Source organism: Homo sapiens, chromosome 5, assembly GCF_000001405.40.
Source record: "Homo sapiens chromosome 5, GRCh38.p14 Primary Assembly".
Lineage (NCBI taxonomy): Eukaryota > Metazoa > Chordata > Mammalia > Primates > Hominidae > Homo > Homo sapiens.
This window is the reverse complement of record NC_000005.10, coordinates 36,828,432-37,071,410: the sequence shown is the minus strand read 5'-3', so window position 1 is coordinate 37,071,410 and position 242,979 is coordinate 36,828,432. Positions and strand designations below refer to the sequence as shown.

The window sequence follows — 242,979 nt, the reverse complement described above, 5'->3', positions numbered from 1 at the left end:
TAGTGTCCTCTTCTTGACATCCTTGTCTTTCCCCTATGTAGCAGAGTGATCGTTCATCAATCCCTTGAGCCCTTCAACTGCCTATACATTAAAATGATCAAATTATATTACTACATTACTAAAGTTATCAAAATTGCATACTTATCTCTCCTTTCTATGGCTTCATCTTTTGACATTGTACTACACGCACGCCAGCTCCTCTACTCACTATGCTGCTCCCACTTTCAGAATTCCATCCCCCATCTCCCCACTTAACCCAGCATTCTGATTCTCTCTCTCTAATGTGTCTACACAAAACCTAAGTATAGATTTCTTTAAATAAGCTTCCACAAAATAAGCTAAGTGATTTTGTTTACATTTCATTTCACACTTGTTTCAGAAACCCATGGCTTTGTCTATGGCTATGACTATGTCTTCTGACTTCAAAGTTAATACTCTTTTTCACTAACCTAAGTTTTAGTCTTCTACATCAAGCCAGGTGATGTAGAAATAATTAAAACACAATAAAATATCACATTTTCCCTTTTCTACCTAATAGGATGGTAGGCATCACAAAATCTGAGAACACAAAACGTGGATCTTTTGAAAAGGTATAGAAAAAAAAATCAGTAAAATTTAGTCATTAAGTAGCCTACATTCAGATCTTAACAGGAGACTGAATAAGAACTTCCCAAGGTTAAATCTTCCTTATGGGAGATAAGAACCCAGTTTTGCTTTTGACTCTAGCAATAAGTAGGTATGCAGCTTGGTGATATCAATTCACCTCTTTGAGCCTTAATTTCACCTTCTTAAACCTGTAGTCATTCCATAGATTCCCAAGATAGGCCAAAGACGGAAATGGGATGGGGATGTCCATGAACCCCTTGAAATTTTATGCACAATTCTGAATATGAACTTATTCTATTTTCTAAGGAGAGAGATTTCTCGGCTTTCATTATATTCTCAAAGGGGTTAGTAAATTCCAAAGTGATTAAAAACTTCAGATTATTTGCCATCTCTCATATGACTGTATAAATATTTTTAAAACTATGGAATTGGAGATCCATTATTGGTTTAAATTTTATAACAAACTTAGACCATAATAACCTTTTTCTGTTCTTTGCTCCAGGATTTAAATCTAGTAAGGTTAAGGCTAAATTACAATTCTAGGCATGTTATAATCAAGAAAAGCTTACTCTGGTATTTCTTAGCAGAAGAAAGGTCAATGTAAAGGGTTTGATAAAGCAACACTAACTTTTCATTTTAAGTTCTATGTGATTGAGATTTAAACAATGACTGAAAAAAGTCACAAAAGGGCAAAATTCCATTCAACAAAAACTGTAACACCCTGAAAGCTGTATCATTAAAAAAATCATAGCCTGCAGTCAACTTATTTCAAGCAGTATGTATTACAAAATTACTGACCAACAAAAGGAACTCTGATTATAGGGCATCCTCTGGCATCTAGTTCAGCTTCCATTTCCTTACTTTAAATCTCTATCTCCAACTGCCTGCTTGGTTATTTGCCAACTCCAAATCAAAGGATTAATCAATGCTTATCACCATCTTCCTGAAAAGTGGACCTATCTCCGTACTTCATTACCTCTGTAGTGGTACTCTGTTCTAGTTATACAGGCTCAAGCTACTTATGAATTTGAAAGAGATCCAATATCTCTCAAGCCTACAATAACTTCAGGTAAGAAAACTGATTAAAAATCAGAAAACAACTAGACTCTCCATTTAGAATCAACTACTTATTTATTTTTTTTTTGAGACGGAGTTTCGCTGTGTCGCCAGGCTGGAATGCAATGGCGAAATCTCGGCTCACTGCAACCTCCGCCTCCTGGGTTCAAGTGATTCTCCTGCCTCAGCCTCCCAAGTAGCTGGGACTACAGGTGCGTGCCACCACGCCCAGCTAATTTTTGTATTTTTAGTAGAGAGAGGGTTTCACCATGTTGGCCAGGCTGGTCTTGAACTCCTGACCTCTTGATCCGCCCGCCTTGGCCTCCCAAAATGCTGGGATTACAGGCATGAGCCACCGCGCCCAGCCCCTAGAATCTACTTAAGAACCCAAGGAAAAATACTTGTGTTTTCAATATAAGAAATTTGCAAGGAATAAAAAGACATGAGAAAGCCTACAGAAAGGACCTAAAAAATATGACATTTATGAGAAAATAAAAAATTTAAACACTTACTGGATATTTGATATCAAGGAAGAATATTTAAAGATAACCTATTTATGGGGCTGGGCACGGTGGCTCACGCCTGTAATCCCAGCACTTTGGGAGGCTGACGTGGGTAGATCGTGAGGTCAGGAGATTGAGACCATCCTGGCTAACATGGTGAAACCCCGTCTCTACTAAAAATACAAAAAATTAGCCGGGCATGGTGGCGGGCGCCTGTAGTCCCAGCTACTCGGGAGGCTGAGGCAGAATGGTGTGAACATGGGAGGCGGAGCTTGCAGTGAGCTGAGATGGGGCCACTGCACTCCAGCCTGGACGACAGAGCAAGACTCCGTCTCAAAAAAAAAAAAAAAAAAAAAAAAAGATAACCTATTTATGGATAAAATAAAATGATGCCTGAGACTTGTTTCAGAAAGAGTGGAAAGGGGTGCATGGAGTACAGCTCAAATAAATTTGGTCAGAAATTCAGAATGACTGAAACAGAGGAATGGGTAAATGGAGATTCTCTTAAAGTAAAAATAATTTACAAAATTCTTATAAGAAAAATAATTGTGTACACCGTACCACTCTCAGCAGTGAAGCCATATACAATTGGGGTCTTAAAAACGAAGGGTGGCTTGGTACTCACATCATCATGCAAAACACACAGGAACTTTATGACCACTTAGTCAACAGAGTACCAAACTGAATTTGTTTGGTCAGTGACTTTCTATTACACTAAATTTGCATGTAATTGTTTCTCGGCTAGCACCAATAGGACAGACTGTATTTCAGAAAAAAATTCAAGTGAAAAATTAGTAAAATCATTTTGTAACAAATGCTGCCTATGACAAACATTAGCTATAGGACTAAACAAACTTTGGTTTTAAAATGAGCAAGGCAAACAGCAAAAGGTTCAAACACGTAGGATTTTTATGGGGCAAAAATTACTATCAAGTGTTTCAAATTACATTATTTCAAGTGGGTAATCTGATGAGTTTTATATTTGCAAAAGTAATCTTATTCCAATTATCCATATCCACAGTTCTGAAGATGCAGACCACCTGGACACAGGTAGTGACAAGGATGAATTTTTCTGTGCAACTAAAAGTGGTGGGTAGGGGAGGGAGAACCACATACTTCCCTGGTTAATTTATTTCTAAATAAAAATACGGTAAATTTGCTTGCTGATCATGAAATCTGTATTGAACAAACATCAGTTTGACTTACCTGTTTTCATGAGACAGACTATGGTCATAAAAATCACCTGTGTGCTTCAGTTACCTGAATAATTCAAATACTCAACCTATCAACAGAGTAAGCTATATATTTCTCTCAAAAAACTCAGCATTTCTTCCATTAGAGATTACTACATCTAGAAAATTCTAGAGATCACTGAATTTTCTGCCATGTGTATTTTGGTATGAACATATTTTTAAAACTAGCCATTCTTTCTTAATAAACAATTTCAATAAGGCTAAAATTTCATATTAATGTACTTAAAAAGTGAAGAGATACTTGAAAATTTTTATATCAAATATAACCTATCTTTTCAAGTCAATATAACAAGATTAATCTATGGTAATTAATCAACACACTATAGAGTAAGACTGAACTTTCTAAATACTTAATAGAACTTTGTGAATCCCCAATATACTTAAAGTTTGATTTTGTATATTTGACTGCCAAAGCTTTAATAGTGTTAAGACCTAACAATTCATCTTGAAGAATCTTCAACTTTCTGAAAATTTTGGTTTGTATATTTAAGAGTTAAGGCTTATATTAACATTTGGCTTCTATTAACAGATAAAATAGGAGCTTAGAATATATACAAAATTTCAAAACTGATTCCTAAAATTCCTAAATTTCTTTTTCTTTTTTGAGATGGAGTTTCGCTCTTGTTGCCCAGGCTGGAGTGCTATGGCGTGATCTCGGCTCACCGCAACCTCCGCCTCCTGGGTTCAAGCGATTCTCCTGCCTCAGCCTCTCGAGTAGCTGGGATTACAGGTATGCACCACCACGCCCGGCTAATTTTGTATTTTTAGTAGAGACGGGGTTTCCCCATGTTGGTCAGGCTGGTCTTGAACTCCTGACTTCAGGTGATCTGCCCGCCTCGGCCTCCCAAAGTGCTGGGATTACAGGTGTGAGCCACCGTGCCCTGCCTAAAATTCCTAAATTTCTAATGAGTGGCAAACACAGAATTCCATCTATGGCCAACTGAGGCAACAGAAGACTTACTACTGTGTACCTACTTCCTAAAAATTACTCTGAACAGGATTCCCAAGTATGTATACTACAAGGATCCTTTAGGAACTGGTTTACTTCAATAAGGATCATCTCTCTTAATGTCTGATGTTCAATTAGCTTAGAGTAGTGAGACACAATTACTTCAATTCCAGATTTAAATCCCTATCATGACATTAGTAAATTACCAAATCCTTCTAAGCCTGCTATCCTCATCTACAAAATGAGGATAAAATATATAACGAGAGTTTTTGTGAGAATTAAATGACAGCATGCATCACTGTCACGTAAATAGAATTCAAAACTGGCTTTTTACTCACATTTACATTCTTAGTACTCTCTCTGGGCTGGATTTTATTCTTATATTTTCTCTAACCAGTACCCTTTTTGATATATTATTCTCAGAAGTGACCTCAAATCCTTTGTTGATATACATAAACTCCAAGAAGAACCAACCAACCAACCAACCAACCCAATCTAGTTTTGTTCCAGAGTTCACAGTATAAGGAAAAGAGAAACATGTAAGTAAGGGGAACAAAACGAAGAGTGAGAAAACATTTCCGTGAAGAAAGCATTTGAAAGAATTCCACATAGGAAATAGATCCTGAAAAGTTATTTTCATAGTGGTTTAATAGGTGTCACAAAAAGGTATTTTGTGGCAATGTCATTCTTCCTCAAAAATTGAATACCTTCATTTATTTGCCAATTTCATAAAACAGCATTCTGGAGGTCAATTTTTTCAAAGTGATTTAAAAATAAGTAAAACATTTTTAAAAAGAATTAAACTTGAAACAGACCTCATCCACTGTAAATTTTAGGCATTACTATTCCTGAGTGTCAACTATACATATCAAATGATTAAACACCTCCCTCCTGATTTAGTCAAGATATCTGCAGTAAGTAATGTGTAAATGACAACTGTTCCCAAGACTTATGATAAAAGCTTTTAGCATAGATTAGAAAATGAATAAACATCTCAACAAGTAAAATTACTCTTTTCAGCATTAAAAAATAATTTGTGAAAAATGTAGTGAGTGTAATTATGAAGTGTCATATTCATCTCAACTCTAGTTCTAAAATAACCGGACATCATTTTAACCAAGAGAAATGCTGGTTTTCCAAATAACAGGTTACCTTTACCCGAGGTTTAAAGAATAAATATCAGCATCATGACATCACTAGAAAGAAATTGAAGCATACAAGGAATAAACTATAGTTTCTTTTTATATCAAAATGTACTCTTGAAAATGTGTTTGGCACAGTGCTAAATCATATATAGTTAATACTAAATATTGCAGGATACAATAAAACCCTGGAGTTAATTGTTTACACCCTCTTATGGGAATGAAAATAATAGATACCAATTATTCAGAAGTCAGCCTATACAAACTGTATAAACAATATTTTATGTTTTGCTTTGAAAACCAGTGATATAATAAATTTTACATAAAAGACTGTAAAATAATATAAATGGATTTAAACAGATTTTTACAATAAGAAATTCAAATGGAAACAGACAAGTAACAAAGAGAAGTAAAAAAATTTATTGCAGTATTCGCTCCACCAGATTACCTGGGGATCCCTTTTCTTGTATTGTTTTCAGGGTGACCTAATACATCAAAATCTACATTTACAAAAACTCCTTCTGCAGATAGGTCATAGATACTGCATGCTTTTTTTTTTTTCAACAGAATAAATTATATATCCAGGAGATTCTGCCATTTTACAGCCTGGAAAAAACAATGCTTCCCTGGAAACTGGGCTAAGCTAAAGAAAGCCATCCGCTGCTAGGTTAAACTCCAAGAACACTTTATTAAGAACATTAACAGACTAATTTCCAACATTCACTTGTTTATTTTTTTTAAACAGAAAGTTTTTTTTCCAAGATATAAACAATTTTTGTTAAACTATAATACAGTGGGAGTAAAAATGAACTGAGAATCTGTTTCTGCTGCACAACAGCGAAGGGAGCTCCCACAAAAATGTTTGCCCAACATTTCCTTCTTTTGTTCCTGCATCCCAGGTTCCACTTACTCTTCATAAAACTGATTTTTTTTTGCCAGAATGTTGGTATTTCAAGTTTTTCTGCCTTTTAAAAAAATTCCTGTAAATTTGGCTGCATGTACAAATTCATTAGCTGGAAGTCCCATCCTTGGCGGCATACAGGGATCGTAAAGTCTGAACAACTTTATTAGTCAGCTTATTAGCACTCGTTAGAGCAATTTTTTTGTAAATAATGTCTGACTCTTTAATAGTGTCTACCCAAGGCACCAGTTTGCGGCCATCACGGCGCTTAGCCTCAGTCCAGGAGCCACTGTAGGAGCCTGCCATCCACTGAACACTGAAGCCACTGCTGGTTTTCTGCACTACTCTTGCAATTTGTGGTCGATCTTTGTACTTTGGACAGCAAATAGCGATGACATCCATGACGTCAACACTTTCATTCATCTGTGCTGCCAACTCCGTAGAGTCTGAATTTCGTTTTGACCTTCTCAATGACTAAAACATTGGGAGGGGGGAAAAAAGACCAAGTGTTACACAAAAGAATTTTAGTGAAATTATTGTTTTTATTGCTTTTAATCCCTTGACGCCGGGAGTTGGGATTTCCCGGCACACTTCCATTGCCGGCAATGAGACGCACCGTGACCGCCAGCGCCAAGGGGTTAACATATACTTGTAAAACCATATAACTCTTAATTTGTACCCGTGTCTTTACTCTTATTGATATATAAAATTATATATACATATGAACCATATAGCTACATAAAACTTAGCAACAATAAAAATAACACACATTAATACAATTCAAAGAAAAATTAACCCTTTATGCTGGATAAATCTCATTTCTGTTTTTTTATTGTCTTTTATGTTAAACTTTCTACAAAAGGATGTATAAACGGGTAAGTAGAGAATCTCTATCTACAAAATGTTTTCTCTTTTAAGTATTACATTACTTGGTGTACATTTAATAGACTGACATATATAAGCACATAAAAATCATTTTACGTAATACGCTGCGAAATACGTTGACTCCTCCTCCGCCTCACCCCTGAAGTGCCTCCTCCTCTATCCTCCCCATCACTTTCATCATCTTCTGTCTCTGCTGCTGTATTATTTTTAGGGCTGCCTCCTCCAAGCAGTGAGGTAATTGCTTTGTTCCGAGCATTTGTGCTAGCTGAAACCTCCCCTTCTTCTTCTTCTTCATCAGGGTCCAGATGTTCCATGAGAAGTTTGAACTACAAAAAACAGATATTATTTCAGAATTTTAAGTAAATATTTCAAGCAAGATTGTCAAATTCCTAAATGTTTTCTATGGCAGTAGTTTGGTGTGGGTGAAACAGACGTTAGCCATCATCTAAATTAGGGGCTAGTAAACATTTTCTGTAAACAGCCAGGTGGTAAATATTTTTCATTTTGAAGGTCAAATAGTCTGTCACAACTACCCAACTCTGCCACTGTAGTATGAAAGCAGCTACAGACAAATAAATGAGTGGGCATGAATGTTTTCAATAAAACTTTGTTTGCAAAAACAGGCAATGGGTTAGATACAAAAACAGCCAGAGTTTTCAGACCCTTGGTCCAAGTCATCAAGCAATCAGGTGATAATTACTGATAGACATTTTCTAGTTATCTCCCCTCTTTGCTCTCTGCTAAGACGATACAAGAGAAAGCAAAGAATGTTGAAAAATTTTAAATAAGAACTAAAATATTTTTAAATTTTAGAGTAAGGTTTGCAGTCAATGAATAATATGAAAAGCCACTGTGTAGATTATATTCTTAGTTCAAAAAACCTTATTTTATGTTCAGCTACTTGCTTTAAAGTAGATTTTTAAAAATTTTTTTAAGAAAAATAGAAATGGGGTTTTGCAATGTTGGCCAAACTGGTGTCAAACCTCTGGCCTCGAGTGATCTGCCCACCTCAGCCTCCCAAAGTGCTTGTGAGCCACTACACCTGAAATTAAGTAGATTAAAATATAAAACTTTATTTTTATTTTTTAGGATAGTCCTCTAATTTCAAAAACATTTTTAAAAACTTTTATATTGTGATAAAATAGAAATATCATAAAATTTGCCAGCTTAACCCTTTTTTTTTTTCTTTTTAAATTGAGACAGGGTCTCACTCTGTCACTCAGGCTGAAGTGCAGTGGCACGATCATGGCTCACTGTAGCCTCCACCTCCCAGGCTTAGGTGGTCCTCCCACCTCAGCCTCCCCAGCAGTTGGGACTACAGGTGCACACCGCCATGTCTGGCTAATGTTTGTATTTTTTGTAGAGACAGGGTCTCACCCTGTTGCTCAGGCTGGCCTGGACTTCCTGGACTCAAGCAAACCTCCTACATAGGCCTCCCAAGGTGCTAAGATTACAGGTATAAGCCAGCATGTCCAGCCTACCAGTTTAACCATTTTAAATGTATAATTCATTGGCATATTGTACAACTATCACCACTGTCCATTTCCAGAGCTGTTTCTTTTTTTTTTTAATCACTGGAAACCACAGCTGTCCTCATTAAACAATAACTCCCCGTTCTTTCCTTCCCCGGTCCTTGGTAACCTCTAGTCTATTATCTGTCTCTATTTTTAAAGCACATTTTATATACATACATTTGCATACTTGATAAGTGAGAAAATCTACATATATATATATTGGCATTACTCATATAAGAACATACGAAAAAGTAATAATATTGGTTATCAGAAAAGAAAGGAACAGAATAGCCAAACACGGTAAGAGAATGACTGCTTGCAGTTTTACCTTTTATGACATATAAGCCATGTATTTTTCTGAATTAAAAACATAGCCCTCTGTATCCCCGGATTCCGCACCTGCGGATTCAACCCACAGTGGATCAAAAACTATTTGGAAAATGCCACAATAAAAAATAACAGCACTGGCCAGGTATGGTGGCTCATGCCTGTAATCCCAGCACTTTGGGAGGCCGGCGGATCACCTGAGGTCAGGAGTTTGAGACCAGCCTGGCCAACATGGTGAAACCCCATCTCTACTAAAAATACAAAAATTAGCCGGGCGTGGTGGCTGGCGCCTGTAATCCCAGCTATGCGGGAGGCTGAGGCAGGAGACTTGCTTGAACCTGGGAGGCAGAAGTTGCGGTGAGCCGAGATCGCGCCATTGCACTCCAGCCTGGGCAACAAGAGTGAAACTCCGTCTCAAAACAAAACAAACAGCATTACAATAAAAAATACAACTTAAAAAAAATGCAGTATAACAACTATGTATATAGCATTTACATTGTATTAGGTATTATAAGTAATCTAGAAATGACTTAAAGCATATGGGAGGATGTATGTAGGTTATATGCAAATACTATGCTTTTTAAATAATTTTTTTGAGACAGGGTTTCACTCCTGTCACCCAGTATGGGGTGTAATGGTGCAATCTCAGGTCACTGTAACCTCTGCCTCTCAGGCTCAAGCACTTCTCCTGCCTCAGCCTCCTGAGTAGCTGGGACTACAGGTGCACACCACTGCCCCCAGGTAATTTTTTGTATTTTTTATAGATACGGGGATTTGCCATGTTGCCCAGGCTGGTCTCAAACTCCTGAGCTCAAGTGATCCACCTGCCATGGCCTCCCAAAGCACTGGAATGACAGGTGTGAGCCACCTCACGCAGCCCACTACGCCATTTTTTTATCAGGCCCTTGAATATCGGAGGATTTGGGTATCCATGGGGGGACTGGAACCAATTTCCCGCAGATACCAGGGGACAACTACAAAACACACACAGGTTTTCCTATAATCTTTCATTTTTGCTAAAATAAAATTATTCGTGGGCTGCTGTTTCCTAAGAAAAAATAATTAGGATGCCATGGGTGCAATGGGAAAGACAAGCTTAAAGTAACTCATTAAAATAAGATAGAGAAAAATTATCTTGATAGTTCATGAAGCTTATATTCAATGTGAAGGAGATAGTTATCTCCCCACCGGCCCCCCACATTTACTTGTCAAAAAAGCCCTTATGAGAAGTAAAAACTTTTGGTTTTACTACTCACATCTAGATACTGTTTTACTATACTCCTTTTCACCTCTTCTGTGATTTTGGAATTAGCCATGTCACTCCGCAGGAAGTCCAGTGTTTGTTTTGGATGAAAATGAACTCCTGTTTTTCGGTTTATCGCTTTATCATATACTTTTGCAGATTCAGATGGAGAGTACTTCTGAATTTTACTGTTTTGGGAAAACAAAACCAAAAACTTTAAAACTATGGAAACAACGTATTTGGAGAAATCCAATTATAGGTAGGAAGCACCATATTAATGAAATTAGTTTCTCATGTCTATTTTTAATACTATTGTGATCCTAGGACAGCTTCAATACAATTACTTAATACCACCTAACTGGTTTACCTCTTTCTACTAGTTGCTCCCCCACCCCCAACCTATCCATCCTCTATATAGTGGCCAGAATGATTGTTTATAAACCTGTTTCAGGTTATTAACAACTCTGCTTAAAAATCTTTCCAACTCCTTAGCATTGCCTCAAAACCTTACAAGGTTTTAAATTATTTTGCATCTTGCCAACATTTAACATCAAGATATTCCTTATAAGGCCAGGAGCAGTGGCTCATGCCTATAATCTCAGAGTTTTGGGAGGCCAGTGTGGGAGGATCACTTGAGGCCAGGAGTTCAAGACTACCATGAGCAACACAACTAGACATCATCTCTACAAGTAAAAAATAAAAAAAATTAGCTGGGTGTGGTGGCATGCATCTGTACTCCCAGCTACTCAGGTGGCTGAAGTAGGAGGATTACTTGAGCCCAGGAGTTTATGATTGCATAACTGCACTCCACCTGGGCATCAGAGCGAGACCCTGTTGCAAATACAGATATTCCTCTTAAAAATCTGGATTTCTAGTGTCTCCTGAAAAAGTGGGAGCTCTAGCCACATTATGCCTACCCTCTCCTTTGGCAACAAGCTTATGGAAACTTGAGACAGGTCCACTTAAATGACCTCTTTACATGCAACACACTCTTTCCAGTTGGCCATTGACCAGGTAGCCTATTAACATTTGATTTTGTGATTCCTAATCTTAGATTTCAATGAATGTAAAAAATGACCAAAATTCCATGGTTACAGGCAGAAAAGAGGTATCTTTAATGACTACTGGTGGGTAAAACTACAGGGTGTTTATAATAGCTGTACCTTTTCTCTCTCTTACTTTATAGAGTACTTTAAATACTATTTGAGTTCTACTGGAGCTCTGTTTAGTTGGTTTACATCTGTTACTTCAGAGCTCTTTAAAAACTTAAACTTGTAATCTATTTTAAGGTTAGCTTGAGTCTTTTTAAGGAAATCAACAAAATAAGTCCTTCAATTTGTAATGCATTATCACCAAGTATAGGAATATGTTTTTTTCCCTTTAATAAAAATAAATTATGGCATATTACACAATAGAATACTATCCAGCAATAGAAGAGAATAAACTCCTTTTTAAAAAAGGAACATTTCTAACATTAAAGTAAGCATGCAAACAAAACTGGGTTTCATATTTATTATTATTTTTTTAGACAGAGTCTTGCTCTGTTGCCCAGGCTGGAGTGCAGTGGCGTAATCTCAGCTCACTGCAATCTCCGCCTCCCAGGTTTAAGCGATTTTCCTGCCTCAGTCTCCTGAGTAGCTGGGGTCACAGGCGTGCACCACCACACTAGGCTAATTTTTGTATTTTTAATAGAGATGGCGTTTCACCATGTTGGCCAGGCTGGTCTCGAACTCCTGACCTCAGGGGATCTGCCCGCCTCAGCCTCCCAAAATGTTGGGATTACAGGCATGAGCCACCACACCCAGCCCAAATATTTATTATTTGAACAGAGTGAAGTTTTTTCTCTCACTGCTTATGTAACCTTACCTATCAGAAAATCCACAAAGATTCTTCAAATGTTGTTTTAACATGAGAAGTAATAAAATACCCTGGGACACATTTGCAAATTCGATTAAAGGAGCTGAATTTTCTGGCAAACATTTCATCACTGAATTTATATCGTCTTCTGAATCTGAATCTGAATCTGAATCTACACGTTTCCGTGACTTCCGAGGCCTGGAAACTTCTTCTTCACTGTCGCTTGACTCATTTTCCTTACTAGGTGATGATTTTCTCTCTTTCCTTTTGTCCTTTACCATAGACTGAAAGAAAAAATCGTTTGATAAACAATAAAAACAAAATGCCACTAGTAAATATAAGTATGCTCCATTCAACAGCTTGAAAAAGCTTCCTTAAACTAATATTTTATAAACCTCTTGACTTTATATCAACAACTGGATATGTAATCTTAGGGGATAGTTTCTAAAACTAAATAAAATTATATATAATATCCACCCCCTCCCCTACAACCACTCCTTCAAAAAAATCCTTCTGAAATATCATTCAAAGGGAAACAATTTTCTTCTAAGGACAGTAATAAAAGATAGTTATAAAAGTATCAATTTGGTGCATAGGTAAGTCATTATGAGGAAAAGCAGTAATTATAATTTAACTGAGGAGAATAAAGTAATCTTGGACATCCCAGCTTCTAGCAAACTCTCCTTTTCAAGAACATTTCGGCAAGATAATAAGCAATTTTCTCTGAAGACTTAAATCCTGTTTCTTTGTACTTTATGAAAATGTTAGCTCTTAGAAACAAAGTCAACTGGACTTAAGCAGTTTGTGTGGTGTGTGTGTGTGGGGCACATTATAACAACATTTCTTCAAAAGTGGAAGAAACATTTACAAAGATAGCCATACCAGTAAGTAGGTAAAATAAGAGAACATGAGGGCTAAAGCTCCTGGGAAATTATTAACTTCTCAAACTTAAATGTGCACATTAACATCTGTGGATTTTGTTGAAGATGCAGATTCTGTTTCAGCAAATCTGGGTGGGGCCTGAGGTTCTACAGCTTTAATAAGCTCTCAGGTGAAACCACTGCTGCTGGTGTGTGGTCTATACTTCAAGTAGTAAGGGTTTAAGACACCTCTGTAATTCCAGCCCTCAGGAGGCATCTAAAATAATCTGTCTGATTTACTAGTCTGACAAGGCTGAGTTGTGAGCAATACAATTTTATAAAATGAGATCTACTTGGATCATTAGATACATGAGAATATTCAATTTGTAAAGAATTTACTGAGTGCTTACTATATGCCTAGTGCTACACCAGGTACTTTTATAATTAAATAAATTACATTCCTCCTAAAAGTCATGACAGAAACAATGGAAGGTTCAACAAGAAATTTAGCAAAGATTTTGGGCACACATATGCAAACTCTATAACGGTGCTGTAGTTGAGGGATAAGAAAGTCAATGGTGTCATAAATTTTCTGTTTAAGTGTAAATAAGCTATATATTTTCATGTGTAATGTTGTGATTACAGCATTACAAGATTTACAGAATAATGTTTTAAAATGGAGTTTAAATGAATGTATGAATGGATGCAAACACTTAAGGTCAGTGCTTAAAGTGAGAGAAATAAATGTGATGGCTTATCAACAGAACAATCCATATATCTATTTTAGATGTTTCTAAATAGAGGTAAAGTGGCAATGTACATCCTCTCCCAAGTCAAGTATTGCCCAGATTTCATTAAGTTCACTTAGAAAGATTTTATATACTCGTGAAGAGGATAAAAAGAATAATGAGAAACAAAACAGTGAAAACAGCATGCCTGCACTTTGACAGATGGATTAAGAATAGTAATGTGTGTAACTTACCTCCTTGAATGACTGCAGTAGGTTACTACCAGAAACTGAGAGTGTAATGTCTATATGATGCATTATAAACAACGGCTCTTCCTGTGTCTGGTATGGAAAACAGGCTAGATTGTCTGCTATATACAAGAGCATAGTCACGTCTGTTTTCTGTAAATTTTAAGAAAAAGCACACATGTTTAGCGGATAATCTAGAAACCCAACCAAAAAACCTTTTTTAGAAAAAATACAGGGCACTTTCACCTCACTTAATGTTAGACAGAGATAAGCAGACACACACGGAGAGAGTGGGGAGAGACACAGAGAGACAGAGGGAGAGGAGGAGGGAGAGAAATATAGAGGGGGGAAAAAGGGAAAGGGAGACAGGTGTAACAAAAAGGGAAAAGGGGGAACAGAAATGGAATTTTATAAAATAATCTTAGGCCCATTTTTTTTAATTTTATAATGACTTACACTATGCTATCTCAAGAGAAGAGGTGAAATTTTTTATTGCATCCATGTGAAATTCCTTGAAGTTTTCTTAGAGTATATGGAATCTTTATGATAAATCCATACCATATCAGAAAGTATACATGAAAGTTCTAGTTATATCATTGTGCTACTAAGAGTTTAACCTATATGGAGATCAGTTACACACAGTTACTATTCTGCCCTCAAAATAACTAGTAATTATAGTACTAATACATAGGTTAAAAGAAAAAACCCAAATCCCATGTACTCATAAACATTTGTCAGTTTCCTGTGTATATGTAATTCAGAATGTCAGAGTTGTTTTGACAATGCTATCAGTTTCACACTGTAAAAACTGTGAGGCAGGCAAAATTTAAGAGAAAAATTATGATTATTTAGTTGCTTGCTTTAAAAAGAAGTAATAGAGAATTCAAGCATTTCATGATCATAAACAGAAAGGCATATTAATATTCAAATTTCTTTTAAATATTTATAGCTCAAGGAAAAAAAAAGCTCACAACTAAAAAACACTCACTCCTACCATCTACCTTCCCCTGCCATGGAAACAACATAAAACCCAACAGCAGCAGCAGCAAGATCCCATAGCACAGATGGAATAACCTTGCTATTAATATTCATAAGAGTATCACTCTCACTCTATTTTTACTTTACAATATGTATCAACACCCACGTTACAGATGAAAAAATGTAGACATAAAACCCTACCTCATCTATTAGTTTTAACACTATAATTCATATATTTTCAAAACTCATATAATATTGAAGAAAATATACATATTTTCTTCAACATCCATAAAAGCCCTGTATTTCTCTTTCCTTTCAAAGTTCTTCAAAGAATAGTTTAGACTGCTCCTCCCATGTCTTCCCCACTATTTTTTTTTAAAGGAGACATGATACCACTCACTGCCACCTTGAACTCCTGGGCTCAAGCAATCCCTTTGCCTTGGTCTCTTCAGTAGCTAGGTAGCTAGGAGTATAGGTGCATACCACCAGGCCTGTCCAGTTTTTATTTTTTAATTTTTGTAGAGATAGGGTCTCACTATGTTGCCCAGGCTGGTATGGAACTCCTGGGCTCAAGCTATCATCTGCCTTGGGTGCTGGGATTACAAGCATGAGTCATCTCACCTGGCCCTCCCTTTTCAATTACAATCTGCTTTTGTCCCTCACTGCTTGACTGTTTTTGTCCACGAAGTTCACCATTCTACTCTATTTTTCACTTCTTACTCTCCTTGACTTCTCAGTAGCATCTGACTATTACCCACACTTTCCTTCATGAAATCTTCTTCCTAAGTTTTCTCTTCCTACCTCTTTGACTACTCCCTTTTTATGTACTCCTCAAGCCAACTCCTTTGCAATCTGACTTTGGCAACAATCCTATTATTGTTTCAGGTGCTCAAGATAAAAATATTCCAGTTGTCCACTAACTATTCTTTTCACACAGTCTCATTTAATTCTTTCCTCAACTTTCTTTTCTTTTCTACTATCCATTCTTTTTTTTTTTTTTTTTTACTGTTGAGATGGAGTCTCGCTCTGTCGCTCAGCTGGAGTGCAGTGGTGCGATCTCAGCTCACTGCCAATCTCTGCTGCCCAGGTTCAAGTGATTCTCATGCCTCAGCCTCCCAAGTAGCTGGGACTACAGGTGCGCGCCATCATGCCTGGCTAATTTTTTTGTATTTTCAGGAGAGAGAGGATTTTGCCATGTTGGCCAGGCTGTTCTCGAACTCCTGACCTCAGGTGATCCATCTGCCTCGGCCTCCCCAAATGCTGGGGTTACAGGCATGAGGCACCACACCCAGCCTCTACTATCCATTCTTTTTCTCCCCTACTGTTATCATAGTAATTTATTATTACCTCCAGTGTGACCACAATGCTAAAAAAATTCATCTTCCTAAACTGCTCTTTGGCAATTGTCCTCATTATTTTATTCACACACTTACAATGTTTTTTTTTTTGCCATCTACAGGATCCTCTATATATTATTCCTCATTATGACCTTTCTGCCCCAGTCAAATAACAAACTATTCATTATTTCCCACACATTCTTATCTTTGTATTTTTAATTAATTTTTTGGCCCTGACTGGAACATCTTCCTTCCCTGGTTTATATAGCAGATCCCTCTCATTCTATCCCTCTGGGCCTTCAGGCATTTGTTCCTTCTCTGACATTCTTTGTTGGAGGTAGTCAGAAGAAAGCATTGCATTGTGAGAGCTGGGTTTCCAGTTTAGCATTTCAAATGCTGAGATGACAAAACATCTAGTCAATGACATAAAGCAGGCAGTGAAATCACATAGAAATGAAGTTCTTTTGGACAGAAACAAGGACTGGAACAATATTATCAACACAAACCATCAGGGCACTCAGGATATACTAACCGTAATCACTATTAATTTTGTATCCTATCCCCACAGCTGGAGGGAAAATCCTTTCAGGGCAAAAGCACTACATTATATCATCTGGCACTCCTCGTATAGTGTCCTATACACAATGCAAACTTAATACTGATAATGATATGATGATAATGTTGATGATAAATTTCATGTAGTACTTGAAGAGGTCTAGTAAGATATCTGCACTATGGTAATTATAATTTTGCTTTATTGCAAAAATCTGCTGTCAGGCTAACAAGTAATTAAAGTATTTCTTTTGTTCTTTTTTTTTTTTTTTTTTTGAGACGGAGTCTCGCTCTGTCGGCCAGGCTGGAATGCAGTGGCGTGATCTCAGCTCACTGCAACCTCTGCCTCCTGGGTTCAAGCAATTCTCCTGCCTCAGCCTCCTGAGTAGCTGGGATTACAGGCGCGTGCCACCACGCCCGGCTAATTTTTATATTTTTAGTAGAGATGGGGTTTCACCATGTTGGTCAGGCTGGTCTCGAACTCCTGACCTTGTGATCCACCTGCCTTGGCCTCCCAAAGCGCTGGGATTACAGGCGTGAGTCACCACTCCTGGCCTCTTTTGTTCTTTTAAAAGTTGCTATACACATAGGTTCATGCGTGCTCTGTGTGGGCAGAAACCATATCTGTTTTTACTATTTTATGCTCGTTAAACTTCTTAGCGCAATGGCTGGTACATAGCAGATGCAGAATAAATACTGTGTGAAATAAATAAATTAAAAGGTAAACTTTAAAGAATATTCAGTTTTCTTGGCCTATGGTCCTGGCCAATGCAACTAGTGCAACAGCCAGAAGTGTCAAAATTGTAATTATGGTAATCTCCCCAATTGCTGTTTTGCTTTCCATAGTTTCAGTTACCCTTGGTCAACCATAGTCCAAAAATAGGTGAGTAAACTACAACAGGGTATTTTGAGAGAGAGAGAAAAGCAAGATCCCATTCACATAACTTTTATTACAGTATATTGTTTTAATTGTTCTATTTTATTATTATGTTAATCTCTTACTGTGACTAATTTATAAATTAAAACTTTAACATAGGTTTGTATGTATTGGAAAAACCAGTACAGTCATGTGCCACATAACATGTTTCAGTCAATTACAAACTATATATATGATGATGGTCCCATAAGATTATCCTATCATATTTTTACTGTACCTTTTCTATGTTTAGATATGTTTAGGTACATGAATACTTACCATTGTGTTATAGTTATCTACAGTATTCAGTACAGTAACATGCTGTACAGGTTTGTAGCCCAGGAACAATATAGCCTAGGTAGGCTACAACATCTAGGTTTGTGTAAGTAAGATGTTCACCCCACAAAGAAATCGCCTAACTATGCATTTCTCCAAATGTATCCCTGTCATTAAGTGATGCATGACTGTATATATAATAATTAGTACTATCCATGGTTTCATGCATCCACTGGGGGTCATGAAATGTATCTTTAATGATAAGGGAGGACTACTATACACAAAAGTGGACTACTATACAGAAAAGTGACTTCCCTTCATTAAGGGAAATCAAGTTGAACAACTAGGGATCTCAATAGCCAAAAACCTAGAACAGTTATTCTCTAACAATATTTGAGGTAATCGGTTCCCAAAGCGATTAGTTTAGTGATGTTGCTTATTTAAAGATACGCTTACAGAAACTGTTATCAAAGTTTATAGGATATTCAGTATGGAGGCAAAATTATACATTATTCCTCATTACACTTATTCTCATACAAAATTTCCCCTTCACTTCTGACTGTGTACTTTGTAAATAACTTAGAAGATTAAGAAAACACTTAATGAAGTTACTATCATATACTAATAAAATGGTAATATTTAAAAAATGACTACTTTATCCATAAAATTTCTAGAGCACTTATTTTCTTAAAATAATAAGTTTTTGTGCTTACTGCTGTGTCATCAAAGAGGTTGAGTAAAGAAATAAGAAAGGCTCGTCTGTGTTGGCGGTTTCCACGGATCATGGAGTAAAGGTGTGAACACAAAGCGCTAGAGGACTCGTCTTGTCTGAAACCCCTTACAGGATCTTTTAGGCATGTGTTGATTGCCTGTTGTACCTGGTAAGACATCTTCATACCAGCCACTGCTTTCATCTGAAATCAATAAAAGTCTCATTTTTGTCAGGGAAATTAAAAGACACAAATTAAAAATATACTTAGAGCATTACATTCTGAGGCTAGCTTCATTGTTTTTTTTTAATTAAAATAATACGAATCACAGAATGAAGTGCTAGAAGGAACATTAGAGATTATCTCTTACAATTCCCTCATTTCAAAGAAGAAAAAAAAAATGAGGCCCAGGAGAGTCACTGCAGCCAAGTTCACATAGTAAGATATAAAATCCAGGTTTCCTGATTTTTAGTCTGGTGTGCTTGGTACTGTCACCTCTAGCCCAACCTTAACTTTAGACTAGAATAAACACCTTGGAAGACTAACTTAGTTGCATGTTTAGAAGATAGGTACTAAGTAAGACATTTTATTCCAATTATGAATGTGGGCAGAGCATTTATCAAAGAAATGCTTTACTCAAGAAAAATGTTTAAATTTAGGTTATAAAATGTTAAAATACATACATGAATGAATCCAGCATATTTTTTGTCTATTTCCACAAGTTGCTGATCAGCCTTGTTCCGCATAGCAGGTTCTGGGTCTGTGCCCATAGCAATTAAATATGGCACACACTGGAAATAAAAAAAAAAATTACGAGATATCATGGTAGTAAAAATTCTCTATTTAGACATATGTCAAAACTTTTCATATATCTGAGATATATGAATTTAACCTTATAGGCCTTCCTATAAAGTCTATGTTTTAGTGTTCTTTTTAAAATGACAGATCTTTTGAGATTCAGCTTAAATCCAGAAAGCACTGGAGCACCAGCAAAAATACTGACGTGATAAAATTTAAACAATTTCATTGTAAATTTTAGGTTCTTTAAACATAAAGCATTCTCACACTAAGAATATCTATTTAAGATTATGATATAGACTACAAATGTATAATCCAGTAGTTTTTAAAGCTTGACTGAATTTGCCTTGTAAAGATAATATAGGGCAAACAGTAATTTGTTTTCCATACTCAAAGCTACGAAAATATAATTGTTTTTCAAAGTTGATTTCAGATGTGGCTTTGAGGAACAGAGAGTTGATAACAGTCATATTCACTGTACTTCTAGAGTCAAAAAACAGTACTACTATGTTAAGTGAGTCTGAATTAAAAAGCAATGTGAAGGCCAGAAAAACAACAACAAACCTAACTTTAAAATACAGACATGGCACTAAATGAAAGAAATGATCATGTTAAATCTCGAATCAGGAAAGAAAAAAGGCTGTAAGGTGGGTGCGGTGGCTCATGCCTGTAATCCCAGCACTTTGGGACACTGAGGCAGGCAGATTACTTGAGCTCAGAAGTTTGAGACCAGCCTGGCCAACATGGTAAAACCCCGTCTCTACAAAAACACAAAAATTAGCCAGGTGGTGGCGCACACCTGTAGTCTCAGCTACTTGGGAGGCAGAGGTGGGAAGAGTGCTTGAATCCAGGAGGCGGAGGCTGCAGGTAAGCTGAGACTGCATCACTGCACTCCAGCCTGGGAAACAGAGCAAGATCTTGCCTCAAAAAAAAAGAAGAGGAAAAAGGCTATAGAGAACGCCCTTGGTTAACTAGCAGAATCTGCAAATGAACTGTATATTAGATAATATTGTATCAGTGTTAAACTTCCCAAATTTAATGATTATATTACGGTTTTGTAAGAGAATGTCCTTGTTCTTAGAAAATATATGCTGAAGTGTTTAGTGGTAAAGAATCATAATTACTTGAAACTTCCTACCAAATGATTCAGAAAAAAGCAGATGTATAAAGGGAGAGAGAGAAAGCAATTGTGGCAAAATGTCAACAAATGGTGAATAGAGGTGAAGAGAATAAAGGAATTCATCGTATCACTTTTGCAATTTCTTTGTGTGAATTTTTTTTTTTTTTTTTTTGAGATGGAGTCTCCCTCTGTTGGCCAGGCTGGAGTGCAATGGCACGGTCTCAGCTCACTGCAACCTCTGCTTCCTGGGTTCTCTGCTTCCTGGGTTCAAGCAATTTTCCTGCCTCAGCCTCCCATGTAGCTGGGACCACAGGCATGTGCCACCACACCTGGCTAATTTTTGTATTTTTAGTAGAGACGGGGTTTTGCCATGTTGGCTATGCTGGTTTTGAACTCCTGACTCAAGTGATCCGCCCACCTCTGCCTCCCAAAGTGCTGGGATTACATGTGTGAGCCACTGCACCTGACTCCTTTGTGTGAAATTAAAAAAAAAAGTTTAAAAGGCATATATAATAAAAAGCACCCAACAAAGAACCCTCGGTAGTTTAAAAAGGTGACAGTCTCAATGTACTACTGTTTCATTATAATGTATGATTCTTTATGATAATAGCCCGGAGTCATGAAGAACAGGATAAATATTTGTTAACATGTTTTGTTTCAGGACACAGGGAAGACCACAGTATGTTTAAATAAATCATATTTTTAAAACGTTCCATGAAAAATACCCAAAATAAAAATCTTGAAGGGTATAGACTCTGCTTACTTAATACATACACTTTTGTAGCCTATGGTGCTCTCTTGACCATCAGATGGTATATACTACTACATCAGCATTGGCTGCCAATCTTCAGTAACACTAATGTCTTTATTACGTCGTTGTGTCCTCATATTAATGCTATGAGGTGTCGAGTAGTTGGTGTTATACCCAACTTAAAGATGAAGGAATTGAGTTTATATAATTTACTTTTCTGTGGACTAAGACTCCACCCTGTTGAACAGATTATACTTTTAAACCCAGTTAACTCTCTTCACATTATAGATTGTTGGATCTTAGGGACAAAAGTAAATATGAATTAAAACAAATATATCACCCATACTTAGAAAAATAATTTGAGTATATGTTCTGCCAATAGAAATTACAAGTTTATAACAGAGACAATATTATGAATATATGGGTATTTTGCAGTAATCATAACCCAAGAGATTATCTAAAACTGCCAGATTCTTAAGAGTTTAGTACAAAGAAGAGTAAGAGGAACGAAGAACTACTTATTCTCTATAATCACAATGTATCAAATTACAACTAATCTTGCTCTTTTAGTAAGTGCTGCTGCCATAAAACATGCTTACCTGAACTGGATGAATAAGACCTTGATTTAGAGTCAATGCAATGACATTTAGGGCAAAGTGGCGTACACTTGACTGGGTGTGAAAAAATGCCTCAAGCACCTGTTTGAGATAAAGCTGCATGATGGAACTACTCATCCCTGAGGAAACATCACCCATTTCTTTTAAGTCTTCCTGTTTTGCAACTTTCTTCCCTACAAAAGCAAGCAAAGGATAAACACACATTAAGAGCACCTATACTAACTTTACTAAATATTTCAAAATTAGGCCATAACCAAAATCACAAAACGTTACAGCTAGTGTTCTGGCTCAATGGTTCTTAATCTGTGTGTGAGTGTGTGTGTGTGTGTGTGTGTGTCTGTGTCAGAGGCCCCTTTGAGAACCCAGTGAGAACTATAATCTCTTTCCTCCCTCAAAATGTTAATGTTTACACACATATACAATTTTAAAACTATTTTAGAGAATTTAAGAATATGCTAAAGCCCAGCTATAGACCTCAGCATAAGGACTGCTATTTAACTGAATTTCTTCATCTAACAAATAAGGAAATTTAGATATTTAGATTAAAGAAGATAAAGCCATTATAATATAAATGTAGCTATGAAATTTAAAAATATATTTTCACTTACAGTCTCTATCTGCCTGCTGCATACGTGTATCTTCTTCTTGTAGGTAGGTCTGGAGGTTTTTTAACACTTGTATTTTTAAATTGACTGAGGAGTTCTTATCAGATAAAATATTATTATATAGATTCTTCACTTCTTGCTCGAACATTAGACTTGGATGCTGAATAAAGGCAAATCCTATGGGAGAGGGGAAAAATCTCATCATATATTCATATTAAAATTAAATAAAACATTTAATAAATATGTTAATAAATTATATAAACGGCTCCTTATTTCAAAAAATTAAAACTTAAAATGACTGGAAGAATATGCTGGTGGCCTTACCTAGAGAAGCATTAGAGCAGGTACTTCTTTCCCCATGAATTAAAAACAAGAAATTGCATTTCAAAGGAGAATTTCACACAAGAGGAAACCTTGAGGAGGGAGCAGGGCCTAGTGGCTAGGGGAGTGGATTAGGAGTCAGGAGTCTTGGGTTCTATTCCTGGCTCCACCACTGACTTGTAGTGTGACCTTGGGTGAGTCACATAATCTCTCTGTGCCTCAATTCTCCATCTGTAAAATGGGGATAATAATATTTACCACCCACCTACCTCACAGGGATGTTTTCAGGATTTAAGAAATAATGTCTGCAAACATTTTTCAGATCCCCAGCAGAAGGTACTACATTGACATTATTTTAAAAAAAAAATTAAAATATATTCATTTGATGAAACAATATAATAAACCAGAGCTAAAAATATCTTCCATTTCTTTTTCATATGGCATTATAATAAGGCCACAATGCTGAATCCTATAACCACGGGTTAATAAGTAGCAATATATCATCCATGTTTATTTGTATATAATGTTTATTTGAGGAAAAAATGAAGATCTCTGATGATAGCAAGTATTATTGGTAACAAACAACAAACTAAACTCAAAGCATAGAGTGATCAGATAACTAGCCCAAGGTCACTCAGGATAACTATGGCCCAGGCAAGATGTCTTTTATTAACTGGTCTAGAGGCAATATTTTCTGAATAGCGCTGCTTAAGTTAAAACTTCATCTTTTTGTACTCTGAAATACTTGTAACACTATTAGTTTTGCCACTCCGTATAAATTATGTCCAGACTGAATATCTGAAGGTACACATTGGCTTGAAGTTAATATTGCATCAATTTAACTCCTTAGTAAATGATGTCTGAATTTTTACTCTATGTGCTATATGTAATTTTCAAAAAGGGATGGAGGAGGAATAAAATGATAAGGTTTCAATTTATTTACAGAAATCATAAACATGATTTAATAAGGTATGGGTAAGTTAGAATCTTTTCTTACTCATTTTTGTTCAAAAGACTAATATAAATAACTACTCATGCAGATTAAAGTATAAACCTTAATCATAACACCAAAATAAAATTTCCAAATAAGTTTTTAATCTCATTGGGTAGCTTTACGTGTACAGTCATTGCTCGGTATCCATGGGGGATTGGCTCCAGAACCTCCCAGGGATACCAAAATCCGTGGATTCTCAAGTCCCTGATATAAAATGGGGTAGTATTTGCATATAATCTACTCATATCCTCTCGTATACTTTAAATCTTCTCTAGATTATTTATATCTAATACAATGTAAATGCTATGTAAATTGCTGTTGTATTGTTTAGAGAATAATAACAAAAAAAGTCTGTACATATTTAGTACAGGTGTAATTTTTTTTTCTCAGTATTTTTGATCCTTGGTGGTTAAATCCACAGATGTGAAACCCATGGATATGGAAGGCCAACTGTATTTGTACCAAAAAAAACAACAACAAAAACCAAAAACCTGGACAGACTGTTCTTGTATTTTTTTGAAGTGCATTCAATTCAGGTACTTTAATGCCATTCACCTCCTATTTCCTCATATTCTAATTCCTTCCTAGATATAAGCCACATAGACCTGCCTAACAATTGCAAAACATGTTTTTATTACATCAATCCTTCCTGGAAAAACATTATAAAACAGGTATATATCCAAATTGTTCCTTCTGGGTTGCTTACTATTTGCTTTTATATAAATAAGTCAGTGTAGACTGATCATTGTTTTAACCAGATGTGGCAGCTTCCTGTAGTGACAAAGCTTTGCAATGAAAAAGAACAATTAAAAAAATGCAAAGAGCACAGAATTCTTCTATATTATTTTTCTTTATCAAAGGGCTTTAATAAATGTTCTTAAGATACCCTATGGAGGAGGGGTAGAAGAAAGTATTGTTATCTCTATTTTACTAATGAAGAAACTGATGAACAGACAAATGGCTTGCTCAAGGTTACCCAGGAAGTCAATGGCCATGACAAGAATGCAACCCAGTTGTTTTAATCCTCAGACCTACATTCTATACACCAAATCCTACTGCTAATAGAAACATATTAAAGTAAATCAACAATTTAGATTCACAATATTTAAAAATATGCTCTATCCCTCTCAAATAGCTACAAATTATAAAGAAATTTAGACTTACCTAGACCAATGATAGCTTTTGTTTGTACTTCTTCATCTGAGTGTTTTGTAAAATACATCAATAGTTCAAGTACTTTATCTTTTATGTTAACCTAAGGGGAGGAAAACACATTAAAGTGTTCATGAACAGTAACTTAGATTAATTTTCAACTATAAAGGAAAAAAATACCTTAAAACAATGAGAATTTGTGTGAACTTTATTAAAAAAATAAGTAACCAATTCCATTTATTTTAGAACAGTGGCATTCAAAGTATCAGTCTGTGACAAAGAAGCTTGTTTCGGAATGTAAATCAGTGCATTGTTTCCTTCATTGAAAAAAATTTTTTTTAAAAAGTCAGCTGTTGATGTCAACAGTGTGCTACTGTTACAAAACTGATATAACTTGTCAGGGAAATTTCATTATCTGGTTACACACCAGTAACAAAAAGTTGATGGATTAGCAGCCAGTCTGAGGACCACGTTTTGAGCAGCACTGTTTTCAGAATTTTCATTAAACCAGACTACTCTAATGTTGCCTTCATCCTGGGTCACTACTGTCATTCTCAGATCACAGTGCCATATAGCTCTATGTTTTATAGCATTTTAAGTATTACTACCTTTACCTTGCTGTTGCCTTTAAAATCTTCCAGATCAAAATCAAAATGCCGACATAGTGCTCCAACGGTGAAAAGGGATCTAAGAAGTGCTGGTTTGTTTGTTAGAAGTGAAGTGTTATTTGGGTCCTCTTGGTGTTGACTTTTTAATTTTGAAATGGCACCTAATAAAGATAAGTAATATTTACTTATAATATTTATCTTTGAATTACTAAGTTCAAGTAATTACTACTAATGAATTACAATTTTTTTTTTGAGATGGAGTCTCACTGTCACCCAGGCTGGAGTGCAGTGACATGATCTTGGCTCACTGCAACCTCCGCCTCCCGTGTTCAAGTGATTCTCCTGCCTCAGCTTCCCAAGTAGCTGGGATTACAGTCGTGTGCCACCACGCCTGGCAAATTTTTGTATTTTTAGTAGAGAGACGGGGTTTCACCATGTTGGCCAGGCTGATCTCGAACTCCCGACCTCAGGTAATCCACCCGCCGTGGCCTCCCAAAGTGCTGGGATTACAGGCATGAGCCACTGTCCCCAGCCAATTAATTTTTACTAATGGTTCTAAATATTAAATATGTCTAGAATTATGAGAGTGCTCTTCAGAGTCTAAACTAATGTAAGAAAATTTAAATTTTACTTTTCACAGTGCGCAAAAAATTTACCAATCTTTACTTATCAGGAGATAAATTTCTGAAGTAATCACAGTGGGTTCTTCAGGAAATACAAAAGACACTAGAAAATATTGTTTCTGAGAGGACCACGGTGGATAATCACACCTCATAATTTCCTCGAGTCTAGCCTTTTATCAAATGTGTTTAAAATGAGCTGACCCCCTGCAGGACCTAGCAGAATAATTTTAAAACCCTGGTATTGAACTTACCATAGTATCTATTGAAACAAGCCCACACAAATTTAAAATTTTGTGTCACTTTATTTACAACAGCTCCAAGACAGCTCACACAATGTTGCACTACCTAAAAGATATAGAAAATGTTTAGATAAAAGTTAAAAATATACTATTTTAAAAACTTAGCTTTTTACAAATATTTGCTTTAAAAATTTTAATAAAATACATTAGAACTTTACACTAATGAATAAAGAAATGGTAAACTGAGTGCTTACAGTCATGCCATATTTGATGATGAGCTTCATTAGATCTTCCTCAATAGTGGCAAGAAAAGTTTCACTTGGATGCTCCATCAGTGGTACAACTAGCTCTAGGATTTTTGCAACATTGCAGATAACCATGAAATCATTTTGCGTCTATAAGAATAAAATTAATGCTTTATGAATATCCAAAACCTGAAAAGAAACTATATACAGCTTTACGTATTTGGGGGCAGAAATAGGGCATTTTGCACGTAAAGGTCCAGTTAAAAAAAAAAGTCTGTTAGAGTTTTTTTTTCAAGGTATGGAAGGAGAAGCACCAGCATGTCAGGAATATGTACCGACAACTAACTTACCAAAATGTGACTTTGGGGTCACTTAATCACAATGTTATATTTTTTCCCTAAAATGTAACACAAGTCAATTCTAAACAAAGGTATTTACATATTGACAGCATTATACAAAGACTGGTACAGTTTTTACGATTAGTATTTTCCAAACTGTGTATGTTAACCCAGTAGTTCTCAATCAGGAATAAGCTTCTTCCCCCGTATCCTGACACAGGAGTATTTGGCAGTATCTGGAGACATTTTTGGTTGTCACAATGGGAGCCACTACTGGCATCTAGTGGATAGAGGCCAGGGATGCTGCTTAACAACCTGCAATGCACAGAACAATCCTTGACAACAAAGAATCATCTAGTCCTGTCAATAGTGCTGAGGTTGAGAAACCCTGTGTTAAAATTTTCTATGACAGATAAACATGTAGAATCCCAGAACCAGGCAGAAGGCTTCTTTACTTCTAAGAAACACAGTCTTGCTCAATTGCCCAGGTTGGAGTGCAGTGGCACAATCACAGCTCAATGCAATCCTGCTCCTGAGCTTGAGCGATTTTCCTGACAGTCTCTCGAGTAGCTAGGACTACAGGCGCATAATACCACACCCGGTTAATTTTTTAATTGTCTTTTTTTTTTTTTGAGACAGAGTCTTGCTCTGTTGCCCAGGCTGGAGTGCAGTGGCATGATCTTGGCTCACTGCAACCTCTGCCTCCCGGGTTCAAGCAACCCCCTGACTCAGCCACCCGAGTAGCTGGGATTACAGGCGCCCACCACCATGCCTGGCTAATTTTTGTATTTTTAGTAGAGACGGGGTTTCACCATCTTGGCCAGGCTGGTCTAGGACTCACGACCTCGTGATCCACCTGCCTCGGCCTCCCAAAGTGCTGGGATTACAGGTGTGAGAAACTGCGTCCGGCCTTAATTTTCATTTTTGTAGAGACAGGGTCTCACTATGTTGCGCAGGCTGGTTTTGAATTCCTGGCCTCAAGTGATCCTCCTGCCTTGGCCACCCAAAGTACTGGGATTACAGGTGTGGGCCACCATGCTCAGCCTAGGACTTCTTTATTTTAAATTTAAATGTGTTATTTCTTTGATTAGAAAAACTAATAAGCATGTTTAAAAAAACAGGTAGAGACTTTTTAAAAAAAACCAAAAGGTAGAAAAGGATTTACAATAAAAAGTCTTGTTTCTATCTATCCTCCAGCCACCCAGTTCATTTCCCCAAAGGCAATCAAAGTTATATGTGTGTGTGTGTGTGTGTGTGTGCGCGCGTGTGTGTAGTAAGGCTTTCAATGCATGTTTTTAATCTAGTTTTTTTTTTTCCTTTCTTTTTTTTTTTTGAGACGGAGTCTCGCTCTGTCATCCAGGCTGGAATGCAGTGGCGCGATCTTGGCTCACTGCAACCTCCGCCTCCTGAGTTCAAGTGATTCTCCTCAGCCTCCAGAGTAGCTGGAGGCATGGAAGGAGAAGCACCAGCATGTCGGGAATATGGATCGACAACTAGCCTGCCACCACGCCTGGCTAATTTTTGTATTTTTAGTAGAGATGGGGTTTCACCATATTGGCCAGGCTGGTCTTAAACTCCACACTTTGTGATCTGCCTGCCTCGGCCTCCCAAAGTGCTGGGATTACAGGTGTGAGCCATCATGTCCAGCCTTAATCTAGTTTTTAAGCTACTAATCCTCATTGTTAGTAATGGATTACCGGCATAGATTTTGGACTTTTTTTTTTGACACAGAGCCTCGTTCTGTCACCCAGGCGGAAGTGCAGTAGCACAGTCTCGGCTCACTGCAACCTCCGCCTCCAAGGTTCAAGCGATTCTCCTGCTTTAGCCTGTCGAGGAGCTGGGACTATAGGTGCGCACCACCATGCTTGGCTAATTTTTGTATTTTTAGTAGAGACAGGGTTTCACCATGCTGGCCAGGCTGGTCTTGAACTCCTGACCTCGTGATCCGCCTGCCTCGGCCTCCCAAAGTGCTGGGATTACAGGCGTGAGCCACCGTGCCCAGCCCATTTTGGACTTTTTGAGTGCATTAACACACTAGTTAAAAACATTCCCACCACTTGGCTTGTAGGAGTATTAATTACAAAAAAAAGAAATTCCCACATCATATTCATCCTTCCTTTTAGGATCCCCACAGGATTAAAAAGAAAAGATAAATTCTTTTTAAGTAGCATAGAAATCCTGTTGTTTCCCATAATGAGTTAAAGTGGGTCTAGGGATAGAAGAATTTTTGTTGGGTAAGATATTCATTTGAGAACCAGTGCTAGCATTTTACTTAAAAAAAAAAAAAATGTAGTGGCTGGGCACAGTGGCTCACGCCTATAATCCCGGCTCTTTGGGAGGCCACAGTAGGCAGATCACTTGAGGCCCGGAGTTCAAGACCAGCCTGGCCAACATGGCAATTCCCTGTCTCTACTAAAAATACAAAAATTAGCCGGGTGTGGTGGTGCACACCTGTAAAATCCCAGCTACTTGGGTGGCTAAGGCATGAGAATCGCTTGAACCTGGGAGGCGAAGGTTGCAGTCAGCCAGAAGTGCAGGACTGTACTCCAGCCTGGGCAACAGAGCAAGACTGTGTCTTAAAAAAAAAAGAAATAGGCCGGGCACAGTGGCTCATGCCTGTAATCCCAGTACTTTGGGAGGCCAAGGCGGGGCAGATCAATAAGGTCTGGAGTTCAAGACCAGTCTGGCCAACATAGTGAAACCCCGTCTCTACTAAAAATACAAAAAATTAGCCAGGTGTGGTGGTGTGCACCTGTAATCTCAGCTACTTGGGAGGCTGAGGAAGGAGAATCGCTTGAAGCCAGGAGGCAGAGGTTGCAGTGAGCCAAGATTGCACCATTGCACTCCAGCCTGGGTGACAGTGTGAGCCTCAGTCTCAAAAAAAAAAAAAAAAAAAAAAAAAAAAACCACCACATAACAACAAAAAAGTAGCATTTTCTGAACCTTCCCTTAACATCCTGGCCTGGAAAATCAAGTAAAAGAAATATCTTAAATTCTAGAAGAAAAATTTAAAGAAAGATGGAAACCATTAAGTAAAAGAGCAACAGAACAGAATAGGAAAAAATATTTGTAATGAATATACTATAAGATGGTTTAATATCTAAAATAAAGAGCTCTCCTAAAAAAAAAAGCCTATTATTCAAAGGTAAAATGAACGAATGATATGAAAATGATATAAATAGTGAATTAACAGAAAAGCAAGCCCCACTGGTCAGTACCAAGAAAAGATGCTCAACCTTCTTTGCAGTCAGGGAAGGAAACTGAAGCAATAATGAATTATTCCTTACCACCTGTTAGACTGGCAAAGAATACTAAATAATGACAATGATTGTCACATACAGCTTTCCAAAAGGTTGTATAAAACACATCCACTGCAAAATGGCAAGATCAATTAAAAATGAACACCAAAATAACCATTGTTTCAACCTAGCAAGTCCACTTCTCAGAAACTGTTCCAACAAAATAAAGTCACCAGTACTTAGGTATTTAAATTGGAATGTTTATTTAAAAATTGTTTGTAGTGGTGATCCAAAGGAAATATGTAAACACCTGCCAAATAGGGAAATGATTAAATAAATCATAGGACATCCATAAAATGGATAATATATAGCCATCTAAAACAAGGAATTAGATATATACCAGGTAATGTGAGATTACCAAATATGCCTAACAAATATCTATATAATATGATTCAATTTTTACAAAACCCGGTCAACCATTTATATATACCTCTGTGTCCACAACTATAAAAGTATGTTAAGGATACTCTAAGATGTTTATTCTGAAGGGAAGATGAATAAAGATGGAGATAGGATATAAAAACAAAAATCAAAACCACAAAACATTAAGAAAAAGTTTACCATGTATGAGATACTCTTATTTATATACAACTTTATATTTGTGTACATACATACATAAAAAATGCACAAGACATTTTAAAAGTGATTTTGTTTTAAAAAAATCACTGGTTCAAAATCATGCAAGGACTATTTATGATATAAATAATATATAACAGGTTTCATTATAGTCCAGACTCTACTGGCAGACATGGGGCTGAATTCTAACTTTGGGACTGCTTAGCTCTGTGACATTGGGCCAGTTATTTATATTCTTTAAGCTTTCATTTCCTTATCTGTAAAACTGAGATCATAATAGTACTTACTTCACAAAGTTAATGAGATAATACATGTAAAATTTTCACAGTGCTTGGTACTGTGCTAAAAAATTATTAGCTATTATTAGCCACAATTATTAAACAATTTATTTCTGGATCTAATACGAACCCTAAAGATAGAATTAGTGTCTCAGAAGTAAATGCATGTTGTTTTTAGGTATTTATTATCCTTTACTACTCTCCTCAGTTCTTAAAGTTTTCTCAGGAAGTCCTGAGGTTTTCACCTAGAGCTTGTAATTTGGATAATCAAAAAAACTGACCACAGCAGCAAAACAAATGCAGCAGAGAAACAGTTAAAATTAGCTCCTTAGGAACATTAGGAACACAGTATGTGAGAAACCTTTATATTTGTTAAGTTTTTAGAGTATTTTAAAATTTCAAATTTTTAGCAGTTACTTATACTCTTTAAGCTTCAGTTTCCTTATCTGTAAAACAGAGATAATAGTACCTACTTCATAAAGCAAATGACATTATACATGTAAACCACGTAACTCACTATGCTGTCATATATACTTTAAAATCTTTATTTGATGGATAATTTTACTTAAGCAATGTCTTACTACTCACACCTTATTTTAGAAAAACATAGTGTATGTTAATATTAACAGCCTAACATCTCTGGTATGATATTATAGATTTTCCATATTTAATATATTGTTCTATTATAAAAATAAAATATATTTATAAAATATAAAAAATTAAAAAAGACTGTATGAAAAATATAAAGCATATCAACAATTTCCTTAGGTGCCATAAATGGACCTCTGTTAGAGGCTACTGGCTCTCAATTTTGGAGAATGACCGAGGTTGACTACTGTTCCTTATTAATGTGCATTAGATGGGAAGTAATGCTAGTCTTTGTGTGCTTCAAGCAATGGGTATCAATTTTTATATTTATTATATTATAAATGACAGACAAATGAAAAGTAAATTCAGGACCCAAAAGATAGTAAATTTCTCAAAGAGAGGAACTCTGCTTCATTCATTTTGAGATCTTAACAATAGCTATAACATTTAGTAAGCATCTACTGAGGGTTTGGCTTGAGGAGTTTACAGCAAAATGGAACCTGAACTTTATTTATGTCAGACTTGATGTTTATAGATCACTTGCTACAAATAGTACATATATCTAAGTAAATGACACAGTTGATCTGTCAGTGAGAATGTGGTTGACGCATGTGAACTCTAAATTTAAAGCACTTAATGTTTTATGTAAGATACAAGAATAAGACAGCTCTATACTTACACTACATTTAGTGGTAAGGTATGGTTGCATAGTCATTGCATGTTTAACCATGAGCTGGGGTCTTATTTTGCTGAATAAGAACAAAGTGGTTATGCAAGCTACCAATCTTCCAGAATTCACACCTTTATTGTCAGAGTCTGGAAAAACAAACAGAGAAATAAGACACTAAAATATGACAAGGTAGTGGAAACTATACAGAATATTATTTAAATTACTTAATATTATCCCCTAAATAGGTCCAGTATAGGCCTCAATATAATGAATTAGTAGTTCTTATGATACTAGACTTTCTCCATCTCATTTTTTCTTTGATATAGAAATAATACTCAAGATAAAGAACAAGAGGCCATGCTCTCTATAGAAGGCAAGTTTTATACTAATGGAAATTGGGAAGCTTAGGAATGGGCTTTTGGGAATAAATGTCGTATTGGTTTTATCTAAAATCAATGGGCTGTGTGTGATGGCTCACACCTGTAATCCCAGCACTTTGGGAGGCCATCACAGGAAGAAGGTTTGAGTCTAGGAATCTGAGATCAGCCTGGACAACACGCAAAAACTGCATCTCTACAGAAAAATAAAAAATTAGCCCGGTGTGGTGATGTGCACTTGTAGTCTCAGTTACTCGGGAGGCCGAGGTGGGAGGATTGCTTCAGCCCAGGAGTTCTAGGCTGCATTGAGCTATGATTGCGCCACTACACCCCAGCCTGGGTGACAGAGTGAGACCCTGTCTTTAAAAAAAAAAAAAAAAAAAAAAGGAAGTGAATATGGGAAAAAAAGCAATTTAGCTGAGGTGAAACTGTGTTTAAGGGTACTGGTACAAAAAGACATGTTGTTGCAGTAGAAGAATGTTAAAAAATGGGAGCAACAAACAGAAATTGGAACAATGCTATAAGACAGCTCTAAACAAAATGCTGTTCAGGTGGGAAGAAAATGTTGCTAATCAGGAAATACACTGGTTCTTAGGAAACAAATTTTTAGAGGAAATTAGCAACTTTTTAACATTAAGGGACATCAGTATCACCCCTAAATTCCAGGATGGGGAAAAATAAAAAAACGGAACAAGGAGATAAAAAGAAAAAAAAGAGGTACACATGGAAAAAAAAAAAAAAGACTGCATAAAAAATATAAAGCATATCAACAACTTCCGTAGGTGCCATAAATGGACGGCTGTTAGAGGCTATTGGCTCCCAATTTTGGAGAACAACTGAGGCTGACGTTGTTCCTCATTAATGTGCATTAGATGGGAAGTAATGCTAGTCTTTGTGCGCTTCAAGCAATGGGTATCTATATCTATCTATGTATCTATATATACATATATATATATATATACATATATATATATATATTTTTTGAGACGGAGTCTCCCTCTGTCACCCAGGCTGGAGTGCAGTGGCGTGATCTTGGCTCACTGCAAGCTCTGCCTCCCGGGCTCATGCCATTCTCCTGCCTCAGCCTCCCAAGTAGCTGGGACTACAGGCGCCCAAAACCATGCCTGGTTAATTTTTTTGTATTTTCAGTAGAGACGGGGTTTCATTGTGTTAGCCAGGATGGTCTCAATCTCCTGACCTCATGATCTGCCCGCCTTGGCCTCCCAAAGTGCTGGGATTACAGGTGTGAGCCACCACGCCTGGCCCAATTTTTATATTTCTTAAGTAATCATTTATTTATAATTGATTAAAAAACTTCAGATTTGTGATTGGTAAATAATGTGAGATAATATAAAATATTAAGTACTTAAATAATTTGTGATTTTAAACATTTTAATAAATTTCTAGCTCAAGATTAAGCAAACTTTATGTAACAATTATAAATAATAAATATTAGGAATGTAATATAAATCTTTAAAAAACATTTTTATAATAGCTAAAACAATTTCATTTTGAGACATAATTTTATATGACTTAGGAGATATCAGTTTTGTGATGAGTATCATTAGCTAGATACATATTAGCCCCTGGATTTTTACTCCTATTCAATATGACATCTAAAATTATAATATGCTATTAAAAGATATGTGAAAGAGGTGAGGCCCATGCTTTTATTACAATGCTCTAGATAATCTTAGTCAATCTTAATATAATCTAGGATGCAACATCAAACAGATACCTATATAACAAAAATGTATTTCATTTAAAAGTGAAGTAATCATTAGACAAGCAGAGCCAGAGGCAAAAATGAGAAATTTACTCAAAATATTTAAAAATATCTTATAAAATCAACTAAAGATCAATATATATATAAAATGTCTTACCAGCTAGAGATTCCTCATATTTAAGAATGTGCTCAACTAGGTTATCAACAAGTTGAGTACAAGCTTTCTTCACAGGTTTATATGAGGAATCCTCTTCGGACTTCAACAACTATATATACATATATATATATATATATATACATATATATATACAAAAAAGAAAAAAAAATCCCGGTATAATTATTCATTAGGCAATAATAATATAAACACATTAAAAGTGTCCATAAGTAACATACTTTTCAATTTGTCATTAACAATTTAATACTCAAAGTGCAAATTAATAAAACAAAAATATATATGTTTAAAAATATCTTATAAACCAGTAATTTACCAATACTTTCAAACAATTTTACTACAAAGTACTTAAATTGCTGTGTAAGACCTAAGGTAATACGTGAAAGATGTAGAAAAGATGACCTTCCCTTTCTCCCTATTCCAATCAAAAACACAGTATCACATAATACTAGTTGAATTATTTTAAATAATTAATAACTGCATCTGAATTGCACCTTAAAAGGCAATTATAAAACATAACGGTAGATTTCTTTTCTGCATTATCCTTTGCAAAATCACAAACAATGCTAGAAAAGTGTTATGAATAATGAGATGAGGATAGAGCTCATTCTAAATATAGCTAAAAAGTAAAACCAATCTAATCTTTCATAATCAAAGGTCAACAGAAAAGTCATAAGGTATATCTGTTTTCCTAAGAAAAGCTAGCTAATCTAATTCTGGGGATATTGAAGGAATCTAAATGTGTATTTGATTTCTGTGAAGAGTTCCACTGCTGTTAAATATAACTTTCTCTGCAATAATGGAAATATTCTATATCTTTGCTGTCCAATATGGTTTCCAAGAGTCACATGCAGTTATTAAGCACTTGCAATGTACCTACTGTGACTGAGAAATTAAAATTAAATAAAATAAAAATTGAAATTAAGTTAACATTTAAAAAAATGCATGTGGCTTACAGTTGGGCACAAGCTTGGGCAGCACAAGCTTAAACTTTCCCCACAAGATGCATAAATGATTAAAACAACTGACAGCAACCAGAGTAACATAACACACACACTGCCCCTTTTCCTCCAATTTGAAGAAATAAATAAAGCAGACAGCTTCAATGTACTAGGTTTCAACTATGAACCGCAAATTCTTCCTGCCCCATTCTCTAATTTCCTTAAAGCAGCTATTAATATCACATTCTAGTTTGGTCTTTTCTGAGACAGGGTCTCATTGTCACTCAGGCTGGAGTGCAGTGGCACAATCAAAGCTCACTGCAGCCTTGCCCTCCCAGGCTCAGCCTCCCACACAGCTGGGACCACAGGCGTGAGCCATCGTGCCCAGCTTATTTTTGTACAGTTTGTAGAGATGGGGTTCTCTATGTTGCCCAAGCTGGTCTCAAACTCTTGGGCTCAAGTGATCCGCCTGCCTTAGCCTCCCATAGTGCTGGGATTATAGGCATGAGCTACCATGCCCGGCCTAGCTTGGTCTTTTATTTAACGGCAGGAGTAGAAAACTATCCTCTCTCATCCTTGGTTTTTCCTTTTTCATTTCCAAGGCTTCAGGTACACACAAAAGAATTAATCATAAATTTTGACTCATGACACACTGTTGCCACTCGTATATGCCCTTCTAATTTACTAATAAATAATGGCATACTTTGAATCCAAATCAAGAACACGAATAATTTTAATATCTTGTAGCTCCCAATGTGCTCCTTCCCTTATCCCATTTTCCTGTTTCACACTTGAGATAACCACTATCAGAAATTTACCATCTCCTTGTTTTTAAAAAAAGTATAAGCTGTATGCTATTTATATTTTTCTTTGATTTTCCACTTTCTAAAAAGGTAGTATACTTGATGTAGTCTTCTGAGATTTGCTTTTTTCACTCATCATTATGCCACTATGATCTAGGTTACTGCATACAGCTGTATTTTACTGATTTTCTCTGCTGTACAACACCCCACTGTGTGCCTATACCTTAATTCATTTATCCACTCTTTTGTAGATAGGTTAATCCCAATTTTAGTACAATAAGCACTCTTGTATATGCCTCCTGATGCAAATATGCAAGATTCTTTTGTGTGTATATATATTTGAAGTCGAATTGCTGGGTCATTGGATACATGCATTGTTCAACTTCACAAGATAATGCTTTTATGAGATAATTTTATGAAATCATTTTTCAAGTGGCTGTAATACTTTCTCAATTATTATCTGTATTAAAAGACACTACCTGATCCCTCTTTTCCATTACTTGTGATTGTCTGACTTCTCCATTTTTGTCAATAAAATGGTGTAGAATGTGGTCTTGATTTGTATTTCTTACTTTACTAATGGGGTTGAACACAGTATAGGTCCTATATGCTATTTTCTCCATGAAATGCCTATTAATTAACTTTACCTATTTTTCTACTGGGACTCTTGACTTACACTGGTTTTGTAGGAGAGAAGTTCTTATGTATTTATTCTCGGTATTAATTGTTGGTTATATATGTGCCAAATATCTTTTCCCATTTTGTGACTTGTATTTTCACTTTCTTCAATCTTTTAAGGTTAATGGTTTTTGTGACTTGTTTAAGGCATCCTTTCCTACTCAGAGATCAAAAATATATTCAGGCTGGGCATGGTGGTGCATGCTTGTAGTCCCAGCTACTCAAGAGGCTGAGGTAGGAGGATCACTTGAGCCTAGGAGTTTGAGTCCAGCCTGGGCAACACAGCAAGACCAAGCCATTAAAAAAAAAAAAAAAAAAAATATATATATATATATATATATATATGTGTGTGTGTGTGTGTGTGTATGTACATATACACACACATATGTAATTAAAAATTTTTTTCTCCTATATTTTCTAAAAGTTTTAAAGTTCTCCTTTAATCTATATGGAGTTGATTTTTGAGCTGAAGTAGGAATCTTTTTTTTTTAATTCTTATGGACAGTCAAATATCCCAACCCCATTTACTAAACAGTCTATCTTTTCTCCATCATCTGCAGTGCCACTTCTGTTTTATAGCAAGCATATTCTATATGTGTAAGCCTGTTTTCTGGGATCTCTATCCTGTTCCATTGTTCTATTTCGTACTAATCTACTTATTACTGCTCTTAATTATGTAATGTATCTTTGAAAATAAGTCCCAATATTTTGTAAGGCAAGTCAGTGCTTCAGCTTTTTTCAGAAATTAGTTATTTTTACCTTTTCTCTGCTTTTCCATATACATTTTACAATCACTTTGATATATTTAAATTTTTTTATTCATGATTTGAAGAAAGCTCACAGTTTCCCATTTTGCATTATTTTCATTTTAGGTTTTGTAGTTTTATCTGTCAGATTAAGGAATTTACATTGTATCCTTGTTTATTATAAGTAATCATTCAAGGATATTGAATTTTATCAAAAGTTTTTCTTGCCCACTCTGAAATGATTTCTTCTACTTTAATGTTAACCTACACACATATATTAGCCATGCACTTATAATATAAATAAGAAGTAATCAAGGTGCATAAAATTTTTTTAAAGTATAATTTAGCTTGCTCACTTAAAAAATATCTTTTAAAGGTACCAACATTCTCAGTGATACAGGTATATTTTTTACACCATCTTAATATTACGAAAAATTTCAGCCAAACAAAAGAGTTGAAAAAAGTTTTATCATGAACACTCTCTAACGACCATCATCTAGATTCTACCATTAAAAACATTTTTGGTGAGTGAGATAGAGTCTCACTCTGTTCCCCAGAAGAAAGGGCAGTGGCACAATCATAGTTCACTGCAGCCTAAAACTCCTGGGCTCAAGTGATCCTCCTGCCTCTGCCTCCCACGTAGCTGAATTTACAGGCACAGGCCACAATGCCCAGTTAATTTTATTTATTTATGTTTTTCAGAGATGGGGTCTCAGTACATTGTCCAGGTTGGTCTAAAACTCCAGGCTTCAAATGATCCTCCTGCCTCAACCTTCTAAGAGGCTGGGATTCTGGGTGCAAGCTACTGAGCCTGGCTCCTGGATCCTACCTTTAAGATTTTTTCTGCTGGGATGAACACACACACTACACACACACACACACACACACACACACACACACACACACACACACACACACGTATACATGTATGCATATGCATACACACACACCTATATCCATTTTACTTTCAATGCATTTCAAGGTAAACTGGAGACTTCAGTATACTCCCCGTTTTTTCCTTGAGATAAAATGTACATGCAATAAAATGCACAAATTTTTAGTGTACATTTGCTCAGTTTTGTCAAATGCATTCACCACTGTAACTCAAGTCCCTACACCAATATACAGAACAGTTGTTCTCAATCGTCAACTTATATCTGAATCATCTGGAGAGAGACTGTTAAAATACAGAATGATGGGCTCTACCCTCAGAGTTACTGATGAATTAAGTCTGGAGTAGGGCCTAAGAATTTGCATTTCTAATAAAACTCCAGGTAATGCTGGTAACCTTTAGAACCACTGATAGGGACCATAACTATCATCCCTGAAAGTTCCCTCATGTCCTTTCCCAGTCAATCCCCAGCTCCCTGCAGCCACTCTTCTGATTTTTTCCAGTATAGATTAGTTTTACCTCTCCTAGAATTTTGTATAAATGGAATTATAATATGTACTCTTCTACGTAAGGCTTCTTTTACTCTGCACAATGTTTTCATTATTTATCTATGTTGCTGTATGTATTAATACCCTGTTCCTTTTTGATGTGGAGTACTATTAAATTGCATGGGATTGTCATAGTTTATTTATCCATTCACTGGTTGATAGAGATAAAATATTTTATTGTAAACTCGGAAAGATCTTGCTCTGGATTACAAAGGACAGGAAGAGATGAAACAGGTTACTCTTAACTGTTTTTCATTGCCTGTATTTTCCTTACAAACTAGAAAATGGTCAGTCTTAGATCTTAAGTAATTAAAATGAATGGCACTGTAAAATCTATTTAATTTTTGTGTACCCATCACATGGCTATCAATGTGTTTTTTGAAGAAGACTGTCATAAAGGGCTACTCAATTTATGGTAGTGGTTTAAACTAACTGGAGTACATTTTAGAAATAAAAAAAATGTGAGGACCTTCAGGACAGAAGTTAATCTTCCACATCCTACTGAAAAATGCCAAAAAACTATGAATTGTTAAAGGTTATAAAGGAATGATAGCACCATACATTTAAAAATGACATACTGGCCAGGCACGGTGGCTTGCGCCTATAATCCCAGCACTTTGGGAGGCCAAGGTGGGCAGATCACCTGAGGTCTGGAGTTCAAGACCAGCCTGGCCAACATGGTGAAACCCCGTCTCTACTAAAGATATAAAAAAATTAGCCAGGCGTGGTGGTGGGTGCCTGTAATTCCAGCTACTCGGGAGGCTGAGGCAAGAGAATCACTTGAACCCAGGAGGCGGAGGTTGCAGTGAGCGGAGATCGTGCCACTGCACTCCACCCTGGGCGACAAGAGTGAAACTCCGCCTCAAAAACAAAAACAAAAGATATACTAAAAGCTTGAGTAATATAGTGACATCCTGTCTCAAAAAAAAAAAAAAAAAAAAAAAAGGCTAAACATGGTGGTGCATGCCTGTGGTTCCAGCTACTTGGGAGGCTGAGGAAAGAGGACTGCTTGAGCCAGGGAGGTTGAGGCCACAGTGGGCCATGATGGTGCCACTGCACTCCAGCCTGCATGACACAGCGAGACCCTGTCTCCAAAAAAAAAAAGATATACTAACATAATTATTTAGACAATGAACAGAGTTTAGTACATGTGGGAATTTGAAGCTATTTTAGTAGTACTTCAAGTTTCCCTAAAAAAAAATTCAATAAATGGGGAGAGTCAATGATCTACAAAAAACAAACAACAACAACAAACCCCAAAAACCCAATCCAAAAATAAAAATTAGAAATATCTGAAATTGGACTGAATGCAATGCATGCATATGTGCTCATGTAAAAACAGTAAGCATGTTAATTATTCTGGACTCAAGAATTTGTAATAACTCCAGCAGTCCATTCTTTATATCCTTCCTAGCTTTTCTTAACATTTATGCATATATGTTATAATTGCTCAGAGTAGTTATGTCTCTGTCATATATATATATATGAGTTTGCTTTCTTTCACTAAACCAAACTCTGCTAGTATAAGGAAATATATCACAAAGTCACAATATCATTGGTAAACTAAGTTGCTGGCAGAAACTAAAGTAGGAAAGCATAGAATAGAGAGCATGAATAGGATGGATAAACTAACTTACTAACTAAATAAATGGGACTAGAGAATAAAGATACAAAGAATGTACAAGTAAAACTATCATTGTTAAGAGAGTATAAATCTGGTCATGTCCCTTCTGCTTCTAATTTGCTAATACAAGATGACATTATTGTAGATTCTTTTTAGTAATCCTAAATAGTGACATTTCTGATAATTACATTGAATTCTTACTTGATCATTTATAATAACTATCAAATGAAATATATGATTTAGAGCCTTTTAGAAATCATGATGTACCTTTTGGGATGGCTGACATAAACTTAACTAAGGTGGTCATAAGGTTCTATGATATAGAGCTAACTATTTGATTTAGGAAAGAAATGATGCCAAATATATCATGTAAAAATATGAAATGAAAGATGATTTAAGAAGACAGTCTAAGATTACACATTGAAAACACCATGAAGGTTTTTTAAAAAAGACATCTTAAGAAAGTAATGTACTACTTTTACCACCACACCAAAATGGCTAAAGTTTTAAAAAAAGTGACAATAATGAGAACTGGTGAGGATGTGGAGCAACCGGAACTTTCATACACTGATGGTGGAAATGAAAAATGGTTTAGCAATTTTGGAAAAACATTTTGGCAGTTTCTCACTCACCATATGACCCTGTAATCACATTCCTGGGAGTTTACCCAAGATAAATGAAAACATACATCTACACAAAACCTTACACACCAATATTCACAGAAGCATTATTCATAACACCCCAAACTGGAAAGAACCCCAAAGTCCACAAAATGGTGAATGATAAAGAAATTATGATATATCCACACTACTGAAACTACTCAGTAATAAAAAGATATATTAATATATTAGCAACAAGAATGAATCAACATTCTAAGTTTAAAAAGTCAAACACAAGATTACATACTGTATGACTCCATTGATAGGAACAATGTACATGAAAAGGTACAACTACAGTGAGAAAAAGTAGATCAATAGTTTTCTAGGGCCAGGAAGAGAGGATCAACTGCAAAAAGGCATTTTAGGGTGAAATCCTGTATGTTCATTGTGTTGGACGTTACATGACTGTATATCATCACTTAAATTCATCAAAGATCAATCACTGAAAATGAGACAACTAGATATGTGCTTCCTGCTGTGATGCAATAATATTCAACACCACCTATGAGGTATTTGTCTCCTAGATTAAAAATTGAACTTTAATCATATTAAGCCTCTAGATTTCACTAAGAGTTTACTTGAAAACTGGTGGATAGAGGAACAACTTAAATGACACCAGAAAAAAAGTGGACTATTAAATCCAGAATGTGGGAGATTCTACAGAAAAACATACAAGTCGCATGAGAAAAGGGAGGTAAGGGGCAAACTAACATAAGAGACTTAAGAGTATATCAACCAAAGCAACTGCAAACCAACTATAAAAATACATTTTTGAGACAGGAAAATATGAACACTGAATAGGTATTAGTTATGGAATAATGCATTATTATTTTGGTATAAATGATAATTTTTTAAAAAAGTCATCTGCTACAGATAGATAGATGCTAAAGTATTTATGAATGAGATAATATAAAGTTTGGCCTTTGTTTTAAAAGTATTACAGGCTGGGCATGGTGGCCCACACCTGTATCTCAGCACTTTGGGAGGCCGAGGTGGGCAGATCACCTGAGGTCAGGAGTTTGAGACCAGCCTGGCCAACATGGCGAAACTTCATCTCTACTAAAAATACAAAAATTAGCTGGGTGTGGTGGCAAGTGCCTGTAACCCCAGCTACTTGGGAGGCTGAGGTAGGAGAAACCCTTGAACCCAGGAGGCGGAGGTTGCAGTGAGCCGGCCAAGATGGCGCCACTGCACTCCAGTTTGGGCAACAGAGTGAGACTCTATCTCAAAAAAAAAAAAAAAAAAAAAGTATTATGGAAAACAAAAGAAGAAAGAAAGAAAAGGAGAAAACCAGATAGGGGAAGGATAGCTATAACAAGACTGGGAAAATGCTGATAATTTTTGAAGCTGGGTGATGGATATTTCTGCCTGTGTGAAATTTTCTAAAATAAAAAATTTAACAATTCATAGGGAGATAAACATTTCTATTTATGAAACTTAAAAAAAACCCACTAGTTGTGGTTTGACTCTGTACTACTAAAGGAAATTCTATGCATAACATACTAAATCATGTAATTATATTTTTAATGCAATATATTGATCCATTTATAAATCTTGTATCTATTAATCACAGAGATTAAAGAAAAAAAATTATCTGGAAAGAAAGTAAGATAGAATTTTAGTTAATGATTCAGAAAACTTACTTGTACAATAGACAACTGAAGGCCAGGCGCAGTGGCTCATGCCTATAATCCCAGCACTTTGGGAGGCCGAGGCACGCAGGTCACCTGAGGTCAGGAGTTTGAGACCAGCCTGGCCAACATAGTAAAACCCCGTCTCTACCAAAAATACAAAAATTAGCCGAGTGTGGTGGTGGACACCTGTAATCCTAGCTACTCTGGAGGCTGAGGCAGGAGAATTGCTTGAACCCAGGAGGCAGAGGTTGAAGTGAACCAAGATTGTGCCACTGCACTCCAGCCTGGGCGACAGAGTGAGAGAGCGAGACTCCACCTCAAAAAAAAAAAAAAAAAAAAAAAAACCACAACCAGGCAACTGAATTAATTATAGAAATTAACAAAATCATCCAGCCTAACATATTGAAATAAATTTTCCCTACCAAAAGAACTAAAAAGGTTCTTTTAAATCATACAGTCCAAAAAAAAAAAAACACCAACAACAAAAAACTAACCTATTAAATTTTAGGTTATCAGGAGTCAAAAGAACACTCACGTTTTGAAGCAGTTGCTCAAACCAGTCATATCCAGTATCTCTGCATGCTGCAACCTAAGGGTGATGAAAAGAATCAAAGTTAGAAGTATATTTATAAATGTGAATAAAATATACTTTTGTTATGCTTTAGCCTGAAACATGTTTCAATTTTCTCAATTCAAAAGTTTATTTTTAAAGTAAACTATTTTTTCAGTAACACAACCATTTACCAACGTTACAGAACTTTATTCTAAAAAATATCTTGGAAAACATTGAAGAAATTAGTTTAATGTATTGAGGTTTAATATGGCACTAAATGTTTAAAGTGGCATAAGTTTAAAATGGCACAATAACTTGAACTACACTCTGTGAGGAAAATCTGTAATATCTTAAACATTAAGAACAAAAATATTTTTCTTATTACGCTTCTAGATGGCACATTTTAAAGACATCAATAGAAATGTAGAAGATGATGTAATTGAATATACAGAATTTTTCTTTCTTTTCTTTTTTTTTTTTTGAGAAGGGATCTTGCTATTATATTGCCCAGGCTGGAGTGTAGTGCCTATTCACAGGCATGATTACAGTATACTGCAGCTTTGAACTCCTGGTTCAAAGATCTCTTGATCCCCCGTCTCAGACTCCTGAGCAGCTGGGATTATAGGCATATGCGCTGTGACTGGCAAAAATTTCTTATATTAAAAACACAAAATGTATAGCTTATGCATAATAAAAAATGTAGCTAATCCATATTCATAATTTCTGAAAAAAGTAGGCATTACTATCTTTGCAGATTATTACCCTTGGGCGATTGTATCTGTTCTTCCATTTCTCCTTTCCCTCCCTGTTTTTAATTGCTGGAGGAATAGGAAAATCTCAGTATCAGTGTTTACATCAATTAATGCCAAGAAGTAGGGCTATATGGAAGCATCAACGACATGTTACTTGCATCCCTTCAGCATCTCCAGAAATATAAAGTAAAGGCAGCAGTACGAAATGTCAAGATTAATGAAATATCTCATTATTGTCTCTTCCTTCATAAGACATGTAGGCCTCAATTAGGTCTGGATCAACAGTGACCACACCCTTGTTCCAGTCCTTCTTACCACATCGGTAATGTTTAAAATTTTCCTTGTCATTGCTTCTTTGTCATTGTGTGGAGTTGGAGTAAACCAGAGTTTCTGGAATGTTTCATTTACTAATTTCTAGAAGGAAGAGAAATTTCAAATTAACTAATTATAACAAATACGGCAATTTCACAATTCCAAATTCTCATTAGGCCCAACACAAAGCTATAAATAACTAATCAAAACACAAACTGCCAGGAATTTCTGGTATTAATTTCCTCAGTTTTTTCTAAAACTACTAATTTCTCAAAACTATAAAAATTTTCAATTTGGTAAAGATTTTAAACAATACGAATGGGTGATACTATCCCTAGCCTAGAACTTCTTCATACTATACACTCAAATGTTTATGATCAAACTAAAAAATATATTTACTGCTTTTGGAGAAGAAGTTGTTACAGTGTTTGCTAAACTTAAAAAAAAGGGACAATTATACATATTATTATATATAAATGTAAATTTACTAATGAATTTAGGACTAAACTTAAAATTTTTTTTTTATGGATACATAATAGCTGTACACATTTATGAAGTATAGTTGAACTTTTGATACAAGCATACAATGTATAATGATCAAATCAGGGTAACTGGGGTATCCATCGCCTCAAGCACTTACCATTTCTTTGTGTTAGGAACATCCTATTTCCATTCTTCTAGTTATTTTTAAATGTACAATAAGTTATTGTTAACTATAGTCACCCTATTGTGCTACTGAACACTAAATTTTATTCCTTCTGGGTGTATTTTTGATAACTGTGAACCAACCCCTCTTTATTCAACCCCTCACAACCCTTCCCTCCCTCTGCTAACCATCTTTCTATTCTCTATCTCTATGAGATAAATTTTTTTTAAGCTTCCACGCATGAGTGAAAATATGTGCTATTTTCTGTGTCTGGCTTATTTCACTTAACATAATGAAACAAAGTATTTATTTAATAATTTAGAAAACTAAAATCATTTGAAAATTAAAATAATCCCATGAGAAACCTTTGAATATAATGCAATCTCTTATAATAACAATCAATAAATCAATCAACACACACATGCACATTTTTTGAGATGGAGTCTCACCCTTGCCCAGGCAGGAGTGCAGTGGCAAGATTACAGCTCACTGCAGCCTTGAATTCCTGGGCTCAAGTAATCTTCCTGTGTCAATCTCTAGAGTAGCTGGAACTATAGGCATGCTCTACTATGTTTGGTGAAATTTTTAAAAATTATTTTCATCATTTTATTTTTTATAGAAATAGGATTCTTACTATGTTGCCCAGGCTGATCTCCAACTCCTGGCCTCAAGCCATTCTCCTGCCTTGGCCTCCCAAAGTGCTGGGATTATAGGCATGAGCTACTATGGCCAGTCTTAAATAAATATTACCACTGAGGAATTGGTTGGTTAAAATCAGATTATAATACTTAATATAAAAATCTAGAAACAAAAAAAATTAAAGTATGTATTTTTCTTAAGTTTATAAACTATAAACGATTCATTGTAAAGTGTTTGGATATATTTAAAATCAACATTTAGGTGCAATAAACATTTAACTTATTTTAAACATTAATGAAAAATAAATTTAAAACAGTCAACACTACCTTAATGCCCTCTTCATCATTGACTCTGCGAATCATTTTTACACACATTTCTGTGATTTTTGGAAATGTTGGTTGTTCAATACAAATGTCTCTGAGAATCTTTATTACTCTTTTCCTGACACTGATACCAGTATCCTAAAAACAGAAAGGTATTTTTAAGAGTCAGAAAAATTGAGATGCCTAGTGTATGAAATTAGAAAATAAGTATCCATACGCAGTATATTCACTATTTGTTAACATGATAAACACACTTGACATATTTGCTTTTTACATGCTTTCTGCTACTATAAATGTGTTATTTTTTTATGTTGTCTTTACTTTTAAAGTATGATATCTAAGACATAGAAACATATTTTATAGTTAAGCCCTGGACACAAGACTAGAAGTATACGCTTGTCAAAATTAAATGAGAAAACAAACATAAGCTTTAGAATAGTGTCTGGCACTTAAACAGCACATGAAGTATCACTTAAAAGTAGACTTCATAAAAATGTTTAACCTGAATCTAATCAAACCTTTGGCACTATCTTATGGTTACTTCTTTTTTTTTTTTGGGATGGAGTTTTGCTCTTCTCGCCCAGGCTGGGGTAACAATGGTGCGATCTCAGCTCACTGCAACCTCTGCCTCCCAGGCTCAAGCGATTCTCCTGTCTCAGCCTCCCGAGTAGCTGGGATTACAGGTGCATACCACCACGCCTGGCTAATTTTTGTATTTTTAGTAGAAACAGTGTTTCACCATGTTGTCAGGCTGGTCTTGAACTCCTGACCTTGGGTGATTCACCCGCCTCAGCCTCCCAAAGTGCTGCAATTACAGGCATGAGGCACTGCGCCTGGCCTATCTTATGGTTTATAAGAGATACAAAACACAAGTTAAATTAAACGAAGTGTGGGAAGATAACAAAACCGATCAGGCCTTTTTAATCCGTCAATGTCATATGGGATGTAAAAAAAAAAAAAAAAAAAAAAAAAGAATAAGAAAATAGTCTTCAATTTTAAGACATGACCCCCAAATGCAATGTATTACCTTTGACTGAATTCTGATTCTTAAAAAAGAAGAATGAAAAAACATTTTTAGGACAATGGAGGATCTAAGAACTAGTATTCAGATGATACTAGAGTGCTAATTTGGGTGAGATAATGGTTTTGTTTATATAGCACAGTATCTTTTTTTGGTGTTACAAACTGAAGTGTTCACAAGAAAAGAAGTAAAAAATGTTTGACTTAAAATAATTTAGCAGAAAGTACAGATGAAGTATGGAGGTAGGTACAAGGGTGTTCACTGTACTATTTTTCTTTAACAAACTTTCATATTAAAGAGTTTTAAAAATAAAAAGCATCATACATGAAGTGTGCAAAATTATTAATCTCCATTATGTGATTTTAGCAATCCCCAAAATATTTTAGGATATTTTACTAGGGTTACAAATATCAGAGTTTATCAGATACGTGGGAATCCTGTTGATTTTACCCTTCAAAAGATGGAAGCCCTAAGAAGGAAAAAAATTTTTCCAGCTTTTCTTTAAATTATTTGTTTCTCAACCAAGATTTATGCCTAGTTGAAGCTAAAAATGACTCTATACTTCTGTCACACAATGTTCTGATATTAGGCCAAGGGTGACAAAATAAACTCTTGTCATTGAGGTAATACTTAATTTTGTGCACTAGTGCATCTATGTTGAGTTCTACAATAAGTCAATATGCCTGCAATGGGTAGTGTGGAGATTCCACAGATATTTCCTAATGCCAATGTTTCCTTTCATTTTTCAGAAAAATGCTTCAGAGCCAGAGAATTCCATGATGTATGTAGAACCTCTTTAGTTTGCTCTTAAACCTCAATGGACTTTTGGGCTTAACTTGTAGGTATCTGAGCTATCATTAATCAGCTTTAAGGAAACAAGAAGATGCACCTAAGGGATCCAAAAATATTGTCAGGTACCAACGTTCTGTACGTGTCTCTCACTGAAATAATTCTTCCTGTTTATATATATACATACATAAATATATACATAAAATCACTCTAGATTCTTGTTCAAAAACATTTAACTACCCCATGTGGTTCCTATCATCTACTCATTGTAAACTGGTATAATTAAAAAGAAACAGCAACTGAAAAAAGGAATCCAATTATTACCAATGATTTGTTTTATGATATTGCAAGGGCTATTCTTGAAAATATGTACTTGTTTAGAAAGTGGCAATAGTTCATAAATTTGACAATATAAATATATAATTGGTACATTTATTTTTCTAACTTAACACTTTAAAACAAAACATGATGCTTGAAAGGCAAAATTATATTCACGAATCATTATAAAAATGACAAACATACCAATATTCTTTCAATCAGCATATCATAATACTGTTCAGCAAGCTGAGGTCGACAAAGGACAAATCGACCTAGTAATTCTACTGCTGCTTCTCGGACACTAGTCGAATTATCCATCAATCGTCCATGAACACCTCGTTGCATATCAAGCTAAAGAAAAATGAAGAGAAAAAAACAATTTATACCTAAATAGAGTGAATATTCCAATTCGAGTAGAAAAGAAAGAATCATTTTTGCTCTTTACCCTTGCTAGAATACTGGGGTCTACAGCAACAACCTCAGACAAACACTTCATGGCTTTTGTTCGAACAGCAATTGCATTTTCACCAAGAACTCGTAGGATCTGCCAAGCAAACATTGACATTTTTGTAAATTTTAGAATACATAAAATTTAATTAAAAATAGCATGAAAACATGCAAAAGAAAACAAATCTATTATTTACCTCTCTTTAATCTGTATATAAATGAGTAAAGGATCTTTCCTAATGATTCAAAGTTTAACTTAAAAATCAGTACAGGTGTTAAGTGTATAGTCCATACTTTGGAGCCTTTCGTTTATCCAATTAAACCTGTTTTTTAATTGTTTTGCTTCATTTGCAGAACCTGTAGCCCCATTAAAACCTTGCTATGTGTAACTTGAATCAAAGATATTTAGTATCATTCAAATCATAATTTGGTAGTTGAATGTTTTGTATTTTATTACTTTATTTTTTGGGATGGAGTCTCGCTCTGTCGCCCAGGCTGGAGTGCAGTGGCGCAATCTCGGCTCCCTGCAACCTCCATCTCCCGGGTTCAAGCGATTCTCCTGCCTCAGCCTCCTGAGTAGCTGGGACTACAGGCACATGCCACCATGGCAGCTAATTTTTTGTATTTTTAGTAGAGATGGGGTTTCACTGTGTTAGCCAGGACGGTCTTGATCTCCTGACCTCGTAATCTGCCCGCCTTGGCTTCCCAAAGTGCTGGGATTTAGTTGGATGTTTTTATAATGTCACTTACTCTACTGATACTGTATGTGTGTGCATTCATACAAATATATATTTGTAAAACAAGAATATGTAAAAGGGATGTAGAACAAGGACTTTCTTTTTTTGTTTGAGATGGAGTTTCCCTCTTGTTGCCCAGGCTGGAGTGCAATGGCACGATCTCGGCTCACTGCAACTTCCACCTCCCAGGTTCAAGCAATTCTCCGGCCTCAGCCTCCCGAGTAGCTGGGATTACAGGCATGTGCCACCACGCCCCGCTAATTTTTGTATTTTTAGTAGAGACGGGGTTTCACCATGTTGGTCAGGTTGGTCTCGAACTCTTGACCTCAGGTGATCCACTTGCCTTGGCTTCCCAAAGTGTTGGGATTACAGGCGTGAGCCACTACACCCGGCCGGAGAACCTAAAAACAAATACTACATCTATGATCTTTTAAGTATCTGTACTCAACAATGAATGATATTATATACTGCTCACAAGCATCCAGAATCAGAAAAATCAATATCACTGTATAAGGAATTCTTATCCAGTTTACCTGTGTCAAATAAATATCAAAGCTCTGGGCAAACGGCCTCATGGAGGCCAAGTATCGAACAATCAAGCAAGCATCATCATAGTCCACAGTATCAGAGTTCATCCTGCAACAAAAAGTCATTAAAAATTTATTTTTCTTTTTTTGTAACTTAGGGAAATAGATATCAAGGAGATAAATGTAAACTGTTTTCTCCTTGGATCTTACTTTAATGTGCTAAACTGAGAAGGTGTGGTTTTGATAATGCTTCTAAGAAACTTTTTTCGGTTTTCAGCTCGATGCATAATTTGGCCAGTTGTCTCAATTTCCTTTGCATGATGTGTTCCTTCAGATGATTCTTCATCTTTTTGTGATTTCATTGCTTTTTCTGTTTCCAGAGTTGTGTCTCGAAACCACTGGGCTATATAGAATTTACGAGAAAACTGGAAAGAAATTAGACAGACTTGAGCTTGATGAAATTAGCAACAAGATTTCCAAGTTAATAAAGTTAGAGTGCTCACATTACAGGAATACAAATATTAAAGTTTACTTTAAAACAACTTCCATGTGATAAAAACAGATTTTAAGAAAGCCAGAAAATATAGAATATCCTAAATGTTAGAAAACTTATTATTTTACTATGTTCCAATACTTATATTAATGAAGTCAAGATAATTTGATAAACACAACTGTATTAAATATAGAATACTATTATCAACTACTTAATCAAGGACAACATCATGACAAAGTTAAACAGATGATGGGTCAACTAGGAAAGTTTAAAACAAATTGATAAAATGCTGAAGGTAGAAGACTTCATCTGTTTTCAAATTTTGCCTTAGTTCTCCAAGAAACACACAAGACAATTGTCACTGAAATAGTTTAACACTGAGACACACCTGTAAATCTGTTCCTTTGAATACAAACTGAAAACCTACAGTATTTGGCTGAAGAGCTTAGTAGTATCCCATTTCTTTCAATTGCATATCCCACCAGTTAAAAAATAAAATAAAATATCTCTATGTATAATGTTCTCAAATAATAGTTTATAAATTTTGTACATGAACCTCTTATACTAATATTTTGGTTACATTGTGTAACATACATGAAATAGAAGTAAAATTATATTTAAAAATATACATATAAAAATCCAATAGTTTATTTTTACAGGCTTATAGATCATCTCATGTACCACTCGGCCCATACTCACTCTGAGAACCAATGACCTAGCCTAGCCTCAAAGATCACTTACGGAGAGACTTCCAAATATTTCTCTTGTCACACAATTTTAGTACAGTACAGTATCTGTAACCAGAATTCCATATAAGACAAATCAACCCAAAGCATTCTTTTCTGTTTAGATTATCAAGTATCCCTTTGTTTTGAAAATCAATATTCCAAACAACTTAAGTTTTCCTCTTCATCATGCTACCTCCCAATTTTCTTAAACCCAATTTAAATAAACATGTAGTATCTCCAAAACAGGGGAAAAGAATCCTACCACTAGTGAAGGATCAGTCTCAGTGTTTTCATCCAAGTAATCAAGCAATGCTTTTTGTAATTGTTGGATTTCATCTTCCCCTCCTGAAACCTATAGAATAAACCAAATAAGAACAAAAAAGATATTACTGGTGTGCTTTAATAAATCACCTAATTGTAAACACAAATCTGAAGGAAAAACTGATATTAAAAATGAAAATACAACCACAGTAACTAAAAGGAAAAAACAGAAAAATATTATTTCCGAAAAATATTATATATTGATAGCTGAAGTTTGCCTTTTTTGTTTTACTTTTTTTGAGATGGAGTTTCACTCTGTCGCCCAGGCTGGAGTCCAGTGGCACTATCTCGGCTCACTGCAATCTTTGCCTCCTGGGTTCAAGCAATTCTCCTACCTCAGCCTCCCTAGTAGCTGGGACTACAGGCATGGTCCACCATGCCTGGCTAATTTTTGTATTTTTAGTAGAGACAGGGTTTCACCATGTTGGCTAAGCTGATCTCGAACTCCTGACCTCAAATAATCCACCCTTCTGAGATTACAGGTGTAAGCCACTGCGCCCGGCCATTATTTTTATGAACCATATGTCATTTTTTAAAAAAAGAGCTCATAGGTAGTTGACATAAAAATGATCAGAAAAATGTGTTAAATCTTCAGAGGTAGGAAGAATTTCCTTTTGGAAATATGTGTTGAGAGCCATAAAAATTTACAAATGATCCTTCCCCTTGAGCTGCACAATGTATAATCAACATAGCCATACATGGCAATAAGAGGTTCCAGGCCCACTTTAAGAAATACAGAAAGTCATCCAGTAACTAGATCTTGGTTTCTACATTACAATTCACCAACAAAAGGAACCAAGATTCCTAGGAGAAACAACTGATCCCAGGGCAGGGGTAGGGAAGGTAAAAGATCTGCCTGAAATACCTTTTTGTTCTAGAAAGCCCTCAAATTATGATGGGAATATATCAAAATGATATAAAAGCCAGCTTCAAAGGGTTCTCATTGATCAAATCTAGGACGATTTGAGCATTAAAATAATGATGGCAACAAATTATAATTTACCAGAGTAGGTATTGTATTACATCAGATGTTAATATTGTATTAATGATAATTTTTTGCTTTTGATAATTGTACTATAGATATTTAAGTGAGAGCTCTTGTTTGCAGAAATATACACTAAGCAGTGGTTCCCAAGTTTCAGCATTCATTCATTCATTAGAATCACCTGGAGGGCTTGTTAAACCAAGAGTTTTTGATTCAGTAGGTCCAGGGAGGGTCCTAAGAATTTGTACTTTTGTTAGAAATGTACTTGTTAGTTCCCAGATGATTTCAATGTTGGTGTTACTTGTCAAGGGGATCATACTTGGAAAATCACTGCATTAGAGAATTCAGGGGTAATGAGGGAATCATGTCTGCAACTTAACTTCAAGTGGTTCGAAACAAAATTTAAAAAAAAATGCATATACAGACACACATACATCTATATTTTGAAAGATGAGAAAGGAAATTTTGTAAATTGTCAATAATTGAGGAATTTGCAAGAAGCTTTTATGGGAGTTCTTTGTACTATTCCTACAATTTTTCTCTAAGGTTGAGATTATTTCAAAACACGAACTATAGCTAAAAAAAAATTAGAGGCATTTCTACCAACATGGATATGATTACGAGCATAAAAAAAGACTAGAAAAAAATGAAAACAGAAGTTGTATATAGTAGGATTAGAAATCATTTCTTCACCAGTTTTCTCAAGTAACTTTATTACTACCACTTCATCCACATTAAAAAAAAAAAAGCAATAAAACACTTTTTCCCCCAAGATGAAAACTCTCTAATGTAATAAAGTATAAAAAAGCTCTCCTCACACCTCCTTGGTATGAGAAGATACAAAACATTCAAAAGTACAAAACAATCTTATTGTGTATGCTAAATCACCATTCAGTAAATTAAAAACTTAAATAAAATTTATGTTAAATCAAATATAAAACAGCATTATACATTATTAAGAGTACTTCACAAAAAGAAAGTAAATGATTTATATGAACCATTCAGAAGTCCCTGTTAGACTAAATAATTCATTCTCAGGTCTTAAAATTTCTCACTGGGGCTTTGAAAAGCCCACTTTTAGAAGTAAAAATCTTATTTTGAATCCACACAAAATGAAATGCAAAACTAATGTAAGGACATGCAAAGAAAATAACTATTATTCATTCCCATAATTTTAATCTTTTATCTTAGTACCTGTTTTAAAATGCGTTCTATAGATCCTTGATCCATTTTGCTTGTAACAGCATCTTTTCTTAGCCGTGCAGCAACAGTTCCAAGGTAATCAAGAGATGCCACTCTTAAAGCCATCTCTGTTGACTTGTTACTGAACTGATGAACCTAAATATCAAAATAGTTTTTGATTGAATAGATTTATAACAATATATTTTAAATAGCAATTTATCATATAAATTCCCAATCTAAATTGTATAATTTAAAATTTAAACTTTTTTTTTTCCTGTGATATTGTCCCATAAAGTCATTTTTGCCTTTTGATTTTCTGGAATCTGAACATTTTCATGTGACTAAAAAAATTACAGATTAAACTTCCTTAAGAACAACACAACTCATTAAATATGCAGGCTCAACTGTATTATTTGCACAAAATGTGGTATTACTGAGTAAGAATTTCTTAGGGTGGAATTCTGATGCCTATGAAAAGTTATTATAGTTTCCGAATAATATTAACATATTTTCCCATTCACAAAAAGGTCCCAGAAGCTTTGTAACAATGTGTATTGTGCAAGTTCAAATGTAGTTTAAAAATAGAGTCACAACATTTCTTTGCATTTACCTACTGTGTTACATGACGACTACAAAATGCCATACATTTGTAGAAATACTCTTAAAGATGATAAGGAGTCTATATTAATCATTTTCTTGCTTTGAAATGAGTAACTTATGACTCAGTGTTGAGATGCTTTTAACAATATAACATTTCCAAAAAAAAAAAAATTGTTAAAGCACTGTTATCTTATGTAATGAAATGAAAGCACCAAACTTCACAACATTTGAAAATTTTCTACAAGGTACTGACAATATTGTGTACAGTTATGCACATGCAAAAAGAGATGCAATGTTCATATTTCCTTACACATTTTTAAAGAATTCATCATCTGTGAATCAGAGTACATCCTCATTATGTTGTCTTCTAGTAATCTAATAATCTTTAAATGCTATACTCTTACCAACAGTCTCCCTAACAAACTAAGGAGTAGTTCAGCAGCTGGCCATTCAGGCTTATTGACTGTTGAAAGAAGGTCTTGAACAAAATTTTCAAACAGTGGTCTGTAATCTTCTTCACCTTGCTTACTACCACATCTGTTCAAAGGCAAATAATGAAAAGGATGTCAATTTAGGTGACACATGTCAGTCATCTGTCTACCAACATGATTGAAATTGTTAGCTAAGTTTTCTTTTTTCTATGTTTAGTAACAAAATATATAAATGTACATTAAATAAAATATGGTTTAAAATGAGTCTATTTCACAAACTCCACTTTCTCCTTAATTATAGGGAATTCATTTATTAAGCAATACTAATACTACTTTCTCGCAAGTGAAACACATTTAAAAAAATGATCACTGTTTTTCTACCTAAAAGATCACCATAAATTCTTTATTTTTTTGAGATGGAGTCTCACCCTGTCACCCAGGCTGGAGTGCAGTGGCATGATCTTGGCTTACGGCAACCCTCCACCTCCCGGGTTCCAGCGATTCTCCTGCCTCAGCCTCTCAAGTAGCTGGGACTACAGGCGTGCACCACCATGCCTGGCTAATTTTTGTATTTTTAGTAGAGACAGGGTTTCACCACGCTGGTCAGGCTGGTCTCGAACTGACCTTGTAATCCACCTGCCTTGGTCTTCCAAAGTGCTGGGATTACAGGTGTGAGCCACCACACCTGGCCAAGGTCATCATAAATTCTTATGGAGGCTGGGCTGGGCGCAGTGGCTCACGCCTGTAATCCCAGCACTTTGGGAGGTCAGGGCAGGCAGATCACCGGAGGTTGGGAGTTCGAGACCAGCCTAACCAACACGGGGAAACCCCGTCTCTACTGAAAATACAAAAATTAGCTGGCCATGGTGGTGCATGCCTGTAATCCCGGCTACTTGGGAGGCTGAGGCAGGAGAATCGCTTGAAGCTGGGAGGCGGAGGTTGCAGTTAGCTGAGATCGTGCCATTGCACTCCAGCCTGGGCAACAAGAGCGAAACTCTGTCTCATTAAAAAAAAAAAAAAATTCATATGGAGGCTAAATAACATCTCTTCACAAACTTTCCTATTCAGGTACACTAGGAAAATTCTCCAAAATTTACTGAAGACAAATTACAGAATTTCAATCTAGTACTTTAATTTCTGGAGTCTAACATATAAGCAAATTCACAAAATTTTAGATTTTTTTCCCCCGTGTAGTCCCATCCCAATTTTAGATTTTTAATACTCCAATTGCCTCATTTTAAAGATCAAGAAACCAAGTGTCAGGAAGATGTATTCAAGGTTCAGATTATGGCAGGAAATTGGATTCATCTTTTTAAAAAAATGAACTATTCTCTATACTGTGGAAAAGAAAAACCAGATTTATATTAATTTTACTCACTTTTTAAGGAAGATGGAGAGGAAGTTTTGGGCTGTTCGCATAGCTGTTTCATAAGAGTTAGTAATGACAACATCCTGGTCAATCTAGAATGAAAAAAAGTGAGTTTATAAAGATACAAGAAATAATAAGTTAGCCCTGTTGCTATTGTCATGTTATTACTGAAGAGGGGTAATATATTTAAATACTAAAATGCTTAAACTATTACATTATATATAATAAGAGAAGCCAAAATTAGCACACTAAGCATATTTTAAAACTTTATAGAAACAAATAAAAATACAGATAGAGTGTTATTAAAATAATGTAAGAGTAACATATGTGGTTAACAAATTTAATATCAATAGTTGTTTATCATAATCCTGGTCAGAACAGAAAGAAATGGATTGAAAATAAAAAAAGAATTTAGAAAAAATATGTCAACCTCAAAGTTTAAGAAACATATAATCCATACAATCAAAAAAAAAAATTCAAAGCCTTCATCAGAAATTTAAAGATTAAGCTCTCCCTCCCTCTCCCTCTCCTTCTCCCTCTCCCTCTCCCTCTCCACGGTCTCCCTCTCCCTCTCTTTCCACGGTCTCCCTCTGATGCCGAGCCGAAGCTGGACGGTACTGCTGCCATCTCGGCTCACTGCAACCTCCCTGCCTGATTCTCCTGCCTCAGCTTGCCGAGAGCTGCGATTGCAGGAGCGCACCGCCACGCCTGACTGGTTTTCGTATTTTTTTGGTGGAGACGGGGTTTCGCTGTGTTGGCTGGGCTGGTCTCCAGCTCCTAACCGCGAGTGATCCGCCAGCCTCGGCCTCCCGAGGTGCTGGGATTGCAGACGGAGTCTCGTTCACTCAGTGCTCAATGGTGCCCAGGCTGGAGTGCAGTGGCGTGATCTCGGCTGGCTACAACCTCCACCTCCCAGCAGCCTGCCTTGGCCTCTCAAAGTGCCGAGATTGCAGCCTCTGCCCGGCCGCCAACCCGTCTGGGAAGTGAGGAGCATCTCCGCCTGGCCGCCCATCGTCTGGGATGTGAGGAGCCTCTCTGCCTGGCTGCCCAGTCTGGAAAGTGAGGAGCATCTCTGCCCGGCCGCCATCCCATCTAGGAAGTGAGGAGCGCCTCTTCCCGGCCACCATCACATCTGGGAAGTGAGGAGCGTCTCTGCCCGGCCACCCATCGTCTGAGATGTGGGGAGCACCTCTGCCCTGCCACCCCGTCCGGTATGTGAGGAGCGTCTCTGCCCGACCGCCCCGTCTGAGAAGTGAGGAGACCCTCTGCCTGGCAACCGCCCCGTCTGAGAAGTGAGGAGCCCCTCCGCCCGGCAGCCGCCCCGTCTGAGAAGTGAGGAGCCCCTCCGCCCAGCAGCCACCCTGTCTGGGAAGTGAGGAGCGTCTCCGCCCAGCAGCCACCTCGTCCGGAAGGGAGGTGGGGGGGTCAGCCCCCCGCCCGGCCAGCCGCCCCGTCCGGGAGGGAGGTGGGGGGGTCAGCCCCCCGCCTGGCCAGCCGCCCCATCCGCGAGGTGAGGGGCGCCTCTGCCCGGCCGCGCCTACTGGGAAGTGAGGAGCCCCTCTGCCCGGCCAGCCGCCCCGTCCGGGAGGGAGGTGGGGGGGTCAGCCCCCCGCCTGGCCAGCCGCCCCGTCCGGGAGGTGAGGGGCGCCTCTGCCCAGCCGCCCCTACTGGGAAGTGAGGAGCCCCTCTGCCCGGCCAGCTGCCCCGTCCAGGAGGGAGGTGGGGGGGGGTCAGCCCCCCGTCCGGGAGGTGAGGGGCGCCTCTGCCCGGCCACCACCCCGTCTGGGAAGTGTACCCAACAGCTCATTGAGAACGGGCCATGATGACAATGGCGGTTTTGTGGAATAGAAAAGGGGGAAAGGTGGGGAAAAGATTGAGAAATCGGATGGTTGCCGTGTCTGTGTAGAAAGAGGTAGACATGGGAGACTTTTTATTTTGTTCTGTACTAAGAAAAATTCTTCTGCCTTGGGATCCTGTTGATCTGTGACCTTACCCCCAACCCTGTGCTCTCTGAAACGTGCTGTATCCACTCAGGGTTGAATGAATTAAGGGCGGTGCAAGATGTGCTTTGTTAAACAGATGCTTGAAGGCAGCATGCTCCTTAAGAGTCATCACCACTCCCTAATCTCAAGTACCCAGGGACACAAACACTGCGGAAGGCCGGAAGGCCGCAGGGTCCTCTGCCTAGGAAAACCAGAGACCTTTGTTCACTTGTTTATCTGCTGACCTTCCCTCCACTATTGTCCTGTGACCCTGCCAAATCCCCCTCTGCGAGAAACACCCAAGAATGAATAAAAAAAAAAAAAAAAAAAAAAAAATTGGAGAAAGAATCTAATATTCAATATATGAAAACTCTCTCCACCTAAGGAAATACTGATTCAGGATATCAAAGCAGATTACTGAATAAAGACAAAATAAATAAAAAGAGAATATCACCAAGATAAAAAAAAAAAAAAAATTAGCCCGGCATGGTGGCGCGTGCCTGTAGTTCCAGCTACTCGGAAGGCTGAGGTGGGAGGATCACTTGAGCCTAGGCGGTTGAGGCTGTGGTGAGCTGTGATCACGCTGCTGCAACCAGCCTGGGCAACAGAGTGAGACCCTGTCTCAAAGAAAACAAAAAGAAAAAAAAAAAAAAGAAATTTAAAGATTAAGATATAAACAGTCAATTCACAGTTATAAAAATACAACAGACAAATAACTATAGGAAAAGGGGCTCAAGCTCACTAATAACCAGGAAAATGCAAAATAAGATGGGTATTTCTCAATGACCATAATTTTAAGTAAGAAGTAGGGCTATAAACTGAAACACCACTTTAGTAAGCAAATTGACAACTTCCAGTAAATTTAATGCATGTATACTATCTTAATTTTACTTCTAAGTGTATCTACAGAAACTTTTGCTTTAAGTTGTGATTCTATGATATGGTGTTTTTAACTCAAGTAAAAAACAATCTAGTATGAGTTGTATGTATTAAAAGCGATGTTGAGTGAAAAAATTAGCTGTAAATATGTCACTGTCCTTTACGTAAAAATGAAATAATTGTATATCAAATTTACATAAAAATAATTAAAAGAAAGAAAGAAACATATTCATGATACTTGTCACCAATGGTTAGGAAAGGAAGACTAGAGACAAACAATGGGATTGGGATGGGAGAAATAAAGAGGATCTGAACTTTTCAGAGAGTATTTGACTTTCTTTCTTTCATTCATTCATTTTTAGACAGGTTCTCATTCTGTCATCCAGGCCAGGGTGCAGTGGCACAATCTCGGCTCACTGAGTCTCGATCTCTCAAGGCTCAATCGACCCTCCTGTTTCAGCCTCCTGAGTAGCTGGGATGACAGGTGCACAACAACATGACCAGCTAATTTGTGTATTTTTTGTAGAGACAGAGTTTTGTCATGTTGCCCAACTGGTCTTGAACTCCTGGCCTCAAGCAATCTGCCCACCTTGACCTCGCAAAGTGCTGGGATTATGGGCATGAGCCAAAGTGCCTGTCCAGTTATTAATAATTATTACATATTTATTATTATTCCCAAAAAGATACACACATATGCTTGGCTCTAACAGTAGATAAACAAAATTATTTGTTTCTCTTAAACTTTTGTTGAGATAAAAGTATACACTTGGAAAAATTCTAAACATCTCCAAAAGCTGTAAAACCAAACGCAAATCGTCGGCATGAGCTACCTATTAGGGAGGGAATAAACTCATTTTCCACATGAATTTAATGTTAATTATAATCCTATGTTATGTATTTATATATGGGTTTAGTACCCCTAATCTGAAAATATGAAATGCAAAATGCCCTAATGAATATTTCCTTTGAATATCATTTTGGTACTCAAAAAGTTTCAGATTTTAGAGCATTTCCGATTTTAGATTTTTGGATCAGGGATACTCAACATGCATATATATTACATATTGTATTATTCACTTTCACATTTAATATCTCACTGACCCTTACAACCTGGTATAGCAGTTTTGATAAGTATTATCACCTCCATTTTACAGCTGAAGAATAAACTCAGAAAGATTAAAATGATTTATATGTTTTATGACTGATAGATACAACAGAACCAGAACTCAACTCTTCCAACACCATGTCTAGTGCTCTAAAAGGACCTTAAAGCCCAGCCATGAACCTCTAATTAAGAACATCAGCTTTGGCCAGGCGCAGTGGCTCCCACCTGTAACCCCAGCACTTTGGGAGGCTGAGGAGGGTGGATCATGAGTTCGAGACCAGCCTGACCAACATGGCGAAAACCCGTCTCTACTAAAAATACATAAATTAGCCGGGCGTGGTGGTGCGTGCCTGTAATCCCAGCTACTCAGCAGGCTGAGGCAGGAGAATCACTTGAACCCGGGAGGCAGAGGTTGCAGTGAGCCGAGATCGCGCCACTGCACTCCAGCCTGGGTGACAGAGCGAGACTCCGTCTCAAAAAAAAGAAAGAAAAAAAAAGAACTTCAGTTTTATAAGAATGACAGAGAATATAGGTATTTCCTTCAATAAAAGTACAGTTGTAAAACCTTTAATAGATTCCTTACTTTTTTATTTGAATCTTCTTCTGCATTAGAGTCCTTCTCTGATGATGGTAAGTGTACCACACACTGAATAAGTTGTAAAACCAGTGCTGTAACCATCTGAATATACATAGGTTCTCCATCCATATCACTACTGTTTAACCTTTAATGAAGAAAAAAAATTTGTATGGAGTATCAAGATAATCTCATTTAAATGTCATCTATTGTCTGAAAGTTTCACGATACTGTGTTTGCCAATATTTCTAGGCATGATCTTAGTGCTTATTGTGTTCTTATGTGTAATTATTTGTTGTAAGTTAGCAAAAACATCAAGTAAATGCCTATGCATGCTGAGATAATTAAAATAGTCAAAGGAAAAATACAGTATTTAATACAAATTTGTATGCTTTACATACATTGCAGATAAAAATTCATACTACTACTAAACATTTCTCAAAATGATTTTGAAAATGATAAAAGTCTTCAAAGTTTCCAAATGCCCATATATTTTGCTATTCATCTGCTGAATCTGTTATTCATTTGGTATTAAAATCTGCTACACAGCTCTTGATCATCTATGCTAGTGTTGGTAGCACAGATTATAAAAAATCAATTTCCACATCTTTTGTTCTATAGATATTGTAAAAAATCTAAGGATTCTTTTATGTGTTGATAGTTTTTCTTCATAGTTTTTCTTCAGGTTTAACAGACAATAAATGTTTATCAGTATACAATTAGTCCAAAAAATGATTAAGATAAAATAATTATTTTAGAGAAGAAAGAAGCCTTCAAAGCAATCTTAAAAACAATCCTATATGCCACGTCAACACTTTTAATCACTCAGGAATATTAAGATAATTCCGGTGATTATCTATGATGGCAAAGACAATAATGCTGACCATAGCAGTGGGTAACACTCCTTATTAACAGTGTGCTTAGTGATTAAAGAGCATTTAATCCCCATGTTTATTCTCCATACTGCCATTAATCTTTCTGTTTTTTATTTTTTTTTTTGAGACACAAAAATCTTATAAAATCCTCTTTGAACTGATCTGATTATTTTGAGCCATATTTCCAACAGGATGAACAAGATCTTCTCACTGACTAGTGGTTCATATTAAGGAATGATTTTGCTCTCCAGTGCCTGGAAATAATTTTGGTTGTCACAACTGGAAGGAGGAAGGGTGTCTATTGGTACCTAATGGGTAGAGGTCAGGGATGCCGCTGAGCATGCTGTATTCCACTAGACAGCTATGCATAACAAAGTGTTATATGGCCTAAAATGTCAACAGTGCCAACACTGAAAAACCCTGCCACAGATCTTTACCCTTGAGAATCAGTGAAGTTTTCTAAGCCCCCTAAATATGCCATGTTATTTCACACATCTATTTTTCATGCTGTTCTGATGTAACTGCCTAGTTTTTAATTATTAAAATATAAATCAGACAGAAATGAAGAATAAATGTATGACGGTTCAATATAATGGTGGTTCTTCATTAAACTTGACCTCTGTTATAATTAATTACCTGAAGTTCCTTAAACTCCTCTTGCTGGTTGGTAATCTTGCAAGTGAAGTAAAAATTTCTTCCAAAATTAACTGCCTATGTTTTTCATATCTTGAGAATACCTGTTTAGTAATTATAAGATTCCAAGTTAAACTTATAATAGAAAACAAACCAAAAAATAATATCATGTGATTTAAAAAATTACCTGCCATTTAGAATGAAAATGTTTTCAGTATCTAAGGTAAGCTGCTCTATTTTCCTATCATTAATTATAACATTCTTATAGAAGTCAAAGAGTACACTAGTTTCATTTAAAGGACTATGAAATCTTGGCTATAGGCAGTCAGACAAGAATTTAAATGATTTTAAACCATTCTAACTTTATTATAAATATCAAGGAATTATTAGCTGAAATATTTGCAAATATTTGGAAGTGTTTTAAATGTGACAAAAACAGAATAACCCAACAAATTAACCAAACAGAAAAATAAATCCTCAATTAATAAAGTCTAATAAGACTTAGTAAAATAGTCCTTAGATTGAAATGAATGTACTGAAAACCAGGTATCTTCATTATTTTTTGGAAATTTGGATTAAATGACATCAATATTGTTTTATTTGTGGGGTAACTAAAAATACAAATTGATTATACTTACTGCAGTGACTAACTTAATGGCACACAACTGTAGTTCACTGACATTTTCCACAAAAAATGGTGTTATTCCCATAGATGAAACCTGTTTAAAAAAGAAGAGTAAGTAGTATACACCTTTAGTTGATTTCAGTAACATTCTATCTTACTAAATTCCAATACATTCATAAGCTTACTGGAAAACACTAAGAAAGCATTTTTTCTTTTCCCCACCTAATCAGCATCTATTCTTTTCTCTGTTTCCCTTCATCCTCAAAGCACGTTAGCATATACAACAGGTACATTGTATCATAGCTATCAGTCCTCTAATCTCTACTTTTTGAGTTTACAAATGTCACAGGAATATAAAGAAATAACAAACATTTAATATCTGCATGAAAATATAACCCATCTTTCAAAGAATTTAGAGTTTGGAATTTACACTACATTTGTTTGTCTCCTGATAAAATGTCTTTTTAAAACTCCTGAAGTTTTATTTCTTCGATTTAGATATAACATACTCTTAACAGGAAAAATTCTTGATAATATAGTGCTGGTCTTATTATTGAGTGAGCTAGGTTATACTAGACTTAATCATTTAGTTTAGAAATATACAAAATGCTTACCAAAAAATCTTACCTGAAGAATTGTTGTGTCTGTAAGAAGTTGTATCTCTAGCAATTCTGATAAGCTGCTAACAATGTCACAAACTTTGTTATAAAGCATTACTATTACTCTCTGCTTATGGGTAGAACATTTAGCCCGTTTTGCTTTTGAACTTAATAAGCCTCCTAAAATGAAACAAATTCAAGATAAGGAAAACATCAACTTTTAATAATTTTTAATAAACAGTACTCAAACTGTTTTTTGAATTAAGAGAACACAATTTTCTAGCTACAGAACCTGGAAGATAAAGCTTTTTATTTATTAAAATAGAAAATTACTCTCTAGAGATATTCTATTAGAAACATTCTTGCATCAGATAATCTTCAGCAGCTATTAAATCCCTGTATCTAAAATATTATTTTATCTTGATTTCTACTTTTCTCCATTGGAGCAGGATAGTAAGATTATATTTCCCTTTAAATTAATTTGCAGTTATACAATAGATCGTCAAGTTCATTATTCAGGAACTATACTTAGGTATGACCTTACTCCCTTCAAATGTATACATTTCATTGCTCATTTATAAAGGTTAAGAACAAGAAAAGGAGTATTTATCTTGAATCAATCCATTTTGTAGACAACTGCTATTTTGGGTAAAATTAGGGCGAAGTGATAAATGAAACCAGAAGGTAGTATTTTCTGAGATTTTCCCTGACAAGTAGAAATAACTTCTATTATATATAAATGTTCCTAAAGAAATTATAATTGAACAAGTACTATATTCTAGTCAAATCCATAATCAAAATCAGTGTTTATTACAAGTTATATGATTCAAAAATTTTGGTGCCATTTTAAGTCCTATTTTGACTCATCTAACATGGCAAAAATTTACAATAATTTTGATATTATACGAACTAACCTCCATGAGGATCTAATCTGTAAACAGGATCATACTGAGGATAAAGTGTATTCTGCAAATGAAATTTAGTGTACTGTATAACTCTTTCAATTACATCCTCAATGTACACAGCTTTTGGCATGTTAGGGGATGTCATAATGTTGATAGTTGTAAGACAAGCATCCGCTGATTTTGTAACTCTCTCCATAATAAGGTCTCTCCATAACCTTTCTTCTTCTTCAGTATCGTTATTCTGTAAAACAGTATTGTTAATGAAATGGAAATAAACACATTTATAGGTTTAAAATATACATTAAAATTATGATTTGATTTTCACTGGTGGAAAAGTGTTATGATGTGTGTTAATTCTTTTAAGAATATCCAGAATGAGGTACAAATACTGATACTACTTTGAGCACGATTTGTGTTTCAATGTTTTCAAACGTGATATACTCTACCTCATTTCACCACTAGATGACACCCTACTGACAAAGTTATAATTATCTTTATATCCTTTGTGTGCTTTATCCGAATTTAAGATTTAGCTTATGACTTTAACTGCATATAAATTAATTTTGTGTTTTGGGTATAAACATTATGATAGTTTAAAGACTTTATAAATTCTGCTTGCTGCTGTGATAACAAAGCAAAAATTAATGACAAAGGGTAAAATCTTACTTAGTACTAAAATTGACAATCATTCCTAACACCTGCTTTTCGACAACACAGTTTCTGAAACTGAGATTAAAAAGTAGTAATATGCAGACTAATGAAGACTTTTTTTAAATGGATAATTTAAGAACTGACAGAAGACTTTATTTTAATTTACACATCAGCAACTTGACATTGCAAATTAGGAGTAATCTCACTGTTAAAGTAAAAATCCTTCTATCACATCTTTAGTTATGAAATATAAACTATATTACAGGACTACTTCCAATTCAAAGCTTATACCCTAGGAAAACGAACAAAAACACGATATATAATATGTAAAGCAGACAGGGCTTTCTGTTCAGTAATGCCTAAAACCTCACAAAGGAAAGATAAAGTAGCTTGTCTTTGATGCGAACATTGCTGTTTGTTTGGAAGAGTCAGTTAAGGAGGCTCATGATTCATGCCAAACGTTAAGGCTATCCACAACATATTAAATACTGTTACGGTTTTTAGGGATGAAAGTAATTTCCTTAAGACTGAGTCAGCCAGCTCTCCAGAACTCTAGATTTCTGATGATGATTATCACAATTTCTTGGCGAAGTATTTAAGTAACTTGTAGACTAACAATGGAGTAGATTGTTACTTTAGGTTTCTCTAAGCCTTTGTTTCTGTGATGCAAAAAGTAAAGAGAGGGCACTTAAAAATATAAATATATTTAATAATCCAGAAAACAACCACCTGAGATTATTTTTCTACATATTTTATTCCAGAAGTGTCCAATCTTTTGGCTTCCCTGGGCCACAGTGGAAGAAGAATTGTCTTGGACTACATATAAAATACACTAACAATTACGATAGCTGATGAGCGTAAAAAGAAATTGCAAAAAATCCTCATGTTTCAAGAAAGTTTACGAATTTGTGTTGGGCTGCATTCAAATCTGTCCTGGGCCACACGGGCCAGTGGGCCACAGGTTGGACAAGCTTGTTTTATTCCATGTAGATCCCCTAGCAATCCTGTGGCTTTTGTAAACACCAAGAGCATTTCCCTCATAAGATAAAATAAAATCTAGTGCTTGTATATTAAATATATATACTACATACGTATACATGAGAAGTATATATATCAAAAGTGTTCAAAATGGTCATTGCTGGATTAGAATATAGCTTTTTTGGTGCTTTCTGTGTTTTGGAAATTTTCTACAATAAATATGTTACTTTTATAATCAGGCTTTTAAAAATAAAGAAAATTTGGCCAGGTGTAGTGCCTCACATCTGTGGTCCCAGAGCTTTGGGAGGACAAGGCAGGAGGATTGTTTGTTGCCAGCAGTTTGAGATCAGTCTGAGCAACAGAGTGAGCGCTTGGCTCTACAAAACATTTTAAATAATTGGCCAGGCATTGTGGTGCATGCCTGTAGTTCCAGCAGCTTGGGAGGCTGAGGTGGGAGGATCACCTGAGCCCAGTAGTTCCAGACTACAATGAGCTATGACTGTAGCACTGCACTCCAGCCCAGGGGACAGAGCAAGACCCTGGCTCTATCAGGGGAGAAAAAAAAAAAAGGGAGAGAAAGAAAATTTATCAACTCAGAACTTACTAAATGCCTATAAGCATTAGTGTTTGCATTCATTAATGTCAGAGATATCAAGATCAATTTGAATGCACATATAATTCATAGTCCACTACAATGCTAGGAAGGCAAATCCCAGGAAATTTGCTTCACTCAATTAATAAACCATTGCAAGCATGTTGCTACTGCTTTTGATATAAGCATATTAAAATATAGTAACAGCTGGAGTTAACATTTACTGAGAAGTTAAAGTGTGCCAGACACTAAGTGCTTTACATGAATTAATTCTTTAATCCTTTGAACAACCCTTTGAGGTAGGTATAAAAACGGTATATAAGGAGTAATGTATATTAATTAGTATATATTAGGAAATCATAAGGTTTCTAACTATGTTATTTCTTCAGGGAAGCTCAACAAAAAGAATTACTACCTACTATCATCTCATAACTCAAAAACAAAATTTAAACATTCATATACTTACATAAGGAAGAGCATAAACTAAAGAACTGCCCCTTAAATTGACAAACATTTTCATGTCTTTATTATTCTTACTTTATGGCAAAGCTGTGAATTGACAATGTGTAACATTAATTCTGAATTACTAAAAGTGAAGTTCTACTAGCAATGCTAATGAATGTAACTAGTAATTCATGGTAACATGCTCAAATTAACGAAATGTGAAATTTCCCCCACATGAGAGTCATTTGTGAAAAAATTCACATTAGTCCCTCCCTAATGGACAGATGATAGATTCCAAGACCTCGAGTGCATGCCATGGATACTATCAAACCCGATATACACTATGTTTTTTCCTATACATACATACCTAAGATAAAACTTAATTTATAAATTAGGCATGGGAAGAGATTAATGACAATAAAAAACAGAACAATAGACTGTAATAAAAATTATTCACCTACTTTCAGATCACAGTTGACTGTAGGTAACTGAGAAAATGGAAAATGAAACAATAGAGAAGTGGGGGACTACTATAGATCTTAATAACATTAAGGGTAAAATTAACAGTATGGATCTTAAACTTACATGATTTAACAAAGTGGAAAGCTTTGACCCATCCTGAATATTCTTCTCCAAGATATTTAAGACTTTCACAGTTTTGTCAGTTGAAAGCTAAAATAGCAATATAAATTCTTTATCAATCGTTGGTAAAAGTTATATATTATTCAAGAAACAATCTGTACAATTATTCCCTTTGAGCTATGGAGGAAATAGCATTGTCACCCTCTTAAAGAGTAAGAAAACTTTCCCACTTAGAACTTCTACTCAACGACCCTAAATGACTAAAGCAAATGTCAAAGAAAAATTTAATATATTTCTGCATTTAAATAATCTAAATATTTGAGAAAATGAAAAAAAAAAACTCTGGAAAAAATTAAAGTCCATGCCTCTTTCAATGCAGTAATATGATTCTCTTTAGAATAATCTGCAGAATACTTTTTTCTTTTGTAAAAAAACAAAAAAACTCATTTAGACTCTCAGAAGTCAACAATGAGTTTTCTTTTTACTATTTACTTTACATAAATTTTATAATTTACCCTGAAAACCTTAAATTAATTTCAAATGTTTCTATGAAGTAAATTTATAAATTTTACTTTGGTGAGATACCTTATCCATTATACCCATTGCTTTTATTTTAGCAGATTCACTGCCAAGTTCATTAAGCTGATGTTTTCCTAAGAGCAGTTCCTGAGGAATTTCATCATCATCACCTGCAAAATCAAGCCAAACAAACACAAACAAAGTTTAGGTAAATAAAATAGTTCAAAATGTCAAGCTTAACTTTCTAATAAAATTTTTAGACATGCAAACTAAACAAATAACCTAAGACGCCTCTATATATAAACCTCAAGTAAACCCTGAATGAAAAAGGACAGAAATTGAAGTCAGATTTATGACTGAAATGGGAAGATGAGATAGATATCTTATCTTTACTACTTTAGATATACTCTTGACTCTTTCTCAACCACATTCTCTGCCTCAGGAGGCTGACCTGAATGGACTACATCAAGAGTCTCCCATGCCCTCTGGCTTTTGTTTGGGTTTGGCCAGTAGGGTGCCCTGTTAGAAGATCAAAGAGGAGTGTAAGGTCAAAGTATTTATATCTCTTACTCTTTGCTTACAAGGTCTCCTCAGGCTGGCTCTGTCCCCTGACCAAAAGGTATTGCTTCTTTCAAGGCAGCCTACTCTACAACTTTTTTTCCTGCAGAATGAGTTCTGGTGACTTTTCTGTATCCTCACTCTTTTGGTTTAAGGCTGTTAACCCTGGGTTCTGGTATTATTTTGCCTCCATCTTTTTAACTGGTCTCTTTGTAAATAACTCCTCCTCATATTATCCTATTTTGAGAGTGCCCTTTGTACTTTTGGACCCTAAATGATACAGAAGACAATTTCTCAGCACAGAACTGTAAAGTTTTAAAAAAGATGAAACTGACATTCTAAATAATCAGCAAACACAATGATACTCAGGCAAGTAATTCTCACAAAACAAATACTTACTTTACCAGCTGAAGGTGGCATAAGATTGTTAAGAATAGCTCTATACATTGCAAGCAGTGTTTTTATAAACATTTTAATATTTATAGATGTAATCTTTATGTCATTGTAAAAGTAATACATGAATATAACATTAATCCTACTGTATTCTAACTGGTTTACTATTTTGTTTTCCATATTAGAATCTGTATTCCCTAAAGCCAGGTGTTTGGGTTTTAGTTATTTTTACATCTCCAGCACTTAACATACTACTGGCATACAGTAAGTATTCAATAAATATTGGTCATTAGAATAAATGAACAGAAGAATAGATGCTTATTTCTGCATATATGCTCCTATCAGTACCTTCATTATACAGGGCCTTTTCAAGCCTCCTCACCTGCATAAAGACTTTTTAAATTACTCTCACTTACTCATGATTCTTTAGATACTATCCAGACTTGATTAATATATACTTGAGTTTTGTACTAAAGTTTTTAATTTCTTGGTAACAGACTAGATTTGACTTTACAACTAGATTTCAAGTTTCTTGATAGCACAGAGTATGCCTCTGTATCCTCTAGAGTAACTGAGTTAAGCCTTAAGTATTTGTGTATTTATCATAGTTAGGGATTCAGAAAAGAGCAGTTGCTAGTCAAATAACAGACTAGAAAGTTTATCATTGTCAGCAACAAGTGATCACAACAACAACCAGTATATGATTTCAAGGTAGGACACATCACTAGAGTAACTGAGTTACTCTAGAGGATACAGTTAAGACACTTAGAGTATGTGTAAATGTATTTTAAGTTGATTTTACCAAACGCAGTAAAATCCATATCTTCCAAATTATCCAAAATATTCTCTATTGAGGCTGTGAATCTCTTAAAAGTTGAAGAGTCCATCATTTCTGCAAGAGAGAAAAATATATTCATTATTCTCACATTACAAGTAGACATGTGAAGCTGAAGAATATGAATAAAGACAAATTAAATAAACTAACGTGTTACCTTCAGGTGTTAGTTTTGGTTCATATGCTTTCCTTTTCTTCTGTTTTTCTTTTTTCTTCATTTTCCTAGCAACTAAAACGAACAAAAAGAAGTACTGAAATGCAGGACTGACAACTTAAAATAATTCCATTTTTGTTTCTAGTTTTTTTCCTGAACGTTAAAGACTTAAACGATAATCACTGCACATAGAAACTAAGTATTTTTGTCTTAATTGAAAATTAGTTATTAACTCATAAAAAGATATAAAATATTCTTCAAAGTTAAAGCCCTAAATTTAAATTGGTTTATGTAAGAAATCCGTTGACACTGATGAATTACCCTCACTAAGGCTGGGAGGAGGAGAATAATCTTCCATGTCAGAATCTGACGGACTTCGGTTTCGATAACGACCACCACCTGAACTCCTTCTTCCTTCATGAGAGTGGCCACTTCTCCTATGATCCCCAGAGCTTCTTCTGTCACGCTCTTCATATTCCCAAGCTTTATCATCATCTTTTTTATGTCGTTTCCTAGAGGCTAGAAGCAAATCCCCATGACAAATAATTTACCTCATTTAAAAAGATGATTAAAACTTGTACTTTACAAATGAATCACATGGGGAAAAAAATCTTCATTCCATAGGGTCTAGGAAATTCAGTGATTTTGTCTATCCAGAAGTTTAAGTTATGATATAGAAAAAGTATCACTAATTTTAGCACAATCTACCCAGATTTAAAGATCTTTACATGAACTCAGTGTTTACTGCTAATAAATACAGAGAGGAAGGTTCTTGAAATTAAACTACAGTGTTCACTTCAAGGACAGTTATTCAGTAAGTCAGTAAGGGTTATACCTAAACTTCAAGATTAATTGAGGCTGTAAAACAAACTATATTTAGGAATTAGATGAAAAACAGAACCACCTTAAAGCACTTAGATTACTGATGGGGAGCAGGGTTTGGAGGAAAAGTCAACTTTTGAGAAAGTGTTACAGAATATGGGTAACCATGTACATCATCAATTAATAGCTAAGTTAAACCCACAACTCAGCGATAAATTCCATAAGCCCTGGTGACCTAACATGACAAGCCTACTGAGACAGAAAAAACCTGTACAGTTGTAAATACTCACATAATGAATTCAGTTCTTCAACAAAAGTCTTGCTTAAACCCAAGAAAAGTTTCTAAGCTTATGCACGCTTCATAAGCATGATTATGTATGTTACCTTCAATCTTTTCCCCATCATTTTAGCATTCTGCTAAAATCACCCGTACTGACAGGAGCCTTTAGGCAGACCTGGCAAACAGATTTCATCTAACACATCAACTCTCATCAACTGGCAATAGCTGCCTAGAACATTATGCTGAAAATAACCCCAAGCCCTGAGAAAGCATCATAGTTCAGCAAGAAAGACTGATTAGAAATGTCTGCAGTAAGAGCTGGGGGGCACTATAAGTGACAAATATTTACCATGTCTGTTCTAGGATGCAGTAGGTACCACCAAGTTAAAACCAGGGCAGAGAAGTGATGTGTCCTACCTTGAAATCATATACTGGTTGTTGTTGTGATCACTTGTTGCTGACAATGATAAACTTTCTAGTCTGTTATTTGACTAGCAACTGCTCTTTTCTGAATCCCTAACTATGATAAATACACAAATACTTAAGACAAATGTTTTGCTTAAGTCCCCTACTTGGCTTAGATGTAAGGATGCCAACCTCTGGCCCAGGCACTCTATGCTTGTGCCAGTGTCTTCATGTGTGGGTAATAAATGTCTATACTCTGTCTAATCTTATTCTTAAATGCTACCCTAACTACTCCTGTTCAAGAATCTAGGTTGGTTTCTGGTTCTGGACTCTTCTAGCTAATCTATGGACAACATGGCAGGAAAAGGTCATTTTGTTTCCTCTTCTTTACAGTCACAGGCTTGGATAGCAAAAAGGTTCATGTAAAGCACAAATGTAAATGGATATAAATATCTGAGATTTTCTTCATAATTAGGTATGAATTTGGTTATGACGTATGTGAAGAGTGATAGGACTGTTCCTCTTTTATGATTACAGTATGCTCTAGTACATTCCTTTAGTGACAACTTGTTTCATACACTAATATAAGTAGGGTGTGTGTATGTGTGACAGAGAAACAGGTCATTTCTATATATAATTCCTTAGATGTTTTTTTCACAAGTACTGAAATGCCTACATTACAAGGGATGACAACTAATAAGCAAACTTCTTCAGAAAGCACTATTTTCTTATGTGGGCAGAGAAGGGGTCTTGCTATGTTGCTCAGGCTGGTCTCAAACTCCTGGGCTCAAACAATCCTCCCACCTCGGCCTCCCAAAGTGTTGGTATTACAGGCATGAGCTACTGCGCCAGAAATTAGTATTTTACAACCTTGAATATGACCTGCTTTAGTCTTTGTACATTTTAATTAATTTCATAACAAATCTGTTTCAAGCATTCAATCCTATGAGTAGAAAATGCTTGAAGAATCTTATAGTGGTTTGTAATTACATAGAATATGCTGTATTGGTGGTAACTATCCACAGATCTTGTAAATCTTTATTTCACATTCATCAAATTTTAGACAATTTAGATAAAAATGGGGTGACAAATTAAAAAAAAAACAACTTCCATAACACATTGTGTTATAATGAGGTTATTAGGATACCAACTCATTGTGGTTAGCTTATTCTTTCTCCATTTCTCTCATTACCCTGGAATAAGCAGGGGAGGGGAAAGGACTCAAAAGAGAGGTACGTAAAACATGACTTGGGTGTTCTCTATCTTCTCTTTCCAAATTTCACCTATGTATCTCTTGAGCTTCTTACATCACCCCTCTCTCCATTTTCCCCAGGCACCCAGTGACCTTATATTTGTGCTATGGCCATCCAAATCTGTGTACCCCAACTTTCAAAATTATCCTTCAACATTTTCCCCTAACCTTCAACAAAACTATTTCCTTGGTTTTAGATTTTGAGAAACCAATTTGATTAAACTGCTAAGTTTCAAAAATTTTTTTTTCTCTCTCTCAGCAGCATAATGCTTGCAACTTAACGTTCTCATAATAGTTTCACATTTTGTATTGTGCTATATTTTCAATACACTGTTTCTGTTGTGGTGTGACCATTTGGTTGTTTATGTGAACAATCATTTGGACTTCTTTCACCATTCAAATCGGTGCCTCCAGTGTCCACTTTTCTATAGTTACTTGTATAGAAATAAGTGAAGAAAAACAGGAAGCTACTCCTGACATCTCTTTAAAAATCCAGAGAAACTTTCCTTTCTTCTAGCAGTGTGTGAAGCTTAGGTTCTTTAAAATAAATATTACCTTTCGATATAGTTGGGCATAGATATAACAGGGTCCATGGCTTTATAACGAAGCTATGTGCCTCCATAAGATGAGACAATAGCTTTCATGATAGAAAGCAAGGGGAAAAGAATGGTGGCTGCATTGGTGACAAACATGAGGGATGTGTGGCTCTACTCTCCACTATTTTACACTTGGTGGAAATTTTTGATTATGTTATCCTTTCCACTTAACTGTGAGACAGCTTCAGAAATCTTTGCAATTTAGTAATGGAGGCAGTCACTTTCAGTCAACTGGATTTGAAATGTCATTTGAAATCAAACTGGAATTCAGGGACTCCTCCTTCTCGGCTGTTCTAGATATGGGTGATATGTTTATTAGAGGGAAAGAGGCAGAGTGGTAAGGCATGTATATTAAAGGGAATGAGTTCCTGGGCCCCATGTTTCTTTTATCTTCTCATCTTCCAGAGCTAACCACGTCCCCATATGACCAAAATATCTGATTGTAATAAAAAAAATTAACTTTAGCCATTTTAATATACTGTGTGTCAATACATTTCATAATACAATTATAACAATTATACATGATTAAATGTTAAGTTTGCTGTATATTTTATTTCAATTTTAAAACTTTTTTCAGATTTGTTCAGTATTCATAGTCTACTGCTCATAGCTCAAGAGCTCACAATTAAAAAAAAATCAGTAAATTAACATTAAAAACTTTGGAGGAGGTGAAGGGCTTCCATCAGCAATATACATTTAAAAATGGCAGCATGCATCTGTCCTTCCTGCCCTTGCTTGTCACACCTCAATCTATGGACACTAGGTGGAAAAAGTAGAACACTGGTGGTCTTCCCACTTCTTTTGGTCATTATGACTAAGTCAGTTGGCACACAAGTGAAGATCTCCCATAGTCTGTTTCCACTGAATGCCGTTTAAGTCAAACAAGGTTGCTGACCCCTCTTGGCTAGGCTCAATTCTCTTGCTCCAGAAGAAGGAAGATAGGGATAAAAGAGAAGAACTTTTTCAGTGGACCAGTAGGAAGACAGGCGAGGTATAGCAAGTCTAGTGCAAAGACAGGTGATCACAGTGTTGTAGAGAGGTAGCTGTGTAGTGAAGAAGCCAGCTCTGGAAAACAGTGAAACAAGGGAGGAATTCCAGGACACAGCTGGGCAAAAAGGAGAAGCCAGGTCCAAACCACACAGATAATCTGCAATGTGGCTAATCCATTCATAATTTAGTGATAGTATGGTTTTAAATATTTCTTCATCTGGCTATCTCCTACGTGTCCTTCAAGACTCAACTCAAGTGTCACCTCTTCCAGTAAGCATTCCCTGAGCCCCCACTCTGATTTTGATGCCAATCCAATGTGTTCCCATAGCACCCTGGATTTACTGTTATCATTGTACTTTTATCAGCATACTGCAATTATTTATTTACATATTTCCCCCATTAGACTGAAGGCTCTTTGAAGACAGGGGCCATATCTTATTTGCATTTTTACTCTCAGTGTCTAGCATATAATAGGAGCTCAATAAATGTTTGCTGAATGCATACAGACACATACCTACCTGTGTTTTAAAATTAATTGTAGCTTATTTAATATTTTTTTCTTGGTGCCAACTGATCTCATCTTTCACGCATTTTTAAAGTATAGAGAAAAAAACTTACTATACTGTGTTATTAAGAATTAAGGTGACTGTGCTTTTGCTAAACCCCCAAATTATAAATGAGAAAAACACATCAACCTGCTTTTAAACTCTAAAATAATAACAAAGAGTTCTGTGATACTTACATTCAAAAGCTTCATCACTATCATTATCTTCATCTGAACTGATTTCAGCATATTTTGGCTTTTCATTAACTGTGCTACGCTTGCGTTTGTTCATTTTCACACGTTCACAAAGTGGCATGGTGGACTCAATTTCTGCCAGGAGTTCAGGGGGTAATTCTTTTAACACTGATTGATCTATACTACCTATTAATGAAAGGTAAATTTAAAAAAAAAATGTAAATCTGAAGATAAAAGGAAAATTTTAACTAAGTTAGCATAATAAAAATATTAGTATTTGTTTTCTAAATCAACTGTTTATTTTAATAAAACACAACTATAATACTCTTAACCCTAAAGTGACAATATAGTTAATATATATGTATGTGTACATATATACATATAATTATGTAATGACTTTAAAAACATGACACCACCATAAAAATGAAGGGTAATTATATAATACATTTTTGATATAATGCCTTCAATTTGCACTGACTAAAAACTTTCTGAAACTAGAGATTCACTGACATTAGCAAGTGGATTTGTGGTAAGAGGTACACTTGACATTCTTGGTAGTACATAAATTTTGTTTTGTGTAGGTCTGAAGTAGTTTGAATCTAATGTTACCCCTCAATACAAGTGAGAAGTGTTGGAAGACACTTACCACTCCTCCTCCTTCTCTATGATCTTGGCAGTTGTGTATGGTGGCTGAGACAAGAGCTATACATATGCTTTTACCTATTACTGTCTATTTGAGGGCATGGTAATGCCTTTAGCATTACGGAGAACTTCTTCAAACAGACAAATCAATATATACAATTTAACTGAAGACGAGAGAAACATGTAACACAGGATAAATAGATGACAAATCTTTTAAAATATAAATGTCTGTAACTGAAAAGTACATTTCAAGTTAGAAATTCAAGTTCATATCTTCCCACAAGAGTCAAGGCAATAAAAAAGAAGACAAGACAATAAGAGCCATTATACTACTTAATCCTACACACATACACACAAACACATACACAAATAGTTCTTATGAAGAAATAAACTGGGACTATCTTCCTGATAGTTTAAAAAATAAAGTAGAAGTAGCAAAAGCTACTTATTCGGATAATTTGTCCTTAATGATTACTAAAGATGGCAATTTTAGCTTCCTTTACTTACTTTGAGTGGAAGTATAAAAAGAAAAATCTTACCTGATAAATTTTATGAATTGGAAGCAAAGAGTACCTTTGTGGTTTATAGCAGGAAATATTAGTAACTTACAATCAACATTAACACTATCCTTTATAACATGCAAATGATAATAGTGCTTACGTAAAGAATAAAAATCATGACAGAAAAGTAAATAGCTATCAAGAATATTAAGACGATACAATCAAATAACTCAAGATGGAGATATAAAATATTAATCTTAATGAAAGAATAACCCTTTTTTTATTCTTCTGAAACTTTTATTCAGTATCACAAAGGAGTTATTTCAGTAACTTTTAGGCTTCTGTTCTTCTAAGGACATGCATAGGAACAATTTTACCCAACAAACATGAAATACTCATGACTGGTAATATCCCAAAGACTTCATTGCTAAGAATTCTAACTAACGTTGAGTTTAACTTCTGTGTCATTTTGAAATCAGGTAATATTTCTCTGTATTGGCTTTCTTAATTTAACTAGTTAAGTTTTATCAGTGAGGGCCCTCTTTTTTAGAATACTGGTAGAAGTAAAAGAAGTCAACTTTAGCTTTGCATTGCATATTTTCAGCCCCAAACTGAACACGTTCTGCACCTCACTATAAAGTCTTTGAATATCTCTACTTTAATATGTGTCTTTTTGATGGAAAATCATGTTTTAGAGTATACATCTTCCCTTTTCCACATGACCTACATAATATTGAGTACATATATATGGATAGTCAATAGATGCTTCTTGATTGCCTAACTCTGGTTCACAATTTCTCATGTCCACTTACAGATGTACTTCCTGGATAGTTCCTGAGTTGCTGTATTTGATAGACAAATGAGTACATTTCCAAAATTTCTAAGAATACAAATTTTTTTTTTTGCAGTATATTGGAAACATTATAATCTTCATAGGTTTATAAATACAGATAACCCAAAGTATTTGGCCTTTCATCCATCACGGGATTTTTTTTTTTAAAGCAAATGTACCTAAGTGTTTTGCTTAGATTAAGTTCACATCACAGACACACTGACTCAACACTAATATCCCAGAATTAATATTTTCCTTGTTAATTAACACAATAATCAAAGGTTAAAATATGTACTAGTTCTTGTGCTCTCTCTGCAATGGATTATGTTCCCAGAGCAAGGACTCTGCTCCTTCTTTTTAAAAAAATTACTCACAATAGCCAAACACAGATAACCTATGCCTTATATCCAATAAAGCAGGTATCAACATTTATCAACAGTAGTTTACCCTTTCTTATTCCCTACATTAACAAGAATACTATCAATTAAGACCTCTCTAGTATCCTCTAGATCATTTTAACTTCTGTAAAACTTTGAAAGTTTAAACAATGTAATTCAAAGGCCAAATGTTTTATTTCTGAAGGTGCTCCAACTTTAAAGAAAAAAAATCCAGGAATCAATGTCTCTACATGTATCATCCTCCAAAAGTGAACGCTGTTTCATTTTGAACAGAATTGTCTATTCCACAGGTTTCACACATTTTCTGAATTAACCACATCCTTTCTTCCATTTCATGAAGCTCTTTATAAATGGACTCCGCCAGGTTGCTTGATTACAAAGATAAGAAATAAAGGGGCCAGGCGTAGTGGCTCACACCTGTAATCCCAGCACTTTGGGAGGCCGAGGTGGGTGGATCACGAGGTCAGGAGATCGAGACCATCCTGGCTAACACAGTGAAACCCCGTCTCTACTAAAAATACAAAAATTAGCCAGGCATGGTGGCGGGTGCCTGTAGTCCCAGCTACTCGGGAGGCTGAGGCAGGAGAATGGCATGAGCCCGGAAGGCGGAGTCTGCAGTGAGCCAAGATCACGCCACTGCACTCCAGCCTGGGCAACACAGCGAGACTCCATCTCAATAAATAAATAAATAAATAAATAAATAAATAAATAAATAAATAAATAAAATGCATGACTTTCCCATATTCAGGCCTGAGATCTTCAATATGACATCAAGGATCTGGATAACTCAGCCATTTGGAGGCTGAGATGGGAGGATCATTTCAGCTCAGGAGTTCCAGGTTGCAGTGAGCTATATTAGCACCACCGTACTTCAGCCTGGGTAAGAGAATGAGACCCTGTCTTTAAAAAAACAAAAGGATCCTGATCTGGATAACTAACTCAGTTTAACAGAAATGAATAAACAGCAAGTACTTAAAATTATCTGTATGACATAATTGGTTATGTTATTTCCCCTGAATTAGTTAATAATCCATTAAATGCAAACATAAAGTCTTGCTATCTCTTAGTATATGATGATGTATTTTAGGGATTGATGATTTTAGGGATTATTGTTGCTTGCCAAGTTATTTGTTCCTAAAACTTCAGATTACTAGTGCTTTATGATTATCTCTCACCTAATTTCTTTTGTCCTAACTACTTTATTCTTTAAATCAGCATGTCTGAATTCCCATAAAACTTTATGTTACTGGCTTGATGAATAATGTCATTTAGTCACAATTTTGTGAGATATCAAATTTTCAGCTTCTGTACATATATTCCATTAGATACAGTGCACTCTATACTCTGGCTTTAATATGGCTAAAGAATACATTTACTCCTAGATATGCTACATTTAAGCAATCTTTGATTTCCATTATAAATCACTCAAATTAGCACTTGCCAGATTATTAAAACCAGAAATCATCAAAAAACTTAAAAGAATCATTGATTTGATAACTAACAATGTGTTCTGTTTTCTTTTTAAAACAGGAAAACAACTCTGAGATAGAAATAAATCACGTAAACTAATAAAATCTTTGGGACTGAAGTGAAGCTTTGGTCAATGGAAACAAGTCACGTTCAGAAACAAAACTAAGAGCCTCACATAAACCTCCAAATTTTATAAATCCTAAAAAAAAAAAAAAAAAAACTTGGGCAGGCATAATGGAATAGTTCAGTGACAATTCTTCCACTAACCTACCCATATAACACAGAAGCACCAAATGGATCTTCAACTTCAATTAGAGGTAAGTGGGGGCAAAAAAAAATTTTCAATACTGCATGTAAATGACAATTTACTACTCATTATGTAAGTAACAACTTACTACTCATTACAGAAAAGTAGGGGGCAGGGATCAAATGATTCTTTCCTTGATATGTATACACGGTGAGAAAAATAAATTGTGGCAGTAATATCTTTAAATCTACACTGAATATAAAGTACAGATACATAAAAAGATTTATTTTAAAAAATTACTTTCTTCATTAGATAAATTCAATTCAATTAGAAATTGAATGACTGTACTTTCCTTTATATAAAAAAATCAGACATACTTTAGCTTTTACTATAACAACATTCATTTTTGTCTTTATAACTGTATAAAGTAGGAGGGAAATTGGTTTCTTTATTTTAAAAGCGAATGAACCAAGCTTTGAAAGGTTAAGGCTTATTCAGGGTTTTGATATTAGTTCTCTTTGTACTATAATTTGTAATAAGTTTAAAAGAGAATTTTTAAAAATTGATACATTACAGCCAGAAAACGCTAATATTTTTATAGGCAAGACAGAGAGATCCATATTAAAAAACCCATTTTATTGGTGGTGTAATACTAGTAGGTATTCATACTCTTAATTTCACATCAGGCCCTTGTAAAGAAGGGTTTCATTAAATTTTTTTTTTTTAGAATATAAAAGGGAATTTAGCATGTCAAAGATTATTTCTTCATAAATAGGCACAGGGTCTTACAGAATTAATATTTGCTAGCTCCTTAGCTGTTAAATCATATACCTATTTCTACAGACACAAGAACCCTATAGAAACTATGTCTTTGGGCTGGCTTAAGAGACAGAATGGAAAGGAGAGAGAATACCTCCAGCAAACTTTAGTTTTTATAAAAAGGTTTCTACTTAATGCATTTCTTTTAAGCAATATTTGTATGAACAATCTATTAAGCATACTTTGGAAAATTTCTACAAATGGAAATCATGAGTACAAATTTTCAAAATACTGCTCTAAAGTCACAAGAGCTAGATACAGATTATGCCAACTTCTGTAATAAACTTTCTCCAAACATTTCCTAAAGATATCACTGATATCAATCTTTACAGAAACTGAAAATTTGAGTTTTTAAGAAAGGTATTTTATAAAACTGTACAAATGAAACAAAATAAATTTCCACTGCATCATTAAATATTATTCAATATTACAATCTACTTTAAAGAAAACACCGAAAATTCCTCATTTAGGAATTAATAAACTGTGCTATAAATTCACTCTCAGAAACAATACTTTCAGACTTGCAGAAGCTGAGGATCCTAAACACCATCTAACTAGACTGGTTCAGTGCTAAGTAAAAGGCAACCAGCTGATGATAGTTATCAGCATTTAGTAGTGTAACTGTAACAGTAGATAACTGAAGTGCGATCACTGTCGCTAGTAAGGCCTGCAATCATTAGCTCATCAAGTGAGCAATATAGGCTAATCGCTATTGACTATTAAAGCTGCTAGATACATTCCCAGTGAAGACTACTTTCAGAAACTGCTTTACTCTTCAGTTTAAAGGATGATGTCAAATAACAAATAATACGGATATTTCTTGAAAGCACTGAGTCCACACAATGGAGAATGATATACTAGTTGGAAAGAAGTAGGGGGAGAGAGAAGAAAAAATGGTTTCCTTAGACATAAAGCAAAGATATTTTGAGACACTCTGGAGTTAAAAAAAAAAACAACAAAATCAAATATGTTTGTAATTACTGATAATAAGCTGTTAATAACACTGAAGGCATGTGTTAGTTGATGATTATGCCAATTTTTTTTTTTTTTTTTTTTTTTTGGAGACAGAGTCTCGCTCTGTCACCCAGGCTGGAGTGCAGTGGCACAATCTCAGCTCACTGTAATCTCCTCCTCCTGGGTTCAAGCGATTCTCCTGCTTCAGCCTCCTGAGTAGCTGGGGCTACCAAGTGCCTGCCACAGTGCCTAACTAATTTTTGTATTTTTAGTAGAGGTGGGGTTTCACCATGTTGGCCAGGCTGGTCTCTAACTCTTGACCTCAAATGATCCACCCACCTTGGCCTCCCAAAATGCTGGGAGATTATGCCAATCTTAAAGGATCTCATAACTTTATTATTTTAATTTAGAGACACTATACATTAGGGTAATAGTCTAATAAAATTTTTAACAACATATTTTTTGGCATGTAACATACTGATTGAAGTATATTTTAGTAGAAGATATTTGAAGAACTTAAAAAGAATTCTACAAACAGTTACACTGCCTGACTGCCCCCTCCACCCCTCCCAGGCAAGGAATAAACATGGTGATGGAAAGATAGGGAAGTTAACAATGCAGGATAAGAATGGGAATAATATTAATCCCAGTATAGATCAAAATAAGTGTGACAGAAAAATTAAACACATATTACTATAAGCAGGTTTTCTTTGGATCTTAACAAAAAAACTAGGTAGTTGACAGGGTGAAGAGTTATTAACAATGTTTAGGAAGCAGGATTTGAAAAATAAGTAGCTCTTGAGCTAGGGTGTATTGATGGGAACATAAAAGACGATTATCTAATTTTAATCTGTACACAAAAGCTTTTCCTGAAAATGGTGGCAACATCATCTCCATTCAATAGGCATTAAATATGATTTATTATGTATGAAGTATTTTGTTAGGTACTAGGGATACAGATATAGTGCCACAGAAATCAAATCAAATGTAACAATGCCACTTTACATTTATCATGCTCATACAAAAGACAAAAATAAGTAATCTAAATTAGGAGTAATAAATCTATACCTCTATCACACAATCAAAATTTATCAGCTTAAAATATATCCTAAAGAATGAATATTTTCTATATGAACATCAGGTAAAATATTTAAAAGATGGAAATTTATGGCTCTTCAATTTTGGCCCTAGGAACCAACCATACAAGTATCCCAGCAGTATTCAGACTAACTCCTTTACTCAGAAAATCATCAACACATCAAAATGTGATTTTCTGTGAATCTCCAAAGAAAATCCCAGTATATACTACAAAGGGTCAGTAATCTACAACTGTGCTTCATATACATGCAATTTTAAAAAATCCACAATTACCCAACTCTGCTATTTAAACTGAGTAGCAAAAATCTAAAACAAAACCAAAATTGGATCATTACTAAAAAAAAAAGATATGGATCCTAAGACATAAATAAATTAATCCAAAAGATAGCTACACGGCATCCTGAAATGCATCTAAGCACTGACATAGTATTTTTTGATGAAAAGGACTGTTACTGTAATTGCAGTTACATTAATATATGTGTATATATACACAAACATGCACATGTACACATACACACACATCACTCTAATAGGCAGACACCCAGATAGCTTACTTACATACTAACATGACCATATCAGGTATATACATCTGCATTAAAAGTATACTATCAGAAACGCATTTTGGTGCTAAAAACATATTCATAGGCAATATTATTGCATGTGAAAAACCCAGGTGAAATAATATACCAATTACTAACTAAAAGCTATATTCACTTCTGGATGTTCTTTAAGGAGTTTTAAAAGACTCTTTGTTAGAACAGAGTTTAGAAAGCAAGGCTAGGGTAAGCTGAGAGGGGAGGGAGAGAAAGATGGTCCAGATCAAAGGAACAAGAGGGTACCACTTTCCATCTTTCACCTGACTCTTCTAAAATTGTATAGCCATACTCTTTAGTTTATAAATATAAGCTACTCCCAAACTTTCACTAAAAAATTTTAAAGAAAATTTTTACCTAAAAGAAAACAATTGTGGTGTTAACCCCCACATTCTACAACCTCTTTTATATTAACAAGTAACTCTGAAAAGATGCATTCAAGTTAAATAAAAAAGCCTACTTATTAATTAAGGCTGATGTCTTAACTGACTTTTGGTAAGTCTAATTGCCATAATTTAAAATTTAAAAGCTTCACTCAAAGAACACAAATATTAGCGACTCAGAAGGCAATCTTTTTTCATTATTGTAAGACAAAAGGAAATAAATTAACAGTGAAAAAATGAATGTTGACGAAGACCAAGCAAGAATAACAACAGATTAGCCACAAGTCATTCTTTGAATAAAGAGTTCTTTATAATATGTTTTCAAAGAGCTTTCTTGGTAGACAAGCTACAACAGCATGTTATGAAAAACAATAACCACACACTTTTTGTATCTCCTAATACACTGCAGTGCTATACAACTTTGTGATGATGCAAATGTTCTGTTTTGTCCAATATGGTAGCCAACAGCCACATGTGACTACTAATGAAATGAACTTCCAATTTTAGTTAACTTAAATTTAAATAGCCAAAAAAGGCAATGGTTACCCTCTTGGCCAATGCAATTCCAGATTTCATATACTTGGTTATATATAAGTATAAATCTAAATTCTTAATAATTCTCTTTCACAGAAGGAAAACTTAAATAAACTCTCAGTTCTATTGCCTTCACTACACCTCAGTATATTTAGACTGTATGGACACGGTGGCTCACGCCTGTAATCCCAGCACTTTGGGAGGCTGAGAGGAGAGGATCACTTGAGGCCAGGAGTTCGAAACCAGCCTGGTCAACAAAGCAAGACCCCATCTCTATTTAAAAATAAAAAAAGTTATTTTAAATACTTGTGTACAAAGGGATACAGAAGTATATCTTCTGCACAAATGGCCATTATCTTTTGGCACTTAAGACATTCTTCTCCCTTTGGAAATAATTTTACTCAAGTAACCAGAGAATTCAGAAACCATGCAAAAATAACACCAGTCCCCCGCCTCCCACAAACTTACAATTTAACCAAATTTAAAAAGTAAGTACCATTCCCTATTACCTTTGCATAAACAAGGACAAAAAGATATGTTTTAAAAATATAAAACATATTTAACTAACCATCTCCCCAACAAAATGAAAAATAACCTTTTATATAACTTTCTAAACTATACAAATTATTCATCAATAATTGGCTCAGACACAGGTCTGTAAGAATGTAGTATTGTAAGACATTTTTAAATAGAGAGTTTTTAAAGACAGCTATTTTAATACAACATTCACTTAAGCATATTTCAGAAATATAAGAAATAACTAAACAGCAAAATAACTTATCTCTGTGTAACCAAATAGCAGTAACATTCATAACTACCTTGAGTAGTGGGTGGGAAGAAAAAAACTGTGGGGAAAAAAAAATTCACTGGAAACTTTTTATCTATACTCCTGAAAAAAATTTCCTGTTGTTTGACATAAATGTTATATTTTCATGTAGTAGCTTTCTAATTTTTGTAAATTTCCTTTTTAAAACTTAGTAATCTTAACACTTAAAATCGATTATATTATAAATGACATCAGTAGAAGTATTCTTACCTTTATTTGACTTTGATGGTTTATTCTTGATAGGTTTAAGGGAACTTCTTGATTTGTCCTCTCTATCTTTAATAAGTTTCTGAACATCATCCAAAGACAGTTTTTGTAGCACAACTACAGGCTTAGCTCCTTTATTTAGATCTTCAACTAATCCTATTTTTTCTACTTTGTCTTTCGGCTCTCCTTTCATTTCCATTTTCTTTGTCTCCTGAGTAACATTGCCATCTTTATCCCTCTTGATTTTCGGAATGACAAAATTTTTCAACGCACCAGACCTGCCCCCCAACAAATAACTTGGAAATTCTGCCTTATTGTCAGGGTGTGCTTTATTAGTGTCTACTTTACTCTTGTTACCCTCTGTCCTTTTGTCATCTTTACTAGTTGGTGATTTAAAACCAAGTTTATCAGATCTTGATTTATTAGAATCTCCTTGTTTAACACGAGGACTGTCAGGTCTTGATTTTTGTTCCCCAGAAGATGGTCTTTCCCTTGAGTCCCCTGATTCATGCCTGTGTTTTCGTTCTAGTTTATCAGTTTTTGAACTATCAGATTTAATGCCATGTTCATTTCTACTAGAGGATCTCAATGTTTCTGGTCTTCGAACCCTAGACTGATCCCCTCGATGTCGCTCTGATTCACCCCTGTCATCTGATTTTTGTTTATTATCATGGTCACGTCTTAGTGACTCAGAAACAGATCGCCCATCAGGTCTCTGCTTTAAGGCTTCAGCTCGTTCTGATTTTAACCGAGGTGAGTCAGATTTAGTATCTTGTTTATGTTTAGACACTTCAGGTTTTTTCTCTGTAGATGGCTTTCCAGAATCCCTCCTATTGTCATGCCTGTGTTTTGGTGTTTCAGGTCGCCCTTCATTTTTTTGCTTTGGAGTTTCAGGGCGGCTCTCACCTTTTTGCTTTGGAGTTTCAGGCCTTCCATCACCCTTCTGTTTTGGGGTTTCAGGATGCCCATCACTCTTTTGTTTTGGAGTCTCAGGCCGGCTTTCACCCTTTTGCTTTGGGGTTTCAGGCCTTGATTTTGTTGTTTCTGATCTGCCATTATTTTGTTTGTTGTCATTTGGTTTTGTGTCAGACAGTCTATTTTCATTTTGTTTAGGCTCAACTATGGTGCTCTCGTTTTGTTTGCATTCAGTTGTTCTGCTCTCATTCTGTTTAAGTTCTTCTGTTTGGGTCTCAACTTTAGTTTCTAACTTATTTTCACTTGATTTTGTCTCCACCAATCGGTTTTCATTTGGTTTAGATTCTGCTAATCTACTTTCACTTTGTTTCATTTCACTCTTTGAAAGCTCAGGATCAGACTTTTTTTTAGGTGTCTCAGGATGGTTTTCTGGTGTAGATTTAAGACTTCCAACAATATCTTCCTGAAGAACAGAAACAGGTGCATCATTACATTGTTTGATTTCTTCAGGCTTTTTTATGGAGTCTGAATCCTGAGTTATAGAAGCCTGAGAGTCCACTCTTCCTGCCTGATGAAGATCAATGCTAACCATTAATGCTGGCCTTGACCCATTTCCCGTAGAACCCGTCTCCTGAGAAGCTGGTCTATTACCTCCTGTAGCACCCCCAGCCTCCTGTGGGTAAGAATCTTGTTTTCTTTTTTTCAAAGGCTTATCTGAAATTTAAAGATAAATATCAATATCAGTAATAGACATGTATTCTTATCTTATTAAAAACCCTATGGACGTTGTTTATCTTTTTAAGGTTATGTTTTTAAAATGGAGTAAAATGCAAATGCAAATATGTACACATAAAATAGTAAGCATGAATGACACAATACTTTGAAAGGTAAGGTTTGAAGAAATATGCTTGAGAGATCTCAATAAATATAGTAAAAAGAATTTAACTGCATACTCTTTAAGGATATAAATAAGTGTAAGAATATAAAATGAATAGAACTTATAATGTACCAAATACAAACATATATTTATGTTCATAGATGTCACGGATAAATCAGATTCTTTTCCTAATAATAAAGCAACCAGTTACAAATCATAAAGTCTCACTCAGGTTACTTTTAACTGTTAGCCAAAAACCATAAAGAGCTCCAAATCTGCCAATATACCAAACAGGAAATATAAGTTTTTACTGTATCTAAGATAAGTATGGAAAAAAAAGAAAGAAAATATATACCATGCCATTGGGAAAAAATGAATTTAAAAAAAGAATTTAATAATTTGTCATTTAACTTTAATCAATAATTCAAATTCTTTGAAGTGTTAAAAGTGTGAAAGGAGTTTAAAAGTTAACCACAATGTTAGATAGAAGTAAATTTAAAATAAGGAAGCAACAGATTTCATAGGTATAGAAAATTTAAAATCAGGGAGCAATAGGTATAAATTAGAATCCTGTCTTAAGCAACTTCCACTGAAGGAAACAGTTCCTACTCTTCGATATAAAGTTATAATGTTCTGGGATCCATTCTGGTCTCAGAAAGAAATAATTTACAGTATTATGAAATGTAAAGACAAACACACACACAAACACAAATTCACCATTACAATAAAATGTGAAGGTATTTTTAACATCTATATATTTCTGTGTATGATTCCATTTCTGACTTAAGAGGGAGCTAGTCATTTTCTATAAATTAAATCTCCAGTTAGGTCTTGGGAATGGTTACATTATAGCACCTTGAGGTTTGGCTTCCTTTTGTTTATTTGCTGAATTGCTTGAGTATGTTTTAAAAGTCACTGTTATTTATTTTAACAAGGCAATCTCTAGATTCTCTTGCAATATTCACTAATGTGATATATCATATAAGGAAGATGGTATCACAAGGTTAAAAGTCAAACTGACAACTGAAAAATGGCTCCTTATTGTTAGAGAACCAAGTTGTGATTTTTTTTTCCTAATGGTAATGCTTCTTCTATATAGCAAAGTTCCACTGTTTTCTTTTTAAAGTGGGAAGTAGCAGTTCTTGCCAGTTTAAAATCTAATCAAATATAACCGCAATTTACTTAAGATATTTGTTAGTTATATTTTGTAAAACTAAGTCCTTCTGCTCCTTCAGTTGTCCAGTCAAATCTATCACCACACATGCTCCATTTGCAAAACACTACCATTTTAATTCTAAAGTATAATATATTATCATTAGATTGTTTCCACCAGTTAAAACTAACATGGTAAGAATTTATAGGAAGTTTTCTACATCAATACCTTAAAAAAGAAATCAGAATACTAAATTTATGTTTATAGAATCCTCTTTTAGAATGTTCTGCCATTCAAAAATCATCTTTATGTTCTGCCACAGGGCAAACCAATTGATATCTCATGAATAAGATGCTTTATCAATTTATGCTTATCCCTTAAACTTTTATAAGACTCTAGAAATTCAAAAAATATAACCTAAGATTTCTATATTTTTGAGGAAATATGCTTTGTAAAAATAATTAAAATGGTAGACTAATCAATCATACTTAAGATACACAACGACATAGGTCTCAGGCATCTGAAGATTTAAGATATCTATGGCTGACTCTTTTATGCACAGTCTTCAGAAAAACATTAACATAGCTTAGAGGGCTGATTTTTAAAGGATTACAAAATACTCAAGAGTTTATATATTATTAACCTCAATCCAATTTACGTAAAGACATTAAAATGAAAATTTAGCAAATACAGTAAGTTAATTTCAAAGAAATGATATATTTTATTTAAACTATGAATCCTATGATTATTTATAATAAAAAATGTATGAAAGTATTTGCACACAAGTAATTAAGATTGGGAAACATCTTACCATTGTTTTTCAGTATATACAAAATGCTGTTAAATACAAAATTTTAATCGTTCAACTACTGAAAAGTACTTTACTCCTGTAAAACCTGGAAAATTTTCATTACTGTGACAAGGATTCTTAGGTATGTCAAGAGCATGTATGTTCTGATTCACTTGGTCTGATTCAATTCCACCATGAACTTACTCCTTATAAAGCAGCTCTGAATCTGTACAGGTCACTTTTGTCCACCCACTTTTGTTATGAGTCTTCATTACATCATAACCACCTAATAATCATGGAAAGCCATCTCTATGAAGAATCATTTTGGTATTTAGGACAGTGATTACCTGTAAGCCCTCTTCAGCACTGGGAACCATAAGATTAGCTATCAGAATACATATATTCCTAAAGAAAATGCATACAAAAGGATTATCATAATCTCAAAACCAACACTTGTCATCCAGATGCTGATATTCTCAAAATAAGATGCAGCCCTTACAGAAATTCTAAACTCAATTACGCTTACAAGAAAAACAAACTATACCACTTACTTAAATCTACAAGTGATAAATGAAAACACTTAAAGCAGAAAGCACAATAATTGTGTATACATGGTAGCCAATTATGTAAAATGAAAACACACCACCCCTCAACCACAATACAGGCTGAGTGGCTAATTGTCCTATTCCTTGTACCAAAATCCCGGTCTCTTATTCCAAATGACAGTAGGTAATCATTGACTTTTAACAAGGGCTATAGTGCAAGAATATTGTAACATTATAAAAACATTAGTGAAGCTGAGCCATTCCTTATACTTGCTAACATGGAAAGTGGACCTTGGGAAAAGATGAAATAGGCAAAGATGAACAAAGGAACCCCCTCTTTGACAAAAGAAAGCAGAAATTTTCAGCACATGAAAAAGGTATTAATATCTAATGACAGGTCATCCCAGAAGCAAAGAAAGATGAATAGCCTTTTAAAATTAATTTATGTAATTAGAGACACTAAAAGTATGAGCAAAAAGATTGAGAAAAGGGTCCTTTTGGAATATTATAAAATATTAGGTTACAAAGTTGCCTTATCAACGTATATACAGAACTGCTCAAAGAAGAGAGAACAGGACAAAGGGACATAAATACCTAGCGGCTAGAAAAATGTCTTTCTTCTGCGGAACAAGGGTACAATAGGGTCTACCACAGCCTAGGTAAAACATTTCTTAAGATTATTCTATCCCTTTACTTGAATTCCACAAATATTCTACATTTGTTGAACTTTCTAATCTTACTTATAAGGTACAGTGTTTTTGATTTCTGGTTATTGAGTGGAATATTTCTCTCACAGTAAACGAATATATTGGCAAACAAACTCATATCCTAAAGTGCAACTAGTAGGCCAGACAAATAGTCCTGCCTGCTCCATATCACCAGTAGTAATACAACAGTTGTAAAAAAGTCCTCAGTGCCAAATGTTTGAATATATTAAATGTCCACTTTAACATTTAGTCTTTAATAAGTAAAAATAATGGTAACTGGGACAAATTAATTTCAAGGAAGTATTTCATCTCTTAAGGGCTCTAAAACCACCACTTCAGAAGAATTTTGCTTTTATTTATGACCTCACCTACACCCTTGGACCAATATACACACCTTTAATCATCTCAAAATCTCAAGGTAACTTCTTATATAACAAATACCATCCCATCACACAATGCAGAAACTGAATGCAATATGCCAAGTTCAAATCAAAAGGGTTAGGTGGCATCTAAGTTCCAAAAGTTTTCAAATGCGGTCATGTATTTCATGTATTGCTTAACAACAGGATACATTCTGCGAAATGCATTGTTAGGAGGTGTCTCTGTTACGTGAACATCATATAGTATATTCACATAAACCTAGATGATATAGCCTACTATGTACCTAGGCTATATGGTATAGCTTATTGCTCCCAGGCTATAAACCTGTACAGCATGTTACTATACTGAATACTGTAGGCAACTGTAACACAATGGTAAGCATCTGTGTATCTAAAACATATCTAAACATAAAAAAGGTAGAGTAAATATACAATATTATATTTTTATGGGACCACCATTGTATATAAAGTCTGGTGTGAAATGAAACATCATTATGTGATACGTGACTATAAATCCACGAAATAAGAGGAAAGTGGCTTTCAGGAAACAAGTTAGAAATGACAACAATAATATGAAATCAGCAAAACCTACTTTAATCCTCAGGTTATCACCGCATACCTGTATTTTCACCAAAATTGAATGTCAACTCTGCTCATTCAACTTTTCAGTTATCTGTTAACTATGCCATCACAGATTACAGAAAAAACTATTTAGATAATTGAAAATAAAATATACAAGTTTCTACAAGAACAGTATGTTGTATCTGTTGACTTTGTTCTATTTTTCCAAAGGAAAGTTCGCAGTATAAAATAAGTTTGCTAATATGCAATTAGAACTATATATGACCCTTATTTTAATTCCATTTTTATAAGTAGAAACTTTGGATTCAACAAACATGATACATAAAAAAAAGGTCACCATTCCTCCTCTGTTTTTGTTACTATCAACATCTATTAAAATTCACTTAAAAAGTACATTCTTTTTCAAGAACACATTTTTCCATAATACAGATTTAACGTCATGCAAAAAATTCAGTTATCAGGGCAACTAATATTTCTTGGTCAGGGAATTGTGATATTGTATGTTTCCTGCAAAACTGGCTATCCTAAGATTCAGGAATTTTGAACAGGTTAATAAGAAAAGCTGAGTAATATTACTTTTTTCATTTGATATGCGTATACTTTTATAACAGGTTAGAGGAAGAGATATAATTTGGAACCTATATATTTATTTCCTGAACCTCATACTGCAAACTAAAGAGAAGAGGTACAAGCAACATTTCACCCTTAATATCAAAACTTTACCAGTTTAAAAAAAAATTCCAGAAGTCCTACCCAGAGCAATCAGGCAGGACAAAGGAATATTAGGCATCCAAATAGGAAAAGAGGAAGTCAAATTATCTCTGTTCACTGATGACATGATCCCATACTTAGAAAACCCTAAAAATTCCTCCAAAAGATTCATAGACCTGATAACTTCAATAAAGCTTTAGGATACAAAATAATTGTACCAAAATCAGTAGCATGTCTATACACCAATAACGTTCGAGCTGAGAACCAAATCAAGAACTCAATCTCATTTACAATAGCCACACACACAAAATAAAATACCTAGGAATACATTTAAACAAGGAGTTGCAAGAGCTTTACAAGGACAACTACAAAACACTGATAAAATAAATCATAGATAACACAAACAAATCAAAAACATTCCATGGTCATGGATAGGAAGAATCAATATTGTTAAAACTGACTATACTGCCCAAAGTAATCTACAGATTCAACACTATTCCTATCAAACTACCAACGTAATTTTTCAAAGAACTGGAAAAACTATCCTAAAATTTATATAAAACCAACAAAGAACCTGAATAGCCAAAGCAATCCTCAGCAAAAAGAATAAAGCTGGTGGCATCATATTAGGAAACTTCAAACTACACTGCAAGACTAGAGTAAGCAAAACAGCATGGTACTGGTATAAAAATAGGCACACAGATCAATGGAACAGGATAGAGAACCCAGAAATAAAGCCACATACCTAAAAACAACTGATCTCCAACAAAGTTGACAAAAATAAACAATGGAAAAAGTACACGCTATTCAATAAATGGTGCTGGGAAAACTGGCTAGCCATAAGCAGAAGAACGAGACGGGACTCCTGCCTCTCACCTATACAAAAATTAACTCAAGATGAATTAAATATGTAACTGTAAGACCTCAAACAATAAAAATCCTAGAAGAAAACCTGCAAAAAACTCTTTTGGGACATTGTCCTAATTAAAGAATTTATGACTAAGACCTAAAAAGCAAAAACAACACAAAGAAAAATTGACAAATGGGACTTAATTAAACTAAAGAGTTTCTGTACAGCAAAAGAAACCATAGCAGAGTAAACAGACAACCTAGAGAATGAGAGAAAGTATTTACAAACTATGCATCCAACAAAGGTCTAATACTGAGAATCTATAAAGAACTCAAATCAACAAGAAAAAAACAACCCACTAAAAAGTGGGCAAAAGACATGAACAGACACTTCTCAAAAGAAGATGTACACACAGCCAACAAACATTTTAAAAAATGCTCAATATCATTAATCATCAGAGAAATGCAAATTAAACCACAATGAGATACAATCTTACACCAGTCAGAATGGCTATTACTAAAAAGTCAAAAAATAACAGAGGCTGCAGAGAAAAGGGAACACTTACACACTGTTGGTGGGAATGTAAATTAGTTCAACCCTTATGAAAAACAGTATGGAGATTTCTCAAAGAACAAAAAATAGAACTACCATTTGACCTAGTAATCCCACTACTGGGTTTCTATCCATAGGGAAAAAAATTACTTTATAAAAAAGACACCTGCACTCATATGTTTATCACAGCACTATTTACAATAGCAAAGTTACAGAATCAACCTAAGCGTCCATCAGGAGTGGACTGGATAAACAAAATGTGGTATATATACACCGTGGTACACAATCATAAAGAAGAATGAAATCATGTCCTCTGCAGCAACATGGATGCAGTTTGAGGCCATTATCTACCCTAAGTGAAATAATGCAGAAACAGAAAATGAAACACTACAGGTTCTCACTTATAAGTGGGAATTCAACAATGGGTACACACGGACATAAAGTTAGAAACAACAGACACAGGGGACTCAAAAAGGGGGAAAAAGGGACGAAGCCAAGGTTGAAAAACTATCTAATGGGTACTATGATCACTATTTGGGTGACGGGTTCACTACAAGCCCAAATCTCACCACCACACAATATACCCACGTAACAAACCCCTGTACATATATCCCCTGAATCTATATTAAAAAAAAAAAAAGACAAAGAAAAAAAAACCCAGCTCCCTAGCCAGTAAAATGAAGACTTCTAGCAATCTCTTTATTTGCATCTATTTCTGATTTACATATGTTGCAAACATTGTAGTACAACAATTACTAAATACAGTCCATTTTTTTTCAATAACATTAAAATGAGCCATCATGACAGACAGGAAATATAATACTAATCTTCAGCATGTTTCTTAGCATAGAAACACAATTATCTTGTCATGATCCTGTCAAACACTGAACACATCATATATAAAAATCAGCTCTACCCAATATCAAGAAGTTTTATCATTACCAAGAAATAAAATATAAGAACTGAAAATCAACCTAAAATATTTTAATCATAAAATTAAATCATAAAGCATGCTTTTGGTCTGATCAAATGTGTATATGCATTTATATAGCAATCAAATTCATCAATTATATTGCTAATTTGAATCACTGATTCATCAGTCTCTTAAAACATGAAAGAAATTTTGTATACAGTGTATACCAAATTACTAAGAACTTACTATGAATTTATTTTTGTTTGATTATGAAGCGCAAGGAAAGCTCATAAACTCATAGACCAGGTATGTCTTGAAACTCCATCCTAACATACTAGTCAGACAAAAGGGAACACTTCACTGTAATTACCACCAAAAGACTCTTAATTTCTAAGGTTTGCTATTTAATATTAACTCTTTCCATGATTTGTTTACTAAAAAAATTTGACATTATTAAGCCAGTAGGATCATAAACCAAGTGAAATATCTAACTGCCTAATAAGCATACACATGAGCTTTTCTTAAGTGTACCTGTTCAAAATAATTCTACAGTGGTTAACCTTGTTTTAGCAGAAAAAAATTTGAAGGTGCACAACAATATTAATGTAACTTGTGAAATATACATGTTATATAGAAATGCTAATGTTCATTTTAGCAGAAAAGCACAAATAAGTAAAATCATATAGTACATAATGAGTAACAGACCTGTAGTAGAGAATTACCAAATCTCATATAGTTGTTTCAGACAATAAATGAAATTGTTACGAATTTAACTTCTGCATTATGAGTATTAGTAATAAAAATATGTACTTGAGTAGACATAAATTATACAAAATATTCGGGAAAAAAGTAATGTGAAAAAAATTTTTGACACTATAATTACATATTTGCCCAGATGATGAAGTGGTAATAATGAGATTATTTTACCTTTATCTTGAACTTCTTTTGAGAAGCGCTCCCTTTCAATAGCTGATTCTCTCTCTATTCGCTCAATTTCAGCCAATGCATCCAATTCCACTTCATCATATATAGGTCCCTGTTGTGATATCTGTTGTTGATTCTGTACCACAGAAGTCTGGGGTTGTTTTGCAGCAACTGAAGTGTTCTGTTGTAAAACAGGCACTTGATTTGCTGGAAGGAATGCTGTTTGTTCTTGCTGCGACAAACATTGAGCAGCATTTAGTGGGCGGTTTATATCTTGTGGAGTAATGGGTGTTTTTGAAGTCTGTCCTGGGTACTGCACATTAAAAGGAATATCATTTTCTGAAACATTGCTATTTTCCACACCAGAAATCATATCCTCTTGCTGGTCCATGTCTGAAGACCTTACACGAGAAAGTCTTAATGTAAGTTTAGTAGAGTCCTTGGATGGAGAACTAATTATATCATACATTGCCGCTTTCTCACTCTGCTCTTTTTCATCCTTGCCTAATTTCATTTTCTTCTGCTTCTTTTGTTTTCTTTCTGGAGAATCTAGCAAGATATCTGGTGGAACATCTCGAGGTGATGAACAAGGTAGAGACTGAGATTGTAGGATTAAAGGTGGTCTTGAGCCTAGAAAAATAATTCGATAGAAGTAACAGTTGTGGTGGTTTCACATTTTCTTACAATGTGATAGAAATATTAATAAGTGACAATATAGTAATACTAGAAAAAAATAAGAAATTATATAATCCAAGCTACTTATTTACGAAAGATGAAAAGAAAGCTTAAAAACTTGTCCCACACAGTTGTTTAGCTTGCTAGTAGTTAATCTAAAATCTAGGTTTGAATCTAAGTATGAGTATTCAATTTTTCAGACCAGTATTATTTCTATATTTTTGTGCCTATAAAGTATACATATTTAGCTTTATAGGGGTAAAAAGTTCATTGCTTCTAAAGATGATACAACACAAATATTTTGGGTATGACCATCTCTGTTCTTTCATGGACTATCTGGGAAAACAGATATATCCTGATTAAAGTAAGAATAAGTACGCTTTTGTTAAATTACACAAAAATAACAATTTAATCCTAGAGACTATCTTACATGAATACTACTGGGATGATAACAAAAAGCAAGTGGTCAATTTACAATTACTAGAGCCTTTACTTACTTCAAAAACTGGTGGTAAAATATTGATTTATACTTTTATGTGGTCTTCTCTTTCTCCCTTAACATCATTCACATACTCTCTTCAGCTTGCTAATCCTCTTTTTATTAGAAAAATAAATAAGTTCAGTAAATTTCAAGGCCCAATAAAATATATTGAGCCCAGAGTCCATTAAATCAACCAATGTTATATGAAACAGGAAAGTGTTAAAAATAATCAGATGGAAAAATTATCCTAGTTAATAAGCCTTCAGACAAAAATTCTCCTTCAGACATGAAGGAAAAAGTGCATTGATATGCTTCAGAAATAATAGTATAACTGCATCTGAATAATGTATACATTTCTTATCACTAAACTATAAAATATTTAAAAACTTGTAAGAAATTGTAAAAATTGGTCAAGATAAAAGTTTTTTTACAGACAGAACTTAAACCTAGAACTGCCTTCAATTAAGCTTTCAGTCTTTTTCCATGATACATAAATCTGGACTTTCAGTTAGCAAGGTTAATGTATTTTAAATGTTATATATAAACATACAACTTTATTTATTGACTCTAGTGTGATAAAGATGATATGGGAGCAATTAACTATAAATGTTAGTCTAACATTTTGTGTCAGAGTTGTGAAAGGTGCTTTACATATCAATTCACTTGATTTTTACAACATTCTTGAGTATTATCTTTAAAATTTTTCAGAAATGGAACATGAAGCCTACAGAGGTTAAGAAATTTGCCCAAGGTTATGTAGTTAACAAACCTGAAGATTTAAAACAAGATTTGTCTAAGTCTGAATTGTAATATACCATTATGCCTTTGTATTTAAATTCTATGTGGCAAATTATATACACTTTAGAACAAACTTCAAATTCTAATAATTAATCTAAAAATCAAGATAGACTGACAATGCACTTACCCTTCAAAACTAGTTAGAAAACAACTTCATGACAGAAGTTCAAGCTTTTGGTGAATAATATATTAGTGAGGTTATTTGTTTTAAAGTTTTCCATTTCTATCTAAAGTTCATCTACTATTTATCTATCTAATCTCAAGAGTCAGAAGAAAAAAAGCTAGTTATCTAGATCAATCACCTATCTCCCTGTTCTCTTTCCCCGGCAATCTAAATAACTTCTCACCTTGACAACACTTGTGGGATATGTATCTAACCTACAAATAGTTACTCTGGAAGTTTTTCTCTCTTTCAGAAGCCGGGTTTTTATCCCTGAAAATTCATACAATTTACAGAATTGAAATGGCTCATAACAGCTCAACTTTCACTCTATGAAAAATGTCCTTGATAGAAAACCAAACACCGCAGGTTCTCACTCTTAAGTGGGAGCTGAACAATGAAAACACATGGACCCAGGGAGGGGAATATCACACACCAGGGCCTGTTGGAGGGTAGGGGGCAAGAAGTGGGAGAGCATTAGGACAAATACATAATGCAGGCGGGGCTTAAAACCTAGACGACAAGCCTGGTGTGGTGGCTCACGCCTGTAATCCCAGCACTTTGGGAGGCCGAGGCGGGCAGATCACGAGGTCAGGAGTTCGAGACCAGCCTGACCAACATGGTGAAACCCTGTCTCTACTAAAAATACAAAAAAAATCACCCGGGCGTGGTGGCATGTGCCTGTAATCCCAGCTACTCAGGAGGCTGAGGCAGGAGAATCGTTTGAACCCGGGAGGTGGAGATTGCAGTGAGCCGAGATCATGCCACTGCACTCCAGCCTGGGTGACAGTGCGAGACTCTGTCTCAAAAGAAAGAAAGAAAAAAAACCTAGATGACGGGTTGATAGGTGCAGCAAATCACTATGGCACATGTATACCTATGTAACAAACCTGCACATTCTGCACATGTATCCCAGAACTTAAAGTAAAATAAAATAAAATTTTTAAAAAATTTTTGAAAAAAAAAAAGAAAAATGTCCTTGATAAATAGTACGAACACAATCAGTGAAAAAAAGATCTTTACCATATGAAGCAGATACGAGGTAAAATATCTTTATGTTTCAGATGGCTATAATTAGAAATTCTCATTACTTGAGAGAATATATTACCAGCTATGTTAAAATTAATTATAAGCTAATTTTAAAAAGTAGAAGACAGTTTTCTCTTCCAACAAACTGATAATTAAAGCTATTTGACTACAATTTTAAGTATTTTAAAAACTGGCTCAAACCTGGACTTAAATTCACAATTTTGTGAATCTGTTACAGATAGAAGACCATGCAAGGTTCTTTGAAAATTCAAAGATAAACTGAAATTCGTGTGCATAAAGTAGTAAAAGTTCTTACAAAAAATATAAACTAATAGCTTGAGGAGATTAGGGGAGGGCCCATGGAAGATCACCCATTTAACTTAGATCTGGAATAAAAGAATTTTAAAAGGCAGAGATAAAAGTAGACGTGAGAGATTTAAAAATTAACAGAACAGGTTAGATTTGATAAATGACTAAATAGTTGAAAAGAGGCTTTATGATAACTTAAAATTTTTAAGTTACAATGATTCAGGACTGGAATAGCATTAAGACAGATGGGATGGTAGAAAGAACAGTGAAAACCATTTTGAAGATGAATTGGAAATATCCGCTAGGTATGAAGGAAGTTTTGTCTGGAAATGAAGAATTAGAACTTGGGAGACAAGACTGGAGCCAAAGATTGATTTAGGAGTCTTATGCATGAAAATAATCAATGCTGTTAATGAAACTTAATAAAACGGCCAGGGAAAAAAGTACAATGAGTGATAAAAGGTCTAATAATAGAAATCTTGAGAAGAATAAGAATAAGGAGAGGAGCTAATGAAGAAAAAAAGTATCAATGAAAGAAGTGGGAGAAAAACAGATGGGCTCATATGAAATAAGTCTTTTTGGAGGAAAGAGGAAAGCTGATCAAAATTTTCAAATGTTTAAGAGAAGAACGTTGTGGTTTGAAAAGACCACTGGATTTATTAAAGAGAATGGATACTGGATGTATCCGAGAATACTATCAACAGATTACTGGGTAAGTGGAAGATAAATGAATCAATGAATAGGGACAGATTTAAATCCCATGATCCAGACCTGCTTGTACAGGTTTATTTTTTTTTCTACAATGAAAAAAAAATACAGAATAACTTTTTAATATCTGCTTTAGGAAGTCTGAGTTCTTTATTCAACTTCAAATATAAAATATACAGAAGGAAATTTTAGTTACAGTAGTACCTTTAGGAGTTCCTTCACTTCCAGCAGGGGAGCATACTGGCTGTGGAGATCTCAAGGGAAAAGATGCAGCATTCCTCATTGTTGAAGAATCTCCATCCTAAAAATAGAGTATACAATTTATCTTTTGAATGACAGGAGAGGCTTTATAGAAATCTTAAAAGAGAACCAATAAGAGACATAAATTACTGACAGGTAAAGTGTTGGAATTCAAAAGCATAATTCTTCTGCACTTTCCTGTTTTCTTCTTGGTATATCTTAGAAGAATTGAAATTGTATCCAAAAGAATCAACAGCCTAAGCATGGCAATGAATAAGAAAATTTGTATTACTAGTATGCTCCATTTTTGTTTGCTTTTTTCTACAAAAGGAGCTATGAATACTCTACCAGGTGGTAAATGACTTGAGGGCAGAGTTTATTGTCATCTGTGTTATCCTTAGACACATGCAGCTTACATAAATTACAATCAAATCAATAACAAGGCAAATTTCCAGAATGTGGAATATTTTAATAACATCAAGGCAATATTAAATTTCAGACACAAAACTTTGTACAAGTATCAGAGGGAAAAAGAGTCAAGTACTAATAAATACAGGCTCATTATCTAAAAAAAAAAAAATTTTAGTGTGAGCAGTATTAACCTAAAACTGAAATATTTCATTAAGAACCTAAACCTCAAGGTCAGGGGTCAGCCAACTTTTCATTATAAAGGAACAGAGAATAAATATTTTAGGCTCTGTGGGCCACATACAGTCTCTATCACATTTTTTTTTTTTTAAATAACTCTTTATAAATGTAAAAACCATTCTCACTTTGTGGTTCAGGCTACTGGTCACACTTGACCAATCCTGCTCTAGACTAAGCTCTGTATGTGCAGGAGCCATGTTGTACTCAGTACCCAGTATAATGATATACGGTAGGTATCATTCAAATTTTGAAATGGAAATACTAGGTTATATGACAAATATTAGAACTATTTTATCACCTTAATGATAATATATTACATACGTCACTACTTAGCCTGTGCACCATGTGTAGGTAGTCCTCACTTGAACCATGTCTAGGATTATCAGCATGATGATTAGCTGAATTGCCAGACAACGGACCAGAAACTTTATTATCATGTATGTTTCTCAAACCACCTGCAACAATGGGACTTGATACCGATGCTGAAATTAATAAGAATAAAAAAAGGTTTAATAAAAGATTCTTAACATTCTTGGAGAATAGTAATTATTCACAAATATTTTAAGCATATAGAAATTACAGAGAATAATATAACAGATACTCATGTACTGACTAGTTTCATCAAATCTTAACACTCTGCCAGATTCCAATCTATTTTTGAAAAGAACTAAAACATTACAAATATAGTTGAAGATCTCCATTTATCTGTTATTTCTCTCCTCTATTCCTTTCCTTTTACTCCCTAGAGGTAACCACTATTTTGATCTGAGTTTATTCTGCCTATGTGTTATCTTTATACCTTTGCTATGCATGAATATATTCCTAAGTAATTCATTGTGTTGTTTTTACATTATAATTTTATATAGATGATATATGTATCTATCCTTATATAACTTGTTTTTCCATTTAATATTATACTGAGATTTTATATATATATATATATATAGTTTTAAATTCTTTTATTTATTTATTTTTTTTACAGACAGCTCTGTTACCTAGACTGGAGTTCACTGGCATGATCATAGCTCACTGTAACCTCAAACTCCTGGGTTCAAGTGATCCTCTTGCCTTAGCCTTCTGAGTAGCTAGGACTACAGGAAACTGCCACCACATCTGGCTTTTTCTTTTTTTGGTAGAGATGGGGTCTTGCTATGTTGCCCAGGCTGCTCTCAAACTCCTGGCTTCAAATGATCCTTCTGCCTTAGCCTCCCAAAGCACTGGGATTACAGGTAGATGTGAGCCACTGTGCCTGGTGTAAATTCATTTATTTTAAATAATTACACATACTCTGCTGTATGATGTACACTATTTATTTGTTCATTCTTATGTGGATGTTCAAATCGCTTAAAATGCTTGCTGCCATAAACAATGCTGCAATGTATGTTCTTGTACATAAGGACTGTTTTTATAAATGTGTAAGAGCTCTAGGTGCCAATACCTAGGAGTGAAATTGCCAGATATGCATATTTTAACCTTACTAAATAACAGATTACTTATGACCATTTGTATTCATTGGTAGCGTATGAGAGTTCCCACTGTTCTATATCCTTGCCAATAATTTTTATCATTCTAAGGGTAGGAAATGTTTCTGACAGTCACTTTACTTTGGATTTCCTTGATTACTAGTGAAGCCAAGCATCTTCTCTTGTGTACTGGCCATTCAGATCCCCTCCTTTACACAAAGTCATAAAAAGACAGCCTCCTGTATCTTCTAAAAGCCTTACAGTTTTGGTTTTTCAGTTAGGTCTTTAACCCATGTAAAACTTATTTTTAAGTGTGAGATAGGGATCCAATGTTACTTGTTTCCATATGAACAACTGCATCATTAATTAAAGAAATCATTCTTTCCCCCATTAAGATATAATGCCATATGGACCAAGTTTACATTTGTCCATGGGTATGTTCCTAAGCTCTTCATCATGTTCTACTTCACTATATGTTATTTTTCCATGTCTGCACCAATATTACAATAAATCTTGACTGTTGTTAGACTGAGCTGCTACACTTCATTCCTTATTATTTTGTCTATTCTTGAACAACTTCTATATGAATTTTTAGAAGCAGGTTAAATTCCACAAAAACCTTCCTTGAGATTTTTTATCAGTGTTATACTGAATTTATAGATACGGGTGTAATAATAATCTTTACCCTATTGAGTCTTCCTATCCATGAAGATGGCATAACTCTTCATTTTCTTTTCTTCTATCTCTTTCAAAAGTTTTGTAATTTGCTCCACAAAAGTCTTTTACATCTTTCATTAAATTTATTCCTAGGTATCTTGTGGTGCTCTTTTAAACTGTTAATGCTATCAAAAAAGATTATAACTGCTTATTTCTGTATATAAAAATGCAATTGATTTCATTATAATGATGCTGTGTCCAGTAACTAAGTGGAATGCTTTTATTAATTCTAGTATCTTGTCTGTAGCTTATCTTGGATTTTCTATGAAGACAATTATGTCACCTGAAAATGACACTTTTTTCTTCCTTACCAATAATTATACATAGTTTAACGCTTCTTATCTTCCTGTATTGGCTGGGACACCCACTAAATAAATGTCATTATAGGCATTCATGGCCTGTTCCTGAATTGAAACAAAATGTTTCTAATTTTTTCTACCACTAGGTAACATTAAATCAACCTCTTCTCCTTTTTTTTCCATACAGATGGGGTCTTGCTGTATTGCACAGGCTAGACTTAAACTCCTGGGCTTAAGTGATCCTCCTGCCTTGGCCACTTGAGTAGCTGGGACTACAGATGTGCACCATCACACCCAGCTTAATGTATTTTTCTTCTTTTTTTTTTGAGACGGAGTCTTGCTCAGTTGCCCAGGCGATCTCGGCTCACTGCAAGCTCCGCCTCCCAGGCTAACCCCATTCTCCTGCCTCAGCCTTCGGAGTAGCTGGGACTACAGGCGCCTGCCACTACGCCTAGCTAATTTTTTTGTATTTTTAGTACACACGGGTTTCACTGTGTTAGCGAGGATGGTCTCAATCTGCTGACCTCGTGATCCACCAGTCTCAGCCTCCCAAAGTGCTTAATGTATTTTTATTCAGTGAAAAGTTTTAAATGTCATGAATGGAAGTTGAATCTTTCTGAATGCTCTTTTGAGACCTATTAAAAGGCTCACAGGACCCCAGGCCCATAATCTGAATTATATTAATTGTCTTCTACTAATCAATTCATATATATATCCAATTTTGTCATATAGGTTGATAACACTGCTTATTCGTTTTTTGTTTTTTGTTTTTTTTTTTTTTTTGAGACAGAGTCTCACTCTGTTGTCCAGGCTAGAGTGCAGTGGCGTGATCTCAGCTCACTGCAACCTCTGCCTCCCAGGCTCAAGCCATCCTCCCACCTCAGCCTCCAAATAGCTGGGACTACAGGCACACACCACCTTGCCTGGCTAATTTTTTGTGGAGAGAGATGGAGTTTCACCATGTTGCCCAGGCTGGTCTTGAGTTCCTAAGCTTCAAGCAATCTGCCCGTTCTGGCCTCCCAAAGTGATAGGATTACAAGAGTGAGCAATCATGCCTGGCCTGGTTTCTTAATATTTGTTTAAAAAATTTGTTTCACCTTAAGGCTTAAGGATCACTTAAGCCCAGGAGTTTGAGTCTAGCCTGTGCAATACAGCAAGACCCCATCTGTATGGAAAAAAGAAAAAGAGATTGATTTAATCTTACCTAGTGGTAGAAAAAATTAGAAACATTTTGTTTCAATTCGGGAACAGGACATGAATGTTCATATGTGATGACTGATTTATAATTTTCCTTTCTCATACTCCCCTCACTTCACCTGATTTTGGTATCCAGATTGTAATTTAACTTTATAAAAAGAGTTAAGAAAGTGTTGCTGTTTTTCTTTTTTCTGGAATGGATTAAGATTAGCATATCTCTTCATTTAATGTTTGGTAGAACTTGTTAGAACAGTCTGAGTATGTTTTTATCCCTTTCCCCTTCTTTTAAGGGAGGTAGATTTTGGACTACTGAGTGAGGTATATGAATTTTAAATTATATGATAGATACTGTCAAACACACGGTTCTCTAAAAAAGTTGCACCAATTTATATCACTATGAAGACTGAAATGTTTATCAATCTGATATAAAATTTTATTTCATCTTAATTTTGAATGCATCTCTATGAGCTAAGGTGACCACAATTTCATATATTTATTAAATCTTTCTGTATCGACTTGGCTATTCTTTTCCAGTAAATTGCCTGTTTACTTCTTTAGTTCATTTTTGTCTTGTTCTTATCGATCTGTATGAGATTTCGGTATATTAAATCAATACTTTGTGTTTATAATAAATGTTGCATATATCCCCCATATTTGTTTTATATTTATGTAATTTATATATTTATGTTCTCTTATATACAAATTTATAATTAATCTTTTTTTCTCATTTCTACAATCGAGGTTTTCGGTCTGCTTAGAAATAATGCCTTCTCAACTCTTAGAATACCAAAAATTCGCCCACGTTTTTCTTATAATTTTATGACTTAAAAAATACAAACAGCTTATTAATCTAGAACACTTTTGCTTTCAGTGATCCAGGAATCCAGCTAAAATTGCAAAATACCTAGACAATCACCAACATCATTTATTAAACAATCCATTCTTATATGCTGATTTTAAAATGTAATCTTTAGAATGATAAAATTTTAAAAAATCATCGTTTTTCCAATGACTTTGTAAAAACTGATAAAATGAGATTCACTGAATGCTACCCCCTTTAAGTAAAAGATTAATGGGAAATTGTATATTTACATGATCTCAAAGTATCATCCCACAGATTATTTACTAATTGCAAAGGGAAAAATATGTACTTTTACAATAAAGAGAGGTTCACCACCTAAACACCACTGATACTGAGACCATTTTATGATAATGATAAGATACAATGTAAAGTGCACAACACTGCTTACCAAGTACTCTTGCCAAAAATGTGTAACTGGAAACTAGTAAAACCTTAAAGCTAATTTCTACTTGATAGGAAATACAGAAAACAAATTAAACAACACCAGCAGAAAAGAGTGGAGTTTAGAATATGAAATATTCTACAACAAAAGTAGCCAAACTCTTCAAAAACCAAAAATTAGTGTCATGGGGTGAAAAAGGTGTAAGATTGCTTTAGATTAAAAGAGCCTCCATAAGAGATGTAAAAATCAAATGCAATGTGTGAAAAGCTAGATTTGAACATGCTTTGAAAAGATATTAAAAATATATTTAGGACAACTGGATTGGTAAAAGTCAAATGTATTCTGGATATTAGATGATACCACAGAACTGACCTTAATTTTTTATATAGGAGAATATTCTTAGCAGATGTACTTAAGGACAAAGTGGCAGGATACCTGTTGGTGAAGGGGTTCATTGTGCTAATCTTAGAACTTTTCTGCATGGTTAAATTTTTGTAATATAAAGTTGAAAAAAAATGCAACCTTTCTCAATAGTCTAAACTGTCTCACGTCTGCATTCTCTCTGTCCTACTGACCTATCCACTTTTTCCCTGCCAGACTTTTTTCTTTTTCAAATAAAATTATGTTTTATTATTGACAGATAATAGAGGCACGTATTTCTGGGATACATGTGATAAATACATTCATATAATTTGTAAAGATTGCATCAGTGTAATTCAGATATCCACCACCTTAATATTTGTCTTTTCTGTATGGTAAAAACATTCAAATTATCTTCTTCCAGCTATTTTGAAATATAAAATAGATTGCTGTCAACTACAGTCACCCTACTGAGCTATTAAACACTGTGTGTTATTTCTCCTATCAGACAGTATATTTGTCCCCATTAATCAAGCTCTCTTCAACACCTCCCTCCTCTACCCTTCCCAGCCTCTGGTAACCACCAATCTATTCTCTATCTTCTTAAAATCCACTTTAATTGCCACATATGAGTGAGAACATATAATATTTGTCTGTGTTTTGCTTATTTCACTTAACATAATGACCTCTAGTTCCCTCTATGTTGCTGAAAATGACAGGACTTTATTCTTTTTTATGGCTGAGTAATATTCCATTGTGTATACATACACCTTTTCTCTATTCATCCACTGATGGGGGACTTAGGTTGATTCCATATTTTGGCTATTTTGTGAATAGTACTGCAATAAACATGGGCGTGCATCTCTTCAGTATACTGATTCCCTTTCTTTTGGATACATACCTACTAGTGGAATTGCTGGATCATACAGCAGCTCTATTTTTAGTATTCTGAGAAACCACCATACAGTGTTCCATAAAGGCTGTACTAATTTACATTCCCACCAACAGTATATGAGGATTCCCTTTTCTTCACATCCTCACCAGTATTCACTATTACCTGTCTTTTTGAAAAAGGCCATTTTAATTAAGGCAAGATAATATTTCACTGTGCTTTTTGTTTGTATTTCTCTGATGATGAGTGATGTTCGGCATTTTTTGCTGTATCTGCTGGCCATTGATGTCTTCATTTGAGAATGTCTACTCACATCTTTTGGCTTTTAATCAGTTTCTGTTGTTATTGTTTTGCTATTGAGTTCCTTATATATTCCTGATATTCTAGTTATTAATCACTTGTCAAACAGATAGTTTGCAAATATTTTCTCCCATTCTGTAGGTTGTCTCTTCATTTTGTTGATTGTTTCTTTTGCTGTACAGAAGCTTTTTAGCTTGACGTAATCCCATTTGTCTATTTCTTCCTTTGGTTGCCTATATTTTGAAATCTTAAACAGAAAGTATTTTGCACAGACCAACATCCTGGAGTGTTTCTTCAATGTTTTCTTCTAGTAGTTTCATGTCTCAGATTTAAGTATTTAATCCATTTTGAGTTTATTTTTCACAGCATTATTTATTGAAGAGACTGTCCTTTCCTCATTTTATGTTCTTGGTGCCTTTGTCAAAAGTAAGTTGCCTGTAAATATCTGTATTTATATCTGGATTCTCTATTCTGGGATTGGTCTATGTGTTTTTATGCTAGTATCAAGCTGATTTGGTTACTACAGCTTTGTAATGTATTTTTAAGTCAGGTAGTGTGATGCCTCCAGCTTTTTTCTTTTTCCTCAGGATTGCTTTGGAAATTTGGGGTCTTTTTTGGTTCCATATAAATTTTTTCTGTTTATGTGAAGAATGTCATTGGTATTTTGATAGGGATTACGTTGAATATAGAAACTGTTTTGGGTAGTACTGACTAAATTTTTTTATTTAGAATAACTTTAATATCTGGGTGAGGCTAATCCCTGAGTATGGTTTTTAGTTCTTTATCTGAGCATTTCTAAGAAATGACACAATACTGAATAGGTCCTCAAACTACATTAAAAACCTAAGTTAATTTTGTGAAAACACATCACATTTCTTAGAGATAAAATTTACATTCTGTTTTACACACATTCATGTGTATATGGATGTGCTCTTTTGACATTTTTCCTCCATTACATGTAAAATGTCCCTCAGACTTTTGTGTACTTGAGTATAATAGTATTTTACATATATTAAGAATCTACATATACACATAGATATGTATGTTTGGCACTCACACTCAATTCAGTAATTTTCTAAGTGTCTATTTCTTTTCTTTGAGATAGGTCTCAATCTGTCACCCAGGCTGGACTGCAATGGTGTGATCATGACTCACTGCAGTCTTGACCTTCTGGGTTCAAGCCATCCTCCTGAGTAGCTGGGACTACAAGTAAATGCCACCATGCCTGGCTAATTTTTTTTTTTTTTGTAGAGACAGGGTCCCACTATGTTGCGCAGGCTGGTCTTGAGCTCCTGGGCTCAAATGATTCCTCTGCCCCAGCCTCCTACAGTGCTGGGATTACAAGTGCATACCACCACACCTGGCTGTGTCTATTTCAAATGTGTCAAATTTGCTTCCCAGTTTCTCCTTGAGTTCGTGTGTAAAAAAGCTCAACCTAATATTTCATAATCTGGTTTTGGGAAACCAGAGTTAGCTGTTTTGATGGATGACAAAGTTAAAAGTTTATACATTAATAAGTTTATTAATGAATAAAGTTTCAACTTCATGCATAATAAACAAGAATACACATGTAGAAACTAGTGACTGAAAGCAAGTTTTTAAAATTTGCTGTTAATTAAGGAGGACAAAAATAAAGATGTTTTTTATATTATCCTTTGCACTTTTCTGCTTTAAAAAATTTCTTTAAAACATACAATTTATACTAATAATAAATCAATTATTTAGTAACCATGAAATATATCTCCAGGCAATATAACCTTAAAAAGACATCATAATATCAACATTATGACATTAAGAACTAGTAATCAAGTAAGAACTGGTAATTTAATCTCAAATTTTTGCATCTAAGATTAATTTTCCTTTACTGTACTACAGTAAATTTTTACTACAAATTATTACAGTATAGTAAATTTTTCATAGTAGTCATCCCTCAGTATCCATGAGGGATTGGTTCCAATACCTTCTGTGGATACCAAAATCTGCAAATGCTTAAAAGTCCCTGATATAAAATGCATAGTACTTGCATATAGCCCTATGCACTATACAGTACTTTAAATCATCTCTAGATTACTTACAATGCCTATACAATGTAAGTGCTATGTAAACAGTTGCTATACTATATTGTTTATGTAATAACGACAAGAAAACATGTCTGTACGTGTTCACTACAGACTCAATTTTTTTTCCAAATATTTTCACTCCGTGTTTGGTTGAATCCATGATGCAGAAACCATGTATGTGAAAGGCTGACTGTATCTACTTTACCAATTAAAATGTAATTGTCCCTTGGCTTAGTGCTAATGTAAGAAGAAGGAGCAATTTTTAAAAACGCAGTTCTTCTTAATTTCACACCTAAATATACTTAGTTATATAATAACTGAATCCAAAAAGCCAAAATGACACTGCTCCTTTCACCTCCTAAAATGACAAATTTTCAAATGGTAAGTGTAACATTGTTTTAATGATTTAAGCCATATCTTTAAAAAGGTTTACTGACAAGTATACAGTATAGTATTTTAGTTTGTGTTTAATAATTATATTTTAAAAAACAAATTTGCTTGGAATTAAAGCACTTAGACATTCCCAGTGAAGTTACAAACAACTTTCTTACCTTGTTGCATCTGTGGATGTGTTGTGTAACTTGAAGGATGGGAATATGGCATGTATCCTGCAGGGCTTTGTGGGGCGTATGGACTAGGCACTGGGCTATTTTGCTGTGGCATAAATCTGTTCCCAGAGCTTGTCTGTGGTGGCACAAACCGGCTAAAACCCAAAACCCAAATAAAAAAATATAAGGAAATAAAATAAACACGCTATTCCTTGAAATCTGACTGTCACAAAGTCCTCTGATCTCTTAGTTTATATATGTAAAATCTATGCAAACAGAAGAATCTTGCAAAATAGTCAAATAACATACAAAAATTGTTCACAATTCATAATCAAAGAGTTACAATAAAAAAGTTTTTAAAAACAGGTAATTTGTTTACTTATATAAAAGTACCAATCTGTTTAAGGTACTTAAAGCCATGCTCCGTAAATCTTCTTATCTCAAACACATTAGTTATTTTAACATTTTTTGTCTGTATGAAATTACATTACTAAGATGGTAGCTACTTCAATTAGCATATCAGACTATTTCCATATACAACATTTTAAGGCAAATGCAAAGTGGATTACTATTTAAGTATTTCAACTATTTAAACTCTAAATAATCCACCATTACCTAAATGTATGAACCATATATTCACCAGCATATTCACCATACAAGACAATATTTAATAAACGATATATACATATATTACCTGGAGGGGCTATGTGAGATAGTGGTTTGTTGATAATTGGAAGATGCAGGACTACTGTGCATGGAATTCTGAGAAAGTTTATACTGAGACATCATCATTCCTATGCAAAACACAAAAATACAGAACGTTATTTTCTTCTAACAGTAAAGTGTCCTTTAAATAACTGAAATCAGTTATTCTTTCAAACATTCCAGAGATTTTTTTGATCAATGTTTTCATTTCAAAGAGCAAAATATAGACGCTGTAAAACTGTAAATTTCAAGAACAATTTTATTACAACACCATTTTCCATAAAACTAATCCAGGACTAGAAACAGAGATTATAATATTTTAAAAAAATTTACTTGCTTACTCAATATTCTATTATTTAGCCTTAGAATTGAAAAGATTTTTTTAAAAGTTGTCTTATCTAACCTCGCACCTAACACAATACACTTCCTTCTACAACGGGACTCAGGGTAGTTTTTATTACATGAATATTTTATCATATACATCTCTCATGCTTGGGAACTTAATTTCACAAAGCTATTTGTATTATCATGGTTCAGACACAGGTTTTGAAAAGTACTTTATTTATGGGCCGAAAGTTTGAATTCCTGCAATTTCCACCTGAATGTCTTCTGAAGCAAAACAGAATGTACCTATTCCTTCTTTCACAATAACTCTTTGTCACATAGTAGGGATTAACGGAATATTTTATTAAAAAATAAAAACCTGTGAAGAGCATTCTGGTTCTTACATTTATTTCCAAGCTAGACATTATTTCTCAATTATTCACATGACATTTCATTATATGGGAGACACAGAAAAATTCACTTATTTAGACATTTCAAAATCAGATAAAAATCTACAAATAACACCCTGAATTTTCTTATGATTTCTATAGCCAATCTCTTTTTTGGCAGCTGCAAGCATCAAATTGTATTTCCAAATTTCATTTCCTGCTGTTGTTATAAAAAGTGGCTTTCACTAGAAATATTCAAACAGAAGTTGATTTGCTAAGAGTACTACAAAAGAGATTGTAGCTGAATGAAATTAGGTTTCAAAATCGCCTCTAAGTCTACCATTGAAGGGTGTTTTCTTAAGTATGTAGTCTAAATTTCAACTTCTGACTTTTCTTTTCCAACTCAAACTCAGCACAGAATTGTTTTGCTCCATAGCTTTAATAGCTTAATTACTATAATTATTGTTGCTGGAGGTTTTTTTTTTTTTCTTTTTCTTTTGGAGGGAGATGAACACTCAATGAGACAGGAGTTAAAAAGCTTTTCCCCCCTGAATTAACAGCCATCACTGGGACAAACTGGAATTACTAGTTTGAAAGCAATGGCTTTCTAAATAAAACGGGTAAATGAAATTCTAACAGTCCTTTTCAATTAATTCTAAGTTCCAAAGAACTATGATTAAAGTGATTTGCATTTTATTACAATTTTCTCCACATGCATGACTCATATTTAAACTTACCAACCCCAAAATCAACTTTTTAAATTTCTATTTTATTTTTATTTTTTATTTTTCAATGAGACAGGGTCTCTCTGCATTGCCCAGGCTGGTCTTGAACTCCTGGGCTCAAGCAATCCTCCTACCTTGGCCTCCCAAGTGCCAGGATTACAGGCGTGAGCCACCACGCCCAGCCAACTTTTAAAATTTCAAAGCCATATATCACCAGGAAAATGCTTTAAAAAAAAAAATAACATGCAATTAATTGATTAATTTTAAATGCTAGTTTATGCTTTTACAAAGTAGGGTATACAGAAATCAAACAATATTTTGGACTAAAAAACAAGTATATGTAGTATAAAACACAAAATATGTGACTGAGAGGTGAACACTCTAAAAGTTTTTATCAGAGTGATTTACTACCCAAATACTCAAAAATGTAAGTTGCAAAAATGTAGTATTAGTAGCCTTAGATTCATTTATCCAATATTAGATTTACTCACATTCTCATAAAACTAATACTCCTACTCTATTAGTCTTTCTTCCACTCAACTCTCTTTCCACATTTTCTTTCAATTCCAACATTTTTCCAGAAAGCCGTCATAACTCTAGCTTCCTTCATTATTTATATCTGTCTCCTACTATTGCAATCTAACTTATTAGTTCTGGTGAAGTCAGAGCCCTGTCGTGCATACCTACCTTCAACTTGCTAAAAGGCAAGTCGGTCAGAAGCATCCCCATTATGCATTTTGAGGAATCAATAGTAACTATGCAATTGCTTTCAAAATACCATTCAAACAACACAAGTACACAGAATCAGCAAAGCAATATTATTTAAAGGAAACAGAATGGGAAGCATCATGGAAGTGCTGCCAACAAAGTAAACCAAAACCAAAATGAATTTGGCAAAATTATTTTATTTATTTTTTCTTTTTGTTTGGAGACAGGGTCTCGCTCTGTCGCCCAGGCTGGAAGGCAGTGGTGCAATCTCAGCTCACTGCAGCCTTGACCTCCTGAGCTCAAGCGATCTTCCCACTTCAACCTCCCAAGTAGCTGGGACTACAGGCGCACACCATAATGCCTGGCTAGTTGTTGTATTTTTTTGTAGAGACAGGTTTTCACCATGTTGCCCAGGCTGGTCTTAACTCCTGGCCTGAGGCAATCCACCTGCCTCAGCTTCCAAAAGTGCTGGGATTACAGGCGTGAGTCACCATGCCCGGCTGATAAAATTCTTAAATACAATTATTTAATTAACAAAGTTGAACTTTCTGAAGTTGTCCAAGCTATTCCTGCCCTATTTTAATCTTGAGAGCCAAACAGGCACTTGGGCTTGTCAAATTCAGTAAGCTTGAACAGAACAATGCTCTTAACCCAAAGGTACTCCATGACTACATAAAAATTATATCTGTGTTGGATGTAATATTTTTATTATTTTATAATACCATGAATCAATTTTTCTTTAATAATAATACTTAACCAATTTTTCTGTTGCTAAGGCAACAGGAGTATTAAATCAATTACTAGAAAACCATGAATATAATCACAATCAGTATTAAAACTCTATATACCTGCTACAATGTACATGTTCAAAAGCTTTGCAAATATTTATTTAATTAATGAAAGACTTATTTCAAATTAATTCTGATTTTCTAAAACAAAAAAATTTTTAAGCTGAGTAAACTGATATATTCCAACATATTTAACAAAATACACTTAAAGCTTTGTCTAATTCTCAAGGAATTTAGTTACATATTAAACTACAAGAATCTTATCAGTTTAGTTTCCTTCTTGTTCTTGGCTTGACTGAAGGCATAAACATCGCATTCCTGATAGGCCAGCTTGTTAAAGAAGACACCTGGATTTAAATATGTATAAAACAAGTTTGATATGGGAATTCAGTTATTAAGAAACTCACCACTTTGTACATATCTGTTCTGCATGCTTTTCTCCCTGAAAACATTAGGACTCCTTGCCAGGACGGCCTGCAACAAGACTGGTATGTCACCTTCTGGGTCATCACTGCCAAGGTTATCTTTCAACTCTCTGGCATTGAGAAAATAAGTATCAAAAATTAAAATGGTGACTGATTCTTAAGAAGACTTATCATATAAAAGTAAATCACACTGGTATGGCCAACAATATGAATTTTTTTTTTTTTTTTTTGAGACGAAGTCTCACTCTTGTCCCCCAGGCTGGAGTGCAATGGTACAATCTCAGCTCACTGCAACCTCCGTCTCCCAGGTTCAAGTGATTCTCTTGCCTCAGCCTCCCGAGTAGCTGGGATTACAGGTGCCTGCCACCACGCCCAGCTAATTTTTGTATTTTTAGTAGAGACAGGGTTTCACCATGTTGGCCAGGCTGGTCTCTAACTCCTGACCTCAGATGGTCTGCCCGCCTCGGCCTCCCAAAGTGCTGGGATTACAGGTGTGAGCCACTGTGGCTGACCCAACAGTTATGAATTTTCAAATATGCTATCCCTGGGAGAAATATAATTATCAAAAATAACAGAGAGGGATTCTTCTAAGGACAATCTTTTTCTTCATTTTACTTTACACAGTCAAGAGAAAAAAAGCCCAAAACACTATTTTATTGAACTATGAGTTTAATAATTTCCAAGTAGTTCTAAAATAGAAAAGAAATACATTCTATTCTAAACTATTCAAAATAATGGAAGGGTAGACAAGTGAAAGTTACACAAAAAGTTGATATTTGGTATTGGAATATATTTTCTTACACCTGAATATGAGTGAGTCTGACTTTCTGGGAATGTCTTACAAATAAGATACTGTTGCCACACTGATTAAGACAAGACCCAGAGGTTATGTAATTTTTCCATCTTACATTGCTTTCTCAAATAATGTCATGGTGCGGGAAAAGCGGAAACCAAACAGCAAATTTCAATACACTTCACAGCAGCAATTTTCAATAAACTTCAATATAAGTAGCAAATTAAATTCATAACCATGGGAGATGATGATAAAATTAAGTATAGGCAGTGTTTTAACTTTATATTATACATGTCAATGTTCTACTCATTGGATCTAACCATGAAGACCTATAAAGATGGTGTCCAATGATAAGACTCACTACATTTCCAGGGCAATCTTACAGGAGCTCTCCATAAAATAAGTCCTTATTTTACGTGTGCTATTTCCTTTACATCTTTAAATATTTGGTGAAAACTACTGAATAAGTATGTACAAGCATAAGAAGTGATTTAGAGGCTGGGCACAGTGGCTCACACCTATAATCCTAGCACTTTGGGAGGCCGAGGTGGGTGGATCACCTGAAGTCGGGAATTTGAGACCAGCCTGGCCAATATGGTGAAAACCTGTCTCTACTAAAAATACAAAAATTAGCCAGGCATGGTGGTGGGGGCCTGTAATCCCAGCTACTCAGGAGGTTGAGACAGAACAATCACTTGAACCCAGGAGGTGGAGGTTGCAGTGAGCCGAGATCGCACCACTGCACTCCAGCCTGGGCAACAGAGCAAGACTCCATCTCAAAAAAAAAAAAAAAAAAAAAAAAAAGAAGTGATTTAGATATTGCTGAATTTTTGGAGTGACAAAATATTAGTAGTATTATACTTCTTTCTGATTTTAACCAATCATTTCTTAGCTTCTCCATTAGAAAATCCATTTAGTAAGTATCTCACCTTAGAGTCATCAGCTTTAAAAATGCCCCAAAAATATGTACCGCATCTAATGTAGATATCTCTCCATTATAATGTGTTTATCCTCATTCCCCTACATGATGAATTTTTAAATTAAAAAAATAAAGAATGCGAGGTTACATGAGTAACATTGTGTGGTGGAATATGAAGGGATAAGAATGAGAGATTTTACTTTTTACACATTTTTGTGTTGTTTGTATAAATATGTATTGGTTTTGCAGTGAAAAATAATTTTTTTTTTCCCCAGACGGAGTCTTACTCTGTTGCCAGGCTGGAGTGCAGTGGCGTGATCTCGGCTCACTGCAACCTCTGCCTCCCGGGTTCAAGTGATTCTCCTGCCTCAGCCTCCCGAGTAGCTGGGACTACAGGCGCCCGCCACCACGCCTGGCTAATTTTTTTTTTTTTTTTGTATTTTTAGTAGAGATGGGGTTTCACCATGTTGGCCAGGATGGTCTCAATCTCTTGATCTCGTGATCCACCTGCCTCGGCCTCCCAAAGTGCTGGGATTACAGGTGTAAGCCACCGCGCCCAGACAGGGATATAGTTTCATGACCAGATCTCTGCACAAATGATGGATCCCCCAAGATAAGTTCAAAAGAGCTGAAAAAATATCCATAGAGCTACATGGGTCAGAATTATTATCTAAAAATAAATATTGCCTACTTAAATCTCATTAATCTATTATTGCAATAAGACTATATTCTCCCTCGGATATGGATATTTTTAAAAAATAAACTATGTATCTAAAAATTTCTGAAATAAAACCAGGAATACGGATTCTCTTAGTAAGGCCAAAACTTTTCACTTATAGTAGATATAAAATTGATCATACTTACATGTGATCTGTTGATACCTGGTTGAGGCTATGGACAAGCTGTGAAACCAAATTGTCATCCCTACAAGCCAAAAGGCAGTTCACCTCTTCTGCTATTCGTGCATTAAAGAGAAGGCTCTTTGTAGTTGTAGCAGGTAAAGGAGATGGAAGAGGCAGCTGGTTCAGGACTATTTGGAATAAAATCAGATTATTAGAAATTGAGTGACTATAGAAGTCTCTTTAGTGCTTATCTGTATTTTGGGATTAAAAGTAAGTTATAAATATCAATGTGACAAATTATTAAAAGGCATTCCTCCTCTTCCTAACAAACCTCAATCAACCCTACAAAACTTCCAAAACATCACTTGGACCATAATAGATTATACTAGTCTCTAGGAATAAAATTCAGCTCCCTTATATTCATCCTTGCTTTTCATTTCTTAAATTTTATTAACAAATGACTAGCGAAAAAGGCATGGTTACAAACTAACTTCCAATGTAGCAATTCATTAATCTCATTTGTTCTTGTTTATAAGATTTTTCAGAATCAATAGTACGCTCATACAAACAAATAACAATATCTGACTCTTCATAAAGTAGACAAGTAACGTTTTTTAAAAGCTTAAGAATATACAAATAAATACCTCACTTTAGCAAGAAAGCATTCATAGCATAGAATTCTGTAAGAATATTAAAATATTCTTCTAAATTCCAAATTCCTAGTTGTCTCCTACTTATTCTCTTCTAATAGCAAACAAAAGAACATAAATGTTTTATAGTAGCTTAAATTCAGCCGTTTAATCTCTGTTCACCTAACAAATTTGTTCATTTGTCTAAAGGTTAAGAAAGCTCACTAAAATATCAGGTGTCTTTGTTTTTGGCTTAATTTCTAATCACCTATACAGTATAATTATCATGGTGCTCAGCCTCAATAGGTACCAACAGGATTCTCATTAATAAAAACACAGAAAATAAATTATTACTTAATGAACAGGGCTTCCTGGAAAGACAAAATATTTAGGTATAGCAAAGATCATGGGGAGAAAAACCAAAAAGAAATTCCTGACAGTATATCTGATTTTGAACTCCTATTTATGCCTTACCTACAACAAAGTGATAATAAAAACTAATGCCAGTTTCAAAAAGTTTTCTTACCTGAGTAATGCTGACCCAATCACCTACAGCACTCTCCTGTTAATTTAGACCTCATAAACTAGTTACGCTTATTTCCTAAGCTCAAAGCTAACAGGCTGTTATCTATTTTACCCCACTAAAACCAACTGGAAATTCACAAAACAAAACAAAAGCCAGAAAAGTTGTATTTGGAGGATACTGAACATGGACAAAAACATTTCTTGAAGATACTTTCTCCTAGCTCCCTTATTATGAAGTCCCAAATCTTGCATAATGCTATCCAAAGAAAAGTATGCCATCCTCTCACTTTCTACCCTTCCCTCTCATATCTTTTTCCTTTTATTTATTCAGGTAGGATGACACAGTAACTAAAATTGTAGGTAGCTTTTTGTATCATTATTCAAGGACTAAGAATTATAGTTACAAATGCCTAACAAAAGAATAAATCTCTGAAAAATTGAGTTACATTAAATAAATCTCAAAAGACTGGCAATGTTCTTTAAAATTCTTAAGTCCTTAGAGTAAAATAGGCTGCTGATACCTCCAACAAGCTCCAACAGATTACTGAACATGACAACCAAAATAAACATCACTAAGAAGTTAGATAAATTAGGCTATCAATTTTTTTTTTCTTTAAAGGGCAGTTTCAGTTGCTATTTCTGTAAATGTGTTTTAAAGAACCTATAATAATTTTTAGAACAGTCACTGTAAAAATTATTGTTAACACACAGTAGAACTTAAATTAGATAAATTAACCAAACTTACGGTCTGTGAGACTAGCAATCCCCGCAAGAGTAGTAATGGGGACATGGGGCATATCCCCATTCATCCTGAATTTCTGGAATGGTGTTGCCTATAAAAGTACTTAGTTCAGGTGCCAGCTGTCATTACTTCCCATTTCCCAAACACTGCAACACACAAAACAGACAATTATTTGTAGAGATATGTCAGATATATTACTATCAGGAAAATGCTTAATCACTATAAAAAAAAGTTACTGCTTTGGTTTGTTCAACCTATATAATAATCATTTTCACATACCACTTATTACATGTTAAGCAATTGCAAAGTGCTTTGCACACATTAATTCAGTTCTCACAACAACCCAGTACAGTAGCTACTATTGTTTTTTGCATTTTACTAAGAGGAAATTAATTTACAGTGAGTTTAAAGTAACTAGTGGAGCAAGAATTAGAACCAAAGCAATCTGGTTCCAGAGTTTGTTTCTTAACTGCTAGGCTGGATTGCTAGAAAGGAATACTTGATCAACCTCGACAAGCACTGCAATTCATTTCCACATTATAAGCACGTTAAACATTTAACCTCATAATCTAGCTTCAACTTGCCTTTCTAGCTGTGTCTTTTATCATTATCCTATATAAACCACCCTCTCCAACCAACCTGATCTAATCAGATTCTCCCAAATCTCCCTTGTGTATTCCCATCTTTATACATTTCCTTAAGACATTCTTCCTACCTAGGAAGCCCATTCCTACTTTGGTCCAAACAAATCCTATAATTCTTCAAGATCCAAAGCACGTTCCCACGATTTCATGAAACCTCAAATTCATCCAAATGAGTATCTTAATCTACTCTGAACTTATGACATTTATTGCCCAATATTATTTTGGTAAATAATTATATATTCCTTTGTGACATCTTTTGAAACTTGTCTTGTTTCAATCTTGCACGATTACTTAATGTTCATGTACTTAGCTTGTCTTTCCAACTATCACTACATGTTTCTTACAAGTCACATAATCAATATGCAACCACATAAAGGACAAAGACGTGTTAACATTTTTAATGTTCCCCATACAAATGACTTAATTGACTTTAATGTTCAGTATTTATCATGATGGAATTCTCTCTCTCTTCACACACAGAAAAATATATGAAGACATTCTGTAAAACTGAACACTTTGTTATTCTGTTCCAAGCCCCCAAATTTTTCTCTTATTTTCAACATATGGCTTGTAAAACATTTATCTTTCCTTTAACAGTACTTGGTAAGTCCTTTTTTGTAAGTAGATAATATTTTAACAATGTACGCATTAATCAAAGATATGCTCTCATTAAGTGACTTTTACTTTATAAATTAATCAGCAAATGGAAGTCTACATCAACTAAACCATAGAGCTAAGATTAAAAACGGAATTGTAATTTCCAGTTTAAAAAACTTAAATATTTATCTTTTTAAGGTTGTATTTGCTAGTCAGTCACTTTTAAGAGAACCTCTTAAGTTTTTGAGTTGTAAACGTCAAACATTCAAATGACATAATACTGATAATTTCCCTTACTCATTATGTCTGAATGCAACATTGCAAATAGAATTATTTAACGTATAATTATACGGGTAGTTAAAACTAAGAATTTCCTTCACCCCAAACATTATTATTATAAATATAAGACCTATTGCACAAAGGTACATTAAACTGCTACACACACACATGCGCGCGCGCGCGCGCGCGCACACACACACACACACACACACACACACACACACAGTTTAACAGAGTTATAAAGTAAGCATCCATAGAATCATCATCCAAAAGGCTAGCATTCTGGTTCCTTCTAGGGGTATTAACTATCTTGTCTTTGTGGTAATCATTTCCTCTTTTTTCTTTACAGTTTAAAGACCTTTATATGTACATTCTTTACTAATTGCCAGCTAAGGGAAAAAACATTACTTTCCTTTGGTGAATGACTGACAAAATTTCTAGCAGAAGCCCACTGAAAGGAAAAGGCACAGGAAATAATATAGGAAAGCTATAATCACTACTAGCTATTCTATATTTGTCCATTTGCTACACTGTGAAATTACTAATTTCTACTCTTTGAAATTATTAATTTGATTATTTAACAATTACTAAAGAAATTTAATGCAACACTGCATAGTTAGTAGTCACATCAAGCACTTTAAAAAGTTGGTTGGAATTTAAAATCTGATAAAGGTCACCAAAACACAATGAATTTTTCCTAAATTTATGCTAATAAGAAAGTTCCAACTTATGCTCAGTAATTAATGGAAAGAAACCATTGAATGAAAATTACAGATCACAAAAATATCTTGTTATTCATATACAACTCACTGTTGTACACGTACACTGCCATATTCAAGCAGATTAAGTAACAAATGACTGTATTTAATTATTTAACTCAGAGAATAGGAACCTAAAGAGAGTAATATGCTAGAGGATTCTACTGTGGGCTACCTGACTGTTTTCTTAAGTCCCAGGTGAGTAACAAATAGAGCAGATCCAACCCCAGGCTAGGATTTTTAGCCTAAAAATGACTATGTATTTAGTTACCCATGTATGAACTAGAAGATTAATAAACCTAACCACAAGATTGTGCTTTTCACAGTGACATAAAAATGCACTGAAATGATGTCAAGTAAACACTGGGAGTAAAGGGGAAAGGGCGGGAGAGCAACAATACTTACTTGGTTTAAAGTGCTTTAATTACACGTTGATGATTACTGACAAAAATATTTGATCTTCACTGCTGAACTATGGCTAATTCCACTGGAATCCAAGATTTTGAAGAACAGCAGAGGAATTTGGTAGAAATGAGGTTACAATTTTAGCTAAAGTCACAGCTTTTAATAAATGTAAGTAATCTGTGGAAATGTTGCTACTTTATGTTGGAAGGTGACCAGGGTCCATCAAGAAATAGCGTTCCTAGGATTCTAAACATGAACAAACACAACCCTAACTAACTAGCTATGACATTTTTGGCTCTGGATTGAATAATGTTTTGGACTGCTTGGCTCTGTGAAAGTATATTGTTTTTCGTAAAACTGAAGCTGACATGTGTCTAGAATGAAACTGCAACCAAACTGTAAAGAAGATTTTAATGAGGGCTTTAAAACTGTCACTTAAGGTAGTGCTTTACAATCTGTGATTGGTGACTGATTAGTAGATTATAAAATAAATTTAGTGGGTTGAACACTGAAAGGGATGGAGGGAATAGAACTATAAGAGTATACTGCACAGTGCTTTGTGAGTTCAGGTAAAATGTCTTTAAAATTGTGGGTAAATTTTAAACCAGGCAAAGCCATCTGAGAGTTGCTGATTTGAAAAAATGGAAGAGTGAGGAAAGTAGCCCACCTCTAAGTGGTGATGAGAATAAAATAAAATAATGCACATATATCATTTGACATACCACCTGGCACATAGTAAGTGATCCAGAAAGTTAACAGCATTACTAAACAGATTCGGGAGAACAGATGAAGAACAGGAGTCTTTTCAAAACAAATAGAGGGAAAGGCATCTTTTCAATACAAATAATTCCTACTTCTAAAAGATCTATTATAAATAATTATTTGGCATTCCAGTATATATTTCACCACAGTATTAAAAGTCATAGTCTTGGGCCTGCTCACCTACAATTATTTAAATCATAAGGTAGGAGAAATAAATACTGGCGACAGAAAGCAGAAAAAAATTTAACTGTTGTAATACTAAGAACTAAATCGAACAAAATACATTGAGAAATCATTTATAAACTAAATTTAAGAATGGCTTGAGGTTTAATTAAAAGAATGCTTAATTAGGGGAAGATATTATAGTAAATTATCAATTTAGTCCATTCTAATGAGTCTGAAGGGAACTTTTAAGCATTTGCCAAGATTTTTAAAGACTCCACTTCTTCATTTAATTTCACAACAAAATTTACAACTTCCTCAAGCAAACAAAAGAAGTGCAAATAAAACAGTATCAGTAGGGATTATAATACTACTAAAATTGGGACAGATTTGGAATAAAAGGCATTCTTATTATCTGATGGTAGATAAACTTTCTGGCGGGCCACTTTGCACCCTATAACCAAAGCCTTAAAAAAATGCATCATTTTTTCTCAACAATTTCACTTTTAGAAATATATCCTAAAGAAATAATCATATACATGTTAACATACACATGTAGATATTCCCACAATATTTTTACTTTTAGTGATTAAAAAATAGAAATGGTAACTCATGTTTGCTCAGCACTTACTATGTAATAAATTTAATCCTCATTTAATCCTCATATGAACCTGAGGTGCTAATATTACAGTTCTATTTGATGAAGAATGTGATGTACAGAGAAGATAAATAATTTGCCTAAGGCCATACAGCTGGAGTCAAGATCAGGCTATCTGGCACATGGACACTTAAACTAACAGCTAAAATGTATAACAATATTATTAGTATAACAAATGATGGTACATCCATGAGAGATTACTATGCATACACAATCAATGTACTCAAAATATATAGCCAAGAAGAAAAATATTAATTAGGCTGTGTGTTTGAATCCAAGCTCCCCCACTTACTACATAACCTTGGACAACTTATTTAATCTCTGCACCTCAGTTTCCTCATCTCTGATATATGAGGTAGGTAATTATTATTAAATTTTGTTGTGAGGATGAAATAATATGTGTAAAGTTCTTAGAACTGTGCTGGGCATGTACTAAGTGTTCGTTAAATGCAACAAATGTTATTTGTTATATATTCTTCTGCATCTTACTTTTGCCATGTATATTATCTTAGAAATCTTTCATTTATACAGATGTCTCATTCTTTTTTAAATATTATTTTACGGGTTGATTGAAACATCCAGTTTAAAAGACTGTTAGTCAGTATACTACACCATGTGACAGTGAAGTATGGTGACTCTGGCTTTATGGAGTTAGGATCCTTACTTTATAACCACATTTAGTATGTGATTCACATTTCTATGGCACTTCAATTACTCTTACTTTCTTCTTGATCTGAACTATTGAGCAGAAAGCAAAATTCACTTTGAGGAAAAACAGTTTTGGATACAAGATTACAATGAGTAAGTAAACACCATGGTATTTTTTATGTTAAGTTCATAACCTTTCTTTTCAAAATTTGTACAATGACATTTTAGCAAATGAATCTTACCAAGCACAAACCCCTTATTTTCTCCATCTTTGAATACACTAAAAATGAGCTAAATACATGATGGATGTAAGATACGATTCTGGTAACTTTTCTCATAATAACTATTCAATCTGTCTTAGCAATTTAATAAATTGCTTTAAACTCTACTTTGTGTTGTTTTCCAGAAAAATCTGCTTCATCTTGTCTTCAACATAACTAAAGCATTTTCCTTTTACTATGCTTAATAGTTAACAGTTTAAAATGCTGTATCAGGTTACATAACAGTTCATTCAAACCTGTAAGTACCTCCTGAGTTATAAGTGGCACCCAACACAACATACTATTTCTAAAATATTTAGTCCTTCATGAGGCATCCAATTAATATTTATCTTATGTTACTGTGTCAGACACTATGTATGCTAGGCAAGCAAAGTACAATGGTTAACAAGATGGAACATCCTCTGCCCTTTAAAATTTGAGTTTGGCCACAAGAATGTGGTAAAGGGGGGTACATATTTCAGAGGGAGAAAAGAGAAAGAATCATTGAATTAAAGCCTGAACCAACTTTACAGTGATGATTCTATATTTTAATCTCTCAGCAAATTGGCACTAAAATAAAGAAGAATGGCAAAGATTCTTAAAATTCATGAAAAGATATTAAAGATATATTGCTAACTGAAAATATCAGTGTGCACATCATAAGCTCATCAACCAAGCTAAATACTTTTGCTTAAAACACATTTTCATAAAAATGATGGTCTAGGCATGAAAAAAAAGAACATTATTAAACCTTTAACAATGATTAGGGGTCGGGTATATGCTGAGATGCTGGGGAATTCTTATTTTGGTGGTATTTCTATCTGTACTCCTTGGACTTTTATTATGATTAGAATATTACTTTATGATTCAGGAAAATACTAATATAAACTATGATAAAATAAAAAAATTAGTAAGTCTCCTGTTGCTGCTATATGTACATAGATTTCTCTGAATATTTAAATAATTACCTATGTTAAGCATCTTCTATGAAGTATACTGAGCTAGGTGCTAAAGACTAATATAATATGCAAGGTATATTCATAAACACTTTAGACAGAGCATATGGCCAGAAAAGTCAATTGGAGCCTGCAAGGGAGTTTCTTACATAATGTTGATATCTTTTTCCACATCCTTAAGCTTTCAGTTAAGACTAATTTAATAGTGATAAGGAAGATAGGGTGGGGGAGAAAGAGACAGAGGATGGAAGCAGAAAGTTCTGTTAGAATACTGCAGTACTTACATGTAACCATGGTGTGATTTTGGACTTGTTCAGATTAAAATGCCAGTGTAATATCTAGTTGGAGATGTCTAAAGCAGGAAGTTGGAAATTCACAATCTGACAAAAGTAGTCTGAACTATAGCTATAGTTATGGAAGCCACTTATTGAGGGTTGATAACAGTTACATTATAATAGATCAGATAGGCAAGAAATAAAGTAATGCTGTAGGGGAAATTTTTTTTGGCACTTCTTATGTGTCAGATATTTATATATTCCTTTCCTTAATCATTCCAATATCAAAGGATTGTAAAGATTATCACTATTTCACAGATGCAAAAATTAAGTTTCAGGGCGTAAATACTCTCTCTACAGCTAAACAGGCAGCATGCAGCAGAAATAGGATTTGAACTCAGGTGTTTCTAATCAAATCTTATATTCTTATGTTTGCCTAAAGGACATAAAACTGAGAAACATCTACACTGCTATGGAAAAAAGATAAACCTACAGCAAACAGTAAAAGTTCTTCAAAGAACATAAGTGTCTGTTCAAGGTCTCTGAGCTAGTAATTCACTAGCCAAGACTAGAATATAAGTGTTTGATCTCTAGGTCAGTATTCTTTAAACTATATTGTCACCTTGTGTGATTATAACATTATTTTGAATAAACTGAAATTTCATATATGTGGAATATTTAGCTAATTAACACCTTTGCTAATGTTAATTTTTTTGGTGGTGGGGGAAAGGCTTAAAACTAAGTACATATATGTGTGTGTATATATATACATATACACACACACAGACACATGCATATATATACACACACACACACTGTTTTTGAGCAAGAAAAATTTAATATATAGAATTATTAAGTAGTAAAAAAATGGTTAACTAGAAGGTATAAAAAGGATTCTACAAAATACAGGAATGGCAAATACAGGAAACAGCTACCATCCACATGTTTAAGGGAGGAAAATATCTGAGGAAAATAAGAATTTGGAAAAGCATACTCATCTCACAAGGCTGAGATTCAGACCTTGTTATAGTGTGGCTGCAGCCCAGCCTGTTGGGCAACAGAAAGTCTGCTGGAGTCTTGGTGGGCCAGAAAACTAAGGGTAAATCTGTTAACATACTATGCTAAGAACTAAGGTCAGACCTTAGAATTGCCCTGCCACCACTTGGAGAGATGATTGAAAGCTTTAGTAAAAGAGGAGCAAGATTTCTGGGGGGAGAATGAAAAGGTTCTCCTTGCCCTTTGCTCAGCCTTCTCACATTAAAGAATTTTTTAAAAAGTTTAAACTAGTATATTTTTATTGTCCTGGTTTATATTACATTTAACATTATAAAACACCTAAAATCCTTTTAGGAAATAGGTGGGATATAAATGCTAAATAGCTACACAGGTTAAGTAAATAAATAAATAAATCTATGTGGTACTACTTACTATTTTAAATAGGTCAGTGAGTCCCTAGAGAGTGGCACCTCTCCAGCAGAATCCTTTCACTTCAGTCAAGCCACCTTCAGATTCCTTTTCCCTGCCTGCTATTCAAGAACAGATTTTTCACATGCTATTTAAGATACTTCTGAAAGGATCTTCCTCAAATCCTACCTCAAAAACAAAAAGTTCCCAATAAGCTGCACTGTAAAAATTCTCACTTTCTTTAAAACATTTCTGCTTTTCTAAAGTTTCAAATTACTTCCAATAAATTTTTAAAATGCAAAATAAAGCAAAGTTCTAAAACTCTCTTCAGACACTTGCTTTGCTTCTGGAACCCTGAGCTCTCTGCAGCCACCGCTGGATACCAATAATGTATATGCGTGTCCCAATAGTGTAGCTATATCACATATTTATAACGTGTATTAGAAGGATATATTTACACTACTGAGTACTATTATGCAGAGAAAGAAAAGTTACCACTAAGTAAATAAAGTTGAGATTTAGGGTTTCTCAAAAGCAGTTTATAAAATATGTGTATGTTTGCTGAGAAATAAAACAATAAGCAAAACTATACACATCTATGAACTGACTTTAATAAAACTTCACATAACTTTAAATAGTCCCAGTTTGTTATACAGTTAAATGGATTTGCAGAGGCCTGTAGTTAGTTATGCAAAGTTTAATTGTACCAAACTACACAAAACTACAAACTACCTCAGGAAAAAAATAGTCCTGTGTCCTGGAATTTGATTATTAAAAATTTATTTTTACATAGAGGCTACGGAGGAAATTTCCAAGCGCGTCTATGAATTGTTTGGATTCCTAGTCCACTCCCAACACACCAAAACAAAATTTATTTCTCATCTTCTTTTATATTGCAAAAGAAATAGCCTGTCTCCAAGTCCCTTATATAGGTTGAAACTGTTAAAAGACTGTTTCATACACAATTGTATTAGAAATGCAAAATCAAACAATGACTGTTTATTTCCAAATGAGGTTTAGGTTTTAAAGAACTTAACATTAAGATCTAGATCTCAACGTTTGACCAAAACATATGTGATGATATACAATTAATTTAGTCTGCAATATACAAGGAAAAGGCTTTTATGTGAAAATTACTGAATAGTCCACAAGAGGGCACACTTTCAACTTATGTAAATAAGTGAGAAAATTAAAAATTCAGCTTTGGTTTTTTTTTTACTAGCACATCAAAGATTGGCCAGATTCTTCTGAATTGATTATTCAACAATATTAGAAAGCAAAAGATCCTGAAGTGTGTGGTTTTTTGTTTAAATACTGAAATGGAAACTTTTTGAGATGTACATGTGAAATATAAGAAAAATTTGTGAACAAGACTTCTATATTAATATTAAATTATAAAAGTATGTAATAGTCTTTGCCATTTTGGTTCTGTTAGCCATTTGGAATCTGGCTGCCTTAAGAATCTTTTCAAGAAACTCTGGCTACTTTGATTTTTGATCTTCAGTTCTTCAAGACAATCTAGTACGAAAACATGGAATATGCTTCAGATACTTTAGGAAACTCTCCCAATAGGTAAGATCATTAATAAAGCACATGAAAGAGCAATCAAGAAAAGGTATACGTGGAAGAGATGCAAAAAATCATGGATCACTTATGTGTCATCTGCATACTGATCTCTATCCTGCTCTAACTCATTCAAAAATACCGTTTCAGCAATTCTCCTCTCTCCTGCATCATCAATTTTTCCACATATTGAATAATTCCAATCAGCATAAAACATATATATGCAAATAATTGTCCCTACTTCCAATAAAAACAAAACACAAAAAAACCCCACCATTTATCTTGACCCCTATGATCTCTCTCCAACAATGGCTTAATTTTTCTGTTCCCTTTCACAGCAAAATTCCCTCAGTTGTTTATATTCATCCCTAATTCTTCTCCTACTTTCTCTTGGAACCCACAACCATATGTGTTTTTATTCTCCATTCCACCAAATATCTTGCCACAGTTAGCAATTACATTAAAATTGCTAGATTCAGTGGGCAAGCCTCTCACCTCATATGATTTGACCTAGAAATCAACAAAGTTGATCATTCTCTCCTCCTTGAATAATTCTTTGTCTTCCAGAACAACACATTCTCCTAGTTTTTCTGCTGACTAAACTGGCCACTCCAGGATCCTCTTCTGGTTCTTTTTATCTTCCTCTCCGTACTCTACTGTTGAACTCATTCAGTGGCATGATTTTAAAATAGTGCTTCTGTGCTTCTGGCTCCCAAATTTGTATCTCTAAATCTGACTTTTCTCCCATATACTAGACTCATATCCAATTATCTAATCAATATCTCTGCTTTAGTACAAATTTATTCCCTCTTCCCAAACTGTTCTGATGCTAGGGTTTTTTTTTTATAGTTACATATGGATTTTAGAATCATCTTGTCAGTTTCTACAAAGCTGCTTGGAATATGATAGATATAGCATTCAATCTATGTAACAATTTGAGAACTGATAACCATATTGAGCATTATGATCTACAAACAATTTATATGTCTCCACTAATTTAGATATTCTTTAATTTCACTCAGCAATGTTTACTAGTTTTTGGTCTACGGTGCTTTCACATACTTTTTCAGATTCATTCCTAAGTAGTTCACATTTTTGATGTTATTATAATTGACAAATTTTTGATTTCCAATTGTTAATTGTTAGGATGCAGAAATACAATAGAATATTGTATATTAATTCTGTATCCCGAAAGCTTACTAAACCTTACTTATTAATTCTGGGATCTTTTTTGTACAGTTGGCCTTCCGTATTCACAGGTTCCACATCCATGGATTCAACAAATTGTGGACTGAAAATATTTGAGAAAAAACAATATGACAATAAAAAATACAACAAAAATTTGAAGTTACAATATAACAACTATATAGTTTTCTGTAATAGAAGGGTTTTTTTTTAACTAAAGATTACTGCGGAAAATTTTTTGTTAGGTACAAAATACTACAGTCTCACAGTGAGGTTAGCAAGAATTAAAACTTTTTTTCAGTCCTACTACTGCTAAACCATGTTTCCCTTGCGCTGTATTTGTGCAATTGGTTTCAAAAACTCAGAAAACAGTTCAAGAGAACCAAATATAACCACTAAATAATATAACTAATGAATGTGAAAAAAGATACTGGAATAGCTTTTTAGGGAGGATAATTTTTTTTTTTTTTTTTGAGACAGAGTCTGTCACCCAGGCTGAAGTGCAGTGGTGCGATCTCGGCTCATTACAGCCTCTGCCTCCAAGGTTCATGTGATTCTCGTGCCTCAGCCCCCCAAGTAGCTGGGGCTACAGGTGTGCACCACCACCCCCCAGCTAATTTTTTTATTTTTAGTAGAGATGGGGTTTCACCATCTTGGCCAGACTGGTCTCGAACTCCTGACCTCAAGTGATCTGCCTGCTTTGGCCTCCCAAAGTGCTGGATTTCAAGGCGTTAGCCACCGCACCTGGCCTTTTTTTTTTTTTTTTTTTTTTTTTAAAGACAGAGTCTCACTCTGTCACCCAGGCTGGCATGCAGTGGCACGATCTTAGCTCACTGCAACCTCCGACTCCTGGGTTCAAGCCATTCTTGTGCCTCAGTCTCCTGAGTAGCTCGGATTACAGGCATTCACCACCCCACCTGGCTAATTTTTGTATTTTTAGTAGAGACGGGCTTTACCATGTTGGCCAGGCTGGTCTCAAACTCCTGACCTGAGGTGATCCGCCCCACTCCGCCTCCCAAAGAGCTGGGATTATAGGCATGAGCCACTGCACCTGGCCAGGGAAAATAAATTTTTAAAAAGTCAACTTAGACCAATAAAAAACAGCTTTTTACTAAGGATCTAAGTTTTTAAATTATTTTAAATAGTTCGATTTACAGAAAAAGAAGCTATCAATGGAGAAAAGTGACTTGTGACTCATTACCTACAGCAACCTTTCTATGATTTCCACTGGACCCCTGCACTACATGACAAGTATACAAATTAAGGATGATGTAAATTAGGGATGTATTTTTTTCTAAATTAATATACTCATGGTCAATGAACTAATCATAACATGTAAGTTTTGATAACATCAAATACTATATCCTTTCTGTACATAAACTTTTAAAAATTTAGTTCTGTAATATCAATTTTTCATTAGAAAAATAATTTTTTAAATTTTAAGTGAGATTTCTGATTTATTTAATAATAGAGTTCCACAAAAGTAAACTTACTGTGAAACACAGATTATTAAAAAGAAAATGTAGTAGCCATATATCCCAGAGTAGAAGGCTAATGGAAACAGAATCAAATGACCATGTGTTATAGCATAATTTCTCAGATAATGATTCCAAACAGCAAAAACACCTGAACAAACTCTTTAATTAAACCTGAAACTCTCCAAACAGCATTTTTGGTGGTTTTTTTTTTTTTTTTGGTTCTGGGTTTTGAACGTCTTAGGATATTAACTCAATAGTGATTCCCCTTGTCCATAACATGTGATAGCTGATTGATTTTTTTTAAAGTACCTAAAGAAGATAATTAGGAAGAAAAGCTTTCTTATGTTACAGGAGACTTTTATTGTTGTTTAAGAAAGTGAAGTAAAATTGGGGGGTATAGAAAAGAGGGATATAGAAAGATCGGTTTCTAAAATTATGTTTTAACACAATTAATTATGACATATAAACACAAAAGCAAAACTAGACTTAAAAAGGAAACACAACACTTTCAATTAGAATACTGAATTGCCTGAACTTGAAGGAGTAGTTTAATCTCTCTTTACCTATGTTTTCTTATCCCTGGGAGATGAAACTTATTAAGTGATTAATTTCTTTCTTTTTGATTATCTGGTTTCCTGAATTTTTTTAAAAAAGTAAACCTTTATGTATTCACTATCATGCACTTAATACCTAACACCTACAATAGGGACAACCAGCAGTTGTTGAGGATACAGTGGTAAACCAAATAGACATATCCTCACAGACCTTAGAGTCCAGTAGGGGTGATGAATAATCACTACGAAACATATAATTACATATTTGTGATAAATTCCATAACAGTAACAACAACATTTGATGATACTAACATAGTGCTTAACATATGCCTAGCATTGTTATCTAAGGGATTTATATATTTTAATTCATTTAATCCTTATCTTATGAATTAGGTACTACTTTTATGTTCATTTTAAGACAATAATTACAGAGGCACATAAAGATTAAGTAACTTGCCCAAGTCTGATTCCAGAATCCCCACTCTTAACATTCCAGAGTCCTAGCTGTTTTTTATATGAAAAACAAAACAAAACAAAGTGCTGCAAGAGAAAAAAAGAAGGTAACTAAACTTACGTTTGGGGAGGGAGGAAATGTCTCATTAAGGAAATCTCATAAGTAAGAGTTAAACAGGCAAAGGCGGAAGAAGAAATGAGGATCCATAATGATTAACATGCTCAAGTCCCTGAAGAAGGACAGAGCCTAGCTAAGGAAAGAAGATTATGTAACTGGTACATAGTGAAGGACTGACACAAGATGAGGGAGAAAAGGTACGTACAAATTAGTTCATTCCTGACCTGACAGACAAGCTGAAGGGGCTCTCAATTTGATTTATTTTGACTCATGCTACTTCAAAAAATAATCTACTGGTTATTTACATACATATCTTAGTTAATAAACATGGCACACTTAAAAATTGCTTAGTTTTGAATCCATTTCTCTCTTTTCACACAAGGCTGTATATACTCCTTAAAAATATTAACCTGAAATTACAATAACTGTGTTTACAGAATTAGTCATAGCTTTAAGGCCTTGGAAAGAACAATAGTTTCTCACAAACAGAGTATGAAAACAATTGCCTCAGAATAAACTTTAAAGGAAAAATCTAAATGCTAAGTAAAAGGGCAATTGTACATTCTTGGGTATTTATGAAATGAAAACTGTGTTCATGCAAAAACCTGCAAATGAATGTTCATAGCTGCTTTATTCGTGCTATGGTTTGACCGTGTCCCCCAAAGTTCATTTGTTGGAAACTTAATCCCCAATACAACAGTGTTGAGAGATGGGACCTTTAAGAGGTGATTAGTTCACAAGGACTCTGCCCTCATAAATGGATTAATGTTGTTGTCTCAGGAGTGGGTTCCTGATAAAAAGAAGAGTTCTGTCCCCTTCTATTTCTCCCCACTAATGTCTTGTGCTCTCTTGCTCCTCCACTTTCCATGATGGGATGACACAGCAAGAAGGTCCTCGTCAGATGTGGGCCCCTCAATCTTGAACTTTCCAGACTCCAGAACTATAAGAAATAAATCTCTGTTTTTTATAAATTACCCAGTCTCAGATATTCTGTTATAGCAGCACAAAATGGACTAAGACAATTTCATAATAGCGAAAAGCTGGAAACAAATGTCCTTCAATGCAGAATGGTTAAACCAACGATGGTAGAGCCATACTACAGACTGCCAGAACAATAAAAGGGAAAAACTATTGGTAAAAACATCAACTTGGATGATATAAAGGAAATTACACTAAGTAGAAAAAATACCAATTTCAAAAGCCTACAAACTACATGATTCCATTTTTGTAACATTCTTGAAATAATAACATTGTAGAGATGGTGAAAAGATTAGTGGTTGCCAGGGGCTGAAAACTCCCAAGTGGGCCAGACGCAGTGGCTCAAGCCTGTAATACCAACTTCAGGAGGCCGAGGCAGATGGATAGTTTGAGCCCAAGAGTTCAAGAATAGTCTGGGCAATATGGCAAAAGCCCATCTCTACAAAAAATACAAAAATTAGTCAAGTGTGGTGGTATGCACCTGTAGTCCCAGCTATTTGGGAGGCTGAGGTGTAAGGATCACTTGAGCCAGGGAGGTTGAGGGTGCAATAAGCTATGACTACACTACTGTATTCCAGCCTGGGTGACAGAGCAAGACCCTGTGAAAAAAACAAACAACAAGAGCGCAGGTGTGGTTATGAAGAGATACCACCTGAAGTAGTGTTTACAGTGATAGAATAGTAAGTTGAGTGTGGTACTGTTACACATAACTATATGTACACACAACTGTACACACACACACCTGCTGTACACGCACACAACAGTACATATCCAGCTGGTTAAATATGAACAAGCTCCCGGATTGTATCAACGTCAGTTTCCTGGTTTTGAAGCTGTAATACAGTTATGTAAAATTGTATTATTGTGAGAAGCTGGGTGACGACCTCCTTGTATACTTTTTCCCAACTTCCTATGGATTTACATTATTTCAAAATTAAAAATTTTAAAAAACAGTAATAGTCTGTGTATTCTGGACAGTACCTAGTTCATTAGTATAGATTTTTATCACTGAACAAAGTTTAATGTTCAAACTAGCTGATTTAGAAACTTTGCAGAACAATTTTCTTAAGGTTTTAAATGTTTTTACATTTTTAGGTGGAAGAGATAACATTTACTTTTGATATAATTTCAAACTCAAAAAATTACATAATTAGTCAAGAAACTACCATAATCTTTAACCAGATTCACCAGTTGCTTACATTTTGCTCCATCTGCTTAAATAATCACACTCTTTCCTCGTCTTTCCCTTTCTCACTCGTGGTGTGGTGGTGGTGGTCGGGGGTGTGTGTGTGTGTGTGGTGTGTGCCTCCCTGAACCATTTAAGAGGTGACAACATCAAAGTTCATTCCCCTAAATACTTCAATACGTACTGGCCTAAAACTACAGTCTCTCAACCCTTCTCCCGGAACCAGTGGGCCAGGCTGGACATGGTCTTTTGGAGACAATAGAGGCACAAAAGTACAAGCCTAATCCTGCCAGTGCTATTCAAGCCTTTGGTCATGTCACGCCCACTAAAACCAAAGTAAGTCCTATGAGCAAATCCAAAGTCAGGGGGCAAGGAAATATAATCTGCCCCTTTAGGAGCAGGGGGTAAATGGTGTGGTCACATGGCAAACAACCGGTGCTATTAATGCAATCTATTATACCCGCTGAACCCAAGGTTTTCAGGGATGGGAGCTGGTATTTAATAAGTGCTTCAGATAATTCTGATGCATACATATGACTAAAAATAAACAGGGGAAAGATTCAGGGCAAACAATACATTTTGATATCGAAAATAAAAATGGCACACAGAAACACACATTGTTCTCCAAACTCCAAGAGTTGGTCCTAAAATAAGGCTTAAGTCTCCTTGTTAGTAAGGCAAAGAAGAAAATATGTGTATAAAATAAAAGTGAATTAGTAGTTGTTCAGAAGTACAGCATTTCCAAGATGCAGAAATCTGAGAGTAATTTCACTAGTAAGTCCTCAGAAAGACGTTGGATGACATAATGGAGAAGGTCCTTAATAGCATTCCTAAAAAAACTAAAGATCTGTTTTAGGCAACTTCTCCTTTTCTTCTCTTTTCTTGGGAAAAAAAAAAATCACATCCTGAAAGTACAATCCAGCAAATGCAAAGTTAACAAGAGGTCAAAATCATGCAATCCATGCACACAGATCTCCAACGGTATGGTTTAACCTAAAAGTAAAATTTGAAATATTCAGAGGAATGCAGAGAATGCCAACCTTTAGTCAGTCCTCTATTAATACATTTTCTCAAAATTGGGTGTTAGAAAAATTTAGAATGTCAAGAGTATATGGCTGAAGGTCATTAAGAGCAGAAGTACATGTTTTATTAATTAAGGCAAGGAATAAATGAGAAGGTGATTTTATGAAGTTTAAGAAGCTTACCCAAAATACATTCCACTTCTAGACAGAAGCCTCAGGCAGGTTAGAATTGTTTTTAAAATAAGTCTGACTCTGCTGTAATACATAAATGAATGAGAGGACCAAGATTCCAAATTTTAAAACTAGTGCTACTAACTATAGATAAATGCTATCTATAGTTTCAGGAGCTGAAAGCCAAAAAATTGATAAAACTTCTGGGTAATATTTTATAATGCCTGTTTAATATATCACAAATTCTCCTTTATAGAAAGAAAAGGCTATATGTGAACAAACTGATTAGCCTCCCTAATTGTAGGCAATACATAGCCTATATTATGAGGTACAGAAGGGAAAAAAGGAAATTATATCTACTATGTGCCAGGCACTGTGCTAGTTGTTTTACTTTTTTTTTTTTCCATTTAATCTTCAATATAATCCAATGAGTTAAGTCTCGTTATCACCATTTTAAATATGGAACTTTGAGGAGTCTGCTTGTTTTTGTCCCATGATTAAGATGAGGTTAATCAATCAGACTTACTTGTTAGGTCAAGATAAACTTGAAAGTAGTCATGAAATGGTTATCCACAAGGAAGGTAAAATGGGATGGTAGTGAGAATTCTGGGCATATCCTCCTAATATAACTTTGACCTCTGAGCTACACACAGTTATGGGTCACATAATGACAGGGACAAACGTTCTGAGAAATGTACCATTAGGCAATTTCATCACTGTGCAAATATAACAGAATGTACCTACACAAACCTAGATGTTATAGCCTACTACGCACCTATTGCTACTGGTATAGCCTATTGCTCCTAGGCTACAAACCTATACAGCATGTTATTGTACTGTATACGTAGCCAACTGTAACACAACAGTATTTGTGTATCTAAACATAGAAAAGGTACAGTAAAAATATGGTATTAAAATCCTGTAGGACCTGTAGGTCATTATGGTCTGTTGTTGACCAAATGTCATCATATGGTGCATGACTGTGTATGTTATATATACTCAAAAATCAGTATTATGATTATTGGATGAAAAAGCAAATCCTAAAACTGAACACAAACAGCAACAAACAAACCCAACTATATATCAAATAATACCATAATCACACAGAAAAATTTAATTCAAGTAACTTTGATGACAGGACTATAACTATGCAATTACTGAATAGTTTATTGAAATGTGAAACCCTCAACCCCCTGCAAATAAGTCCACTGGGAGCCCATAAATGTCACCTTATTTGGAAAAAGCGTCTTTGCCAATGTAATAAAGGATCTCAAGATGAGATCATTTTGGATGGTCCCTAAATCTAATGACACACATCCTTATATAAGATAGAAGAAAGAGACAGACACACAAAGGGAGCCATGTAGGGATAGAGTCAGAGACTGGGGTTTTAGGTAGCCACAAGTTAAGGAATCCCTGGAGCCACTACCATAGCTGGAAGAGGCAAGGAAAGACTCTTTCCTAGAGCCTTTGGAAGGTGAATAGGCATGCTGACATTTTGGTTTGGACTTCTGGCCCCTTGAACTGTGAGAGAATAAATCTCTGTTGTTTTAAGTCACCAGCTTTATGGTATTATAAGTTGTTATAGCAGTCCTAGGAAACTAATATACTGGAATATATTCTAAGAACAAAAAGAACTGAAAAGAAACCTTGGATATTGTGTGTTCTGTGTTGGCACTGGTATTGATACAGCAATTCTAATACAATATGGTACCTTAGAAGCACAACGAAGAGAGCCCTCAATACCAAAGGAGTCATCAACTGGTCACTGAATCTTGAAGTCTGAGAACTGATCACTAGACTTGATGCAAGTTACTGGTGACTTAGAGAAGACCCATTTTGAAAACGGTGGGACAGAAGAGCAGAAACCTGTTTAGAGTAGGTTTAACAAAGAATAGGAGGACAAATGTGATGTCAGGTACTTGTGAAAACTTTTCTGATTGCCTTGATGAAGAAGAGATGTTGGAGGTTTTCAGGAGAGGAAAAAGAATGAAACAATCATCTAGGAGAGTGAATGGATCAAAGAAGTGTGGTACAATTGCTGGGTAACATTAAGAGCCCACTGCCTTTAAAGTGAGACCAGTCATTATGTTTTTTGAATTATTTTCCAGTCCCACTTAGCTGCAAGGGTGAGATTTAACCAAAGCTGTGGTTTTGCCAAAACAGAGAGGAGCGAAGGAACTGAAGGTATTTGTATGCAAGGAAATGATTAAATGACCTTTGAATTTAAGCTACAAGGAGGAAAAGAGGGACACTGAAGAGAAGAGAAACAGTATTGCAACATTCAACGCGCATGGTGAGTGTGAGTCCTTCTATCTGGTAACTCATTCTTTGGTTTCTGTGACTCAATCTTCTTTCTTGTACCTTAGATTGACTCTACTGACTCCACTTTCTCCAGTGGTTCATTATCTTTGATAATTTCTTAACTCTAGCTACTTAGGTCTACCTATAGCTCTTCAAAAATTCATTTATTTCCATGGCCTCTGAAAGTTCTTCATAGCTTCATTATGTGGGAATTCATTCATGATTCTTTTTTGGCACTACAAATTCTTACAGTACCAATGTATGAATGTGTCAATGTGACAATCATTTCCCCTTAAAATGTTAGTGCTCAAATATTTCTAAAATGAAAAGCCACTATCTGTAATCTTATAATTTCTACCATTGCTCCCATTCATTAGTAATCTAAACTGTAAAGTTGACCCACTGTAAATCAAGGACTGTCTATGTTACTATTTTATCATGACACCTAGACAAAAATCTATCTATCCTCTATTCCTCTATCATTTCACTTACCATCCTTCAAGTTCCAACTCTTCCTGGAAACCATCCTCTACCTACCATTTTACTTTACAATCTTTTCCTTTAATGAATTTCTGTATTAGATGCACACAAAGTCAGCATCCAGTCATGCATAATTACATTCTATCAAATCATTTCACTGGCACCTTAGGTACAGAATCTTGTCTCATTAATTTTTAAAAATTAATTTTTGAAATCTTTCCATAATACCTAGCACAATGCTGGTCATATGGTTACCAGGTTGAAATAAAATATAACACTGCTAGAGAATGTATTAGATAAAAAACACAACGTCTTACACAATCAAACACTAAGTTAAAGAGTGTGAAATCTGGATGCTGAGCAAGTTCATGTAGTTAAAATGATGACACCAGGTGGTCATATACAAACATAAATCAAGTGATCTTAATACCATGATCTTTACATGTTAAACTTACATTAGCCACGTCACATTTGTTTTTTATTAGAAAGAGAACCTCATTTTAACAGAGACCTATCAGTTAATTATAGAAACTGCCCACCCCCCCATACTCTTATTAAGAAAAATAAGAGTTGAAGTTTTACATGGACTGAAAATGTAAAAATCCTTGGGAAAATTGAGAATAAAATCCAAAACAGATCCACAAAAAGCTAGCAATATGAGTAACTTTTTACTTATAAAATATAAATATGGTATAGTTGATGAAGGAGCAAGGAAGATTAATCAATAAAAGCCAACTGGTATCTTACTGCTACCGAATTAAATGGAATTGGGTAATTTTCACTACTGGTGTCTGAAACCATACAGAAAAATCTGCTCAGCCTTAGATTTAATTAAATTAAAAAATTAAATGATCAAAAATTACCATTAGATTGACATTAAAAACAAACTTCTTTTACCATGTTATGGATTCTAATTTATAATCCTTTTCTTTCCTGAAATCGGATCAAATTTTCATCCATCCAAGACTAAAGTCCAGAAATAAAAAATGTCTCTAGAACTATATCTCATCAGATGTCAGCAAATAATATATGAGTAAGTTTTGAATAACCACTATATAAACATATCAAGTATTATTTCCACAGACCCTTTTGACCAAACAGAATCACAGAATTTTAAAGGTAGAAGAAAATTTAAAATTAAGAGTTCAAATTGGAAAAATACCATTCTACTATGTAATGAGGAAACTGGTTATTATAAGTAACCATGAAACTCGTAACAGAATTCAATATGACACTGCTAAAAATAACTAAGTATAAAAATTAGGATTTTAAAAACAGTACATTTTTAAAAAACAGTATGTTTTTAAAAACTTATCTACTTTAAACTTTATTAAAGGAAGAGTTTTTCTACTACTATACTGGAATAAAAATTTAACTATACAAGTAGATTGTGATAAATTAAGAAGCATATTGTAATCCCTACAGTAACCTCCAAGGAAATAACTCTAAAAAGTTGTTTTAAAAAAAATCAAGAGAGCTGCATGCAGTAGCGTACACCTGTACTCCAATGTACTCCTATATGCCTGTACTCCCAGCTACTCACAAGGCTGAAGTGAAAGGATCACTTGAGCAGAGAGTGTGAGTCTGTAGTATGCTATGATGGCAGTTGTGAATAGCCAATACACTTCAGCCTGGGCAACAGAATGAGATCCTGTTCTTTAAAAAAAAAAAAAAAAAAAAAAAAACAGCAGAGGAATTTAAATAGTACACTAAAAGAATATTTAACACAAAAGAAGGCAGTAAAGGAAGAATGGCATAAGTAAATTCACCCATATCAAAAATCACATTAAATGGGAATAGGCTAAATATGACAATCAAAAGCCAAAAACTATCATATTGGTTCAAATAACAAGACCCAATTATATACTTCTACAAAAGACACTCTTTGATTCAAAGATACAAATAGGTTGAAAGTAAAATAATAGAAAATATACTCCATACAAACAGAAACAATAAAAAAGCTGGAATGGCTATTAACAGCAGATGAAACAGACTTGAAGATAAATAGTAATAAAGAAAAAGAGGGATATTTCATAATGATAGAGTCAGTACATAAGGAAGATATAACGTTTATACATGTATTCATACCTAACAACGAAGTTGCCACATATATGAAGCACAAACCGACAGAACTGAATGATAAATATAACTAGAGAGAAAATTAACAATGATGTAAAAAACTTCAGCAACACTATCAGCCAAAATGACCTAACTTAAGTTTACAGAACACTCCACCCAAAGACCACAGAATACTCAATGCCTTTTAAGCATACAAGAACATTCTCCAAAATTGATCACATGCTGGACCATGAAATAAATCTCATTAAATTTACAACAAATCATATAAAGGGTGTTCCCTGACAACAAAAGAATAAAATTAAAACCCATAACCGAAAGAAATCTGAGAAAATCAATGGGTCAAAGAAGAAATCATGAGAGAAATTAAATACTTAAAACTGCATGAAAATGAAATCACAACATATTAAACTTCATGGGATACAGCTAAAGCAGTTTTATAGGAATATTTATAGCTTTAAATGCCCATATTAGAAAGAACAGCCTCGAATCAGTATTTATGCTTCCATACCTTAAGAAACTAGAAAAAGTGTAAACAAAATCAAAAACAGGAAGAAGAAAAAAATAAAGATAAAAGTAAAAATAAACAAAAAAAAAAAAAACCAGAGACATACGAATGAATTCAAAAATTAGTTCTTAAAAAATAATCAACAAAATTGACAATGTCTTAAATAGAATGATCAGGAAAGTAAGAGAGAACAGACACAAATTACCAAAATCAGAAATGAAGGAGAGGAAATCACTACCAATACTTTAGAAATTAAAAGGGAAGGCCCGGTGTGATGGCTCATGCCTATAATCCCAGCACTTTCCAGGCCAAGGTGGGCAGATCATTTGAGTCCAGGAGTTCGAGAGCAACCTGGGCAACAAGGAAAAACCTCGTCTCTATAGAAAATACAAAAATTAGCCAGGCATGGTGGCATGCACCTGTGGTCTTAGTTTCTCAGGAGGGTTAGGTGGGAAGATCACTTGAGCCTAGGAGGCAGAGGCTGCAGTGAGCCGAGATCACACCACTGCACTCCAGCCTGGGTGACAGAGTGAGACTCCTTTTCAAAAAAATAAAAAAAGAAAGAATTAAAAGGGAATATTAACTTTAAGCCAACAAATTACACAACTTATATTAAAAAAAAAGGAAATTCTTCAAAAGACAAATTACCAGAACAGACTCAACAAGAAATAGAAACTCTGAATAGATCCCTAACAAATAAGAAAACTGAACTACTTATTAAAAATCTTCACACTAAGAAAGCCTAGGCACAGACGATCTCACCAATGATTTTTATGAAATATATAAGAAAGAATAGCAAACTTTTATAAACTGTTTTATAAACTAGAGAATATTTCCCAGCTGAGTCTGGTATCACCAAAGCCAGACAGAGACAATGCAAGAAAACTACAGACCAATATCCCTCATGAACACACATACAAAAATTATTTTTTAAAAACTGGCAAACCAAATTCATCAACATATAAAAATGACTACACATTATGACCAAATGGGATTTATCCTGTGAATGCAAGGGTGGTTAACCATCTAAAAATAAATTAATGTAAAACATCTTATTAATAGAAATAGCAACTAAAGCTACATGACCATTTTGAAAGACACAGAAAAACACTTGACAAAATCCAACAACCACTATTTTTTAAAACTCTCAAAAATTAGAAATAAAAAGGCTCTTCTTCAACCTAATAAAGAGCATCTATGAAAATTCTACAGCTAACTTCCCTATCAGGAGAAAAACAAAAATGCCTGTTCTTATTCCTTCCACTGAATATTGTCCTGTAGGTTTTAGTTAGTACAGCAAAACACCAAAAAGTAACACATTTTAAGAAAAAAACTTAAAAAGATATTAAATGCATTCAGATTAGACAGGAAGAAATGAAACTGCATTATCAGATGACACTGTCCAGTATGTAGAAAATCCTAAGAAACCACCAACGAACAACTAGAATCAAAAAAAAGCTCAGCTAGATCACAAGATAGAAAATCAACATACAAAAATCAGTTGTATTTCTATATTCTAGCAAAAATGCAAAAATGAAATTAAGAAAACAATTCCATTCAAACTAGGACCATGAAGAATATTTGGGAATAAATTTTTAAAAATCAGTATAAGATTTGTATTTGCACACTGTTATAAGACACTGCTGAGCCAAAAAGATCTAAAACATTCCATGCTCATAAATTAGAAGACTCAAAATTGTTAATATGGTAATTCTCTTCAAATTGATCTATAGATTCAACATAATCTTTTTCAAAATCCCAGCTGTTTTTTTTCCATAGAAATAAGCTGATCCTAACTTTATAGGAAAATACAAAGGATCTAGAATAGCCAAAATAATTTAGTGAAGAAAAAAGTTGGAGAACTTATACTACCCAATTTCAAAACTTACTATGAAGCTACAGTAATCAAGATTGTGTGCTATTAATATAAGGACAGGTATACGGATTGATCAATGAAGAGAATCTAGAGTCCAGAAATAAATCTTTGTATTTATGTTAGATTTTTCACAAAGATGCCCACAAAATTCAATGGAATAAAAGACAGTCTTGTCAACAAATGATTTTTAGATAACTGGACATTTACATGCAAAAATAAATTTAAAAACAGACCATTAACTTATACCATACACAAAAATTAATTCAAATGGATCAAATACCTAAATGTATGAGCTTAAACTATAAACCATCTAAAGGAAAATATAGGAGAAAACATCTGTGACCTTAGGTCAGGCAGAGTTCTTAGATGACAAAAACAAGGCAGAGTTCTTAGATAACAAAAACATGAGCCATAAAAGATAAAACTGATAAACTGGATTTCATTAAAGTTAACAATTTTCATAGTTCAAATGATATCAATAAGAAAATGAAAAGACAAGCCATAGACTGGGAGAAAATATTGCCAAATCACAAATCTGATGAAGCTCTTGTATTCAGAATTTAAATGAACTCTCACTAGTGAACAAGAAGATAACACAACTTTGAAAATGGGCAAAGAACTTACTTAAGACACTTCACCAAAGAACACATATGAATGGCTTATAAATATACAAAAAAAAGTGCTCAATATCACTTCACCAAAGAACACATGTGAATGGCTTATAAACATATAAAAAAAAGTGCTCAGTATCATTAGTCATTAGGTATATTCTCACTGAAACCACAATGATACCATGACACATCCATTAAACTGTCATAATGTTATAAAAAAAGACACTATTAACTGTTGGTGAAGATGTAGAGAAACTTGAACCCTTACACACTGCTGGTAGAAATGTAAAATGATACAGCCACACTGGAATACAGTTTGGCTGTTTCTTAAAAAGTTAATTATCATATGACCCAGCAATTCCATTCTTAGGAATGTATCCAAGATAAATAAAAACGTATGTCTACACAAAGATTTCTCCATGAATGCTCAAAAAAGTATTACTCATAAAAGTAAAAAACTGGAAATTATATAAGTATCTACCAACTAGTGTATAGACAAACAAAATATCATAATACAATGAACTACCATTCAGCAATAAAAAAGAACAAAATACTGATACGTTATGTCATAAATGAACCTCAAAACATGCAAAGTGAAAGAAGCCAGATGCAAAATACTACATATAATTCTTTTTAGATGAAATGTCCAGAAAAATTTATAGAAACAAAGAGCAGATCAGTAGTTGCCAGGACTGGAGAGGGCTGTGGGAGTTGGGAACTCACTGCAAATAGGCTTGAGGAAAATTTGGGGACTGATGAAAAGGTTCTAAAACTAGAAACCATTAAATTGTATACTTAAACAGGTGAACTTTATATTAAGCGGATCATACCTCAATAACGTTGTAAAGTAAAATTGCATCTAGAGATATTAATCTCCTTTATCTAGCTCTAAACATTTCTCCTTAGGTCAATATATTTTTCCTTAAGAAATTTTTTTAGTTAGTAAAAACATTTATTGTACATACTGATCATATACAGTACTAACAATTTCTGGGAATGCAAAAACAAACACTGTGATTTGGTTGTATTAATTAGCTCTAACTTGCACTTGACTAAAATTTCTTGAGAAGAATAGGCAAAGCAATCATGTTTTTAAGCAAGCTTACAAACTGTCACCTGCATGTAGTTAAAGACTACTTCACTTACCCTAGGATGACAGTTACATTCAATATAATTACCCTGTTTTGAAAAGATTCACTGATATATTAAAGTAGGAAGGCATCTTACAAATAATCTAGTCCAATCTCTTCGTTTTACAGATAAGAAAAAGATGAAATTACGTGTTCAAGACCACACATTCAAAGTTAGTTGCAAAGCTTCCCAGTCTCCTGACTTTCCTGCTCTTTTTGTGCATCGAGTATGGTTTTATTGAAAGAAAGTGGTAGAAAATTTAAAAAAAAAAAATCACTGCAGCCGGGCATGGTGGCTCATGGCTGTAATCTACTTCGGGAGGCTGAGGCAGGTGGATCACCTGAGGCCAGGATTTTGAGACTAGCCTGGCCAACATGGCGAAACCCGTCTCCTTTACCACTTTATTCTCCCTTGGTGATTTCCATGTCTCAAGGATTTTAAACACTATATATATTAAAGACTCCAGCCTGGACCTCTCTCCTGAACTCCAGACTGGTATATCCAACTGCCTATTTGATATCTCCATTTGGATGTCTAACAACCATCTCAAACTTACTTCCAAAATAAATTCCTTATACTGTTCTTCGTGCTTCTTCTACAATACTCCTAATTTTGATTAAAGACAACTCATTTGTCCAGTTCCTTTGGCCAAAAATCTTATTATCCTTGACTCCTATCTTTTTTACACAACTTTTGGATCGTGAGTCTCTACCTTCAAAATATATCCAAAATTCGACCATTTCCAAGCCACCATGCTCCCTTCCCAGACTCTTAATTGGTCTTTTTCACTCTTGCACTCCTTGGCAGTTAAACATAGCAATCAGAGATTCTATTAAAATACAGGTTGGATCATGTCACTCTTTTTGAAATCCTTCAATGACTTTTTCAGAGCAAAGGCAAAATCCTTATAATGATCTACAAGTTTAGAATATGAATAACATTTTAAACCAAAAATCCGCCTTGATATTCTTTTCTCCTCTCAGTAAAATATGCCTGTATCCTCCTTGAGAAAACAATACTTATAATATGTAAGTGTTATATAAATTGGTGAGAATATAACATTAAATGAAATGGAGTGGAGGATTCTTTCTTTTCTCAGATCTCATACACCTACAACTCTTGAACTCAAGTCGTGATACAAAAGCAGATGATAGTACACTGTTAATCATAAAGCAAATATTAGAGGGAGAATATACATATTTATAGGAAAAAGTGTTTATAGTTCTAACGTCAACAAAACCAACTTCTCCTTTCAAATCAAACCAATAAACATTTTGGTTCAGCTTCAGGAAAAATTGACTCCCATTATAGGTGCTCTGATTCTAATAACTGTTTAAATTTGTTCCCGGTAAAAAAATACATGAAACCATTTGCCCTATTACCAATTTTTTTCAACTTGAATTTACACAATCTAAAATAATTGGTTTAATTCAATGTGGCAGATTAAAAACCACATGATTAGTACTCATGGCATGCCTATACCAAAATATCTCACATACCCCATAAATATATATACTTACTATGTACCCACAAAAATAAAAAATAAAAACCACAAATTATTTGCTAGTCCTCATATTGAGGTAATGGCTAATTCCTCTCCTTTGAATCTGGGCTGACCTTTGTGACATGCATGGTGAATAAAATGCAGCAGAAAGGGGCTAGGTGATAAGAAATCTTACAGCTTTCAAATAAGCATGTTGACAATACTTTTTGGAAACCCTGATCCACTATGTTAAATATCACATGACCATGAAAAAGCCATGCTGATGATGCTGTATGCAGATGCTACACATGATGTCTCCGCTGAATCGAGCCTTTTGGCTGTCTCTACCAAGGCGGCACTTATATGGGTAAAGCCATCTGGAACTATTCTGGCCAGCCCATCTACCAGCTGAATACCTCCAAGTAACCTCCATCACCACCACATGAACAAAGCCAAGCCCTGCCTAAATTCCTGACCCACAAAATCGTGAGACATAGGAAAATGGCTGTTATTTTAAAACCACACTAAGTATGGGGAGTAGTTTGTTACACAGCAACAGATAACTGGAACAGTCAGTAACATTTTTTTGTTTTGTTTTTAAATCAAACTGGCAACAAAGAAGTTCTCAAAGGTACATTTACAGTGTTCAAAAGTGGTAAAGAATTCACAGAGTGAGCCAAAGGAATTAAGTCAGGATATATGTTTATTCTCATATTCAGGAAGGTATTGCCATGGTAATGGAGAAACTACTGACGTGACTGAGTCATCAATGAATTAGACTTGAGAATGGGTACGAAAATGAGAAGAAAATATTCATAAATGATACCTAGCTAAATGAGCATAGCAGGAGGTTAAAACAAATCCATGACTTAGAAGTTTGGGAGACAGGGTATAGAATATTATGTTCTTGGTCTAGTTGGACAGAAATAAGTAAGAATGGAAAGCAGGAAATGTGAGTAGAATATAGGCAAATGAACAGACAATGGGAACTGTAAGTTACGTAGGATGGATATATGTTCTCTTAGCTCAGCCTCAAGAAGAAACAGCCTTCTAACAATATGCAATAGTGGCAAAAACAGGTTTTTAATTATAATTCTGCCACGTACTAGTTGAAAGACTTTAAGTTATTTACTTAGTCTCTTTGAGGGTTTCCTCAAATATAAAGTGAGGATAATAGTGCCTACCTCAGAGTTATTTTAAAAATTAATGAACTGGCTGGGCGCGGTGGCTCATGCCTTTAATACCAGAACTTTGGGAGGCCGAGGTGGATGGATCACCTGAGGTCGGGAGTTCGAGACCAACCTGGCAAACATGGTGAAACCCCGTCTCTACTAAAATACAAAATTAGCCGGTGTGGTGGTACATGCCTGTAATCCCAGCTACTCAGGAGGCAAAAGCAGGAGAATCACTTGAACCCAGGAGGCGGAGGTTGCAGTGCGCCGAGATCACGCCATTGCACACCAGCCTGGGCAACAAGAGTGAAAATCCATCTCAAAAAAAAAAAAAGTAATGAATTAATGTATGTAAAATAAGTGTAAAAGACAATAAATATTAAATTTGGAGATATGATATACTAGAAAAGAGTGTTTTAAAGTATTACTATCAATGCTATTAATAGATAGCATCACTTATTTGAGTACCTTCTATATGCCAAGCATTCTGCTAGATAACATTAATCTTCAGCAGATTCCTGTCAGACAGATATTGACCTCCCTACTTCATACTTATGAAATACCTGCATAAGTGGACAAAGTAACTGCTTAGTAGCATCGTAAAATATTTTCCTTTAAAAATACAATTATTGTTTCTTAACCTGATGACAGAATAAAAGATATATAAAATTTTACTGACAAAGATACTGGTATAATGGATGTAAGTAGTCAAAGAAAAAGGCCTTTAATAGAGGCCCCCAGGAATTATTATAGAAAATAAAAGCAAAATGGAAACGTCTGGGGTGGGGATAGGACAAGGAAATCTTAAAAGGGAATGTGAGATGAGAGTCTGAGGAAAAATCTATTTCTTGTATTAGCTAGACTGGAGATTTTCTGTCACTGTTGATAATAACAGCAGTTAGTGTCAGCTATGTACATTACTAGCTGCTTTACATTCATATCATCATTTAATTTTCATGGCAATCATCCAAAGCAGTTATCATTCATTTCATTAAAAATTTAGTGAGTACCTACAAGGTACCAGACATTGTGGATACACCTATACACAAGACAATACAGTGTTCCTGACCAAACCAGCTGGCAAACTATTATAGAAATGGAAGCCTTTTCAAAGAGGTTACAGTAATTTGCCTAAGTTCACACAGCTAATAAAGACCACAATCAGAATATGAATTCAAATCTTACTCCAGGCCTATGTTCTTAACCACTACACTTAATGACACAATAAAAAAATAAAAAATTCTGTAATGCTGACAAGCTACAAAACTATTTAAACTGATATAAAATTTTCTCAAGAAACATTCAGTAACACACTAAACATTTTATTAATCATCCATAATTAATAATTTATTAAACAGTTATATTTAAATTTATTTCAATAATATTCCATGCTTACTGCAGTTGTAACATTTAAAGATCAAAAATTTGGATATTAGTTCAAGAGGAAAATAGCTGTTATCCAAAGTTAAGAGCTATATTCATTGAGTTCTATGTTATCTGATTTAGTTTGATTAATCACTTAAGCAATCATGTTAACAAATAAGAAAATCCTAAAGATAATAATAACAGATCTTAGTGGAAAGCAACAATGTGAGTGAACAAATTATAACAATGTCATCTATAGGACAATTAGTAGAATACAGATAACTTGGAACTTGCAAATATAATCCTTAACCACTTTAAAACAGGAATTCATTCACTCAAAAGTGCATCTTGCTCTATCCATTTATAAGACTAGATATTGCCAGGACTCAATTTGCAATTTTTATATCATATTATATATGAACTTTCTACAAATAGTAGTGAACATTTTCACAGCCTCAGGGTGTTGATTGGGCCTTAACACTTATTATTATCCCCTTAGAGTCTCATTTATATCAATCAGTTGGTATCTAATACAGACATTACACAGAAAGCCAAAACAGGTCAACCAAGACTACTTCTGTGACTGCAGAAAAAGATTCTTCTGGATATAAAATTTTTAAAGTAAGAGTATTTATCAGAATAACTAAATTGTAAAGTAAATAACCAAAGACCACATAATGTTTCAGGCCACAGAAAGAAGAATGTATATAAAAGCAGGAAACTGGTCACTTTCCATAAAGGACCTTAATAAGTGTTTTTAATAATAACTAACAACAATATTCAAAGATTACTCTAGTTATCAGATCAAGAGATATCAAGATAATGTCCTCAACTTATCCATGAAAGGAAAAAATATATATATATCTCAGAGAATAACATCATTGGCCCTGAGAAGTCAGCATTTTTTTGTTGTTGTTTGTTTTTGTTTTTTGTTTTGAGATGGAGTCTCGCTCTGTCATCTACGCTGGAGTGCAGTGGTGTGATCTCGGCTCACTGCAACCTCCACCTCCTGGGTTCAAGCGATTCTCCTGCCTCAGCCTCCCAAGTAGCTGGGACTACAGGTGCACGCCACCACACCCAGCTAATTTTTGTATTTTGTATTTTTAGTACAAAATTACAAAAATTTTGTAATTTTGTATGTTGGCCAGGATGGTTTTGATCTCTTGACCTCGTGATCCGCCCGCCTCGGCCTCCCAAAGTTCTGGGATTACAGGTGTGAGCCACCAGCCCTGGCCTAGAAGCCAGCTTTAATTGGTTTAGTTACAACAAATCTTTTCTTTCAAATGTATTTTTCTTTAACTTTGTTTACAGAGATAATACTGGAAAGGACCTTAAAGGTGGTAGAAAAGAAATCTGTAGTTCAAATCAGTTACCCTTTAACATTCCCTTTATCAAAGGTAAGGTAAAGAAAGGTAAACTAATTTTCCAAGGGTTTGCTTTTTGGCATTTATCTTCTCAACAAAATTGCGATGGTACATAAAATCATCAAGTTTAGGCATAACAACCCTAACAATTTAAATGTTTTATAAGTAATATAAGTACATGAACCTCAGAGTTCATCACTGCACAACTTCATAAAATGAGTAAGATAGTCAAATCCAGGACTTTCTAAAACAAAACCTGTGCTTTCTGCAGTAATACCAAATACCACCATTAGACAGCCAGAGTGATTCCAGAGAAATAAGTATCCAGTATGCTGGACATTTCCTACATTTCATACTAAGTTAAAAGTATAATACTCGACAATGGCCAAAAGAAAACTGACCCCTCAGTTTTGTTTTCTTCATGGCTCTTAAGGACTCAAAATACTTTTTCTATGAATATACTACTCAAGTGGGTAACCTCAGATGAGATTTCACCTATACTATGAATAGCATGATTTTTCTTATTGAAAAATCAAACTAATAGGTTTAGGGTAAGAGTATAAAAATTATGATAAAAATCCAATTTTTAAGAAATGGGTCAAAATTCAAGGTCATTATACAAAAAATAAGGAGGTGGAAAATGGGCAGTGATAGAAACTGGTAACATATTTTTAAGAAAAACATTGAAGGGGCCAGGTGCTGTCGCTCATGCCTGTAATCTCAACACTTTGGGAGGCTGAGGCGGGCAGATCGCCTGAGGTCAGGAGTTCAAGACCAGCCTGGCCAACATGGTGAAACCCCGCCTCTACTAAAAATAACAAAAACTAACCAGGCGTGGTGGTGGGAGCCTGTAATCCCAGCTACTCGGGAGGCTGGGGCAGGAGAACCACTTGAACCCGGGAGGCAGAGGTTGCAGTGAGCTGAGATCACGCCACTGAACTCCAGCCTGGGTGACAGAGCAAGACTTCGTTTCAAAAAAAAAAAACAAAAAAAACCCAAAACCAAAAAAACACTTTGAGGAAAATGTATTTCAACAATAAAAAGTTAATAATTTCTTGTCCCCCTGCATTTTATTTTTGAATTATGATTTACCAAAACTCAATACAGTTAAAGTTTTTAAGCAACAATCAATTCTGTGTTTGTCCCATTCATTTTGGAAAGCTGGTATTTTCATTAAAATAGCTTTATAAAACGTAGGATTTTACTCCTGTGGCAAATGAATTCTCCTTTCCCTAACTGAAGGCAAACTAAAATCCTGCCTATTTTTTTTGTAAGCTTCAAAATTGGGAAAGTGGTGACAATATGAACTTATCTCGACAAATGCCCAAGTCCTAAATCATCACTTTTGATTTTGACCTGGCAAGAACATAAATTAAAGAAAAAGTAAGCCAAGAAGAACAATTAATATTTTCATGAAATGGTGAAGACAGGCACAGAATTGTAAGACAACAGTTCCAAGTGAAGACAGTACTTTTTATTTTGCTTTAGTGTGAGTAGTATAACAGACTATGCTACCAGACTAATAGTTCCATGTATAATACTAGTTCTAATGATAATTTTACTAGTTTTAAGATTTCATCATAGATTTTTACATCCACTCTATTTCAAAATAGTAGTCAAACCAGAATCAATATGTACTCATGGAAATATCAGTAATTTTTTTTTTTTCAGGAGATGAAATTTTCCTGTTCAAGAACATATAATACACTTTAGGTCCAGGGGTAAAAATGTGGTGTAGGATGAATTTTTCTTGGTGGATCTGGAGGAATGGGGAGACGCTTAAAAATTAGCTAAGAAAACTAGAGTATATTATTTGGTATTGAGGAGAGAATAAGGTAATCTGAAGTTTTTTGAAGATAGGTAAACCTAACCCATGGTAAAATGTAATTTATAGTACAGTCCTGAATGACAAGATCAAAATAGTAAAAGCAAAAGATAATTACAGCAGCCAAAGCAGAGAATGGGAATGTAGAAGAAAGTGACAACTATAGCAGCAATACAGAGGAGAGAATGAGAGAGTAGGTCCAGGCAGTCTTTGAAAAAAAAAAAAAATTAAGGAACAAAGAAGAAGATATGTAAGGTGACAGATACAGGTTAAAGATGCCACATAAAGTATATAAGGTGGTCAAGCTACTGAGAGGAGGAGCACAGTACTTAGTGGCGGGTGATCACAGCAGCAGACAACATTTTTCTTTGCTGAAAGACATTTATAAAATGATTCCATTTTAATAGCCACTAAGTAGCAAAGAACATAATATGCCACGTACATTTTTTGAAATAGATATGAACAGAAAGTGGAAGTCTGATAATTTTCATTTCAGAACACTGTTTCTTGTTCTATATTAGTGCTTTCTTATCAAAAATACTATCAGTCATTAGATTCCCAAGTTTGACCTATTAAAAAATTAAAGCATCAACTTTAAACTCACACAGTCAAATATCAAAAGTTGAGAGTCACATCTGTCCTAAAGCAATGTGCTCATTATTCATTCAAGGTCTACCTGTATGATTTCACCATATCTGAATATCATCAGTGTACTATTATTTACTTTATGTTTTTCTTTAAAATGGCTATTTGTTGAAATACACAAATTGACAACATGCTTGTAACAAGTGTTTTTCAAGTGACACAAATCTAAATGCGTTACAAGTTCTGTCATCATCAATTTATGCTTTCTTAGTCTCTGAAAACATATGCATTTGTGTCACTTGAGAAGCCTTTTCTTTTTTTAATCCCATGAAATCAGAAGTATAACATGTAGTTATATTTCTCTGATATTCATATCACCTTACAAAAAAGCTGCCTACTGTAATAGCTTCAAAAATGAGTATTTCTATCCTGAAAATGGCAAAATACTATTGCCATAAAAAATACAAAAGAAACTTCAGTGAATCTCAAATGTTACAACCCATTTTAGAAATCAAAAGATAAAACAGAATACCTGACAACAAGTTTAAAAGATATTTTAAAAGGCATCCAAGATAGTTCTATTAAAGTCTGTATTTAGCTTACTGAGTCATCTGGTATTGATAGCTGCAGACACCTATTTGTGTATTTAAATTCTAATCCTGTGAACACTGCAATTAATAAGAATCTCTATGTTCAATATCAGAGGTTTTTCATTATGCATATGGATCAATTTGCTGTGTTAGAAAAAAAGTAGAGGATTATTTGCTTACTTTTAAATGAAAATATCTTCTTTCTCAGTCAGGGATCTGGCACACAAAAACTTTGCCTACAAAATTGAAAGCTCCTTTTCTATTGCAATATTGCAATAAGCATTGTAACCTTCATCACAGGGTGTGTTCAAAATCATGCTTTTCAAGTAAGGATTAAAATAAAGTTCACAGAAGCACATGGTAAAGAGAAAAAAAGTAATACTCGGTGCAGTGGTACATGCCGGTAGTCCCAGCCACTAGGGAGGATGAGGTGGAAGGATCACTCAAGCCCAGGTGTTCAAGGCCAGCCTGGGCAGTTTCATGAGACCCTATCTCTTAAAAAAAAAAAGAGAGGTAGGAGAGAAATAAAGATAATGGGAGACATACTATATCAGCATAAAAATGTCAACTGAAATATATGGAAGGGCAGTCTTTTATTCTGAAGATACACCTTTCCTACTTTACCTTTTGGTAGTAAAATGCCCTCTCTTTTATTAAACTAATTTTTTGGGGGAATAATTTTTACAAAAATGTCCTTAGCAGCATAAAAACCTGGTAATCCTATATTAAAATGTAAATGGATTCGAATTCTACCAGAGGTACAAGGAGGAGCTGGTACCATTCCTTCTGAAACTATTCCAATCAAGAGAAAAAGAGGGACTCCTCCCTAATTTATTTTAGGAGGCCAGCATCATCCTGATACCAAAGCCTGGCAGAGACACAACAAAAAAAGAGAATTTTACACCAATACCCCTGATGGACATTGATGCAAAAATCCTCAATAAAATATTGGCAAAGCGAATCCAGCAGCACATCAAAAAGCTTATCCACCGTGATCAAGTGGGTTTCATCCTTGGGATGCAAGACTGGTTCAACATACAAAAATCAATAAACGTAATCCATCATATAAACAGAACCAAAGACAAAAACCACATGATTATCTCAGTAGATGCAGAAAAGGCCTTTGACAAAATTCAACAGCCCTTCATGCTAAAAACTCTCAATAAATTAGGTATTGATGGAACGTATCTCAAAGTAACAAGAGCTATCTATGACAAACCCACAGCCAATATCATACTGAATGGGCAAAAACTGGAAGCATTCCTTTTGAAAACTGGCACAAGACAGGGACGCCCTCTCTCACCACTCCTATTCAACATAGTGTTGGAAGTTCTGGCCAGGGCAATCAGGCAGGAGAAAAAAATAAAGGGTATTCAATTAGGAAAAGAGGAAGTCAAATTGTCCCTGTTTGCAGATGACATGACTGTATATTTAGAAAACCCCATCATCTCAGACCAAAATCTCCTTAGGCTGATAAACAACTTCAGCAAAGTCTCAGGATACAAAATCAATGTGCAAAAATCACAAGCATTCTTAAACACCAATAACAGACAAACAGAGAGCCAAATCATGAGTGAACTCCCACTCACAGTTGCTTCAAAGAGAATAAAATACCTAGGAATCCAACTTAAAAGGGATGTGAAGGACCTCTTCAAGGAGAACTACATACCACTGCTCAACGAAATAAAAGAGGATACAAACAAATGGAAGAACATTCCATGCTCATGGGTAGGAAGAATCAATATCGTGAAAATGGCCATACTGCCCAAGGTAATTTATAGATTCAATGCCATCTCCATCAAGCTACCAATGACTTTCTTCACAGAATTGGAAAAAACTACTTTAAAGTTCACATGGAACCAAAAAAGAGCCCACATTGCCAAGACAATCCTAAGCCAAAAGAACAAAGCTGGAGGCATCATGCTACCTGACTTCAAACTATACTACAAGGCTACAGTAACCCAAACAGCATGGTACTGGTACCAAAACAGAGATATAGACCAATGGAACAGAACAGAGCCCTCAGAAATAATACCACACATCTACAACCATCTGATTTTTGACAAACCTGACAAAAACAAGAAATGGGGAAAGGATTCCCTATTTAATAAATGGTGCTGGGAAAACTGGCTAGCCATATGTAGAAAGTTGAAACTGAATCCCTTCCTTACACCTTATACAAAAATTAATTCAAGAAGGATTAAAGACTTAAATGTTAGACCTAAAACCATAAAAACCCTAGAAGAAAACCTAGGCAATACCATTCAGGACATAGGCATGGGCAAGGACTTCATGTCATTACTAAATGACATGTCATTTACCGAATGTAAATGATGAGTAATGCCATTTAGCAATGGCAACAAAAGCCAAAATTGACAAATGGGATCTAATTAAAGAGCTTCTGCACAGCAAAAGAAACTACCATCAGAGTGAAGAGGCAACCTACAGAATGGGAGAAAATTTTTGCAATCCACTCATCTGACAAAGGGCTAATATCCAGAATCTACAAAGAACTCAAACAAACTTACAAGAAAAAAACAACCCCATCAAAAAGGGGGCGAAGGATATGAACAGACACTTCTCAAAAGAAGACATTTATGCAGCCAACAGACACATGAAAAAATGCTCATCATCACTGGTCATCAGAGAAATGCAAATCAAAACCACAATGAGATACCAATTAGAATGGCGATCCACTAAAAAGTCAGGAGACAACAGGTGCTAGAGAGGATGTGGAGAAATAGGAACACTTTCACACTGTTGGTGGGACTGTAAACTAGTTCAGTCATTGTGGAAGACAGTGTGGCAATTCTTCAAGGATCTAGAATTAGAAATACCAGTGGATCCAGCCATCCCATTACTGGGTATATACCCAAAGGACTATAAATCATGCTGCTATAAAGACACATGCACACGTATGTTTATTGCGGCACTATTCACAATAGCAAAGACTTGGAACCAACCCAAGTGTCCAACAATGATAGACTGGATTAAGAAAATGTGGCACATATACACCATGGAATACTATGCAGCCATAAAAAAGGATGAGTTCATGTCCTTTGTAGGGACATGGATGAAGCTGGAAACCATCATTCTCAGCAAACTACTGCAACGACAAAAAACCAAACACTGCATGTTCTCACTCATAAGTGGGAATTGAACAATGGGAACCCTTGGACACGGGAAGGGGAACATCACACACTGGGGCCTGTTGTGGGGTGGGGGGAGTGGGGAGGGATAGCATTAGGAGATATACCTAATGTAAATGACGAGTTAATGGGTGCAGCACACCAACATGGCACATGTATACATATGTAACAAAACTGCACGTTGTGCACATGTACCCTAGAACTTAAAGTATAATTTAAAAAAAATGTAAATGGTTGGTAAAATTCACTCAAAAAACAAAATGCTGTAAAAATTGAGGGCACTTCCGTGGTTTTAGTAAAACAACTGATACTAAACAACCTGACATGTCCAATTTAAAAACCCAAAGAGATACTTTTAGTCAGATGCTAATTAATTGTATTGTTAAAAAGTTTCAGAAGAAACATTGTCAGTTTCTTTCAAACTAAAGCAGTAAGTTAGTAAGTAACTGTGAAAATAGGTATCATCTTCTGCCTCTTATAAATAAGAAAAACAAACTCAAACACCTACATGAACTTGTAATAAAGAGGAAACTTGCCAAAAGGCAATTATCTACTTTTATTAGGAAACTTCAAATTTGGATAAAGTATAATGAGAAAACAAATTTCACTAACTTTCCTTTTCTTCAAGAAATAGCTTTTTGAAGAAAGGACAACTACCACAAATGAAATGACAAAGACAGTTCATTTCCAATGAGTGATGTTGTTCCTCATATCTTTTTCCACTGAAGATAATGATGAATTAAAGAAATGGACTTCAGATGTATTTCCTTTTAGTCTGTGTTCTATCAATGATAATAAATGATAAAATATAATTTCACTGACTTATAAGCTAACAGCTGGGTTCTTAGGCAGTTTGATACAAATGCCTAAGACTTCCTGGTATGTTCAGTTGGCATCACTTTCACAAAAGATGAAGTCAGTTTTGGAGATACTTGGGCATGTGTTACAATGTATCACTATGATAAAATTTATCATTTTTACATGTCAAACCAAAGGTCAGAGATTAAACATGAAAGCTATTTTTTGATTATAATTGAACAAAAGTTAAAACTACTAAGCTAATAAACCTGCTTCAAACATGTAAAGCTTTAAACATTTTAAATATTAAAATGTAACTCTCTCCCCTTCATTCCATAGTTATGATATAGCTTTGGCGTTTGTTCATAAGAGTATGATTTTGAGAACAAAACTCCAATCAGGAATTACAGGGGTATAACAGACTGTTGAATCTGTACTGACCTGAGAACTTCATCTAGTAAGAGCTTTTGGTTTACAATTTACCTAATTCAATAAAAAGAAGTGTGCAGGAAAGGGTGGTACAGGGATCAAGTCCATTGAAGAATCTGGTTAACTGACTTTGTTTATAACTAGATTTAAAATAAACATCCTAAAATTAAATACAATTTAAAATGTTTTCTATTGTTTGTGGTTCTATTAAAATTTTTAATATTAGAAATTAATTGTAGTGCCATATCTTAGAGACATGTTACTAAAGTTTATATAGATTTCATCAATCTATTATATGTAGACATTTCAAATGTGTTTAAGATAAACTATAATATAGGACATTTTGGATATTTTTTAAGAACTACATTAGAATTTATACCTTTGAGAAATGTCTAACTAATTAAGTGCCCAAGAAAAAAGGATGATTATATACAGGGCTGATAGACTTCATTCTGAAAACACTATCTAATGCTATTTTTTAAATGTAAATAATATAAATTTTAAGAAGAAAAATAAAAATCTGAGGAAAAAACTCCTTTTTAAAAATATTTTAAAAAGTTTCAGGTTAAAATAGTATTTAAATGTAGCTATCATTAAATTTAAATGGCAAAGCAAAATCTCAAAACTCTACAAGCTCTCCAAGTGACAGACTCTGTAACTCTGGGCAAATCACTAAACTCTCAAAATCAGTTTACATTTATTATATAGTTTTGAAAGTAATAAATAAAAATGGATTATGTGAGAAATAGTCAATATATAAGAGGAAAGCCACTGTTTGTCACTGAAAGTGATTCAGGTTGAGTGTCAATTCTTGGAACCAGAAGTGTTTCAAATTTCGGATTTTCAAATTTTGGCACATGTGCATATACGTAATGAGATATCTTGTAGATGGGACCCAAGTCTAAACACAAAATTCATTTATGTTTCATATACACCCCATACACATAGCCCAGAGGTAATTTTATACAATATCTCTAATACTTTTGCGCATTAAAGTTTTGACTGCAACCTGTCATGAGGTCAGGTGTGGAATTTTCTACTTGTGGCACCACGTAGGCACTCAAAAAGTTTTGGATTTTGGATCATTTTGGATTTCAGATTTTTGGATTAGAGATACTCGGCCTGTAACACTTTTTTAGTACAATTTAATAGGCAGAATTATGGCAACAATGGCCATTATCCATAGGTTTAAAGGCTACGCATATTTCTTGAGATGAAGTACAATATGTGACAGACACATTTACAGTTCACCAAACAACCTGTGCTTCCCACATGTCCCAGACACTTACCAGTAGGGTAAGGTAACTAGTTCTGGTTACTAGGTTGTGAGTGCCTGAATGACCTGGGTGTCATTTCATGGCTGAAATATTTAACGGCCAACAGAAGACCTTCTAGCTCTTTATTTCCATGTGGTGGTCACCGTGGAGGACTAATGTTCCAGGTGTACAGATATACACTGTCAGAAATTCCATCAGTGTGGTTTCTGGAGCTACTGTATGGAGTAGATCTATTTCCTGACAAACTGTTGGATAAGTAATGTGAGCAAGAATAAACCCTAGTTGTATTAAATAACTGAGATTATATCCCATTCTGACTAATACAGGGTTTAATAATAATAGATTATGAAAATAATTTATTCTGGTCCATTTACTTAGTAAGTTTGCCTGCAAAGAGAAGAACCACAGGATAAACCAGCTGCTATACAGTGAATGCGATTTTTGTCTTAACAATTTCCCATAATCAATAGAGAAAAGCACAAACATGTAATAAATACAATTGTATTCAACCTCTAATATGCTACCACATGCAAAAATATATTAAGAAAACTAAGCTGGGCACAGTGGCTCACACCTGAAATTCCAGCACTTTGGGAGGCTGAGGCAGAAGGACTGCTTGAGCCCAGGAGTTCAAGACCAGAAAAATTGGGAGTTTCTCTACAGAAAAATTAGCCAGCTGTGGTGGCACACATCTGTAGTCCCAAGTATTTAGGAGGCTGAGACAGGTGGATGGCTTGAGCCCAGGAAGTAGAAGATGCAGTAGCTGTAATCATGCCACTGCACTCCAGCCTGGGAGACGGAGCAAGACAGTCTGTCTTTTTAAAAAAAAAAAAAAAAAAGAAGGAAATAAGAAAACTAGGCACTTTTATAAAAATACATTTTTACATAAGAAGCACTTACAATGCAAACTACATTTGCTTTATCACTTTACACATACTTTTTTGTGTGTGCTGAACCACTGCAGTTGTTGCATTATGGCACTTTACCCTACGTAAAAGGACATTCTCCTATACAACAATAAATTATCACATTTTAACATTGTTACTATTATCTAAAATACAATCCATATTCAAATTTCTCCAATTATTCCAATAATGTCCTCTAAAAAGATTATCTGGAATCAATCAATCAAATCAGGTTGCATTTGGTTATCACGTCTCTTTTAGTCTCCTTTAACGTTGAACAATTCCACAACCTATATTTTTAATATTTCAAGACACACATTGTTGAAAACTTAACGCCAATTGTTTTTCACAGTGTTCCTCAACTAGGATTGCTTTGATTTTTTTCCCCTCATGATTAAATTCAGGTTGAAAGACACTGTTTCTATAATAAAAACAATAATAGAAAGTAAACCGTAACAAATACTTGCTAATGGAAACACCAGAGAAAACAGTGAAAAAAAGGTTCTAAAAATCAACAACACACCGGGCGCGGTGGCTCACATCTGTAATCCCAGCACTCTGGGAGGCCGAGGCGGGTGGATCACCTGAGGTCAGGAGTTTGAGACCAGCCCGACAAAATGGAGAAACCCCATCTCTACTAAAAATACAAAACTAGCCAGGAGTGGTGGCACATGCCTGTAATCCCAGCTACTCAGGAGGCTGAGGCAGGAGAATCGCTTGAATCCGGGAGGCGGAGCTTGCAGTGAGCCAAGATTGCTGCCACTGCACTCCAGCCTGGGCGACAGTGAGATTCCATCCCCAAAAAAAAAAAAAAAAAATCAGTAATACATGTTCTCTAGGACAAACTCTAGCCACTCTTACTCTGAATCTATATGCTGATGATTCTCAGACTGACCGCTCCATAAACCTGAGTCTTATATAACCAACTGACTGCTGGACATCTTCAACTGGCTCTCTTACAGACAATCCAATATCGCCACATTCAAAACTCATCTCAGCCACTAAAGTTACTGCTATTCTCCCTCCTCCCTATATTCCTTCTCTAACTTAGGTGTCAGCACTTCAATCTCTAAAGCCTCATCAAGATGCTTCCATCTGCCTTACTTCACATCAAATAAGGCACCAAGCCTATCAATTTTATCTGTATTTCTTAAATCTATTCTCTTTTATCCTACTATACTGCCTCTGCTCTAAGATTTTAGGATTTATTCTTTCCTAGATTCTTGCAATAACCTAATTGGGTTCCCATCTTCTGGTGTTACTATCTGTACAGTTAGCTTCCTCATTGTATCACACTAATTTATTTAAAACACGAATTTGATCAAATGACTCCCCTCTTAAAAGTCTTCAAATGGCTCTCTTCAAGTACGGAAAAAGGTCAAACTCTTTGCATTACCCACAAGGTTTTATAAAATTCACTGCTTATCTACATCTCTACTCACTTCTAGATTTACACTAGCTCCTTCTTCAATACATTGCTTTCCTAATTTCAGTTATTGGATATCAGCTTTATAATTTTTGCTAATTTTTCTCTGTGGTAAAAGACATTTTAAAGGGGTAGAAGAGCAATGACATTTGAAGTTCATTAACTTTTGCCTAGCAAACTTCACAATTAATAATATGATCAGGAAATATTTGCTGAGCCTCTATATTATGTGCAAGATGTTCTATTAAGTACTGTGAGAATACAAGAGGCGTTAGACATGTACTCTGCTCTAGGAAGAGTTTCTAGTATAGAATATAGATTTTTTAATAAGCACACACATAATTTATAGTACAATGTAGAAAATAACAAGGGTCATAAAAAAGATTCAAGTAAGATCAGAAGAGGGACAAATTAAATAGGAAAGGCCAGAAGGAAAGCAGGGAATATTTCCTACAGGAAGTGGCAGTTTTCAGCCTTAAAGAGTATGAAAGATTTGGGCATGGGAGTGAAGGAAATAATCACTGTTACTGCCAACTCACTTTCTTTAAGGTAACTGTTCCAAATTAATTTTCTGCCCCTGCACATGAGAAATAAAACACATTCCCTTAGTAATAATGACTCATTAAAACTGATTCTCAAAGGGAGAAAGGTGATAAGTGGGATGCCATCTCAGAATGTGATGACTGTCACTTAGGAAAAAGCTCTCCAGATGCTATGACCTCCCTACTACATCCTCCATATGAGAAATTGCTATCAAGGGGATACACCTTACTAACTGACCAATTTCTAGCGGGTTTCTACAGATTTCTGCAGTCTTCATTCATACAATGCTAGTCTAGATATTTTTTTAAATGATCTTTTTTCCTCTTAATTCAACTGAGGGATTTCTAAAAGGGAAGATAAAAGACATGGAATAAAATAGCCCCAAACTTAACAGATATTAGAAAAAGAGCAGACATGCTTACTCATTCAGAATTCCTACCCTAAAACACAATTCACTAAGCAGGCTTCTCCCATAAATATATCCATTTTAAACCTTGGCTACAATCTCTCTCCTAGTTTTGTTAACACTCTCCCTTCTAGAAGAGTTGGGTCAGTATGCAAGCTTATATAATTATTTAGCAATAGATCACCAGTACTGAAACACAATAGTATCAGCTCCTATATCTCCCTTTACCTTTACCTTCTTACTCCACCACTAAAAAAAGGTAAGATAAAAAATAAATTATAGAGTAAAGAGGTACAAATTGCTACAGCAATATTTTCATTGAGGTATACTCTCCACGGCTGGAAATACTTAAGCCGAAAAGAGACCAGCTTCACAGGCTACTATAATAATCTAGGTATGAAGTGAACTAGGATAAAGACAGGAAGAACAATAAAGGTATATGGAAAAGATGTGCAAGTTGGACCCAACAACTGAAGATGACATGGGAGCAAAGACAGAGAAACAGTTAAAACATGACAAATTCTGAGCCTAAGGTGCCCATGATGATAGTGCTGCTTATTGCCCCATTAGTTACTAGATCCTTTTCAAAATATCTTTGGGTAGGGATTCAAGAGGAAGGGTTTACTGCAAGTGCAACTGTGCAGTCTAAAGGAAGAAATGAAGGAAAATGATGGGAGGACCAATCATGTTCTAGAAAAACAAAGGAAGTATTATTCCCTTTCTCAACCTTTGAAAGCCTTGGTTCTACTTTTTTATTTATTTGTTTCAACAATATAAGAAGTCACCTTCCAGGCCTTACTTATCCATACACACACATTTTTATTTCAAAACTGAAGATCATACTAATCATAACATTCTTTTTTTTTTTTTTAGACTGAGTCTCACTCTGTCACCAGGCTGGAATGCAGTGGCGTGATCTCCGCTCACTGCACCCTCTGCCTCCCAGGTTCAAGTGATTCTCCTGCCTCAGCCTCCCGAGTAGCTGGGACTACAGGTGTGCACCACCATGCCCAACTAATTTTTGTATTTTGAGTAAAGGCGGGGTTTCACCACGTTGGCCAGGATAGTCTCGATCTCTTGACCTTGTGATCTGCCCACCTTGGCCTCCCAAAGTGCTGGGATCACTGGTGTGAGCCACTGTGCATGGCCCATACTGTTCTTTTTTTCCTTTAATAATACATTGTTAAAAATTTATTCAGGATATAGAGTCCTGGTTCCTTTTAAATAATAAACGTATAGCATGTACTATATGCCCATTTAACCTTTTCTCTATTTATAATACTCATTCAGGTAGGTGGGGTTATATTGTTGTTGGTTATTTCGTTCTTTTTTTTAGTTTTTACTATTTTTGTGATTACCAATAATACTGCAAATGAACATCCTGGCAAATAATTTTTTATGCCCTCCAAGATTCCTACAGGCTAGATTCCTAGAAGTGGAGTTAATGACAAATGCGTAATTTAAAATTTTGATTCAAACAGTAGTGCAAAATTACCCTCCAAAAACACTGTAGCAAGTCCTCTCCTGAATTTCATCAATCTTGGAACAAAATAAGAAGATTCAAAGATCTTATATTAGTTTCCTGAATACACTGAACTCTAATCCTTTTTATTCATGTCCAATGTGAAGCTTTTACCTAAACACTATGACATGAAATTAACCTATTTTAGAAAGAGCTACCTAGCATTCTTCAAAGGACTAGACCAATTCTCAACAGAAGGTACTTGCTCACCAACCCCATGAAAACTGTGAGGGTGTTTCTAGTACTCAATTCCTGAGGGTTGCAACTGGTAGTAATGAGTGGGACACAAAATCACAGGGCAGTCCAGCACAAGAAGTGTCTTGTCCAAAATGCCAACAGCTCTCACCCAACATATGGCTGGGAAATACTCAACTAGATAATTAGGGTATGCTATTTGGTTTCAGTTTTAAGAAGTCTAGAAAAACAGTCAACAAGGTTCAAGTGGAGACAAATCATTTCAGACAAGGATATACATAAAATAATAGCTCTGTAAAGTATTTGCAATATTAAATGTTATGTTCATGTAACATGGTATATGTTATACATTCCTTTACCTTGTTCCTTAGGTAAGACTTCAAGTTTCTACAGAACCTGCACCTGACCGATTACTTCTGAAAGTCTCTGCTTAAACTTTTTAATACTGTGGCTTACTGGTACAGACCATTTCTCTTTTTGCTTTCCAAGATTTAATGCACATGTTTGGCAGTGGCTGTGCTATTTTGGATGCAATTTTGGACACTGAAGAGAAGAAACTGAAACCAGAACTTACAGATTTTTTTTTAATGCCTAAAGTTCTCCAGTCATTTCTGAAATAATACCTTTAAATCTTTCTATTTCTTAAAATCATTATTTCCTTGTGGTACCAATTCTACGTTCCCTGTATGATAACTAGATAATAATTGTACCACATACAGGTGAATTCAATAAATTTGGAATAAGTGGTTGACTTTAGTACTAGGAAAGTTAAAAACAAATCTCAAGACTTGTTTCTAATTTAGGAAAATTCTATAGGAATTTGTCTAAAGAGGGCTAAAAACAAACAAAAAAGCATAAACATCCATAATATGCAAAATGTGGTTTACTTACTTGATAGAGGGCTATCATATGTAAAGTTAACTTTGGTTATTTGCTTTTTTTAAGTTAAGAAGACTTAAAGAATGTTTAAGCAAACACTAAAGCACTCGGTAATCTCATCTCTTTATCCTCAAAAAAGAGTTTTTTCCCCAAAAGATTGTCTTTCAGCATGTAAACATGTTACATAGTGACAGATGGAGTGTGTATAGTATTTTTGTATTCTATTGCCATTAAATATTTATGAATCTTTGTGTTAATCACATTACCTTTCAAAAGGATGCATACTACTACCAGAAATGAACAAATATATTGGTTTTGCTGTGCCTTGTCAGCATTGGTTGTTAGCTCTAAAATACTTCCTTTTGGAAAAGATAGATACCTGCTTAGCTGCATGTTTTTTTACTATTGTGTAAAGCTGTTTACTATTTTACCAAAGCTGTATTTGATTTATTCTTTTCAGTTGTTCATTTACCATTTTTCACTTGTGTGAATTATTCTTTGTCCATCTTGATGATTTTCATTTAAATTGTAAAGTATTTATTTAGTTTAGTTATTATTAACTTTCAGACCTTTTCCTCAGTGGCATTTCTGAGAAGACTAAGGTTTTTAAATTTTTATTGTAAAGGTAACATATGCACATTATAAATATTGTGGACTGCAGATAAAAGGAAAAAGTGCCTGTTATAATCCTGTCACCCTAATGCAACTACTGTATGCTCTGACATTTTCTTCTGGTCTTTTCTAAGTAAATACATTTTAGTTTCAGTCATATTACTCCCACAATGTTTTGTTTTCTTTACTTAAGGTGGGAAAATGCATATAATACTCCCGAAGCTATAACTTTAGTTCCTTTTAGAACTTTAATCTTCACTTGGAGTCTTAAACTTATAAATAAATATTATTTTAATTTCTGGTATCTACGTAACTTTTATTTTTCTTCTTTTTGCTTATCTGAATTTTCCATAATGAACATGTATTACAGTCTTGCAGGGGTGTTGTGAAGATTAAGTGAGAAAAAATATATGGGACTCACCTAACAAAATATCTTACAATTATAAGACCAAGAACAAAGCAGTTCTTTTTGAATAAAGACATCGCAACAACTAAGTCTATATAGGAAATTTAGCAGTCTAGAACCTTGCTGAGAGCATAACATCACCTTTGGGTTTGTTAGAAATGCAGACTCTCAAACCCTACTCCAGATCTACTGGTTCACAATCGCCATTTAACAAGATGTGGAGTAAGAATCTCAGAGCATTGCTTTTAAAACTTGGCTATATATTCACCCGGAAAAACTAAACAAGTATGATGGGATGAGAAGCGGAATCCACATTCTACTAGTCACCATCTGTGCAAAGACATACACCTATGCAAAGACAGCACTACATTGAAAAATTCAGTCAAGTCTAAAGTTACAATGTAGTGTATCTTTAGGGGCTGGGAAGAAGAAACTCCTGTTTCTTGTGGATCTATTTTCCCACATCAAGACAGTGCTTAACAATAATTCCCCTTGAGGAACATATAGATTAAAGTTCTAGAAAATATTTAAAATCTAGCATTCTTCAATTTGGTGCCCTTTTCTCCAATATTCAGATTTAGAAATCACCAAGTATTAATTATATCTTCTACTGAAGACTTAATAAGATAACTAGACTTTGACAAAATAAAAGCTCAGATTGCAACAAAGTCAAGTAAATTCTTTTACTTGATTAAGGTAGTTAGGACAGTCTACACAGTTGATTAAATTTTCACTTCACTTCGTTTTGCAAGTTAACAATCTTAAGCAATAAGTAAAACAAAATCTGTCCTGGTAGCAGAAATAATTTCTAAAAGACATTAGTAGTTTGATAGAAAAAAGGACATATCACTCTTAATGAAAAGACTAATAGAGACAACAAAATGATTTTAACAGGATGATAAATTATGTAACCCCAGCAACCAAGATTATACTTAACACAAAATACATTCTTGTTAAAATTAATGTTAAAAGAGTCCCAAAATAATCATAATATTATTCGTATCACTGTCACTATTTAAAATTGTTGTGGGAGGTCTAAAAATGCAGAATTCCTTTACACATCTTATGTATATTCATTACATGTTATATACTACATATTACATATTAGCTATATTAGATAATGATTATATACTTCATTCGCAGAAATGGTAGGGTTTTATTTTCGGGTTGTTCTCATCCACTGATTTATCATGATGTATTGATGTTTTAGCTACTACTGCTTGAAATGACATTTTAATATGTAGTAAGGCATGTCTGTTTTTCCTTCCCCATTAATATACTTTTCAGGGTCAGGTGCAGTGGCTCACGCCTGTAATCCCAGCACTTTGGGAGGCCAAGGTGGGCGGATCACGAGGTCAGGAGATCGAGACCATCCTGGCTAACACGGTGAAACCCCATCTCTACTAAAAATACAAAAAAAATTAGCTGGGTGTGGTGGCGGGTGCCTGTAGTCCAGCTACTTGGGAGGCTGAGGCAGGAGAATGGCGTGAACCCGGGAGGCGGAGCTTGCAGTGAGCCAAGATCGCACCACTGCACTCCAGCCTGGGTGACAGAGTGAGACTTCATCTCAAAAAAAAAACACAAAAACAAAAACATAGTTTTCAGAATTTTCTTTGACTTTCTTATTTTTTAGATAAATTTCAGAAATATTGCGCCTACCTAACATCTCACTGAAATTTTTATTGAAAATAAATTAAACCAATAAATAATTTATGAATAGGCATCTTCAAAATATTTTCTCTATCTTAAAGTTTTGAAGTTTTTGGTACATGTCACACACATTCCTCATTAAGATTGGTTCAGGAAGGAGAAGTGCAAGGAAAAACTGCACAGGGGAAACCGCCTCACTCACACATGTAAAACTAAATTTAAGAAGGTAGTATATTCCATATTCAAAACACCGATTATGATCTTACAAGCCAACAGTAGTGTTTTCTGCTCAATCCCAAGTCCTAAGCATCAAATAACAATCCTCCATTAGTGGATCTCACTCAAACAGGAAAAAACTCCTGCGTCAGAACCAACACAGAAATGAGAAATACATAGGAAGAGATGAACTGATCCCATGAACACACACATTACAGTAATATTATCTCTTAGTAAATTATTCAAATTCATTGCTTATTACCCCTTTCCAACTAACTGCTGACAAGCTACATATTTCTGTTCTTGACTAATTTTTTTTGGCCAATTTACCCTCTATGCATTAAAAGTTGTAAAACCAACCAACCAACCAACCAACCAACCTCAACTTGCTTCCTGTACTTGTTTTTGTCGAATTTTTCACTTTTGCATCACTGGAATTCTCATACTAATGCCATACTAATTGCACTGTGATAGGCAGCCTTTAAGACAGCCTTCAATTACGCCATCCACCTTGTGTAATTCCCTCCTATTGTGTGTTTACTTCTAACAAATATAGAATATGGCAAAAGGGATGGCATGTCACTTCTGAGATTAGGTTACAAAAAGACTGGCTTCTGTTGTGGTACCCTCTCTTAGTCACTTTAAGGGAAGTCAGCTGCCATGTTGTGAGCTGCTTTAAGGTGAGACACAGGTGGCAAGAAACTGAGGTATCCAGCCAACAGCTATAGGCAACCTATGGCTCACCAAGAGCCAAGTGATTAAGCTTGGAACAGATTCTCTGCCAGTCAAACCTTGTGATGACTGCAGCTTCAACTGACCCTAACTATAGGAAGACTATAGCCTCCTGAGATACCATGAGTAAAAGGGCATTCAACTAAGCTGTAGCCATATTCCTGGCCCATAGGAATACTAAGATAATAAATATTTATTGCTCTAAACTGCTAAATTTTGGTGTAATTTGTTACATGGCAATACATAACTGCTTGTTTGTTTTTGAGAGGAAATCTTGCTCTTGTCACACAGGCTGGAGTGCAATGGCACAATCTTGACTCACTGCAACCTCCGCCTCCCGGGTTCAAGTGATTCTCCTGCCTCAGCCTCCCAAGTAGTGGGATTACAGGCACACGCCACCATGCCCGGCTAATTTTTTGAATTTTTAGCAGAGATAGGGTTTCACCACGTTGGCCAGGCTGGGCTCAAACTCCTGACCTTGTGATCAGCCCAACTCGGCCTCCCAAAGTGCTGGGATTAGAGGCGCGAGCCACCGCACCCGGCCCAGTTTTTAAAAATTCTTAAGAATCACTTTATCTACAGTACACTAAATATTTAATAAAATTCATTTTGCAGAAACAAACATCCTACTTACGAGCACTTCTATTTATATTATCTCAACTGAACCTCATAAACAATCCTATACAGTATGTGGTATGTGTAAGAGCACATATAATTCTGGCTTACACTCTACTTTAGGACTCTATAATTTAATCTAATATATTCCTTTCTATATTTCTATATTCAAATTCTTAACCTGTTTATTCCTATAAATCTGTCTGCTTATTTATGATCACATCTTTCACTGATTAGGTTCTTCCCTCCATTCTTAAATTTTTTCCCTAAAAAACATCTTAGAAAATACTAGCGGCAATCTTTGGATGGTGTAGTATCTCCTCAAATATTAATATTTCTTAAAGAATGCAGCCTTGAGAAATGGTGCTCATAAACTAAGAAGTAGCCTAAAATCACAAAGCAAATGACAGTAATTCAGAGAAGACAAAGTTTAAATAAAGTTCTCCATCATTTATCTACAAGTCTATTTTTAGCTTGTTTATATGAATTCATTCAGCCCAAACATTTAGTGAGCACCCACCAAGTGCCAGAAATCATACTTGAGACTGACAATAACTAAGATGAGTTAGATAAAGCCTACCACTGTCCCCTCCCCGACCTATAAAGAATTCCCAGGCTAGAGGAAGTAGATAATTACAATATGAAAATAATAGGTATTACTAATATATTAAAGTTTAAAAAGAGGGGCAAAATAGTAAGAGCCATCTATAGCAAACCCACAGCCAACATCATATTGAATGAGCAAAAGCTGGGAGCATTCCCCTTAAGAACTGGAACAAGACAAGGATGCCCTCTCTCACTATTCCTACTCAACATAGTACTAGAAGCCCTAGCCAGAGCAATCAGGCAAGAGAAAGAAATAAAAGGCATCTGAATAGGAAGAGAGAAAGTCAAACTATCTTTCCTCATAGATGATAATGATCCTATTCCTAGAAAACCCCACAGTCTCTATTCAAGAACTCCTAGATCTGATAAACCACGTCAGCACAGTTTCAGGATACAAAACGAAGTGCAAAAATCAGTAGCATTTCTATAAACCAATGACGTCCAAGCTGAGAGTCAAATCAAGAATGTAATCCCATTTACAATAGCCACAAAGGAATAAGATACCTAGGAATACAGCTAACCAGGGATGTGAAAGATCTCTACAATGAGAATTAGAAAACACTGCTAAAAAAAAATCAGAGTTTACAAAAACAGGTGGAAAAACATTCCATGATCATGGATAGAAAGAATCAATATTGTTAAAATGGTCATACTGCCCAAAGTAATTTACAGATTCATTGCTGTTCCTATCAAACTACCAGTGACAGTTTTCACAGAATTAGGAAAAAAAACCAAAAAACAAACAAACAAAAAACTTCTAAAATTCACATGGAACCAAAAAAGAGCCCGAATAGCCAAAGAAATCCTAAGCAAAAAGAACAAAGCCAGAGGCATCACACCATCCAACTTCAAACTATACTAAAAGGCTACAGTAACCAAAACAGCACAGTACTGGTACAAAAACAGATACACAGACAAATGGAACAGGTGAGAGCCCAGAAATAAAGCCACACACCTAAAACATCTAATCTCTGACAAAGCTGAAAATAACAAGCAATGGGGAAAGGACTCTCTATTCAATAATAACTGGCTAACCATATGCACAAGACTGAAACTGGACCTCTTCCTTTCACCACATGCAAAAATCAACCCAAGATGGATTAAAGACTGAAATGTAAAATTTAAACTATAAAAACCCTAGAAGAAAACCTAGGAAAAACTCTTCTGGACATCAGCCCTGGCAAAGATTTCATGATGAAGACTTCAAAAGCAACTGCAACAAAAACAAAAATTGGCAAGCTGGATCTAATTAAACTAAAGAGGTTCTGTACAGCCAAAGAAACTATCAACAGAGTGAACAGACAACCTACAGAATGGAAGAACATGTTTGCAAACGATACATCCAACAAAGGTCTAGTATCCAGAATCTGTAAGGAATCTAAACAAAGTAACAAGCAGAAAACAACTCTATTAAAAAAAAAACGGGCAAAGGACATGAACAGACACTTCTCAAAAGAAAACATACATACCGCCAATAAGCATATCAAAAAAATGTTCAACATCACTAATCATTAGAGAAATGCAAATCAAAACCACAATGAGACACCATTGCACACCAGTCAGAATGGCTATTCTAAAAAGTCAAAAAATAACAGATGCTAGTGAGGCAATGGAGAAAAGGGAATGCTTATACACTGCTGGTGGGAATGTAAACTAGTTCAGCCACTGTGGAAAACAGTTCAGCAATTTCTCAAAGAACTTAGGGCTGGGTGCAGTGGCTCACCCCTGTAATCCTAGCACTTTGGGAGGCAGAGGGGGGTGGATCACTTGAGGTCAGGAGTTCGAGACCAGCCTGACCAACATGGGGAAACCCCCTCTCTACTAAAAATACAAAATTAGTTGGGTGTGGTGGTGCACGCCTGTAATCCCCGCTACTTGGGAGATTGAGGCAGGACAATCACTTGAACCTGGGAGGTAGAGGTTGCAGTGAGCCAAGATCGTGCCATTGCACTCCAGCTTGGGCAACAAGAGCAAATCTCCGACTCAAAAAAAAAAAAAAAAAAAAAAAAAAGGACTTAGAAGGACCATGCAACCCAGCAATCCTACTGCTGAGTATATACTCAAAGCAATATACATCATTCTACCATAAAGACACATGGATGTGTATGTTCACTACAGCACTATTCACAATAGCAAAGACATGGAATCAACCTAGATGCCCACCAACAGTGGACTGGATAAAGAAAATATGGTACATATACACCATGGAATACTATGTAGCCATAAAAAAGGATGAAATCATGTCCTTTGCAGCAACATGGAGGCAGCTGGAGGCCATTATCTTAAGCAAATTAATACAGAAACAAAAAAATCAAATACTGCATGTTATCTCTTGTAAGTGGGAGCTAAACATAGACCACAGATGGACACAAAGAAGGAAACAAGAGACACCAAAGCCTACTTGAGGGTGGGAGAAGGGTGGAGATCAAAAACTACCTGTCAGGTACTATGCTCATTACCTGGGTCACAAAATAATCTATACAACAAACCCCCTGCGACTCGCAATTTACCCATGTAACAAACCTGCACATGTACCCCCTGGAATCTAAAATAAAGGCTGGGGAAAAAAAGGGAGTGGATAGAAAAGGGAACAATTAATTCTGCCTAAAAGAGACAAGGAAGGCATCAAAGAAAAGATGGAATTACGCTGGAACTTGAAGAATGAACAGGAACTTACTAGGTCCCCTGCCAAGCGGTATTCCAAGGCAAAGGAAAAAAAATCATGCAATGTAAATGAAATTGGTATGGATTCCCTCCAGAAGACTTACAGCTAAAGCTAATGAATCAGCCTCTCGCAACTTCATTTCTTTATTAAAAAAACAAAACAAAACAAAACAAAAAAAACCCGAGCATATGCCATATGCTGGGTGCTGTGCTTGGTACTAGAATTAAAGAAATAAACATATTAAGTCCCTGACCTCAAGGAGGTCAGGAGTCTAACTAAACTTAAGGAGAGCATACATTCATTGTAATTATGTTGACTGAATTGCTCATGGGACTTCCTTCTCTCATCTCTTGAGCAAGTCACATTCTTTGTAAGCATCAGTTTCCTAATTTGGAAAGTGGAGATATTATAGCTAGACAGTCCCCTTTGGCCCTGAGGGGACTGGTTCCAGGATCCCTGTAGATATGAAATTCATGGACGCTAAAGTCTCTAATTTAAAATGGTGTAGTATTTGCATATAAAATGCACACCTTCCTGTATACTTTACATCATTAATAGAATACTTATAATACCAAATACAATGTAAATGCTACATAGTTTTTATACTGCACTTTAAATGTTTTTGTATTTTTTTTATTGGTTTCTTTTCCTGAATATTTCCAATCTGTGCTTGGCTGAATCTGCAAATGTGTGACTCTCAAATATGAAGGGCTGATTATACCTCAAGAACTGTAGTGAAGATTAAATAATGCCAGTCAAATATTCAAAACAGTGAGCTCATGACAAATACTGGCCATCATTGCTATTAATATAATCATCATCATCACTAAGAATAAGGCTATTAAAGGCTTTAGCGAAGACTTTTTCTATTTTCTAAATCATAAGGAAGGAACAGAAAAATACTTTTCTGTTTAACTCCTTCTAGATTCTATAAACAAAGTGTAAGAAGTAATAATGTGATTATCAACTCAGGCATTAAGTACCCCTAGTCTGTCATAAAGTCCAAGAACAGTATACTGAAAACAACACCTGATCCATCAGCAGGCAAATCTCTATACAATACAGGACTGATTTTTGAGTACTAGCAGGTTTTTAACTCTGTGTATATACATGTACTTAAGTAATATTCACCAACTCAAGCAGGAAAGCTTAATTCACTTTGGGGCTAAAATACAAAATCAGGAGGCAAGCATGTCTCTAACACAAAATTTAGAAAGCAATCCTTTGGAGGCAGTCATTTATTTTAAACCTATTTAAAAATTCACTTTTGAAAGGGCACAACAGCCAAAGTTCTGAATGCTTTAAGCTGAATTTCCTTTTACAAAATCCTACTGCTCACCAGGTCAACAAACCAAACTCATTACAACAGTCTGCACTGAATATGAGATTCCCAAAGAAAGGTATAAAACAAAGAAAGCAAATGATATAAAAATTCCACAGAGATGCAATTAAAGATACAATACATATTAATTTGTAAGTACATAAGACAATCACATTACACTTTTTTTTTAATGCAGGCAAGACTTAATGCAAAACCAAAAGTCTTCAACATAGAGAAAACAAGAGGTATTAAGTTTTCTTCAACATTTACCCATCCTTCTCTTTAAACTGTAACTTTTTGTCCTAAAACTATTTAAGGGGTTCTCCCATGACTGTCTCTTTCACTGAGTCTATTTGCTTCTGGACCCAAAACTGGATTTCATGAATTTCAAGACCCCATTTCCCAAAGTGAGAATCAAAGAAATTTTGGAAATCACAATTGGGAAATACAGCAGCATTACAACAATGGGCAAATGTTTTCTTCGATTTCCCAAAGCAAACACTTGAGAGTTTTCTGAAGTAAAATCAAAATCCAATTTTAAAATTCTACTTTAAATCTTATTTAATACAATTTAAAACTCCAAGGAATATTATTTATTATATAATCCACCTAGGAATAAGTTCAAAGGTAGTGGAGAAGCAATATAGTATGCCAATTAAAAGTTAAAGACTAAATTTTAAAAAAAGTTTAAAACTAAGTTTTAGAATCAGAAAAACATGCCAGGTGTGGTGGTTCACACCTATACCCAGCACTTTGGGAGGGTGAGGTGGGTGGATCGCCTGAGGTCGGGAGTTCGAGACCAGCCTGACCAACATGGAGAAACCCCATCTCTGCTAAAAATACAAAATTGGGTGGGCGTGATGGCGCATGCCTGTAATCCCAGCTATTCGGGAGGCTGAGACAGGAGAATCACTTGAACCTGGGAGGCGGAGGTTGTGGTGAGCTGAGATCGTGCCACTGCACTCCAGCCTGGGCAATGACAGCGAAACTCCGTCTCAAAAAAAAAAAAAAAAAGGAATCAGAAAAACATAGGTTTGATTTCTTCTTCCTCTTGTTTCAAGCTGTGTAAGCTTGGGCAAATTATTTAACTTCCTACGCCTCAATTGTCTCAAAAATATCTATCTCATGGGTTTCTTCAACAGTATTAAATATGACCATGAATAAGACATAAAGCATTTGATGAATTTTTTTTTAAAGGCAGGATTACACTACCCTTCTCTACATCTATTTTAAGACCTAAAGGTCACTGATAAGAACAACAATATTAATGATAATAGAGGATACAACTTATTAAACAAGCATACTTTATAGTATATGAAGCATACTTTCAACACTTTATCCTTACTGATCAACAAAATACATAATAAGCTAGCTAGATTTTTACTCTTTATTTCTCTAACTGCTAGTAAGTTTGGGCATCTTTTTATATGTGTGTTTGACATTTTAGGTTTGATTCTGGCATTAAGAAACACAGAAGTTTGAACTTGAGGAATAATACTGTAATCTGTTATTTTTTCCTCTTTTGTTCCTAATCAATAGATTTATTTAAATCACAATATTATCTGTATTAACAAAATTCAAATTATTAATCTTACTTCCTTTTGTTTCTTCCCTCCTTGCTTTTTTTTTTTTTTTTTCCCTGTATGACTCAAGCTTTCCAGATGCACTACTGAAAATCACTTACTGACTAGTGGAGTAAAGACTTCAGAAATTACTGACCAATAGAATTTATTTTGCATCCCTATATACACATTGTTAGCAGGCATTTATTTATTTCCGCAACAAATACTCAAGATGCCTCACTATTGGCAAAGCTTACTGCTTTAACTACTGAACCACAATCCTCAAATTTTTAATCCTATGTTACAGCCAGAGCACTAAATGAAAATGTTGACATAGTTTTTAGTGGATATCGTTTTTCTTCTGAGTTGTCTGATCTTACTTTTCATATGTGCGTAAGTTTGTTTAAGTCACAAAGCAGGATTGAGAAAATAAGAAATTTCTTTCTTATAACACTGTTGACATGTATTATTTGGAAAACTGGAGGAGGGCACAATGAACCAAACTAAAGAACATAAACTGTCCCTAGAAAGAAGAGCATGAGTTACAATTAATAAACAAGTTCAGCAAGGTTGCAGGATACAAGATCAATATATAAAAATCAACTGCACTTCCATACCCTAGCAGTGAACAATCTGGAAGTAAAATTAAGAAAGCAATTCCAGGCCGGATGCGGTGGCTCATGCTTGTAATCCCAGCACTTTGGGAGGCTAAAGCAGGTGGATCACGAGGTCAGGAGTTCAAGACTAGTCTGGCCAACATAGTGAAACCCCATCTCTACTAAAAAAACAAAAAATTAGCCAGGTGTGCTGGTGTGCACCTGTAATCCCAGCTACTCGGGAGGCTGAGGCAGGAGAATCGCCTGAACCTGGGAAGTGGAGGTTGCAGTGAGCCAAGATCGTGCCATTGCACTGCAGCCCGGGTGACAGTGCAAGACTCCTTCTCAAAAAAAAAAAAATATATAAAAGTCTATTCCATTTACAATAGCATTAAAAAGAACACAATGCACAGGAACAAATTTAACAAAAGAAATGCAATATTTGTACATTTAAATCTACAAAACACTGGCCAGGTGTGGTGGGTCAAGCCTGTAATCCCAGCACTTTGGGAGGCTAAGGCAGGCAGATCACTTGAGGCCAGGAGTTCGAGACAAGCCTGGCCAACATGGCGAAACCGCACCTTCTCTTAAAAATACAAAAATTAGCCAGGCATGGTGGCAAAGGACTGTAATCCCAGCTACTCGGAGGCTAAGGAACAATAATCACTTGAACCAGGGAGGCGGACTTTACAGTGAGCCAAGATCATGCCACTGCTCTCCAGCCTGGGCCATATAGCGAGAGTTTGTCTCAAAACAAACAAACAAAACACTAAAGGAAATTAGGGCTTTAAAAAAATGGAACGTCTTCCCATGCCCTTGGATTGTTAAGATTTAATATTATTGTAAAGGCAATACTCCCCAAACTCATCTACAGATTTAATACGACCCCTATCAAAATTGCAGCTGCCTATTTTGCAGAAAATGACAAACATCCTAAACTTCATATGAAAATGAGAGATCCAGAAGAGTCAAAACAATCTTGAAAAAGAACAAAGTTGGAGGACTCACACATTTCACTTTCAAACCTTACTACAAAGCCACAGTAATCAAGACAGTGTAGTACTGGCGTAAGGACAGACATATGGACTGATGGAATAAAATTGAGAGCCAAAAATAAACTCTTAAATTTACATTCAACTGATTTTTGACAGGGATGCCAAGACCATTCAATGGGAAAGAATAGTCTTTTCAACAAATGGTAATGGAAAATTGGATAAACACGTACATAATAATGAAGTTGGATCCCTACCTCATACCTTATGAAAAAGATTAACTCAAAATGGATCAGAGTATTAAATGTAAGTGCTAAAACTAAACACGGGTGTAACTTTTCCTGTCCTTGGATTAGGCAATAGTTTCTTATGACACCCAAAGCATAAGCAACCAAAGGAAAACAATAGAGATCTTTAAAATTAAAAATGTATGTGCTTCAAAGGACACTATCAAGAAAGTGAAAAGACAATCCACAGAATGGGAGCAAATATTGCAAATCACGTATCTGATAAGGAACTTGTATCTAGAATATGTCTAACAACTTATAATTCAACAATAAAAAGGCAGATAACCCAATTTAAAAATGGGCAAAAGATTTGGATGAATGTTGCTCCAAAGAAGATACACAAATGACCAATAAGCACATAAAAAGGTGTTTAATATCATCAGTCATTAGGAAAATGCAAATCAAAGCCACACAGAGATACCACTTCACACCCTCTAGGACCAATACAATCAGACAGACAATAACAAGTGTTGGTGAGGATGTAAAGACAGTCTAACCTTCATACATTGCTACTACAAATGTAAAATCATGCACCTCTTTGGAAAACAGTCTGACAGTTCCTCAGAGTTAAACATAGTTACCACATGACCTAAAAATTTTGCCCCTTTGTACCTACTCAGGAGAAGTAAAAACATATCCACACAGAAACTTACAAATGAATGCTTATAACAGCATTATTCATAATAGTCAAAAGTTGAAAACAATCCATGCGTCCATCAAGCGACAAAGCAAAAGTAAAATGTGGTATATCCATACAATGGAGTATATTCAGTCCTAAAAAGAAATGAAGTACTGATCCATGCTGCAATATAGATGAGCAATTAAAAGAAGCCAGACACAAAAGGGCACATTATTTGATTCCACTTATATGAATACAGAAATCCACAGCAACAGAAGGTAAATTAATGGTTGCCAAGGACTGACTGGAGACAACAGGGTGTGACCACTAATGGAAACGTGGTTTTTTGGGGGGTGATGAAAATGCTCTGGAACTAGAAAGTAATGATGAATGCATAACTTTGTGAATATACTAAAAATCACTGAGTTTTACACTTTAAAAGGGTGAATTTTACAGTTTATAAGAGTGTGAGATATTTTCCAAACCTCTTCAAACCAGTCCAGATGAGCTACACCAGTTATCAGCAAACACTTGCTACAAGCCTGTTGCAGGTAAGACACCAAGCACCACAGGCAGACTGTGTCCTCTAAGAGTTTATAATCTGACTGAGAAGACAAATAAGGTAAAAATAAAACAAAATAAACTTTAGCTTGATATACAGTAAGAAAATGTGACAAGCTAACATATAATTTCTATAACTCCTACACATAGGTACTGCTAGAAAAGATCAAGTGAACTGGGGCAGGAGAAAAGGTGGAAAGGATTTTAAGCTTGAAAATAATCCACAGAGGATTCTGACATGCCACCTCCCCGCAGTGGGGGGAAAAAAACATAAGATCATGATAGAAAGAAAGTATGATTTGGATAGATGGATAAAAAAGGAGGTAAATGTTTTGATCAAAAGGTGTGAGGTAGGAAAATACAAAACAAGTTATCAAAATAGAGCTATCAAAGTGCATAGGATATATTTGTATATACGAATATATTATATGTATATATGTATTTTTATATACATGTATTTTTGAAAGTACATACATGACAGTATAGTATAGTACAATACCTTTGGACACATAATTAACTTTAGATATTAGACAAAGGTTAAATCAAACTTCTCATATAAATAGAGTTTTTTTTTGGATACTTCACTTTATCTGCGGTTTCTAGCTAAGCTGTGTTACTAAGGAGTACTTATCATATTTCAATATCAGATGAACTTGAGCTAATTTGATTACTTTTTCTTTGCTTCTTATCAAATACCTTCCTTCCTAATAATCCATTAGAAATGTCACAAATTAGCAGATTTTCATTTGGAAATATATTTGAGAAGGATATATTTTCCATCAAATCAGTAGAAAGGCAACTATGAACTAATAAAGAAGAAGTATTTGCTGAGGACTTAGTGTGAACACATAGGCATGGTTTATATTTTTAAGTAGTGTGTTTCTAACAAGATTCAATTTGACTTTTGAGCAAACTTTTAAAATATAAGACACCTTTAGGAACAGATAGGTCAGTTCACAATTTCTAATTTTACTTGAAGTACTGCTGGTAGGCTGTACTGAATTTTTTCTACCAAATTCATTTACACTATCTCCTACCCTAACTTCTTTCCTCAATTCTACGTCCTCGCTAGTATCCAGCAACTCCTCCTCCATTCTTCAGAACTAAACACATCTCACCATTCTCATTTTTTTAAAAATCTAATTCGCTAACTCTGCTCACATGATTCCTTGCTCCTTTATGCCTCACAGATGATGTTTTTATAGAATACAAAAAAGAGAGAGATCTTTTAGGTAGCCATGTAAAATTCAGGAGGAAGACTCAAAAAAAGTCCATATCAAATATCTAGTATTCATTGCTGAACACACTGCAGTTATTCAATTCTTACTGAATGATTGAGAAGTCTAAGGGAACACAGCTAAAAGAGAAACTTAAAAACTTACATCTCCAAAAAAGGATTAAAGTTTGAAAAAAAAAAATCCCTAGGTGATTCTGATATGCTACCTCTCAAGCCAAAAAACAAAATGAAGTACATTTGTTTAAGTATACTTAGAACCTTGGAAAGTACTAATTTTCATTTTGGCAGTATGTCACCTGGTCAGTTATTTTGGATACATCAGTTTGACTGCTTTATAACTGTTCCTACATGTAACAATTCTAAAAAGCTACTGCCATTTTAAAATTTATTTTAAAAGCATCCCTTTAATTATATTTGTAAAGATAATCCCTTCATGAACAAAGTAACATAGTTCTCACTACAAGATTTCATTATAGTGTATGTATGGATTTAGTATAAAACTAACTGAAGAGGCAGTCTTCAGATGAGGCTGGATAAACAAATACACCAGAAAGGCCCTAAGAGAACTTTGCACAATAGAAAATAGTTATTAAAGAACATTCATTATGTTATTCTAAGCTCACAAGAATATAGTCAATATACTAGAAAACAAAGCATTAAAAAGAAATAGTATTATCTTCTAGTAATTTAATCAAGTAAGATTATAATCCACCATGCTACTTTTTTATTATTATTATACTTTAAAGTTCTAGGGTACACGTGCACAACGTGCAGGTTTGTTACATATGTATACATGTGCCATGTTGGTGTGCTGCACCCATTAACTTGTCATTTAGCATTAGGTATATCTCCTAATGCTATCCCTCCCCACTCCCCCCACCCCACAACAGTCCCTGGTGTGTGATGTTCCCCCTCCTGTGTCCAAGGGTTCTCACTGTTCAATTCCCACCTATGAGTGAGAACATGTGGTGTTTGGTTTTTTGTCCTTGCAATAGTTCCCTGAGAATGATGGTTTCCAGCTTCATCCACGTCCCTACAAAGGACATGAACTCATCCTTTTTTATGGCTGCATAGTATTCCATGGTGTATATGTGCCACATTTTCTTAATCCAGTCTATCGTTGTTGGATATTTGGGTTGGTTCCAAGTCTTTGCTATTGTGAATAGTGCCGCAATAAACATACGTGTGCATGTGTCTTTATAGCAGCATGATTTATAATCCTTTGGGTATATAGCCAGTAATGGGATGGCTGGGTCAAATGGTATTTCTAGTTCTAGATCCCTGAGGAATCGCCACACTGACTTCCACAATGGTTGAACTAGTTTACAGTCCCAACAACAATGTAAAAGTGTTCCTATTTCTCCACATCCTCTCCAGCACCTGTTGTTTCCTGACTTTTTAATGATCGCCATTCTAACTGGTGTGAGATGGTATCTTATTGCAGTTTTGATTTGCATTTCTCTGATGGCCAGTGATGAGCATTTTTTCATCCACTGTACTACTTTTAACCCTGATTTAACACTGGAGAGATCTTCTAGGTCAGCTGTAAAAGTCATTTCCAAATAATCATTAGTACAATTTGACCAAGCCACTAAATTTTTCAATATCCATTCCTTTTAAAATGTGAAAGGTGATACAGGTTTTGGTACACTATATTTTTACTCACAGGCAGCCAAAACTGATTTAACTTATATTCTACTCTCATATGCCCACATGAAACTTGGGAATCAAGGATATATCCTTGACTGTTTTCATTCTCTCTTACCCAATCTACCTACATAGAATCACTAAACTATAACTAGATTAACTCTTTAATATTTGTTATGGGTTTCCTTCGCTACAATCCCCCATCTTAATTGAGGACCTCAACACCTACTGGCCTCCTGAGCCTCCCTTTTCCTGCCTACTATCCAAAAATTTTTTTACATATGCATAAAACATACTCCATTACTAAATAACTTCCTGGCTTCTCGTCTTTAAAATAAAACACAGAATTCTTAGTAAGGCATATCCACTCCTTCATAATCTGTAGCCTGCCCCTCTCTGTAGCTTCAGACCTTTTTGGCATGCCCCTTTTCCAGCCTATGTTCTAATAATCTAAGCCATCATCAGTTTCCAAAAATCAAATTGTTGGCCCAGACTCCACAGTATGACTAACAGCCTTCAAAACTTAGTTTGCATATCTACTAACCATCACACCTAGGAGGGCTCCTGACTTACTGCGCCTCACCACACTAGTCTAAATTAGGTGACCACCCCTACCACCAGTGCTCCAACTGCACCTTGTTTATCTTGATCATAGCACTTAGATATTGTAACATAATCTCTGTTTACCTGTCTATAAACTGTATTAGACTATAATATGGGTGGGCTGAAGTCTTTTATTTCTTTTTCTTTTTTTGTTTTTTGAGATGGAGTCTCGCTCTTTGCCCAGGCCAGAGTGCAGTGGTGCTATCTTGGCTCACTGCAAGCTCTGCCTCCCGGGTTCATGCCGTTCTCCTGCCTCAGCCTCCCAAGCAGCTGGAACTACAGGCGCCCGCCACTGTGCCTGGCTAATTTTTTGTATTTTTAGTAGAGACGAGGTTTCACTGTGTTAGCTAGGATGGTCTCCATCTCCTGACTTCGTGATCCGCCCGCCTCGGCCTCCCAAAGTGCTGGGATTACAAGCGTGAGCCACCGTGCCCGGCCTGAAGTCTTTTATTTCACCATCTGCAATGCCTTAATAGCTCCTGAGAAAAGACATAGGAATCACTCAGTGTTTGATGTACAAGAGAATGAATATGAGATCATGACCATGTTCACATCACACTGGGTATTTCACATTTCAAATATTAAGACTAAGTAATGGGTCTTACCTAGACATTACTTTTCTTTTTACATTCCAATCTACAATATCCTTACCACTTTATTTCTGCAGAAAAGCACTTTCTTGCTTTGTTCTGACTAGTCCATGAAATCTCAAAAGCTGAGAACCTCTTCAGTTTACAGTTGAAGACATGGGCTTGGGTTAAGAATTGGCCTAAATGCCACTTGGCTAATAGCAGTTTAGATCCCATGCTAATTTTACTATATAATACCTCGAAATGATATACACCGTTTGAAAAGCCACAACTGTTTATCATCAAGAGGTTAAAAATATATAGTAAAAAGAGACCACAGGCACAATAGTGGGAAACGGGAGCATTTAAATGACCTAATAATATTCATAGGAAGTGTGTATTCTATATGAAAAACACAATGAATCTACTGAATGAATTAAGATGTGAATGAAAATAAAGATTATAGCAGAATAAAATTAGTTTTGGAAATATATATTAAAGGCCATAAAAATGTTCAAACCTTTTGACCCAACTTCCACTTACAGGATTACTTCCACTTAAGAGATTCTACTCTAAGCGAATAAAGCCCCTAAAGGGGGAAAAAACTACATATAAAGATGTTCACTGCCTCATTATTTATATAGAAAAAAAGTAAAAGCAAAAAGTATGCAAGAATAGAATGAATAAATTATGGTTCATCCACTGACAAAATACTGGGCAACATTTTAAAGAATTATGAACATTATATAGAAAACTAGGAAAATCTTTATGATCCAACGTTAAAAGAGGAATAAATTTATAGCATTAATATATGTATTTAACCATAATTACATTCATCATAAATATTTTTATGTAAAAATTTAATAGGAAACTTAGTAGGAAAAACATAAAATTTGATATTTTTCCCATTTCCCAAACAGCATGTAGTTTTTTTTTTCACATTGGTTCTACAATTGAAAAAAAATTAAGAAAAGTCTTCAACTTTGAAGCTCTTGAAAATTTTTAAGTTCTAAATTCCACAGTTTAAGCTTAACATATCAGGAAACTATATGTAGTTTTGGCTTCCAAGAAAATAAAGGAATGGATTGTTACTGAATTATAAAATTTTTATAAAACACACTAAAACTGTGGTGTTTATCTTCCAGTTTAAAATATCAGAATCATAAGAAACATATGATAATCAGAGTAGATGGCAATGTGGCTCAACAGCTAGGTAACTAATTATTAGAGATTCAGATACTGAACTTCATACTAGGACAGTTACAAGCTTATTGTAAATTATATGTGATTTTAAATTCTAGTTTTTAGACATCCTCATATGAATACGGAGGACAGTGCAGTGGCACCCTGACATATACTAAGAAACATGAGTAATTGGAAAGATTGAAGAACTGTAAGAAATACCTCTTTCCCAACACCTCCTCCCAGTTCTTAATATGAGTATCTGGATTATGCAGATCATTTTAGCCCCAAGCCTACAATTAGTTCTTTAGCAGTGAACATGGGGGTTCAGAAGTAGAGCCAGAGTGGAAATAAGAGTAGAAAGAACTCAAAACACTTCTGTATATAGATCTTTCTCTTATCCAACTAAACAAACCTTATTGTCCAGATAAAAATAGTTAACTAAATTACACCAATTCTTTGCTGTCAATGTTGTCCACCATTTCTGGGTTTCATGTTTTCTTTCCTCTATAAAACTTGCTCAGTATTTAGCAAGCCCCACCCATCTTCTGTCACTCTAATTAGTCCTATGTCCCCAAACTGAAAATATATTCAAATTCATTTATTCAACAATTGTTTGTTGAGTGCTTACTATGTGCAAGCCACCAAAGGGATCCAATGACTACCAAACTGGGTCTCCCTTCAGCCTTTGTAAACTGCCTTTAGATTGATTCTATTCATTCCAAAATATGGTACTTGGCACTAGAGCAAAATATAGCACATATTACTTCTTTAGTTATAAACTCTAGATATAACGAAGAAAATGCTTGCTTTGTTTTTCAAGGCAGCATTACATTTTAAAATGCCCTTTACAAAAGATGCGCTCAGGATTATTTAAACTAATAATTTCAAGCAGACCCTTTGGCTCAAACTGTGGGCTGGAGGGGTAATTTCTTATTTTAAGGAAGAAATATCATAAAGTTATACAAAACCATGAACATTAATTTCCAAACTCACAAACAAGCAATACTGTTACAACACATCTAACTCCTGTCATTAAAAATATGTGCATGCTTAGCACCTGAATGGTATCATATCCCACAGCATTTCTTTAGTTTTCTGTTGTTTGCAATAAAAGTGAAAATGTTATTTAAGTAAACTTGTTTCCACAGTATAGGAAAGTCAATTCAAAAGTCCTTCCTTTAACTTTCCTTATACATTCCCATTTTCTCCTCTACCCTGCTCCAAAACACATAAACACAAAGTATTGAAATGAATATACAACTCCATGAAATGCAGTATTCTAAAAGCAAGAATGAAAAGATAAAAAATGAGTTAAAAAATGAGTTCAAGTCTTCCAGCTGATAAACTGGGCTGTAAGTCAAAAGTCCTAAATTTTAGATATAACAGAACACAGTCACATTTAGGCTATATAGTATCACTGTTACTAAAGATTACACCTTAATTTTAAATACCAGAGCCCAAGCATAGAAGCAAAAAGTATCCAATACTAAATACATATTACTTTCACAATTACTGCTAAATCTTTCTTAAAATACTAGAAGTTATTAAATCTGAGAAAACTGTATGTTCAGGACCTCTCACAGAATCAAAACATTGGGGAAGGGGTAGATTCAAGTGATAATTCAGGGAAGTGTTACAAATGTCAGAACTGGGTGAATAACTGAACTGGAAGTATGGTAAAGAAGTGTCAAGGATTATCCCAAATTTCTAGTTTAGGTAAATGAGTTGATAGTGAAAACATTAACCTACTTCATGTATTTTTTAATAGTTTTCTTTCTTTGGGTGACAGGTCAGAGTAAGGAAGAATTAAGGGATGAGTTCAGACTTACATACTATGGAATTTCTGTTATTCATGGGACATCAGGAGGTACCTGATAGACAGCTGGATCTGGCTCAGAAGAGAAATATATTCTGGAGATAGATTTGTGAGTCATCAGCACACAGGTAGCATGTAACAAGTCATGTGAATAAATGAGATCAACAGGAAGAACAGAAATAAGTTTGAAGCACCTCCTGGAGAATACAAATATTTAAAGGGGTAGGTAGAGGAGCAAGACCTAGCAAAAGACTTAAAAAATGGGAGGTCAAAGACATAAGCAAACAACAAGAGAATATCCCAGAGATGAAGCTGTTTCAAAAAGGAAAGGGTCGGGGGAGAGGTGGTCGAATAAAATGTCCAGAAAATTACTCTTTTCTCATTATCTGCCCCCAATTTTCAGTAAAGGGCACTGCTTTTCTAACTTTAATCATTGGAAGAGAGGCTGTGACTGTTATTCACTATAATCTATGCTCTTTTTTTAGCACCAACTTACAAACACTAAACCTAAAGCAAATGTAAACTCAAGTTTTTGGTGTTACTGCACCATCCTTCATTTTTTATTCTAGTTTCTATGTGCTGTATGTTCAAAATGCAAGATGCTACCTATTTTAATTATGAAAAAGAGAGTAGGTCTATTTCACATGCTTGGTAGAGAATTAAACAGCATTTACTAATATAAATAAATGCCATATAATAATGTCTATTAGACTAGATTTGGGGGTTGAGGGTTAAACAGGTAAGTAAAATTTGGGGGTCGAGGGGTAAAAATGAGCAAGTAAAATGTTCAATAATAAGGCAGCTGCCAAAATCTGAGAGAAATATCTACCACTGTTCAAAGTACTATTTTTTGATAATACTCTTTCGTAAGAGCTTCACCAAAGTTAACAATTTTAAACTTCAGTCATTGACAAACTACTGATACATAGAACATGAATGAATCTCAGAAGCTTTCTGCTAAATTTAAAAAAAAGACATAAAAGGCTATATATGATTCCATTTTTATGTTCTAGAAAAGGAAAAACTATAGAGACAGAAACCAGATCTAGTTGCCTCGGGCTGCAGTAGGAGCAGGAAACTGATTACAAAGGGATACATGGGAACTTTTGGGGGTAATGGAAATATTCTGATTGTGGTGGTGGTTTTAAGACTGTGTATGTTTGTCAAAACTCATCAAACTGCACACCCAAAAGACTGAGTTTTACTGTATAAATTATACCTCAATACACCTGACATATTAAAAAAATTTCAGTCATCAGATAACTATTTTAACTGAATAGCCTATTTTCCCCCAATGACCTCTGAACATTTTATGGGCCTCCTGCTCCCCAAAGGGTACCCTGCTTCTGCTGACTTAATGTCTCAGAACTTTGGTGTCACTGGTCTCAGACACCACTCTGCCATCCACTATCCAGCGGGTGGTGGTCTTTTGGATAGTTTGCATGGAGTTGCTGCTGTCCAGGGCATCATCAAGACTGAAGTTCTTGCCATCTTCAAGCAGGCGGTGGCAGGTGGCGCTCTCAGCCTCCAGCTTGACCTTGATGTTCAGCATGGTCTCGTACTCCTGGGCCTGGTGCTGCCCCTCTGCCTGGGTCTGTGCCAGCTCTGACTCCAGGTGCAGCAGGATTCTGTTGAGCTGCTCTACCTGCAGGGCATAGCAGGTCTCCACCTCCCTCAGGCTGTTCTCCAGAAGCTGGCCTTCAGATTTCTTATCAAGTCCAGATGGATCTCCAAGGACTGGACCGTATGTCTCAGCTCCGTGAGTGTCATCTCAGCAGCTCCGACCTGCGCGGACTGAGTGGTGACCACTGTGGTGCTCTCCTCAATCTGCTGAGACCAGTACTTGTCTAGCTCCTCTTGGTTCTTCTGAGCTAGCTCGTCGTATTGGGCCTGTATGTCTGCCATGATCTTGGCGAGGTCCTGAGATTTGGGAGCATCTACCTTCACGGTCAACCCAGAGCTGGTGAGCTGGGCTTGTAGGCCTTTTACTTCCTCTTCGTGGTTCTCCTTCATTAAGAGCAGCTCCTCCCTGAGAGCCTCGATGTCTGTCTCTAGCTACAGCCAAGTGACACTGGTGTCATCAATGACCTTGCAGAGCCCACGGATGTCGTTCTCTACAGACTGGCACATGGCCAGCTCTGTCTCACACTTGACTCTAAAGCCATCAGCAGCAAGGTAGGCATTGTCAATCTGCAGAACAATGCAGGCATTGTCCACAGTATTTGCAAAGATCTGAGCCCTCAGATCCTCGATGGTCTTGAAGTAATGGCCCCAGTCTCTGACCTGGGGTCCCTTCTTCTCCAGGTGCTCCCGGGTGTTGCTCTCCAGTCTCTGGTTCTTGGTCTCTAGGCTCCTCACTCTGTCCAGGTAGGAGGCCAGGTGGTTGTTCAGGCTTTGGAGGGTCTCCTTGTTCTGGATGCCTCCCATTCCTGCCAGACCCTGGGCCATCCACTTGGCCAGGCCCCTGGACCCCAAGCCGCCGCGGAAGCTGGTGGAACAGGACACGGAGATCCGCGAACCAGAGCCCCTGGCGCCTGCATAGACGCTGGCTGCACTGCTGACCAGTCAGGCACCATAGCTGGGTGGCTGGACAGAGCCCAGGAACCAGTAGTTGGTGGAGAAGGTGGAGCAAGTGGTGAAGCTCATGCTGTCCAGGGAGGAGAGCGAGAGGACAGGACTCAGGCTTTGCTGACCCTGAATAGCATTTTTTATGTGCTGTAACGTATTTCTCATTATTTAACTTATCTGATTATATATAATACTTAAATTGGCAAAAAAAAAATTAAAACTGCAATAAATCCAAAGATTAAAACAAGAAAGTATTTAGATATTTCACTTCTTGCAATACTCCAGTATCTTACTCCAATTATACTGCCTAAGGAATCAGAACAAAAAACCCTTCCTGTACTTCACGATCCTCATTAACAGCTTAAAAAGGAACTTTAAATTTTTCTTTATCTTTATAAAGTTATGTATGTATTGTTAGGGATATATGTAAATAAAATATTCCTACCCCCAAAGCAAGAAGCCCTCAAGGACACAGCTCTACCTAAGAAAATTATATTTTGAAATTAAGAGAAATGTACTTGCCATTCACTAATCTTAGATTTAAAAACATACCTTTAAGAAATACCACATGGCTCAATTCTAACTAAACAACAAATATATATTGAATACCTAAAACAGGAGCAGCACTGTGATGATGTTATAGACATACAGATGAAGATAATACAAAATCTCTTTGCTTTCACAGAGCTGATGGTTGAGTATGGCTGACGAATATAGGAACAAATTATTTTATCAAGAGATACAAGTAAAAAACTGTACAAATGCTATGAAATGGAATGATCAGGGAAACTTTTGTAAAGGCAATGCTTTCTCTTTCTCCTCAGAAAAAATTTCTGGTCCTTGAGCTGACATTTTGAAAAGTAATATATGTCTATAGAAGTGGGAACAATACACAAATATATATTTTCATGGTTAATGTCAATGCTTTTCTACCAGCAATCTATTTTGAACTTAGGAAGATCTCAGAATTTGAGGCCTCTGAAACTGCTCTGGGTTTCATCAGGGAAAGTAACACATTACAAGATCAACCACATTAACAACAAATACCTATATTAGCCACAGTATGTAAAAATTTGCTTTGGGGGAGATGAAATGGACATTGATAGTGAAAGGAAGAGATACATAAAAAAAGGGAAAGAGAAAATAGTAAAAAGATTAGTAGAGTTAAATAAAAGCGTATGTCATGTGTGTCTTTCAGGATAACTTGAAGGTAACGTTATGGAATAAACACTAGTTTCCAAATTCTTTTCTTAAAGGGGAAAGAATCAGTAGTTTTCAGGTCATGACATTTCAGCTTTCAATCTTAGAGCTTTCTGAGGTATACGCAGAACCCTAGGAAGAAATTTTTTCATGTGCATCAATTTTAAAGAATAGTATTAATAAAAAATAAATAAATAATAAATGGAGTTATGCCCAACTTAAAACCATGTAAAACTTCAACTTGGTCATTACCAAAAAAAAAAACTGAATTACATAGAGCATACACTCAGACGATCGATGTCTTTGGCTCAAAACTGGCAACCCACAATCTGATTCAAATAAAGACAACTAAAGGCAGGTTTTAAAATACTGAAAGGGTTGACAAGTAGCAGTGTTGAGAAAACTCTGTAATGTATTTCCTCACCAGGATTAAAGGACATTTTTGCTTTACAAATACCAAATTAAATATCATAAATATCAATCATAAAGACTAATATTTTAAAAGTATAGTCAGAATTTAATAATTAGTGTTTTAGACATTTGTTAGTTTTAATGTATCTAGAATAGTATTTTTTCAATAGTGCTCATATAAAAATAACTGTGCATTTCACCTGCATAAGTGACCCAAATATGTTAATTCTAACAAAAGGAAATCCAGCATTTTAAAATTATGTCACAGCTTCTGCATTTCTCAGGAGAGGCAAAAGTATATATATAATTATTTTAATAAATTAATATTGCTAATTTCTGAAAAAGTTTTTCTTTTCTGTCAAAGGAGAAATATGTACAAAAGAGAACTCAAAGGAAATTGGTATATGCATGTTAAGAGATATGTCACACATGTAAGATGGCAAAGCAATTTACCTACATGAATTATTTTGAAAATTCAATGCATTCTTGGGAATTTTTTTAATGCTTAACATTATTAAAAGTAACAAGAGTCACAATAAAATCATAAAAATACAGTTAATCTATGAATTAGCATGACTGATCATTTTTTTAAAATTTCAGTATTGTTATAGCCTGAGAATAGCTTTTGCCAAATTTTCTAAAGCTACTTATTCCACAGATACCTACATTTAATATATTCCACAGTACCTGCATTTAAAAATCAATATCCTATTTATATGCATATTTGAATATACAAACATTTTGTGTACTATACACGAAGTAAAGTAACAAGGTGGGTTTTTTTTTTAAAAAAAAAGACTATAATCAAATAATGAATCAGCTATAACTGATCAAAACATTTTAGAATTACTCTTGTAAGCTCCACAAGAAAAACAGTGTCACTAACTTCATAATCAAGGCTACCCTTTCACCAAAAATTGTATTATAAATTTTGAAGAGCCAGGGTGGTAGAATGTAAAGAATAGAGGTTTTAGAATTAGATACATTTTAGCTGGAATCCTACTTCTAACACTTGCTAGGTTTGCTACCCTGAATAAGTTTCTTAAGCATGATGAACCTCAATTTCCTCTGTAAAAAGAGAACAGTATCACTAACTTCACTGAGTAGTTGGGTGGTTCAAATCATGATACACAGTATCGTGGTTAAGGCTTATGGGTAAAGTATCAACTCTGAAATCCTTTCTCCACTGTCTTGAACTTATTAGTTGTGTGACCTTGGGCTAGTCACGTAATCATTCTATATCTCAGTTTTCTCATACAACTAACTTCAATTTCATATTCAACTTTTCAATACCTTGAGGAACTGAAAAACCTTTTCCCTCGCACAGTTTCTGTCACATGGAAACATTCAATAATACTACATATTACAAACATAAAGCACTCAACATAGTGCCAGACACAAAAAAAATCCCTAAACTAAGTTTCAAGTGACGTTGTACAGTATCTAAAACTCAAATTCACCCCAGAAAATAAAGATTTGTCATAAAGATGAGAAAAAGACTATTTCAAATGTGTTAAAGGTATTCACAAAAGGAATTCCTATAAGGTTGTATGTACTGGCAACAGTTCTGGAATAAGCGCACAACCTCCCAAGTTGATGACTATAATGATCAACATTCTCTGGCTATAAAAATACTGAAACTTTACAAAATGATCAGTCATACTAATTTATAGATCTAGCTACTATCCTACAATTGGTCATATACATTTCTATGAATGAAATGACTCTCTAAAGCTGAACTTTGTCTTTCTAACAACAGATGCTTTGACAAACATCTTCAACTCAATATAAAATACTTCAAAGAACTAAAAGCTTCACAGACTGCTTAACAAAAATTGTTTTAAACACAAGATGGTAAAGAGTTATTGATTTTTAAAAGTATTATAAATACAGAATATATAGCCTGAATTCTATTTCAGCTTCTTTGCCTGAAGTACACAATTTTCTTGACTAAGTGACTGGGCAAGTATCACATCAACTAACACCCAAAAGATAATATTAAAATTTCATTGAAACTAGATACATAGAATCCTGAATCCATAAGAACAAATGTAAATCAGACTGATCATTTACTAATTGTAGGACCATGGGCAGTTTTCTAAACCTTTCCAGCCTCAGGTTCCTCATCTGTACATTGTAGATAATTATTGTTTCTACTTTTGGGCATGTTAAAAGATTAAATGAGATATTATGGGGACAGACTTAACTCCTGGCAAATAAGTCCTCAAAATCTTAGCTGGCAATGCTACATCAAGCAATGATCTCTCCTAATGATATAACTTTGGGAATAGAAAAAAATATGCCTTAAAACATAATGCAACTTGACAAAACTCAATTCAACAAAACTGACTCCAGATTTACACCAAAAAAAAAAAATTACACACAAGACAAATACCTAAAATTACTTTTATTACTTAATTTATTTGGGCAAAATATTCTAAGCACATAAAATACCCTTTAAAATTACAATGATGGCCTTAAGAGACATGGAGTTTAAAATTCCTTTTAAATCAACCAGAAACACTAAAATCCCACTCTATTTTCATACCAGGAAAATACAACCAAGAAACAGGTATCCTCTCTCTCAAAGACAAGAAAAATGCACTTTGAACTTAGATAATTGAAAAAGTAACAAATGGTGTCAGTGTCAGCACTGAGCAATACCTAGCTTCAAGACCAGAGCTCACACATTTCTTAAAGCAACATAATCTAAGAAAATACTAGTGTCAGGGAATCCCTTATCCTCCGGCTGACTTACTACATGAATCTACACAAATCATATGGTCTCTTAAGTGTCAAGTATTTCATCATTAAACGGAAAGCTGGTCACTTCTCTCACAGGGATATCAGAATATTTTTAAATGAACTCAGGTCACCTTGAAAAAGGACTAGTTTTAAAATACGAAGAATTATTATAAATGACAACTGCTGAAAAAACGAAAAACTTTGCTTAAAAAGTCCATCTTAAAACAATTTTTAAAGGCTATATAAGACCATAAATTACCACCAAACCTAACCTAGTACGCTCAGGATATTAAAATAAGCATGTTCAACTGAACAGTTAGTTGTCAGCCTTCTATAAAGGTTCCTAGTCAATTATTTCCCATTCATTTTTATGGCAAGTAAATGTGATAAACAGAATTAAAGTTACATTTCTCTAAAAGGAATTACTGTTTACCTCACACTCCCTAATCACTTCACATAAAACTGAAATCTTAATTTAAAATTTTAGAATTTCTTCCAAATTATGCTTTTCCTAATAAGCACCAGAAAGGAGGATTAAATGAAATTAAATAAAACTCAAACTCCTGGTTTTTATTTACTCTTATATTATTAATTACTACATCTTATTTTGAGAAAGTAAAAATACCACAATGGGGTATTTCAAACATGTAACACAGATATGTTCAAATATTTCTATGACAGTTTGATGATGGATTGGTACCAAAAAATTAAATATGAAATTAGTTGAAGAAGCCTTAGAAAATACATTTTTCGGCTGCAAGTAAAGAAAATTTTGTATTGGTATAGCTTGCTCATATTTTTGAAATTTAATAATGATTACTATGAAGAACCAAGTTTACTGCCATAGTAAAAACTTTCACTTTACATCCCTAAAAAGAATCTCAAGTAGACTGTTTTTCTTTTTTCAAGTAATGTATAACTTTTCCTTAAAAGCAGAAAATATTATAATGATCTCTAGAACAGGTTCAAAAATGTTCTCAGATAACTTTAGTAAACAAATTGTTGAATAACTTTAAAAAGGAAGCATCCTATATACACTTCTCAAACATTGAAAATTATCTATTTAATGTTCAACTCTGATTTACTTTCATTATTTACTTGAAATCTCTTTTCAAGTAACAAAAGTTATTGACAACTCTTCAGAGTTAAGAGAAACAATAAGCGACATTGTTGAAATTTCCTTTAGGTGTATGAGAAAATATTTCTCCAAATAATATAACTAGGATTATAAGGTTACTGGAACACTTCTGATTTCTCCTTTCACTGAATTTTAATTTTTAATGGAAATAGATGATTAGCCACTAGTGAATATTCCAACCAACAGAGGGGAAGCAGAACACTCTACACTCTTTAGGGAAACAAACTATTCTCTCCAACTAGGTTATCAGAGATTTAAAGTTCAAGTTTAAATTTTACAATTTGAATTTTACACAATGTTTTCTCCTTTAAAAATGACGTATTTAATTGGTTTGGACCAAACAAAACATATTTTTAAATTTAAAGAAATGTTTATGCTATCATAATGAAAGCTATCACACAACCTATATTACTCACAAATTACTAAATATGTAGAATTGGGAAAATAAGTTGGGAAGAACTAATTCACTATAACAATTCCAAAGTCTCAGGAAAAAAAAGAATCAATCACATAAACCCATCTCTAACACACTTATTCAAACATCTGCATAAGACAACCTCTAAAAATAAGTTGCTTCAGTTCGTGAAAATTAAGCAAGCACAACTCCTCTATTATCTTTAGTAAAAATATGTTTATCCCTTGAAATAAAAGTTGTAGAGACAATCACAGGAATATATGAAGGCCTTTTAAACATTTATAATGAAGCCCTTACCACCTCCATCCCCAAAAAAACAAACCCTCTGCTTTCTTAAGATGTGAAGTATTCCTCCCGTCTGCATTCCCTCCCTGGCATGCCCCCCACTCGCACACCCCCCCACCCGCAGTAGGCCTGAGGCCCCGTAGCAAACAGTGTCTAACAGGAGCAGGCAGCACAAAGACAGGAATGGGAGATTAGTGGGAGGGAGGGAGGCCGGGATTGGGGCTCAGCAGGAGCTTCAGGCTTTTTAAAATTCAAACTGCTCCCTGACCAATACAAATCACGGACACGCTACTGACTACTACACGGATTTATAGCATTAAAAACATGCCTAGTACGTGACAGCTATATTAACTTCATTCTTTTAAACATTTATCCGTACGTTTGCAGGAAATGTGAAACAATTTATTGTAATCAGGACGCTAAACTCAAAAATAACCTCCACAAAATAACTTATTCTACAGTGACAATAATTTAATGACACAAAAAATATGAACCAATGTAACAAACACTAGTAAAACAAGGGATTTCGCTGAGCAGTGCTGCTTCATTTTAACCAATGAAAGTTTTCCTTCAGCGAATATGAAACAAAATATCAAAACGTGTAACCCAGGTACACTTTTCTAGCAATTTGCCTGACTGAGGAATTTTAAATTGGTGTTTCCCCCTTATACCAACCTACATTATGAACGCCTCCATAAACAAGCTCGAAACACTTAACTTACTCATGAACTAGAACTTGTCAAGTTAGAACTGATATTTTTCTCCAGCATTTACAGATACATTTAACCTATTAAAATGACACCTCTCTCATTACACAGTCAAACATCATGGCACAAACAGCCAATGACAATCCTGGGACCTCAAGAAGAACTGCCCTGACATAAAAGGATGGCACCTTCTACAATTTTTTAACCTCCCAAGGATTTTAAGTATAACTTAATTTCTTTTTTGGAAAAAGAAAAGAAAAGTGGTTTTACCCGTATCTCAGCACAATTCTCAGAACACTTAAAATTCTTTGTATGCTCCTACACGTTTTGGTCAGGAAGTACCTGAGTGTTTTACGTATAGTCGCTTAAAACTGCCCTTACATAACGCATACAAATAGAAAGTGGCAGAGTAAACCTGTCAAGTACTTTATACTTGTCTTTGAATAAAAAGTCCATGTGCAACAACACACTGTCAAAACAACAAGATAAAAGCTCTTGGGGAGGGGGAGATGTGCAGTGTCTACCACAGTATGTTTTTCTGTATTAAATATTCATGTGGACGATTTAATTCTTTAAAAAAGAAAATGAGTCTTTATGAACTTTCCAACGTCCAAACAAGTTTTAGAAAGAGAAAGAATTACCACTGGATCCGCGTCTGAGTATTTACGTTTGTCTCACTAACTGAAACTACTTCCTCCCTTCATGGGGTCACAGGGGGAAGAAGGGAGGTTGTTTGTTTCACTGGGACGTTCCCCACTCCCGGACCGGGAAAGTTGTAAATATGGGGACGATCAGGGCACATTTGCTGTTAGTTGTATTGTTTCCGCCTCCCCACTAGCTACGGCTCCACTCCCGGGCGAGGCCTGTCACCGACCAGCAGTCGCTCCGCTCAGCCCGGAGCTCTCCTAATCCCCGAGCTCAAGTAGATTCCGCTGGCCCGCGGCCTGCACTCTCCGCCGGGCCTACGCCTCCCCGGCCGCCCAGCAGGAGCCCAGTCCCCGCCACCGGAGCCGGCCGGGAGAGGGTACAAAACCACCGCTACCCAAGGCGGCTGCCACCAGAGAGGAGCGAACTCTAGACTCGCCTGTGGAAGAGACCTGGGGCCGCTAAGGAAACGGCGGGGAGGGGAGCGAGGAGGAGAGACGCTGAGGACCTGGCGCCGGCGCCGCCGCCGCCGCCGCCGAAATAAAGAGCAGGAATTTACCTGGGCGAATCGGCGTCTGAATCCAAGGGGAGGCCGAGGCCGCTGTGGCGAGAGACTATAATCCGGGCCGGGAGGGGGGGTGGCTACGGCTCCTCTTCCGTCTCCTCAGTGCGGGGAACATGTAGAGCCGGGGGGAGACCAGCCGAGAAGACAAATCGTTGCTTCTTCTTCCTCCTCCTCCTCCTTCTCCCACATAGAAACACTCACAAACACCCGACCACGGGCCCGAGCTACCGGGGGGGCATCGCCGCGGGCCCGGGAACCAATTCTCCTGTCGGCGGGGGCGTCCCTCCCTGCGGCTTGGTGGTGTCGGGTGAGTCGGTACCGACGGAGGGAGGGGGGGGAGGGCGGGGGGAAGGAGCCCTGTGTGTGTCTCTCTCTCGTTCCGTCTCTCCCTCTCAGAACAAAATGCCGACCGGAAGTGCAGCTGCAGGAATGACTCCCTCCGCCGGCGCCAAACACTAACAACCACCCCCTCTTCCCCACTCCACTTCCGCCACCGCCGCAGCCGCCGCTGCCGCCACTTGGGCTCGCGTCCTCGGCCGCGCCGCGCGGCACCCGGGCCCAGCAGCCGGGAGGCGGCAGCTCTCCTCTACGCCCGTCCCCTCAGGGCGGCTGTGGATGTTGCCAGTATTGTCGATGCTTCAGAGCGACGTTTGCCCTGCGACACAGGCGGGCCGGCTCTCCTCTGTCTTTATTTTCCTGGAGGCCGACAGGAGCGGGGCCCGAGTTCGGTGGTGGTCGTGAGCGTGGGGGGCACTCAGGCCCGGACGGGCTCTCAGGTCGCCGACGGCGGCGGCTGGAGGCCGCGCTGGCTGTCCCAGGTCGTCGTTAGCTTTAGGGAGCCGATCTCCGGGCGGCCCCACAGAGGACGCCCGCGATTCGATGGCGATGATGCCCGTTTTAAATGGTGTCCCTGCAGCCGGGTGGATGGATGGATCGTACACCTTGCCTTTTGAGAGCCGGGACCTTACGCCCGACTGCGTGTTATTTCTGCGAATAAGAACGCAACCTTTGGAGGTGAAGACGACTGTCGGCTGGATTGAATTGGAATCGTGTTTGTGATGATGCGTTTATTTCTGGAAATACGCGGTCTCCGCTGCTTTTGCTTTTTGTCGGCAGAGGTTTGGGTTCTTCTCTAACGGTCAGGATAAAGGCCTGTAGGCGACGCTGCGCGAGCGAGAAGCTCGCCCGCGGCTGCCCGGGCGCCCCCCTCTAGGTGTGGGTGGAGCCGAGCGCGCGGGGAGAACCGCCGGCCCCGACTCAGCCACCGGTGACTGCGGGCGACCCGCGGGCCTGCGGCCAGCTGATTTCAAACATCGTTTTCCTCTTTAGGTTCGGAAAACTGAGGCGCTGGACAAGGCTGGAATACAATATGTGATTATACGTACAGTACTATGGTTGTTGTAGTTTTTAAATTGTAAAACAAGAAGTAACCATTGTTCCACCGTTCTCTATTAAGTTTGTGTAAATTAAAAAGGGGCTATTTTCGGTAAAAAGTGCAGTAGGTAAGCGGAATTTTACTCAACCGGGACGAAATTCGTGTTATATGAATTGTATTGTGTATTTGTGTGTGTACCAGTGCGCTAAAAGTAAGTAGGAAAACTTGCTTAGATTATTCCTTTTGCCTCAGGCCACTCAGGGGGCCAAGATCCTGTCACTCCTTTTCTCTAGGCCCTGCGAATGGCTTCCCGTCTTGAGGGGAGTGAGCCAAAGCCTTGACTGCGGCAGAAGTCCCCGCGCGCCGTTGAGGGTGGGGGCGGGCCTGCCCTGGCATCCTTGCGAGTAGGACTCTTCCCTGAGCGTCGTCCACAGGGCTTGCTCCTTCACCTTCAGGATTTTGCTCGTGTCACTCGGTGCTTCCGCGGCTACTTTTAAACTGAAAGTTCCCTAGCCCCCTTCTCATTTTATCCTTTGGACAGTCTACATATCCATACTTGTTTATCTTCTTATCTCTCCTTCCCCAGTGCAATGTAAGCTCTAAGAGGACAAGAGGTTGTGTTTTTCTGCACTGGTGTTACGGCCCCCGCCTAGAATGCCACACAGTAGATGCGTAGTATGTGGTTAAGGAATGAATGCGATTATAAGGGCCTTGATGCTCCCCCATTTCTGTCTTTAATATGTACTTATATGCTACAGAGAGCTTTATAAAAGATTTAAAACACGTTTATTACAGAATTCTATAAAAATATATTGCTTCTAAACATTGGAAAGCCCTCCACAACACCAGAAACCCACAAATGAGGGATAAAATTTGTTTTTAGGCTTCTGTAAATGAGCATGCCCGAGGACAGTGCATCAAATGATCATATCCATACTGGGCCGATTATGTTTGCTCTTCTGAGTCTCAAACTGCATTCTTCATCTTGTCGTCCTCTGTCTTTCAAAATACATTAAAAGTGAGAATTTGGTTGGCTCAGAGCAAATCCAGCACTATTGGAAAAGTTCATTCAGCAAGTATTTATTGGGCACAAATGGGTACCAGGCACGCTAATTCAAAAGGTGTGTGTTTCTGAGGCTAGAAGGCCTTACATAAAGGACCACATGTGGCTACTTTGGTTGCTACTCAATTATGCTGTCAAGCAAAGCAAATGCTAGTGAAATTTATTTTTAGTTTTCTTCTGAAGAAAAGGTTCAATGAAAGCTGAGGTCAGGCTTGGTGTGGATATTTTAATTCACCATTTAGTTTGCTGTTTGCTTACACTTAGGTTAGCATTAGATATACTTAATCATGATTTTTGAGTACTATAAAACGTGAGAAATCTTATTTCCTAGTGGCTGGAAAAACAGGCTTTTTAAATTAAAATAAGTAAATATATCAGTAAGCTAGAAGCTATGCAATAAGGCTTTGGCTATGGTATTACAAATTTTCATATTTCATGTATTGAATTTTTGGACAAGAAAAGACAGCCTTGATAGGTATTTTATAACCATTAATACAATTAATCAAACATTGTTTAGTAAATCCAATCGTCTATTCATTATTATTTTTCCCATTAATCTTCAGAACAGCTTTAAGTTAATACAGATGACTCAGAATGTGTTTTTCACTCAGTTTCAAAATACCATTATTTCAATTCGCTAATAGAAGCACAATTATCTTCTTGTCTGCTTTCTTAAATGTTACTGGTAAACTAGTAATTTTGCATGTCCAGGTAACTGCAGCTGCTACAGTCAATCTGCTTTGGAAAGTCTTGGCATTATTGTGTCATTTAATTTAAAATTTTTAAGTTTTTTTAGTTTCTTCCCTTATTGAGGACTTATTAGGCGCTAATTAGCTTTATGCTAGACATCTCATGCATGGCAGTGAATGAAAACAACACTGCCTTTGAGGGTTTTAACTTGTATATAGTTTATACCATTTTTTTTCCAGGTTATAGAATCAAAGAAATTGTTTCAATTCATATCACAGTATTTCTCTATTAAATCAAATGGTATTTTGCTTGCATAAATTTAAGTATCCAAGTTGAGATCTTACATAGAATCTGTTAATCTAATATTAGTGTTTTCTTCATTTCATTGTCTTGGGTTTTTTTTTCTTAATAATTATTTTTCCCAATACCATCCATTTGTTTTGCTCTTACATTTTTAAGTCTTTTATGTTCCAAATCAGGTGACTTACATCCTCCACTTGTCCATTGAGGATAGCCCAGTAAACCTTTATTCTGACTTTAAATTGCCTCCTTGCTTCAAGAACTGAGTTGCATGACTCAGTTTTCTTTGCTAGAAATATCCCTGGATAGTCTCGTATGTATTCTTGATCAATGAATTGCAGAAGATTTGATTAAAAATTTTAAATGGATTTCAGGGATAAACTATTTGTATCAAATGTCATCACCAGGAATTTCTACAACTGAAAAATTTGAATTGTTATTTTTATTGAAGAATATTTATCTTTAAGATAAATGCAACTTGCTATAAAATGATAGAAATGAAAAATTTTAGAAAATCATTTTCTACTCACTATTTTATGCCTGCCAGTTATCCTTTGTTAGTGATAAAATTGTCTTTTATGGGAACGAATTTGTTAAAGGTAGAAAAAAAACTGGTAGTGTATGTATGTTTTATAGATTAGACACTACCAAAATTATTTAACATTTAGAATAATTAACTTGCTTTCAGGATGACAGATGACTTAAGAAACTGATGAAGGGTTAATTAAGGATATTGATTTTTAGGGCAGAACTACAAAATTATCAAATCACTTAACACTGTAAATATGTTCCTGTTTCAGGTTTTCAAAGTAAATACCTTAATCAAATTTGGAAATAGTATTTATGGATTTTATTCAACATAGATTATCTATTTTGTTAAAATTATAGAAATGAACAGTTCTTTTCCCATGGATGCCTTTTTTCATCTTGGCCTATTCTGATCCTTTAAGAACAAGCTTTGTCCTTTCATTAATACTTCTCACCTATAATTACGAATTTTCTCTAAACTTGTAGATTTTATTATCCATGCCATCTATTTATAATCCTATGACACTCCTATATTGTTTATGGTTTTTTTGTTTTTTTTTGTTTTTTTTTTTAGACGAAGTCTTGCTCTGTCACCCAGGCTGGAGTGCAGTGGTGCAATCTCGGCTCACTGCAAGCTCCGCCTCCCGGTTCACGCCATGCTTCTGCCTCAGCCTCCCCAGTACCTGGGACTACAGGCGCCCACCACCACGCCCGGCTAATTTTTTGTACTTTTAGTAGAGATGGGGTTTCACCGTGTTAGCCAGGATGGTCTCCATCTCCTGACCTCGTGATCCCCCGGCCTCGGCCTCCCAAAGTGTTGGGATTACAGGCGTGAGCCACTGTGCCTGGCCTTACTGTTTATGTTTTCATGCATCTATACCTTATGTTACTAAATCAAAGTGACCAGTTCCACATTATACTACAAGTTTCACTGTGTAATGCATAAGAATTACACAGAGGGAAGGGCCTCAAAAAATGCACTTCTGAAGTATTTTAATGTAAAATTATTTAAGACCATAAAGTTTCATGAAAGCCTAATCTTTCTGGAACCTACACATACTCTGCATGTGAACCAGAGTTAAACTAGTCAAGTATTTTAATACTGAACTAATCTGGAAAAACATCATTTAAAAAATTACTGTATTTATGAAGGAAGAATATAAAATCTGTTAAAAACTTAAAACATCTAAAATAGGTATGAAGAGAGGCTTATGGTGCTCATTTTAACAGCATTCTTGAGTAGGTTACCTTGCAGTCAAAGCATCTGCTCCAGACCAGTGTTTTAAACTGTGGATTATGGTACCACTATGGGTCATGAAATTAATTTATTGCATTATGACTAGCATTTTTTATTTAAAATAGAGAAAAGAATAGAAAATAAAAGCGTACATCACAGATGGTAAGGGTATGTGTTTTTAAGTAAACATTTGTTCATGTGTATATGTGTTAGATTACCTTGTAAAACATATTCCTTATTGTGGGTTACAGGCCAAAAAAAGTGTTTGTTTTTGTTTTTAAAAATCTACAGTTCAGATTTTCCTTAGAAAATGGGGAAAAAAGGAATGTTAGAAAGATCTGACTGCCTATGAACTAGTGAAGGATTTTAGAGGAAGTACCAGGCTATTTTAGAGATCTGATACTGGTTTCAGAAAGGTAATCTTAAGGCAAAGGGTAGGAAATAAAGTTATGTTGTTAGTAGAAATGTCAAATACGGTTAAAGTTGTGAGGAGGAATTATTTTCCTAGTGGACCTACATTTGTTGTGTGTAGATCTGTGACTATTACTGATCTGTTGTAGCACATTTTCCAATCTAAAATGTCCGATACAGCACAATAATAAACATGGGGCAGAATATATGTTTGTTTCTATTTCTTCCCACCTTCCCTTCAATCTTAAAACAAGTGTTTATTAATAAGTCAGACCAAAGCAAATTTCTATCTTTCACAGAGTAATTATCATAGGAACAAATTACTCCCTGAAAATGGTGGAAACTTCTTTCTCCCTCCGAAAAATAAACTTTCAATAAGTGTTTTCTCTCTAGCCAAAGTAAATAAGTTCTTAAATAGGTAACTCTCATTTGCCATCCAACTCATTCTATATATTTAAATAAATGTACTTACACTTGTGTATAGGATTTAAAAGGGGGAAACTTAAGAAGGAAGAAATTGTGTATAGAATTTAAAAAGGAGGCATTATATTGCATGAGTAGAATGAAAAGTATCTAACCAGAAAGCAAATAAGTTAAGGATTATATTATACTGAAATATTTTAATACAATTTAAATATTTCATTACTCTTTCACTTTATTTGCTATTTGTAGATTTCAGTATTGTAATGTTGGCAAGTCTATTTAAGACGGCATTAATAAAAATTTTGTTTTTCAGGCATGTGATACCAAGTCCCTTTCCATTATAGATAAGTAAGGCCTAGGTTGGTTAAAACCTTAGCTAAACACAAAATTTGCTAGAGAATCAACATATAAGAAGCTCTAACTCCAAGCTTATTCACCCCAGATATTTCACCAATGTTAACACATACCCTATTGAACTAAGAAAGGAATTATATTACTAACCAGCAGAGGGAGCCAAGTCAATCATGAAAGGTAGGAGTATAAAGGAACATCATATGACTTCCTGTTTTGAATTTAACTGTATGGCCCCTGCTCACTTTTTGAGTTTACCAAAAAGACAGTCATAAGGAGAGAAAGGCGACCAATGTATCAAATAAGGATACAGTGACAATTATAACTTAGAATTACCTTGCAGGAAATAAATTGGAAGAAAAATTGAATGCAGAACTATACAAGTGAAATGTCTCAGTATTATAACCCAAGATGGAAAAACCATGGAAAACAGTACCTTAATGCCATGATGAATTGCTAGCCAAATGTAACAGTGAATATTTCTTAATAATTCCATTTTCACTTAAAGTTGAAATTAGGCCATAAATAGACACATTTTAAAACTATAAAGTTGTACATCAAATTTATGTGCATTTAATCTAAGAAATAAGGGATAAAATTTAATAAAAAATTATTACAGTGAATTAATAAGGACATGATTTTTCAGCTTAAAATTAGAGAACAGAATTGTTTCCACTACTGTTTATAAACACAACAAATAAAGTAATATCTGTTTTGTGAGAGATGTTTGGAGGAATCTAGTAGCTAAGTGATTATGTCAGTTTATTTAATTTTGTCTAAGAACTTCAAAATGCCTGATAGAATGGGTGCATATTGAATGAATAGATGTGATCTATATATTATTTGAAGTAAAAGTATAAGAGCTGAGCGTTAGCTAACTGCATCAAAATAAATGTAAAGACCCAAACATTTTTAGTTGAATAACCAAATGAATTAGCTAGTCTAGCCCCTTACTCGTTTCAAGGTTTGTGGAAACATACCATATATACTTTTACTCATGTGTTTATTCCTTTCAAAAATATACTTCTTAAGCACTATCTCCATAGGACGTGGAGCATATCTTCATTATGAAGTAGACAAACTTCTTAAATTTTATTGAAAGATTTAATTTCATTGATATATGAACAATCATACAAATTCAGTATGCCACCAGTGATTTCAAGAAAGTGATACTTAGAAGCAAATCATTTATGGGACTAGACTGCCTTTGTAGGACTAACAAATTAGGCACAAGATTAGAAATTATAGTTTAATAGTCATGCAGCTGGAGGCTACACGATTCTGACCCTCCCTAACCTGCTCCTAAGATCAGTGCTTGAGATATTCTGCAGACCCTGCACTTGATGGATCAGCTGGCACCACCCAGATCAATAAACTGGCTCATCTGATCTTGTGGCCACCACCCAGGAACTGATTCAGAGCAAGAGGACTGCTTCAATTCCCTATGATTTCATCTCCAACCCAACCAATCAGCACACTCTATTCACTTGCCTTCCCCCACCCACCAAATTATCCTTAAAAACTGATCCCCAAATGCTCCAGGAGACTGATTTGAGTTATAATAAAACTCCGATCTCCAGCCAAAAAATAAAAAATAAAAAGCAAATTATTTGATTTTGAGTACTAGAAAGTAGACTTTAAACTTTTTGAAGGGTATATTCTTTTATAATGCTATATTATACTGGCATTATTTTATAAATTGGCATTTGGTGTCAAGTCAGTTAATCACAGCGATAATATCCAAGATGTACAGCTCATCAGTCCTAGAGACATTTTTTTTTGTTTGTTTAAGACAGAGTCTCTGTCACCCAGGCTGGAGTGCTGCAGTGGTGCGATCTCGCCTGCCTCGGCCTCCCAAAGTGCTGAGATTACAGGCGTGAGCCACTGCGCCCAGCCTAGAGACATTTTAATGCCAAAAAACCCTCAATGCCACCAGTATTACTACTTCTAATTATTTGTTTCCTTTACACACGAGTTGTGATGAATATGGGCTATTAGAATTGCATAAACAGCCTAAGCTTTTAAATGTTTCCACTCATGAAAAATAGCTATTATGAACTTTTAAACATTAAATTAATAAAGTGCAATAGCTTTACCATGAACTATTCCTTATTGATAAACATAGTAATGGGTTAACTCATGTCAAAGTCCAATAAAAACTAGTAACTTTGTCACCAAAGTCAACATTTCAGCATCTATGATATGTAGTATAGGTATTTCTGTTTTATCTAGTTTTCATTTAATAATCTAAAAGATTCTGGCCGGGCACGGTAGCTCACGCCTGTAATCCCAGCACTTTGAGAGGCCGAGGGAGGCAGATCACGAAGTCAGGAGATAGAGACCATCCTGGCTAACATGGTGAAACCCCGTCTCTACTAAAAATACAAAAAATTAGCCGGGCGTGGTGGTGGGCGCCTGTAGTCCCAGCTACTAGGGAGGCTGAGGCAGGAGAATGGCGTGAACCCGAAAGGTGGAGCTTGCAGTGAGCCGAGATTGCACCACTGCACTCCAGCCTGGGCGACAGAGTGAAACTCCGTCTCAAAAAAATAAATAAATAATAAATAAATAAACTCAAAAACCAAACAAAGGCTGGTGAGAAAATAGCTCATTTCTTGTCTTATTCCAGAGTAAGGAGTGGTGACAGATTAGGAAAAGCATCAAAAAAGTGGCTTCCAGTGAACAAAATCAGGAAGTTTGAGTAAAGAATTTCTCTTTTGCTAAAAACTTAAATATAAAAGTTTAGTCAGGAATTTGTACCCACACATGTATACTGCTTTTAACATTTTTCTCTAGACATTTGAAATATTTTATTTTCTCTTTAAAAAAGCAGCACCAAAACCTAAATTTAATAGTAATGTTTCTGATTTATCAGCTTCTTTCCATCTTACACTGTTGAATTCTGTACTGCTTCTAAAGCACCTACAATTAACTCTACAAGAACTGCACAATTAACACTCGGCATTGCCTTCTTCCTAATTCTAACATCGACATTCATCAGCTTTCTCCAATACAGTCAGATGATTCCTTATAATCATATCTAGCCAAATGATGTAACTTTTGCTTGATGTATGGGAAAATAGCTTACATTATGAATTTAGAAGAGCTATAGTAGTATTTGACAATATAGATGGAAAAGTATTTTTAATTTAAAGAACATATTGCACATCTTTCAGAATTTCTGTAAAAACTTTTGAATGTCCATTTTGGCTAGGAGCTTAGAAATGATCATGCTTAAGTTTAATTTTGTGTTTACATTAAATCTTTTGGATTTTCATTCTGTATACAATATTGCTGTAAAACATCATAGTTGTGAAATCTGGCTCTTTAGGAGATGCTTACCATAAAACTGGTTTGAAAACTATTCTGACTACAGTGTAGCTATTACATTCACTAATAAGAATTTAGTATGCCTCTGAATATAAGTAAGTCTCTAATTCCCTATTTTTTTGGAATATTACTGTATTCTAAGAATATCAGAATATGAGCTTCTTAAAGATTTTGAATTAGCATATCCAAATTGACAGATAACATTCTTAGGTGGGGCGTGGTGGCTCATGCCTATAATTTCAGCACGTTGGGAGGCTGAGGTGGGCGGATCACTTGAGGTCACGAGTTTGAGACCGGGCTACAAGGTGAAACCCCATCTCTACTAACAATACAATAATTAGCCAGGTGTGGTGGTGCATGCCTGTAATCCCAGCTACTTGGGAGGCTGAGGAACAAGAATTGCTTGAACCTGGGAGGCAGATATTACCCCACACTCAACAAATAAATATGAAAGAACTTTACTTACAGGATAACATCATGATAAAATTTGCATTTTAGAATAACTCTACAATTAACAATAAAAAGAAGTACCTATAACATTACCCCACAAAAGGGATAAGGTGTGGTGAACTTGGAAATTTCATACAATTTAGAAATATGTATTGAGCTGTAAAAATGTTCATATTCATTGACATAAAACTTTCACATCTGAACTCTTGAGGTGGCTATATATTGCTTTTGTAATTTCAATGAAAACAGAAGCTTGGGCAACTGAATGAAGGAAGGATGGAATGTAAGAGAGGGTGGAGAAAGGTGAATCAATGAGAAAGTTAATGTAACCAGTCAAATGATTTAATAATTTATTTTTTAGCAGCAAATCTCCTTAACAATAATACTTTCAACTTAATAATACTTTCATCCCACATCTAGAAAGCTTACAGCAAACTTTCCAAGTAGTTTGTCTGTTCTCACCCCAAGGTGCAACTCCAATGCAACCCACGCTTGCTGACCATTCTTGCTGCTTCACTTTCATCACTCCTCCATAACACGTTTATCTGACTACCAACCTTCTCATAATATCTATCCACTCACCATTGGTTCCCACCATCCCCACACATTTTGGTTCCTTTAAATCAAGGGTAAATATAGTCTTGATTGTTCATGTCACCTAGTGGTAAGACAAAAACTAGCATGACAGGGTGGAAGTGAAGATTATGCCATATTTCAGAGGTTTACATGTTTTCCAGTAGTGAATCACAACTATCAGAAATCCATATGTATGTGGGCCACATACATTTTAAATTATAACAATAGTAGAATTATAACCTATTAGCTATTCAAAAGTATTTAGTTTTTGGCTGAGGACAGTGGCTCATGCCTGTAATCCCAGCAGTTTGGGAGGCTGAGGTGGGAGGATTGCTTGAGTCTGGCAGTTCAAGACCAGACTGGGCAACATAGTGAGACCCCCATCTCTAAAAACAATTTTTTTTTTATTGGCCAGGTGTGGTGGTGTCGACCTGTCATCCCAGCTACTTGAGAGGCTGAAGGGGGAGGATCGCTTGAGCCCAGGAGGTAGAGGCTGCAGTGAGTCATGATGGCACCACTGCACTCCAGCCTGGGTGACAGAGTGAGAGCCTGTCTCAACAACCAGAAAAAAAGTATTTAGTTTTACAGTATTACAAAGTAGTGTCACATTAGTTTAATGAGGTTTATTTATACAAAGGTGTAAAATTATGGGCCAAGTACTAGCCTTCAAGTAATTTCGAAGTCAGCGAGAATACTGGTATATAACGGATCAAACTTTGTTCAAGAACCAAAGGCTATTGTTCAACGAATGGTGCTGAGACAACTGCAAAAGACTAGGACCCTTACCTCACATGCAAAAGACTGGGACCCTTACCTCACACCATTTTGCAAAAATTAGCTCAAAATGGATCAATGACCTAAATGTAAGAGAAAACCTATAAAATTCTCAGAAAAAAACAGAAGGATAAATTTGTATAACCTTGGATTTGACAGGATTCTTAGCTATGACAACAAAAACACAAGCCTCCAGAAGCAAGCAAACAAAAACACCATAAACTGGACTTCATCAAAATTGAAAACTTTAGTGGTTCAAAAGACACCATCAAGAAAGTGAAAAAATCCACAGAATAGGAAAGATATTTGCAAATCATGTATCTGATAAGGGATCTATGTCTATAATATGTAACGAACTCTTAATAAAAAATAACCCCACTTAAAATGGGCAATGAATCTAAATAGACATTTCTCCAAAGAAGAAATGCAAATGGCCAATAAGTACATGAAAAGATGCTTGACATCACCAGAGAAAAGCAAATAAAGAAACTGCAAGGTTTTCATTCTTCTTCACTTACAAGGCTTCATTCTCACTATGATAGCCAGAATAAAAAAGTCAGATAACAACAATTATTGGCAAAGATATAGAGGAAAACTGCAAACCTTATACATTCTGATAGGAGTGTAAAATGGTGCAGCCACTTTGGAAAACAGTCTGGCAGTTCCTCAAGTGATTAAACATCTAGTTACTATATGACCCAGCAATTCTACTACTAGGTATATACCCAAGAGAAATGAAACCATATGTCCACACAGAAACTTGTACACATTTGTTTACAGAAGCATTATTCAGAATCACCAAAAGGTGGAAACAACCCAAATGTCCATCAACTGACACATGCAAAAGTAAAATATGGTATCCATATAATGGTATATTATGGTATATAAAAGAATGAAGTACTGATACATGCTGCAACATGAATGGATCCTGAAATCATTATGTTAAGTGAAGGAAGCTAGTCACAAAAGACCATATGTTATATGATTGCATTCAAATGAATGGAATATGGAAATCTATGCAGACAGAAAGTAGATTACTGGCTGTTTAAAGCTGAGGGTGGGAGCATGGGTGGGCAGGGGAATAGCTAAAGGGTACAGAGTTTCTTTCCGAGGTAATGAAAATGCTCTAAAATTGACTGTAGTGATGATTGCACATATCTGTGAATATACTAAAAACCACTGAATTGTACACTTTAAATGGGTGAATTGTATGGTATGTGAATTCTATTTCAATGAAACTGTTAAAAAAAAAAAAAAGCGGGGGGGGGGAACTGAATATAGACAGGGCCCATCTCAATTCCCAGTCCAGGTTTACATTATTGAAAGTGGCCCTTAGATTTTATTTCCATAGTTTCAGGAAAGAAAATATACATTAAAAGAGTTGGAAGACTCTAATGTTGCAAGAATTTGACTACAGAGCCAGAAATTTCAGAATGGTAATATATGATGTATATGTTCATTAAAAAAAATCCTAGAGATTATATGAGTTTGCTTTCAGCTCAATCAATTCCTCTTGAAGTAGAGCCATGTTGACAAGGCAGATGCTTACAAAATTCAAACACATCTCTCTAGTCAGCTGCAGAAACTTAAAGCATAATTCATGCTAATGAAAACTAGTGAATTTCTTCTGAAATTCAGATTTTATTTCTACCAAATAGCTCAGCCGTTCTTCAAATTCTGTGATTCCATTTAGCACAGGACAGTTCTGATATGGGACATGAATGCACGCTCCAAGTAACATCTACCCAACTCCCCAGGTACTGGTATTAATATTAATAACTATAGTTCCTTCACAGACTCATCTATTTTCTTACTTTTTTCTCTACAGTCTCAAGTTCAGTGTATTCAGATATCTTGCTTGCAACATCAAACAGAAAATATAATCATGTTAGGTATTTGAGTTCGGACAAAGAGGGATCCCTTTAATTACCAAAAGTTTTACACCTGAGATAGCATCATTGTGGCTTTCTTCAACAAGCTTCCATAATCTTATCACCTTATTGCATTAAAATAAACTAAATCCATTGCATTTACAATAACAATACTAATAACAAAATACTTAGAATAATTCTTACAAGAGCCCTGGCATGGTGGTTCACGCCTGTAATCCCAGCACTTTGGGAGGCCCAGGCAGGCAGATTGAGGTCAGCGTTCTAGACCAGCCTGGCCAACATGGTGAAACCCTGTCTCTACTAAAAATACAAAAATTAGCTGGGTGTGGTGGCACACGCCTGTAATCCCAGCTACTCAGGAGGCTGAGGCATGAGAATTGCTTGAATTCGGGAGGCAGTGAGCTGAGATTGCTCCATCTTAAAAAAAAAAAAGAATAATTCTAACAAGAAATATGTGAAATCTATACAAAGAAATGAATAAAACTTCATACTGAGCTATAAAAATTAAAAGAGAACTTCTCAATTTCTAGGGTTTTTTCTTAGCAATTGAAAAAAGATTCTAAACTTCATATGGAATAATAGGTGGAAACAGACAAATATTTTGTTTGTTTGTTTTAGAGACATGGTCTTGCTCTGTTGCCCATGCTGAAGTGCAGTGGCATGATCATAGCTCACTGTAGCCTTGAAATCTTGGGCTCAAGCAATCTTCCTGCCTCCACCTCCTGAATAGCTAGGACTACAGGCACATAACACCACCCCTGGATAACTTTTTTTGGTAGATATGGGTCTTGCTATGTTGCCCAAGCTTGTCTTGAACTCCTGGCCTCAAGTAGTTCTCCTGACTCAGCCTCCCAAAGTGCTAGGATTACAGGCATGAGCCACAATGCCCAGCCAACAAAGATATTTTTAAAAAGAAGAGTTTTGGTGGAGTGTATTCGTCTCTCTAAATATTGAAATACATTGTAAAACTAAAATGGTTGCAACATATTTGCCATAGAAATGTACAGATAGTTGGAAGAAACTCCAATATGTCATAACCCAAGAAGGAATGATAGCCTATTTAACAAATGATATTGGGAAACGGCTTTTTGTGAATCCAGTTTTGTTCAAGCCAGAAATCTAGAGGTCTTCCTTAATACCTCTCTCCCTTATCCCCTGACCAGTACCCCACCCATTCAATCAATCACCAAATCTTACTCATTTTGTTTTCTAAATATCCATCAAATCTGTCTACTTCTCCCTGTCTCCAGCAACACCAACTTAGTCATCAATTATTATTCGTAGCCAGAAATGGCTACCATCATTTCTTGCCTGTGTTACTATAATAGCTTACGGGCTTCTGCCATCCACAAAGACACTCATCCCCTCAACTCTTTCTTCTGCTTCCATAGTGATAAATTTGATCATGTTAACCTGCTGTTAAAATCTTTAAATAGTTCTCACTACTCTTAAGATAAAGATTAAAATTCTTAATAAGTCACAAGGCTCTACATGGCATATCCTTGCCTGCTTCTCCAGTCTCGTCTCTTAGTTATCTCCACCTTGCAGCCCAACACCAGCCACTCTGGTCCTCTTTCTAATACTTTAAATGATATCATGCTCCCTGCTGCCAAGGAACCCATATTTCCTTTCATTTTGGGCACTTATCTCAGTTTATATTTGTATGTTATTGGTGTGATTATTTGATTTATGTCTGCCTTCACTCCCTAAACTGTAAATTCCACTAGAGCTAGGACTATGTTTGGTTTATCAGCACCTAATAGAATATGTACTTGATAAATATCCACTGAATGACTCACTGGATAAATAAATGAATGCAAAACTGCAATCTCACATTACATCCACTAAAGCAAAGTGCAGATGAAATTCTAAATTTTAAATGTAAATCAAAATTAATCCATCATTAAAAATTATAGGTTATTCAGGTAAGTTAATAGAACTCAGGATGTGAACAGACTTTTAAAATATTTTAGAGTGACTCATAGAAAAATGATGTACTACTTATAATTGCAAAGAAATAAAAACTTAAATGTCTACCAATTGAATGCTTGTTTTTAAATATATATGTTTTAAAGGATATTAGACTATAGGAGAAAAAGCACATATGGTATAGAAAATCAGAAAAAAATACATCATAATGCCAATTTTGTTATTTAAAAATTGGTTAGAAAGAAATACACCAAAATGTTATCTCTGAAAGATGGGCTTGAAAGTAATTAATTTCTCTTCCTCATACTTTCTTTTATCCAAACTTTTTATAGTTGATCAAGAACAACCAACTAAAAGATACATACTTTTAATATTATTAAAGAATTACTCTGAAATATTGCTAAGTCCAGACAGATCATTTCATCAAACTTTTATGGAATGGCATTTTCCCCTGCTTTATAAGCTATTCAGAAGTTAAACATGGTTAAAAATTATCCAATTCATTTTATTAGCCTAATAGAATTCTGAGACTAAAATGTAACCAAAAAATTATTAAAATGAAAACTAAAGAAAATCTTCAATTAAATACTAAAAATCTTAATTCAACAGTAACTTAAGGATTATACCATAATAATTAAGTTCATAACATAATTGCAAACATGTGAACCCATTACTATAATACAAATACATCATATCAGCCAGTGAAATCAGAAAACACATATGATCATTTCGACAGATGCCCAAAAGGTGTGCAACATTCATCTCATATAAAATCTCTCAGAAAGAAAGATGGTGGGATGGAAAATTATTCAATAAATGGTGCTGTGAAAACTAACTGAACATTTGAGAAAATCTATTTAGTGTCTCACTCATCATCTACCAAATCCCAAACACTTTAGAGTTAGAGTTAAAAATCAGCAGTACACATCTAGAAGAAAATATAAGGGATTTATATCAAATTGTTGAATGACTAAGGATTTCAAAGCTTTAAAAAATATGAAAAGTTTTATAAAGAGAAAATATAAATTAAGTTATAATCACAATTATAGACCAAAGAATCCAGCATTTCTTCAACTATCAAATATAATCTAAATTCTAACTGGAAAATTGATCCTAGTGGGATAAAATATGCAGACTTTTATAAGAAGTAATAACTGGAGACTTTCTTCACTTGTTCCTTAGTTTGTGTAGGAATTAATATGTACTGTATATTTACAGTACATATTAAATATATTAATATATTTTACACTTAAAAAAATCCATTCCCCTAACTATTCTTGTAGTTTCAGCAGCAACACAGTGCTTGGCTAGGCACTCTATAAATGTGTGTTGAATGACTGACACTCTCCTCCCCACAAAATGTTCATATTTCATTAAAAATGTAAGGTTTCTGGTTTTTATTTTCCTCTCATATACTATCAGGGCAAGAAATATCCTATAGATTGGAATAAAACTTAGGGATAAACCCGTGGACTGTAAAATGAGATAGGACTTACCGACATTACACTTTTTGGCAAATCACTAACTTTTGTACAAACAAATTGACAACACGATATTGTGTGTACCAAATCTACTTTAAGATGATTTAACTAGACTGAGTCACTATACCACTATTTCCCAAATTATCTCACAGAACATTAGTCTTGCAAAATGATCCAGAAATAAAGAATTCTTTGGCCATATTCTTCCACTTGAAGATTTATCACGCATATCAACATATTAAAGGCTCTGAACGTTCCTTAATGAAAAAATCTGTTAAATTTTGTTTAGCCCATTTTTTATCATGAAATCCTGTTATCACATAACCTCTATTAATATCCTATGGAAATGCCTTTCTGTGGAAAATCACATTACCTAATTTCAAATTGAACTGATAATTAATTGTTCAAATGTTTTGGTTATGGAATGAATAGACGTTGTTCAAAATTTGTTTTCTAACTAAACCCAAACAGGCCCACATTCTCTACATATTCTCTGAGTTTACATTCTTTGAGTTTTTGTTATGCGAAGAAGTTCCTATTTTATAAGTCAACATATTTAACAATTACCTTTATCTTTTCAATACTTTTAACAATTTAAACCTTTAAGTTTTAAAAGTAACGTTCGCAGTAAGTCATTTATTTGGGTAAAATCAACAAGATTTTTAAAAACCATGAAGTGGCAGGATTTATATGGAAGAAGAAATACAATATTGCAGGAATAGGCCAAACAGAAGCAAATTTTACACCTAAAATATTACATTATTTTTATGTGTAGCCTTTGCTATTGTTAATTTGAAATTTCATTTCTATATAAAATAGAGAATTTCACAAAAAACAAATATTGAAAATGTAGATTTAAATAAGTAATTGATATGACTTGGGATGGTAATCAGGAATATTAGCACTTAATCAGAAAACTACTTGTACTAGAAGAGTAGACACCCTACTGTAAAATGAGTTATCTCTGAGTAATTTTAAGTTATTATGTTAATTTTAATGTTGTCATAATGAGTATTTTATTTTTATTTTTCTCTTTTTTGACTATTTGTATTTTCTAACTTCTCTGTAATAAATATAAATCACATTGACAATAAGGAAAAAATTACAAGTTTTCATTTAAAAAATCCTTTATGTAGAAAGTTAAAACAGAAAGGTTGCAAACATTTCAGGCAAAAAGAGCAAGGCTGGCTATAGACCAAATTGTGAGAAAGGCAGTTTACCTCCAGCACTCTCTCTTTCTCCATCCTGTTCCTTCCTTCTTCCTCCAGTTACTGTGTGCCTTCATGACTAACCTAACTACTAACCAGCCCCACTCCTTCTTGCCACCACCATCTCAATTTGGCCCCTCAGGCATAAAACATTCAGTGCTGTCTTCCCCAATCTGACACTACCTCTTCTGCTAATTGCCAATTGATAAATGAACTTAGAACAATTGTAAGCAGAATTAAAATTCCTTCCTATTAGTTTGTTATTCTTGACATAAGAAACCAATATAAACTAGCATCAAATACAGATTGACATGAATCACACACACCCACATATACACACACACACACACACACACACACTATCAATAGACCTTACAGAATCATCTGGATGAAAAGAAAGAAAGATCTGGACAGTATTAGAACAGTATTATTGCTCTTAATCATCTTTGATGAAGGCTTCACCAGTTCCCCAGTGAGAAGTAATTGAGATTAACATGAAAACCACACTCTGTATTATTTGTACTTTGCATATTTATATATACACATATTAACTATTTTTTTAATCATAGAGTTTACTATGGAGTTCACTCATTCCCAATTACATCATTGTATTTTATTACAAAGGTTGAAGTTAAAAGAACCCCTTCAGGCACTATTAAAGATAGGGTAAATCCAAAGATTGTGATAGCCTGGGATGGCACCTCACATGGATATTTGCCTCTTTGTATATGTTGCCTACTCCAAAACCAGTACTTCTGGATTAGACATGTCACTTTTACTGGGTGTTGGGCTGCTTGAAAGTATCAGATAAGAGTACTGAGAGGAGGAAATTTTACTTTTTCACTTACTCAGAGATACCTGGGAGACAATGCACATAATGGTTAAGAACCTGGATGTCACTTAACTTTCTAAATCCCAGTTCCCTCATCTATAAATTAGAAATTATAGTTGTGGATCAGGAGTGGTGGCCTCATGCCTATAATCCCAGCACTTTGTGGGGACCAAGGTGGGAAGATTGCTTGAGGCCAGGAGTTCAAGATGAGCCTGGGCAATATAGCCAGATCCTGTCTCTAAAAATAAAAATAAAAAAAACTAGCTGGGCATGGTGGCACATACCTGTAGTCTTAGCTACTTGGGAGGCTGAGGTGGGAGGACTGCTTGAGTCCAGGAGTTCAAGGATATGATCTTGCCACTGCATTCCACCCTGGGCAACTGAAAGACCCCATCTCTAAAAAGATAAATGAATAAAATAAACATTTTCAAAAGGAAATTATAGTTGTGGCTAACTCATATGACTAAGGGTAAGAATTAAAGGAGATAATACTTGTAAAGTTTTACCACAGTGCCTGGCACATAATTAATTCTAAATAAATATTTGTTATTATTGGGAAATTTTAATTCTGACTCTGATGGTAGGCACATTACCCAAAATAATCCAGTGTGCACAGTTTTAAAACACTACCTCATAGGACTGTTGTAAATATTTTACAATGGTAGACAATAGTTTTATTTTATTTTATTTTTTTAAAAGACAGGGTCTCGCTCTTTTGCTCAGGCTGGAGTGCAGTAGTGCAATCATGGCTCACTGCAGCCTCAACCTCCTGGGTTCAAGGAATCCCCCTGCCTCAGCCTCCGAAGTAGCTGGGACCACAGGCATGTGCCACCACACCCGGCTAATTTTTAAAAAATTGTTTTTGTAGAGATAGGATCTCACTGTGTTACCAACAGTATTTTTAAAAATGCTTAGGTACCAATTGAACATGTAATAAAAGTTTTCCCTCTTTAATTTGTGCCTTCCTCCAAAACATAAAGATTACTAGTTAACTTTTCACAAAATTTTCTGAAACTTTCCATGTTACCCAAATTAGAATCTAAGAAACATCCTTGGCTTTACTAAGAAATGAATATTTTGTGACTAAGGCATTATAACATTGTACCTATTTCACTGATGAATAAACTATTTGAAAATAATTGGTCTAAGTCACAGAGAATTTGTGAGAAAAGCAAAAATAGGCTGTGCAAGACCTAATTCACCATCACGTGAAACAAAAAGCCCAGGCTCTGTATGGTGATTTACACCCAAGTTATCGCAGAAATAGTACATATGCTATAGCATTATAGGCTATTGCTTATTATATGTGCTATCAAAAACAAGGACTAATATTCTTAAGCCCTTAGCTGCTTTAAGAAAAATAATTTTAAAAATATTTTTCTCATCTTTAATTCTACATTGGTTAAAAGCCAAAGACAAAATGGCATAATCACTACAGTGAGAAAGCAGCTGAATCCCAAAGTCTACCTTTTCATTTTGGTTCTACCACAAACCAGTAAGGTGACCATTTTAAGTGTTATCTTTCTGGTTAAATGGTTTCAACTGAAAGTGAGGGAGATGACCTAAGTAACTAGCAAAGTCCTTTACTTTAGAAGCAGCATGGGACTGCAGAAAAAGCATGGATTTACGAGTCCCATCTGGGCTCACATCCTCTAATTTCGACTAGTTCTATTATCTTTGAGCAAATTGATTTCCCGAAATAAAATGTCCTTCGGTTTTCCAGTGAAAAGTAAATGGGTAAAAAAGTAAATCAAGCCTGTAATCCCAGCACTTTGGGAGGCTGAGGCGTGCGGATGACCTGAGAGGTCAGGAGTTCGAGACTAGCCTGACCAACATGGTGAAACCCCATCTGTACTAAAAATACAAAAATTAGGCGGGCATGGTGGTGCGCGCCTGTAATCCCAGCTACTCGGGAGGCTGAGGCAGGAGAATCGCTTGATCCTAGGGGGCCGAGGTTGCAGTCAGCCGAGATCACGCCACTGCACTCCAACCTGGGTGACAGAGTGCGACTCCGTCTCAAAAAACAAAAAGTAAATGAGATAAGGCATGTAAAGTCCCAGCTCAACTAGTGGCTCTGCAGGTGGCTCCCCGGCGGCACCAGGGCTGCCTGTGCCGTGCGTTAGGGAAGAAGGGCGAGGGGCTGTAGATTACAGTCAAGCGAAGACAATCTCGTTATTTAAAGACCTGGCTCGCCCTAATAGAGACTTTTTCTTTTAATGTAAGTAATGAAAAAGGAGGGAAAATATTTGAAAAGAAATCGTATTCGTATTGAGATACTCAAACTACAACGGATCCGTTTTACTTTTTACATAATTGATACAAATTAAGTGGAGTTCAACCATTACTTTTCTAAATATAAAGATTGTGAGAAATAATACGTGTTCATTTCTCCCTCGCAAACCTGCATTTCTCCTGTGTTCCTTGTAAAAAGCTCAGCTTTCCATCTGAGCTGGCTTCAACTATAATGACCCGAAAATCTGGGCACGTCGATTCTTTTTTTCTGTTTACGTTAAACATTGAACATTATAAAAAATTAAGTTACATTTAGCTGAATTTAATTACACTTAATGAGTGACCCTCATTGAAAACAATACATTGGCCGGGCGCGGTGGCTCACGCCTGTAATCCAACACTTTGGGAGGCCGAGGCAGGCAGACGGCCTGAGATCCGGAGTTCGAGACCAGCATGGCCAACATGGTGAAATCCCGTCTCTACTAAAAACACAAACATTAGCCGGGCATGGTGGCATGCACCCGTATCCCACCTACTCGGGAGGCTGAGACAGAATCGCTTGAACCTGGGAGGCGGAGGTTGGAGTGAGCCGAGATCACGCCATTTCACTTCAGCCTGGGCGACAGAGTGAGACTCTGTCTCAAAACAAAACAAAACAAACCCAAAAAACAAACAAAAAAACCCAAACAATACATTGACATGAAATTAGGACTGTACTGGTAAATCCAAGGGCGTGTGGTTTCCCTCCCACTACTGGCCAAGGCCACCCTGTCAGGCGTCTGAAATATTCCGCGTATGAAGCTTAAATGCAGATTCTATTTATAGGATTCGGCCAAGTCCCACGTGCTCTCTCAGCCCTGACCTTCTGTACCCCGGAGGAACCAGACCCAGAATTCAAATTTTTGATTAATCGCTGTAGTTCAGGGGAATTCATGAAAAGGGACAAAATGAGTGCTTATATTTCTGGAAGGAGACACACTAATAAGGACTTGGTGCTGTTACAGAATTACCTAATTATTAAGGAGTGTAAAACAAACAAACAGTGAGCTTCTTACCTGCGCGGGATACCTCGGATTAAGAGAAGCTTGTCCAGCCCACGGCCCACAGGCCCATGCAGCCCAGGACGGCTTTGGATGTGGCCCAACACAAGTTCGTGAACTTTCTTAAAACATTATGAGAACTGTTTTTTTTTTTTTTGCTTTTTTTCTTTTAACCTCATCCGCTATCCTTAGTGTATTTCATGTGTTGCCCGAGACAATTCTTTTTCTAATGTGGCCCAGGGAAGCCAAAAGATTGGACACTCCTGGATTAAACCATTCTCCCTAGTGAGTTCCTATTGGAGAGACAAAGAGAAGCTCAGGTTCAAAATTCTACCTCAGATTAACTTATATTATTACACATGTTTGTTTATTGTGATTTGTTCTGTTGATTGGATTGGGAAGATTGAGGTTCTTTTATTGAATTGGGGCCTAAATAAGTTATATTTCTAAGAAAATCCCCCCCTACTCCTGGAAAGTGGAACAGTCCACTGGCGATGCTTGGGGTCTCGGATGTGTTCAACTGGTGGCTAGGCAGGTGGCTCCGCACGTAGCTTCCTGGCTGCACCCGGCGCTGCATGTGCCTATGCCTGTGCTTTAGGGAGGAAGGGCGAGGGGCCATAAGTTACAGTACAGCGAAGGCAATCCTCTTATTAAAGAGATGGCTCACCCTAACAGAGATTTTTTTTAATTGAAATAATGAAAAAAGGAGAGACAATATTTTTAAAAAATTGTATTCGTATTGAGGTAAACTACAACGAATCCATTTTATTATTACTTTTTACATAATTGATGTAAATTGGAGTGCAATGATTACTTTTCTAAATATAAAGATTGTGAAAAATAAAATGTGAAGTTTATTTTTTCTAATGAAGATAGCTTTGTATTTTTCTAATTTTAATTATAGTACATGATAATTGTTTAAAAAATCAAAACAGTATACAAAGGTATAAAAGGAGAAAATAAAATCAGCTGAAATCTCACCACTTTGAGATAATCACTGCTAAAATTTTGCTGAGCAATTTTCTAATCATCTTATAATGCATATACACACACATATACATATAATTTTACATAGCTGGATACTTCTGTAGACATAGTGTTTTGTATGCTGCTTTCTAATGAAATAGTATGTGGTATATATTTTCTTATGTCATTAAATATAGGTCGACATTATTTTTTCTATGACTGGGTAGTATGATTGAACATAAAGTTATTTAATCCCTGTTAAAGGATAATTCTATTGTTTCCCATTTATTTAATAGCAAGTAAGTGGTACTGTAGAGAATATTCTTGTATATACAAATCTGAGTACTTGCAGGGTTATCTTCTAAGGATAAATTTCTAGAAGTAGAATTGCTGGATCAAAAAAATATATCTACTGTATTGAAAATTTTGGTACATATTTTCGAATTGTCCTCCAGAAACATGATATCAATGTACAATCCTAGGTACCAGAGAATGTCCATTTCTTTTTTTAATCTACATTATTTTATTGTGAAAAACTCAGAATATAATAATTTTATGAGAATATTTTAAAACTACAAGGCACCCTATAAACATCTGATGAAACAGGGATTGACAGCTGTATTTCTGAAGCATTATATTTCTCATGGGGTATATTAGCTAGGCCTCTTTTTTTAATTATTATACTTAAAGTTCTAGGGTACATGTGCACAACGTGCAGATTTGATGCATAGGTATACATGTGCCATGTTGGTTTCCTGCACCCATCAACTCATTTACATTAGGTATTTCTCCTAATGCTATTCCTCCTCTAGCCCCCCACCCCCCGACAGGCCCAGGTGTGATGTTCCCCGCCCTGTGTCCAAGTGATCTCATTGTTCAATTCCCACCTATGAGTGAGAACATGTGGTGTTTGGTTCTCTGTCCTTGTGATAGTTAGTTCAGAATGATGGTTTCCAGCTTCATCCATGTCCCTGCAAAGGACATGAACTCATCCTTTTTACGGCTGCATAGTATTCCATGGTGTATACGTGCCACATTTTCTTAATCCAGTCTATCATTGATGGACATTTGGGTTGGTTCCAAGTCTTAGCTATTGTGAATAGTGCCGCAATAAACATACGTGTGCATGATTTATAATCCTTTGGGTATATACCCAGTAATGGGAATGCTGTGTCAAATGGTAATTCTAGTTCTAGATCCTTGAGGAATTGCCACACTGTCTTCCACAATCGTTGAACTAATTTACACTCCCACCAACAGTGTAAAAGCATTCTTATTTCTCCACATCCTCTCCAGCACCTGTTGTTTCCTGACTTTGTAATGATCGCCATTCTAACTGGTGTGAGATGGTATCTCATTGTGGTTTTGATTTGCATTTCTCTGATGACTAGCGATGATGAGCATTTTTCCATGTTTTTGGCTGCATAGATGTCTTCTTTTGAGAAGTGTCTGTTCATATCCTTTGCCCACTTTTTGATGGGGTTGTTTGTTTTTTCCTTGTAAATTTGTTTGAGTTCTTTGTAGATTCTGGATATTAGCCCTTTGTCAGATGAGTAGATTGCAAAAATTTTCTCCCATTCTGTAGGTTGCCTGTTCACTCTGATGGTAGTTTCTTTTGCCATGCAGAAGCTCTTTAGCTTAATTAGATCCCATTTGTCTATTTTGGCTTTTGTTGCCATTGCTTTTGGTGTTTTACTCATGAAGTCCTTGCCCATGCCTATGTCCTGAATGGTATTGCCTATGTTTTCTTCTAGAGTTTTTATGGTTTTAGGTCTAACGTTTAAGTCTTTAATCCATCTTGAATTAATTTTTGTATAAGGTGTAAGGAAGGGATCCAGTTTCAGCTTTCTACATATGGCTAGCCAGTTTTCCCAGCACCATTTATTAAATAGGGAATCCTTTCCCTATTTCTTGTTTTTCTCAGGTTTGTCAAAGATCAGATGGTTGTAGATGTGTGGTGTTATTTCTGAGGGCTCTGTTCTGTTCCATTGGTCTATATATCAGTTTTGGTACCAGTACCATGCTGTTTGGGTTACTGTAGCCTTGTAGTATAGTTTGAAGTCAGGTAGCGTGATGCCTCCAGCTTTGTTCTTTTGGCTTAGGATTGTCTTGGCGATGCGGGCTTTTTTTTGGTTCCATATGAACTTTAAAGTAGTTTTTTCCAATTCTGTGAAGAACGTCATTGGTAGCTTGTTGGGGATCACATTGAATCTATGAATTACTTTGGGCAATATGGCCATTTTCATGATCTTGATTCTTCCTATCCATGAGCATGGAATATTCTTCCATTTATTTGTGTCCTCTTTTATTTCGTTGACCAGTGGTTTGCAGTTCTCCTTGAAGAGGCCCTTCACATCCCTTGTAAGTTGGATTCCTAGGTATTTTATTCTCTTTGAAGCAATTGTGAATGGGAGTTCACTCATGATTTGGCTCTCTGATTGTCTGTTAACGGTGTATAGGAATGCTTGTGATTTTTGCACGTTGATTTTGTATCCTGAGACTTTGCTGAAGTTGTTTATCAGCTTAAGGAGATTTTGGGCTGAGATGATGGGGTTTTCTAAATATACAATCATGTCATCTGCAAACAGGGACAATTTGACTTCCTCTTTTCCTAATTGAATACCCTTTATTTTTTTCTCTTGCCTGATTGCCCTGGCCAGAACTTCCAACACTATGTTGAATAGGAGTGGTGAGAGAGGGCATCCCTGTCTTGTGCCAGTTTTCAAAAGGAATGCTTCCAGTTTTTGCCCATTCAGTATGATATTGGCTGTGGGTTTGTAATAAATAGCTCTTATTATTTTGAAATAGATTCCATCAATACCTAGTTTATTGAGAGTTTTTAGCATGAAGGACTGCTGAATTTTGTCAAAGGCCTTTTCTGCATCTATTGAGATAATCATGTGGTTTTTGTCTTTGGTTATGTTTATGTGATGGATTACGTTTATTGATTTGCATATGTTGAACCAGCCTTGCATCCCAGGGATGAAGCTGATTTGATCATGGTGGATAAGCTTTGCGATGTGCTGCTGGATTTGGTTTGCCAGTATTTTATTGAGTATTTTCACATCCATGTTCATCAGGGATGTTGGTATAAAATTCTTTTTCGGTTGTATCTCTGCCAGGCTTTGGTATCAGGATGATTTTGGACTCATAAAATGAGTTAGGGAGGATTCCCTCTTTTTCTATTGATTGGAATAGTTTCAGAAGGAATGGTACCAGCTCCTCTTCGTACCTCTGGTAAAATTCGGCTGTGAATCCGTTTGGTCCTGGACTTTTTTGGTTGGTAGGCTATTAATTATTGCTTCAATTTCAGAGCCTGTTATTGGTCTATTCAGACACTCAACTTCTTCCTGGTTTAGTCTTGGGAGGGTGTTTGTGTCCAGGAATTTATCCATTCCTTCCAGATTTTGTAGTTTGTTTGTGTAGATGTGGTTGTATTATTCTCTGTTGGTAGTTTGTGTTTCTGTGGGATCGGTGGTGATATCCCCTTTATCATTTTTTACTGCGTCTATTTGATTCTTCTCTCTTTTCTTCTTTATTAGTCTTGCTAGTGGTCTATCAATTTTGTTGATCTTTTCAAAAAACCAGCTCCTAGATTCATTGATTTTTTGAAGGGTTTTTGTGCCTCTATCTCTTTCAGTTCTGCTATGATCTTAGTTATTTCTTGCCTTCTGCTAGCTTTTGAATTTGTTTGCTCTTGCTTCTGTAGTTCTTTTAATTGTGATGTTAGGATGTCAATTTTAGATCTTTCCTGCTTTCTATTATGGGCATGTAGTGCTATAAATTTCCCTCTACACACTGCTTTAAATGTGTCCCAGAGATTCTGGTACGTTGTGTCTTTGTTCTCATTGATTTCAAGGAACATCTTTATTTCTGCCTTCATTTTGTTATTTATCCAGTAGTCATTCAGGAGCAAGTTGTTCAGTTTCCTTGTAGTTGTGCGGTTTTGAGTGAGTTTCTTAATCTTGCGTTCTAATTTGATTGCAGTGTGGTCTGAGAGACAGTTTCTTGTGATTTTTGTTCTTTTACATTTGCTGAAGAGTGCTTTACTTCCAATTATGTGGTCAATATTAGAATAAGTGCGATGTGGTGCTGAGAAGAATGTACATTCTTTTGATTTGGGGTGGAGAGTTCTATAGATGTCTATTAGGTCTGCTTGTTGCAGAGCTGGGTTCACGTCCTGGATATCCTTGTTAACCTGTCTGGTTGATCTGTCTAATATTGACAGAGGGGTATTAAAGTCTCCCATTATTATTGTGTGGGAGTCTAAGTCTCTTTGTAGATATCTAAAGACTTGCTTTATGAATCTGGGTGCTCCTGTATTGGGTGCATCTATATTTAGGATAGTTAACTCTTCTTGTGGAATTGATCTCATTACCATTATGTAATGGCCTACTTTGTCTCTTTTGGTCTTTGTTGGTTTAAAGTCTGGTTTATCAGAGACTAGGATTGCAACCCCTGCTTTTGTTTGCTTTCCATTTGCTTGGTAGTTCTTCCTCCATCCCTTTATTTTAGCCTATGGGCATCTTTGCACATGAGATGGGTCTCCTGAATACAGCACACTGATGGGTCTTGACTCTTTATCCAATTTGCCAGTCTGTGTCTTTTAATTGGGGCATTTAGCCCATTTACATTTAAGGATAATATTGTTATGTGTGAATTTGATCCTGTCATTATGATGTTCACTGGTTAGTTTGCCCGTTAATTGGTGCAGTTTCTTCATAGCATCGATGGTCTTTACAATTTGGCCTGTTTTTGCAGTGTCTGGTACCACTTGTTTCTTTCCACGTTTAGTGCTTCCTTCAGGAACTGTTGTAAGGCAGGCCTGGTGGTGACAAAATCTCTCAGCATTTGCTTGTCTGTAAAGGATTTTATTTCTCTTTTACTTATGAAGCTAAGTTTGCCTGGATATGAAATTCTGGGTTGAAAATTCTTTTCTTTAAGAATGTTGAATATTGGCCCCCACTGTCTTCTGGCTTGTAGGTTTTCTGCTGAGAGATCTGCTGTTAGTCTGATGGGCTTCCCTTTGTGGGTAACCTTACCTTTCTCTCTGGCTGCCCTTAACACTTTTTCCTTCATTTCAACCTTGGTGAATCTGACAATTATGTGTCTTGGGGTTGCTCTTCTCGAGGAGTATCTTTGTGGTGTTCTCTGTATTTCCTAAATTTGAATGCTGGCCTGCCTTGCTATGTTGGGGAAGTTCTCCTGGATAATATTCTGAAGAGTGTTTTCCAACCTGGTTCCATTCTCCCCATCACTTTCAGGTACACCAATCAAACTTAGATTTGGTCTTTTCACGTAGTCCCATATTTCTTGGAGGCTTTAATCATTTCTTTTTACTCTTTTTTCTCTAACCTTGTTTTCTTGCTTTATTTCGTTACTTTGATCTTCAATCACTGATACCCTTTCTTCCACTTGATCGAATCAGCTATTGAAGCTTGTGCATGCATCATGAAGTTCTCATGCCATGGTTTTCAGCTCCATCAGGTCATTTAAGATCTTCTCTACACTGTTTATTCTAGTTAGCCATTTGTCTAATCTTTTTTCAAGGTTTTTAGATTCCTTGCAATGGGTTCGAACAGGGGAATGCCCCCGAGAATGTCCATTTCTAACACACACAATGTCATTGTTGCCAATCCTTTCCAGCTTTGACAAGCCAAAACATTTTTCTTTTCTTTATTATTAAGTTGAATATCTTTTCTTACACTTACTGTCCATTTGCATTTCATCTTCTGACTTTGTTCATGTCATTTACATTTTTTTCTATTGTGGCAGCCATCTATTAATTATTTATAAGAACAATTTGTATGTTAAGAATATTAACCTTTTGTTTATAACAAACATATTAATAATTAACATTATTAATAAACATATTTTCCCAATTTATTATCTGCCTTTTAATTTTCCTTATTGTGTATTTTATACATGTATTCATTTAAAGTGAACAAATCTATCTTTTTTATAAACCTTACTACTTAAGTATGGAATTTTATTTTAAAGTATAGGAATACAAAGAATTATAAAGTAGGTGCCTTTTCTCAGGTTGTCAGCTCCACTATTTTCTGAGGTATGTCAGTAATACGTTTGATTAACTTGTCACTTGCCCTTCCAAAAGCAGTTTTACAAAAGTAAAATGTCACAGACTAGCAATACTGTAACCAGAAAGTAACCCTAATTCAAACCTAATCTAAGAGTTTGCAGGCATACAATAAGAGACAATTCAATTTCCCATTATTCTAGTTTTTTCAGATACCAAGAACTTTCACACAGATTCTAGACTGCCCAAGGAAGGCATCTCACCTTGAAGCCTAGAATACCAGAAAAGAATACATCAGGCTCTAGAACCTTTCCTGACAAACATTAATTTCTAATAACTATTACCAAGTATGTGACTTATTGCCTTAGGATGATAATAGTCACTATCAACTACCACTGTTTTAGATAAAACCCCCATGAACATTGTTTTATGAAAAGTTTTGTATTCTTTTAAATTGTCTTTGAAAATTTTTCAAAAGTGGGATTATTGGATCAAAGGATATAAACATTTATATAACTCTTGTTACCTAGCACCATATTGTTCTCCAAATGAGCAATACCACTAACACTATTTCTATATTTATTCCATCTCAGCTTTACTAATTCTGAGTGTTATTAATAATTATTTTTGGCCAGGTGTGGTGGCTCATGCCTGTGATCCCAACACTTTGGGAGGCCGAGTTGGGCAGATTGCTTGAGCCCAGGAGTTTGAGATCAACCTGGGCAACATGGCGAAACCCCATCTCTACAAAAAAAATACCATCATTAGCCAGGTGTGGTGGTATGCACCTGTATTCCCAGCTACTGGGAGGCTAAGGTGGGAGGGTTGCTTGAGTCCAGGAGGTGGAGGCTGCAGTGAGCCATGATCTCGACACTGCACTCCTGCCCAGAGACAGAGTGAGATCCTGTCTCAATTAAAATAATAATAATAATAAATAATTATTATTGTTGTTATGAGCTTGCTAAACATAGAAGGGACATTTATTGTACTTTTAATACTTTAAAAAAATTTTCCACATGCGTTAGGTTGCCTGGGTTTTGGGATATATTTTGTATTAATTAAAAAATTAATCATGATAAAATTTGCTCCATATTTCTAGATATTTTTAAAGGTAGGAACAACTAGAACAATCCCACTTTTTAAAATAAGGAAAATATATCTTTTTTAGCAGAAAAATAAGTAAGAATGTAAAATAATACATTGTGTCCTAGATCTGTAGATTCACTTTCCCTTAATCTCTGAAGGCATTTCACATGTAATCAAATTTATAATTGGGCCAAAAGTATACTTTCTTTCCACATTGCAGTTAGAATGATCTTTTTAAAATACAATCTTAAAACAGTTTTCATAAAAGTCCCAAATTCTTAACATTACTGTTCAGCCCTTCCATGATCTGACATCTGTCTCCTCCTTCAGTGAGGATCCAGCATGTAGCCCGCACTCTTAATGCTGGTCTTCTCTTACTTCAGAGAATCTCTTGTCTTTAGTACCCAGTATGGTGTTTCCTTTGACTTAAGGGTTTTTCTGCACCCACCTCACCCAACAGGTCTTCATTTATCAGGGGTCTCTTGGAACATCATGTATTTTCAACTAGATGGCCAGGAAAGAATTTCTAAAACATGGCAATCACACAAAGATCATGTTAGGAAGAATAATACAGCAACACATGACTAGGTCTCACCCAGGAGTCTCAGGTAAATCAGGGGTCTTGAAACTTAGCTCCACAATGTCTACTTCTTGCTATAATAATACCTGCTTAACCTGCATCATAGGTCATGAGGATCAAAAGAGATAATATATCTGGAAACAAGTTGAAATTTAAAGTAGTACCCAGTTACCATTTTTTATTGATGTTTTGCTTGTTGTGAGAACAATAATAAATGTTTGACTTCAATTAACTGACAAATATTACCTAAGTTGAACAAACAAATCTAATCAATTGTTCATTTAATTTACGGACTATTCTACTCTTTTGAGGCTGTTAGCTTATCTGTACTATGCATTAAATTGGCCAGAAAAATACATTTTCTTGAATTAATACAATTTTCCTCAAGGCTAGTAATTGTATTTAAAAACATCTTTTAATGGGAACATGACATCCTTCAATAAAAGCAGTTAAATGAGTATATGTGAGAAGAAGGATCATTAAGACTAATTTTCTGGTTATTAATAGATAACCAGAAAATAGATAATTAGATACTCACTACCACATATACTTGTTAAAAAGATTCAATTGATCAGTGACAGAGAAGAGACATAAAGGAAGTGGGGTGAGCCAAAGGCAGGAAGATAGGTTTTTGCAGAGGAGATGGAAGAAAGATGACAAATTTCATTTACTTTGCAGTTTGTCTCTGGGCTATTCTGGGACCAAAGGTCATAATGATGAACATCATTTTTCTATACTCTTATGGAATATTTTTCTTATTTTACTTTTCAATTGCTTTAATTGTATGCAAGTGGAGAGTTATTCTAACTTTTTTGTAGTTCAAAGTAAAACAAAGCTCTAATGGGCATTCATCTTGAGAATCTATAAAATCTTGTGATAACTATGTATTATACCTATGACTCCAAAAATTTCAAAGTATTTCTTGTATTCATTTATTTATTTGACAAACGTTTATTGAACACCTGACAAATATTTTTTGGGGAACCATTTTAAATGCTAAGGATGCAGTGGTGAACAAGAGTCTATATTTTAGTGGGTGGAAACAGCCAATACATAAAAGAATAAATATCGAATATAGAAGTGCAATAAGTGCTGTTGAGAAAAATAAAAAGGATGGTTAATGATGGCGGTTGGTCAGGGGAAGGCCTGTTTGTGGAGATAGCATTTGAGGTGAGACATGAATGAAATGAAGGGTGAGCCATGTGAATGTCTGAGCAAAAGTTTCCAAACAGAGGAAAAACAAGGATTAGGCCAAGGTGGGTTGGAGCTTTGCATGTTGTAGAATAGCAAGAAGGCTCTTTTGTTTCTGGAAGAATAAAGTTTCTTGAAGAGCAAATCAAACAGCAAATCCCTGTTCTTTGGAACTTACATTATACTAGGGGGAGGGAGACAAATAAAATGAATCAACCATCACATAAATACATGTCTGGTGGTGATAAGGTCTGTCTATGAAAGAAAGAGCAGATCAGGAGAAAGGGTAGGGGAAAAAAAGGAGCACTATTTTAGGTAGACTAGTGAGAGAAGGCTCCTTAGAGGAGATAACATTGAGCAGAATTCTCAATGAAAAGATGAGGGGCAGTGAACCATGCAGACATGTAGGAAATAGTGTCATGGGCAGTGAGTGCAAAGGCTCTGAGATGCTTAGAGAGATGCAAGGTGTCTGGGGAATTAGCTAGGAGAAAAGTGGTAAAAGATGAGGTCAGATTTGTAGCCAAGGGCAGAACTGCTTGGGGCTTGTATGTCTTTAAATTTATTCTCAGTGAGATGGGATGCCAGTAGAGAGTTCTGAGCTTTGATATGACAACGTTTTAGAAAGATCACTCTTTCTGCTGTGTTTAGGGGACGAGGGTGGAAGCTGGGAGGCCAGTCAGGAAGTTAACTGTGGTAGCCCAGGTGAGAGGCAAAGCCCTTTGAAGTAGCGGAGGTGTAGTAGAAAGGGGTAGGCGTTTGGATATCTTTTGAATGTAGAACTGACAGAATTTAAAAAATTGATTAGCTGTGGGATATAAGAAAATAAGTACCAATTGGAACGCATTTGCAAAACTTCAGACAGGATTGTGTAGTATTTATAGATGTAATTATTTGAAATGCTTACATCTTAATTATTCAAAGATGTTATTAATAACACGAATATAGATATGATGAATTCACTTAAGTAAGTTCTTTTAAATGTGAAGATCTAATTGAAAGGAAAATGCAAAAAATAATTGTCTTGTTTTGGCTTTTATTTAGCATCTGGCCATATGAGTAACACTTATAATTAAACCATTTGGCAACAAATTCACCAATTACTTGTTGTGCTGGGCACTTGAGTTTATCATAACAATTAGCTAAGTGGCACTAACAGGTGTTCACTGAGGTATCATACAATTCTTTTTGTTTGTTTGCTTGGTTGGTGTTTTTTTTGTTTTTTGTTTTTTGTTTTTTGTTTTGAGACGGAGTTTAGCTTTTGCTGCCCAGGACACAGATCAATAAAGTTCAATCTGGAGTAATGTTTAATTATTTTTTGGTAGGTACTCTTACAATAATATCCATGCTAGTGTCAGAAACATAGAATTACATAATATTATAGTATTTTTCCTTTTTTAGATACAGGAGAAGGGATGAGGAGGGCGGGTCTCACTATGTTCCCCAGGCTGGAGAATAGTGGCTATTCACAGGCAGGCTCATCGTCCACTATGGCCTTGGATCTCCTGGGCTCAAATGATCCTCCAGCCTCAGCCTCCCAAGCAGCTGGGACTACAGGCATGCACCACTGTGCCTGACTACACAGTATATATTTTTAGAAATAAAAACATTCCCTATTGTAATGCTGTTGTGGGGAAATAGGAAATAGGGCTTCCTTACAGGGTGACTTAGTTGTTACAACCTTTATTTATAAGTTATTTTAATTTTCATGTGACAGAGTTTGACTCCTTGAATTACTATAAAATCTATGTTAGGTAATAATGAGCTATGATAAAAGAGTTTTGGTGTACATTTGATTCAAGTTAATGATGCTTGATTTAGGTGTTTTCTTCAGTGACCAAATATGTATACTATTCTAAAGAATCCATTACTAGGCGGGGGCAGTGGTACACCTGTAATCCCAGCACTTTGGGAGGCCAAGGCGGGTGGATCACCTGAGGTCAGGAATTCGAGACCAGCCTGGCCAACATGATGAAACCCCGTCTCTACTAAAAATACAAAAAATTAGCTGGGCATGGTGGCTCACGCCTATAATCTCAGCCACTTGGGAGGCTGAGGCAGGAGAATTGCTTGAACCTGGGAGGTGGAGGTTGCAGTGAGCCGAGATCATGCCTTTGCACTCCATCCTGGGCAGCAAAAGCTAAACTCCGTCTCAAAACAAAAAACAAAAAACAAAAAAAACACCAACCAAGCAAACAAACAAAAAGAATTGTATGATACCTCAGTGAATACCTGTTAGTGCCACTTAGCTAATTGTTATGATAAACTCAAGTCTAATTTTAGTTTATTTTACCAAATTACAGATGAAGGTTAACATATTTTTAATGAATTGATTTTTAAAACATTAAACTGTCCTTTATTCTTGTTGTTGGCCTGTACTAATCAATGAACAATTGTTTTTTTTAATGCTGATTCAGGGATCAAAAGATAGAGTTACACTTATAATGTATGCCTGTTATGCTTCTAAATCATATTTTGTGCATTATTTTTACATATATTTTTAAACAAATTAATATTGGGGGAGTGACCATTGACTTGTTCATAGGACTCGTGCAATTCTTTTTTTTAAGCAGATCTGGAATTATTTTATTTATTCTGATAGAATTACTGTAAATTCTTGCCTACCCAGCATCCATTTTTAACAACTCTGAATCTTCAAGAACAAGTCTGGAATCATAATTAAATGAAATAAATATTGCAGAGAAAGGCTTCAGACACTTCAGTTTGAGGTTAAGAAAGGCAGAGGCTTATGATGGTTGTGTTAACCAAAACAAAACAGTGCCTTAATTGGTGAATACTATTCATAAAAATCATCTTGCTAACTTTTGTTTGTTAAATCCATGAAGCAGGGAATAAGTGAAAGGAACTAGAAAACAGAAGAAGAAAGAGGAGTGGTTAGTAAAGGAAGTGGTATAATTGCAGAAGTAGCAGAGGTTAGAAATGGTAGAAATGATGAGAAGCTGCAGGGATGAGTGGCAGCAGAGACCCCTTGAGGAGTAGATGGGAAAGTGGTCAGCTCTGCAGCCCACCTGCTCTGGAGCTCGTGAAAGCATAGGACAACCCCCTGGTGAGTCTATTAGCAAAAGAAAATTGCCACCCAGGTAGACCCTTTCTAAAAGCATATGTTATATATCTATAAAACACGTGTAGTAAGTTTCTTTTAAGCTAACATGAAAGAGAGCCATACCTTCTTCTGTTGTTCTGTTGCTGAGAAATGCTACATAATAAACAGTTTAATATTTCATGAATAATTATTTATGCCACACCTTTTGGTGAAAGAAAACATCTGTAAATGCCTTTCTTATCTGTTGAAATGCTATTTCAAGAAGTAAAAGGCATCCAGATTGGAAAAGAGGAAGTCAAATTGTCCCTCTTTGCAGATGACATGATCTTATATTTAAAAAAATCTAAAAACTCCACCAAGTAACTCTTAGATCTGATAAACAAATTCACTAAAGTTGCAGGATACAAAATCAACATACAAAAATCAGTGACATTTCTATACATTTATATTAAACTGGGTGAAAAATAAATCAAGAAGGCAATCCCATTTACAATAGCTACAAAAAAATTCTAGAAATAAGTTTTACCAAGGAGGTGAATGACCTGTATAAGGAAAGCTACAAAACACTGATGAAAGAAATTGAAGAAGACACAAACAAATGGAAAAACATCCCATGCTCATGGATCGAAAGGATTAACATTGTTAAAATGACCATACTACCCAAAGCAATCTATAGATTCAATACAATCCCTATGGAGATACCAACAACATTCTTCACAGAAATAGAAAAAAACAATCCTAAAGTTTGCACTGAACCAAAAAAGAGCCCAAATAGCCAAAGCAATCCTGAGCAAAAAGAACAAAGCTGGAGGCATCACACTACCTGTCTTCAAAATATATTACAAGGTTATAATAACCAAAACAGCATGGTATTGGTATAAACGGACACATAGACCAATGGAAGAGAATAGAAAACCCAGAAATAAATCGACGTATTTACTGCCAGCTTATTTTTTTTTAATTTGATTTTTTTTTTTTTGTAGCGATGGGGTCTTTCTCTGTCACTCAGGTTGAATTGCAGTGGCATGGTCATAGCTCACTGCAGGCTTGAACTCCTGGGCTCAAGTAATCCTCCCACTTCAGCCTTCCACATAACTGGGATTACAGGTCTGAGCTACCAAGCCTGGTTTACAGCCAACTAACTTTTGACAAAGGCACCTAGAACATCCATTCAAGTCTTTTTAATAAATGTGCTGGGAAAACTCTATATCCATATGCATAACAATGAAACTAGACCCCTTTCACTATATATAAAAATCAACTCAAAATAGATCAAAGACTTTAATATAGAACCTGAAACTATAAAATGACTGGAAGAAAACATAGGAGAAACACTCCAAGACATTGGTCTAGGTAAAGATTTTATGGCAAAGACCTCAAAAGCAGAGGCAACAAAAGCAAAGATAGACAAATGCAACTGATATGGTTTGGGTCTGTGCCTCCACCCAAATCTCATGTCAAATTGTAATCCCCTACGTTGGAGGTGGAGCCTGGTGGGAGGCGATTGGATTATGGTGGCGATTTCCCTTTTGGTGCTGTTCTCATGATAGTGAGTTGTCACAAGATCTGCTGGTTTAAAAGTGTGTAGCTCTTACTACCTCTCCCTCTTCCTCCTGCTCCGGCCATGTAAGAGATTACTCCTGCTTTGCCTTCTGCCGTGAGTAAAAGTTTCCTGAGGCCTCTCCAGGAGCCACTATGCATCCTGTATATCCTGCAGAACCATGAGCCAATTAAACCTCCTTTCTTTATAAATTACCCAGCCTCAGGTATTTCTTTATTGCAATGTGAGAATGAACTAATGTGGTGACTGTATTAAACCAAAAAGCTTTTGCACAGCAAATAAAACAATCAACACAGTGAAGAGACAACCTGTTGAATAGGAGAAAATATTTGCAAGCTGCTCATTTGACAAGGGAATAATATCCAGTATGTACAAGGAACTTAACCGCAAAAAAACCCCCCAAATAACCCCATTAAAAATTGGGCAAGGATATTAATAGATATTTCTCAAAAGAAGACAAATGACCAACAGCTATATGAAAAAATGTTCAACATTACTAATCATCGGGGAAATGTAAATCAACAAAACCACAAAGAGATATTATCGTATCCCAGTTAGAATGCTAATTACAAAAAGACAGATGCTGGTGAGGATATGGAGAAAAAGGAACTCATACAGCGTTGGTAATAATGTAAATTAGTATAGCCATTATGGAAAATAGCATGAAGATTTCTCAAAAAACTAAAAATAGAATTACCATATGATCCAGCAATCCCACTACTGGGTATTTATCCAAAGAAAAGTAGATCAGTATATCAAAGGGATACCTACACCCCCATGTTCATTTCAGCATTAAGGAAATGAAGCCTCAGAGAGGTTAAGTGCCTGGCCTCAGTGTCACCCAGCCAGGAAAAAACAGAACTGAGAATTTACTTGTGATTGCTCTATTCCAAAGACTAAGCTTTTGACCAATTTATTACACAATGTTAGGTCAGCAGAGATTGAAAGTTGCTAATCAGTGTGTTCCTCATTCTCTCATTCCCATCCCAGGATTTGGGCAAATATTAATAAATGTGATGACTGAGCAAGGCCTGTGAAGTCTGAATCCCAGGAATCCCTAAAATATATCTCCCACTTTCCTGCTAGCGTCTGACCAGATTTTGGGGTCCTAATTAATGTCTGGTTTGATAAGCTTCTTTAAAACATCTGAACTTAGCCAGGCAAGTTCAAGTGCAACAGGATTTTTCCAAGCAGCATCAGTCTAGAAACTGAGCAGTTGTGGTCTCAGTTCTGAACCACCAATCTTCTCTTACTTGAGTCTTGCAGGGAATTATTGTGAAGTTTGAATCTTGTCTCTGCCACCTACTAGCTGTGAGAATGAATGTAATTATTTACATTTCTGAGAATGCTCTTTGCCCCATCTGAAAACTAGTGTATAAATACCTTCCACAAAGTGATAAAAGGATTAACGTGAGATCATGAATTTGAAAGTGGCTGGTATGATAAATGCTAAGTAAAAAAATTTAAATGAAATAAAATGGATTAAGTGAAATAAAATGGTCTCCTTGTTTCCAGCTTCCAACTGTCTCTTCAACCTCTCTCTGCCAACGTCTGCTCCGACTTACCATGATTGCTCCTGGTTCTAGACTTCTGGCACCACCTGCCAATTCTCTTTCCCTCTGGCAAGCTCTGGCACTACCTTCCTAGGCAACATGAGGGAGGGCCTGGACTCGAGAACAGAGTCCCCCAAGTCCTGAGCAGAATTTATGTCTTCAAAACCTATTTACGGCATATGTAATTGTTGTACTGTCTTCAAAAACACAATGTATTTCCATTATTTTTCCAATTAAAATTTTAATAAAAACTCAGTGAGAAAAATTAGAAAATGTCAGAAACTTTAGAAGGAAAAAACCCACCATAATCTAATAACCTCTCAATAAACAATGTTAACAGCTGGATATATACTTTCAAGTGTTTTTCACTGATGTATCTTGAGAAAGGGAGCCTGGTTCCTTTTAAAGATTTCATTCTGAATCAGAAATTCAGTTACTAAAAAAAGCGAATCATCTCAAATTAGCATTTGATATTGAGGACCTATTATAGGCTGGACAGTTGACAGTTGCCTAGAGAATTGAAAGTAGAAATATCAGTCTGTCTCCTCAACAACATATAGTAGAAGCGCAGGCAGGGGCACACTATAAAAAGTTAGATGTAAATTTAAGTGCTAGATGGGAATAAATACAAAAGTAGGAGAAATTTCATATGTCAACTCATAAAAAAATTCCCAAATGAATGATATCTGTAATGAGTACTATGAGTTCAAACCTGCCAAGATCTTGTGGCTCTTAGCAAGGAGAACAATTATAAAGAGATTAAATTTTCGGTAAGAAAATGAAAAGCATATGTGTCTTGGGTTAGGTTGGGAGTAATATCTGAAGGGCAGGGTTTTCCAAACGAGAATAAACAGGGTCAAATGTAACATAGATGCCAGAGAATTTGTTGCTTTGAAAAAGACTTGAAAAGAATTTTACCTATACTAGAACCTATTTTTTTTCTATATCAATATTTCAATCTTATCCTCTTGGGTCACAAATGAACAAAAGGAGCTGAAGAAAACTGGGGAAACTTGAAGGACAAAGGCAGCTTTTCATTCACTTACTGGATTTTTATTGAGCACCTATATGTGGCAGGCACCTAGAGAGCAGGCCACCATGTATGTATACACATAGACTATGATACAATTGTGCAGTGCATAATCAATGCAACTGTCTGTGATGACCCTGCAATAAAGACACAACAGTGAATAGGTTCCTCACATTTGGAAAAGCGGGGGTGGGGGAGACTAGTAATAAATAAGGAAAAAATAAGGCAATTTCAGGCAGCAGTAATTGCTATGAAGAAAATAAAATAGCACAATGAGATAGAAAGAGATGTTGGGGGCAGGATCACAAAGAATGACTAGGGAAAGCCTCTTTAAATAAGGAGGAAACCACACAAAGATTTGGCAAATGCGTAGTTCAGGTAGAGGAAAAAGGAAGGGCAAAGTTCCTGCATGGGAATGATTATGCATTCATTCCAGTGTGTCAGTGGTCTAATGTGCAAGTGGCGAACATCGAGGCGGTAGAGCTAGACAGGGGCTAGATTATGTAAACTATGGTGAAAATGTCTGGATTTTATTCTAAAGGAAATATTGAATCTTTAATAGCATACAGTAGGAAAGAGGTGCTTCTTGTTGGCATGAAGATCTGGTTGAACAAAAATCCTAGCTGAAGGCTGGCTACAACAGTTTTTTTTTAACTTTGAACAAGCATGGTTAGAAATCTTGAAGTCAGGAATAAGCTGGGAACAAACAAAGTATGGAAGCCTTGGCATTAGTTAGTTCTAATAATGATTTGGTAGTGTACAAGACTGGTGAAACAGGTATCTGATTATACTTATGTGTTTACATTTCTTTTCATCTTGCTTTAGTTAAAACAATTTTTAAAAAACATCTTTATTATCTTAGCTCTCTTACCATTTTAGTAAACATCAGCAGGTCTAGTTATTTCCAGAGTTCTCTATTTCTCTAACTTCCTTTTTCGTGTGTGCAGACCTAAAGCTGCCCTACCACATCCCATTCCCCATCTCCTCACTTCATCAGGAAGTGCAGAAGAATGTGAACTGCATGCTTTGCCATCAGGATGTTCCTGGGGTCCTGATTTTCCTCTTAGCTTAATAGTTTATGTCCTGGACCAGTGGAAATATAATATGAGATACATTTGCTCTTTTAAGTTTTCTAGTAGCCACATTAAAAAAGTAAAAAGAATTAGGTGCAATAAATTTTAGGAATATATTATATTTAACCCAATATATCTAAAATACTATCGTTTCAACATGTAATCAAAATTTAAAATTTTAATGAGACATTTTATGTCCTTTTAAAATAATGTCTTCTAAATCCATTGTAGGTTTTACACTTACAATACATCTCAATTCAAACAAGACACATTTCAAGTTCTCACTAGCCACATATGGCTGGAGACTACCATATTGAACTGGGAAGTTCTAGATCTTACCCCCATTGACTTTTGAGACCTGGCAATCCCAATCTACCTTGTTCTGTAGTGACTGTGCTGCAAGTACCTTGTCTAGACTCTGACATGACTTCCCATTTCTAGACCACCGTTCACTTTGAACTTTTAACTCCTGAATTGCTGATTCCAGAAAAGGACATTTTGCTTGGCTCTCTCCATACCTACTCCCTGTCTGACTAACATTGTCCTGCTGTTACATATTTGGCATGACATCAAGTAATTATTCAGGCTTTTCTGCATTAGAAGAGAGTTCTATTTTATAGAAAAATTATCATTGAGTGGAAGAACATGCTGAATTCTCTGTGGATCCTTTAAATTTACCTATGGGAAACTAAACTATTTGGAAAATAGTACTATTATCTGGTTTCCAGATCCACTTATGGCTACTTACTGCTTGCTGACATAGTACACAGAAGAAAATAACTTTTAAACATCAGAAGCTAAATATTATCTTAGTCTTTCTCTTTAATTTTTTCAGTGAAAAATTCCTAATTTGTTTTTCCAAAGCCAATGGATGTTTCAATGTTTCAGGTAGAATGGGGCCAATGTCATGCACTCAGAAAGGCAGAGAAAAAAAAATTAATAATTTTCAAAATATACCTAACCCTGTCCTCCCCAGTTAGCTTGGAAACCTTAATAGTCTTTTAACTTTTCTATTTTACCTTTGAGAGCAAACCTCTGTGGTTGCAAGTGTATGCTTGCAGGCCAAATTCAACCTTGAAGATGTGTTTTATTGGCTCACACAGTGTTTAAAATTTTTCTGAACCAACATTTAGAAATTGGGAGCTTTCATGTAAACATTCAGCTTTCTAGCTTCTTTTAAAAAATTGGAAGACTTGTCCACACTGGGCAATCTTCCTACATAGTACTTTTTGGCTGAGCTGGACTTGAGAAGGGCCATGCTCTTGCTATTTTGATATAGTCAATTACCCCGGCCCGTTTCTTTCATGTAATAGATAAGTCTGTTCTCATCTGGGCACTTGCATCTGCAATATCTAGAACTCATCATACCTGTCTGCCCTTTGTCTTCCACCAATCTCTGGGGGACAGGTGTCTCTTATTTTTGAGAGGCCTTCTTTTTAGCTCCTGAATCTTCTAAAGATTTTAGCTCCTGAATCTTCTAAAGATTCAGGTGGGGCAGAACAGTGGAGGTAAGCTGATTAAGTATTCAAGTACCTCTTAAGTCTCAGGTGAAACACAACCAAATTCATTGACGGTCATCAGTTTTAGGGGAATTCTTGGCTAGTAATCTCGGAAACTCCCTTTCCTTGCGAGCTCCTGGAAATAATAGGTCATTTTATAAGCCGGTGAATGAAAAGTTCAGATGTCAGTGAGAAATACTTTTCAGCAAAGTCTCTTTATTCTCTACTCAAAATAATATTGGTAAATAATGAAATGTTACTTATACTAATTACTCAAACCACTGGTAGTGTAGTGTCTTTCCTAAATAGTTGAATGATTTCAAAGGTCCAAACAGGAATTAGAGATCCCCTGCCCTCTATTCCACTCCAGCTATCTTTCTTAAGGAAGGCAGAATAAAAAGGGATTTGTCTGGGTGGAATGCAATATCCAGAAACTGGTCATTGCTTCCATCCCTTAATGGGTCTGATCTCCTTTAATACTCAAGGTGATGGACAGTGATGATCTCTGATTAATACTTTTACTTTCTCACATGCGGGTATTAAAAACCAATTTTTAGCAGAGATTTTCTATCAGAGATAACTCAGTGTAAGCCAAAAAAATTAGTAGTCCATGGACTTTGTTATTGCTATCAATTACATAAATGATTTCATTAGAAGGGGAAGCCTCACTGTGCCTGATCAAAGTTTAGAAGTTTGTATGTTCACTGACAAGGAAGCATTGTAACATGGCAAATGGCCAAGAGAGTCCCCAGCTGTCCCACTTCTTCAGGATGATTTAACGGTCTGACTTACCCTACCTCAAAGTCTCCTTTACCTCCAACCAACTCTACAAAATATAAGTCACCTTAAGCCTGTGGCTCTCAATCCTTAATGAGGGAGCTTATACAATGCAGATTCCTGGGTCCTACCTTTAGAGACTCCAGTTTCACCAGTTCTGGGATGGGGCTGAGGATTCTGCATTTTTAAGAAACCCTTGCAGGTAACTCTGATGCAGGTGATATGTATATATACATTGAAAAATCACTGCCTAAGGGCATTCTAGCATCTTGATGTTAAAATCATACTAAGGATATAACTCTCTAACATCCTCTCCTGAAAACACATTCTAATGTTGATGGTGGGATTTGGGAGGAGATCATATACGTTAAAAGTTGACACATCATAAAGATGGGACCAAGGTACATAAAATTGGGACTTTTTGCAAACCTAATTCGTCATAATTTCATGAAGCTTCTTGTGTAGTAATAAAATTTTAGAATAGGCATACAGCACAAGACAGAATAAATGATGGAAGAGAAAAACATTTATCTTCTAAAGAGGTATCTTTTTTTTTTTTTTTTTGACAGGTCTCACTCTGCCATCCAGACTGGAGTGCAGTGGCACAATATTGGCTCACTGCAACCTCTGCCTCCCAGGTTCAAGTGATTCTCCTGCTTCGCCTCCTGAGTAGCTGGGATTACAGGATGCGCCACTACCGCCTGGCTAATTTTTTTTTTTTTTTTTTTTTTGTATTTTTAGTAGAGACGGGGTTTCACCATGTTGGCCAGGCTGGTCTCAAACTCCTGGCCTCAAATGATCTACCCACCTCAGCCTCCCAAAGTGCTGGGATTACAGACATGAGCCACTGCACCCGGCCTTGTTTTTTTTTTTTTTTTTTTTTTTTGGTAGAGACAGGTCTTGCCATGTTGGCCAGGCTGATCTCGAACTCCTGAGCTCAAGCGATGAGGCTCCCCTCGGCTTCCCAAAGTGCTGGGATTACAGGTGTGAGCCTCTATGCTCCTCCCAAAAGGGGCATCATTAAAAGGCTTTAGATAGTGCTTGAAGTTGAATGGAATGGGGAAACTATCAACTTTTACTTTTCTGAAAATTAGTTAAGAAGATTTTCTATTACAAGTAACAGATTATCCAATCATTAATTACATAATCCACAAAGACATCCAAATATCTCAGCAAACAAGTAGTCTGCAAGTAGGGGGTTCCAGATGACCCAGGTACCCTCTTCTCTGCCTTCCTCAGACTGCTGGCCTATTGTTCTAGACTTAACCACCTCACAGTGACAAGATTGTTGCATCCTTATATATTTAAAGCAGAAAGAAAGGATTATTTTACTTTGAGTAAGACCCTCCTAGAAGTCTAGTCAGCAGACTTCCCCTTATATCTCATTGGTCAAAATTAGGCAAAACTAAGTCACATTAACCATTAACAAAGCAGGATGAGATTACACTCTTCATTTAGACCAATTATGGTTCATTTCCTCTTCTGGAGGGAAAACCCACCTTCTCTGAAATGCTACTGCTAGAAATAATTCAAGGTTCCTTAAATTGCTATATAAACAATGAAAAATTAGGGAATGTTAGGCAACCAACCATATCTACCTCAGTTTTGAAATTATCCTTTGGATTTTAGTGGTTGCAGAATCCTAGGAATGCATTGAGAATGGGGTGGTAGGTTGAGTAAGTGAAAGGTTATGGTCAGAATTACTTCTGGGAATGGTGGTAGGGTAGGGTAGAGTGGGAATGGGTATATGGGAGAGATAACTTGGAGGAAGAGTTGGCCTGTTTTGGTCCTTGGTAAGAACTTAAAGGGTTTGTAAAGCTCATATTATCACAAGGAATAATAAATACAAGTGACAGAAAGCTTGTTACATCTTCTAATGTTCTTTTGGTTATTTCTGGAACCTATCTGTAAGATTGCTTATGGCAATAACTCAGTATCTTACTGCTTCTATTTGAATATAAAACAAAGTATAATTTCACCTTCTTACAACTCACTTACATAAAAGACGACAGTAAATAGTACTGTATAGTGTTTGATTTTTATCATCAATCCTGGAGATCACATAGATATTCAGATATGCTAGAAAAAGAAATGTCAACAAACATAATGCATTTGTTTATTTTGTGTGTTGCTTTGTTCCAAAAATACTTGAAGTAGCTTAAAAGAATGTGTCTAATATAAACAGAGTCAGAAGTGGAAATGTCAGCCTAACACCTAAGGAGTACAAATTTGCTTTTGTTTAATTATACATAACACAAAATGGTGAAAAATAAATTTAACCCTTTCTGTGACTAATGTTAGACTTTTAAAGATTATTATTTCGAAATTAAAATCCAAATTATTGCAATTGAGAAGTTTTTGTTTTCAACTATGTCCTCATTAAAATTGTTTAAAACAAAGGAATTTGTTCTTTTGTAAAAGTTTCAAAACACTAAACTTGAACATTGATTTACATGTCAACACACTTAATGATTACTTAAATTTTTACTTCACGAAAATTTAATTTCTATTTCAGAAGTAGAGTTTATATTTAATAGTTATTGACATTTTAAACATTTAAAGACAATTGATATGAACAATATTGAAGAAATGGGTGTCCACTGACATTTTATGAGGAAGTTAAATTTTACTGAAGTGAATTGGAAATTGCTGTTGTTTCAAAATAATTAATGCAATGCAATGCTCTTCAACTTTAATAAAGGATCATCCTTTCTTGAAATATGAAGGGAATTGACAACAACATGTAATATTGTCTTTTTAAATTAAAACCTTAAACTTTGGAAAATAAATCCTGCAGAGTGGCTTAATAATAGGGATCCTCTTGATTGTTTTTTTCAGTTAAGCAATTAGAAAACAGCAAAGATTTTAATCTCCTTTTCCCTCAAAAATGAAAAACATTCCATCTGTGTTAATGGCATAAAAAATTTAACCTTAAACATTTGTAATAGAATATAAAATTCTTCATACCAGACTTTATAATAGAAAATAAGCTTAATCTAAATTATATTTTTTTGTTTTGCCAATTATGTATGTACGTGTATACATATATGTCTATGTGTGTGTATCTGTGTATGATCTGAGAAACTTTTCACAATCACTTAAAATATAATATTTTTTTTTTTGAGATGGAGTCTCCCTCTGTTGTCCAGGCTGGAGTGCAGTGGCGAGATCTTGGCTCACTGCAACCTCTGCCTCCCGGGTTCAAGTGATTTTCCTGCTTCAGCCTCCTGAGTAGCTGGGATTACAGGCACGTGCCACCACACCCGGCTAATTTTTGTATTTTTAGTGGAGACGGGGTTTCTCCATGTTGGTCAGGCTGGTCTCAAACTCCTGACCTCGTGATCCACCCGCCTCGGCCTCCCCAAGTGCTGGGAATACAGGCGTGAGCCACCACACCCGGCCAAAATATAATTTTTAAGAACTGAAAAGTGAGTTAATTGAAATAGTTATCTGACTTAGTCCTCATTTATTCAAGACTTTTCGAATTACTTAGGTTAATGATGGCAAAACCAAAAGCACATAAATCAAATAGTATAAAAAGTTAACATAGAGGGATTGAGTTAAAAAGGAGCATTCTAATCCAGTCTGGGCAAATGAAGGTCAGATTAAGCAGTGATTGTTGAGAGTTAAATGTTAGTGAGAAATGCACTAAAGTGTACCATCTGCTTTTTTTTCCTTCAAAATTGGCTTTATGTGTATCACATTTATCATTACACTGTAGTGTTATTGAAATACAACTGTTTCATAAGAAGTTTTATATATATATATATATTTATTTATTTATTTTTATTTTTATTTTTATTTTGAGGCAGAGTCTCACGCTGTTGCCCAGGCTGGAGTGCAGTGGTACGATCTCAGCTCACTGCAACCTTTGCCTCCTGGGTTCAAGCGATTCGCCTGCCTCAGCTTCCTAAGCAGCTGGGACTACAGGCACCTGCCACCACACCCAGCTAACTTTTGTATTTTTAGTGTAGACAGAGTTTTACTATGTTGGCCAGGCTGGTCTCGAACTCCTGACCTCAAGTGATCCACCTGCCTCGGCCTCCCAAAGTGCTGGGATTACAAGCGTGAGCCACCATGCCCAGCCCAGAAGTTATATTTTTGAAAAGAGAAAAAAACCTGAAAACTTCATGATCTAACGTGAGTCTCAGGCAAATATACTTAGGGTAAAAATACCACTGTGGTTGGCACAATATAGTAGGCAGTGAATAAAAACTTACTGAAAATGAGGCCAGGTGCAGTGGCTTATACCTGTAATCCCAGCACTTTGGGAGGCCAAGGCAGGCAGATTGCCTGAGGCCAGGAGTTTGAGACTAGCATGGGCAACATGGCAAAACCCCGTCTCTACTAAAAAAAAATTAGCAGGGTGTGGTGGCACATGCCTGCAGTCCCAGGTACTCGGGAGGCTAAGGCACGAGAATCGCTTGATCTTGGGAGGCAGAGGATGCAGTGGGCCGAGCTCATGCCACTGCACTCCAGCCTGGGTGACAGACTGAGACTCTGTCTCAAAATAAATAAATAAATAAATACATACATAAGTACTTATTGGAAATGAGTTAATAAGGTGATTTAGTTGGGGCAGCAGAGCAGAGCCATATGCAGATTCAGTTCTTCTGGGTTATGGATACACATGTTGAACATTGTTGATGATAGCAATATTTCTATTACCAAAGAACAGCTATTTTTTATTAGTTATTTGACAGTGCTATACTTTAAGGAAATGAGAAAAAACACTTGGAAAACAGAGTGTATTAGTCCATTTTCACACTGCTACTAAGAACTACCTGAGACTGGGTAATTCATGAAGAAAAGAGGTTGAATTGATTCACCGTTCCATATGGCTGGGGAGGCCTCAGGAAACTTACAATCATGGTGGAAGGTGAAGGGGAAGCAAGGTATGTCTTCCCATGGTGAAGCAAGAGAGAGAGAGAGAAGAGGAAAGCATCACACACTTAACAAACAATGAGATTTTGTGAGAACTCACTATCATGAGAACAGCAAGGGGAAAGTCCGCCCCCATGATTCAATCACCTCCCACCCGGCCCCTCCTCTGACATGTGGGGATTATAATTCGAGATGAAATTTGGGTGAAGAGACAGAGCCAAACTATATCATGAGCTTGTTGAAGAGGGGTTTGCCCAGCATGCCAGAAGTAACAGTTTTATTATTATTCTATCTAATGTTTGACATGATTAAATCAGTCATATAGCAAAGGCTAGTTATACATGAAGTTTAATATTATAATCACACTAATTTTATGACAAAGCCTATCTGATATACATGTAATAGTAAGCATAATTGTACTATGCCACTTGGTCTTTAGGCAACAGGAATAACATGATCAGAAAAATAGAGGTATGAATTAGTATTCATTTTATATGACTGGGTAAGGGTTAATGGAGATAAATGGGGAAGGCTATAGGAGATTAACGGACAGGAAAGCAGTTGGGGTCAGTGAGGAAAGATTGAACAGTTCAGAGTACCAGGAAGGCTTCTCAGAGCATCTGGAGTGCTACATTCACTGCCTTCTGCTACAGGCATTGCCTGTGGCCTGGTGTTCTACAAAATTCTGGCTAATGGGCTTCATAAATAGCTTCATAAACCCAGGAACTCAGACAGCAAAGACACGGGATGCAATATAAGTTATGTATCTTCCCTGGTGAGAAAAAACTTGATGGACAGCTTGGTTCTTAAGTTCCTGACTGAGGATAGTGATGAACAAATAAAGCAGGAAGAGCAGTGACTACTACCCAACTTTCTCATGAAAAAGGACTAGGAAATCTCAAAAATCTCCTTTCCTCTCCTCTCAGAGTTACGTTACACTTAAAGGAGAGATTTGTTTGGTAAAATGAAGGGCTGTCCATCTGCTCACAAATCTCTGAATCCTCCAGGGAGAGAGAAAGAGACTCCAAGGATGGTAAGGACAGAGGAGTGGCTTTTGGGAAAGCACTGAAATATCTGATGGTGTAAATATGCTAACACTCCTGGGAGGTTGAAATGAAGGCTATCATTCATGTTTCACTTATTCATTCAGACAGCATTTATTGAGCACCTAGTATTTTCTTCAAGCCATTCTATAAATACAATGCAATTCTAATCAAAAGCTCATTGGGTTTTTTTCATGGAACTTGACTCCAGGGCTAATTCTGGACATACGCCCTAATGCAGAGACCTACTTCCAGCCTCTTTAGGCCTTTTCAACTCCATC

The 242,979-nt window shown here is 35.5% G+C and overlaps 1 protein-coding gene, 1 long non-coding RNA gene and 1 pseudogene across 9 annotated transcripts, besides 5 other annotated features; 1 reads left to right on the top strand and 2 right to left on the bottom strand.

Annotated features, from left to right (window-relative positions):
* Window positions 4,998–194,642, bottom strand: NIPBL (NIPBL cohesin loading factor). Of its 8 annotated transcripts, none has more exons than NM_001438586.1 (47): window positions 194,233–194,642; window positions 117,651–117,793; window positions 115,774–115,939; window positions 113,180–113,307; window positions 109,828–109,927; window positions 109,137–109,288; window positions 100,375–100,535; window positions 99,370–99,466; window positions 95,009–95,635; window positions 85,110–86,735; window positions 75,607–75,789; window positions 70,841–71,038; window positions 70,523–70,594; window positions 70,333–70,422; window positions 68,646–68,749; window positions 68,064–68,150; window positions 64,823–65,054; window positions 63,937–64,088; window positions 63,323–63,403; window positions 62,688–62,788; window positions 61,186–61,324; window positions 56,646–56,728; window positions 55,241–55,373; window positions 54,249–54,392; window positions 52,011–52,100; window positions 50,738–50,952; window positions 50,534–50,636; window positions 49,262–49,360; window positions 49,021–49,167; window positions 46,692–46,826; window positions 45,084–45,182; window positions 43,999–44,052; window positions 34,924–35,032; window positions 32,673–32,809; window positions 26,924–27,064; window positions 26,682–26,775; window positions 25,814–25,968; window positions 25,212–25,302; window positions 22,736–22,909; window positions 22,110–22,300; window positions 19,525–19,632; window positions 18,845–19,045; window positions 14,079–14,225; window positions 12,246–12,520; window positions 10,393–10,567; window positions 7,392–7,621; window positions 4,998–6,884 (listed from the first exon to the last, which is right to left on the bottom strand). In NM_001438586.1, the coding sequence occupies exons 2-47, from the start codon at window positions 117,712–117,714 to the stop codon at window positions 6,878–6,880; spliced, it is 8,097 nt and encodes a 2,698-aa protein (NP_001425515.1). In that variant the 5' UTR covers window positions 117,715–117,793; window positions 194,233–194,642; the 3' UTR covers window positions 4,998–6,877. The 8 variants fall into 8 exon arrangements, with proteins under 8 accessions (NP_001425515.1, NP_597677.2, XP_016864818.1 ...); NM_133433.4 differs by having other exon boundaries at window positions 7,433–7,621; XM_017009329.2 differs by lacking the exon at window positions 14,079–14,225.
* Window positions 56,946–57,459: an enhancer, noted in NCBI's record as "H3K27ac hESC enhancer chr5:37014054-37014567 (GRCh37/hg19 assembly coordinates)". NCBI's record gives its function as "activates a minimal SCP1, AML or CMV promoter by ChIP-STARR-seq in naive H9 embryonic stem cells {active_cell/tissue: H9 hESC(naive)}" and the evidence as "EXISTENCE:reporter gene assay evidence [ECO:0000049][PMID:30033119]".
* Window positions 57,460–57,974: an enhancer, noted in NCBI's record as "H3K27ac-H3K4me1 hESC enhancer chr5:37013539-37014053 (GRCh37/hg19 assembly coordinates)". NCBI's record gives its function as "activates a minimal SCP1, AML or CMV promoter by ChIP-STARR-seq in naive H9 embryonic stem cells {active_cell/tissue: H9 hESC(naive)}" and the evidence as "EXISTENCE:reporter gene assay evidence [ECO:0000049][PMID:30033119]".
* On the bottom strand, window positions 184,851–186,252 carry KRT18P31 (keratin 18 pseudogene 31; annotated as a pseudogene).
* Window positions 194,017–194,136: a silencer, noted in NCBI's record as "silent region_15976". NCBI's record gives its function as "represses an Ori minimal core promoter by ATAC-STARR-seq in GM12878 lymphoblastoid cells {active_cell/tissue: GM12878}" and the evidence as "EXISTENCE:reporter gene assay evidence [ECO:0000049][PMID:35858748]".
* NIPBL-DT (NIPBL divergent transcript) lies at window positions 194,717–200,050 on the top strand. The gene has a single exon (NR_046262.1). It is a non-coding gene; the product is annotated as an NIPBL divergent transcript (long non-coding RNA).
* Window positions 194,777–194,886: a silencer, noted in NCBI's record as "silent region_15975". NCBI's record gives its function as "represses an Ori minimal core promoter by ATAC-STARR-seq in GM12878 lymphoblastoid cells {active_cell/tissue: GM12878}" and the evidence as "EXISTENCE:reporter gene assay evidence [ECO:0000049][PMID:35858748]".
* Window positions 195,297–195,346: an enhancer, noted in NCBI's record as "active region_22484". NCBI's record gives its function as "activates an Ori minimal core promoter by ATAC-STARR-seq in GM12878 lymphoblastoid cells {active_cell/tissue: GM12878}" and the evidence as "EXISTENCE:reporter gene assay evidence [ECO:0000049][PMID:35858748]".
* Window positions 200,051–242,979: the final 42,929 nt, after the last annotated feature.

Bases quoted from the DNA above. Each gene is read 5' to 3' on its own strand.
- NIPBL (NM_133433.4), bottom strand. From the start codon at position 117,714: ATGAATGGGGATATGCCCCATGTCCCCATTACTACTCTTGCGGGGATT. The intron at 115,940-117,650 runs GTAAGTTTGGTT...TATTCCAAATAG, and splicing joins GATTGCTAGTCTCACAGACC to TCCTGAACCAGCTGCCTCTT. The intron at 35,033-43,998 runs GTGAGTGTTCTT...ATGTATATATAG, and splicing joins TTGAGCAACTGCTTCAAAAC to TTGTTGAAGTCCGAAGAGGA.